Source organism: Sarcophilus harrisii, chromosome 1, assembly GCF_902635505.1.
Source record: "Sarcophilus harrisii chromosome 1, mSarHar1.11, whole genome shotgun sequence".
In the NCBI taxonomy this organism is placed as follows: Eukaryota; Metazoa; Chordata; class Mammalia; order Dasyuromorphia; family Dasyuridae; genus Sarcophilus; species Sarcophilus harrisii.
In genome coordinates, this window is record NC_045426.1 from 692166550 (window position 1) to 692454907 (window position 288358).

At 38.6% G+C, this 288358-nt stretch overlaps 1 protein-coding gene across 1 annotated transcript; it reads right to left on the reverse strand.

Moving 5' to 3' along the window:
• Window positions 1-240396: 240396 nt before the first annotated feature.
• TBX3 (T-box transcription factor 3) lies at window positions 240397-252784 on the reverse strand. The gene is made up of 7 exons (XM_031948654.1): window positions 251480-252784; window positions 249618-249885; window positions 248241-248387; window positions 246445-246521; window positions 245175-245335; window positions 243116-243888; window positions 240397-241835 (listed from the first exon to the last, which is right to left on the reverse strand). Exons 1-7 carry the CDS (start codon window positions 251860-251862, stop codon window positions 241350-241352), a joined length of 2295 nt encoding a protein of 764 aa, XP_031804514.1. The 5' UTR covers window positions 251863-252784; the 3' UTR covers window positions 240397-241349.
• Window positions 252785-288358: the final 35574 nt, after the last annotated feature.

The following is a 288358-nucleotide window of genomic DNA, read 5'->3' on the forward strand; positions in this document are numbered from 1 at the left end:
CCAACCATAAACGAAAAACCTGATCTCTCTATCTCGCCAGTCCCCTGTCTTCGATCGAGAGTCAGGAGAATGAATTGGGAGGGCTCCCTGCCAGTTAGACACTTTGTAGAGCTTTTACTGCTAACCTGCTTCCATTCGGGCCATTTCCCGGAATCTGACTTGCCCCAGTCGCCACCAACCTTGGTTCTCATAACAACCAAAGAGAACCCTGTTTCTGGCTCTCTCCGCTGCCTTATTTTTCACCATCCTCTATGGAGAGCGCTCACTTGTTAGTGTTACACGTCCCGCTACTTCCGTACGTAGAAAGAAAGAAAGAAAGAAAAAAAAAAAAAAAAAAAAAAGCTCGCAGCCGGGTTAAATGTTCGGCCTTCGGAGTAACTGAACTGGAACTCGAACACCGACCCCGGCGGGCCCTGCCTCTCAAGGCCCGCGTGACCTTGACCAAGACGCTCAATTTTTCCCGATCTCAGATTCCTCCTCTCTGAAACGGGCGACTTGGACTCAAAGACCTTTGAGGTCCTTTCCCGATCCTCGATCCCGAGATTTTCAGGGGCAATAATTTCCTCCTCTTCTTTTTCCTATTTTTTTTTAAATTGTCGTTTTTTTGCTTTTTGTGCCGACCCCGAAGTAGACGGTTAATAAACATTTGGAAGCATCCTACGGCATTGCAATAACTGAATTAACCCGAGCATCCGTGTGCGTTTCTGTCTTCTGAACTCCAGACTAGTTCATTGCTTTAAAAATTTGCCTATTGCTTTAAAAAAAAAAAATGTTTATTGCTTTAAAAAAGGGGAGGCACGGGTCACCTGAGCAATTATCAGCCTAATGCTTTTTCTGTACTTTTAGGTCCCCTTCCTGTAGGTAAAAGAACCTTGAGGAGACTGCTTTGTTATTGTATCCTTGTTGGTTAAATTGAATCCTCTGTGATATACTACTGCTATCACTTAGAAGGGATATTCACAAAGGAAGGATATACAAACGCACACATATATACACACAAATGTGACATTATATATACGTATATATAAAAATACAAATAAATGTGTCTGCATATAAATATATTTGTGTGTGCACATATATGAATATGGATATATATGTGTGTGCATATATATTCTTAAATATGTATATATGCGTATATATATGTGTGTATAACTCTCTGTAATGTATACATCTATGTGTATGTCCATCTTGAACTGAATATGAAGGTGGAGGGTGGTTAGATGCTGGGGAAGCAGCTGCTCTGAACAAACTTAAAATCCATCTGTTTTCATCTTTATAACAAAGGGAGAAAAATCCTGGACCGCCGCCCTCAAGGAGCTGTTGTAAACTTGCAAATATAAAAATAGGAGTTGTTATTAATGTCATATGATTATTAATAATAATCATAATAAAAGGGACCACCCTCATAAAGTTCAGGAGGAGGGGTAGTTCAGAGAAAGAGCTCAAGAATCATTTTTTTTTAAATCTTAAAAATATTTTAGCCTCTTGCAATAAGCACAAAGAAAATCTTGGAGAGAAATTTCCTTAGATCATCTAGCCAGTGCTGAATTTCGTTCGGTCTGTGGCCAGCCTTAGTACTTTGAGTGTAATTCTGTAATCTCGAGTGAGATAGTTTTCTCCCTAAAAGCTGCGCTCCCCTGCCAACCACACGGCCTGGAGAAAAAAATGGCTTGCACAGTTTAAACTCCTAAATGGAGGAGAAGGAAGGATCTTTCACAAAGCTCCCAGGAGTGTTTGCTTCGAACCCCTGGGAGAACAACGGCGCAAATAAACGCTCCGGGTGGGAGCCTTCTTGGAAAAATTAGAAGGGGGCGAATTTGGGGCTAAGTAGAGTCCAAGCTTTCATAAGGCCCAGGGAACCAGAATCTTATCTAGCGAAAACTCTACCTCATGGAGAAAGTGCTGGGCATAGAGGTTCCTAGCTGTCGGGTACCCCGGGCCTAAGGCGAGTACTGGGACTGGCGTCCAGCTTAGAGACGGATTTCTTTACGGCATTCATGGAAAAAGTAGAGGTCCCTGGAGTCTGTCTGGTTCTCGGGGTATAATTATGGAGGGAACACGCCTGCTCCCGGGTACTTCGAAAGCAAACACGTTTGGAGACCCGGGTTAGCCCCAGCAGCCTCTCTGTGTGTCTTCCTACGAAGGATCCACGGGTGGCTAGGACGGATGGACACTTGGCAAGTTGTAGATGTGTGTTTACCGCACCCTCTCTTCCACTCTCCCCCCAAGATAGCAGACTGATATCCCTAGTAAGGTTTTCTTCCTCTTTCTTATAGTTCAATAAGGTACAATCTCCTCTTTCTTCCGGCCACACTTTTCTGACCTGTCCAAGCACCTTCCAGACGAGACTAAGTCCTGACTTCAAGAACAGCCTACCGGGCTTACTCTCTCTTGCTGAAGGCGAGCTTCCCACAGTCTCTGCCAGCTTTAGGCCAGGGTCACTTTCCCTGCCTCTCTTTGCCCTCCTTTATGATCCTTAGGCTTCGGATGCTAAGCTTGCGTCCTGGCCTTGGAGTCTGACCCCGGAAGCTCTTGGAAAATTCGGACGGCTCCTTATTCTAAGCAGTTAAAATTTGGCGGCTAAACTGAAATACAGTCTCTGCTCCGCCCAGCCTTGGGGCGCTCAGGATTCCAAAGCGCCCACAATTGATTCTAGGATCATCAGTGGCAAATCACTTTAGCTAAAAAAGGATTTATTATTCCCCAATAAATCTACAAACAAATCTCAAGTCAAAGGGAGAGAGAGAATGCCCTTTGATGGCGGGAAAATGAATGTCCCCTTTGGCAGAATTTGGGGTGCTGCGGCCTATCTGGTCACCAACCCTACGGATTCGAGTGTTCGGGTCCTTAATCCACCTCAGAGGCAAAATCCCAGCCCTGCGGACTTGCCTGTAGTGCGTGAGGGTCGGAGAGGCGGGGAGTGAGAATGTTTCAAGTGTGATCGCTCCTTCCGCTGGGATCTTTTTTAACATCCCTCCCCTCCTCGAGACAAGACCCGAAAACACGTAGAAAACTTGCCTACCACATTGAGAGCTTTTCATATGCTGTTCCCACGCATATGGTAGAATCTTGGTGGCTGAAGGGAGCGAGCCCATTTTAGAGAAGGAATTTGATGAGTGAGGAAGCTGAGCTTCCAAGAAGTAAGAGGCTTGTTCTGAATTACCCAGCTAAGAAGTGTCCGAGGCGGGATTTGAGCCAGAGTTTCTGGGCTCCGGGTCCAGCGCGTTATCCATGACGCCACAGACACGAAAAGAACTTTTAAAAACTTTCATTAAGAAGGGCCATTTCTCAATCTAACTCTATGCTTCCTACGCAACCATTAGGTCTATAATTTGGTCTCCTGAGAGAATCATTTTTCCTAGAGGACCATAAGTTCAGAGTTGAAAGGGACTTCAACCACAGTCTAATCCCAGAAAAAGAAATTGAGAGCAAAAAAGCAGTAACTTTCCTAAAGCCAGAATCAGAATTCTAATCCAGATCCTCCCCACACCGTCCCCAGTTTCTTCCCAATTGATTTTGAGTTTAACAATAGGCAGGGCCTAGAGAGATTAGGGCCACCATTCTCTTCCTCCAAAAGGACCCCTAGTTCTGATTCCTCCAGGTTACTCGGGTTCATTCCTGGGGGAACCTAGGCTCTGAAGAAAAGATCGGGCTTCCCTCTCCCCTTTCTCAGTCTGGCTTTTTAAATGTTCTCTCACTCCTGATTCATAGAGGAAAGAGGGTTATTTTTATAGCCCACTGCAACGCCTCCAGCCAGCTAGATTCCGAAATCACATTAGCACTAGAGGCCAGAAGTCTCCAGGTGGAGATGTGAGAATGACAGAGGCACCTGTAGAGCAAACAGGAACCCTCAAGCAAGCAGCCTTGCTCCGTGGTCCCCAGTTTCCACCAAAGTGCTTGAGCCCTGGCTGTTTCCCCCAATCCTCCTGTTCAGCCTTCCCTCACTCCTGGCAGCCTCAAGTTCTTTTCCCTTCATGCCAACCCATGCCTAAGCTAGCTATGCCATGTGCCAGTTGTGAGCCCAGGGGCTACCCAGTTCAAAGACATCATTTCTTCATATTCACTTTCTTTTACTTGGCTTCTACTCCCAGAGTGGTCACGACAAAAGGCCCAGACATTATTTCCTCTGGATACCCAGGGGTGCTCCCCAGCTGGGCAGCATGCCAGTGGAAGAATTGACTTTGGGGGAGAAGAGTGTCCTCCATGAGCCCACCCTAACCCGACATCCTCTTAATTACCTGGGGCACAGTAGAGACGGAAGAAGGCCACAGATTCTTAAAGGTTCTAGGCTGGGCAAGGTGGCAGGGATTGCTGGGTCAGTAGCATTTGGCTGCTGGCCTCGTTTCCGGTTGTACAATCCTTCAGCCCAGGAGTGGGCCTGATAAGGTATCGGCCAGTCCCCCGTCAGCCCTTCTGGGCACCTCAGTTCTGGGCTTCGGCCTCAGCCCCTCTGCCTGTTGGCAGCAACTGTTCTGGGACAGCTGAGAGATGCTGAGATATTTCTGGTAACCATCACCTCACACGAGGGCCGGCATACTGGCTTCCTTTCTCTAGCCCTCTTACCACCAAGTTTGAAGTCACACCTACTGGATTTGGGAGCTCTGGGTTGGGGGTAGGGGGGTGGGCTGTTAATCTAGAGAGCGCCAGCAGACCCATAAAGGGAGCAGATTCTGAGGTTGAAATCCTTGATTGAAGAGATATTCCTCACCTCCTCCCCTGGCAGTTAATTTTCTGCCTATTTAGAGAGAATCCCTTTGAATGCTTCTAAAATTATTTGGTGTTGGTAGTGGGAAACCATAATTTAATGGTTTCAATCGCCCCATTCTCCCCCCAAAAATAGGGTGCTAAAGAGATTTAGAAGTTTTGTAATTGTCGAAAGTGTTTGTGTGTAAGAAAACTTATCTTGACTGGAATAATATTATGGAATAATGAAATAATTACTGAACAGGGCCTGTGACTGAGACATCCTCTCTAACTCCTTTAGAGGATGATGAAGAAAAGCATTTTAGCCCTTTCTCCAGCCTACTCCTGGAATTGACCCAAAGACATTTTTAGTGAGCCTGAAGAGACTGGATTTACATTCCAATACTTTAAACTGGCTGCAAGAGGCAGGGTTTTGTTTTTCTCCCCTACCTGAGCAAGAATTCGCAGAAAACAAAATCTAAAAGAATATGAGCAAAATAAGACTCCTCACTGACTTCATTTCTCCATTCAATTTCAATGAACAAGATGAAAGGAAAGAATAACAATAACAATAGGGGGATGAGGATTGGATCTTTGTTTTATTAGTAATAGTAGGAAACCTCCAGGAGATAAAACTCTTGAGCTTGGCACTTTCTCTTCAGGCTATATATTTAGAAGATTGACTAGAGCTCTGAGAAGTTAACTAATTTACCCAGCATCATGAAGAAGTTTGTAGCAAGGAGAAATCTGGAAGTCATATTGCCTTTCCATAATCATTTTACAGCTAAAAGAAAAATCTCAAGATAGAAATTTTCCCTAAGATCTTTTTGATCTTTAATTCCATGGAAGAAGGTGGGAGGATAATGAAAACGAATAACAAATAATGCCATTAAGTAGAAATCAAGGTGTCCCAGAACTGTTCATATTTGGATTGCATAGAACAAGATGAAAAGGGAGATGAAAAAAAAAATAATAGTAATTGTAAAAAAAACAACAAAAAAAAGTCTTCCTAAACAGAAAAGGCTAGTTAATAGCAGGATGGTGATTTGTCCCACAACATTTCTCTCTGAACTCCAACAAAGAACTAAATGATGTTGGTGATGATGGTGATGAAATAACAGCAACAATTTTCCATAGTATGTTAAGCTTTGCAAAGCTTACATTTCTATATTTGCTCTCTCTGGCCCTTCGAGACTTGGCCAAGTCCTTCACAAGAAAAAATAAAGGAATATTTGATTAGAGGATCTCTTTGCACTTTCACATTGTAGGATTGTATTCATATGCCCAAATCCTCTTTTTCTCCTCCACTATCTTTATAATGCAGTGTTGAGGTGAATTAGGAATTTCATTCCTAATAAGAAAAAGAGGACAGCTCCTTAATCTGCCCCAGACACCAGCCTGTTGTAGTCAGGGAGAGACTGGGTCTCAGGAAGGGGTTGAACAGTTCCCTTTTATAAAATGATGCATCTGGGGAACATTCCAAGAAAGACTTGCCCTTTGCCTCATTCTTCAGGCTGATTTTTACTCCAGGGAAAACCCCTATGGAGAGAGATCCCCTGGCTTCTTGATTTGAAGCAAAATTGTTCTGTTGTTGTTGTTGTTATTGTTGTTTTAAGACATAACAGGTGATGTCTTGGTTTTCCTCATTCATGATCCTACAAGGGTGAAATGTCTGGGACCAGGGACCAAAGGTTGATTCTTCCTCTCATAAGACCCCTAGAGCCCCCCTCAGCTATGCATCTGGGGTCGATGTTTGCTTGTTATTTTGAACCTTTCTTTCTCCATCTGGAGAACAGTCTGGCCATAGATTGCTCCAGCAATTAACCTCACCCCTCCCCTTCCTACTAGTTTCCTTAAAATAAATGTGACAAACATAGGCCTAATGATCTCGTGTGGAAGATCTATATGCCCCAGACCCATAACATATGGTGCCTACAGAGAGGCCAGGCCCACTTCAAAGTCGATCCTCCTTTTTGTGATATTTCACGGGGTTTCCTGCTTTCTGGAAAAAATACAACCCCCAAATTCATGCTCCCTACCCCACCTGCTCCCAGAACCCCCCCAGAGTAGGCAAGCAATGTAGTAGAAGGCAGCCCAAGCCCCAAGAAGAAGAAAAGGATAGAAAGATAGACAGACAAACAGACAGGCAGAGACAGAGACAGAGAGACAGAGATATAGAGAGAGAGACAGAGAGAGATTGGGGATGAAGACTTCTGTCAGAACTGGGCTGTGTCATTCTCGCTGAGGGTCACTTTGGCAGGGAGACAGAACTGGTGAGAGGGAGTGAAGATTCCTTCATCCCCCACATTCCAGCCAGAGATAGCAGGATGGCTCCCAGCAAATCTAGTGATCCACATTTGGCATTGCCATTGTCCTTTGTCCTGGACTTCAGGGACAGGGCTCTGTCAGAACCTTAAATGGTCTCTCAGAAAGGGAGAAACAGTACATTCATTTTAAATCCACAGCTAGAGATGGGGGTTTGAGCTGAGCAAAATGGAACATGGGGGCGGGGGGGACGACACGTGATCAAACTAGGGCTTTGACAGAAGGCCAAAAGAAGGGCTTGGATTCTAGTTCTAATCCTGCCAATCCTTTGCTAAATGACCTTGAGTGTGGCTGTTGCTCCTGTCTGACTCTCAGTTTCCAGAACTACGAAATGAGGGAATTGGGATTTTTCACTCTAGTATCCTGGTATCCATACTACCTAGCTGTACTACTGGAGGTGTCTTTTTGAAGGGTGATGGGAAGTAATGATCCAATTAATTCAGATCTTTACCTCTTTTTTCTGGAAATTTTCCATTTTAATTCCTAGAATGGTAAAAAAAAAAAATCCTACTTTAAGGATTGGTAAGAAAAATCACATATTTTTTAAAAATCAATATTAATTCATCATTAGAATCACTTTTATAAATGTGACAATAAATAATATTTTTAAAATACCACTAAAGGAATTTCTTCTCATTTATAGTTTTCTCTTTATTTCCCCCCAAGAACAAATTTGATTTCCCAAACACACTTCCATTGGGGGTAGGCTCTCCCTATTTTTTTTGTTTAGAGATACAGCATTGAGGCACTCCAAGTTCGCATCAGTGGCTTCTAGGATCTTAAGAGTTCACCTCATGCAGTCCCCTTCCACTACCACCCCATTTTACAGATGAGGAAACTAAAACCTCTAAAGTTTAAATAATTTGCTCAAGTTTCCATAGGCAGTAGGTGGCAAAATCAGGATTCAAAAGTGAGGCATGCGGAAGTGAAATCCAGAGTTTTTTCCCACTATGCCACATTGACTGAATGGCAGAAAAGGGACTGGCTGGAAGCTTTATGCATATTTCTACTATTATATAGACCTAGCTTGGATTCTGGCTCTAGTGGATTGAATATTTTTCAAGGAACGACACGTGCTGAAAAACCTTGAAAAAGTAAGTTATTGCCATTCCAGGCTACTAGCATAATGGATAGAACTTTCAACCTGGAGTTAGGAATAACTGGGTTTAAATTTAGCCATTTTCTGGTTATGAGGACTTGAACAAATCATTTGTCCAATTGCCCCTCAGTTTCCTCTTCTGTTAAATGGAGATAATTATAGCAAGTACCTCACAGGATCAAATGAGGGTCAAATAAGATCATATAAGCCAAGTGTCTGGTACATGGAAGACATTTAATAATGAATGAAAAAAGCATATATTAAGCACCTAGTATCCATCAGGAACATGCTAGGGATGCAAATACAAAATTTGAAACAATCTTCGCCCTTGAGAAACTTATATCCTAATAGCAGAAAGTTGTGTATGTGTGTGTGTGTGTGTGTGTGTGTGTGTGTGCGTGTGTGTGTGTTGTGTAGAAACAAAGGAGTCATAACCAGGAAGAAATGTTTTACTCAGGGAAGTCACAGAAATTTTTAAACCTTAATATATATTCTATGAATACAAGACATTATTAATATTATTACCATACTAATGAGTAGTTAGCTTCGCTTGCCTCTGTCCTTCTCTACTCTGGTTCCTGTCTTTCAGCCTTCCTGTCTTTCCTTCCCTCTTTCCTCTTCCCACCTTTCTCTCTTACTTTTAGAGCTAGCATAAAGAGAAATACCTACAAAGCCTTTGAGGCCTCTTAAATTTAGGAGCAGGGGGAAGCAGGATCATCATAAACTCTATATTCCTACTCCCCCCCTTCCTGGTCCTCACTTTATAGTCACTGAAATACTCACGGTAACGGCACACACATGCAAACTCTTGGAACTTCAGAGGGCCAGATTATAACCCACTAATCTGAATGGGGAAGTGGAAGGAGGAGGGGAGACAGGCTTCACCAATTCCCTCCATCTCCAATAATGAGCTCTGCAGGAAGAAGTGGGGGAGAGTTGGGGGTGGGGGGAGTCTGGAAAAGTCAATTAGGTTGGTTTTAAATAAGAGGTTACTTGGAGAGGCCAAAAGTTAACCTGGAGAGACTTGCTATAGTGAGCTAGAAGAATGGCCTATGTTGGCCTGGGGGACATTTGGTTGCTATTATAAAAAAGGAGAATGAACCCAGGAGCTGGAAAGAAGGTAATGGTGGAGCCTGGGCATCTATCTCAGTGGGGCAGGAGGGCAGCTGAATGGCCCTGATTCTAAATCATTCCAAATGGCCCACTGGAGACCCACTGAAATGAGTGCTTTGGACACCCAGAATTAATACAATGGTCCCTTTTTCAAAAGGGGGGGGGATATGGGGTAAGGCACTAAGAAAATTGGAGGGAAGGTTTTTCATGTGCCTTACAGGATCAGATGGGATCACAGAAAGTAGAATATTGTAACTGAGAGGGACGTTAGAATAGATAATATCAGAGGATAAAAGGGAGAATGTTAGTGCCTGAAGGGAACTCAGCCCAAATCTTTCATTTTATAAATAAGGAAACTGAGGTCCAGAAAAGTGAGAGTTTTCCTAAGATCACATGATTGGTTAGCAACAGATGTGGGGTTCTAATCCAGTTCCTCTCACTGAAAATAAAAGTGGTGCTTTTCCCAAAGGTTTTAGGAAATTAATTCCTTGTGTTTAAAAAACCTAATTAGTTCTTTTTTTTTTAATGTCATTTTTCATTTATTGATGCCTTTTAGTTTTTTATACATGTTTCCTGATAGTTCTCCATAATTCCAGGCCAGATAAATCCTCCCTTGTAACAAATAAAAACATTTAGGCAAAATTAACTTAAATGGAGTAGCATATATGATGGCCTGTTCTTGTGTTCCCCCATCTTTCTACCAAGAGTAAGAAGATGTTTCATCAATTGCTTCTCTAATTCTTCCTATTTCACTTGATATTGGTTCACATACATCTATTTGCCTTTCTTTTCAAGAATACTGCCTGCTTGTCTTTTCTTTCTTTCCTTCATTTTTAGGCAATCAGGGTTAAGTGACTTGCCCAGGGTCACACAGCTAACAAATCTGGGGTTTGATTTGAACTTGGGTCCTCTCGATTTCCATGCTTGTGTTCTTTCCATTATACCACCTCACTACCCCGAACTTGTAATTTCTTATGACACAATAATATTCCCTTATATTTCTCTTCTCTCATTTGTTTGACTATTTGGTGGTACTCATTTTATTATCAGTTTTTTGCCACCATGAAGATCAGGATTATAAATATTTTGTCATAAAAAAGGTCTTTCAGAGATTATCTCAAGAAAAAAAGGAACTTTGATGATACAGTACTTAATACAATTATTTTGTAACAGGTAAAAGTTAAAAATAAAATAACCCATTGACATTAATTAACCTCGATATTTAAATCCATCATCAAAACATTCTCAGTTAAAATCTATCCACTATCACATCAGAATCTTGAAATAGATTCATTCAACACAGAGAACTGTTTTAGAAATTAAATGAGATCATATTTTTTATTGCTTAGCTTAAAGTGCCTACTATGGCTAAGCAATTTACAAATATGAGGGAGACCAGTGGCTCCTCACTCCCACAATCTATGTCTACCATCATCCAGGCTTATTTCCATCAGTTTATCTGTTTATGTATGTATCATTATCATCATATTTCACACTTGCACATTGAAGGATAGTGGAAAGAACATTGGATTTGAGATTAGGAAGACCTGGGTATAAATTTCTATCTAGGGCACTTAATATCTCTCTTCAGCCTCAGTTTCCCTATTTGTAAAATGAAGACATTGGGCTCAATGACCCTTAAGGTCCCTTCCAATTCTAAATCTGTGATCTTCAATTTGATTTAGATGCATGTTATCTCATTTGATCCTCACAACAAGTCTGTCAGGTCACTGTTATTATCCCCCGGGGGTGAGGATAGGGACTGAGCAAAATGAAACATGGAGAGCCAGATGGAAGGACTATTTAGAGCTTTGACAAGAGGCCAAAAGTAAGACCTGGATTCTAGTTCCAGTCTTGTAAGTTTGTTGTGGTGTGACCTTGAGCGAAGTTGTTACTCCCCTATGTGCCTCACGTTCCTGCACATTTACAGATGAGTAAATTAAGACTTAGCATCACAGAGCCAGGAGTCACAAAGGCATTAAGAGTCTGAGAAGGGATTCTGAATCTAAAGCTCTATTCATTGGGTCATGTATAAGAATCAGTTCTGATGGCTTCAATGTGTGAGACTGATATGTTGCAAAGTGCTTTCAGTTTGATCCTCTGGAAAGCAGTTAAGGCAGATAAAAACAAAACAAAACAAAACAAAACAAAACAAAACAAAACAAAACAAAACAAAACAAAACAAAACAAAACAAAACAAAACAAAACAAAACCTGAGACAGATAGGTTTACAATTGATTTGATGTCACACAGCAAATTTAGGGCAGAACTAGAAGTCAACCCCAGGCCTCCTGACCAGCCTTCCTAACTCCAGATCCAACGTCTTTTCCATTGGCTTTAGAGAAATCTCTTCACTGAAGTTTCCTCATCTGAAAAATGGTGAAGTTAGACAATATGACCTCTGAAGTCTCATTTGACTTATTTGATCAAAAAAAAAAAAAAAAACAGAGATGGGACATATAAGATATTGAGTCATCTGGGTTCTTATATCCTTCCTCTAGGCAAATCAAAGAATTTTGTACCTCCTTGAAGTGGAGAGATGCCAACTGAAAGTGCTGAAAGATCCAATAATAGTGTTTAAAACAATTTCCTGGAGGAATTAGGAATTTCCTTCCTTGTCCATTTTTCATAAGTGGAATCAATAATTCCCAGTAAAGTTGGGTCATTTTAGTCCATGGAATCATAGGTTGCTGGTAGAGCTGGAAGGTCTTAAAAAGTCAGAATAACCCAACCTGAGACAGAAGGCCAGATAAGGAAGTTTCTTTAGGATCATATTGTAACTTGAAATGACCCTAGATAGTATTCAAGCCAACTTTTTCATTTTAAAGATGAAGAAACTAAAAGATGGCATGGTTTAGTGAATTGCATTGGCCTTAGAATTATGGAGACCCAGATGCAAGGCTTGCCTGCAACATTTATTAGTAGTGTAACCTAAATCAAGTCAATTTTTGGCCTCTTGTCAAGGGGTGCTGGACCTCAGAATCCTGATCAGTAAAATGAGATGGGATGGACTCTGATTCTATGAGACTAAGCCAAACATCCCAAACAAAGTTGAGATTTGAATCTCAGTTCTCTTGGCTTCAAATTCACTGTTCTTTCTATTTTGGGATCTTGTTTCTTAATTGGCTCTTTAAAAAAGAAACGTGATTTTACACATATTAATGAAGATCTTTGGGATGATCCATTTGATCCATTTGCCCACCATAAATGCTACAACAAGCTGCTGACTATAATGGAAAGCTGGAAATGAAAATAAATTCTCGACATTCCCCTAAGCTCCCTTTGTGGCTGTGAATGACATTTAGATGGCACTAAGCATGTCACTTTCGTCCCAGCCTGGTGTTATTGAAAAGTACTGAGTGTCCCTAAATTGGTTGACTGAGTTCAATGTGCATTAAGTAGGATGAGCCCGGAGTTGGGTGGGGAGCTAAATAGGAGAACCACTTGAACTCTTGGGAGGATTTCTAAAAAAGATATCACAGGATCATGTAGTGCTGGGAAGACACTAGACTTCAGGCTCAGGCACGGGACCAGAGGGGAGGGAGTCCAGTGCCTGTGCTTTAATGCTAACAAGCTAAATGACCTTGAGCCGATCATTTTGACTTTCATGCCTCAGTTTCTCAATCTGTAAAAAAAATGAGAGGGTTAGATTGAATATATTCCCAAAGTTCCTGATAAAGATTAGAAAGCTTTGATATTCAATACTGTAAGTTCCCTTTGCATTCTCCCATTCCAAATGCTGACTCTTACCCACTCTGCCAATCTACGTTCTAAGGCTCCTCTCAACTTTAACATTGTGTTTTAAGCTCTGACATTCTAAGTTCCAAGGCCTTTTCCAGTTCAGTCATTCTGTTTTCAACTCCTTTCCAATCCTGAATTCTATATTCTAAGGTCCTCATATTCCATATTCCACGTTCTAAGGTTTCTCTCAACTCCTGCATTTTAAAATCCTTCCCATCTCTGATTTTTGAAATTCGAAGTCCCCTCCCAACTCAGACATTCTATGATTCTATGTCTGTGTCTGAGGTTTAGAAAACAGGGCAGAAAATAGCAATATTCCATTCCATAAAAAGTTATTCCAGCTCCCTCTGAGCTGTATCCTGGAGAAATACTGTTGCCAATCCCATGATCCGGGTCCTCTGGAAGTTTACAATCTGGCCCTGTGGGGTTTTCCCAAGGCATTTGAAAGGGAAAATCACCCCCATGAGAAAACAAATTCTCCTCTCTGGGTAAGTGGGAGTTATCAATTGGAATTCTGATTGTCTTGGGACAGACAAGTCTTGAAACCACTTAGCTCCCACTCTGCTCCCTTTATCTGAGAGGTTTACAAACACTGCTTACACAACCCAGGGAATCGAGATCATCCCTAACCCTTAAAGGACCTGGAAAATCTGGAGCCATTAAGACACTGCCCCCCTCTCATTTTCACCCCCTAAGAAGCCTAATCAATGATCTGTCTATGTTTAGAATTAATAAGCCTGGTCTTTTGCACTTTTGACCCAAGCATTAAATAGCCATCCCTTTGGATGGGCAATGGATTTTGCAGAATATATAAAGTTGAAGAAAAACCAAACCAACAACAGCAACAACAACAACATTCTACATCTTTTAAGAGCTGTGAGTTTAAATTTTAAGATCTGAGATGGGGTTGGGGAACAACTCAAGAATCAGTTTGTCCCCACTGGGAAATGAATGTGGACTACTTGCATTTTTGTTTTTTCTTCCCAGGTTATTTTTACCTTCTGAATCCAATTTTTCTTGTGCAACAAGAGAACTGTATGGATATGTACACACATTATATTTAAGATATACTTTAACATGTTTAACACGTATGAGACTGTCTGCCATCTAGGGGAGGGGGTGGAGGGAGGGAAGGGAAAAGTTGGAACAGAAGTGATTGCAAGGAATAATGTTGAAAAATTACCCACGCATATGTTCTGTCAATAAAAAGCTATTAAAAAAAAATCCAAAAAAAAAAAAAAAAGAATCAGTTTGTCCCTCTAATCATAAAAGAAAACTCACTCTGGTCTCCATATGAAAGAGTGAATTATATCCTGATTCTGACATGTGAAATATTTACTTGAAGCTAATTTATGCAGCATATATATATATATATATATATCTACATACACACATGCATATATATATATATATATATATATTTGAATTCTGCATTAAACAGTTACAGAAGTCATTCGACCTCTCTTGGGCCTCAGTTTCCCTATTTGTAAAGAAAAATGTTGGATTCATTGAACTCAAAAGTAGCTTCTGGCTCTAAATCTATGAATGCAGGTGGTCCTCTTTTGAGGAATCATGTCTTAGAAGACCCCTTTAATATTATATTATTTGATAATCTAAATGCATTTTATAATTACCTATGAAATAATTTAAGCTCACTCCATTAACAACCATGTGGAATACAAAGTTTTCTTCTAATTCCCCTTTCCAAATCGAATGATTTTTGCAGAATATTATGTGGGCCTTAACATTCATATTATTCACTGCCCTTCTCATTTCACAAATGACAAAACTGGGACCCAAAGAGAAAAACAATTTATCCAAGATGACACTAGGAGTTCATAGAATTCCTTCATATTGTTGTATAATAATCTTTATATTATTTATAAAGTTTTCCTTAAAGTTTTGAGTTCCAGATTCTATCAATCCTTCCCTCCCATCCCCCTTCCCTGAGGTAAACAATTAGATATAGGTTATACATGGACAATTATGTAAAACATTTCCATATTAGTCATTTATATATGTATATATATAATTATAATATATATTATGTATAATAATATATAATATATTTTAAAATAGCTCTGAAGAAATCATTGTAATAATCTATTTCTATTTATCTCTATCTAGCCACCTATGTTCATACTTATATGTGTATTTATATGCACCCACATATACATTCATATATATGGGTATATATATGTGTGTGCATGTGTATGTATATGTATTTATACATATGTGTATTATGTATATGTGTGTATACATGTGTATAATGATGGGGGAAAGGGAAGTAGGAAAGGGCAAAGGAAGACCTATTTTTAAAAATGTTTTGTTGGCATATTGATGATGAGATTGACTTTCAAATCAAGAAGAAGCAGGAAGATGTGAAGGAGAAAAGTAAGAGGGGAGGAAGGAGGGAGTGTGTTACACCAGTAGAGTGGAGAGATGAGGCTTATTGGCCAGCTTTCTAGTGGATTCCACCAAACAACTTCACCTGGCGGCTAAGGAGCCCCACCTGTCGTCCATATGTGGCTTCACAGCTCCAACACTGAAGGATGGAAAACACGGCCGTTTCACTGATGCAGGAACAGAACCTCCAAGAGGTCTGGAGGCAGCATGTGCTCATGGGAAGCATGTTGATTTAGAAGTCAGAAAATAAAGATTCAAAGTTTGTATCTGCTGCTTTTCTCTCCATGTGATCCTGCTATAAGAGGGTCTGAATGATCTCGGAAATCCCTTTCAACTCAAAACCAAGAGAGATCTGAATGTTTTGCTTTTCCTGCCTAGCATTGTTTCTCTTGTCAGCTGGGCTCTCCTAAAAAAGTTTATTTAAAAATAGCATCAGGAAGCTGGAGCAAACTCTGACCCACTAATTTCTCTCTCTCTCTTTTTTTAATTTAATAGCCTTTTATTTACAGGATATATGCATGGGTAACTTTACAGCATTAACAATTGCCAAACCTCTTGTTCCAATTTTTTACCTCTTACCCCCCCACCCTCCCCTAGATGGCAGGATGACCAGTAGATGTTAAATATATTAAAATATAAATTAGATACACAATAAGTATACCTGACCAAACCGTTATTTTGCTATACAAAAAGAATCAGACTCTGAAATATTGTACAATTAGCTTGTGAAGGAAATCAAAAATGCAGGTGTGCATAAATATAGGGATTGGGAATTCAGTGTAATGGTTTTTAGTCATCTCCCAGAGTTCTTTTTCTGGGTATAGCTAGTTCAGTTCATTACTGCTCCATTGGAAATGATTTGGTTGATCTCGTTGCTGAGGATGGCCTGGTCCATCAGAACTGTCATCATATAGTATTGTTGTTGAAGTATATAATGATCTCCTGGTCCTGCTCATTTCACTCAGCATCAGTTCGTGTAAGTCTCTCCGGCCTTTCTGAAATCATCCTGTTTGACCCACTAATTTCTCAATCAATCTGAGTATGGGACTAAAATTTAAGCCATGGGAACCACTGATTCATAAGGGCACATGTTACCTTTCTCTCCCTTTTCTTTCTTTTATATACCTCCCTGCTCCCCTGTTCTTCCATTTCCTCTTCCTTCTGTTCTGCTATCTTTGCCTATTTTTTGAGACAATTGGGGTTAAGTGACTTGCCCAAAGTCACAAAGCTTGTGTTAAGTGTCTGAGGCTAAATTTGAATTCAGATCCTCCTGACTATCCACTGTGCCATTTAATTGCTCTCCTTGCCTATTCATTAGAATCATTTTTAGCATCCATGAGAAGAGTTTAGTCTCATGGATGGTCCATAATTTGTACTCACAGGAACTGGGATCGTGTAGTATCTCTATTATTTACCACTTACTTGTATGAACTTGGACAAGTGCCCTAGACTTCAGTTTTCCTCATCAGCAAACTGGGGAGCTTAGAAAACTCCTTCCAACTCTATTTAAAATTATACTTCTGTAATCTTGTTGTTCATTTCAGTCACATTCAACCCTTTGTGACGCCATTTGGGATTCTCTTGGTTGAGATACTAGGGTGATTTTCATTGCCTTCTCCAGTTCATTTTACAGATAAGGAAACTGAGGCAAACAGGGTGAAATGAGTTGTCCGAATCACACAGCTAGGAAATGTCTGAGTTTGAGTTTAAACTTAGGTGTTCCTGCTTCAGTTGCCACATTCAATCCACTGTACCACCTAGATCCTATTACTAAATTATAAGTATGTTTCATAGACCAATCACTTAACAAAGTAAATTAAAGATGATTAACCATAAGTCTTCATTGGTAAATTTGGATGATTAAAAGAACAAATAAAGATCTTGCATAAATTTGGCAGATTCTTTATTGAGGATTCATGAAAGGATATGAGCAAGAATTGCAAAGAATGAGAAGATGAGAATTAATGGTGAACTGTACATTCATTAGTACAGAAACTATGGGTCTACTAAGTATCAACATTTATATGTCTCAGTAACCTCTCATTTAATCATGAATAATTATGTGTGTGAGTGAGACTTTCAGAAATTCACTTCTGTTCCTTTGACCTCAGTTTCCTTCCCTGGAAAATGGGGAAGAGGAACTTCGACTAAATGACTGCAATGATCCATTTTAGCTCCATCTCCAGGGCCTGTGACTCAATATATTCTGTGTAATATGTTAGGATTTTAAAGACCAGAGAATAGAATGGGAAGGAAATACATTTAAGGGCTATGTATATGCCCTTAGTATGGATTTGGGTTCAAAATTTGCCTCTATAATTTAGTAGTTCTATGACCTTGATAACTTAGCCACTCTAAGGCTCAATTCCTCATTTGTAAAATGACCTAAAGATACTAAACTATTGAGATCACTTAAGGGAAGGATGTCATTTTATGGAGAATAAACTGAAACCAAAAGGTGAAATGTGACTAATTCAACCCCACAGAGCTAGTCAATGAAAATATTGGGACTAATCCTGTGGCTCCTTACTCCTATTCTTATACCATTTCTACCATTAATCAATCCATAAATCAAATAAGAAACATTTATTAAGTGCTTACTATGTGTCAGGGCAGTTAGGCGGTGCAACAGAGTGTGAACCTGGATTGAGAAAGTCCAAATTCAGCCTCAGCTACTTCCTAATTGTGTGACCTTGTACAAGTCACTTAACCCTGTTTGCCTCAGTTTCTTCATGTGTAAAGTGAGTTGGAGAAGGAAATGGCCAGTATCTTTGCCAAGAAAACCTTAAACATGATCATAAAGAGTAAGACATGACTGAAACAATTGAATAAGAACAATAAAATTGTCCAATATGGTGGGGTACCCTGCTTTTTCTGTCATCCTAGAAGCTAACAATCTCTGGGATAGGGAATTTAGGCCATTGGATAGAAATTGTTAGGAAGGCAGATGTTAGCTTAGCTTAAGACAGAACTTTCTAGCAGCACTACTTAACACTGCAATGGGGTGTCAGAGATGAGCAATTCATCTAGCTCTGCTCAGCACCAGAGGGCAGAAGCAATAGGATATAACCTTCTTAAGGCCAAATAATGTTTCATCATTGAGCAGGGTAGGTACATGAACAGATACATAATAAGGCACATGGTAGGGGCAAAATAAATGATTGTATCAGAAGCATTGAATGAAATGTCATTTTTTTAAATAATTAGAATTCTCTAAAGTAAAATAGGCTGATGGAGGAAGTAATTGATTTTCTTTTACTGGAGGTCTTCAAGCAGAGCTGGATGACCACTTGTTAAATAGGCTATAGAAGAGATGCCTATTGAAGAAAAGGTTGAACCAAGGGACCACTAGGGGCATTGCCTATTCTGAGATTCTGTGATATCATGATCCATCATTATAAGTCATCAACTGAAGGCTGAATGGCCAAAGAATCCAAGTTTCCTAGAACCTCAGAAGTTATCTAGTCTGACCTATACTTAAACCATCTCCTCTATGAGACAAGTAGGTCATGCAGCTCCTTCTTGAACTCACTACTTCACCAAATTGACGCATTTCATTTTGTGACCTCCTCATTATTTTCTCTTCAATCTAGCTATCATCCTCATCTTCTCCCCATCCCCAGTCTTGGACTCTGTCCTTGTTTCTGCCTTCCCAAGTCTGATAAATGAGCTTTTGAGATATCTTATCAGGAACTAGACCTCCAAATCACTCACTGGACATCTTCATGCCATACCACTTTGTGGGAAAACCCTGCTCCCTTTCTAGCTCTCCTTCATGTGTTGTCCTTTTCCAATAGAATGTAAGTTTCTTGAGGACAGATTCTATTTTGTTTATTAGCATCTGTATCTCAACAGTCACATGATACTTGAAACATAATAACAGTAAATTTTTAGTAAATATTATGACTGCATTCATCTATCTATCCATCTTTCTCTCTCTATGCTTCTATCCATCTATCCATTTTTCTTTCAATTTATTTTTCCTTCCTTCCATCTATTTATCCTTCTTTCCATCCATTTATCTATTTCTCTTCTTTTTCTCCTATTTCTTTTCTCCTTCCACCTATCTATCTATCTATCTATCCCCCCCATACACACACACACACACACACACACACACACACACACACACATTTGAGAACTGCTCAAGTACGTAAGGTTCCCCAAAATAGAAGCTCACTTTGACTCTAAAGTTCCTTCTAACTCTAGAATTCTTGGATTTAATGAATTTTACTGATCTGGATCAACTTGAATAAAACATTCAATTATCCTGTGCCTCCAGTTTCCAGATCAAGGATTTCTTAATCTTTTGTATATGTGTCATGGACCCCTTTGGAAGTCTTGTGAAGTCTATGGACTCCTTTCCAGAATAGCTCTTTCAAAGAATTGAAGGAAATGCTAAATTTTAGTTATAGAATGATGAAAATAAAGATGGATTTTTTCCCCATCCAAGTTTAAGGACCCTATAAAATCTATCCCTGAACTCCTTGGGAGTCTGTGATCTTCAGGTTAAGAATCACTGGTCTAAATCTTTAAAAATGGGTTTGAACTTGGCAAATGACTTAGCTCTCCATAGATGAAAGGTCTTACTAGAACATAATGTATTCCCATCAACAGCCTGGTGCCTCGAAGAACATAGTCCCCATCCGGATCGAATTCAGCCTCCATATGTTTCCCCCGAGCACACCTGGCTCTGCATTGCCAGAATTGGCTGACTTACCTTTGATGTCTGCCAGGCCCCCACCTGTCCTCAACTGTTTGGAAATTGAAGCTTATGAACCGAGCAAAGTCTCATCTTTTCTCCTTCACAATTGCCTTTCCTCCATAAACAGGAGCACACATAAATTCTCAAAGAGAAAAAGGAAAAGAAAATGTGTAATATGTCCAGTGGCATGTAAAAGAAAAAGCAAAACCAATGAATTCTTTTCTATAAATAGAAACCCCGGGAATTCTTGATTAGTTTCTCATCTGTCTAATGAAGAGTTAGATTAAATGATTTTCAATTCTCCTTTATTCTTTTAGTGTTCAAAACACATTTATTTAGTGATGAAAGAGTGCAGAATTTGGAGGTCAGATGACCCATGTTCAAATCCTAGCTCTGATACCTAGGCAATTTTGGATAAGAGGAACAGCACTAGATCTTTAGAAAAAAAATCATTAAAGCTTTTTATTTACAAAACATATGCACGGGTAATTTTTCAATATTGACCCTTGCAAAACCTTCTGTTCCAAATTTTTCCCTCTTTCCCCCATCCCTCCCCTGGATGGCAGATAGTCCAATACATGTTAAATATGTTAAAATATATATTAAATCCAATACATGTGCACATATTTATACAGTTATCTTCACAGCCCTAGATCTTGAGTGAAGAAGTCCTGAATTCAAATCAACTTTCAATCACTACCTGTGTGACTCTGGCCAAGTCACTTAATCTTGACCTGCCTCAATTTCCCCCTGTATAAAATAGAAATGACAAGAATATTTACCTCCCAGAATTGTTGTAGAAGATAATAGGAAATGATATTTGTAAAATGCTTTGCAAAACATAAAGTTTAGTTAATCTTAAGTGCTAGTTATTGTTATAACTAATTCATAGGATATAGAACCAGAAAGGTTTAGATCTCATTTGACAAATGAGGATACTGAGATACATAGTTACTTATCTAAGATCACATAAATAATAAGAGTCAGATATCTCCAGAGCCAATGCTTAAGACCCTTCTCAACTCAGTTTCCTCATCTCTAAAATAAAATGGATGGATGAGAAGGACCTCTTCTGCAAGATACTGAGACAGGGGTGAAATATAGAGGTATGATCCCTCTTCTGGGATCATAGATTTGAAGGGGAAAAATAGCTCAGAGGCTATCTGCTTCAATGCCCTCATTTGACAGATTAGGAAACTGAGACAGAGAATTTAAAAGATTTGCCCAAGATCACCTAGGCAGTGTCCAGAATTGAACCCAAGTTTCTGGAATTTAGATGTGGTGCTTTTTCCTCTCTGTCACACTAACCAGTGGAAAGGACTTACTGATTCCAGAACATTTATTATTGTACTTTGGACATCAGCTGTGTGATCCTGTGCAAATCACTTCCCTTCTTGAAACCTCTTTCTTTGACTACAAGGAGATTCTGTTTCAGTCAAGAATAGGGGTTCTTGTATACCACATACCCCTTTGGAATCTGATGCAACCAATAGACCCCTTGTCAGAATCACGTTCTAAAACACACAAAATAAAACATATAACATTACAAAGGAAACAGATGACATTGAAATAAAGTTATCAAAATATGCAAGACAAAAAATCACAAAATTTACGGACTCCAGGAAATCAGTTGAAGCTGGTCTTTTGACTCACAATTTGACGTTCTTTCCATGACATCTTGTTCTTTCATCACTAATGACAAATCCACAGTGTCATGGAAATACCAAAGGATCAGAGAGTTAGCCTTTCAGAATTATACAGCAAGGGATATATTATCGTTTGGAGTCTGATGCAACCAATGGACTCCATGTCAGAATCATGTTCTAAAACACATAAAATAAAATATATAGCAGTACAAAGGAAACAAATGACATTGAAATAAAGTTAAAATACCTAAGACAAAATCACAGAATTTACAGACTCCAGGAAATCAGTTGAAGCTGGTCTTTTGACTCATAATCTCATGTTCTTTCCATGACATCCTGTTGCTTTCATCACTGATGGAAAATCCATAAAATCTTTCTCTCTGTTGAATCTATAGTGTCATGGAAATACCAATGGATCAAAGAGTTATTCCTTTAGAATGATACATAAGGGGATATATTATCATTTGCTCTTAAGACCCCAGAACTAGTTCTCAACCTCCATCCCAGCAGCCTTCTCATGTTGGCAATGCCTCTACTTCTACAATTGATTTTGTTGAGTTCATCCCCTGAACTTCCATTTGAAGAGTCAGTCATGCCAGCCATATTTACTTCAAACCTTCCCTTGACTTGCTGGATAACTTCCCAACTTTGCGCCTATATCTGGTAAGCTTTTGGCTTAATTTATGTGTTCCATTAAAATATAATCTCCTTGAGGGCAGTATCTATTTTTTTCTCATAGTGTATTCCTAACATTTAGCACAATACCTGGCACACACAAAACATTTAACAAAACAAACAAGTGTCTCTATCCATTTATCCATCCATCCATCCATCCATCCATCCATCCATTTTTTCTTTTTCTGTAGGTTCTCTCTCAGCTCTATTTCTGTTGTCTATATCTATCCACTTATCTTTCTATCTAACCAAATAATCATAATTCTAGTGTATTTCCTCTGTTATTTATTTATGAATAAATAATTTATTATTATTTCATGTTAATTAATAATTAGTGTTCATTATTATTAATTATTTAATTAATAATTAGAATTTTAAACATTTTAATCATTTATATATATTTTTTTTTCCTTGTCTTTCCTTCCATTAGACCATAAACTCTCTGAGGGCAGGGACAGTTGGGCCTCTTTTTTGTATCCCTAGCACTTTGCACAATAAGTACTTAGTTCATATTTATTGACTATTTCCAGAACTTCTAACTTGTTTCATATGAAATCATTGAATCCAGCATTTAGCATACAGTAGGTATTTAATACATGTTAATTAACTGATGGCCTTATAAAGAATTTCTGTTTTGTTTCATACAAGATCATGGCATAAAGCATTTAGTACAGTATCTGGCATACAGTAGGTATTTAACTGACTTATTGACTTATTGACTGACTAATCTTATATGGAATTTCTGATTTGTTTCATATAAGATCACTGCATCCAGCATTTAGCATAGTGGCACACAGTGGATATTTAATACATGTTTATTGACTGGCTGACTTTATATACAATTTCTAGTTTGTTTCATATAAGATCACTGCATCCAGCATTTAGCATATAGTAGGTATTTGATACATGTTTATTGACTGAGTGACCTTATAAAGAATTTCTGTTTTGTGTCATATAAGATCACTGCATTCTGCATTTAGCACAATATCTGGCATACAGTAAGTATTTAATACATGTTTATTGACTGACTGACCTTATATACAATTTCTGTTTTGTTTCATATAAGATCACTGCATCCAGCATTTAGCATACAGTAGGTATTTGATGCATGCTTATTAACTGACTGCCTTATAAAGAATTTCTATTTTGTTTCATATAAGATCATGGCATAAAGCATTTAGCACAATATCTGGCATACAGTAGGTATTTAATACATGTTTATTGACTGACTGACCTTATAAAGAATTTCTGTTTTGTGTCATATAAGATCATTGCATGCAGTGTTTAGCACGGTGCCTGGCACACAGTAGGTGCTTAATGATACAGTAGGTGATAGGTTGACTGACTTCCCTATAAAATTCCTGATTTATTCCATATGAAATCATAACATATAGAAATAGCACTATGTGATACAACCGAGACATTTTTATTAGACACCTATGAGTGTACATACACATACCCACAGGGGTAAGAGTGTGTAGGCAGGCTAAATGATCAATTTCCTGCCACATACATTGAATTTCTCATAATTAATTTCACATTAAGGTGATTTTTTTCCTCCCTCAATGTAACGTAGCTTCAATGTGTTCGTTATCTGTCTGTCTGTGTCTATGTGGACTCGTTCCCAGATACAGCAAATATATGGCTCCTGAGGAAATGACAAAAGTAACCGTAGCCTCTGCATTATCATAATATTGATATAATACTTACACTGTTGTTCACTCCCTCCTCGCTGGAGGGGGGTGGGGCTCCCCTGCTGCTTGCAGGAAACCTGAGCCTCCACACCTGGCTGATCTCTCTCTCTCCAAACAAGCCAAGGCCTCTAGGTTTGCTGAGGCTGGACCCAAATGAATTACAATCCCCAGAAACATTTTTAAGTGGGGGAAATAAATTAGGGTGGTAATAATCATAACAATTATAAAATAAACGTTCAGAATTTCTGGCCTCCACAATAAGGTGGCTCTGTTCCACAAACTGGCTCTGTTGATTTCATCAGGATGAACAGGGGCCCTGAGGTTTGCACATTCCCAGCCTCACCAGGGCTCCTAGGAGGAATTTCAGCCTTCTCAGGGAAGTTGGCTGGGGATGAATTATTGAACCCTTCAATCTCAGAGTAAATTTAGGACTCCTTGAATGTTTCTGGGTTGTCAGATCTTTTAAAAAAAAATCATAATGACTGGAGAAGGAAAACCTCAATGAGGCACAGCTGGAGCAGCCATCTGGGTACCCCTCTCCCAATAGATCCTTCATCTTCAGTCTTCCTCCAGCACCTCAGCTGTAGCGCAGCAGTGTTCTGAGGAAGAATCCCAGATGATGTCTGAGCATAGCTAAGGTTATGTAGCTAAGGAAGGAGCAGATGGTCTGACTGGGGACTAGCTTGAGGAGTTATGATTCATTCTTCTTTCAAAGATGTTTTAGGAGAAAGTTAAGCCATGAATCCATACCCTCTCGAGGCTGGGAGGAAGCTTAGAATGGAGAAAGTTAGAGCTGGGAGGGTCCTTAGACCATGGAATGACTGAGTTGAGAAGGTCCTTAGAACATAGAGCACAGGGTAAACATGCCAGCCTACCTGAAGTAGCAAGGCATGCTGGGAGATGAAGCTAACATATACAAGGTGAGTCAGAACATCAACACAACTATACTGACTGTCATCTTCCTTCAGATCCTGATGGAGACAGTCCATGCACCTGAAGCTAGGAATTTGGGGACTGACATTGCCCTCTCCTGTCATCTTGGGAAGCAGTCTCTGGAGATGAAATCTGTCAGTCACATTTACTGAAGATGTAGAAAAGAGCATTCTGACTCCCAAAGTCTTTGGCATTGTTAAAGAGTACAACATTAGAAAACTATAAGATGTTATCAGTGGAAATGACACTGACCTAAGAGCCATGGGATTTTTTCATCTGACCCTTCTTCACTTTGCCTTAATTTTCTATTTTGATTTATTGTATTTAGAATAGTATTTTGCATATAGTAAGTACTTAATAAGTGCCTTTTCATTCATAGTTCAATGGCAGAAGTAGATGTCAGAATTGGGAGGTGCCTTAGAAAATGAAATGTTAAGATTGGGGAGAGTCTTAGAACATGGGACGTCAGTTCTGGGAGGGACCTTGGCCTTAGAACATGGAATGTCAAAACTGGGAGGGACTTTAAAACAGAGAATATTAGATGGAAATGTGATTATTTATTTCACTTAAATTTACTACTTTGTTTTCTGTGAGGGTTCTGGTGGGGCAGGATAGGTGGGAATAAGCCTTTGGGAAGCAATAGTGATACTAAAAAAGTATCAAAAAGTATATTTACTTAAATTTCAAAACAACAGCAACAACAACAACATAGAATGTCATAGCTGGAAGGAATCTTAAAGGTCCCATATGCTGATAAATGTTTAACAACTGGATTGGGACAGTGGGGGAAAATGTAGGCAAGACATACTTTTAAGCCTTCTGTGAATTATTCAAGCCTTATCTCCATCACTTTCTAAAGTGTACACTATCAACCAAACAATAAGTTAAACTCTAACTTATAGCATTTGCTGATTTGAGATATAAGTGCTTATCCTGAAAATTTAACTACTGGCTCTCCTGATCCAATCTGAGCTAGCTCCAACATACTCCTGCAGAGCTCACTATTTTGACTCTCTCATTTTATGGAGAAAAGTGAGTCCCAGGGAGAAGAATTGATTTGCTCAATAGCAAAATTGAGAAATCAATCCAAACTCAAAGTCCTGTCTCTCTTTCCATTGCTTCTTACCCAAGACAAAGAAATTAGTGTCTTAGCAAGATCTCATTAACTTTCAAAGATCCAATCCCTAGAATAACATGAGGATTTAATGTTTTTTTTTAAGTTCTCTGGCAGAAACATCTGTCTTCTGGGCTCTGGACCTGGCCATCCCGAGCAAAGGTGGTGCTCCTTTCTTTCCAACCAACCAAAAAGGTATTCTCTCTTTCCATAAATTACTGTCTGTGCAGAAATAATAAGGGGGGCAGGTGAAAGCAGGGTAATACCAAGAATGGGTAGGATGCACTGGATGTAGAGTGGGCAGATATTACTTGGAATCACAGCTGTGCATCTTTTTTCTGTGAGGCAGTTGGGAATAAGTGGCTTGCCCAGGGTCACACAGCTAGTAAAGGTTGTGTCTGGGACTAGATTTGAACTCAGATCCTCCAGACTCCAGGGCCCATGCTCTATCCACTATGCCATCTAATTGCCCCTCCCAGCTGTGCATTTTACTACCAGCAGGATCTTGGTGAAGTTACTTCCCCTTCTCAAATTCCAGTGACTTTGTTTGTCATGAGAAGGTCTTACAAGTTGATCGTTATGGCACCTTCCAGTTCCAAAACTGCAATTCCTGTTGATCTATCAATGAAGTATTCATTGATCATTGAGCTTATGGATCTCTTCACTATGTGCTTCCAGAGCAACAAAGTCAGAAACAGACTAAATTCCTGCCTCTCAGAAACTTCTGGCTTTCTGAAGGGACAAGGCAAATGTCAGAAACTCCTGGCAAACACTGTGAGCCCATATATAAGGAAATACAAAAGAGGGTTAAAGTTATTTAAAATGAGATATAAACTGAAATCCTGGAAGAGTTCATGGAGGAATGGTCCTTGATTTTAGCTTTGAAAGATGGGTGGGCAACACTCATGGGAAGTACATAATGGATCTAATTTCTGAGCGTTTCTTCAACCTCTGCTACCTACTATCTGGCTGACCCCCATGTCATATTGTTCTTGTTCGGTCATTTCAGTCATGTCCAACTCTTTATGACTCCATTTTGAGTTTTCTTGGGAATGATACCAGATTGTTTTGCCATTTCCTTCTCCATCTCATTTTACAGATGAGGAAACTGAGGAAAACACAGTTAAGTGACTTGTCCAGGGTCACAGAACTAATAAGCTTCTGAGGCTAGATTTGATCTCGGGAAGATGAGTGTTCCTGGCTTCAGATCTGGCACTTGATCACTGGATCACCTCACTCTGCTACCACTATGGGTGACCTTCAGGTCATAGGACTATAAATCCTAAAGCTAAAAAGACCTGAGAAACCTCTCCTTTGCACAAGAGAAGTTCAATGAATGGTTTGTTCAAGGTCATATAAGTGACCAGAGTCAGAGGTAAGATTTGTAGCCAGATCCTCCATTCCCAATAACTTTCTCTTTCCTACATTTCTACACTTGTCTCTCTAACTCTCTAAGCCATTTCATGTTGTTGAGCCTCAGTTTCTTCCCAACCATCATTTTCCTTGGGAAGACCATAGTTTGGCTCATGTCCAGGTCTTCCTCCAAAATTAAATGGACTCTCAGCTCCTATTTAAACACTCAGGCTAAGATATTACATAAATAACATGTCTTATTTAACCTGTCAAGTCTCTGAGCTGAGATCATAAACAGTCAAAATAACTCTCCTCCGATCTCTCCTGGACCTCTGAAATACACCTAATGTTAACGTTAGGCACAACCCCCTGGTGACCTTGGGTAAGCCACTTAATGTCTCAATGATCTAAACAGCTCTTTAATCCCATAAATTATATAAAAGATAACAACTTTCATTGGTAGAGGGAATTTCCTCATCTGACAATTCCCTCTATCAATGGAATATCAGATCCACTCCCTATCTCTATTATTGTCATTTTTATTATTTCTTCTTTGTTTTATGCCGGAAACTATTCCTTGGAAGAATTTTCCTAAGTATGATCAGTACAGTAAGTATTCTTATAAACTTAAAAAATAATGCAACATTTGAACTATGACCAAAAAATAGTAATAGCACTACTAGGTCTGAATCTAAAGAGATTTTTAAAAAGGTGGGAGGCAAGGACTTTTCTGTACAAAAATATTTATATCCACTTTTTTTGTGGTGCTTAAGAATTGGGAATTGAGGAGATGCTCCTAAATTCAGGAATGGCTGAACAAGTTGTGATATTTCATTATAATGGAATATTATTGTGCTATAAGAAATGATGAACAGGATGCTTTCAGAAAAACATAGAAAGTCTTACATGAACTGATACAAAGTGAAATGAGCAGAACCAGGAGAACATTGTACATAGTAACAGAAATATTTCAAGATGAACAATCATGAATGATTTAGCTATTCTCAGCAATACAACTTTCCAAGGCAATCCCAAAAGACTCATGATGAAAAGTGCTAACTGCCTCCAGAGAAAAAACTGATGGAGTCTAAATACAGTGTGATGCATATTCTCTGTCTGTCTCTCTCTATCTTTGTCTCTGTCTCTCTGTTTCTCTCTCTGTCTATTTGTCTTGGTCTCTTGTCTCTGTCTCTCTCTCTCTCTCTCCCCTTCTTTCTTGAGTTTTCTTGAACAAAATGACTAATATGGAAATGCTTTACATAACTGCACTGTATAACTTATATCAGATTGTTTACTGCTTCAGGGAGGGAAGGGAAGGAGAGGGGGATAGAATTTGGACCTCAAAACGAAGAAAAAAAAAGACCAATAAATGTAAAAATATATTTTTACATATAATCAGGGGAAAATAAATTTTTAAAAAGTGATGTAGTGATTTTGTGTTTCTGTCTACATCTGTTCTGCACTAGGAATTTACACATTAGAGCCAAGATTTCCCAGTATTGGAGAGACCTGGATGGGGCCTGGATCTCTCTGTCCTAGTCACTGTGACAGACAATTCTAGCCTCCACTGTCCTCAGGACAGATGTGTTTTAACTCTGATATACTTTATTTTTTTAACTCAAAGGTGTTAATGACAATTTTTGGAGAAACAATCAACGACAACAACAATAAAACCCTGTTACTTTCTAACATTTCTTGGGTTTCCTGGGTCTAGTCCCATGCTTCATTGGCTGTGTCTCCATTCCTAAGCTCTCCTCTCAACCTTGGCCTCCACCTCCTGTGGTCCAGCTGCTGGTCTCTATGGTCCTGTTCTCCCTCTGGTTTGGGGACACGCTGATGTTTTCCAGAGTTCTGGTACATAGTGTACATCCTTTCTTGGTTGTATTGGCTAGAAAACAGCTGTTTTTGGCCTTTTGATATAGTTCATTCTGGGGAAGCAGGCAAGTAAGGGAAGAAATCTGACAATGAAGCCAACTTGAATGAGTGGCTATAGAAGGAAAAAAGGGAGACTGATTTTTTTTTCATTTTTCCTGCTCTAGCAATGATTTCCTGTATGACTATAGGCATATTAATTCTCAAGCCCCTCTATGCCTATTCCCTCCCTCTCATCTCTAAAGAGACAATATTTTGTTTGCCAGTGGCATTGTGGAAAGTCCAAGCAAGATCACAACTTCAAATTAAAATTCAAAGCACATTTATTGAGTACCTACTGAATAGGAGAGGATCAAATCAAATAATATTTGTAAGGAGCTATGCAAGCTTTTAAAACTGCTTTATGAACACTAGCTACACTGTTCTTATAAGGTCCACTGTGTAAGTACCAGGGAAAACACAAAGTTTAGATAAAATACAGTCTCCACTTCATGAAGAGAGTTCAAAAATTCATTTAGAATCATAGATTTATTGTTGAAAAGGACTTTTGGGGTTCATTAAATCTAATCCCTTCATTTTACAGATGAAATGGGAATGAGGAATATGTGTAGGGGGACCATGTGCCCAAGGCAATTCACAACTCTGGAACTGTACAGTCTTAATGTCTACACAAAGTTGGCTATATTTTGCTCCATTGTTCTCCTAGGATGACTCTTTGTAGGATGTGGTATCTTCATTGGACCGACTCCCTGGCCAGTGGACCAGTGACTCCAAAGCCAACCTTCTAAAGCCTTGTTGGATTGAAGTTCACATGTCCAACAGAACTTTTCTGAAATCTTCTTTAAAAAGTAACTTAGAGGAGAAAAGCAAGTCAACCAGGAATCTGATGGAATTTGATGCAAAGGAACTGGTGAGGACTGGAAGCAGAGGGCAGGGAAGGTGAGATAGGGGCATGTCATCATCTAGTTAAAGTCTGCCTTGGAACAAACCAATCATTGTGAGCTAGTCTGTTGGGGAGGTCAGTGGCCATGGTGGGAAGGGGTTCTGGGATCTAGGATATAATCTGAGTCTTCTTACCAATCTAAATTTTTTTTGGTGTTGTTGAATGCAGCAGCTATGCTTATTTTAAGCATTGTAACAAATCAGGTCTCCCCAAATGAGAAGTCCTTGGATCTAGTTCCTTCCCTTGGACCCTTTTTCAAGTTAAATGAGAAAGAATAAAATTGCCTATGTAATCTCCAGCTCTCCCCATCTCAGTTCAAATGGCAGTTTTTATACTCACCAATATAATCATTGGACTTGCCAATGTTTTCAGAAAAACATAAAAAGTCTTACATGAACTGATACAAAGTGAAATGAGCAGAACCAGAACATTGTACATAGTAACAGAAATATTGCAAAATGAAGACTCATGAATGACTTAGCTATTCTCAGCAATACAACTTTCCAAGGCAATCCCAAAGGACTCATGATGAAAAGTGCTATCTGCCTCCAGAGAAAAAACTGATGGAGTCTGAATACAATGTGATGCATATTCTTTCTGTCTGTCTTATTGTTGGGGGCTTTCCACGGTTTCTGCTGCCAGAGAGGCAAAGGGAACGGAGCCAGTAGGAAACTCATCCTTTGTTGCTGGATTTGAACTCAGGTCCTCTTGACTTGAAGACCAGTGCTCTATCCTGCACCATCTAGTTACTTCTTTATTATATCTTTCTATCTCTCGATGTCTATTTTTAACTTATCATCTCCATCCATCTCTGTGTATATCATTTCTAAATATATCATCTCTAGCTCTCTATTTTTGTCCCTGTCATCTTTATTTCTCCATCCATCCTTCTCTGTCTCTTTCTCTCTGTCTCTGTGTAGGTTCACAACTTTATTAAAGACATTTACTCAAGTGATATAGCAAAAAGAGTAACTACCAATCATGTTTTACAACAGCAAGGGTACTTTTCCAAAATGATACTCACAGTTCAAGATTGGTAAATGATTATCATGAATTTAAAGTAAAATGGGAATGAGGAATATGTGTAGGGGGTCAACCAGGTCAACCAGGAGTCTGATGGGATTTGATGCAAAGGAACTGGTGAGGACTGGAAGCAGAGGGCAGGGAAGGTGAGATAGGGGCATGTATTTGGGGCAAGTATTTGAGGTGAGATTTAGAGGATGAAAAACCATGGATATAAAATGACAGCATTTGTAAGACCTATGTGTGCACAAAGAAAAAAAATGAAAACTGCAAAATTAGATCAATTAGACACTTTCTGAAAAGCTTGGTAGAGTGGATAACCCTGGATAGGGGAACAGTAGCCCTGGCTTGAAGCTCTGATGATGGCTCTTTTTTGGTCTGGGATTTAAGGAAAATCAAATTTTTTTAAGGCAAATCATTTCAACTCTGAGTCTCAATTTCTTCTCCCTGTGAAATAGAGATAAATAAATGCAACTGTGGGCTCCCTCCCGAAGACTAGAAAAAACTGTGTCTACAGAAGCCAATGAACAGTGGCTTTAATAAGGAGAAGAGAAAATGTCTAAGTACAAAAGATTTTGCATCATAGAAAGGTTAGGGGCTTGAATACCTTAACTGCAAGTGAAGATGTCAGCAAGACAATAACATTCCTCAAGGCTATAGACTATATTCATATAGTTGTCCTAGAAATTCAAATGCATATGATTTCTATAGAAGTGGGGGGGGAGGGGGAAGAGAGGGAAAGGGAAAGGGAGAGGGGAGACAGAGATGGAGGGAAAGATAGAGGGAGAAACAGACAGACAGAGATAAAGAGACAGAAACAGGCAGAAAAAGAGACAGAGAAAGAAAGATACAAACAGAGAGACAGAGGCAGAGAGATAGAGACAGAGGGGGAGGGAGGGGAGAGAGAGGGGAAAGGGGGAAGGAGAGGGAAAAGAAAAGGGAGAAGGGAGAGAGAGAGGTGGAGGGAGAGACAGAGAGACAGACACAGACACAGGGACAAAGAGACAGAAATAGAAAGAGAGAGAGACAGAGAGAGATACACAGACAGAGAGAAAGAAAAATATAGACAAAGACAGAAACAGAGAGAGACAGAGGGGCAGAGAGATAGAGACAGAGAAGGAGGGAGGGGAGAGAGATAGACAGACAGACAGACAGACACAGGCACAGACATAGACATAGACATAGACAGAGTAGGAGAGAGAAGGACCAATTATCCTAACGTACTTTAGAGTGACTTGCAGAAAGAGTCTAAGGGAGAAAACTTCACCTGAACCTAAACCAAAGGTAGTTTCCCCAGTTTAAATAGCTTTTATAGCATTCTAGGTTAAAGACAGTAGATAGCTAAGTGAAGAAGTGGGCAAAGTGCCAAACCCAAAGTGAGGAAGATTCATCTTCCTAAATTCAAAATCTGGTCTCAGATACTTTCTAGCTAGGCAATTCACTTAATCTCCCTTGCATCAGTCTCCTCTTATATAAAAGGAACTGGAGAAGAAAATGGCAAATTCCTCCAGGATCTTTGCCAAGAAAACCCCAAATAGGGTTGCAATGAGTTGGATATGACTGAAAAATGATTCAACACAAACAAGAAGCTGGAAAGAGTTAAGTGTCCTTCGGTCCAGTTGCAATTGTAGATGACTAGTGAAGAGCCATCCCTTGCCTACTTCAGCCTGGCAGCAGTTACAATTCTTGGTCTTGTCCAGATATAGTCCAGTTTCAGAGAAGCCTGTCTAGCCCATGACCTGGACCTGACCACAGTGCCTGCTCTACTTCATCTGTAATGAAGCCTGGTGAGTCACCAGCACCTAGAGTGTCCTGCTTGATTTAACCCACCAGCAAATTGGTCCATCTAGCCGAGACACTGAACCTTAGGATAATCAAGGCTGTTTGAGTCACTGGTCCAGTGAAGATACCACATCCTACAAAGAAAGAGTCATCCTAGGAGAACAATGGAGCAAAATGTAGCCAACTTTGTGTAGACATTAAGACTGTACAATTACAGAGTTTTGAATTGCCTTGGCCACATGGTCCCTCTACACATGTTCCTCATTATCCAAATGATAACCATTTACCAGTCTTGGACTGTGAGTATCATTTTGGAAAAGTATTCTTGCTGTTGTAAAACATGATTGGTAGTTACACTTTTTGCTATATCACTTGAGTAAATGTCTTTAATAAAGGTGTGAACCTACTGACTGATTGTTAAAGAGAAATGCACTAGTTGGGGCTTACAGGCTAGTATTTGGGAGAATGGATGAATACAAGATTACTGCTAGGATCCTTCTAGTAAGAACAACCATCTCTCTGGGGACCCAATATTCTAGAGGTGGTGTGAATTGTATTAGTGAGCCCCTATGGGTGTTAGCTAAAAGAATAGTCCTAATAGTTAACATTTATAAAATAAGATTTGCAAAGTACATATACGATCTCATTTACTATGTTCTTCAGACTATAGAGGCAATATGACAGGGATAAGATTCAAAGATAACTGATTTAGAGTCTAAAAGCTTGAATTCAAATCTCAGCTTTGCCACTCCCCACCTTCATTCACTTAGACAAGTCATTCAACCTGTGTGGGCTTCAGTTTCCTATATGTAAAATGAAAAGGCTGTATTAGATGACCTCTGAGGTCTCTTTTTGCTCTGAATCTATGATCCTATGATCCTCAATGATGGATGATTGAGTCTGAAGTCAAGAAAATATGGGTTCAAATCTCATTTCCTTGACTGATTGTCTGACCATGAACTGATGATTCCATTTCTGAGTCTCTGCTTTTCTACTTGTGGAGACAAAATATATGATGCTTGTTTATCCTCTTTCCAACAGTATCACCGTGGGCAAACCATTTCATCTATTTAAGCCTTAGTTTTCTCACTTGTAAAATGGAGCTAGTAAAAGCTGTGACACTAGACAAGGCACTTATCTTTTCCTAGATTCAATTGCTTCTGTAAAATGAGGGTAAGATCTGAGTTTCCTACCTCACAGAATTGTTATGGAGATAAGCCCTTTTAATAACCTTACAACACTATGGAAATAAGAGGCTCTATTGTAGCTTATCTACACAGCCAAGTGAGAGGAAACCAGGTTTCCGAAACGAGACCCTCTCCAGAAGGATATTTGTTACCCTTCCCCTCATCCGCCCTAGCATGTGGTCAAGAGCACCGATGAAGGTTAAATAGCTTAATCTGTTGAGACCCCAGTTGAGAGAGCTTGGTAGCTCATTGGGAAGCATTTTCTTCTGGCTCTTTCCCAGTGTTAAAAACATTATCAATATGTCTCCACCTTTTCTTTTAAGGGTTGAGAGGAAGTTTAATTTACCCATGAAAGCATGAGGATCAAATTTCTTTAAAAGTCAGTCTCACAGTCAAAATTGTCCCAGGAAAGGGCGTAAGATAAATTATCAATTTGAGGAAGACTGGGGCTCTCGGACTAAGATTCTAAATTTCTGTGTTTCTTTGGATTTCTCTATTCTGCTTTTGTCTCTCTGCTTTCTGTTCTTTTTTGTTTCTCTAATTGTTAATCCCAGTTCTCTCTTTGTATTCTCTCTTTCTTTTTTCTCTGCATTTCACTGTTTCTGTCTCTCTGCATCCCTCTTTTCTCTCCCTGCCCCATCTGCCTGTTTCTCTCTTTTCTTGTTTTTCTATCTATCTCTGACTGTTTCTATCTCTACACCTCCATCTGGTTCTCTTGATTTCCTGCCTGTGTCTCTGTCTCTCCTTTTCTGTCTTTGTTTCTTTCTTTTTTCCAGTTTCTGTTTCTCAGCTATGAAGAAAATCAGAGAATGGAAGATACTCTTGCTCCTGAAAGCTACTTTACCCTCCCCACCTCTTTATCCTCTATTAATTCTTTATTCTTTTCCAAGAAGGAAAAAAAAATGTTTTTGAAGAACTTGCAGAAAGAGGAAACCCTCACAGCTGCTTGTTGCCCAGCCTGGAATGTTGGACTTCCCCCATGCTGCCTGGGAAGGTATCCCAAAGGTTCTACTCAATACCTGGCTCTCTGTCCTCAGGTATGCAAGGGATCAAGCTGTCCGTCCCACTGAAAACACCCATTGGATGCCAAGAGTTATAAAGTTTAAGTCAGAAAGAGACTTGGAGCAGACACATAGTTTGCTCCTGTTTTATTGATTAAGAGGGAGGGTTAGAATGGAACTTGTAAATAGAATGGAAAACTGAAGCCCTCTCCCAGGCTTTTTCCCTCCTCAGCTCACCCCAGCTCACCTCATAGAGCAGGGGCAGCCTTGGAAAGGCAGCTGAAATTTATTGCCCTGACCCGACAGGAAATTCAAAATTGGAGAAGCCAAGAGAGGGGAGGAGATGGGAGGGGGAAAGTCTAGAATTCCACCTACCCTTCAGCTTAATCCACTACTGGGCTGGAGAATTTTAGAAAGGGAGTGTGGAGAGGAGAGGAAGTTTAAGGTGAGAGAAGTTTGGTCCTGGCTATTAAGCCAGAATCTTTTGCCTGCAAGCCCCCAGAGAGCCTTATGAAGAGGATAGATTCCAAAACTCTGGGTTTGGAAAGGGTCAGGGCTGAAACTATGGGTTACTTGGAGAAACGTGGCCCTGATGAGAGGGGAGGGACAAAGGGTTTTAAGGGTGGACTCCATTGGGTTTCCAGGTCAGATCAAGGGAAAATTGAAATGTCATTTTCCTCTTTGAGTCTGGGCACCAGTTAGAAGCAACATCCGTTCCCTTGATTGATAGTGACTAGGTTAGGACATCAGACCTGGGGGTCAGGAGACCTGGATTTTGTTCCTGAAGTCCAGCTCTGTCTCACTGTGTGGCCTTGGGTAAAACTTTCATAGGCTTCTCTCTGAATATAGCATTTTTGTGCACAAAAGAAAATCTTTGAAGAAGAAACCGGGAAGGATATGGGTCTGAAAGTATTAAATAAAACTCATCTCTAGAAAGTTTTTACTCTAGAGGCAGTTGGAATGTTAGGAAGATCTGGTTCAATAATTCCAGCCCTATCATGAAGGATAAATTTAAAGGAAATTTAACTGAGGGAATTCTCAACTGATATAAGTTCACTCACAAAATATGGATTTTGTGATTATATAAATTATAGATAAAATTTCATTTTACAGTTGTGGAAAGAGAGGGTCATTAGAATGAAATGATTTGCCCATTGATCTTCAAGTAGTAAACAAAAGTTAGAAGTAGAATTCAAATCCAGATCCTCTGATACCAACATTAATCCTTCCTTCTTCCATTTCAATAGGCTCTCTGTGTAATATATTTGTATAAGAAAAATACACAACAGCTTTTTCCCTTTTTTACCCCTTCTCCATCCCCAAACTCCATAGCTGAGAATCACTGAGATACCCAGTTGTCCAGCCTGGATTTCCTCTCCCCTTGGGTCATTCATAACTGGTAAACAAATAGTCGATATTTCTTTAAAGTCTGAGATCTACCATAAAAATCCATCAAATCTAGTTATCCCTTTTCATTAATATAAAATATCAAATAAGTTAATACTAACTGGAATAGAGTTGGAGTACAAATGAATTATTTCTCACATCCCCCACTTACCCATACTTCAATCAACAGAAAGATCCCAATGTTTCTTTAGATCATTATAATCTAAATGAATGGAGGGCAATCCTCCATAGGTAATGCAAAACCAGAAGGGGAAGTCCCCTTACCATGGTGCAAAGATGGCATTAGAGAAGAGGGAAATGGGCACAACTTAAAACATACTGATTATTTTCCATCTGAATAAACATAGCTTATAATATGCTAATTACATCATAAACATCTGAGGTGACTCTCAATAATCAAAAACTATGAGGGACAAATATCTCTTGGGAAAACATACCCTTAATGATAAGAAATTAAGGAATCATAGGGCATTTGTTGAAGCATAACAGTGTAAAAAAATTGTCTTATACACAAGTTCTGAAAATCTTTTGAATTTATAAAAATAATTCAAGCAACTTTGCTAAATAGCCATCCTATTATGATGATGAGAGGCAGCATCTCCAACAACCCAAATAGATCTAGATGGCCATAGAATAGGGAGTGAATGAAAATAAGGAATAGATTGAGTTCCATGAACAAAGGAACTATCACTCATTGCTGTCAGTGATGGAGCAAAAGTCAAAGTAGGAAACAGAAGAGTAGAATTTGAGGTTCCAGTCAATACATAATCACAAACAAGTAAATTAGTGATCATTTGCAGAGAGATGATTAAGGTGACATGCTTACTTGAAGAGAAAGAAAGCATGAGAGGGTGTTGATGGTGGAAGACTAGATTCAATACCTCACAAGATAATTTCAAAACACTCTGCAAAAGTTACAACTTTGTGGGCTCTAAGGTGTGTATCTTTAAGGTAACATTTTTGAGACATCATGCAGCACAACTGAGGTGAGTAGTGAGAGTTATAGAATGATTATTGTGGAAATGGGGCTATATGACTTCCTTGAAGCAGTCTTTGGAAATTTTCCATAACTCTCACAACACAGAGTTCCATTGGGTTAGCCTATAGGAAATCCACCAGATCTTATACAAGGAAAAATCAATTGTTGTGGGACAATTCACTGTGTCCCATCTCACAGAACTGTCCATTCTCTGAAACATTCTATGATGCAGTCCTCAGGTCCTCTGTAGATCTCTCCTTGTAATATAGTGGAGTGACTACAGCTTCAGAATATCTTCTAGTGGATTTGCTTTTCCAGTTCAGATCACTTGCAGAAATTCCATTCTCTATTAAAAAAAAAACTCTGACAAAATATCTTTTAAAAAATTATTGAAGTTTTTTTTTATTTTCAAAACATGCAAAGATAATTTTTCAACACTGACCATTAAAGGGAGCCATGTGTGCAGATATGTTTGTGGCAGCCCTTTTTGTAGTAGCAAGAAACTGGAAACTGAATGGATGCTCATCAGTTGGGGAATGGCTGAATAAATTATGGTATATGAATGTTATGGAATATTATTGCTCTGTAAGAAATGTTATCACTTTGTAAGAATTCTAACAAACTACCAACAGGATGATTTCAGAGAAGCCTGGAGAGACTTACATGAACTGATGCTAAGTGAAGTGAACAGAACCAGGAGATCATTATTCACAGCAACAAGAAGATTATACTATGATCAAATCTGATGGTTGTGGCTCTCTTCAAAAATGAGATGATTCAAACCAGTTCCAATTGTTCAGTGATGAAGAGAGCCATCTATACCCAGAGAGAGGACTGTGGGAACTGTGTGGTTCACAACATAGCATTTTCACTCTTTTTGTTATTGTTTGCTTGCATTTTCTTTTTTTCTTTTTACTACTTTGATTTCATTTTTCTTGTTCAGCATGATAATGGTATATGTGTGTTTGTGTGTGTGTGTGTGTGTGTGTGTGTGTGTGTGTATATATATATATATATATATATATATATATATAGGCTTTAACATCTATTTCTAACATCTTTTTAATATGTATTGTACTATTTGCCATCTGGGAGAGGGTGTGGGGGGAAAGAGGGGGAAATTGGAACACAAGGTTTTGCAAAGGCTAATGTTGAAGAATTGCCCATGCATATATTTTGAAAAATAAAACACTTTAATAAAAAAATTGACCCTTGAAAAACCTTGTTTTCCTATTTTTCCCCCTTCCCTACACCCCCTCCCCTAAATGGCATGTAATCCAATATATGTTAAACATGGTTTAAAATATATTTATATATATATATATATATATATGTTAAATTCAATGTCTGCATACATATTTATACAATTATCTTGCTGCACAAGAAAAATCAGGTCCAAAAGGAAAAAAATGAGAAAGAAAATAAATTCAAGCAAACCAGAGCAAAAAAAAAGTGAAAATGCTATGTTGTGATGCACCCACAGTTCTCACAGTCATCTCTGTGAGTGTAGATGGCGCTGTCCATTATAGGTGTATTGGAACTGGCCTGAATCATCTTATTGTTGAAAAGAGCTATGTCCATCAGAATTAATCCTTATATAACCTTGTTGCCATGTATCATGAGACAAAATGTATCTTAATAAAATTCTAGTTCACTTTAATAATAACCAGGTCAGGTAGTGAGAACTACCTTAAAGTATGATAGCACTAATATGAATATCACTAGGGCAGAGAATTTACAATTTTAGGTTGGAAAATTCAATAAAAATTGAAAAAAATTAAATTCTAAGCCCAAATTTTATATTTGCCATATATAATTACCTAATCTCATTACAACTATTTATTAAAACCAACTGAAAAATTTTCACATTACCCATTTTCTTTTAGTTACTTATTCCCTCTCCCTGATTCCACCCCTATGTCCCTTCTCTTCTATATTAGGAGGATGAAATTCTTCAAGAGAACTATAAACAGAACACTTTTAAAAAGGTGATGAGCCCTAATACACAATTGAATTTATTTAAAAGTTGCCAGAATAATTGCAGTTGTAACAAAGAATTCCAGGATGGGATATATATTGAGTAATCTATTTCAAGATAGTGAAAGTCAATTTATTTATAATAAAACATGTTTTCTTTTTAAAGACATGCTCAATACCCAAGTGTAACAACAAAACTAAACAAAATCAACTTTTCCTATTTATCTAACATCCTTTTCTTCTAACCAAAACTGAAGATGGTTCTGTTTTAGGTTTAAAATTTTATATAACAACAGTTTGATTTCACAAACTATTCCATCAATACCCAATTATCCTCACATTAACTTTAGGAAGGACTAAAACTTTAGGCTAAATAGCTCAAATCTTATACCTGTACCTTATTATAACAGCTCAGATATGTTCCAGTATTAACTTATGAAACATGGATTTAATTTTGTATTTATACTGATAACCTGCAATAATTATAGAAATTTGCCATATAAAGAAAATAGGGACATTGCATAGGAAAGAAAAAAATACTTCCTTAACTTTATGTCAATTCCAGATGTCATATAAATAACCAATTTTATTGAGGCAGGTTTAAAAGGTGGTATATTTTCCATTAAGAGGAATGAGAGGATCAAATTAGGATAATTCTATCTCAGCCCCATGCCAAGAGTTGTTCTTCTAGCCTTTCTTAAGAGAATTCCACCTGTAATTCATGGATGTCAATTCTATACGGTTATGGACATCACAGATCATTGGCCTTTTAGGATTCCTTGATAATTAGACCTAGAATTAAACTCAAAATAATACAAATTACAGTCCCATGAGCTTCAATGGCATATTCCTGTCATTATAGCTTGATGTTGTATTCAGTTATAAAAACTATATATTCCTGATGCAGATGAAAAAATTCAAGATCTATAATTTTATACTTCTAGGACAAATGATGTTAAATTAACTCTGAAGGAGCTTCTTCCTTCTAGATCTCCTTGCTAAGGTCCAAGACTTAACATGAACTTAATATAAAACAGAGCTATGAGAAAAATTAAGAATGTTAAGAATACATAATTCACTGCAGAGAATTTTAATTGTTGCATCATGAGAGCCTAAATTGGAAAATGAGTTTTTGTCTATTTTAATATTGTAATATTAATAACAAATGTAAGTGTAAAATTCTTAATCAAATTTTGAATGTGACACTTTTTTCACTAAGTGACCTCCCCCAGTAATCATATTAACATAATGAAAGAATGTTATAGGATAATCTCTATAAACTAGATAATCCACCAATCATCAGGGTTCATGAAATCTCTATTATTTGTGATTCAAAGACAATTCAAAATAATCCATCACTATACTATCATATATCACTTAATCAAAAATCACCTTCTTTTACTCTTGGAATTATGCCCCAAAAGTTATTAAACTTTTGACCCAGCAATACCACTATTAGGTCTGTTTCGCAACATGATTAGAGAAGATGGAAAATAATCTGTGCGTTCTAAAATATTTATAACAGTTCCTTTTGTGGTGGCAAAGAACTGGAAATTGTGGAGAAGCCCATCAATTGGGAAATGGCTAAAAAGTCATGATATTTATTCATGATGGAATATTGCTGTGCTATAGAAATTATGAGCTTGATGATTTTAGAAGATCATGCATGAAATAATAAAGAGTGAAATTAGCAGGATCGTTTGTTTTAACAACTTTGAACAGCCGAGTCATTCTATTTAATGTAAACATTCAAATTTGCCTATAAAGTAAAATGCTATCTGAATCTAGAAAGGAATATTGCTGTGGTGTAGAAAATGATGGGCTGGTTGATCTAGAAAAACATAAAAAGACTTAAATTTAGGATGGAAGATGCTGCCCAGTTTCAAAGAAACAGATGATAGAGAGATTAAGATTAAGATGTCTGCCAAAAATTAAGGTAGACACCTATATATCTGGCATAGGAGGATCAATAGCAGCTGCAGTCCAGAATATTCCTGGATTCTGATATTGGGAGTCAAAATTTGGGCAAATATTACCAAATTGCCTATTAGGAGTATGTATTAGTAAATCTGATGCTACTACTTCTCCTGGGTCAAAAGTCACACATTGTCTACCTATATACACAATCCACTTTCTGATAGAGGGGTGAAGAACCCAGAATGCAGAATGAAACTTTTTTTTTTTGGCAGGGGGGATATAGACAATATGGAAATTTATTTTGATTGTAATGGATTTTATTTTTCTCATCTTCTTAACTGAGGTGAAAGGGTGTGTGTGTGTGTATGTGTGTGTGTGTGTGTGTGTGTGTGTGTGTGAGAGAGAGAGAGAGAGAGAGAGAGAGAGAGACAGAGAGACAGACATACACAGAGAGAATCATAGCTGATACATATTCATGTATGCATGTATTTTATATATGTGCATATGTATATGATATATGCATATATTGTTGCTTAAATAATACTTATTTATATATACACATAGATTTATAGACTTATACATACACTTGTAGATGGATTGAGAGGCTGGCACACAGTTTTGCACATTTATATTTATGATATAAAATATATGTGTGTGTATAGATCTACATATACACATATTTATATATATACACGTATACATATATATATATACACACACATCTAGTATATGGTAGATACTATGCTAACACTAGGGACACAGATAAATCTTGCATTTTTGACACACAATTACACATTATTTCATTCTGTGGAGTAGAAGGGACTACTCCATGCCCCTCCCATGCAGTGATCCATCTCTCATCTCTATGTTTTTGAACTGGCTGTACCTCTTGTCTGAAATGCTCTCTCTTCTTGGAATTCCCAGCTTTCTTCCAGACTAAACTCAAATGCTACCTGCTGCACGAGATCTTTCTTTCTTACCAGAATCTTCCAATCAAATGAAATCTTGCATCTGCTTTATACATCTCTTGGATATCCAAAGATATTATATTGTCTTCCCTCTACGAGGACAAGATACCTTTTTCATTTTTGTCTCTATATCCCCCAGAGCCTCACACAGTGCCTGTTACATAGTAGGTATATAAGAAATGCTTATGGATTGATTGAATAAAAGGCTAATAAAATGTAAGTAGCATAGGAGATGCTATTAGCCTCTAGAAAATCAGAGGATGTCAGAAAAGGTTGTGACTTCATTTCTTTTCTAGTTTAACATCCTTAATTTACAAATGAGAAAACTCAGTCCCTGAGAGAGTAAATAACTTGCCTGGGGCCCTTGATAGTGGTCCTGTAGTCTTGAGGTTGGCATCTGCAGCCTATTTTTGTAAGGCCATAAGCAAATGAAATAATTGTATTTAAAACATGTAAAAACAATGTTAATATGTGGGATTTAAAAAAAGAGCTGGATTTGTCCCTTGTGCTGAGGTTTGCTGACTCTTACCTAGACTAATGCCTTTGGTTTACAGATAAGGAAACTGAATCCCAGAGAGAACTCACTTGCCTTTAGTGATCCTTTAGTCTAATGTCCTTGGTTTACATATGAGAAAAGCGACTTGCCTGAAGATCTTTATAGAGTTTATAGATTGCAAAATTGTGTTCTAGAAAGGGAAAGTAATTTGTTCAAAGTCACACAGCTAGTAAGCACTAAGACTTAGAACTGGACCATAGAGAAAAGACAGTTCAATTCTTTCATTTCACAAAGGAAGAAATAAGACTCGATGATTTGTCCAGTTCCAGATAGGTAATAAATAGCAGAACTAGAATTGAAACTGAAGTTCTCTAACTCTAAATCCAGAGATATTTTTACTCAACTCACATTTCCTGACTTGGAAAAAATATTAGATTGTACCTTGCTTTTAAAGTTAATTTTATTTTAATTACTCCAAATCTGCCTTTTCTCCCTACCACCTTTGAAAAAGGGAAACAGTCTCTGTCAGAAATATGTGCTGTCAATAAAATACAATTCCACATTTGTCTATATGCAGCATGGCTATATATCCTTCTATTCATCTATCTTTCTAATAATTCATCCATCCATCCATCCATTCAGCTATCTATCATATCTATCTATCTTTCTAAGCATACATCGATTAATCTATCTATCCATCCATCCATCCATTCTATTTATTTACCCATCCATCCATCTATCATCTAATCTTTCTCTCTCTACTGCTATTTTTACCGATTTCTCTTTGTGTAGATGTATAGATATGAATATAGATATAGATATAAATTAATCTCTCTCTTTCTCTCTCTCTCTTTTCTCTCTCTCTCTCTCTCTCTCTCTCTCTCTCTCTCTCTCTCATCATGTTATACACTTTGAGTATATCACTTCTCTTTCAGAAGATAGATAGCATTTTCAATCCCAAGTCCCCTGGAATAATGTTTGTCCAGTCATTATATTGTCCGGAGTTTCTAAGTTTTTTCAAGTTGTTCGTCTTTGCAGTTTTACTGATGAGTAAATTGTTTTCATGATTCTACTCACTAAAAATTGTATCAGTTCATACAAGTCTTCTGAAGTTCTCCCTGAATACTTTCCCTTTTGAAAATTCTTATAAAACAATTATATTCTATTACATACATATATCACAACTTTTTTGGCCATTCCCCAAATGGTGGGTAGTTAGCCCCTAATTAATTTCTTCCCATTCAAATTCTAACCCTCCAATTAAAAATAAATACTATAAATAGTTTTGTACTTATGGAACTCTCCACCTTCTTGCAAGTGCTTGAATAGACTTGGTTTCTCCTGTACAGCTTGTTTTAGCCATATCAGCATTTTCTGGACTCTAAGATTGAGTCCTGACAATCTACATTTTTCCTTTAGGGTGCTGGATTCTATAGAAACACAGTCTTCTGTAGAAGAATTAGAATTTTATCTTGGTTCTATTCTAGAGTTCATGGGATCACAGGGTCAGAGACTTAGAGTTGGAAGGGAATCCTTCACACACACACACACACAGCTGTTATGGAGAGTTTCTTTTTGCCCCCGAAAGGCTGCTCTTGGGGATTACACTGTAACCTGACCTTAAGTGTCTCTATTGCAAAAGTTAAAATTGCCCAAGACCAGAGATGGGTGTGAGAGGAGAAGGGAGGGAAAACATTTATGTCAAAGAAAGCTTACAAGAGAAATAATCCTACTTAATTTCCTTCTAAATTCCATTTTTTGATCCCCCTATAAACTTTTTGTCCCCTCTTCCAATAAAATGGAACAGGGGGCTAAAGGCTGGGAGGCTGGAGATTGTTTCTCTCCAGTCTCTCTTCTTCCAGCTCTCTCCTCCCTTCACCATCTGCTGCAGAAGTGTTGGGAATTGGAAGGTCCAGGGTGACTGCTTTTTCCATTGCAAGTCTGGAACATTTTCTTCCCCCATATTGGCTCTGATATATAATGGCTGCATGTCCTTGGACAGGTCACTTTAAACTTTCAATGTCCCCAGACAATTCTAGTATAAAAAATTCAGACAAGTTGCCACATCCTGCTTCTGACACATACTAAGTGGGTGGCCCTGGGAATTAACTCATCTAAACAACTCTCTAGGACTTTAAGTTATAGAGGAATCGCTATCATGGAAGTTAGCAAATCTGGAATTTCCCACAGATGAAATAACAGACAAAAATCAACACATTCTCCCTATCTAACTTACAGGAAATCAGAAATCCAGACGTTCAGTTATTCTCCATTCTCTCTTCAGAACAATCAAGCAAGCCAGCAATAAATAGTTATTAATGTCTACTTGCATAAGAAGCATTGGACTAGGTAGATCTTGAGTGAGACATTGAGAAGCCAAAGAATGAGAGAATTCATATGGTAAAAAGGGATTCTGTGTTCATCTACTTATAACCCAAGAGAATCCTCAGTATAACATGCTCTGCCAAATGGCAGCAAGGTGGTGCTTTAACTTTAAATAGGAATATCTCCCTTAGAACCTGGAGCATTTTTCACACTGGAAGAACTATACTGAGTTTGGTGCTCATGCTGTGCCTATGGGCTCAGAAGGTATTATTCCACTGGTTTCAGACACCAGCTGATCTGCCCAGATCTGTCTGCTAAAACCTCTTTCTTCATAAGGGCAGGTGCAATAGTTCTTTAGCCACATCCACGATATCCCCTGATAAAAGCCGAGTGACTCTTCTTACCTTCATTAGCTCTTGGAGCATCTGACCCCCGTTACAGATAACCATCTTTTATGTTTTAGGTTAGCTATTCTTAGCTTCTTCTCTGGCTTAGCAGGCAAATGAATTTGAATCAGAATTAAAGATAAACTAAGGAAGCAAGGGAATTATTCTCTACTCCACAGCCTAGTAGCTTTAGTGCCACCTTTTGATCAGCCTCCAACTCTTCCTGTCATCTGAAATGCACTTCCTTCTGAGCTCTGTTGCTTCCTTGCACATACTCCTGGCAGGAAATGTTTCCTTATCTTTCCAATGGATAGTATTTTCTTCTTCAAAATATTTTAAATTTTCTTTTCTGTATTAGATCCATAGGTTTAGAAGGTGGCTCTAGAGGCCACCTGGCACAATTTCCTCATTTTATAAATGAGAAAACTGAGGCAGAGAATAGAGCACCAGCCCTAAAGTCAAGAGGACCTGAGTTCAAATCCAGCACCAGACATTTAACACTTGCTGTATCACATTGGGTAAGTCACATAACTCCAATTGCTTCACAATTAGAGTATATTATTTTGAATTAAAATATAAGTGTGACTCTGGAGTTATGATTTGGTCTAGTCTTTCTTGAAAGCAATTGAATCCAGAAAGATATTGAAATATATAAATCCTTTGACCCAGCTATTCCATTACTAGGTTTGCAACCTAAAATGATCAAAGAAAGAAAAAAAAAACAGATCAAATGTCTCAAAATATTTATAACAGCTTTTTATTTATCTTTTATTATTTTTAGTAATATACAAAGAATGGGAACTAATAGAATATCTTCCCAATTTTGTTCCTGTGCAGTCATTTGATCATGTTCTACTCTTTGTGGCCCCATGGATCATAGAACACCAGGCCCTTGTGTCTTCCACCATTTTCCAAAATCTGTTCAAGATCATTTTCATTGCTTCCATGACACTATCAAATCCATCTCATCCTTTCCCACCATCTTTTCCTTTTGCCTTCAATCTTTCCCAACATTGGGGTCTTTTCCAATGAGCTCTTTCTTCTCATTATGTGGCTAAATTATTTAAGCTTCAACTTCATTACTTGATATTTAAGTAAAGAGCCTGAATTAATTTAAGTATTGACTGATTTTGATCTCCTTCATGTGCAAGAGACTCTCAGAAGTCTTCTACAGTGCCCTAATTCAAAAGCATCAGTTCAGTGGTGCTCAGCTTTTATAATCCATATCTCACAGCCATAGGCTACTACTGGAAAAAAAATATATAGCTTTGATTATAAGAATCTTTATTGGCAATGTAATGTCTTTACTTTTTAATATGCTGTACAGATCTGCTATAGCTTTCCTTCCAAGGAACGAGAGTCTTTTAATTTCATGACTGTAGTCACTATCTATAGTAATCTTTGAGTCTGAGAATATAAAATCCAATACTGTTTCTATTTCTTCTCCCTTAATTTTCCAGAAAGTGATGGGACCACTTGGCAAGGCCTCAGTTTGTGGGGCATTTTTTGTTTGTTTGTTTTTCATTTTAAGTTTCAAGTAAGCTTTTTGTAAGCTTTTATACTCTCTTCTTAACCTAATTAAGAAGCTTCTTTAATTTCTGCCATCAAAATGGTATTGTCTGCATATATGAGATTGTTGATATTTCTTTCAACTATCTTAATTTCAGGTTCTGATTCATCCAGTCTTGAATCTCTCTTGATGTGTGTATATATATGAGTGTGTGTATATACATATATATGCATAAAGTTAAATAAATAATGTAGCAATATACAACCTTGCCATCCTCCTTCTCCAATTTTAAACCAATTCGTTGTTCCATGTTCAGTTCTAATTGTTACTTCTTGTCCTGCATATAGATTCCTCAGGAGAAAAATAAGATCATCTGGTGCTCTCATCTTTTTGTGAGGACTTGGCACATTTAGTCGTGATCACAGCCAAAAACTTTAGTTTTTGAAGCAGAAGTAGTTTTTTAAAATGCAACTCCCTTTTTTTCTCCATAGTGCAGTGAATCTCTCTCTCTCTCTCTCTCTCTCTCTCTCTCTCTCTCTCTCCTTTCTTTCTAAAAAAAAAAAATACCACTTGACAGTATTGTCCAGTTCCTTCCTTGTTCTTCATATCTTGAAATGTTTGCTGCTCTTTTCAACAGTGAGGTGACTCAGGGCAGTTCCAATGGTCTTGTGATGAAGAGAGCCATCTGCATCCAGAGAGGATTATGGGACTGAGTGTGGATCACAACATAGCATTCTCACTTTTTTGTTGTTGTTTTCTGGCTTCTTGTTTTCTTTCTCATTTTTTTTTCCATTTTTTATCTGATTTGTCTCGATCAACTTGATAATGGTGGGAATATGTATAGAAGAATCGTTCATGTTTAACATATATTGGATTACTTGCCATCTAGGAGAGGGGGTAGGGGAAAGGGAGAGAAAAAAAACAATTTGGAACACAGGGTTTTGTAAAGGTGGATGTTGGAAACTGTGTGTATGTTTTAATTAATTCCATAATTAAGGGTAGTAAACATTTCTTTTTTAAAATGTTTACTACTCTTAATTATGGAATTCACAAATTTTAAAAGGCTCTATTCTTTTTAAGTAAGTTCTTTTATGTATGCACAGAAAGGGAAGGGATAGCAAAACGGTCTCATTCTGACACAGTTCACCTTAAAACCTAGGTGGCCTTTAAAATACATACACACGCCCCTCAGGGTCTTGGGGAACTAGACAGCAAGGTCCAAATGATACTCTCTCAAACACTTAAGGGATTGAATTTTAGCCACTGCTCTAAACCTCCAGAAAAGCTTCCTGGCACGTCTCTGCCCCTAACTGTGCCCATTTTATGAATGGAGAAAATGGGGCACGGCAAGACTGAGCTCAGCTTGGTGGGCCCTGATATATTGGAGAAGGGGGAAGACAAGCTCTCTTTCAGTCTTTCTTCTTCGGCCTTCAGTGTCTCACCTCTGAACTGTTTTGTTGTTGTTGTTGTTGTTGTTGTTGTTTTGTTTTGTTTTTGTTTTACAGTTAACTCCGGGACATCCACTCCCATCTCTCAACTCATTTGGTCCCAGTCAGGCTCGTAGTAATAAAATGGGAAAGGATGTTAATGACGCCGGAGTCCAAGTCTCATTTGAAAGCCCGGAATTCAGAGGCCCAGAGAAGGTGAGCAACTAGCCCGAGATCGCACAGCAAGCCGTGGGCGGAGGCGAGCTTCGCCCTGATTCTCTGGGCACCTTCCGCTTCTTGGAGCCAGATCCTAGAGCCCCAGGAGAGAGGCCAGGTGGTGCTCAGAGCCGGAGTCTCGGGCCTCTTTCATCTTCAGCTGGGCTCTGGGAAGCCTGAGGGTTTTTCCGGGGGCTGAGCTCTCTCTCAGCCTGGGGTCGCCGGGGAGCCTCCTTTACAAGGCAGGGGCCCCTCGAGTCTCTTCTGATTAAAAAGTTTCGGGCCAGCCTGGAGCCGGGGGCCCGCGATGGCTCGGGCCGCCTCCTCCGGGCCTATCGCGGTCCTACTTGTTTGAAGGGGAGATTCATTTGCTAATAAAAAGTCATAAAAGCTTCGGGGGAAAGGCCTTGGATGCCCCCAACTCCCGCCCGAGCCGTCGGCTTCCATTCCTAAATGAGCCGATCCCTCCCCACTGACAGGTGGGCGACTTTGAAGTGAGGAAGCAGCCCGACACTCCCCTGGTAGGGACAGTGGCTCCTGGCCCAGAATTTATTGATTGGGGTGGAGGTGGGGGTCGGGACAGGGGAGGAAGGAACTGTTCATAAGTCCTCTAGGGTAGGAAGACGCTTATAAAGACCGATAATAGTCCTTCCCTCCCCCACTTTTTTTTGGAGGGGGAGGGTATAGTGTATAAAACTATCCACACACAACTTAACGATTTGATCCATCCAATTGTGGTTCTCCCATTTACTCATATATCTACTCACCCACCCATCCATCCATCTATCCATCCATCCATCCATCCATCCTTCTAACTTCCTTAGAAGCTCATTTCACGGGCCTCCCCCTAAACCTTTGCTGATCACTTCAGCCAATAGTGACCACCCCTCCCTCTCCTCCCACACCGCGGGTTGACCGTGTATTTAAATCCCTACACATTTTGGCATGGGAAGGGTCAGGGGTCTCAGAATGAGGAAGATCTGGGTGCTAGTCCTGTCTCTGACACATCCTGGCTGTGTGACTCTCTGAAAACCAATGAACCTCTCTCAGAGACCCAAATAATTCCTGTGGCTAAAACTCAAGATGCACAGCAGGTGCTTTGGTAGAGGGAACTTCCTCAGTGGCATCTCTTAGCCACGAAGTATTAGCAATTGTCTGATATACTGCCGCACACTTTTATGTTCAAATATTGTACCTGTTCTCCATTCTCCTACCCCACTATGTAATCTCACTTTTGCTTTTGCATCCCCAGTACTTGACTAAATATACTATATACTCTGTGTGTGTGTGTGTGTGTGTGTGCGCGCGTGTGTATATACAGTACTATATATACTGATATATAGTGGGCACATAATAAATGTTTATTGAATCATGTATACATCTTGGTACCTACTATTACTCCCTAGAGAATGTAAGCTCTTCGAGGACAGAGGTGTGTGTGTGTGTGTGTGTGTGTGTGTGTGTGTGTGTATTCCCAGGTTCCAACAGCATCTGATCTATAGTTGATACTCTTGAAAGGTCACTGAACATGATTTATGGATTCAACAAGCATTGATTAGGTGCCTGCAGTGTATAGAGTAGATAAGAGTAAGCTCCTGCTTGGGAAGGGGGTGTTTACAATGTATTTGGAGGAGAAAGTGCACATAAAACACCAATACAGATGAAAAGAAGGATTACTTTCTTGCTGCTGGACTTCACAGGGCAGAAAGTGAAAGCAGAGATTAGGGACAAATTTGCCAGGAGGCAAATTTAGGCTCAATGTAGAGAGAAGCTTCCTATTGTTAGAATTGCCACAAGGTAGAATGGGCCGCTTCTGATTGATCTGGTAATACACTCCCCCCTCCATCTTTAAACAGAGGCTGGATAATCACTTGTCTGATGTGTAGTAGAAGGCATTCCTGATCATACCCAGGCAAGACTCGACGTCCCTTCCAAGGTCACCGAGATCTCTTTCAGAGGTAGGATTCTGTGAATCTTATTCTGAGTGATCAAGGATACATAAATGCATAAATGTTCAATCAGTGAGTCAAGAAGCACTTATTAAGCGCTTGCCCTGTGCTAGCCATGATGCAAAAAGTTGGGGATAACAAAGAAAAGTAAAAATAGGATCCCTGATCTGAGGAAATCATTGTGACAGCCCAGTGTTTCGGGTTGATGGGAAATTCAGCTCAGGCAGAGCCATGACAATAATGGTTTTAGAGCTGGGAGGAGTTCTCTTTGAATAATCCCCTCCCTTCAAATAATAGGAGCCTGGGGACCAGAAGAGGTTACTTATGATTTACTTAAAGTCATCCAGCTAGTACATGGTGTCTCTGGCAATTAGGGCTAAGATTTCACTGCTCCAGTGTAAGAGTAGCAGATCACCCACTCTATCTGTAATACTTTCAGCTTTCAAAAGCCATTACACAAATGTGTTTATTTTTATAAGTCTGTATTTGTATCTTTGTGTGTCTGTGTGCACGTCTGTGTGTGATTACCAGAGTGTAAGAGACACAGAGAGACAGACAGAGGCACACAAAGAGACAGAGACAGAAAGAGAGACAGACAAAAAGAGAAACACACACATAGAAACAAAGACACAGACAGACACAGAGACAGAAACATACACACAGAGAGAGACAGACACAGAGACAAACACAGACACAGAGACAGAGATAGAAATGGACAGAGACAAGACAGAAACACACAGAAACAGACAGAGAAAGAGGCAGAGATACAGACAGAAACACACACACACAGATGCAAACACACAGACAACAGACACAGAGACAGAAACACACACAGTAACAGAAAGAGAGAAATAGAGACACATACACAGACACAGAGACAGAGACAAGACAGAAACACACACAGAGAGACAGAAATAGAGACAGAGACAGACAGAAACATACACACAAACAGAAACAGAGAGAGTCAGAGAGAGACACAGACTTAGACACACAGACACGGAGAAAGAGAGAGAGAGAGAGAGAGAGAGAGAGAGAGACTCAGACACAGAAAGACAGACTGCGAATTCAGCAGATGCACTTCAGAGATCTGCAAATCCTGTGGTACCGTTGGCCAATGATTTGCCGCCGCCGCCCTGCCTCGCCCTCCCCAGTTCTACTCTCCTTATTTTCTTTTTCCATCCTCCCAGGCTTTGCCGCCCTCAGTTCGCGACTCCCCAGCGGGGCGGGCGGAACCGCGAGCTGGGCCCTGGCCGCAGCCGACACCGCAGCGCCTCTCCGGGCCGGGAGCATCATCTCACTTGCCCCGGAGCCCGCGCAGGTGTTTTGAGAGAATAGCAGACAGTATTGATATTCAAGCAATTAGAGCTGCGCTAAGGGCCCCGAAAACCGTAGCAAGAAGAGAAAAACAAAACAAAACAAAACCGAGAACAGCCATTCAAATCTCGTTCGAAAGGGGAGCGAAAGTAAGGAACCGACGGAGACAGAACGAACCCGGGAGAGGAAAAAGAGCCAGGAACAAGAACGTAGCGAAAGCAGAGAACCAAGAAGTCGTTCTCCGGAGGAAAAGGCCGCTGTCGAAGACTCTGTTCCAGACCAAAATGGAACGGTACCGTAGATGGAGAGATTGGGTTGCCTCACAGCATCAAATTAAGGGAACCTACTGACAACCTTCCTCCAGAGAGAGATGTCCTGCGTGCAACCGGCAGCAAGGAGGAGAACGAGAAATTTGAAGGATTTGTTGTTCTCCTTGCAGGAAAGGTCTGCGATGTAACAATGGTTTCTGATAGAAATTCGAGGTCCCAACGAGTTGCTCGTGGAGAATTCGTCAATGTGATCTCAGTGCTCCCTAGCAATTGGATCAGGTGGCTAGCTTGTCTTAGCAACGTCTGGCACTGTGCAGGCCTCCTCCCGGACGGAGAGAGAGAGAGAGAGAGAGAGAGAGAGAGAGAGAGAGAGAGAGGCTATAGACAGTAACTTTATATATATGTATATATACACACACATATATACACGCATATATGTATATATGGAGAGAGAGCCACTATAGACTTTATATATATATATATATAATATATATATACACACACACACACACACAAACACACACACACATATATATATATACACATACATATGTATATTTGTACACACACATATATCTATGGAGAGAGAGAGCCACTACAGATAGTAACTTTATATGTATATATATATATACACACACATATATATGTATATATGTACACACACACACACACATATATATATATATATATGGAGAGAGAGCCACTATAGATCGTAATTTTATATATATGTATATATACACACATATATGTATATATACACCCATACACACAGAGAAAGTCACAGAGAGAGAGAGACAGACAGACAGACAGAGACAGAGACAGAGAGAAACCGAGAGAGACAGAGAGAGAGCGCTCCACTATAGACAGTAACTTAAGAGTCATGCTGGATTCGTGCGGCACTACGTAGGATCATCCCACTTCCCCATCAGGGACGTTATGCTGCAGGAATTCTTGGCAGGACTGAAATCGATCAGCCAGTGATGGGTAGTGAAACTGATCGATCTAAGCCGCGTGGATTGATTACGTTTTCAGATTCGGAAAGTGCCAAAAGGGGCCTTGAAACAACCGAATGGATTTGACTGAGCAGGCCGGGGTATGACCACCGGTGCTGTTACAGGCAGCACTGACGCGTCCAGGGCCGCTTCATTTTGAATCTGGCGAAGAGCTGGAAGGACTGCAGCTGACCTAGGAACAGCTGCCAGGTCCAATCCCTGACAAGGCTGGCAGATTTACATCGCTCATTGCTCTGGCAGCACGACGGGCTTTGCGGATAAGTGGATCTTTTGCCTTCGGAGCTAGAGATTTCCCCACCAGACTTCCCCAATGCTCCAGGGCTAGCCCTTTCGGCGCAGATTCTCGTAACAGTGTTTCCAGCTTTTCCATGTTTAACCCTCAGACGGAAGAGGAACTTGGCTGGGTTTCAGAGACGTAATTGAAGGATGTAACAAACATGAAGGAAACAAATTCAGCTCAGGGCACGGGTGTATGTGGCGCGTCCCTCAATCGCTGCATCCAACACCGCAGGAAATGCATTGTATGGAAGATGGTTTGGCTCGCAAAGCGATCACAGCTGCCCATGTACCTCTTAAAGATAATTAGATAGCACAATGGATAGAGTGAGGAAGACCTGAGTTCAAATCTAGACCTAAACATTGCATGATTTTGAGCCACTCACTTAACTTTGCCTGCTTCAGTTTCCACATTTGTAAAATGACCTGAAGAAGGAAATGGCAAAGCCCTCCTGTATTTTTACCAAGAAAACCTTAAATAGAATCACAAAAAGTAGGGGAAGACTGAACCGACTAAACAACAGTAAAAGTTTCTTTGTAAATATTATGTGTTCTGGGGTGTCTAAAGTAGATGGAAACCTATTCTGTCAGGGCAGTCAAGCAGCCTTTTCAAAGAAGGTCAGAGAATTCAGAAGAGAGTTTTTTGTCTAAATTTCTAAAGACAGGAGAAGGAAATTTAAAATAAGCTTCTACAAAATTAAAGGGGTTAGACTAGATGAATTGTAATCCCAGCTCTAACATTCCCCTATTCTCAGTCCAGTTCTTACATTTCATATTCTAAGATCCCTCCCACCTCTGATATTTTCTGTTCTACAGTTTTTTTTTTCCCAGGTTCTGATATTCTGTGTCCTAAGGCATTTCCTAGCTCTGACATTCAGGGCTCTAGGGTCCCTCCCAGCTCTAACTTTTTTTGTTCTAAGAGCACTCAAGTTTCTGGCATTCTCTATTCTGAAGTCCCTCCCAGGTTTGACATTTCATACTTTAAGGCCCCTTCTAACCTTGACATTCTATGACGATCATCAAAACTTCATTTCCTTCAGTGATCTAGATGACCCTCCCTTTCATACTTATTATGATTTAAAAAACACCTATTCCTCCCCCAAACCATATTTTTTTTAAAAAAAACTCACTTTTCCTATTTCAGTATTTTTCCAAAGAAATTGCCTCCCTCACCAAAAAAAAAAAAAAAAATCTTTTGAAGCCAAAATCCATTTTCAGTCTTGGAAATTCACTTCCTCCTCTACCTCCTTTATTTATGTATTTTCTTTGTTCTTTCATTAAATCCTTCAGATGCAGATGGTGGGGAGGGGGCTTTCATAGAAACAAATTATCTGTGTTCCACATGTTTAGTTTTTAATAATTTTTTAATAAAAAAGGATACAAGCACTCCTCCCGGTAGCTTTTTTATTACCTGTTGGATCAGTAAATATAAAGTAGTTCATTATTTAGTAAGACAACATATAACAACACGATCCAGACACCCGAGTTTGATTTTAATTTTCCTCCTCTTATCCACAGCCAAGATTATTTTTACCCCAAACCTCTAGACCATTCTCAAAAGTGACTTCTTCCTTTTCTACAGAGGTAAATGAATTTCAGGTTTGTGAAATCAATGTCAGTAAACACTTATTAAGTACTTACCGTGTGCCAAGCAGAGTGATAGATACTAAAGATATAAGTATAAAGAAAAAAAAATCTTACTCACAAGGAACTTATACCTAATGGGAGGATAGACAAGGACACATCCAAGGATACAAACCATAAATGTTGTTTGTCCTTTGTGTTTGAAGAGGACCAAAATATCATGAAGTTGGATCTGTGGTTGGTCACAACTATATAATTCAGAAGGTTCTACCACCACTTAGTCACAACTAGCCTATATGAACATTTGGGGTAAAGATGGCTCTAAATTTCTTCATTCTATGTTTCTTTTGGGCTATTGCAGTTCTGCTTTGCTTCTAGAGCCCAGCACTTCTCTGCTGAGAGCATACCATAGTCTTGTACCAATGTCTCCATGTCTCAGATTACAAAGTTCTTCTGAGGGACCTTGAGAATGTCCTTATACTATTTTTTCTGACTTCCTTGTGAAGGTTTGCCTTGTTTGAGTTCTGCATAAAAGTCTTTTTTATTTTTATTTATTTGTTTATTTATTTATTTGCTGAGGCAATTTGGGTTAAGTGACTTGCCCAGGGTCACACAACTAGGAAGTGGTAAATGTCTGAGGTCAGATTTGAACTTAAGTCCTCCTGAGTTCAGGGCTGGTGCTCTACCCACTGAACCACCCAGCTGCCCCCATAAAAGTCTTTTAAGCAAACATACTTTTGACATCCAAACAAAGTGACTAGTTTATCGGAATGCTCTCTGTAAACTAAAGTTTGAAACTTCTATGCAGTTCACTTCAAGGACTTCAAGAAAGATTCTCAGTATCTGGTACTGCCAGATGATCTTCAGAATCTTCCTAGGACAATTCAAATGAAAGTGATTCAGCTTCCTGGCATGTTTCCTGGCAGACTGTCCAGGTTTCACAGGCAAACAACAACAATGTCAGTCAATGGCTCTGCAAACCTTCGGTTTGGTAGGCAGCCCAATACTTCTTTTTCCCCACACTTTCTTTTGGGGCATCCCAAAGACCAAGCATCACTCTATATCCCTGGAAAGTATACTGACAAGGTAAGTGAACGTATCCAGAGCATTCAAAAATCTCTCCATTTGCTGTTGCACAAATGAATAGTATAGTTTTGACTGGTGGAGAACCTCTGTTTTCTTGGCATTAATTATTGGATCAATATTAAAAACAAATGGCAAAGAATTGATCCATAAACCATTGCATATAAATATAAAGCAAATAAAGACAAATATATACAAAGGGTTTAACTACAAGGTGGACTAGGAGGGAGAACCCTAGCAGATGAGGGTGGGGATCAGAAAAAAAACTTTCTGCAGAAGATGGTGGCCAAGTTTCATCTTAAAGTAATAGCAGGGTTTTCTAAGGCAGAGGTAAGGGAGCAATGCATTCCAGGTGCCGGCGGGGGATGGGAGTGAAGGGGGTGCAGAGAAGAGAGGGGAGGAGCAGATTGTTAATAAGAGTCTATAAAGAGCACTGAATTTGGAGGCAGATGATTTGGTTTCAGGTATGAGCTCTGCTGTCTGAGTCTATTTCTCCTGTGACCTCCCGTAATCTTCTTTACCTTAATGAAAGGCTTAGTGGACTTAGTCTCCAACTCTGGTAAATGAAAGATTCAATGACTTCTAAAGCCTCTTCCATCTTTCTGCTTGTGATTCTATAAAGCCCAGTGACATCCAGTTTTTATAATTTAATAAGCCCATAAGAGATGAGAGGGAGGAGGAAAAGATGTGTTAATAAGAGTCTATAAGGAGCACTGAATTTGGAAGTGGAGGACTTGGTGTCTATGGTCTTAGAACTAGAGAGGTTAGTAGAATGAGTAAAGCTAAATACCTTTTAAAAAGACCTGGATTCAAAACTTACCTTAGACACTCACTAGCTGTGTGACCCTGAGCAAGTCACTTAATGTGTATGAAATGAGAGAGTTCCCAGCTTATTTGTTCTAGGATCTTTTTAGCTTGAAATCCGTGCTTCTCTGACTTTGGGGACCATATATCTTAATAAGTGTCAGAGGTAGGATTTGAATCTGTCTTCCATGGAAGACCATAATGTGATGCTATTTCTTCTCCTTTATTTCTGGTCATTTTTTTTTCGCTTCCATTTAACATTTCAACTAAATGAATATGTTAGATTTTAAGCACTATGCTAATTCTTTACAAAAAATGAAACTGTGCCTGCCCTCATGTAGTTTATATTCTTCAATATAAAGGGATAGAAGGAGGGAACTAACAGCTAAGAAAATGAGGATGGCATCCCCAAGCACAGAAAAGGCACCTATCCCTCTGGTTCTATCACGAGATCTTAGACCTAGAGGCATAAGCAACCTCAGAGGTTATCTAGTACATAGAAGACAGGTGACTTGGACAAGGTCATATAGGCAGTGACTGAGGAAGGTGAACTCAGCTCTTTTGATTCCAAAGCCAATAGATGCTCTTTCTCTTTCATGGATCTTAGAGATTGTCAAGTGCAACTAACTTTTTAAATGATAAAGCTTAGGCCCAGAGAAGACAATTTTTCAATTCAATTTAATTAATTAAACATTTGTTCTTGTTATTGAGTCTTTTCAGTCATGTCTTCTTGACCCAATTTGAGTTTTTCTCGGCAAAGATAATAGAGTGTTTAACGTTTCCTTCTCCAACTCATTTTAGAGATGAGGAAACTGAGGCAGACAGGGTGATTAGACTTAGCTAAGGACACATAGCTAGAAAGTATATGAAAGCAGATTTGAACTTAGAAAGATGAATTCAAAGCCCAGGTCTCTAGCCACCTCCCCACCTAGCTGCTCATAAACATTTATTAATCATCTACTAAGTGCTAAGCATTATGTGAAATGTTAATGATTTGTCCAAGAATGCACAGTGAATAAGTAAAAGAACTAGGATTCAAATCTAGGCTTTCTGCCTCAGAAGCCAGTGCTCTTCCCATCCATCCATCCACATATACATATATATTAAGAGTCATTGTCAGGCTTTGAAAATTGTTCATTGGAGGCAGAGCTAAGATGTCTAAATTAACAAGAAGAAATAGAACTGAGTTCTCTCCATATTCCTTCAAACATCTAATAAATGCACTAGAATCAATCATGTTGGGGAAATGTAGAAATAAGTCACAGTGATAGTGAGTCATGTTCCAGTCCAGGTTTACATAGGTAGACAGAGATGTACAAACACTGGGAATGAGTCTGCCCAGTAGAGCACTTTAGTACAGGAAGAAGCTGGACACCAGGGCAAGAGAAAGTTCCAAACATGGAGCAGAGATGAGAGCAAGGGCCAACTGGCAGCTTTTTTGCTCCCTCTCTAGGACTTAGATCACAGAGACCTGAATTGAAGGGGAATCCTGAATCCAGAGTAGAATTCCAGATTGAGGAGTGATTCAAGGCCTTGACCTGTATTCCAGGAGAAGACCTAAAATATAGAAGCAAGTTGCAGTAGAACCCCTCAGATCCCAGAAGCAGAGCAGGGTTTCAGATCTGGCTATTAAACATGTTGAAATCTTCAGAAGAATAACCAAGGGAGAAATCCCATTCCAAAGGGGACCCTGAAGTGGTGTCCCTCTGAACCCACAGAGCTGCCCAGCTATTACACAGTGACTGAGTCCTGCAGCATCTACTGTTGCTCAGACCTGTACCCAGATCAAGAACTTGTAAAGCTCAAACCAGCTAGCCAACAATCAGACCTGATCCTGGAACAGACCATTTCAAGATTATTGAAAGCTTGCTCACCTAAGGGTGAGTTACTCTTGAGATTCTGACACAATACAACACTTGACATCCCCAAGAAGGCAACTACATTATGTCAGACCTTTCTTAGAGAAATGCACCAAGCCCAGCCCTAACTTCAAGTCCAATGTCAGGAAATATTCTGCAAAAAAAGAGAAAATAAATAAAAAGACACCCCCCCCCAAAAAAAGAGAAAAGATATTGGAGTGAAGACATATTCAAAAGAAGAAAATTACTCCAAAACATCTACAAGCAAAGCCTTAAAGAAAAACACAGCTTGGGTACAAATTAAATTAGAATACCTGAAAACGATGAAGCAAGAGGTTTTTTATTTAAAAGAATTACAATGTTTTTGATCCTTCCTCAGATTTTCAAAGCATTTCCTCTCAGAAATTCTCCAACTCCCTCCTACTTTTCTTTCTCTTTCATTCTTAGTCATCCTCATTCTCCCCTTTCTCTTCCTCTCACTCTCTCCTTCTATGTCTCTATTTCTATATGTGTGTGTAACCAAGGCATTCTTTGTCTTCTCTTTTCTTCTCCTTGCTTTATTTCTCTCTTCTCTCCTCTTCTCTCCTTTCTTCATCTCTCCTGTCCTCATTTCTCCTCTCCCCGATTGATTCCTCTCTTTTCCTGTCTTTTCCCTCTCCTCTCACTCCTGTCTTAATTTCTCTCCTCCACTCCTTTCTCCTTACTTCATCTGCTCTTCCCTCTTCTTCCCTTCTCTTTTCATTTAGACCAGAATGGAAAATCTCCTTTTGCTTATGCAGATTGGAAACTGTTCTGTAATTATGAATATTAGAAAGTTATTTGTAGCATCGATAGTGAAGAAGCTTCTCCAGAGCTACACAGCCAATTTATACTTAAGGCTACTTGCTTTTTCCTAACTTTGAAGCCAGCTCTGTATACCTTAAAAAGATTTCAATCCCATTTTTGACCTTATTACATATGTAATCTTGATCAAGACACATCGGCTTCTTGGGCCTCAGTTTCCTTAACTGTAAAATGAGAGGGTTGGGCTAAATGACCTCCCAGATCTCTTCCTGCTATAAATTAGCCTGTTGTGATTCCCAGTTGTACGCACAGAAATAAATAAACACACGTCTGTAGCTCCCCCCGCTATGGAAACTCTCTATGGCTACCAGAAATTATTGTGGGTTTACCTTCTCCTGCTCCTAGACAAACACACACAGCATGGCTCTATCCTGCAGGCACTTCCCCCCACATGCAATGCCTTGGATTCCCTCTCCCCACCCCCACCCCTTTCCTTTCCCAGCATTCCAGCCTGCCGGGGTTGCCCCTGTCTTTCTCCATGATTTAAGCCTTGGAGAAGGAATGGGGAAGGATTTGTTTTGACGTTTAAAGGCAATCCAGGTAATTAATCGCCTTGGCTGAGTCCCCCTCTCCCTCCATATATCTGTACAACAGTATCTATTTTTGACGTAGCTGACACGCCATTTCCTTTGGCAGTCCTAGGGAAGCTCATCTTTAAATTAAACTTGTCTCCCCAACCCCTCAGATCTGCAGCCCTGGACAGAGGCTGGAGAAGGAGGAAAAGGACTGGAGACTTAGGTAGGATGTGCCTCCAGTGATGTATGTACAAAGGGTCCTGTTACTGTGATCTGGGACCAAGACCCTCTCCAGAGCATTAACTAATGACAGAGGATGTCCCGTAGGTAGCTAATCACCTTTAATGTGCAGATTTAGGGGCCACTTTAAAAAGAGATAAGCCAGTCAGAGAAACAAGATACACACACACAGTATACAATGTATGTGCACATAGACATTGTGTGTGTGTATATATATATCATTACATGCATACATATGTACATATACACATGTATGTGTTTTTAATTTTTTCAGTAATGGGCTAAAAATTAACATCGAATGGAGAGCAGAGGGACTGAAAGATATGTCCAGTGCCTATTGGGAGGAGGTAAAGACAAAAGACCAGATTTTTGAAATGGCTCCTATTTCCAGTATTTTCAGGGCTTGGGTCACATACTGGCTAGTCCAAAAGTATCAGAACAACTTTAAAAAAAATCATTCAGGGGCACTTAACTGGTTCAGTGAATAAAGCAGTGCCTCTGGAGTTAGGAGGAACTGGATTCAAATCCAAGTGACCTTGGAAAAGGCACTTTACCCTGATTAGAGAAAAAAACAAAAAACAAAAAAACAAAAAAAAACAAGGTCTAGAACATACAAGATTCTGACTGAATTAAGAAGATAATCCAGTATCATAGATTTAGTACTAGGAAGGACCTCAAAAACCATCTGGTTCAACCCTTTTATTTATAGATGAAGAAACTGAGGTTGAGGGAGAGCAAGTGAGTTGTTCATGGTCATACTGGCACAGTTGGAAAAAAATTCTCTGACTCCAGAGGACTGAATGAGGGAACAAGCCTGTATTATGTCCCCACTAAGTGCCAGGCATTGTGCTAAGCATGTTACAATATTATCTCTTAGATTCTTAGAGATCATCAGATGATAGATTTTAAACTAGAAGGAATCTTAGAGGTCATTGACCTTGTTCCTCTAATTTCACAGATGAGTAAACTGGGACCCAGGAACATTAAATGACTTGCCTAGGGTCACAGAGCTAATCAATACCCAAGGTCAAATTTGAAGCCATCAAAATATTCATAACTCCAAATATAAGGACCAATATATTTTTCTCATGCTCTTTTTTGGATCATAATCCAATGGTTTTCAAAAATTCAATAATGAACCTATGATCTATTTATCATTTCATATTTCTATATTCTATTTGTTTGTTCATTTATTTGTTTGATTATTTAAGATTGAATCTTTTTATCTTATTTAGACTGGAATTGCAGTGGCCATCACTGATACCATTCCTGATCTGCTGTCTTTCTCCCCTAGGTGTCAATCTCTTTGGTCAATTTAGTGCCTCCCTACTTAGGAGAGTTCACTGTATTGGTAGCAGATAGGAGAGAACTCCAAATGGCTCTACAACCCAAAATGCTTGGGGTCACCAGCTTTAGCTTTTCCAGGAACACGGATAGTAGACATGTAAGTTCACTTTTAGGGGGGAAAAAACCTCTTACTTTTGTTTATATATTTTGTTTTTGTAATGTATTCATTTTAATTATAACCCTTCCTCTCCCTTCCCTTCTGTATTTTTACTTAATAAAGGCTTGTTGCCTTTCCTTCCCCCCTTCCAATGCTAGTCCAACTTTTGCTTTCTTTCAACTATATACCATGTCTCATCTACTCCTCTGTAGTCATAGAACTTGTGTTCAAGTTTGCTTTTTGCTTTTACTGCCGTGACTGTGAACTGACCTGGAGAAAGAAAAAGGAAGAAAGGAAGGAAGGAAGGAAGAAAAAAAGGAAGGAAGGAAGGAAGGAAGAAAGGAAGGGAGGGAGAGAGAGAGAGCAAAGGAAAGAAAGAAAGAAGATAGAAAGAAGGAAGGAAGGAAGGAAAGAAAGAAAGAAAGAAAGAAAGAAAGAAAGAAAGAAAGAAAGAAAGAAAGAAAGAAAGAAAGAAAGAAAGAAGAAAGAAAGAAAGAAAGAAAGAAAGAAAGAAAGAAAGAAAGAAAGAAAGAAAAGAAGGAAAGGAGGAGGGAGAGAGGAAGGGAGGGAGGAAGGAAGGAAAGAAGAAAGGAAGGAAGGAAGAATAGAAGAATGGATGAGAGGGAGGGAAAAAAGGAGGAGGGAGGATAGAGAAAGAGAGAGTGTGGGGAGGGGGGGCAAGTTCAGCAAAACTAACTGACATCTCAATCGTGCTTGGCAATATAGAGAATATTTCATACCCATGGTCCCTCACTTCTATAAAAAAGGGAGAGAAGTGCATTTTCTCAACTCTTCTCCAAGGAGCCTCCCATCTTTAACATCAAAAAAACAAAACAAAACAAAAAAAACTCTTGAGCCCCTATATAGGGTCACCAAACTAGAGCTGGAAGAGGAAGCAACCTGCCTATGGTCTCCCAGATACTGAGAAACAGAATTGAGATTTGAATAAGCTCAGTGCTCCTTAGTTGCTTTTGCTTGCCCAGGACAATTTTTTTGGAACAATTATAACTGTCTAGTGCTTAACCTTTCAGTGACCCAGGCAATTATCTATGACTCTGAGTTATAGATGATGGACCCATCTGCACTTGTGAAGAAAGCTTCCACACTGGGAGCTCTCTACACTGCTAAATCACAGACTCAAACCCCAAGATTGTTCCCCTTCTCTATCCCAAACAGTAATATCATGCAGTGCATTATTCTGGGTGTTAGGGAACAGAACAAGATAACCCAGGCACAGTCTCTGTCCTCAAGGATTTTATAGTTTAGTAAAAAAAAAATCTGCCCCTTCCCCCAAAATTTCTCCCCACTAATTCTATTTCTGGACTCTGGAGCCACCCAGACTGAGTCTGCTTTCTCTTTCATGTGACAGCCCTTTAAATACTAGAAGACAGCAATCACATCTCACCTCAGTCTCCTCTTCTCCCGACCAAACATCCTAACTTTTGTTTGGCTGGGCCTCCCATCATGCAATTTTCTCATCATCTTAGCTTCCCAGTTCTGTATCCGAGAGTTTTGTCAATGGCCTCCCTAAAGAGATGCCTAGAACTGAGCCCAGTGCTCGATGGATGATCTTATCAGTTTAGTAATGTGAGACTTCTAGAACTCTATCTTTTTACTGATGAGAAATCTGAGACTAAGATTATTTAATAATGGGAGTTTCTCATGACTCTCTCTGAAAGGGAGAATTTTTTCAGGCTTCACAGCCACAGGTTAGCTGCTGGGACATTTGGGAAATTTGAACTCAGTTCCTCTGACTCCACACTGCTTTTCTAAAAAAAAGTTTGCTTTTTAAAAAAATATATATTTTTTAAAATCTCAGCTGTCCAACAATGAAACTATAAGTATCCGACATTTTGAGTTTCTCATGACAGGAAGTAATTCGCATAGAAAGTGTTATCTCTCATGTTTAACATATATTGGATTACTAGTGGAGGGGGTGGGGGGAAGGGAGAAAAAATTTGGAGCATGAGGTTTTGCAGGGGCATGTGTTTTGAACAGAAAAAAATATTTAATAAAAAAGTATTATCTCTGGTTTGTGTATCTGCTGATTTTATTTAATAGCCGTGGAGTATTCTTTTGTCTTTCTAGGGGCAGCGAAGCATTGTAATGGATAGTTTGCCAGATCTGGAGTCAAGAAGAACTGAATTAAAATCCAGCCTTAGACACTTACAAGCAGTGTGACCCTATACAAATCATTTTACTTCTGTCTGCCTCATTTTCCATATCTGTAAAAATGGTGATAATCATAGATTAGTTACTGCATGACTGTGAGCTAACCTGGAGAAAAAGAAAAGAAGGAAGGAAGGAAAGAAGGAAGGAAGGAAGGAAGGAAGGAAGGAAGGAAGGAAGGAAGGAAGGAAGGAAGGAAGGAAGGAAAGAAGGAGGGAAGGAAGGAAGGGAGGAAGGAAGGAAGGAAGGGAAGGAAGGGAAGGAGAGAAGGAGAGAGGGAGGAAGGAGAAAAGAAAAAAAAGGAAGGAAGGAAGGAAAGGTGGATGGAGGGAAAGGGAAGCAGTGGAAGGGAAGGAAGGAGGAAGAAAGGAAGGAAGGAGGGAAGGAAGAAAGGAAGGAAGCAAAGAAGGAAGAAAAGGAGGAAGAGAAAGCATTTTACAAACATTACCTAATTTTATCCTCACAAAAACCTTGGCAGCTAAATTTCTATTTTAGAGTTCAGGAAACTGAGGCAGAGATGATGTGATTTTTCCAGGGTCATGTAGTCTGTAAGTGTGTGATGCTGGATTTGAACTGAAATCTTCCCTCTAGAGCCAGCTCTTTGCGCACCATGGTGCCATCTAGTGGTCTCTAGGAAGAGACACCAGAAGGTATCAATCCTGTCTCTAAATGGATGGGATCAAAACTGCTGGCTCTAGTGTGGATTCCCAGAGGTTCATCTCCATCATTCTCCATGCCCTTGGTGGGAAAGGAGGAAAAAAGAAGGCGGACAAAGTAAGAGTGTAACACAAAAAATTGGGGTCTGCTTCTCAAGGGCTGCTGCACACATAAGCATGCTCTACTAGAGACCCACTGTATTTGAGAGCCTTGATTAAGCAAAGAATTCTAGACTGAGTTTGAGGCATTCTGGGAAAGGAAACACTATGGATCAAGCTAGAGACATTACTGAAAGCATTCAATATTTGAAGGCTTTCACAATACCCTCTCAAAGGAAGGATTTATCAGAATTCACAACCACAGCTTAGCTGGCTGCTAGGAAGACAAAGTATCCATCCCTGTGGTTAGAAAAAAAAAAGACAGAATTCCCCACCTCCCATTCAGTTCCATGCCTATTTCCATCCTCTATGTCCTTGAGAGAGCTACTTCTGGACCTCAATTTACCTCCCTTTAATCTGGGATTCATTCCATATTTAAGTTACATTTTAAAATACCTGCTATCCCGAAAAAAAAATATCCCCACATTTACATCTTCCATGCTCATACAATAATCTAGAACAGAACCTCATGAGAAGCTCAGCACTGAGTCTGGAGTCGGGAAAACTTGAGTCCAAATGTGGCTTCAGATACTTAGTAACTGTGATCTTGGGTAAATCACATCTACCTGCCTGTTTCCTCATCTGAAAAATGGAGAACATTGTTTCACTTACTTCCTTTTTTGTGAGGATCAAATGAGATATTTGTAAAGTGCTCTGCAAAGCTTAAACTTCTGTATACATATTAGCTATCATAATTTTTGTTGTTACTTCTACCACTACTACTACCACCACCACTACTACAACTACACCTAAACCACAACTACTACAATAACTACAATATTACCACCCATCACTACTACTACGACTACCATTATCATCATCACCATGACACCTACTACCACCATCACCACTACTACTACGAGTAGCCCACTATTTTTTACTACTATTATAATATTATTACTATGACTACCACTACCATCACTATAATTACCCATTACTATTACTATTACCACTCCAACCACAAAAACTATGACAACAGTACTACTACTACTACTACTAGTACCATCATCACTATCACCACCACCTTTACTACTACAACACTACCACCCCCACTATTACTACCATACTACCACTACCACCACCACCATATCACTACCACTTCTATTAGTACAACCATTACCGCTGTCACTACTACTACTACTACACTATTACTCTTACTCCAGTACACTATAAATTTGTAATAAGAATCCTGTAATCTCTATCATTTTAAATTTAGCTGGGTCCTGGGCCCATTGAGTTTATTTTATTTTCAGGACTCAACCAGTCATATACATATGGTATAAAGACTTGAATATTTGGTATATTCACCTTGGCTGATCCCCCCCCCCATCCAGAATGCTCTCCCTCAACACCTCCCAGCTCCCAAGAGCATATAAGACAAGGACTGGGATGTTTCTTTGTGTTTGTAGCCCAGTAACCAGCACAGTATATGGCATGTGATAGTTGTTTTAAAAAATGCTCATTGTTGAATCATGATACATCAGGGAAAGCACTAGTTGGAGCCAGGGGTTCAATTCTGCCACTAACTAACCTGTGGTGGACCTTGAATAAGCTGCTTCATCTTTAAGATCCTCAGTTTCCTCATTTTAAAATGAGGAGGTTGTATTAGCTAGTTTTTGAGGTCCTTTCCAGTTCTCAGTCTTTAATCTTTAAGCCTGTGTGATAGAGGATTGTGTCTGATATTGTGTGATACTGGGCAGGTCCTTTGACATCTGTGTACCTCAATTTCCTTATCTGTAAAATGAGAACTTTTTGTGGAGAGAACTCTGGGAGTAATCTTTTATTTTTTGTTAAAGCTTTTTATTTTCATAATATATACATGGATAATTTTCAACATTCATCTTTACAAAATCTTGAGTTCTAAATTTCTGCCCTCCTTTCTCCCCACTCCCTTCCCTAGATGGCAAGTAATCCAATAGATGTTAAATGTAAAATTATTCTATACATATTTCCACCAATATCATGCTGCACAATATCATGATGTATTTCAAAAAGGAAAAAAAAGAGAAAGAAAACAAAAAATAAGCAAACAACAAAAATGAAAATGCTATGTTGTGATCCACACTTAGTTTCCACAGTCTTTTCTCTGGGTGTAAATGGCTTTCTTCATCGCAAGATCATTGGAACTGGTTTGATTCATCTCATTGCTGAGGAGAGCCATGTCCATCATAATTGATCATTATATAATCTTCTTGTTGTCGTGTACAATAACTCCTGGTTCTGCTCATTTCACTCAGCATCAATTCCTGTAAGTCTCCCCAGGCCTCTCTGAAATCATCCTGCTAGTCGTTTCTTACAGAACAATAATATTCCATAACCTTCATATACCATAACTTATTCCGCCATTCTCCAGTTGATGAGCATCCACTCAGTTTCCAGTTTCTAGCCACCACAAAGAGGACTGCCACAAATATTTTTGTACATGTGGGTCCCTTTCCTTCCTTTAAAATTTCTTTGGGATAAAACCCAGTAGAAACACTGTTGGATCAAAGGATATGCACAGTTGAAAGCCCTTTGGGCATAGTTCCAAATTCCTCTCCAGAATGGTTGAATCAGTTCACAACTTGTGAAGTCATTTTTCAGTCATGTTTGACTCTTGGTGATTCCATTTAGGGTTTTCTTGGCAAAGATCCTAAAGTTATTTGCCATTTCCTTTTTCAGTTCATTTTACAGATAAGGAAACTGAGGCAAACAGGATGAAATGACTTGCTTAAAATCACATAGCTACTAAATATCTGAGTCAAATTTGAACTCAGATCTTCCTGATTCTTGGCTCCAGGCTCTATCTTGTGCACCACCTAACTTGTCATGGTACTAGATGTCCTCAAAGGTCCATTACTCCAATTCTATGATCCTACATAAGAGTTCCGAGCCTCTTTGATAACAAAGTCCCAAATTAAATGAACTTATTCTGTCCAGAAGCTCTTGAAATCATTCTGGAATGACATATCTCCTCCAAAAGAATCCAGATTTTCTTCTCTTTTATATTTTCTTCCTCTGCATCACATTTTTGGCACAATCTTCCTTGATTGAGACAATATTCATCAGAAGCGATCAAGGCATTCCTTAAAGCTAGCTGTGTCCAAAAATATTAGGCAATCTCTTTGAACCAAACCCCGACCCATCCCAAGAAACCACAGATTTTAAAACAGAGCTTGACGGAACACTCAGTGGCTCTGAGCCTGGGGTGGAAGGTCAGGGGAGAGGAGAGAAGCAGAGGTGGAGGATGCAGGGATGGGATATTGAATCCCAGGCTCCACCAGCTCCACCCCCACCCCACAAAAAAAAAATCTTTAAATAGATGAGCTTCTCTCTTTTTGTTCTCTACTTGGGCCTCCTAGAATGTGAGCCAAAGCCTTAAATTTTCCTTTATCATACTCTGAGGGTCTATTTTATTTTAAAAAAATCAATTGATTCACCAACAAGAATTTATTGAGTGCCTATGATGTGCTTGTTGAGATTTAGAAACCAAAAAGAGCCCCTGCCCATAAAAAAAACTCTGTTGTTATTGTTGAGTCATTTAAGTCATGTCTGACTCTTCATGACCCCATGTGGGATTTTCTTGGCAAAGATACTGGAATTGTTCTTCTCTATCTTATTTGACACCTGAGGAAACTAAGTCAAATAGTGTTAAATGATCTGCCTAGAATCATACAGCTAATAAGTTTCTGAGATTGGATTTGAATTCAGCTCTTTCTAGTTTGGGACCCAGTTGGGTAGGGGATCAGGAGAGGCTTTATGTAGGAGGTATCCTGAAGGCTGAGTTTTTGAGGAAGCTAGGAATTTAAGAAAGTGGGGTGAGGACCGAGAGCATTGTGGGTCTGGGTCTTTATTGGCTAAGATATGGATGCAAAAGATGAAACATCATATATGAAGGAATAGAGACACACGTTTGGGAAGAATCCAACAGTGTGAAGGAAAGTAGCAAACCTAGCAAGGTGAGCTGAATCCCAACTGTGAGGGGATTTGGATGATAAAAAGATGAATTTGTAATTGATTCATAAGGCAGTAGGGAAGCACTGAAGTTTCTTAAGCAGCGGAGTATCAGTGGCAGATCTGTGCTATTGGATTCTCAGTACTTTTCTTGTAGAAGGCAGGAATAAGAACTAGTGAAGAGGATTTAGTGAATAAATATTCACACAAATAAAGGTGCAGTAAGGTGAAGAGAGGAAGAAAAATTTCCTCTCCTTGAGTAAGGAGGGAAAAAATCAAAGTATTTGGGGTCAGAATGTCTAGCTCTCCCAAGAAGGGGCTTATCTCTTTCACAGATTCTTTCCTTCTTTCAGGAATTCCCGGCTAACCTCAGTGCCACTTTTTTAATCCCTTGAAACTGGTTTTACTTTTTCCAAGATGGATGTTGGAGTCCGAGTTAAAACCAGGAGTCATTTATCTTCTCCAGCATATTTTTGTCCTAGACGAGTTATGAAGATATGATCCAGCTATTGGAAACGTCCCCCCACCCAGACCTAACTTATCAGGCTCCTGCGGTTAGTTGATAACCTAAACAAGGCAACCTCCAAGGTGCAGAAATCCACTGGGGCTGCATGAAGAGACCATGAGAAAATAAAACCAGAGCCTTTGGAAGCCCAGAAGGCAGAGTGGGGGAAGGAAAAAAAAAAACTCTTCTTCATACATGTTCTTTTTCTCTTCTCTTTTCCTCTTCTCTTCTCTTTCTTCTCTTCTCTTCTCCTCTTTTCTTCTTCTCTTCTCTTCTCTTCTCCTCTTCTCTTCTTCCCTTCTCTTCTCCGTTCTTCTTTTTGCCAGCTACAACCAGCTTTGTTTTCAAATCACTAAAGTTTCATCCCAGCTAAGTTTAGCACTATTACAAATTTCCCTTCTCAATCAGCACCCTAGGACATAAGATGATTCTAGGTACCTGCACCCTCCCCCAGCACTGAAAATCATCTTAAAGCTAATGATTGATTCTCAGCAGCATCCCACCCCAATAATTGACATAGAAAAGTCATTTCTTCTATGTAAGAAAAGTCTTACATAGAAAGTTCATTTCTCTTCAAAGTCTGGGAAGAAGATTAAGGTCTTGACTTATCTTGGATATCGACTAGTTGTGGTGAGGTCATGGACATCCATTTAACCTCCAGTACCTCAGTTTCCTCATTGGTGAAATTGGGAAAGTAGTCATATGATCTCCCTCCCAAGGTAATTGGGAAACTCACATGACATAAGACATGTCAAACAGGTTGTCAATTTGAAAGTTCTATATCAATGTGGTTTTCTTTCCTTCCTTTCTCCCTTCCTCCTTACCTCTCTCTCTTATTCCCTTTCTCCCTCCCTCCTTTCTTTCCTTCCTTTTTTCCCCTATCTTTTTTCTCTCTTCTTTCATCCCCCTAGCTCCTTCCCTCCCTTTCTCTTTCCCTTCCTCTTTTCTTTTCCTTTCCCTTCCTCTTCTCTTTTCTCTCTCACATTCTTTCCTTCCATTTCCTTTCCAACATCTGAATCTCACCTCTGTCACTCAGTAGATACACAATTGTGGGTAAGCCATTTTATCTCAATTTCCTCATCTTTAAAATGGAGACAAATTAGCCCTCTGGTAAGAACTGTGCAGTGTTGTTGTAAGGTCCAAATGAACTCATGTCTACAGAGTATTTTACAAACTTTGTCACTCTATATGTTAATTATTATTATTCACCTAAATCTGAGCCTGGGTCTAAATTGGGCAGCTTGGCTGAGTAGTATTAAAGTCTGAGAGTCTTTGCTCCCTGGGAGGTGAGGCCGGGATTGGGGGGGGGGGTACCTATTGGCTTTGGAATTCTGGCTTAATTCTTTATCGATGACTATTGTCAGGTTTAACCTTTAGGATTTAGAAGCTATTAGAATCCTCTGATCTCCTGCCATCAATCATCAGTCTGTCCATACACATTGACCTTGGGATTTTGAGTCTGTTTCAGGGAGGCCAAAGGGCAGGGGGCCTGGCTGTTTCATACGGCTGGTGGATAATTGACTCTGGATGCCTCATAAACATTTGTTACAATTTCTTATTAATTATGAACAATTACTGAAGACTCATGTTACTCATTGTATGATCTTTGGCAATGTAGTAGGGCTTTAGTGTTATTAAATTCCTTTGGCATGAGGAAAATAAACCAAGAGTCTCATTTGAAGCCAAGCAGGAGCCTTTGAGAGGAAATGAATGACCAGCAGTTCTTGGCTCCCCAATGAAATGGAGTCATCAGCATTGGAAGGACTAAATAGTAAAGGGCAGCAAAAACAACATAATCTACTACACCTGATTTAGAACCAGGTCGTTTCCTTCCCTCCTCTGGTCTTGACCAATTTTATAAACTTGATTATTTTTAAAGGTCATGTGGTAGAATGGGAAACAATGGCTGGCTAGCAGTCATGAGTTCTGAGGAGATGGGTAATCTTGGGTAAGGCTTTTCCTCTCTCTGAGCTTCAGGTTCCCCATTTGTAAAAGTAGAAGCTGAACAATAAACTGGAGGAAAAGTAGGTGAGTGAATGAATGAATATACTGTGCTATGGTAAATCTTAGGATTTAAAGAGGAGGAAAAAAAGCTGGAAAGTCTTTGCTCTCAAGGAGTTCAAGTTCTATCAGAAATGGGCAATAAAGTGAAATTGAATAATGGAAAGTTACCAATTTTGATTCCCCAAAATGAGGAAATATGGCTCTTTCCTTTTTGTCAAAGAAGTAGGGGAGAGAAAGAGATCATAAAGAAGGGAAAGGGACCTGTATGTGCACGAATGTTTGTGGCAGCCCTTTTTGTAGTGGCTAGAAACTGGAAACTGAGTGGATGCCCATCAGTTGGAGAATGGCTGAATAAATTGTGGTATATGAATATTATGGAATATTATTGTTCTGTAAGAAATGACCAACAGGATGATTTCAGAAAGGCCTGGAGAGACTTACATGAACTGATGCTGAGTGAAATGAGCAGGACCAGGAGATCATTATATACTTCAACAACAATACTATATGACGACCAGTTCTGATGGACCTGGCCATCCTCAGCAACGAGATCAACCAAATCAGTTCCAATGGAGCAGTAATGAACTGAACCAGCTACGCCCAGAGAAAGAACTCTGGGTGATGACTAAAAACCATTACATTGAATTCCCAATCCCTCTATTTATGCCCACCTGCATTTTTGATTTCCTTCAAAAGCTAATTGTACAATATTACAGAGTCTGATTCTTTTTGTACAGCAAAATAACAGTTTGGTCATGTATACTTATTGTGTATCTAATTTATATTTTAATACATTTAACATCTACTGGTCATCCTGCCATCTGGGGGAGGGGGGAGGGGGTAAGAGGTAAAAAATTGGAAGAGGTTTGGCAATTGTTACTGTTGTAAAGTTACCCATACATATAACCTGTAAATAAAAGGCTATTAAATAAATAAAAAGAAAAGAAAAGAAAAAAGAAGTAGGGGAGAAGTGAATATGGAATGTTCCATTATTGAAGTAGATGTCTTGGTTGGTTTTACTTAAATTTTTTTTTCTCCTGTATAATAAGGGAAAAGGTCAGTTAGGTGACACAGAGGATGGAGTGCTGGGCCTGGACTCAGGAAGATTCATCTGGTTTCAGATATTTAGTAGTTGTGTGACATACAAATGTTGAAACTTAGTACTCATAGTTTTCTGGATGACGACATTCAGCATTAATTCTCACCTTTTCATTCTTTGCAATTCTTGCTCATATCTTTCCATGAATCCTCAATAAAGTATCTGTCAAATTTATGCAAGATCTTTATTTAGTTCTCTTAATCATTCAAAGTTACCAATGAAGCCTAATAGCTAATCATCCTTTATTTACCTTGTGAAGTGATTGGCTCATGAAACATTGATTTTAATTTAGTAATAGGATCTAGGTGGTACAGTGGATTAAATGTGGGGCCTGATGTCAGCAATACCTAAATTCAAACCCAACCTCAGACATTTACTAGCTGTGTGATCCTGGACAAGTCATTTTATCCTGTTTGCCTCAGTTTCCTCATCTGAAAAATGATCTGGAGAAAGAAATGGTAAGCCACTCCAGTATCTCTGCCAAGAAAATCCCAAACAGGGTCAAGGAGAGTTGGAAATGATTGGAAAATAACTGAAAAACAATAATAAAAGAAAGATTCCTTGGTAGAAAATGACAGATTTTTTTAAAAAACATCAATTAATGCTAATAAAAAAAGAATGGGATGGGAATAATTGAGCTCTTTCCCTTCTCCTTTACTGTAGTTCTGTAATTCTCTGACAATAGTTAGATGTGGTGTTCCCTCCATGCATGGTGTCCTGCCTATGAGCTCAGCCAATGAGGTAAATTTCTGGCTCTAGCCCACATCCCAAGCATCACTTCTCCAGCTGAGATCTCCCATAAAATAAGAGTTCTTTACCAAGCTGGGGGTCTTTAAAGATTGAGGCCCCACTGTGAAGGTCAGCTTGGATCTATCCAAGGAGGAAAAACTTAACTGGAAGACCTACAAAAGAATAAATTCCCAATCCTGGAACAGGTTGGAAATGTGTATTGTGTCACTGCCCTCTTGTGGCCCAAGCTGGAATGGACCTCACTTAGAGATTTCAGTCATAAACCAGTTACATTGGGTGACATTTGGAAAACAGGCTGACTAAATGTGTGGAAGCCAAAGGCTGGCCATTCCTCACTGCATGAGATCATTCTCAACTCAATAAAACACAGAAATTCACAATATCTCCCCAAATGTCTTCTGAGTCCTGTGTTTATTCAAGGAGAAATGCCCTCCTTCTTTCAGTGCTCACAAACCCCTATTATCACAATGTCAGAGAATATAAGGCTTGGAAAGGACCTTAAGAATCAACCACTACAACTCACTCATCTTCAGGAGAAAGCTGAACTCCAGAGAAGGAAATCAACTAGCCCACAAGCACGCAGCCAGCTAATAAAAGAGCAAGATCTCCAACACTCTGGTATGGAATACTTTAATGGTTCCTCATTCAATCCATCTTGTTGAGGAAAGACTGTCAGTAAGAATAAAGGGAAAAAAAGATCAAAGCAGATCAACTTTGTTCATTGTGAGAGGTAATGACCAGATCATCCAGGGAGTCATTTTCCCTTTCTTTGACTTTTTAAAGCAGAAGGGTCAGATACTCGGTCCTTCCAGTGCTACTAGAAACAGATTTGCATGTTACTTAAGCTCTCATGACCCTCAGATAATTCTCCAAGATTTTAAGTTGCAGAACATTTCTCAGCATTTGCATATGTCCCAGGAGTCCCTACTGGACCAAAGAAATCACAAATGTTCCTTCTCCAACAACCCTGTCTTTCCAACTTAGGTAGCATCTTCATCTAGGTAGCACAGAGGATAGAGTGCTAGATTTGGAGTCAGAAAAACCTGAGTTCCTATTCTACCTTCCTTACTACCTGTGTGATATTAGGTGATACTGAACTCTCTGCCTCAGTTTTCCCAAAATATAAAATGGGATAATAATATCCTCTACACCTCAGGGTTATCATGAGAACTAAATGAGATTTTTGTAAAATGCTTAGCCCTCTGGTTCTGGGCACCCAGATTTCCCTGGAATCAGGAGGTACTCCTGCTCTGGACTCTTGCCAAGGACTTTAACACCTTAACTCTTTTCTTCTGACTCTATTGCCAACCTGGACTCTTCTGATTCACTAGAGGCTGTTCTTTCCTATTAGTGGATTTTCCCCCACTAAGGACATCTGGGATATATTTCTTCCACCTCTAAAGTGACACTTCAGCTGCTATAGCAGATCATAGACATAACAGACCTTGAGCACCTTGAGCTCTACATCCCACCTAGAGTTCTCTGGAAGCTGCTCTCTCCCCCAGAATTCCTAGTGGCACACTTTGGATATTATATTTAGAACATTTTTCCTGCCTTTGGGTTTGGTGAAGCTGGAGCCAAGTGGACCCCACCCCAGCTCCACAGTATTAGCACAGAGCTGACACATAGTAGGAGCTTAATAAACATTGATTGATTGCATTTGTGGAGTTGAATTTTTTTAAAGCCCAAATGTTACTTTTTACATGTATCCCTTTCCAATTTCACCTTATTAGATTCACCAAAAAGTTCTGGCCTATTAAGATCACCTAAATCTCTGTCATCCAAAAACATTCCCTAATTCTCCCAATTCTGTTCTGTGAAAATTTGATAAGCATGTATTCCATGTCTTTATCCAAGTTATTGCTAAAGAAAAAAAAAAACAACCCTTAAATTGCAATGGATCCAACACAGATTCCATTGGCACTCCACTAAAGACTTCTTGTCAAGTCAACATGAAACTGTCAGTGACTTTTTGGAGGGCCAAGCTTTTCAAATGGTTGTAAATCTATATATTTACACCACTTCTGCTCTGCTGTTTTCCATCTTGTCCATAAGAATAACATGAAAATTCATTTTCAAAATTCTTTGATAAAACTAAAAAATCAAGCTAAATCTTATCTGTGCTTCTGTCATTTTAACCTTATCCAAATAAATAAATAAATTTAATCTGACATGTTGTGTTATAGCTGAAGCCATTCTGGTTTCTTGTGATCTTTATTTCCTTTTCTAAAGTTCATTAATCATCTCTTTAATAAGATATTCTAAAATTTTTCCAGGTGAAAAATGACTATCAATAATAGAGAGTATATATATATATATATATATATACTTTTACAAATGTTATCTCATTTGAGACTTAAAACAACCCTAAGAGAGAGGTACAATTATTATCACTATTTTATAGTTGAAGAAACCGAGAGACAGAGAGAGAAACAGAGAAAGAGAAAGACAAAGACAGAGACAGAGACAGACAGACAGAGAAAGGGAGAGAGAGAGAGAGAGAGAGAACAGAGAGAGAGAGAGAGAGAACTTGGGTCACAGAAGTAGTGTCTGGGGCAGGATTTAGATCTTGGCTACCCCAGATCCAATACTGTCCTTGCTGTACCACATAGGTGAAATGTGCATTTTTTATTTTCTTTTCTCTTTAAAATTGAGACATTTGACCTCTAACTTGCAGCATCTCTTCTCAATGATTTTTCAAATATCATTAACAATGGCTCAGCAATCAAGCTGATCTCTCAATCAAAATTATTCAGTAAGTGACAATTATGTGCCAAAAACTATGTATTAGGCACCTGAGATACAAAGATAAAATGGAATCAGCCCTTGCCAGCAAGAAGTTTATATTCTATTGAAAAAGATAAGAATATGTTTAAGTACAAATAAGTATGAAGTATTCAAATATTGGGTCACACCAGTACATGGAGGTGGTACAATAGTGCCTAGAGTGGCAAGCTTGGAGGCAAAAAGTCTCAGCTTCCTGATTTCAAATTTGCCCTTAGACAATGGGTGTGTGGTCCTGGCCAAGTCACTTAATTCTGTTTATCTCAGTTCCCTAAACTGTAAAATGGAAATAAAAAGTGACATCTACTTTCAGGGTTATTGTAAGGATCCATTGAGTAACAATTTGTAAAGTACTTAGCACATAGTAGGCACTTTATAAATGTTAACTGTTATTATTATTAACTTTTGTTTGCCTCAGTTTCCTCAAAGGTAAAATGGAAACCATAATAGCAAAAATTCTTCCAAGAAAGATTTGTTAATTCCTTTCTAAGGTTCCCTTTATTTATACTGTAGTAATCAGTTCCTCTCCCTTAGTGAGAATCAGAGCCAGAATAGAATTTCCCCTTATTGACTACTCTATCATTGAAGGATGAGGTTTTTCTTAATGAACAAAATTTTAACTGCTTTTTCTCTGAAAAAGACCTACTTACTCAAATTTATAGAGAAATGAGCCAGATTTATAAAGATAAGAGCCATTCCCCAGTTGATAAATGGTCAAAAATATATGAATAGGCAGATTTTAGAAGAAGAAAGCAAAGCTATCTATAGTAATGTGGGAAAAAAATGTTCTGTCACTAATGATTACAGTGTGTTGTTCAGTCTTATCCAATTTTTCCTCATCCCATTTGAGCATTTCTTGGCAAAGATACTGGAGTAGTTTATCATTTCCTTTTCCAGTTCATTTTACAGATGAAGAAACTGAAACAGACATGGTTCAATGACTTGCCCAGAGTCACACAGCTAGTAAATGTCTAAGGTCATTTTTAAAATTCAAATCTTCTTGATTGCAGTCCTAGTGCTCCATCCACTATATCACCCAGATGCCCCTTCACATGTAGAGTTGATTTCAAATTGCTTGCCTTCTCAAGAAGGGAGAAAGGATAAGAAGAAGGCAGAGAATTTGGAACTCTCCAATTTTTAAAATATGAATGTTAAGTTTTTTTAACTATAATAGGAAATAGTTTTTTTAAAAAGAAATATATATATATATATACTTTTAAAAATGGTAATACAAAAGGAAATTTAAAATAAAAAGAAGATTTCAAATGAAGATTTTTTTAGGTGAGTTTGTTCCTTTAAGAGGACAAAGGCAAAGTCTGATAAGGTTTGAGAAACTGATGTAGCCTATGGTGAATGAGATGGTTTGGCTCAGCCTTTTATCACCAGCTAGAGGAGGGATTTCAGGGATCGAGCTGCTTCTATGATGGTGGATTTTTTTTTTTAAAGAACCACCAAGAGGCAATGTATTGTGGTGAATAGTGAAATCCCTGGATGTCACTGGGCAAGTCATATAAACCTCTGGTGCTTGGGGAAACACCTGATACAAGGAGATCAACCAGAAGTCTACCACAATAGTCTAGGTGTGAGGTGATGAGAGCCTATCCCAGGGTGATGGCAATATCGGAGGAGAGGAGGGGATGTCTTTGAGACCAACGGATTGGATATAGTGGGGGATAAAGGTGAAAGAAAGTGAAAAGTTGAAGATGATATCTAGATTGGAATATGAGGAACTGACAGAAATATGATATTCTCAATAGTCAGAGAGAAGTTAGGGAACGGGAATGGTTGGGGGAGGATACTAAGTTAAGTTTTTTGACATGTTGATTTTATGATAGATATCCATTTTCAGGTATCCAATAAACAATTACAAACGTGAGACTGGAGGTCAAGGGGTTAGGAATGAGCAAATATATCTGAGAATTATCTACATAGAGATCTTAACTAAAACCAAAAGATCTGATGACATCCCCACATAAAATTGTATGATAGGAAAATATAAGAGGGACTGAGATAGAGCCTTAGTGGAAGAAGAAAATAAGAGAGAGAGAGAGAGAGAGAGAGAGAGAGAGAGAGAGAGAGAGAGAAAGAGAGAGAGAGAGAGAGAGAGAGAGAGACAGAGAGAAAGAAAGAAAAAAAGAAAAGAAAGAAAGAAAGAAAGAAAGAAAGAAAGAAAGAAAGAAAAAAAGAAAAGAAAGAAAGAAAGAAAGAAAGAAAGAAAGAAAGAAAGAAAGAAAGAAAGAAAGAAAGAAAGAAAGAAAGAAAGAAAAGAAAAGAAATTTGGCAATGAAGAAATCATTGATAACTTTGGAGAGTCCCCTTTAAAGAAATGGAAAGATAGACTACATGGAATTAAGAGAATGAGGGAAAAAAAGTGAGAGCATTTTTATAGATGACCTCATCAAGGAAGTTAGACATGGAAAAGAGAAAAAAATTAGATGATATCTATTGAAGATGGGAAGATCAAATGAATGCTTTTTTGTTTGTAGGCAACAAAGAAATAATCAGGAGACAAAGAGAAACTGAAAAAAAGTGACAAAGTGGGGATGATAGATGATGAAATGAGATAGGATCACTTGCCCACATCATAAGGGTGGGATTGCCCTGTCAAGGAGAAAGATCACCTCTTCGTGTGCAAACAGTAGTGAAGGAGGAGATAGTAGTGGAAGTATCTGAATGATAAAAGATGAGATAGGGATAGAGCTTTTGGCAAATGGTCTCATTTTTTTTCCCATTGGAATTTGAGGCAAGTTTCTCAGGTGAGAGGATAGGGGAAGAGGGTGCTGTGGAAGATTTGAAGAGAAATGAAACAATTTGGAAGAGCTGTTATGGTCAGTAAGATCGTAAATCAGGGAGATATAGGAATTCTCCACTGCCATTGTATCCATTCTAGTTTGGTTCCCCATTGTTCTCAGTTTTTATGCTATCTCCTACATAAAGTTTTTCCTAAACTCCCTTCCCTTCCCCTCTTGATGTCTCCTCAAAAATTACTTCGTATTGATTTTGTGTTTATTATTGTTGTATATTGTTTCATTTATACATGTGGTCTTCCTCCATGAATGTAAGCTCCTTGAGGGCATGGGCTGTTTCATTTATATCTTTGTATATCCAATACCTAGTAAAAGTATATGGCATATAGTCAACACTTTATAAAAGCTTTTAAAATTACTTTTTATTGATGTCTTTTTTATGTCATCAAAGTATCCTCAAGTATTCTTTCTCTTATCTTTCCCAGAAAGTCATCTTATATAGAAAATTTTTTTCATTCCCTCAGTTTGTCTTTAGATGCAAAATGAGACCAAAAAAAGAGACAGATGAGAAATCATCATTAAATTCCTTTGTTGCCTCTCTCCCCACCAACATATGATGCCAAACCCACAATTTAAAATACAGATTTAAAACATACTAATAACTCTTATTTAGGTTTACTGAAAAGAGCAGGAGGTCTCAATACTTAGAGATTTAGTGTCTAGTCTGAGTTGTACCTCTGAATAATTGTGTGACTGTAGGCAAGTCTCTTCCCTTCTGTGATCTTCATTTTCCCATTTTATAAAATCAGTGGCTTACACTAACTCTTCTCTCGGGTCCAGCTCTAACAGTCTAAGTGTAGTTTATGGCAGAGCCTCCTAAGCTTTTTCCTCTGGTAATTCTTTTTCATCTAAAAACAATTATGTGACCCCAGGTATATATATGTGAAATACATAAACAAATTAAATATTTATTGATAATAAATCATAATTCCATGACCCCCCATTCAGTTACAAGATCCCATATGGTATTACAAATGATATTTTGAGAAGCTGGGGTCTAGGGTGTGAGGTTCAGAACTGTTCTAAAGCCAGCCTGAACCCATAAATTTTCAGTGTGAGCATTTATCCTTTGGGAATCAACAGATGCTACAGGGTAGGGTTTGATTTATTGTTTTGTTAACTGTCTAGACTTAAGAAAGAGATGAAGAAAGTGTTAGTTGTGCATATTAAAAATAAAAGAATATAATATGACCTTTTTGGTTTGTTTCAAAGATTCTTGTTAAATCTTTAGCAGGATATCCTTGGGGATAATGGAAAATAGAGCTAGGTTTGGAATTAAATAGACCTTAGTTTAAATATAATTTAGTAGCTACTCAATCTTGAATGCTTTCCCCTTTCTAAACCATGTGTTCCTTCTAATTAAAATGACTGTAAGATGGCTCTTGACCACTTTAAGGCTATCTTGTTTGTCTTTAGTTATCAAAGAGGATCATGACCTCATGATATGCAAGTGAATTAGATTTAAGTGATGGAGAACTGTGCAAAGTCAGCTGCCTCACTTTTCCTTCTAGAGCCAAATCCAGTGGCAATATCTAGACCAAGACAACTAGAGATGGAAGTTGATGAAATGGGAGACTTTGTCCTTTTTAAATTAAGGTCTTCAAGAGGACTCAGTTTGAATGAGGATATACCCATTCAGTGATTAAGATTAGGTAACAATTGAGGTAAAGAATCTTCCTGTTAGTCTAATCCCCCCAAACCTAGTTATAGATCCTGACAGAATGACCCTCTTAGTGGTGAATTTCATGGGGAGTCTATGTCTCCTCCAGTAGATGGTGCTATTGAGACCTTTACATCCAAGAAACTTGAGAAAGTTGGCTGGTTTTATTAAAAGTGGGAAGTGATCTCAGAAGTCTTAAAAGGCTCAGTTTCTTAAATTGTGGTTCACAACTCCATATGGGGTCATATAACTGAATGTGGGGGCTGCAAAATCATGATTTATTATCAGTATTTGATTTGTTTACCTATTTTATATATCTTTATACTCAGGATCTTAGTTGAAAAGTTTAAGAAGTCCTGATCTAGGGACTAGATTCTAGTCCATCACTTCTCATTTTACAGATAGGGAAACTGAGGTCCAGTGAGGTGAGTAGACTTATCTATGTGAGTGGCAGAGCTGAGATTTGAATCTGGTCCTTTTGCCTCTGATTCCCAAGCTCTTTTCATTTCATCAGACTAGCTCCCAAATGGTGAAGAGTTTTATTCCCATTGGGACCAGAATGACCCCCCAGAGAGTTGCAACAGGTACAGCCCAGACATTCCCACCAAAGATGCACAGAATCTGGTCAGATGTGTTGAAAGGGATCAAGTGATGTATGGTGCTATCTAGTGGAGAAATTCTCCCACTGTACCTGCTTTTTCTTATCTTTTCTATTTTTAATTAGCAGAAATATGCTTTTCTCCCTTCTATTCCCAGACCATTGAAATCAATTTAAAGGAAAAACAGCCAATAAAAACAAATTTCCTCATTGATGTTATTAGTACATATACATAAATATGCATTATGGATGTATTGAAATATATAATGTAACATATAATTATGTATTACATACAGGGAATTACATATGTATATACATAGTATATAAACTAATATATAAAATATTTATAAATAAAGTTCTATACCGGGAACCCATCACTCCTCTGTCAAGGTGTAGGTTGCATGTTTCATTTCTTTTTTCTTTTCTTTTCTTTCTTTCTTTCTTTTTTCTTTCTTTTTTTTTTTTTTTTTTTTTTTTTTTTTTTTTTTTTTTTTTTTTTTTTTTTTTTTTTTTTTTTTTTTTTTTTTTTTTTTTTTTTTGCAAGGCTCACATCATTAAGAAGTACCAAGTGTTTGAGGCTGAATTTGAACTGATACTCTTTATTCCAAGGCCAGTGCTCTGACCCACTGTGTATATACCCACTATCCCACAGACTTCATTTCTGATCCTTTGGGAATGTGAATGGTCAGTGTGTTGACCAGAAGTCTTATGATTTCCAAATTTCTTTGTCCTTGCCATATCATTGTTATCATATGAATTGTTCTCCTGGTTCTGCTTCTTCTACTTTTTATAAATTTTGTTTTTAATCTCTAAATACATCTCTCCCCACTTCTCTGCCATTCCCATCAAAAGCTACCCTTTGCAATAAAGATGAACAAAGAGGGAAGGAAAAAAAAAAGCTCTTGATCTGCTCCTGCCTTTCTACTTCAAAGAGGCAGCTAATCTATCAAAAAAGTATTTCTTGAATATTTGCTACATATCAGCACTGAGCTAAGCACTCTGGATAGAAGTGCAAATAATGATATCTTGACTTATAAAGATCCTGCATTTTAATAGAGACACCACAAGAATCCATACATATGTTTACATAATAGAAATATCCTCCCATTTAGCTAGATAGATATTGATATATGCATATACATACACCATAATAGATGTGTGTATATACATGAGCAGGTAGGTAGCATAGTGAATAGTGCTCTTAATCTGGAATCAGGAAGACTTTTCTTTTTGAATTAAATTCTGGCCCCAGATATTTAGTGATCCTGGGTGAATCAACCCCATTTTCCTCAATTCCTCACCTGTAAAATGAGTTGGATAAGGAAATGGCAAACAGGTCTAGTATCTTTGCCAAGAAAATCCTAAATGGGGGTCACAAAGAGTTGGACAGATCTGAAAAGTGATTTGGACAGGTCTGAAAGGTGATTCTAAACAACAAAACATGCACACGTATGTGTATATATCTAGACAGCATGAATATAGAATGAATAAATACAAATTCAAAGTCGTTTAGTACAAATCTGTTTGAAAGAGAGGACACTAGCAATTGGAAGGTATCAGGAAAGGCTTCATGCAAAAGATGAAGCTTGAACTGCATTTTAAAGAGAGGAAATCCATGAGATGGAGGTAAGGAGAGAGTATATTCTAGGAATAAGGAATAGCTAATGCAAGGGTGAGGAGAAAGGAGATAGAGAGTCATGAGTGAAGATTGTAGAGGCTACATATTCATCCAGACTAAAGAACATAAGGGGAAAATTAATGCCATATGAAACTGGAAAGGTAGATTATGGCTGGGGCATAAAGGAGTCTCAGAGCTAAGCAGAGGAGATTTTATGTTATCCTAAAAATTATAGGAAGCTGCTGGAGTTCACACAATGGGGGAGTCATTTAATGAGATCTGGGTTTAAGGAAAATTACTTTGTCAACAGTGGATAGGATGGGTTGGAGTGGGGGATGGAAACTAATTAGGAGGCTCTTCTAATAATCTAGACAACAGGTGATAAAGATTTTAACTAAGGTGGGAGCTGTATGAGTGGAGAGAAGGGGCCACAAATGAAAAAATGTTAGAGAGGTAGAAATGGCAAGAATTGGCAGCTGGTTGGATACATAAGGAGAAATAGAGTAAGGAGTCCAGTATAATGTGTGATTATGAAACTGGAAGACTGAAAGTGGTGGAACCCTTGATGAAAATAGGAAAGTTTGAAAGGGGGCACATTTAAGTGTGAGGGATAAGCATGAGTTTGGATTTGCATGTAGTGAGTTAAAGTTGTCAAGTTTGAAACAACCAATTGGCAATTACTGATGTGGGATCTAATCTCATTAAAGTGACTAGAGCTGAAAAAATAGATCTGAGAATCTTTAACATGGAGATGATAATTAAAGTCATGGAAGTTGAAGAGGTCATCAAGAAAGATTGTAGAGAAAGAAGGGAAGAGGACTTGAGACCATACCTTGGTGGAGAATCACAGTTAGGGGAATTGATGTCACTGATGAGCCAGTAAAAAAGAATGAGCAAAAGCAGTCAGATAAGTAGGAGTAAAGTCTGGGGGAGAAATCATTCAAAGAGGAGACAGAATCTAGGAAAAGATAATGGCTGACAGTGTCCAATGGAGCAGATAGGTCGAGAAGGTTAAGAATAGAGAAAAGATCATCCATTTTGGAAATTAAAGTGAGTTGATTCATTTCAAGTTCAAGGGCACCTTGTGACTTTTAAGTAATCCGGGACATACTTCTCTGGGCCTCAATTTACTCATTTGTAAAAATGAGAATGTTGGACTAGATGAACTAGAGACAGTTCAGTATTGAAATTGAATGAATACAAAAGGACAGATGGTAGAGCAGGGAAAAAAAAAAAAAAAAAAGAACAATTGGGCTTCTCCCTCCCTCCTACAATTCCTCCACAAAGATTTAGAGAATATATGAACAAAATTCTGATAGGTAAATCCAAGATAAAGTCACACTGTGTCATCTTTCCAAGCAGGTGAATACAGGGAGACTAAGGAAGGATCTAAGCAAGAGTGGGCTACATGGAGTATGGAAAGAGACCAGATGGTAAGAAGAGATCCTAAAACCATAATAGGACACTCTGAGCTTTTATAGGTTGCAAGAACAGGAGTCCACTGTCAGCTTTGTCACTCACTAAGGCCTGAAGAGGGAACTTATGTCCAGGAGTAGTTGGTGTTCCAGGACAAAAAGCAGTTGAAGGCCTCAGGCTGTGTATTGAGCAAGAGGTCAGAAGTAAGTAGTAGCTGGGTGGATCTGACCCCAAAAGAGGAACACAGTCTCAGTTTCAGCTTCTAGTTCAAAGCAGGAATCTCAGATGAAAGAGAAGTCTAAAATTCTGTCATTTACCAGAAGAACTTTTTAACTTGCTAATTGTGACTGACCAGCTACTGAAACAAAGGAGACAAGTCTTCAGACCTCTTACTCAGACCCATACCAGGTCAAGAACTTGCAGAGCTCAGACCAGGATTGTTTAAACTTTACTCTGAGTCAGAACATTCTAGGACTACTAAAAGCATGCAGGTCCTCAGCCTGTCCCTGAGATCACTGCCCCCAAGAAAGCAGCAATAGCTCCAGCTCTCGACATGCCCAGAATCTGACCTTAAAAAACCAGGTTGTAATCTGATAGGATATGTAAACCAAAAACAAATAAACACACAAATAGATAGATAGATAAATGAGTGAATGAATAAACAAAAAACAAAGAAATAAATAGACCATAAAAAACTCAACAAGGATGCTCAAGATGTAAACTCTGAAGAAGACTCTCTCTGAAGAAAAGAATGATTCCAAAACAGTTACAGGCAAAGCCTTTAAGAAAAGTAAAGTTTATCATGTTTAACATATATTGGACTACTTGCCATCTAGGGGAGGGTATGGGAGAAGGGAGGGAAAATTGGAACACAAGGTTTTGCAAGGGTGAATGTTGAAGAATCATTCACGCATGTGTTTTGAAAAATAAAAAGCTTTAATTAAAAAAAAAAAAGGTAAAGTTTGTTCACAAGTTCAACAATTCCTGAAAGAGATGAAGCAAGAATTTAAGAAATAGTATTTTTATTAATGAAATTAGAGTACAAGGAAAAAATGGAAAAGAAATGAGATCTATGAAAGAAAAAAAAATGGTAAAGGGAATTAATGTCTTGGCACAAGACATATAAAACCTTGCCAAAGCAACAAACTCACTGAAAATTATGAGTGACTAAATTGAAGCCAATAAGGTTAAAAGAAAGCCTATAGACTTATAGGCTTAACCTCATTATACTCATACCTACATATATATACTTATACCTACACCTCTGGCCATCTATATCTAGACAAAATCCTAAAAGTTACCAGTATCATTTTGGAATGAGTATCTTTAAAAATATATATATTTGAAATGATGAGACTTTGGAGAGAACTTTGGATCCTTAATGTTAGTTAGACAATGGAGTAGTTTGCTAAAGAAAATTGTATGCAACAATAGGCAGACACCAGCTAAAACTGGAGAGGTTTCATCTAATTCTGCTTTAATTAGAGAGATGAACTTAAACATATGTGTATATAAATATACAAATATTCATGTATAAATGTGTGTGCATGATAGAATCACCGACTGTCATAGAACATAAACTCTCAGAGCTCAAAGTTATCTCCAAACAGAATGTGAGGAGGGGCTTTAGAATAGGGGATGGCAGAGCTGGGAGGGGCCTTAAAACAGGGGATGTCAAGGTTGGATTGTTTTTCATCTTTTTATTCTGATTAATGTCTTGAATATAGCAGGTCCTCATTGCAATAGAGACTTTTAAATGTCTGCTGAATAGAAGTGTTTTAGAGAATAGGGTCTATTCTTGATTATAATTCCAAATCTTCAGGAAAATAGGGGAAATATAAAAATATTAAGCCCTTGGTTAGTTTTGCCACAAGCTGCTAGCTCAGATCAGTGTTCACTTGATCTAATAAAAGAGTCTTATAATAGGTTCTAGGAGGAAAGTTTTAATAACTTTAATAATTTACTAATAGGTGGCCATATACCTAGCTGTTTGACATTCATAATAGAAACACAATATTGGTACTGGATGTTTGAGGAACTCAAAACATTGTACAGATATTCTATAATTGAGCCTCCTGTTCTTATAGGAGCTGTCAGTCTATGAGTGTTTGTGGACCCCTCTTCTAACACATATTCACCACTTTTCTCATCCCTGTAGGGTAGCTGACATTTAGGGCCCTGCAGAAGTTGTGAGCAGTATGGCAACATCCTAAGTAGGAGATTGGGGGAAAACAGCCCTGAAGTAGGAAATACTCACATATCTTTAAGTGAACAGGGGAGAATCAAGGGACCATATACCTCTATTCCCATCTGTTGCCTGGGGCACATTCCTAGGAGCTGAGGAGTTCATTTACCGCAAGGGACTTCATCATGCTCCTGAACTGGGCAATGTTCCCATTTTCTCTTCAGCTTCCTTTTATGTGTTCTCTTCCTTGGTCAGAATCAAACTTTTTGAGATAGGGATTGTCTGTTTTTAATTCTGTTTTCTAAGTAGTATTGCTTTTTTTAGAAGTTAATTCAATGCCTAGCACACAATAATTAACAAAGGCATATTGACAGACAGATTGAGCATTTACTTTGGTGTTTTCTAGTGGACAGGCCATTTGCTAGGTGAAAGTGCAGGTAAAACCAATGGTTTCTTAGTTGTTCATCATATATATGTGATATATTGTTATGGGCCAGAACTCTGAACTTGAAACAAGGATTCTTACAAGGTGTTAAGTCAGAGGAATTGATAAGACAATGGTTATCTAGTTCAGGATGGTGATTGATAGTTCTCTAGGTCAGTACATGTACCTAGTACTTAATATAGTTGCACAAGATTCACACCTATGATAATATAATTATCATAGAGTATATAACGGCCAGCAGGGACCCGGAGACACATTCATTCCATCATCCACCTTTGTGGTGGCTGGAAGCTGAAGCACAAGGCCTGGGACTCAGAGGCATTCACTCCATCTCACAGCACTGTGGTGGCTGGCCTCCTGCACTTCCCCCACTGAGACTAAGGAGGGTCTGAAAGGCTCTCCAGAAAGCTGGCCCCGTCCCCAGGCAAGGAAACTAGATTGTGTGAAGGAGATAATAAAGGATTTGGACTTTAACACCTGACTGTTCTTGTGGTGATTACTCAACTGAAAAGAAGACTGCCCTAAAGACTTCCAGAAAATCAACCAAGAATACTACAATATATGATTTATATGTACACATATATGTATATATATGTACAGATCACTCTATGGACTGTTGAAGGAGTGACTCTTTCCTATCATGTTCTCTACCTTCTCATTTGCTAAGAGGGTTAGGATCCATTACTTATATCTCTGGGGGATCCATTCCTTCATATCAGTTACCAGTTATCTTCACTCTATACCAGCACACATCTATACCTTCTTCTCCTTTCCAACAACCTTTTATGTATATCACCTGCTCTACTGCAATATAAGTTCCTTTAGGGCAACGACTGTCTTAATTGCTAGCATCTATTTGTATCCTTACAACTTGTCATAGTATCTGACACCTAATAAGCAGTTTTTAAGTGATTTCTGTATTTATTTGCATATCCATGTATCTGTCCATCTATCTTTCTGTTATCAATCTTTTTATCTCTATATGTCTGTCTATCCATATGACTGTCCATCCATCTAAGCTTCTATCTATCTTTCAATCATCTATCTGTATGTCTACTTTCTGCTTATCTATCTTTCTATCTCTGTCTATCTACTTATATTTTTCTTTGTCTGATACACTCACTGACTTTCACCGTGCATTTAATTAAATGCTTGTTGGATTTGTTGATTTCGAGATTAGCAAATCCAGCCCCCTCATTTTATGAGCAAGGAAACTGATTAGTGATATGCAAAATCTATCTGATTTAGCAGTGTGCCATGGCTATGCAAAATCTTGACGTGATTTTGGACTGATTTATGAAAAGAGTTTCCTGGAATAAGAAAGTGATGGTACCTCTGTCACCTACCCTACTCAGAACACAACTGGAGTATCATGTTCTGTTCTGGGTGCCACAGTCTAAGAAGAACATTGATAAGCTAAAAAGTGTCCACAGGAAAGCAATCAGAAGAGTAAATGGTCTACAATTTATAATATATAATGACCATTGCAAGGAATTGATTGTGTTTTCCCTGGAGAAGGCTGCAGAGGGGTTTAGATTCAAGTATTGAATGGATTCTATGGGGAAGAGAATTTAAACTTGATTTTCCTTAGCTCCAGAGGGGAAAATGGAAAGAAGTACCTTGAAATTCATGTTGGGAAGTTTTTCCTTATATTGTTTAACATAAAGTCCAATGCTCACTCTGATGGTTATATGTTTCACCTTCATCCAGAGAGAGGGCACTAAGGGAAGCACAAAGCTTTCCACAAGAGTGGATGACTTTCTGTTCCTCGTTTCTGATATTTTTTGGATGGTCATGTTCATTTCATTAACTTAATGGATGTAGTTAACATAGATTCACCCAAGCAGAATACTTCTGAGCCCCCACCCACTAGAAGATCCCACCTCTTTCTTGAATATGTGATAATCACTAAATCCTTGTCACCTTGACATATGTAAGATAGCCAGCCTTACAAGCAGACAGACCTGCATGACTGTATGTAACACTTTTCCTTTGTATAGAATGAATATGGAGAATAAGATAACATATAATACAATGAAGCAATATTCATATAATTTCTCTTGTACCAGGGGTTTTTCCCCTGGAATCCATGTACTTGGTTTTTTATTTGTTTGTTTGTTTGTTTTAAATTTATTGGTAATTGTATTTCAGTATAATTGGGTTCTTTCATAATCACATACATTTTATTTTATGTATTTAAAGAAATCATTCAGTTTATACTAACAAAGGAATCATAATACAAGAAAGTTGAGAACTTCTGTCCTAGATATAGATATTTTGCCCATTTCAAGTATATAGACATACTCTAAACTCAGAAAATTAAGGACATAACAAAAAGTCTCAAAGTTCAGCTGTAGAGTGATGGATGTCCCCATTTTCAAATGTTTCCAATTTGGTTGATTCAACCATAACTCTTCAATGATGGAATTAGCAAATTTTCCCAGTGTGATCAATAGCACTTTGGATTTAGACAATGATTCCTCTGCTAAGGAGTATCTGACAGCCATCAAGGTTTGCCAGAATTTCAGATAGGTGATTTTCTGAAATTCTGAAATTGAAAGATTTACTTCCATTTGCTTCTTTTAGTGAGGCAGTTGGGGTTAAGTGACTTGCCAGGGTCATACTGTTAGTGAGTGTTAAGTGCCTGAAGCCACATTTGAACTCAGATCCTTATGACTTCAGGGTTCAGGACCTATTGCACCATTTAGCTGCCCTTAACTTCCAATTGTTTTTTGTTTGTTTGTTTGTTTGTTTGTCTGACTCATTGCTTTTGGGTAAGAGAATTTGAACATAAGGATGGTCTTAGTGCATTCTTCCTCCAGCTGCCATTTTACCCCTTACTTTAACCTCATCCCCAGCAACCCTCTGACTATTCCGTCTTTTTCATTTATGCTCCAACAACTCTCAAGCAATTAATAAACATGTATTAAGTACCTGCTATGTGCCAGGCATTGTACTAAGTGCTAGAGATACAAAAAGAGGTAAAAAGCAGTTCCTCCCCTTAAAAAGCTTATCATCTAATGGGGAAGACAACATGCAAACAAATATATACAAAGCAAGATGTATGCGGGATAAATAGGAAATAATTAAAAGAGGGAAGGCACTGGAAGTAAGCTACATGCAAGATAAATAGGAAATAATTAAGAAGGAAGGCATTGGAGAAAGTTTAACTTTTAGAAATAGGATTTTAGTTGGGACTAAAGGAAGTCAGGGAGGTCATTTGTCAAAGCAAAGGTTTTCCAGAAATGGGGGAACAGCCAGAGAGAATGCCCAGAGATGAGAGATGGAGAGTCTTGCTCATGGAACAGCCAAGAGGCCATTGGTTGCTGGATAGAAGAGTATTGTGCCTTTTTTGTATATTTCTATATATAGTCAGCCTCAGAGGTTTCTTAGGTAGCAGGTAGCAATGGGGATGGGGATATTTCCAAGACAAGAAGTCCAGCTCTCAGATGAGGTCTAGAGAGAAAATCAGCTACATATCGTTTAAAGACATCTTAAATGAATATGAACCCTCAGCTATCCCAATAAAGTAGGGACTGATTGGGCTTTTTTTCCCTTTTTCTTTTTGTATTTTCAGCACTTAGCACAGTACCTGGAACTGACTGACTGACTGATGCCTTAATAAATGCTTATTTAACTTGACTTGCCAGACAGAGTCACTCTTCTCCAGGCTTCTGATGTGGAGACAAGTGCCCCTAGTTAGTAGTGAGGAGAGAAAGTGAAAGAGGGATGAATGTTCTTCAGAGAACAAGTTAAGGACAGAAGCCAATTATGACTCTCAACCTTGCTGCTAAGATAATCAAGAAGCATTAAGCATTACTCTCTTGAGAAGGGGGGAAGAAAAGGAGGGAAGGAGAAAAATTTAGAACAAAGTCATACAAAAATGAGTGTTGAAAACTATCTCTGTATGTATTTGGGAAAATAGAATACTGTTGAGAAAAAATAAAATAAAATTTTAAAAGAATCATTAATCATTGAGGATTTCCTCATTTATTTTTTCATTTTTTGTTCCTTAAAAAAAATCCCCAGTATATTACAGAAAATTAAATGGACATTCCCAAGCTCCATTTCCAGAAGATTAGCTGTGACTATAGAAAAGGAGAGAGGCAGAGACTCCCAGAGAGATCTGTGAGCAGAAATTCTGCCCCCAGGACAGGAAAAAAAAAATTTGCCTTCTCCCTCCCCTTCTTCTTCTACCTCTCATCCCCATTATGTAACTGCAGTTCAAGTCCCAACAGGCAATATTTTTAATGATCATGAGAACAGAGATGGAATGAGGTGTTACAAAGTCAAAAGGAATTGTACTAGGCCCCTAGTTCTCCATCCCTTTTTCTATCTGTGTATTTTCACTCCTTGGGTTTGCCCCATAAAATCCTGACCCCTCCATGCCCGAGGACTGTAGGGAGCTGTAGAGATGATGGGGAATGAGAACCATAGCTGAATAAAAGCACATAAATGCTTAATGGGTTCTGTATTTGTTTTGCTCAGTAGTTCTCCAGTGATAAAGCAAGAGGCTCTGGTATTCGTCTTCAGAAAGAGTTTCTTTATTTCTCTATCCAAAATAAACAGTGGCTTCTTCCCTCCTCCCCTCTTCTTACTCCTGCTGGGGGGACAAAAAGAATGAAATCCTTCCTAATCTCCAATGTCATTATGGTTTTCTTTGAGGAACAGGATATGGAAGAGATTGGGCTGGGGGGTGGGTGGAATGAGGAGATGGAGAATTGGAAAAATAAAAGGAAACATAAGATAAGTGAGCCACTCAAAGGAGATAGTTTTCATAAGACAAGTAATCAAGAATTCCTGGGTTCTCACCCTAGTTTGGACCTTGGTTACTAATAACAGCTTTGTATGAGCCATGAGGAAGCAAACAAACATTGCTGACCAGCCATGACTACTGTAAACCTCTTTACTATGTGATTGATCTTCACGTTGGATCCCTTGGTTCTGTTCCTTCAATATTGCTTCCTAAGTAATCCTTGTGGAAAAGGCATTACATTTTCCTGGGTGGATCTCTTGATTACTTAACCTTCAGTTTACTCTGCCCTCAGTGGTATAAACTGTCCATTTGAGATTCCCTTAAAAAGAAAGCCTCAGCCCCTTTTCTATTGATCCACAATTATTTGGATAATGTTTCCAATCCAAGAGCAGTTGACAAAGTCCCAAGAAATAATTGCTGATTGATTAAAAAGAAAGTTTGTCTAAGCAAAAAATAATAATAATAGCAGCTTTGATTTATATTGCATTTTGCACGGTGCCTTTGCTTCTATTATCTCATTTGATTTTCAGAAATAAGCCCTTGGGGATAGAGGTGGAGGAGAATGTGGACATGACTATCTTTCTTCTATAGTTGTGGAAACTGAGGTCCATGGAGATAAAGTAATTTGCCCATGCTTCTGACTCCCTCGAATGGGGTCTTCCTCTACTATCTCTCTGGAGGATCAGTGTGTTTTATTTTCTCTTGGGCTAAAATTAAATGGACAAGAAAAGAAAACATTTACTAGACTACATAGCAAGGGTGATTAGGGCAATCCCTGATTGATTGGATGGAACTATTTTCCATGCAACTAAGGAACACATAGGCAAAGGGGGCCTTGCCATCTGCACCACTGCTGAATCCTAGGATCTCTGAGGCTTTCCATGTTCTCTGGAGCTAACTTTTCTTTCATAGGTGGTCTCCTCCAATTAGACTGTGAGTCCCTAAAGAGCAGGAACTGTCTTAACTTTAGAATATGTACCTCCAGCATGTCAGAGTTTGGTACATAGTATGCACTTAATATTCCAGTCATGGAGGTGAACATAATATAAGGCTCCTTAATCAGGGACTTGTATTTACCTGGGGTGACATAAGGGAATACTGATCTTTCTCCACTGACTACAGCCAAGATGAAGATAAATTATTGATTGAGACGGAAAAGCTGCTTCTCAAGAGGAGTCATAAGGACTGAAAAGAAATAATACCAGGTGAGGGGTAGCTAGATGGCACACTGGATAGAGCAGTGCCCCTTGAGTCAGGATACTTAAACACTAGCTGTGTAACCCTAAGTAAGTCACTTAACCCCAATTGCCTTGTAACACTCCCCCCCAAAAAAATCCCTAAATAACACCAAGTGAGCGCTTGTTGGGTATGCTAAAGTGGAGATTCTTTTTGTATTTGGGTGGCACCAATCCTTTCTGAACACAAATCCTCTCTTTGTGTGATTCCAGCTTCTTTGGCTTTGAATTTCTTAATATTTCTAAATCATAGATCTGACTATGTCACTCTCTGACTCAATAAGTTACAGTACCTCTCTATTACTTCTAGAGACAAATATAAAATTTTCTTTTTGGCATTTAAAGATCTTTCCAGCCTAGTCCAAACTTATCTTTATAGCTTAATTACATATTAGACTCCCCTTCACAAATTCTACAGATGAGTCAATCTGTTCTTCTTTATGTTCCCCATATATGGCAGTCCATTTTCTTTTTTCTATATCTTTTCACTGGCCATACTTCATTCCAGGAATATGGTCCTCCTCACCTCCCCACCTTTTTTCTATTTGTTGTTGAGTCATTTCAGTCATCTCCAACTTTTCATGACCCCATTTGTGGTTTTCTTGGCAGAGATACTGGAATGGTTTGCCATTTCCTTCTCCAGCTTGTTTTACAGATGAGGAACTGAGGCAAACAGACTTAAGTGATTTATTCAGAGTTACACAGCCAATAAGAGTCTGAGGAGGGATTTGAATTCAAAAGGGTAAGTCTTTCTGATTCCAGAACCAGTGCTCTATTCATTGTACCATTTAGTTTCCCTGGTTTCTTTTAAAAATCAGTTTAAATTCTACTTTCATCATTCCCACCCACCCCCAAGTCAAATCAAGTTAAATTGTTTGTCATTTATTTATTAAAACATTTATTAAATGCTACTATATGTTAGGCTAAGTATTGGGGCTAAAAAGGCAAAAGACACCCTGTCCTCAAAGAACTTGTAGTCTAATGGGAAAGACAATGTACAAACAATTAGTACCCCCCCAAAAAAAAATATATATATATATTACAAACAGGTTAAACTGGAGGTAATCAATAGAAAGAAGGTGCTAGTATTAAGAAAGATTGGGAAAGTTCTTGCAGAAGGTGGATTTTAACTGAGATGTCAACTAAGCCAAAGAAGGTGGAGAAACAGAGAATTCCAGGAATGGCAAGCAATCAGTGAAAATGGCCAGAGTCAGAAGACAGTATCAGTGACAGCAAGGAAACCAGAGTTGGAAGCATATGGAGGAAAGTAAGATATAAGGAAACTGGAAAAGTAGGAAGGGTTAAAAAAATCAAACAGAAGATTTTATATTCAATACTAAAAGTGATAGGGAGCCAATGGAGTTTATCAAATGGAGAGAGAAGTGACATGATCAGATGTACACTTAAGGAAAATCACTTTAGAGTCTGAATGGAAGATAGGTTAGAGAGGGAGAGATTTGAGGCAAGCAGCTCCTTCAGCAGATGTGAGATGATGAGGGCCAACAGGATGGTAGAAAAGAAGAGAAAAGGACATATAAAAGAGATATGATGGAGGTAGAAACCATGGCACTTAGCATCTGATGGGATATGTGAGGTGAGGGAGAGTTAAGGAGTGGAGGATGACATAGAGTTTGTAAGCTGGGTTCACTAGGAAAATGGTGCTATTCTTGACAGTAACAAGAAAGTTAGGAAAAGGGAATGTTTTAGAGAAAAGAAAATGAGTTTAATTTTGGACATACTGAGTTTTAGATAGGTATGGGATTGATTGTGGGCATAAAAGTTTTATCAGATTAGCTACCATCTCAGGAGAGTGGAAGGGAGCGATTGAATTTGGAACTTAAACCTTTTTTTAATAAGTTTTAAAAATTGTTTTAACATGTAATTGGGGAAAATTTATACACACACACATATATAGTAAGTCAGTTTTACTTTAAATTATATATATGTGTGTATATATACATGCATATGTCCCAATATAATTCATAAATGTATATTTAAAATTAATGTTTTAGAAAATATTATAAATCATAATTTCAATAATAAATATATAATAAAACAATAAAAATATCTGAGTATATTGTGCATGTAGGTTTATGTATATATAAATATATGTGTATTTGAGTGAATCTATACATGGTTGTATATGTGTGTATGTGTATATATATATATATTCTGTGCATAACTATAGATTGCTTGGGGGAGGTAGGGGATGAAAGGGAAAAAAAGGAATAAAGTAAAAAGCACATAACCTACAAGGAAGTAAAGAAAAGATGGACAATCATGAATGTAATTTCTTCTATTATTATATGTGCTTTCTTAAAATAGAAAATTGTTATATAGTTTGAATTCTCCCTGTTGCTCTGAGGGCACACAACAATCTTTTCTTTGCTTTTGTTCTTTTAAATTTTCCTTTAGTCTTTCTTTTTTGAATTCTTTTTTATTTTTATATTTAGTTCAATAAATAGTGTGTGTGTGTGTGTGTGTGTGTGTGTGTGTCTATGGGACATCCTGTTTGAGATGTTCAATGAGCAGTTAGAGATGAGAGAATTGAAGTTCAGTTGAGATGTTAAACCTGGATTAATAGATGTGAAAATTATCTGGGTAGAATTGATCATTGAATTGTAGGAGCTGATGGGATCATCAAACAAAATTGTGAAGTAATAGAAGTGAAGAGAGGCCAGGATATAGCCTTGAGAGACATTCACAGTATACTTCAGATGTCTTCTCTTTCTAATCCCCAAAAGTCCTTTCTCTTATTAGTAGGTTTGTCTCAGGAATTCCATTTTGAAGAATGTTCAGAACAACCATTTTTCATTCTCTGCACTTTGTCTCTATGTCCCTGCAGGGACACTTCCTCATTTAGTTTCCACATTTCATCTCCCTTTTGTGTTGTCTTTCTCCAGTATAATGTAAACTCCTTGAGGGCAAGAGTGTTCTTTTTTTTGCTTATACTTGAATTATCTAGGATTTAGCGCAATGCCTAGCACATAGAAAGCACTTAATGAATGTTTAATGACACATTGATGACTAACTAACATGATCAGGATGAAGCTCCAGCAAGGACACTGAAAAGCAATGGTCAGATGGATAAGGTGAAAGGAGGTGATAATGGCAAAGGGAGGAGAGTATAGCTAGTACAGGAGTGATGGCCTGAAAAAGACCTAAAGGAATTGTGCTGGTGAGAATGAAAAAGCTTAGGGGTTGTAAGGCAGAGAGAAAGAAAGAATGATAAAAGAAATAAAACCATTTCAGAGTTCATGAACATGAAGATAGAATGTAAGTGAGTGATGGCAAGGTCAAGGCCATGACCATCTCTGTGAGCAGCTGAGGTGGTATGGATATGGCCATGAGCAATGAGAAAGTTGAAGAACTGGGAAGTGAAGGTGCTTATGGGAATATTAAAATGTATGTTAAATTCCCTGAGATTCATTACAGACATTAGAAGGTATGGGGAAGAAACCATGAGCCAGACACTAAGCTTATTGTTCTGGGGATCAGTAGATAACAGAATCTTGAGTTAAGAGTACATAAGGATTGAATGAATCTTAGAGAAGTTACTCAGTAGTAGATGATGATAGAAGGAGAGCTTCATAAAATAATGGCCCAAGAAATCAAATCTAGGACCAATGGGTAGAAGAGAGAGAGAGAGAGGCTCAATATTAGGAAAAGCTATCTAACAATGAAAGAGATACCAAAATAGAATAGACTGCCTCAGGGTGAAGTGGATTATCCCACTTTATAGACTTTCAAGCAGAGTCTAGAAGACCATTTCCTGGCTGTGGGATTCTTGTTCATATTCCATTGTTCCAATGTTCTGTTGGACCAGATAGCCATTGAGGTCTCTTTTAACCCAGAGATCCTGTGATCTTGTGATTCAACAAATAAATATTTAATGTGTAAAGGTTTTTAACTCAGTTATGAAAAAAATGCATAGAATAAGTGAAATTGAATATCACCCAAAGAGTAATAAAAAATATGCATGATGGGTGTAGGAAAGCTATAGCAGAGATAGCCTGAAAGTGATGGAGAAGGGCAGCTAGATGGCTCAGTAGATAGAGCACCAGCTCTGGAATCAAGAGAACCTGAATTCAAATCTGACTTCAGATTCTGGACACTTACTAGCTGCATGACTGGGCAAATGATTTAACTGTGAATACCTTGCCTATAAAAAAGAAAAGAAAAGAAAAGAAAAGAAAAGAAAAGAAAAGAAAAGAAAAGAAAAGGATAGGGAAAATGTTACTGATTCACATTAAAACTAAAGATGTGTCATAGGCACATTTTTTTGTTGCTGTTGTTCAGAGATCCAGCTCTTAAACATTTACCAGCACACTTCTAATTGCAATCATTTAACAAGTACATCTTGCATACTGCATGAGACAGCACTAATGGTTTCCTCCCATATTAGACGATGTCTAATGCTCAAAAAACTCTTAGATCCTTATTGAAAAGCCCTTTAAAAAATAGCAAACACAGGGCAATTAGGTGGTACGGTGGATAGATCACCAGCCCTGAAGTCAGGAGGACCTGAGTTCAAATCTGACCTCAGACACCTAACACTTCTTAGCTGCGTTACTCTGGGCAAGTCATTTAACTCCAATTGCCTCAGCCAAAAAGAAAAAAAAAAAGAGGGAACATAGCTTTTTTCATTTCTATTGTCTGAAAAGAACAGCCTTGTTATTATGCATGAATTATGTCATCAAATATTGATTCAATTCAGTTAACATTTATCAAGTATTTACTTTAGTAACAGTTTAGTTACTGTTCTAGGCACTGGGAGAGGGAGTACAAAGAGAGATTCAATATGGATTCAAAATTATCCCTACCCTCAAGGAATATATGTTCTTTTTCTTTTTTTCTTTTTTGGAGGGGGACTTAAATAGTATGACACACAGATGAATAAACACAAGGTAATTTGAGCAAGGGAAGTAGACTAAGAGTTGAGGCTTCAGGAAAGACTTAGCATAAAAAATGGCATCCAAACTAAGGGAAGGATTCTAAGTAGAGATGAGGAAGTAGGATATTGCCAGCCCAGATGAGATCACCCTGTGCAGAGACATGGAACCTGCAGTTGATGTGTCAAGTTGAGAGAATATATGACTAGCATCTAAAACAGGTGAAGGAACAAATGCCAAATAACTGGGAAAGTGGGAGTTGGATTTAGAGGTCAAGTATGGAGTTGTTATTCTGACCTAGAGGCAATAGGGAGACCCTGAAGATTTTTGAGCAGAGGAGTGACTGGGTTTCTGTAATATTAATTTAGCAGCTAAGAAGGGGGAGGTTTGGTTGGAGAGGGACAAAGAATGACAGCAATTATACCAGCTGGGAGAGCTATTATACAAAATCCAGTTCATTTAACTTTAATTTAAATTTAACTTTAATAGATATATTTGTATCTGTTTTATCTATATTGTATCTATCTTATATCTTATCTTATATAATAATATCTATATTAAAAGATATTAATTTTAATAGATATATGTATAGTCAGGGACCTTGGGGAAAACATATTTATATTCTTCTAATAGTAATATAAAAGAAAGAAAATGCAAATTAAACCAAGGGCCATATTCTAAAGAATAGACATGAGAATGGACTTTCCTCCCTTCTTTGTTGAAGTGGAGGACTATGGGTATGAAAAACTGCATATGAGACTCAGTTGATGAAACTGAAGCAGATGAATTGCTTTCTTTTTTCTTTTTTTTCTTTTCTTTTTCTATATAAGGCATGGTTTTCTAAGTGGGCAAGAAGATAGATATGGAGAGAAATGAAGGTTATAACAAAAGACCTTCCTTTCAACACTCCCTAATTCAAAGCCTCATTTCACAGAAACTGAATGTCACAAAGAAGTGGCTTGCATAAAACAATGATATTGAATGGATTCTGAGTTGAGGTTCTTTGCACTCTGGTGTGGTCCAGTTTTATTTTATTATTTTGAAAGTTCAACATATTTTTTATTTGATAATATCTTTTTATTTTCAAAATACATACAAAGATAGTTTTCAACATTCACCCCTGCAAAACCTTGTGTTCCATTTTTTTTTCTCTCTCCCTTCCTCCATCCCCTCCCCTAGGCCAACAAGCAATCCAATATATGTTATTGGATTTTAATAGATATATGTATTGCCAGGGACCTTGGGGAAAACATATTTATATTTTTCTAATAGTAATATAAAAGAAAGAAAATGTAAATTATATAGTTTATATGTTAAACATGTGCAATTCCTCTATACATATTTCCACAATTATCATGCTACACAAGAAAAATCAGATCAAAAAAGTGAGAAAGAAAAAACCAAACAAACAACAAAAAAGGTGAAAATACTATGTTGTGATCGACATTCAGTCCCCGTAATCCTCTTTCTCTTTGCAGATGACTCTCTCCATCCAGGTCCAGTTTTAAAGGGAGGAAACAGACTTGGTAGAAAGTTGAAGCAACTTAGTCAAAGTCACGTAAATAGTGGAGTTAAAGTTAAAAGGAACCTGAAAGAAAACTTAATTAAATTCTCTCATTTTGAAGAAGAAAAGTGAAGGTAGAGTGTGTGATATCAGTGTGCATGTACTCACACAGCAGAAATTCAAACCCAATTCTCCTGCCCTCAAATCTGTCATGACATTTCCCCTCACTCCAGCTACAGTTATGTGAGTAGTGCAAACACTAGAGTCTCACGTGTATGTGAGAGGCGCGTGTATTTTAAAGCCAAAGCTCTGTCCTAGATGCTTCAGGCTTCTGGGACCCCCCACCCCCATCTAAGGGTTCCAGTTCTCCCAGCCCCATTTCAGTTTGCCACTGGGTAACCACAGAGTGACAGTTCCTTGGCATTCTCCTATACAGATGAATACTTTGATATCTCTCCATCTTCCCAGCTTGCAATCAGGAGGGAGAGAGGGAGGGGTAACCCAGCAAGGCAGGTTAATTTCTGCTGATGCCTCACCACCTGAGCCTTGGATTCCAGCCAGACTTGGATGCCTGTCACTTCCCTCCAGATCTGTAGGTCCCTATCTCGACGTGTTCCTCCCTGAGAAGTTTAATGAGTGGCTCATCCCATCTTTACTTAGTCATTTGTCAATGTTCCTGTCATTTTAATTACCCAGCCTTCTCCTCCGACTGTGCTTCATCGTTGACTTATGCACCTAAATAAATTATTCTAGCAATTACATCAACTGATCTTATCTAAGGATTTCCTACCCTCTTTGTAATGAGGTAGCTTCTTGGGGAATGTTAGGAGACTTGGAACTTTCTATTTTCCCTTAAATTTAAATTTAAAAGGGAAAAAAATTCCCCTTGGCTATCAGTGTCTTAGGATCATAGAAATCAGAAGGCAGAGAAAGTGAAGAAACCACCAATTAATTCTCATCTAGACCCTTCTCAGTCAATTCTTTCTATAATTTATTTTTCATTTGTTCTCCTTTTTGTTCTTAATTATCATGGCCCAATCATTCATTCATTCAACAAACATTTCTTTTAAAAATCTGCCGTGCAAGGGACCGGAAATTGAGTGGATACTTAGTTGGGGAATGGCTGAACAAATTATGGTATATGAATGTCATGGAATAAATGTTGTTCTGTAAGAAATGAGCAGCAGATTTTAGAGAGGTTTGGAGAGATTTACATGAACTGATGTTGAAAGCATAACAAAGAAAACATTGTACATATTAACAAGATTATGTGACGATCAACTATGATGGACTTGGCTCTTCTCAACAAGGAGGTGATTCAAGGCCATTCCAATAGACTTGGGAGGGAAAATTGCCATCCACATCCAGAAAGAGAACTATGGAGACTGAATGTGGATCAAAACATAGTATTTTCACCTTTTTGTTGTTGTTTGTTTGTTTGTTAGCTCATTTTTTTCCCCTTATTTGTTTTTTATGTGCAGCATGACAAATAAAGAAGTATGTTTAGAAGAATTTCACATGGAATTAACTCACTAAGAATACCACTAACAGCTATCATACAAGTGCAGATTCAAGGGACCTAGATTTGAAGCTAAGCTTTGTGGCCTTTCATTATTACTAATGACCTTTCCCTCTCAAACCCAACCTTTTTCTATACTTCCGTGTTTTTATCAAAAGGCACCACAATCTTTCCAAGTTAGTAGGTTCTTAATCTCAGGATTATCTTTTGCCTTTTTGTTCTTCCTTCCCTGTACATCCAATCAGTGGTCCAATCATGCCTTTTCTACTTCACAATATCTCTCACTTACAGTAAGCATACCTAGAGGCAGCTAGGTGATACAGTAGATAGAATGCTGGACTGGGAGTCACACAGGTAGTAAACATCTGAGATCAGATTTGAACTCGGGTCTTCCTGATTCTAGTTTGCTCAGTCATAACAAGGGAATCATAATAACACCTACCTCCCAGGATTGTTGCAAAATACTTGTAAAAGAAAGCACTTAGCATATAGTAGGTACTTAATAAATGCCTCTTTCTTTCTTTTTTCATGTCCAATCACTTTTCTCAAATTCATCTTAGTTCAGATCCTCATCACCTTTCACTTAAACTATTAAAATGCTCTCCAATTTTGTTTCCTTGTTTCCAGCCTCCCTTCCTAAAGTGGCCCAAATCCACTTTTACAACCTCATCATCTATTTCTCCTCTGTCTGTGTCATCCAGTCAAACTGTGTTTCTCAATGTTCCTCACATATTTGACACTCGTTTTCCTAACTCTGTACCTTTGCAATAGTTGTTCCACAGGCCTAGAGTACATTCCAATCTCCTCTCCACTCATAGAATTCCTTTCTAACACTCCCATGGTATGTGAAACCTCTGCCAGTTCTTCCAACTACTAATTCCCTTCTGCTTTGTATTTCTTGTATTTATTCTGTTTACATACTCTTTATAACCTCATGTAAAATCTCTAAAGCCATATTCGTTTCCATTCCAATATGTTCTCCTAAAACTCAATTGCTAATTAGTATTGGTAATTGTAAAATTAGTAGTTTTGTTATTATAGAGTTATTAGGGTCACAATATCATTTATTTATTTGTTTGTTTATTTGTTTTCACTAAGGCAATTGGGGTTAAGTGGCTTGCCCAGGTTAGGAATAGGAAGTGTTAAGTATCTGAGGTCATATTTGAACTCAGATCCTTCTGACTTCAAAGCTGGTGCTCTATCCACTGAACAATCTAACTGCTCCTTCACAATATCATTTAATCAATTATCATCCATTAATTTTAACAAACATATATTTAATGAAGGCAAATAACAATATCAGAACCAAAAATATTGCCCTGAAGCAGGGGTTTATTCTGCTTGACACTGCCTTGGTCCCTGAGGAAAATAGACTCAAAATTAAAGTGCTCCCTACTAAATATTTAGTAACAAATCTTAGGTAAGAAAAAAGGTCACCACAGAACTCTGTGAAAGAGAGAAACTCTGTACAGAATACAGAATGCCATATTATTTGACACATAATAAGTTGATTTACTGTTGCTTGTGTGGCCTTTGCCAAATCACATCCCTTCCCTTCCAAATAAAACTAGTCACCCCAGCATCTGGGTGATTGGAAGCAACCTCACTCCAACAGAACCAATGTCCTGGAATGGAGCCCACAAGGGCACTTCTTCCCAGGAAGCCAGCTGCATCCAGACACATGTTAATGGAAGGGGACCAGGGCTAATTAATAGTGACCAATGAAAAGATCAAGAGGTAGGGGAGATGTAGATCACTTCTGGGGGGATACTTAAGTAAATTGGGCTGGTAGGAAGAGTTGGAAAACTGCACCCTCTTCTGATACACAATTTGCTTTAGCTGACAGAGCCTTGGGCTAGAGAAAGTGCAAGTTCCTTGAGGGTGGGTCCTTTTATGTCCTTTGATCCCTTTATCGACTTTGGGAGGAAAATCAAGCAGACTATAAGTTTTGAGTGAAAACTAGGCTCCTACTCATTTGCCCCAAACTCTATTGCTTTCTTTATGAAATACTTTTTTTTAGATCTAAATAAATATTATTAGAAATTAACTTCATGCAATAAATATAGCATCTATCATACAATTCTGGGGGGAATCTTTTAAGGGAAACATTAAATATGGAATTTCTAGTCAAGAAAAAAATTCTTTTCCCCCTCTACTTAATATTTCAAAGTAACAATGAAAATTTACTCACTCATTCATTTTAATAAGCATTTCTTAAGAAACATATAGACAGCAACTGTGCTACAATGGAGAATACAAAGACTGAAATGGAATAATTCCTATTTTCAAGAAGTTTACATACTGTGAAATTAACTAAAAATGTGTCAGCACTTTGGAAACTTTAAAGTGCTATATCAGAGACAATTATTATAATTGTGATGAATTATATTTTGAGATCCCACAGGGCAATTTCTACTTTTTGGTTTTCTTTATATCCTTAGCAGTTAGAACAGTTCCTGGCTCATAGAAGGGGCTTAACAAATGCTTGTGGTTTTACTTGGATTAAAATTATTACAGACATTCAACATTAGGGCCAAACCAAGTCTAATATGCAGGCTAAGACCTAAGGGATTGGAATGAGACCATTTTCTTTTGGTTCACCCTTTTAAAAATGAACTTTTAAAGTTTAATGATGCCTTTTGCTGTTACATTGCAGCCATTCGTGACTATTCTCCTCTTCCTCCCCTACTCAGCAAACTGACCCTTGTAATAAAGATTAAGAAAAATGTCAACAAAAAACAGCAAAAAAAAAAAAATATATATATATATATATATTTGTTATATATATATATATATATATATAACATATATATATAATATATATATAGGCTGTGTCTGATAGCATATGCAACAGTCCCACTCATAGCCTCCCATTCATTGAAAGGAGAGAAGTGCATTTTTTCATCTCTTTTCCAAGGATAATCTTGGTCATTATAACTACATAACTTATTGTCTAGCTTTATCTTTCTTTCCATTTACATAATATTGTGTGTATTGTTTCCCTGGATCTGATCTCTTTGTCAGTTCATATAAACCCATGTGTTTTTTTTTTTAATCCCTCCCATCTGTTGTTTTTTATGACACAGTAATAATCTATTACATTCATATATCATAGTTTTCTTTTTTTTTCAGTCACTGACACCCATCCTATTTCCAGTTCTTTGCTATCATAAAAATAATCTCGCCATAACTATTTGATGTATGTAGGACCTTTCTTTTTGTTATTTATAGCCTTGGATTATATGCCCAAGCAATTAGATCTCTGGGTAAACAGATATGAGTATTTTAGTTATTTTTTTAAAAATGTATTCCAACTTGTCGGCATCATTAGACCAATTCACAACTGAAAACCAGAGTATGAGTGTCCTTGGTAGTGCACCAATATTGACTATTTCTATCTTCTGTTATATTTACCAATTTAGTAAATGGGAGATAGATTCAATCTTTTGTGGAGTATTTTTCTTATCCATTTGACTTCTCCAATGAACAATGGGTCAGAAAGAGTCAGAATTTTTGTTGATCAGAATCAAAGGAGAGAAAGGATGACAAAAGCTCTTTTATTTCCAAAGGGCTTGTCTGTTATTAATTCCATTTGATGTTTACAAAATTGAATTTAGGGAGTATATAGATTATCATCCCCTTGTAACAAATGGGAAACTGAGGTCCAGAATGATGAGTTTACAGATTCACAAAAATCTTAAGAGCTGGAAGCAGCTTTTGAAAACCTTTGAGTCCAAATGGTACTTGAATAGGAATGTTCTCTAATAATAAAGAAGAAATGGGGTACCCCTCATTGGGGATCTGTTTTTATAAATTAAATTTTGTATGCTTCAATGAGCAAAAATCCACTTTTTCTTCCTCCTCCTTTTTCTTTTTCTCCCTTCTCCCTTTTCTCCTTTCATCATTTCATTTTCCTTTTATCTTTTTGAGAAGTAAGTCTAGTAGTGGTATTGCTGGGTCAAAAAATATGCACAGTTTAATTTTTCAGTGATACTTTCAAAGTGCTTTCTAGATTAGGTAAATTTTAGCTTTTTCAAATATTAAAGTGCCCACTTTCCCATAGTCCTGTCAACATTTGTAATTTTCCTTTCATTGGTGAACTTTACCAATCTGATAGCTATGAGATAGAACCTTAAATTTGTTTTAATTTGTATTTCTCTAATTATTAGCTATTTAAAGCATTTCCCCCCACATGGTGATTTTAAAAACTGATAGCTTGAATTTCTTCTTCTGAAAACTATTGGTTTTGTATCCTTTCACCAACTGAAACTTCACTGAAGGTCCTCAGGCAGAGTCTAAATGACATCTTGTTGGATCGACTGTCATAAGATTTTTTGTTCAGGTACGGGTTAGAATAGAAAATTTCTGAAGTATCTTCCAATTCTGAAGTTCTGTATAATATTAATAGCTCATGTTTAAATAATGCTTTACATTTTGCAAAGTGCTTTGCATATGTTAATATATTTAGTCCTTATAACAATAGCAGCAGATGTTATTTTATGCTTCTTTCTATGAATGGGGAAACTGAGGCTCACAGTCAAATCAATAAGTATTCATTAAAAACATAGTATGTGGTGGGCATGTGCCAAACACTGTGAATAGAAAGAAAAGCAAAACCAGTTCCTGCCCTCTGGGAGATCAGATTCTCATGGGGAGACAACATGAAAATAAGTATATCCAGACCAGGGCAAATTGGAGATCATTTTAAAGATAAGGCACTAACATTGAACAGGAAAGGTCTCTTATAGAATATATGATTTGAAGGAAGCCAGGGAAGCCAGGAAGTAGAGATATGAGGAGAGAGATCACGCCAGTTTTTGAAACTTGCCAAAGATCACAGAGCTAGCAAATATTTGAAGAAGGATTCAAACCCAGGACTTTTTGACTCCAAGTCATGTCAACAAGTATATATTAGGTGCCTTCTATGTATCCAGGCATTATGCTAAACTCTTGGGATGCAAAGAAAAGCAACAATCTCATCTTTGTCCTCAAGGAATTGATGGTCTAATGGAGGATAAATTAGAGGTAATCCACAAAGAGAAGCCACTTAGATTAAGGAGGACTAGGAATACCATTTTGCAGAAGCGATTACTTTAATTGACACTAAGAGGAAGTCAGAGTATCTAGGTGGCACAATGGACAGAGTAATGAATCTGGAATCAAGAAAATTAAAAAATCTGACATCAAACACTTACTTACTGTGTACTCTTGGGCAAGTTACTTAAATTCTGTTTGCCTAGAAGGCAGCAAGATGGTTCAGTGGATACAGTTCTGGACCTGGAGTCAGGAAGATGTGAATTCAAATCTGGTCTCAGTTACTTACTAGTTAACTTTGGTCTAGTCATTTAACCTGTATTTCTCATTTGTTTTTATTAAATGAGTATAGTAACAGCACTACTTCCCAAGATTATTGTGAGGATTAAATTAAATAATTATAAAGTGCTTAATTCAGTGCCTGGCAAATAGTACCAAATGAATGTCAGCTATTATTATTAGCCAGGAGGTAGACAAAAGGAGCAAGAACATTCCAGGTATGAGGCATAGCACTAGAATGTGGTCCAAGTCGTGAGATGGAGTGGCTTGTATAAGGAATAGCAAGGAAACCAGTGTCTCATATACTGTTCACAATACCTCTGCTGTCTCAAGAAGTGAACATTTAGCCTCCAGAATGAGAATCCTACTATCTCTCATACCCTTGACAATTCAAAATGCTAGAAAATTCTTTCTTGCACATCAATTAACCAATCATCAAATATTTAAGAACCTACTATTTGTTAAACTCTGTACTATGGATAAAAAGATAATGGTAACAAAAACACCTCTGCCCTCAACAAGCTTATGTTCTAATAAGTAGACTGAAGCACATTTTTAAGTGTTGTTGTTGATTAGTAGATTTGTTGTGTCTGACTTTTTGTGAACTCATTTAGGGTTTTCTTGGCAAAGATACTGGTGTGGTTTACTACTTCCCTCTCCAGTTTGTTTGACAGATGAGGAAACTGAGGCAAACAGAGTGAACAGCTCTGTTCAGGATCACCTTCCTGCTAAGTGTCTGAGGCCATATTTGAACTCAGGGTCTCCTGACTTCAAGCATGGTGCACTATCTAATGTGTCACCTAGCTGCTCCCTTTTAAGTATACATAACAGAAATATTGAGTGAACAATTACAAAATAAATTTAAAGACAGAATTATTTGGACAAGAGGGGATCAACAGTTGGAGAGAGAGAGAAATAACAGGGAAGAATTCCAGTTATTTCTATTTCTCTGCAACTTCCATCCACTGGTTTTGCCCTCTAGGGACAAACTGAACAAACCTAATTCCTCACTTGATCATATATTTGAAAGCAGCCATCATCCCTTCCCCCATCCATCCAATTTTCTCTTCTCCAGGCTATACATTGCTAGTGTTTCCCTCCTTTCACATCCTTTGTATTTATGAAAGCAAGAAAAAGAGAGGGAGGGAGGGAGAGAGAAAGAGAGAGAGAGAGAGAGAAAGAGAGAGAGAGAGGTGTATGCACACATATAAACACATGTTTTCATACGCTGTTTCCCCATTTAGAATGTAAACTCCTTGAGGACAGGGACTGTCTTTGTATCACATGGGTCTAGCACAATGTTTTGTTTTACCTACTAATAAGATCAGGAGCTGGTCCACTAGTATATGAACCAAAGTCCCCAGTGAGGAGTTTTGCCTCTTCCAAGGAGGGTAGGGACCTGTTACACAACTTATAGTCCTAGAGAGTGATCTGGAACATTAAGAAAGTAAGTGAATTGATGAGGGTCACCTAACTAATATGTACCAGAGTCAGACTTCAACCTATGGCTTCCTGACTTAAAGTAACTTCACTTTCCTCATTTGGTATGTAATAAATCTTTATTGAATGAATGATTTGGCATATTTTTTCAGTTCCTCATCTTGCCCAAAGCCATGGAGTGAAACCAAGGGCTACAACAATGTTCTCTGGCCCAGAGTCTATAGGCTGTCAGACTATACCCAATAAAGTATCCATAATCCTTCTCTTGGTGTGTAGGAGAAGCTTTCGAGACATTTCATAACATGTCATTTTAATTGTGGCTTCCTTTCCCACACTTCTGCCATCAAAGGATCCCAGTTAAAAACAGAAAGTGGTAAATGAACAGCATGTTCCTACTTTGTGTCTATCCTCACCTCCGCTATTTTATTCACTCATTTTAAAAACATGCCATTAATTGGGAAAACATAAAAATGAGACCAGTGCCAAACTTTTAAATCAGAACCCAGGTGTGACAAAAACCAAGTGGATGTGAGAGGTGACCTTTGCCTCTGAAACAGAGCCCTGGAGAAGTTCCAACCCAATGTCAGTTGGTCCTCCTCTTGCTGACTAAATACACAAGTCTATTTGGATAAGCATAAATCTTAAGGACAGTCACATTAATTATGTTGCCATGTTGGACTTGCCAGAAAGCTCAGATCCCCAAAATAATGAAGCTCTTCCCACACACTGTTATTCACCCTCATGGACTATTTCTCAAGCTAGCAATCTTGTATTCCATCCCCCAAAGCAGCCAGTGTCAGCATTTCTTAGGCAATTTGATCTCTATTTTCTAGATTTATTCAGGCTATCCTATAGTCTCCATCTCTAGAACAAAGGTCAGCAACTTCTCTGAGGCCATTTTTGATTCCAACTCAATTCACAGAAGCATAAAATCTCAAAAGACCATTTATTCTAGCCCATGCCTAAACAAAAATTCCCTTTATATAAGGACACACTGAGAGACTGGACAGAGAACATGAATGAGTTTTTGTTTTCATTTTTTCCCAATACATCAAGTCAATATCTTCCTTAGTAATAACCTTCATCCATCCCTCCCAGCTCTGCCTCCTGGGGTGAAGCAGAACAAATTGAATACTTCTTCCAAGTTATAGCCCTACAAGTATATGAAACCAGCTATTCTTTCCCCTCTGTGTCTTCTTTACTCTAGGCTAAATATCCTTAACTTCAATCTTCCATTCAGCAAAACTTTGTTGTCATTGTTAAAATGAGTAAGCTTCAGTTCATGGCCCCAAGAAGCATAGAACCAGATGAGGTACATTCATTCAATAAGTCTTCTCTGACTCACCCTTCAAGAGTTGGGCCAACTATATGTGCCCCTCAGCATTCTAGGACACATTAAGAGACCTGGAGTTGTTTCTTCTACTGCTATTGGCTCAAGCTCCTACTAGCTTTGTTCTTCCCATAGTTGAGTACCAGTGACTAATGACATTTAACCCCTTAATGTCAATTAGCTTTTGAAAACGAATAATTCTTTGAAGATCTAGTTATAGCAAAAGTACAAATATAAATATATCTCATCTATTCTTGGGAACATATTTTCCCTCAATCTTGGGGAAGGTGGACTCAAGTTTGGATCAGTTGCTATATAACATTGTTATATCCAAAGGTAGTTTCATGGCTGGATGAGTCTTTGTTTCAGCTGCTGTTGATTTAGATACTGAAGGTCACTCCTTGCTTCTCAGATCATTAAGACCATAAAACCCAACCTAAGTCCTCACTCCTCAATTCTTGTAGTTCAGTCTACTTCCAGATTAATTTTCTTCATCTATAACAGAAAAGAACAAACACAAAAGCCTAAATGGCCTCAGAGGGGAAATAACCCAAGACTTCTTCACTTGTAATATGATCTCTTATCTAACAACATCCAAAGGAGGCAGCCGTAGAGAATGAAGGAAGGGGCAAGTCTATAACTGTTTCAGGCTTGTTTACAATCACACACACACACATCCCCCGCCCAATTTTAGTTATACCACTGACTCCAAAAGTCTCCTCTTAACCATATAGTTTGCAGATCTGAATTAGCTATGGAAGGTCTGTGCTGGCTCTAGCATCTCCAAAGCCTTTCTATCAAACATCATCAGAACTCTCTGGGAATCAGACTCCTCAACCATCAGAGGCACTCTAGGCAGGTGTCAGGCATTCCCTACTTTTATATCTCTGTGTGTGTGTCTTTCTGTCTCTCTGACTTTCTCTCTCTCTTTCTCTCTGTCTCTTTCTGTCTCTCTGACTCTATCTCTGTCTCTGTCTCTTTCCTTTCTCTCTCTCTCTCTCTGTCTCTTTCTATATGACTGTCTCTATGCCTGTGTCTCTCTGTTTGCCCCCTCTCTGTCACTGTCTCAGTTTCTCTCTCTCTCTCTCTCTCTCTCTCTCTCTCTCTCTCTGTGTGTGTGTGTGTGTGTGTGTGTGTGTTGGTCTCTGCATCTCTCTGTAACACACCCAGACATGGAAAAAAATCAGAATGCAATGAGTGTATAAAATAGCTACAAAGGGAGGGCCATCACAATCCTAATTGGAAGAGGTAATTTCAGGAGTGATAGGGTGGCAGTATGAGGAAGTAGCACCTGTTGAACATTGAAGAAAGGGAGGAACTTAAACAGAGATTGGAATAGGATTGGTATGGGAGGAGTAAATGAAGAGGAGTGCTTTACCAGTGAATGATTAAAATAATCCATTATTTGATAAATTCAAAGACTCCAACTTCTGGGATAAAAACTCACTATTTGACAAAAAATGCTGGGAATTTTTTTTAAATAGTGTGGCAGAAACTAGGCAATGCCAACATTTCACACTATATACCAAGATAAGGTTGAAATAGGTTCATTATTTAGATATAAAGAGTGATACTATAAGTAAATTAATAGAGGAAAGAATAGTTTATCTGTCCAATCTGTGGAGAAGGGAGGATAACTAAAGAAAATTATGAAATGCAATATGGATAATTTCAATTACATTAAATTAAAAAAAAAAAAGTTTGCCCAAACAGAACTAATGCAGCCAAGATAGAAGAGAAGGAGAAAGTTGGTGGAGGTGAGGAAAATTAAAGCCAATGTTTCTGATTTCTAAAATATAGAGAGAACTGAGTCAAATTTATAAGACAAATGATCAAAGGATAATTTTCAGGTGAAAAATTGAAAGCCATCTATAGTCATGTGAAAAAATGCTCTAAATCACTATTGAATAGAGAAATGCAAATTAAAACAACTTTGAGGTACCACCTCCCACCTATCATATTGGCTATGACAGAAAAAGATAATAACAAATGTTGAAGAGGATGTGGGAAAACTGGGACATCATTGCATTGTTGGTGGAGTTGTGAACTGATTCAACTATTCTGGTGAACAATTTGGAACTATGTCCAAACCGTTATCAAACTGTACATACTCTTTGATTCAGCAGTGTCTCTACTGAGTTTGTATACTAAAGAAATCATAAAAATGGGAAAAAAGAATCATATGTGCAAAAATGTTTGTAGCAGCCCTTTTTGTTTGTAGTTTGTAGCAGTACTTAGAAGGAACTGGTAACTGAGTTGATGTCCATCATTTGGGGTTTCACCGAATAAGTTATGGGATATCAATGTAATGGAATATTATTGTTTTATAAGAAATGATGAGCAGGCTGATTTCAGAAAACCTGGAAATTTTTACATAACTGATGCTAAGTGAAGTGAGTAGAACCATGAAAACATTGTACACAGCAAAAAGATTATATGATGATCAACTGTGATGGACTTAGGTCTTTTCAACAATTAGACTATGGGGGCTGTTTGTGAATCACAATATCATATTTTCACCTTTGTTGTTGTTGTTATTTGCTTGCTTGTTTTTTTCTCAAATTTTTTCCCTTTTGATCTGATTTTTCTTGTGCAGCATGATAAATGTGGAAATATGTTTAGAAGAATTGTACATGTTTAACCTATATTGGATTACTTGTTGTCTAAATAGGGGGAAAGGGAGGGAAAACAATTTGGAACACAGGTTTTGCAAAGGTAGGTGTTAAAAACTATCTCTGTATATATTTTGAAAAATAAAAGGCTATCAAAAATTTAAAAATAAATAAGTGAATGTCATAAAATGTAAAAAGTGTATAATTGTGAAAAAAGAAAAAAAATTAAAAGTAGATATAAAGAAAAAAAATAATGAGAAAATTCAAGGCAATTTCAATAGATTTGTGATGGACAGACCATTCACATCCAGAGACAAAATTGTAGAGGCTGTGGATCAAAGCATAGTATTTTCACCTTTGTTGTTGTTTTAGTTTGCTTGCCTGCTTCTTTTTTCTTGTGTTTTTTTTTTCCTTTTGATCTGATTTTTGTTGTGCAACATGATAAATATGGAAATATGATTAGAAAAATTGCAAATGTTTAACCCATAATGGAAGTTTTTTTGTTTTGTTTTGTTTTTGCATAGGGGAGAGGAGACAGAATGATGGAGGGACAGAGGGACAAAAATTTGAAACAAGATTTTATAAAGGTGATGGGTAAAAACTATTTTTTTATGTATTTGGAAAAATAAAAAGCAATTATTAAAAAAAAGAAATTATAAGCAGGATGCTCACAGAAAAACATGGAAAGATTTATATGAACTAATGCTAAGTGAAATGAGCAGAGCCAGGAGAACATTGTACATCATAATAGCAATATCATATGATGATCAATGAATTTACTTAACTATTCTCAGCAATACATTGATCTCAGCAATATAGTTCTATAGGACTTATGATGAAAGGTTCTGTCCTTTTCCAAAGACAGAACTGGTAGAGCTTAAATGGAGATCAAGGGTATTTTTTCTTTATTTTATATTTCTTGTTTTCTTGTTGCTGTTATTGTTGCCACTTGGTTTTTTTTTTTTTTTTTTTTGATATTTCACAGAATTACTTATGTGGAAATGCATTTTGCATAACTACGTATGTATAACATGTCAAAGTGCTTGCTTTCTCAATGTGGGGGAAGGAGGGAAGAATTTGGAACTCAAATTTTGAAGAAAAAAGAATGTTAGAATTGCTTTTTTTTTATACTTGTGAAAAATAAAATATTAAATAAGATTTTTTAAAAACTGATTCAAAGCCTGACTTTTCTATTTACTACCTTGGGTGAGTCAGTTTCCCTCCCATGGCCTCAATTTCCCCATCTGTAAAATGAGGGGATTGAATTAGAGGGCCTCTGAAGTCTCTTCTAGATCTAGGTGTATGATCTTTGATCATTAAGAAGATTTAGAACATAAAGTTAACATGGGAAGAAAAAAATTTTCAATAAAAAAAAATTCTTATTGAATTAAAAAAAAAAGTCCCCCTCATTTTACAGAGAAGGAAATTAGGCCAGAAGAGACTATTCTACATGTTCAGGGCTACACAACAGTGACTAGAAGTGCCAGGTTCAAAACCCCATGTCCTGTTTATAACACAGAGCAAGAGAATTAGTCCATTTCTAGACTGTCAGTGAATGAAAGGCCAATGCATTCTAAGAAAATCCAGATGTTGAAGGCAACCATGACTCCATTGTGCTCTGTAGGTCTCCATATTCTGCAGTCCTATGTGTTTGTTGGCAAGTCCTGCATAGTAAAATTTTTAAGAAGGGAAACACCAGTAGCAGTCTTAGCACCTTGATTAGATTTTTACAGAGCAGTAACTGACCCCCTGACCAATCAGTGCACTTAGCCAACCATGTATTCCACACCTTGTAAAAATTCATATGCAGGGTCTTGTGTGAGTACATTGTACAGCTGAGAAGGGTAAAGAGGTAGGAGAAAGGTTATTTTAATTTTATTTTCTCAGTTAGAAATTGATTTCCCAGCATGCTATGTGATTATAATGACCAAATTTTGGACCTGAAGAAAATATCTTTCTTTTTCTTCTTTTGCAGAGGTAGAGGGTGTAGAATGTTGTATATACATTTAGACTAGGTTGGTATGCTAGTTAATTATGTAGAACTTATTTTTTCTGTTTTTTTTTTTTTTTTTAAGGTGAATGTCTCAGCTTGGAGGAGGAGAGAGATCTACATGGGAAAATGGTGATGTAAAAACAAATGTTATCAGTAAAATTTAAAAACAAAACAAAAAAAATTATTTCCAATATTCTTAATGGTGACTTTTTTTTGATACAGAAAAAAAACTAAGTGATTTGGAGAGATTGGGATCAATGCCTCTAAAGGCCAAGATCTTTTTTTTTTAAAGTGATGCAATTATATCATCTTATGTGTTGGGCAATGGTACTTAGTCATTTTGGAAGCATCCAGATTCCTGGCCTTCCAAAAAATCAAGCTGTAAAAACAATGACCTAAATGTATGGAAAGTAATGAAGAGGGGAATGGAAACAAAGAGAGGCTCCATGTGAAATAATAGGTACTAAGATTCTAGCTGTAGAACAGAAAGGATTTCAGAGACCATCTAGCCCATTAGAGATGAAATGCCTCTTTCAAACTCACATAGCTAGTATTTTTTTAATCAAGTACTCATAGAGCACCTACTATGTGCTAGGCACTAGGCTATAAATACTTTATGAATATTACATCATTTGATCCTCACAACAACCCTGGGACATGCCTTCTATTATTTTCCCCATTTTATAGATGAGGAAACTGAGTCAGAACACAAATGATTTTCTTAAGGTCACATGGCTAATAAGGATCAGAGGCAGGATTTTTAAAAAGGTTCTCTGACCATACAGCCAGGACTCTCTTACAATATCACATAGTTCCTCGGGTGACATATGAGATTAATTAGCCCTTGTTTACAAAGTGCTTTCATAAGGATTAGGAGTTACAAAATTCCAAAGCCCTGTACCTATACTCTGAAGCCTCCAGAATTCCAAGCTCATTCAAATATAAAAGAATTAAGAAAAACTAGCATTGCTTCTTTTAGGGCAATAGGTTACTGTACCAGCTGAAGAAACATAGACTCCTACCTTTCAGACCACACTTCCTTCCTTCCTCGAGGGCTACATAAATGTCCAGCAATAGTTTGTCCATAGTCTATAAGAGAAACCACCCACAAACTAATACATATCCTCACATCTGGGCCCAACCAGAATGCTTCCTCCTCTACTTCTCCAACTCCCCATGATCTTTACCTCTGATATAAAAAGCAGGTTCCTATGGCCTCATGGATTCCCTTTAAACTTCTAAGTTCTTTTTTTTTTAATAGCCTTTTATTTACAAGATATATGTATGGGTAACTTTACAGCATTAACAATTGCCAAACTTCTTGTTCCAATTTTTCACCTCTTTTTTTTGTTTTGTTTTGTTTTTGTTTTTTTTTAATTTTTATTTAATAGCCTTTTATTTACAGGTTATATGCATGGGTAACTTTACAGCATTAACAATTGCCAAACCTCTTGTTCCAATTTTTCACCTCTTACCCCCAACCCCCTCCTCCAGATGGCACCTTTGTGCTGGCTGGAGGCTGAAGTACAAACCTTTGGATTTGGAGACATTCGGAGGGAGCTAGAGATAGAAGTTGGCAGAGGCAAAGGACTAGAGTCAAGATCCGGAAGGCGTCCAGAAAGCCCCAAGTGAGGCAGATAAGATTTTGACTCAAACAATAAAGGATTTGGACTTTAATCCCTGGCTGCATTTGAGGTGATTATACTGAACTGAAACTAAGGCTGCCTCCAGAAGCCCCCAAGAAACCTGCTCCCAGAGAACATTATATTTTAGAGAAGAATATTACATTTTGGTGCATCTAGAAGGCATAGTGGATAGAGCATTGGTCCTGAAGTCAGGAAGACTTGAGTTCAAATCCAACTTCAGACACTTAATACTTACTAGCTGTGTAACCCTGGGCAGCAAGTCTTATAACCCTAACTGCTTCACATATATATATATACATATATAAAACTAAATACAAAATAAGAAAAAAAGTTGAAAAATAGAAAAAAGAATGTTTTTTAAAAATTAATTTTCATGTGCTAGCAGAACATCAGGGAGGATTCAAAAAACTGTCAAAATAAATTTCCGTTGTAACTAAAAACACAAGAAAAAGAACAAATTAAAAATCTCAATTAAAGACCAAATTAGAAATTCTGAAAATCAAAGGAGAGATTAATAAAATTGAAAGTAAGGAAACTATTGAACTAATAAGTTAAACTAAGAGTTGGTTTTATGAAAAATCCAACAAAATGGATAAACAGTTTGGTTAATTTTGTTTGAAAAGGGAAAGAAGAAAATTAAATTACCAATATCAATAGTGAAAAAGGTGAATTTATCACCAATGAAGAAGAAATTGAAACAACATCTAGGAACTATTTTGTCCACCTACATGCCAATGAATTTGACCATCTAATTGAAATAGATTAATATTTACAAAAATATAAATTGCCCAGATTATCAGAAGATACTCTTATTTTAGAAAAAGAAATTGAATGAGACATCAGTGAACTTCCTAAGGAAAAAATCACCATGGCCAGTTGGATTTACAAATGAATTTTACCAACATTTAAAGAACAATTAATTCCAATACTATATAAGCTATTTGGAAAAATAGATAAAGATGTCCTACCACCGCATCCTTTTATGACACAAATATGGTGTTAATACCTAAACCAGGAAGTGCCAAAGCAGAAAAACATTTATAGACCCATTTCTCTAATTAATATTAATGCAAAAATCTTAAATAAAATATTACCAAAAAGATTACAGCAGTTTATCACCAAGACAATACACTATGACCAAGTGGGATTTATACTAGGAATACAAAGTTGATTCAACATCAGGAAAACTATCAATAATAATTGATCATATCAATAAGAAAACAAATGTTGAAAAAAGCATTTGACAAAAAACAGCATCCATTTCTAATTAAAACACTAGAGAACATAGGAAAAATGAAGTTTTCCTAAAAATGATAAGTAACACCTATCCAAAACCATCAACAAGCATCATATGCAATAAGGACAAGTTAGAAGTCATGCCAATAAGATCAGAGGTGAAACAAAATGCCCATTATCACCACTATTTTTCAATATTGTACTAGAAATGTTAGCTTTAGCAATAAGATCAGAAAAATAAATTGGAGGCATTAGAATATGAAATAAGGAAACAAAACATCACTTTTTTCAGTTAATATAATAGTATATTTTGAGAATCCTACAGAATCAATCAAAAACTATTTGAAATAACTAATAACTTTAGCAAAGCTGCAAAATATAAAATAAATCCATATAAATCATTGGCATTTCTATATATTACTAATAAAACTTGCAGCAAGGAATAGAAAGAAATTCCATTTCAAATAATTGTATACAACATAAAATATTTGGCAGTCTACTTCCCAAGAGAAATTCAAAAACTCCATGGGCACAATTGCAAAACACTTTTCACACAAATAAAATTAGATATAAACAATTGGAAAAAATATCAATTGCTTATGAGTAGGCCAAGCTAATATACTAAAAATGACAACTTTATCTAAATTAATCTCCTTATTCAGTGCTACACCAATCAAATTATTAAACTTTATTTCATAGAACTAGAAAAATAACAAAATTCATCTGGAAGAACAAGTCTAGAATATCAAGGGAACTGATGAAAAAAAAATGATGCTATTTTGACTCTGTTATTATTTGCTTGCATTTTTGTTTTCCTTCTCAGATTTTTTTTACCTTCTTTCTAGATCTGATTCCTCTTGTGCAGCAAGATAACTGTATAGCTATGTATGCATACATTGTATTTAACATATACTTTAATATATTTAACACATATTGGACTACCTGCCATTTAGGAGTGGGGGTAGGGGGAAGGAGGGGAAAAGGGGGAGCAGAAGGTTTGTAAGGGTCAATGTTGAAAAATTACCCATGCAAATGTTTTGTAAATAAAAAGCTAAAAGAAGAAGAAAAGAAAAAATGCTAAAGAAGGTGTCCTAGAAGTACCAAATCTAAAACTATAGTATAAAATGGTAGTCATTAAAACTATCTAGTACTGTTAAAAATAGAATGGTGAATTAGTGGAATAGGTATATAAGACATAATAGTTTATGACTATAGTAATCTAGTGATTGATAAACCAATAGACTCCAACTTCTAGGATAAGAGCTCACTATTTGACAAAAATTTCTGGGAAAACAAAAATAGTATGGCAGAAACTAGGCATAGACCAAGATCTCACATCATATACCAACATAAGGTTGAGGTGGTTCATGATTTACATATAAAGAGTGACAATTTAAATCATTTAGGAGAGCAAGGGTTAGTTTACCCATCAGATCTTTAGGAAAAGGAGGAAATTATGATTAGAGAAGAACAAGAGAACATTATTAAATGCAAAATGGATAATTTTTATTATATTAAATTAAAAAGGTTTTGCACAAACAAAACCAATGCAGCCAAGATTAAAAAGGGAAGCAGAAAGCTAGGAAACAATTTCTACAACCAGTGTTTCTGATAAAGGTTTCATTTTAAAATATATAGAGAACAAGGTCAAATTAATAAGAATACAAATGATTCTTTAATTGATAAATGATCAAAAGATATGAACAAACAATTTTAAGATGAAGAAATTAAAGCTATCTATAGTCATATAAAAATGCTCTGAATCACTATTGATTAGAGAAATGCAAATTAAAACAACTTTGAGGTACTATCTCACACCTATCAGGTTGGCTATGATGACAGAAAAAGACAATGATAAATGTTGAAGAAGATGCAAGAAAATTGGAACACTAATATGAAGTTGGTGAAGACTGATCCAGCCTTTCTGGTGAACAATTTGGAACTATGCCCTACGTCTATAAAACCGTGCAAAAGCTTTGATCCAATAGTGTCATTGCTAGATCTGTATCCCAAAGAGATCACAAAAGAGGTGAAAAGACCTATATACAAATATGTTTGTTTCAGTTCTTTTTGTGATGCTAAGAAATTGGAAATTGACCAAATGCCCATCACTTGGAGAATAACTGAATAATTACAGTATATGAATGTAATAGAATATTATTATTGGTAAGAAATGATGAGGAGGTGGATTTCAGAAAAGCCTGGAAAGATATACATGAACTGATGCTGAGTAAAGTGAGCAGAACCAAGAGAACATCCTACACAGCAACAGGATTATGACAAGATTATGTGATGATCAATTATAATAGATTAAGGTCTTCTCAGTAATACAATGATCCAAGACAATTTGATAGACTTGAGATAGAAAATGCCAACTACATACAGAGAAAGAACTATGAAGATTGAATACAGATTAAAGCTATTGGTTTGATCTTTTTTAATGGATTTGTTTTCTTTTTCTCATTTTTCCCTTTTGTGCTGATTTTTCTTTCACAATATGACTAATATGCAAATATATTTTAAATGATTGTACACATATAAATACCAGATTGCTTGCTGTTTGGGGGAAGGGGAAGATAAGGAAGGGAGGGAGAAAAAATTATAACTCAAAATCTTCCAAAAATGAATGTTGAAAACAACTTTTACATGTAATTGGCAAAATAAAATACTATTGAATTTTTTTTAATTAATAAGTTTAATTTAATTTTAAAAAGGAAATTTAAAAAATTTTGAAAGCAATATATATATATATATGTTTCCATTTCAAGAAAGCATACATAATAGTAAAAGACATTATAGTCATAACTATCTAGCTTTTCTTTGCTTTCTTGTTGATTCTTCTTTTGTTCTCTACTGGGCACTTTTTACTTTTTTTTTTCTTTCATCCCCCTGTCACCCTCAAGCAGGATACAATTAAAAAGGGACATACACATATGTATGTATATATATTCACTATATATATCACATATACTTTAATGTATACGTACACACATATAGACACATATATCATACATCTTTACACATATGTGGACACACATCAAAAGCAATATTAATATGAATGACATATAGATTTCTCTCTTGATTGAATCTTTAAGCCTGATTTTGTCTGAGATCAATAATTACTAGCACACTTTTCTAATAATTTCTACTCTTGATCCTTGTCATTGTGTTTGTTTCTTATTTCCTATCCCTGCTCTACTAACCCTTCTACTTTAGTCCTACTCTTTAACTTGCCTTGCTTTTACTTAACCTTCCCCCAGCCATAGATCTCTCCCTGGTCTTCTGTCCCTATCCATTTCCTCCCTCTTTATCCCTTTCCCATTAATTTACACATTTTGTCTCACTGCCATGAATCTATACACACTTCTACATCCCACCCCCCTAGTCCCTCCCCTCTTATTTCTTTATAGATTTCAAAGGGTCCTAGTTACCCTTCATCACACATATGTATGTATGTATGTATGTATGAAGTTCCCTATTTAGCCCATTTCCAATATGAGTAGGTTCTCAGGATGATTAGCACTCTTTCCCCATCTAGTGCTTCTGTATCAATTCTTCCTCTGTGTCTCCTTCATATAGCATAATTACAATTTTTACCTTTTTCTAGACAATTACTTTTTAGAGTCAGATCATATTCAACTCTGCCCCATCTTTCTTTTGAACTACCTAATTACTGATGTCAATCAGACCTTGGTTTATATTTTCACATATAAAAAATAAACAGTTTGTTCTTGTTGAGTCCCTTGAAGTAAGTCTTTTATGTTAGTCGTTATATGTTAAATTTTCTATTTAGTTCAAGTTTGGTTGAGACAAAATTCTGAAAATTTGTGAGCTCACTGAATGTCCATTCCCTGCCCCCCCTCCCCAGTTCAATGGATATGAAATTTTTTTTTGGCTGCAGACCCAATTCTTTTGATTGTCAACATTCCAGGTCCTTTAGCTTTTTATTGTAGCTGTACAAATGCCGTACAATTCTAATTATGGCTCCAGCATATTTGAATTGGGTTTGTTTGTTTGTTTGTTGTAAAAATTTTCTCTTTGACCTGGGGGTTTCAAAATTTGGCAATAATGTTCCTATATGTTTTCCTTGTAGGATCTCTTTGAGGTGGTGATTGGTGGATTTTTTCTATTTCTACTTTATTCTTGTGCTCTATCACTTCAGAACAGATCTATTTGATTATTTATTGTATTATTGTGTCAAGGTTCTCTCTCTCTCTCTCTCTCTCTCTCTCTCTCTCTCTCTGTCTTTGTCACAGTTTTCAGGTAGTCCAAATATTTCTCTTTTCTCTTCTTAATCTTTTCTCAAGATCTGTTGTTTTTCTTAAAAGATGTTTCAAATTCTTTCATCATTTTTAAATTTTTTTTCTATTTTGTTTTGTCATTTCTTGATTTTGTATGGCTTCACTGGCTTCCCTTGAACAATTCTAATTTTTAAAAAATATTTTTTTTTCTTTAAGACTTTGCATCTCCTTTTCCAGTTGATTGACTCCATAATCTTCTTGTTTTTCTTAGATTGTTCATATTTTTTAAAAAAAAATATTTTCCTTGTTTTCTTTTATTTGATTTTAAGATGCTTTTTGAGTTTTTAAATAAATTCTTTCTTGGCAAATAGTCATTTAATGGAGAGGCTTTTTTTTTTTTTTTTTTTTTTTTTTACTTCAATGTCCTCCTCTAAAGATGAACCTGTTCATATAGTAAGCTTCTATAGTTGGATTCTTTTCCCTTTGCTCATTTTTTTTAATGAGAATTTATTAATGTAACCACCTCTAGCTGGAGTGAAGGTGGTAGTGCTGGTGGTGTTTCTGGTTTTACTGTAACTCTCCCCTCTGACCTATTATTCTAAACCAAAAGCTTCACCTTTCTGCAAGTGCCTGCAGCCTATGTCAATGCTTCTGCACTCCGCCACTACGCTGGTTCCTTCTTGCCCAGGGCTATATCTCTGTAGCACAGCTGGGGCTGTTACTCCTTCTCAGGAGAGGTTCCCTCAGTTTTCCTGTGCTCAGACTTCCAACTCCCCAAGGCTGTTCCAGAGTGAAAGTTTCTGTGATTCAGGGTGAGGCTCCCTCCAAACCCAACTAGCCCCAGGCTCTTCCCACCTACTTGCTATTTCTGTTGAGTTAGCCAAGGTGTTTATACTTCATACCAATTAAAACTCTGCCCTGGGGTCTTTCTTTGAGTCTCCTCACATTGTTCCAGGAGAACCCCTATTCTGCCCAAAGTCTTATTTGTTTTCACCAGTTTATAGTCACCCTGAGGAGCAATTTTGTTTTGTTTGTGGATTAAATCTGGAAAGCTTGAAATTTCCTGACCTACTTCAGCATCTTCCCAGAAGACTTTTATTTCTTCCATCAAAAACTGTTATCCCATAATCCAAAACAGAACATCCCAAATCTGACCTTCCATGTTCTAAGGCTGCTCCCATTTCTGATATTGCATATTCTCTTGTGTTTCCCAGCTCTGACATTCTTTATGTTTTAAGTCCCTCCCCTCTGCTGATTCCCTGTTCTAAGGTCCTTCCCTCCCTTGATATTCCATAGTCTAGGGTCCTTTCCATTTTTGATGTTCTTTATTTCAAGCTTCCTTCCTTCTTTCCTCTGACATTGTTCTAAGACCTCTCATCTCTGACATTCATTGTTCTAAGGGTCCTCCCATTTCTGACATCTCCTATTCTAAGGTCCTTCCTAGCCCTGACATTCCCTGTTCTAAAGCCAATTCCAATTCAGATATTTTAAAATTCAGGAAATAAAATTATTACCCGGTCCCTTATCTGCACCAAAAGATTCTGCAATTTTGTGTGGAAGGAGATGATGAAGATATCAATCAGTGTTTCTGTTACCAAATATTCTTTGACACCTCTTAGTCATCCAGGTGTACTGTGGGGAAAGGACCTAGAAAGGTTGTTTTACAGAAGCATGAGATTCAGTCTTTACCCTAGAGGGATATATTATCTTAAGATCTTTCTGAACCAATTATATAGTGTCTGTGCCAGATATACCTAGTGGTGAACCGTGAACTTTAGTCCCCACCTTCTAACTCTAAAACCACAATTCTATTCACCATGCCACACTAGACTGTAAATGAGCTAGAATGTATTCATTTAGTCAAATATATTTATTTACCAGGCTTTCAAGTACTAGCAAATAGTCAGTAAGCTGTTCTAGATACTTAATGGTAGAAGTAATAATATCCAACATTCACATAATGCTTTATGATTTACAAAATGTCTGCTTTTGCATGTACCTTACAATAATGCTGGGGTGAATGGGGTGTTCAGTCCTCCCTGGACCTCCAGTGTGAAGGCTGCCAAGCCCTTTTCCCCCTTTCAGGGCTGCTCATTCACTTTTGCTGTCCATCTCTCACTCAACCCTTATTTGTGGCTCCAAGAAGCTGTAGCATATGCAGTGGTCACACCTCCATAAACCATCTCAGTGAGTCTCTAAACCAGGCTGAGGGTAAGTGATAGATGGATCTCAAACCTGTCAATGAATTATGGAGATGTGTCTCCCCTAAACATGTAAAGACTTCCCCCGGTGGAATGGGATGCTTTAGTCAGACATCAGAGATGACAAGGATCATCCACTGCATCTTTGGTAATCACCGGTCATCCTAACTATTTTCTGGTCCTGAAGGAGAAGCAAGTCTTTGATTTGATATCTATTACTTTTGCCCTTGGAACTTCTAGCTCCATTTTTAGCATGAAAAATGTCCCAATGACATGTCATTGTCCATCTGAGTCTACTCATCTTGGTCATGACTCCTTGGCCACTAAGTCTTACCTCTTCTGTTAAAGATGTTTTTCTTGGACTCTCAGTCTTACCACTTTTGGTTAAATCTGCTCTATTTTTAACAAAAGTCCTGCTGCTTTTTTATAGAGGTAGTAGAGTGGGATTAGGGAAAGGAATGTCAGAAGAGATCTGCATCAAAAGGAAAAATAGCCCAGGAATTTTACTACATATTTTATGATTTCTCAGTGGATTTGTTGTGATCAAATCCTATCAATTTTATTTTGAAACATCTTTCAGATATAAATCTGTCAATTGATACCATCTTGGTATAGCTCCTATTATTACATGGTTGTGCTATTGCAATAGCCAGCTAATGGGTCTAACTACCATTACTCTCTCTCTCTCTCTCTGTCTCTCTCTCACTCCCTACTCCACTCAGTTGTCAAAGTGATTTTCTTTTAAAAATTTTTTTAATCTTATAGAAAGACAAAAAACAAACAAAAACAAAGCAGAACATCATCATGTGCCCAGAAGAATACCAGGGAGGATTAAAAATACAATGATTTTTCAGTTTAAGAAAGAATATGTAATAGTAAAAGAAATTACATTCATGAGCATCCATTCTTTTCTTTACTTCCTTGGAAGTCATTCTTTTGTTCTCTGATGTGCATTTTTTAAAAAAAATTCTTCTTCCCCCTTTTCATTCCCCTCATTTCCCCTAAGCAGATTATAGTTAAAAATAGCTATATTTAATAGATATACACACATATACACATCTGCTCACACAGAAACATACACATCACACACTTTTATATTCACAACCATCTTCAAACCCACACATATTTCTATATGTATATATAGACACATACATAGAACAACATGCATATATCTACATATACGCAAACACACATGTTCACACATGGATGCATGCATTTACTCATGAGTACATATGCATCTAAAACAATGTTGGTATAGGTACCATGTAAATTTCTCTCTTGGTTTAATTTTCAAGCTTGACTGAGCCTAAGTTCAATGACTACCAGTCATACTTTTTTCTAATAAATTTGACTTTTGATTTATGTCATAGTGTTTATGCATCTCTTCTTTCCTATTTCTACTAAGTCTTCTACTTTAATTCTGCTCCTTAACTTGCCTTGCTATTACTTAAACTTCCTCCACCCATGGATCTTTCCCCTTATCTTCTCCCCCTCTCCTCTTGCATCTGCTTCTGCCATTCCCTCTCCCCTGATTTCTTTATAGATTTTGGAGGGTGCCATACCTTTCATGGTATATATGTAATGTTGTCTATTTAACCCATTCATGTTTTGAGTAGGTTTTCAGAACTATAAGCCCTCCCCCCAATGCCTGTGTTTATTCTTTCTCTGCATTTCATTTGTATAAATCTTTCTTTTGAGCTACCCAATTCCTGATGTCAATTGTAAACATATAGCATACATTTCCATGTAGAAAACACCAACAACAACAAAAATTGTCCAATTTTTCTTTGACTTTCTTGGATGATCTTGGATATTGGCTCTTATATGTTAAATTTTCTACTGAATTCTGGTTTGGTTGATAGATAATCCTGAAAATCTGCAAGTTTGTTTAAGGGTCATTTTTTTCATTGAATATTATGGACAATTTTCTGCATATGATATTTTGGACCACAGAATTGTTCTTTTGATTGCCAGTATATATGATTCCAGGATCTGTGGTCTTTTAGTGTGATTACTGATGAGTCCTGTACAGTTCTAATTGTAGCTCCAGCATATTTGAATTGCCTTTTTTTTTTTTTTTTTTGAAAAATTTTCTCTTTGATCTGGGGGTTTCAAAATTTGGCAATAATATTCCTATGGGTATTCCACAAAAAATTTCTTTGAGGTAGTGATCTGTGTTTTTTTTTTCTATTTATACTATTTCTACAATTTTCTTGGATTATTTCTTGCATTATTGTGTCAAAGTTTTTTTTTTTAATTCACAGATTTCAGGTACTCCAATTATTCTTATATTTTCTTTTCATGATCTATTCTTCAGATCTGTTGTTTTTCTTATGTTTCACATTTTGTTCTATTTTTCATTCTTTATATTGTTATTTTTTGGTTTCTCATAGCTTCACTGACTTCCCCTTACCCAATTCTAATTTTCAAAGAGTTATTTTTGTCTTTAAAATGCTATTTCATTTTCTAGTTAGATAACTTTTTTTCTCTTAATCTTCTTGTTTTTCTTTGATGGTTTTCATTTATTTATTTTGTTTTTTCTTTCATGTCTCTCATTTGATTTTTAAATTCTCTTTTCAGTTCTTCCATAAATTTTCTCTGGGCAGAGAGCCATTTACCATTACTCTTTGGGGATAGAAGCTTTTTTTTTTTTTTTTTTTAACTTCAGATGTCCTCCTCTGAAGATGACCCCTCCCAATCTTCCATATTCCCATATTAACTTTCTATGGTTGGTTCTTCTTTGCTGGTTCATTTTTTTTTTTTTTAATGGGAAGTATGAGTCTAAGTACCTCTAATCATGGGGTGGGGGAATGGTGCTCTGCCTTCACATTAGCTCTCCTCTCTGCCCTAGAACCTCAAACCAAGAGCTCCCTGCTTCTGTAAGTTCCAGTAGGCAGCAACATCCCTGCCTCATTGTTTCTGCATTCCTGGTGTGCTGGTTCCTTTCCTATCAGGGCTGCATTTCAGCCTCACAACTGGGCCTGGCATTCCTAGTCAGCCAACTCTTCTAGAATTTAGCTACTGACTCCTCAAGCATTGCAGGAGGTGAAAGTTTCTATGGTTACTGCTGAGGCTCCAGATACACCCAGTTACCTCCCAGGCTCCCCACTTGTTATTTATGTGGAGTTAGTCTAGAGGTGTTTGCACTTCACACAGTTTAATCTCAGCCTGAGGTCTTTCTTCAGATCTTGAGTTGTACCTGGAGGACCCTGTTCTGTCCCAAGTCTCCTTCATGTTTCACTAGTCTATATTTGCCTTGAGGCACAAATTTGTTCTGTTTGTGGGAGGAATCTGGAGAGCTTGAAATTTGCTTGCCTACTCTGCCATCTTACCAGAATCCTCTTCCCCAAAATAATTTTCTTAAAGTATAGTTCTATATCATCCACATATTCAGTAAACTCAAGGAGCTCCTTGTTGCCTCCAAGATCAAATAGAAAATGCTCTGTTTGACTTGTAAAGCTCATCATAACCTTCTCCCCTCTGCTTGCTTGTATTCTTATATCTTATTTTATCTTATATATCTTTCTTGCATCTTATTCACCCCCAAGTACTCTGTGATCCTGTGAGACTAGCTTCCAAACTGTTCTTTGCATATTCAATCTCCAGACTCTGGGCATCTTCTCTGGTGGTCCCCCATACCTGAAATGCTCTCTTTCTTTATCTTCTCCTCCTGACTTTTAGTAAAAATCTTGCCTCTCAGCCTTTCATAGTGCTAATGCATTCCCTTTTTTATTATCTCCCATTTATATCGTATTTGTCTTACGTTTATATAGGTGTTTGTATCTCTTCCCATTAAATTGAGTTCCTTGAAAGTAGGAACCACTTTCACTTTCTTCATAATCCCCAGCATTTAGCATAATGTCTATTATATCGAAGGTGCTTAATAAATATTTGTTGAGGGGGCAGTTAGGTTGCACAGTGGATAGAGCACCAGCCCTGAAGTCAGGAGAACCTAAGTTCAAATCTGGCCTCAGACACTTAACACTCTCTAACTGTGTGACTCTGAGCAAGTCACTTAACCCCAATTGCCTCAGCAAAAAATAAATAAATAAATATTCATTTCTTTATTGACTGGCTGACTCATCTATACTACCTGACATAGGATCTTATAATTTTAATGAATAAATTAACTTACTTCCTTTAGAATTAAAACTGGAAGGGACATCTGAGGTGCACTAGTTCAACACTTTCATTTTAATGATGAGTCCTAGGAGGACTAAGTGGCTTACCCAGAGTTACACATTATAAGAAAATCACATATTATAAGAACTAGTATTTAAACTTTCAGCACTTTGTGCGTTAACTACACACCCGAATTTCAGGACATAACTAATTGAAAGATACATTCCCAGAACAATGGCACCACAGTCCTGAGCCAGGATGGATAACTGCCATTGTTATTACTCTTTTTTTATTTACTTATTTCTTTTTGTTTTGTTTCTGAGAGGCAATTGAGGTTAAGTGACTTGCCCAAAGTCTCATAGCTAGGAAATGTTAAGTATTTGAGACTAGATTTGAACTTAGGTCTTAGAGCACTGGCTCTATCTACTGCACCATCTAGCTGCTCCTTATTTACTTATTTGAATGAGTATTAAATTAATGTCCTGGAATATTGTTGTCTTTCCATGTCCACATTTTTTTTCACATGTGAAGCAGGAAATTATTCCATTCAAAGCAATTGGGCATATCTATATAGCATTTTAACTAGATATCCAAGTAGAGAATCCTTCAACCAATAGACACATCAGTGGTGCTAAATCGAATGTGCGTAAATAAGCAATTCCTATTGAAATGTGCTTTCTGAAATTACAAAGAACTCCCGTGGACTTTAAGAACATTGCTTGAGAACTTCCCAGATACCTTCATTCATGTGTGACTCTGCCAATAAAATGAATTTTGGGGACTTTAGAATGACATAGTTATCCCTAAGTGACTCCTTGATTATTCTTTTGCCCTATCCCAGCAGAAAGAGAAGCAGGGACTGCATCTGAAAAAAAAGAAAAGAAAAAAAAAAGATACTTCTGGCTGGTGGCCACTTTGGCTTGAACTTTGCTAGTGATAAGATGTGATTTCATTAATATGGCAAAAACTAGGCATTGACCCACACTTAACACCATACACCAAGAAAAGGTCAAAATGGGTTCATGACCCAGGCATAAAGAATGAGGCTATAAATAAATTAGAAGAACATAGGATAGTTTACCTCTCAGACCTGTGGAAGAGGAAGGAATTTATGACCACACAAGCACTAGAGATCATTATTGATCCCAAAATAGAAAATTTTGGTTATATCAAAATGAAAAGTTTTGGTACAAACAAAACTAATGCAGACAAGATTAGAAGGGAACCAATGAATTGGGAAAACATTTTTACAGTCAAAGGTTCTGATAAAGGCCTCATTTCCAAAATAAATAGAGAATTGACTCTAATTTGTAAGAAATCAAGCCATTCTCCAACTGATAAATGGTCAAAGGATATGAACAGACAATTCTCAGATGAAGAAATTGAAACTATTTCTAGACATATGAAAAGATGCTCCAAGTCAGAGAAATGCAAATTAGGACAACTCTGAGATACCTCTACACATCTGTCAGATTGGCTAGAATGACAGGAAATGTTGGAGGGGATGTGGGAAAACTGGGCACTGATACATTGTTGGTGGAATTGTGAATACATCCAGCCATTCTGGAAAGCGATTTGGAATTATGCTCAAAAAGTTATTAAGCTGTGCATACCCTTTTATCCAGCAGTGTTACTACTGGGCTTATATCCCAAAGAGATTTTAAAGAAAGGAAAGGGACCTGTATGTGCCAAAATGTTGTGGCAGCCCTCTTTGTAGTGGCCAGAAACTGGAAAGAAAGTGGATGCCCATCAATTGGAGAATGGCTGAATAAATTGTGGTATATGAATAATATGGAATATTATTGTTTGGTAAGAAATGACCAACAGGATGATTTCAGAAAGGCCTGGAGAGACTTACACGAACTGATGATGAGTGAAATGAGCAGGACCAGGAAATCATTATATACTTCAACAACAATACTATATAATGATCAATTCTGATGGACCGGGCCATCTTCAGCAATGAGATGAACCAAATCAGTTCTAATGGAGCAGTAATGAACTGAACCAGCTACGCCCAGAGAAAGAACTCTGGGAGATGACTAAGAACCATTACATTGAATTCCTAATCCCTACATTTTTGCCCGCCTGCATTTTTTGATTTCCTTCACAGGCTAATTGTACAATATTTCAGAGTACAATTCTTTTTGTACAGCAAAATAACGGTTTGGTCATGTATACTTATTTTGTATTTAATTTATACTTTAATATATTTAACATGTATTGTTCATCCTGCCATCTAGGGGAGGGGGTGGGGGGAAGGAGGGGGAAAATTGGAACAAAAGGTTGGCAATTGTCAATGCTGTAAAATTACCCATGCATATGACTTGTAAATAAAAGCTATTAAAAATTTTTAAAAAGTTATTAAGCTGTGCATACCCTTTGATCCAGCAGTGTTACTACTGGGCTTATATCCCAAAGAGATTTTAAAGAAGGGAAAGGGACCTGTTTGTGCAAGAATGTTTGTGGCAGCCCTCTTTGTAGTGGCCAGAAACTGGAAACTGAGTAGATGCCCATTAATTGGAGAATGGCTGCATAAATTGTGATATATGAATATTATGAAATATTATTGTTCGGTACGAAATGACCAGCAGCAGAAATTCAGAAAGTCCTGGAGAGACTGACATGAACTGAGGCTGAGTGAAATGAGCAGGACTGGGAGATCATTATATACTTCAACAACAATACTATATGATGATCAGTTCTGATGGATGTGGCTCTCTTCAACAATGAGATGAATCAAACCAGTTCTGTTTGTTTAAAAATGAATAGAACCAGCTACACCCAGTGAAAGAACTCTGGGAAATGAATGTGAACCACTACATAGCATTTCCAATCCCTCTGTTTTTGTCCGCTTACATTTTTTATTTCTTTCACAGGCTAATTGTACACTATTTCAAAGTCTGGTTCTTTTTGTACAGCAAAATAACTGTATGGACATGTATACATATATTCTATTTAACTTATACTTTAACATAATTAACATGTATTGGTCAATCTGCCACCTGGGGGAGGGGGTGGAAGGAGGGGAAAAGTTGGAACAAAAGGTGTTGCAACTGTCAATACTGAAAAATTACCCATGCATATATCTTGTAAATAAAAAGCCACAATTAAAAAAAAAAAAAAAAAAAAAGATGTGATTTCAACTAGAGATGGAGAAAGATTGTCCTCTATGCCAACATTATGGTAGCACTGTCTTCTCAAGTAGAACATTGACTTAGATAGCTGGACTTTCATGTGCTTCCTTCATTTAATATTAATACAATAAAAAAATAAATAAATGAAATAAAACAATAAACAAAATCCCAAGAAGGCTACAAGTGTCAGTGTCTACTAGAATGATTTTGATCACAGAAACCCCAGAGTGAGCTGGCACCAAAGAAAGAAATGACATCATTTTAAAAAAGGACCATGATAAAGGGGATCACAAGTTGCTTGATTAGGCTCTATCCAGTGTAGGTAAAATGTAAAATGACTAATTAGCATGTGGGAAGAAAGAGGAACTGCATATGTTCCAAGGAAATAAATTTTAATACAGATAAGTTACTAGATTCTGTCCACTGATATACTGCCCTCCACCTGGACTTTTTAAGAATTGTTGATTGAAGAGATGTTATCCTTTGCTCTAAAGTTTTAGTTTCTCCAAAAAGTGGGAGAGAGAGGAGTACATTTCTACACATAGTACTTTTCTAAGAGGGGGGCAAAGTTATCAAATATGAAAATATGAATCAGATATGGCATTGATTTATTCGCCCAGAAAAGGAATAGATAAGTATAAAAGCAAATCTGGATGGCAGACAAAGGGGAAATGATTGACACAAGTCATCAGACCATGTGCTCAGCTAATTACTTTGTTAAACAATAAACAAAATATGTTATTTTAAGAAAAAGATGTGGGAAATTTTGGAAGAGAGATAGATATAGGTATGAAGATAATGAGTTCCTTGTGAAATGATTTAACCATTTTAAAGAGCAATTTGGAGCTATGCCAAAGGGCTATAAAACTGTGTATATACCCTTTGATCCAGCAGTGACACTACTGAGTCTGTACCCCAAAGAAACCATGAAAGAGAGAAAAGGATCGCATGTACAAAATGTTTGTTGCAGCTCTCTTTGTGATGGCAAAGAATTGGAAAGTGAGTAGATGCCCATCAATTGGAGAATGGCTGAATAAGTTACAGTATATGAAAGTAATGGAATATTATCGTTCTATTAAAAATGATGAATAGGCTGATTTTAGAAAGGCCTGGAAAGACTTACCTGAACTGATGCTGAGTGAAATAAACAGAATCAGGAAAACATTGTACATAACATAGCAAGACTTTGCAGTGATCAACTATGATAGATTTGGTTCTTTTCAGTGATTCAGTGATACAAAACAATCCCAATAAACTTTGGATGGAAAATGCCATCCACATCCAGAGAAAGAACAATGGAGATGCATGTAAATCAACACATGCTGTATTTACTTTTTTCCTTCTGTTTTTTTTCTCCTGGTTTTCTCCTTATATTCTGATTTTTTTCCCTCTGTTTTATGATTCATATGGATATATATAAAAATCAATGTACATGTAAACCCCTCTCCCCCCCCAAAAAAAAAGATAGAGTTCCATTTAGAATGTTTTGAGTTTGAGAGCCCACAAGACATTTATCAGATAACTGGTGATTCAGAACTAGAGTTTAAGACAAAAATTAAGGATGGCCATATATATTCAGAAGTCATATTCATGGAAATGGTAAATGGACTCAAGAAAGTAAATGAAATGAATAAAGGAAAGTTTGTAAAGAGAGAAGAGAGCTCAGGAAGGGATTCTTTTTTTTTTTTTTTTTTTTTTTAATTTAATAGCCTTTTATTTACAGGATATATGCACAGGTAACTTTACAGCATTAACAATTGCTAAACCTCTTGTTCCAATTTTTTACCTCTTACCCCCTCACCCCCTCCCCTAGATGGCAGGATGACCAGTAGATGTTAAATATATTAAAATATAAATTAGATACACAATAAGTATACCTGACCAAAACGTTATTTTGCTGTACAAAAAGAATCAGACTCTGAAATATTGTACAATTAGCTTGTGAAGGAAATCAAAAATGCAGGAAGAGAGCTCAGGAAGGGATTCTCACACTTAGAAGGGGAAGTTTAAAGGTGAAAGATGATTCAAGAAAAAAAGATTGAGGAGTGGACAGAAACATGGGTGGGTGAACTGACTGTAAGATAGAAGCCAAGGGCAGACAATATCCTTGAGTGTATGATCATCAGTTACAAGATTTACAGATAGTTGGAGGAAATGGGAACTGAAAAAAAAAAGCCATGAGAAGATTCAGCATTTAAAATATTATTGATTACCTTGGAAATGGGGTTGAAGGCTACATAGTAAGGGTTAAGAAATGAGTGAGAGGTGACGAGATGAATACAATGCAAGTAGATGATTCTTTGGAAAAATTTGACAGGGCAAGAGAGAAGAATTATTAAAACAATAGCTTGAGGAAATGGCAATGCTAAGGGAGAATATGTTTAAGGGCAAGGGGCTGCTTGAGCATGTTGGAAGGTAGCAGGGAAGGAGTCAGGAGATAAGGAGAGAAGGAAGATGACAGAAAAGGGGAATGGCTAATAGGACAAGCTCCCAAAACTGGAAGGAAAGAATACAGTTGGAAGCACAAGTTGTGAGTCTTGGCAACAAGAGCCAACATTTCTTAGAAACTTGAACAATAGAGGAGAAGGTCAATGAAAGAGCTTATAACTTATAGCTTCTGGTTTCTCAATAAAGTAATGAGGGGAAAGCCATAGTGCACAGAGTGCTGAGCCTGGAATTTTGGAAGAAAGACCAAAGTTCAACTCTAGTTCTGCTTGGTAGTAGGGTGATCCTGGGAAAACCACTTAAACCTCTCTCAGCCTCAGTTCCCCCATCTGGCAAATGAGCACTTACCTCCCAGGGTTGTTCTGAGGATCAAATGAGTTAATGTTTGTAAAGTACTTACTTAGCTTAGTATCTGATACATAATAGGTACTAAATACATACTTTTTTTTTTCTTCCTCTTCTTTCCTCTTCTCTTTCAGAGGAGGAGATGAAAGAGAGAGGTCTTAAAGAGAGAACAAAAGATTAAGAGCATCTGATAAGAAGAGTGGAATAGAATCCATCAGGGAAGAATAAAAGGATTGTGTTACAGTGATCAGGGTCCAGTGGCCATTAGAAAAGAATAGGTTGCAAAAAAAAAGAAAAGAAAAGAAAAAGAAAAAGAAAAAGAACTGAATGCAGAGTTCAGTGAGAAAAAAGGCTGGAACAAAAGACTTGAATAGAAGCTAGAGTCAGCTATAGAAGGAAAAGGAGGCCACCAAGGGAAAGGAGGTTTAAAGTTTGAAAAGAACTTGACATCTTATTTGATGCTCACCAGCAATCATGGTAAGGTAGATAATACAAGAATTGTCCAAATATCTGTATCATTTCATCGATTTGAATGTTCTCTCCAACGATAGAGATAGCATTCCATTCATGCCCTCCCATACCAGGTGACTCTTGTCCATGTTCTCTAATCATCTCACTGCAAGATATACACCTGACATGCTACAGGGCTTCTTCAATTTCACCTGATGTTGGGAGAAGGTCAGTAGTCCACTGCGACCCTTCACTCTCCCTAACTGACCATCTTCTCTTATTATTGTAATGCATGTGTGTGGCACATGGGCATGACATCTGATCCCTCTTTCTTCTCTGGGCTAAAATTGGTTTATTCACTCAAGCTGCATCGATGCTGGCCATTTAGTGGTTCTCAGATAGGCCAGCTATATATGACTAAAACTCACTTTCAGAGCCCTAGGGTTAACTCCCTTATGGAAAAGCTTACACTTCTACTACCAAGAATTGTCATTCTTGAACCTCCTATCAGTGTTTATTGTATTAAAAAAAAAAAAAAAAAGGTGGGGGGGGACAAGCAAAATGACACAGAGAAATATGCACCCAAAAAAGGCCAGGCAATAATAATGGAAAAAAAAATTTCTTTTTTTCTTTCATTTCTTTTGTTCCTTCCTTCCTTCTTTCATTTCTTTCTTTCTTTTTCTTTCATTTCTTTTTCCCCCTTCCTTCCTTCCTTCCTTCCTCCCTTCCTCCCTCCCTCCCTCCCTTCCTCTCTTTCTCTCTTTCTTTCTTTCTCTCTTTCTCTCTTTCTTTCTTCTTTCTCTCTTTATCTCTTCCTCTCTTTCTCTCTTTCTTTTTTTCTTTCTCTCTTTCTTTTTTCTTTTTCTCTTTCTCTCTTTTTTCTTTCTTTCTTTCTCTCTCTCTTTCTCTCTTTCTTTCTTTCTTTCTCTCTCTTTCTTTCTTTCTCTCTTTCTTTCTCTCTTTCTTTCTCTCTCTCTTTCTTTCTCTCTTTCTTTCTCTCTTTCTTTCTCTCTTTCTTTCTTTCTTTCTTTCTTTCTCTCTTTCTTTCTTTCTTTCTTTCTCTCTCTCTTTCTTTCTTTCTTTCTTTCTTTCTTTTCTTTCTTTCTTTCTTTCTTTCTTTCTTTCTTGTTGCCCAGGATCACACAGCTAGTAAGTATCTGAGGTCAAATTTGAACTAGGTATTCCTGATTTCAGGGGCCAGTGCTCTATTTATTGTGTCACTTAGTTGCATTAAAACATAGTTAATTTAAAATAATGATGTAGTTACTTAGAAGGTGTTAGAGATAGAATCTTGGACCTGGAATTAAAAAAGACCTAAATTCTAGAGCCATTGCTTTTCTGTGCTTCTTTTCTGTGGAAGTGGATACTTCTTTGCTAGTTGGTCTTCTACCCTGACCAACTTTGGTAGGGTCCTTGTCTTTTGTTTGTGCTTTTTGTTTGTTTAGTAAAAGAGAAAGCCTAAGTCTAAACTCTGCGGAACTTATCCAAGTCTTGAGCTGCCTTGACTGTGGTTAGAAGAAAGGTTACTCTGTTTCAATGGAAAGCAATTCTTCTAACCTGGGATATTACTGTTTCCATTGAAAGCAATTCTAAGCCTGGGATGTTACTGTTTCCATTGAAAGCAATTCTCCTAAGCCTGGGATCTGCAGAGCTTTTCTCTAACTGCTCTTTTAGTTAGACTCAGAAGATTCCACCTTTCAAGCAGTAGATGGCAATATAAGGAAGGGTAAAAATGTAGACCTTTTGCTACCATTTAGGTCAAGAAACTTTTAAAGAATTTTATCACGTGCTAAGCACTGTTTTAGGAATGCAAATACGAATAAAAAGAAAAGTAGTCCATGCCTTCAAGGAACTTACTTTCTAGGGGGGGGGGGGGGGGGGGGTGGGGAATGAGAAAGAGATTAAAATTCTTCTGAGATTGAACTGCAGCCTTGAGAGGGAGGGGCCACAGGGAGGAGGAAATTTCCAATGAAGGAAGTCATCTATGGAGGAAAAGAACTTCCTAGGTGAAGAGATTTCTATGGCATTGGAGAAATTCTTGCAGAAGATGTGTCAACAGGTGCACAATGTCTATATGTAAAGCCTCAGCCTCAGTTTGACAGTGTTCTTATGTGGGGTTTCCTTGTGAGTCTCTATTATGAGCCCACTCCCCACTGATACTATGTGTGTTTCCAGAAGTATGTTCTCTGAGTATTTATGTTTCTTAGGGCATCAGAGAGAGTCTGTTTCTTATCATAGGAATACCTCTATTCTGACTTTCCTCCCAATTTGCCCTTGCACTCAAAGATTAGACCCTCAACATGTATACATAATTGGATTTAATATATACTTTAGCATATTTAACATATATTGGTCAACCTGCCATCTGGGGGAGGGGGTGAGGGGAAGGAGGGGAAAAATTGGAACAAAGGGTTTGGCAATTGTCGATGCTGAAAAATTACCCATGCATATAACTTGTAAATAAAAAGCTATAATAATAATTTTTTTTAAATACTAGATCCTCAGACAGATAACTCCTCCTACTTTCAGGGTTCTAGGGGTAATCCTTGGTTAGTGACTATACTCTTAATACTATATCTCCTAAAATTTCCATTACAAATCAACCAGCTGATTTAATTTCTCCTCCTCCTCCTCCTCCTCCTCCTCCTTCTTCTTCTCCTCACTGAGTCAATTAGAGTTAAGTGACTTGCCCAGGGTCACACAGCTACAAAGTATTAAGTGTCTGAGTCCAGGTCAGATTTGAACTCAGATCCTCCTGACGTCAGGGCTGGTGCTCTATCCACTGCCTCTCCCACCTTTAATTTAATTTCATTTACTTCTCAATAAAACTACTCCAAAGGCAAAGCAAAAACAATAATATAATATTCTACCCATAAAACTGGAATACATATTCTCCAAAAATATCCAACATTCACACAAAGAGTGAGAACAAACAAAATGTGGTGGTAATTAGGTTCATGTGTACCAGTAATCAACATCTGTAAGGAGTTCCTACATATGTGTGTGTATATATATATATATATATATATACACATATTTACATATATGTATATGTGTATATATATATATATATATGCATATTATAGTTTGTATTTAGTTATTTGTATGTTGTCTCCCCTGCTATATAATGAATTTCTTGGAGGAAGCAACTTTCTTTGTATTAGCGTCTCCTAGATATCAACCTGAAATTCCTCATGTCAGTCACGGAAAAATTAGATTCTGAGAGACTTCTCACTTCAATCATCTTAACCCTGAATGAACATCTCTTCTCTGAGAGGATGCTTTATTTTAGTCTCTCCTAGCTACCCATGGTTTTGTGTCATATCTCACCATGTCCCTGAAATATGGTACTACCTTAAACTATAATACAATTTCTTAATGATATCTTTTGTTCCTGTCTTTCTTTAAAGTTCTTCATAGTTTACAGGTTTCACCCTGTTTATATCCACCATATGCCTTTCCATTTTGGGAAAATTTTATTCTATTTCATTTCCATACAGTATTTTTTAAAAATGGGACTTTATTTCTATAGGAAGCTTCAGGTAAATTAAAAAAAAAAAAACTCTTCTATTTCCCAGAAGGCAATTCTCCTTCTTCTTATTCCTTTCTTCATCTCTGGGACCATCTCATTCATCTGTGGAGTCTGGCCCAGATATACATAATATTCAACAGAATGCTTTATCCAAAAATTTATCATAATCCAAACAATTCATAATTTTTGTTATCTATGCGATCTTTCTTGTGCAATGGTCAAGAAAAACTCTTTTGAGTGATTACAGATTAGGGAAACACATACTGTTCTGGGGCTTGCTGCAATATTCTCTCTCTTTATCTTCATCTTTTGGCTCCCTGGCTTCCTCTAAGTCCTAGTTCAATCTCACTTACTGAAAATCTCATCTATCCCAAAGATGTGTAAGAAAGATCTTCTGGAGAACCTCACCATCTACAGATAACTCCTCTTCAGCCTAGATTCTCTCTTGGATTTCCTGTATCAATTATTCAGTTAACATGTTTGTCGTGCTTTGCAATCAAAGAGGAACAAAATAATCAGTATGCTGGGATCAGTGTACAGTGCATTGGACCCAGAACTAGAAACGCAAAGAAAGGTCAAAATAATTGTTCACATTTTAATGAAGAAGGCAACATATAAATAATTATGTACATACAAAATATATTCACAGTAGATAGAAGATAATCTCAGAGAGGAAGGCACTAGTGATTAAGGGGGCAGGAAAGGGTTATTGTAGGAGGTGGTATACTGAAAAACAAAGACTTCTATGAATGGAAGGTAAAGAGGTAGGACATTGCAGACACAGCAAACAGCCAGTACAGGGGCAGAAAAATGGAAGATTGAATCTCCTAATCAAGGAACACATGGCAAACATACTCCTCTCTGTTTTAGACTTTGTTCAGAATATCTATCTGGGATAGAGACATCTGAGTATCTAGTACCTTAGTGTCCTGTTCTTGTTGTTCAGTCATTTTCAATTATGTCTGAATGTCTGTCAGATGACTCTGTGACCCTGTTTAGGATCTTCTTTGCAAAGAAACTTGAGTAGTTGTCCATTTTCCTCTCTTCCACTCATGTGACAGATGAGAGAAATGAGGCAAACAAGGTGAAATGATTTGCCAAAAGTCATTCAACTATATTTAATGTCTGAAGCTGGGTTTGAACTCATGAAGATAAGTCATATAGACTCCAGGCTTTATGCACTATGCTCCTACCTAGTAACTCATTCAGTGGCCTTTATTCCATAATAATAGTGTCTAAGATTTTTTCATACCTTTGATATCATTCTCTCCTTCGGATAGCTTTTGCAGTGATTCCTCATGACTTAAGATGTCACCTCCAAAACAAAATTCTTATATATAATAATCTATTCCAGCTACTTTCTCTATCTTTGTTCTCTCTGATGCCCTTTCTTCTTGTCATAAGCACATCTAGGACCACCATGATAAAATCTGAATGTAATAATTTCCCTGTCCTTGAGCAAATCTGTTTTTTTTTTAAATAGATTGTCATAATAATTCTTACAATGGTTTTTTTTTTTTCCCCATTTTTCTTCTGTTCATTGTCATTAAAAAAAAATCCTCTTCAAATGTTCTTGAAATGATTTTGCCTGGTTAGATAATTTGCCAAGCTTTCTTTTAACTACTTTTATTTTCCACTGTTTCTCTTTGCGTCATGAAGCAATACTGTTCCTAATCATCCATCATCTTCCTTTGTAAAATTTTACAAACAAATTTATAATCTAATGTGGTGTTGCCTTTGGCAGCCATTTCTCTCTTCCTTTGGCAAGTAAATCCTATGCTTGCTGAACAAGGTACTTTTTGGGTTTTTTTGGTCTCCTTGTTGTGGCAATTAATTTATATTGGTTAAATATCCATATGCAATCATGGTAAGTGAAATGGATTTCATTTCTGGTATTCATTTCCTATTATCAAATACTCATTTACATGATTCATTAGGAGATGTTCTTTTCTCATTCTTTTTTTTATTTTTTTGCTAATTTAATTTTAGCTCTGACAAATTAGTGGTCTGGGGACAGGTAGGTGGTGCAATGGATAGAGTACCAGTCCTGAAGTCAGGAGAACTGGAGAGTTCAAATCTGGTCTCAGAAACTTAACACTTCTCAGCTGTGTTACCCTGGGCAAATCAATTAACCCCAATTGTCTCAGCAAAAATAAATAAATAAATAATGTTCTAATTGTACAGAGACTGTTCAGTCTATACAGATCTGACTCAGGGATATATAAGATTTTAGATATTAAGTGTGGCATGGTGGTTAAAGAGCAAGCTGGTCTCGAGGCCAGGATTCCAATTTCTGACACATATTTGCTGTGTAACTTTGAGCTATTCATTTAACTAGTCAGTGATCTAGGCAACTCCCAAAGACAATTGTAGAGAAGGTAATTAATCTTCATTGATACTGAGAATTTCAGCCAATGAGACTGAAAAACTAACCCCATTATTTCCCCCATTTTACAGTAAAAAAACACAGACTCAGAGAAATGAAGTGATTTATTTATTTTTACCTAAGCAATTAAAAAGTAATACAACCTGAATCTCTTGCCTTTAGTTCCAGAGTGTTTTCTATTAGAATGATTCTATTGCCTTTTCGTGATGCTAACTTAACAGAAACCAAAGACCTATGCATATCTTTGTTGTTAAAAAACCTCCAGAAAGTTATTAGAGAGGGAGAACTTTTTGATAATTAGAGCACAATGGATAGAATGCCAGCCCTGGAGTCAGGAGGAAATGAATTCAAATCTAAGCCTCAGACATTTAGCACTTCCTAAATGTTTGATCCTGTGCAAATCATTTAACCCCAATTGCCTTTTAAAAAAAATGAGTAGAAAAATTAGAAATGAAATTAATGAGTTTGATCTCCTTGAGGTTAGCCACTGATCCCTTTAATTTTGAGTCTTGCCATGTTTTCAACTAATTTGAAATCAAGACAATCTTGCAAAATGTTTCAAATAGAGCTTAAATTGTCTAACCACAGGACAACAGAGAATCCTAAGAAATTAATTGATTTTTTTTTCAAAAATTTAATATAATTTAATATATGCATATAATTTATATATAATATAATTTAATATATGTATATACTTTATATATAATATAATTTAATTTAAAATCAAAACAATATCTGAGCTAAAGGTTTTCCCAAGGGCAGACTCCAGGCAAGTCATTCAATTTTAAGGAATGAGGCAGAAGCAGAGAAGTAAGGGAAAAAGTAGGCTTTCTCTGCCCACACTTCTACCTTCCATCTACCATGACATACATATCTACCTCCTGACTCCTTCAACTCCAGCCATGCCTAGTGGGCTACATTTTTAGAGCTGGGCATGCCTAGATTATCACAATTGACTGCTGGTTGATCTCTCTGCCTCATCTTTCCCCACCCCAATCTCTTCATCCCTCAGCTGACTTCCTTAAGTACAGGTCTGACCATGTCACTCCCTCCTCCCATCAATGAACTCTAGTAACTTCCTATTACCGCTAGGATCAAGTAGAAAATCCTCTCTTTGGCTTTCAAGACATTCATAACCTAATACTTTCCTATTTCTCTAGTTGTATGCTTTACTTCATTCTATATTCTTGGCTATCCAATGACATTTAGCTATCCAGCAGAACATTGCTGCTCCTCCCACAAGACCCTCCATCTCTGGACTGAAAATTTCTCCTGGCTCTTCTCCATACCCTGCCTGAAATGCTTTCCATCCTCATCTTCACTTCCAAGCTTCCCTGAATTCCTTCAAGTCCCAGCTAAAGCCTCATCTACAAGAAGCCATTCCCAGTCACTTCTTCTTAATTTTTGTTGCCTTCCTTCTAAGATTATCTTTAATTTATCCTACCTGTAGCCTATCTGTACATAGTGTTTGCATGTCATCTCCCCTACTAATCTATGACCTTGAGAAAAGGGACTATTTTTTGCCTTTCAAAAAAATCTGCAGTGCCTAGCACAGTTTGGACATCTAGTTGGTGCTTAATTGCTGTTGTTTGTCCTTTATTCTTGAAGAGGACCATAACATCAGGGAAGTGATGCCAGGAAATGAAGTGAATTGGATTTGTGAGAGAGGACTATAAAAAATTACCTGCCTCAACTACTTGTTGGTAGTGTGACATTATAAGTCTTTTAAAGAGTTCTGTATAGTAGTTAGCCCAAATTTTATTGTTCCTGTTTTACATGAGGAAACTGAGACTTTTTTATTAAAGCTTTTTAATTTTCAAAAAATATGCATAGGTGAAGTTTCAACATTAATCCTTGCAAAACCCTGTGTTCCACTTTCCCTCCCTTCTCCCCACCCCCTCCCCTAGATAACAAGTATCCCAATATATATTAAACATGTTAAAAATATATGTTAAGTCCAATATATGCATACATATTTATATAATTATCTTGCAAAACAAGAAAAATCAAAACAAAATGCAAAAAAAAAAAAAAAGAAAGAAAATAAAATGAAAGCAAACAACAACAAAGAGTGAGAATGCTGTGTTGTGATCCACACACTGTGTTCCCACAGTCCTCTTTGGGTGTAGATAGCTCTCTTCATCATCTGATCTGGATCTCATTGGATATGATCTGAATCATCTCATTGTTGAGAAGTGTCACATCCATCAGAATTGATTATCAAATAATCTTGATGTTGCCAATGTACTTTGATCTCCTGGTTCTGCTCACTTCACTTAGTGTCAGTTCATGTACTTCTCTCCAGGCCTCTCTGAAATCATCCTGCTGATCATTTTTTATGGAACTATAATATTCCATAACATTCATATACTACAACTTATTCAGCCATTCTCCAACTGATGGGCAGTTGGAAACTAATATCTCAAGGAAACTAATATCTTGAGAGGGTAAACTGACTTTAAAAAGTTATACATTTTTTTTTCTTATGCACATGAGATGTGTTTTATTTGGGGGATGAGGCAAAGTAGTGAAAGAGAAATCAATGGATTTGGAGTTGGAGGACCTGGGTTCAAATCCAAATTGATTCTTAATAAGTGTGTGACTTGTATAACAAATATGGAAATATATTTAAAAGAAAGCGAGCTGGTCATGTGGCCACTGTCCATCTTTGGCTACATAACCAGCTCACTTTTTTTTTTTTTTTTTGGTAATTTATTTACATTATTAAAGCTTTTTTTAAAAATTTTCAAAATATAGCATAGATAATTTTCAACATCCACCCTTGAAAAACCTTGTGTTCCAATTTTTCCCTCCCTTCCCTCTACCCTTTCCCCTAAATGACAAGTAACCCAATATATGTTAAAGATGTTAAAGATATTTTCACAATTATCATGCTGCAAAAGAAAAATCAGATCAAAAAAGAAAAAAATGAGAAAGAAAACAAAATGCAAGCAAACAACAACAAAAAGAGTGAAAATACTATGTTGTGATTCACACTCATTTCCCACAGTGCTCTCTTTGGGTGCACCTCCTTTTTCAATCAGCTTATGGGCCATCTCTCATAAACCACAGTCCTTTGTGTCATTAAACTCATCAAGGATCTATAAACCCCTTTCTCTAAATCATGTGTAACTATTTGAAGGAAGTGCTAAATTTCAGTGAAAAATTAATGAAAATAAATGTGGAATTTTTCCCATCCAATGAAATAAGTGCCCTAAAATCTACCTATTGGAGGAATACATGGATTCCTAATTAGGAACTCCTGATCTGGAAAAGCTTCCTTTATTCACTTAAATGTCAATGCTTTCTCCTATCTTTACAAATCACAGTGTGTGTGTGTGTGTGTGTGTGTGTGTGTGTGCGTGTGTGTGTGTGGGGGGGGTGTTTTATTCTTTTGATAAAACAAAATCTCCTCAAAGGCATGAATTATTTTTCTTTTTGTATTTGCAATCCTGATTCTGAGTTCAGCACTTGGCATCTAGTAGGTGCTTAATAAATCTTGTTAGATTGGAGATTAGATCAATCAACCAACAAACATTTACTCATTCTAGGTATTATGCTAACCCATGAAATATTTATATGTTAAATACAAATATATGAAATATATATGCATATGTTGGCTCTCTCTCTCTGTGTGTGAGTGTGTGTGTGTGTGTGTAGTCTATGTCTACCTCAATCACTTTACCAAGAAGTAAAGATAGAGAAGAGAGTGAAAGAGACAGAGGGGGGAGGGAGGAAGGGAAAGAGGAAAAGAAAAGAGGAGAAGAAAGGGAGGGAGGGAGAAAGACAGTGAGACAGAGAAACATAGAGAGAAAGATGCAGAATGATACCAGACTTGTGATTCCATCAGTGTAGGGAGCTCCTGTTGAAGAGTTTGCCCTGCAGTGCAGATGAGCACCTTTTCTGCAGCATGCATGGAAGCTTGGCATAGATCACTGAACTTAGAATCAGGGAAAAAAAAAAAAAACGAGTTCAAATCTAGACTTAAACAGTTCCTGTCTATGTCACCTTGGACAAGTTACTTAACTCCTCTGTACCTGTTTTCTTGAATGTATAATAAAGGGGTTGGACTAGATGGTCTCTTGAGATCTCTTTCAGATCTAGATTTATGATCCCATGACTGCTCAAAGTCTCATTTTCCCCATCGATAATATGGGAGGGTTGAGCTATTGACATTTGAGGTTTTGTTCAGCTCTGTGTCCAATGGGAATATCATCTCAAAGTTTCCTGGGGACACATCTAGGTCACAGCATCATCTTGTAAAAGCTGGAAGAGATCTCAGTGGTTTTGAGTCTAGATGCCTCCTTTTATAGATAAGGACACCAAGGTAAAGAAACTCATCTCAGATCACATTGAGATTAAGAAGAAGAGGTAGAAATTTTAACTCAGGGCTTCTGATTATAGCATCTAATGGACTCTTTCCATTAAATTATGTGGAATCTCTGGTAAATATTAAAGTACCACTAAAACAATGTCTTTTATAAGTTCAGTTGCCTAATTGACTCATAACATAAATCTGTCAACACTCATAGCACATAAATGACCTCCCTCTCCCTTGTTGTTCAAAATGTGCCAGATGAAATATAAACTCCAACAGAAGATAGGGAGCTGCCCTCGAGGAGTTTCCATTCCAGAAGAGACCTTGACCTGTACTCTGAGGGCAGATCACCTGAAATAACAGTGGCTGTACAAACAGAGTTTGATTTAAAGGATGACCTGACTTGTGGCTACAGAGGCATTGTGTTTGTCCTGGAGAGAGCTGAATAGCTTGGGCTCTGCCAGTAAGAGCAGAGGAGCCCCTTGCAATATTTCATACTTTGGTGAGGTCATGTTGCCCGAAGTCAGCTTCAGGGTTATAAATCTGTAGGCTCAAGGGCAAGAAGACAATTGCCCCGTTCAATGACTTCCTGGGTGGCTGCCCATTGCTGCTGCTGTGGGATCAAGGGTATCTTGAATCCTTTTCCCCCTGAGCCCTCCCAAAGCAGCCCATTTTTCATTCTGAGCTACTGCCATTGGAGATCCTGGGAATGAGAGTGTTGGAAGTATCCCACCCTTGTCAACACTGCAATGTCAACTGACTAAGGAACCAGCTAGGATGTGTGGGCACAGTGGAAAGGGCTCTGAATTTGGAGCCAGAGGGTCTGGGATACTATCTCAGCTTGGCTATTTACTTAGTAATAACAACAATAAAATATAGGCTTCTTTGTATGTTATCTCAGTTGAGTTTCATGCCAACCCTGTAAGGGGTAGATGCTATCTGAGTTCCTTAGGAAAGCATCATGGGACACAGTGCCATAAGTCACTTGGTCAACCTTCCCCATTTTAGGGAAGGAAACTGAGGCACTTTATCCAAAATTACACAGCTAGTAAATATCAGAGACTGGATTCAATCTTGCCTTCCTTAATCCAAACGTAATATTTTATTCATTCTGCCCCTTGTTAATCTTAACCTACCTACATGTGTGATCTTAGATGCATTAGTTCACTTCTCTAATAATCCATTTCTTCATGAAATGAGAGCCCAGCAACCTCAAAAAATATATACCAAGCTCATAACTATGATTTGAAGTATGCAGTCTCCTGCCCCTTGGATCTTGAGTACCACAAGATTTTGGCTCATTATCCTGGATAAGGATTTGTGCATAAAAGGTGCCTAATTTGTTGAACTGACCTGGAGTCAGGAAGACTCACCTGCCTGAGTTCAAATACAACCTCAGACGCTGTGTGACCTTGGACAAATCACTTAATCCTGTTTGTCTCAATGTTCCCATCTGTAAAATGAGCTGGAGAAGGAAATGGCAAGCCACTTCAGTGTCTTTACCAAGAAAACCCCAAATGGAATCACAGAGAATTGGACACAATGGGAAAATGACTAAGCAACAACAAAATTATTTAACTGAATTGAATTAAATTAAATTAAGGTTCCATGAGAATCTCACTGTGAGACTAGTTACATAGTAGATTAAATGCTAGAGTAGGAATAGAGATCAAATACCCTGTCAAATACATACCAGCTGTGTGACTCCATATAAACCACCAAATTCTCTGAACCCACATTTTCTTCATCTATAAAATGGAGATTGTAATAAACATATAAAGTGTTTTGCAAACCTTGAAATATTATCTAAGTGGTAGCTATTCTTTATAAGGTTAATAGGCTTGACATCATGCCCTTGAACAGTTTGAAAACAGAACTCACAAGCATCACTTAAGGGAATATGCTATAATGAAAAGACCACTATAATCAGCTTATAGTTGATTAACATTTATTAAGCACCTCCTGTGTGTCCAGGCACTGTGTTAAGTACTGAAATTACAAAAAGAAACAAAAGGCATTCCCTGCCTTCAAGGAATTTACTAGCCGTGTGACTCTGGACAAATCACTTCATATGGTTTTACCTCAGTTTCCTCATCTATAAAATGAGCTGGAGAAGGAAAAAGTAAACCACTCCCAGGGTCTTTGCCAAGAAAACTTCAAATGGAGTCAAGGAGGGTAATGGGGAAAGCAACAAACAAACATATGTACAAACAAGCTCTGTACAGTATAAAAAGGAAAGAAATAAAAGAGGGAAGGCATTATGAATGAACACATGTGGGACCTAGATTGAATTTTTTTTTTAATTAAAGCCTTTTATTCTCAAAACATATAGATGGATAATTTTCAACATTCATCGTTACAAAATCTTGTGTTCTAAACGTTTCCTCTCCTTTCCCTCATCCCCTCCCCTAGATGTCAAGCAATCCAATATATGTTAAACATGTGCAATTCTTCTATACATACTTCCACAAATATCATGCTGCACAAGAAAAATCAGATCAAAAAGGAAAAAAATGAGAAAGAAAACGAAATGTAAGCAAACAACAACAGTGAAAATACTATGTTGTGATCCATTCTCAGTTCCCACAGTTCTCTCTCTGGGTTCAGAAGGCTCTCATCATCATAATTGGAGCTAGTCTGAATCATTTCTATTTTGAAGTGAGCCACATCCATCAGAATTGATCATCATATAATCTTGCTGTAGCTGTGTATAATGACTAGATTGAAATCTTAAGGCTATTACTTTGTTCCTGTATCGTCACAGACAAGTCATTTTACTTCTCTGACATTCAGTTTCATGTCTATAAAATGGAGGTTATAATAATTGCACTAACAATCTCACAGACTGTTAAGAGGAAAGGAGTTGGTAATCCTTCAAATTCTAGAGAAATGTAAGCTATAAAATTTATCATTAGCCTTCATGATGACACATGCCCCTTGATGTATGTCAAAATTAATCCCTACAAGCCTTGATGAATGGAATTCTTTGGCATCAAAAATATGTAGTTATAAACTGACATTTAAAAGTATTCCTGACTTCCCCAATAGATCTTCCTCAAAGGATTGTAGCAACAATTTCCAGGAGAAGAAAAGCAGATGTTTAATGACTGTATGAAAGATTGCTCCGAATCACTAATAAGAAGAGAAAGGCAAATGTAAACACTTCTGAGGTTTCACCTCACACCCAGAAAACTAGCAAAAATGATAAAAGATGGAAACAGCGAATGATAGAAGAGTTTGGGGAAGAAAGGAACCCTTACACATTATTGGGAGATCTGTGAATTTATATAATCAATGGGAAATTGTGACAGAAAAGTGTCTAAATTTGACCAAGGAAATCCCACTACTGGCTATTACCCCATAAATGTTTAAAGGCAGAGGGAAAGGTTCCCTATTGACTAAGATACTAAGAGTATTGACCAGAAACCAAATAGAAGAAAGAATTCACTGAGGCAATTTCTAAACAATTTAAATACAAATGTATTTACATATTATGCAGCATTAAAATTATGAATATGAGGAAATCAAAGAAATTTGGGGAATTGTATGAATTGATGCAAAATGAAGTAAGTAGATATGGAAAGCAATGCATATAAATGGTTAGAGTATTGACCTTAGAGTTAAGAAAATGAGTTCAAATCCTGACTTGGACACTTACTGGCTGTATAACTCTGGGCACATGTGCCTCAGTTTTCTCATCTGTAAAATGTAGATAGTAATAATCCCTATCACTAAATGAGACAACATAGTGCTTTATAACCTTTCATATGCTATATAATTGTTTAGAGTTTAGGTCATGACAATTAGCAATAATAACGACAGAGGCTCATAGAATGATAGATTTTGAGCTGAGACATTAAAGACCATCTCATTTTAGAAATGAAAAGCCAACTTTCTCTCTTAACCCCCTTGTTTGCTGAGGTGGCCATGCTTAGGTCAGATTCCTTAAATATATCAGTTTTTCAGAACGTTTTTCTTTTTTGTTATGAAGGATGGTTCTCTCAGAAATGGTAAGGAGATAAATACAGAGAAAATTTATGTGATAAAAAACAATAAAAGATATCAATAAAAATTATATTTTAAAAATGAACTGTTTGTGCTCTCTCCCCACCTCTTCTACTTTTCCACTTTGAATATGGAAATATTAGTGCTCATTGATGTTTGTCAAGTGAATAATATTTTTTTAAAGTGATGAATAAGTGCTCACTTCTATGTACATGTGCAGATTATGCAAGTGCATAAACATCCCTTGGGTGGGATTTATTTCACATTTAGACATTTTTGGTTATGTAACTTTAGCAATAGACTAATCGTTGTTAAATATCTCTCCTCTATGCTCCTGTTATAACTGTGAGAGTGTGCATGTGAATGCAAAAATCTTGGACTATACTATCGTAGCTATTTTGATATTCTCATGAAACCATTTGTCAGCATTTAAATATGTCTTCAAAGTCTGGAGAGGCTGGATTAAAGTAGATGAAAATAAATCATCACAGTAAAAATAAAATCAAGAAACTCTTCAGGAATCTGACCAATGCCGAAGCAATCATAGCTTTGAATGATGGATGGTGAAACATACCTCCCACTCTTGGCAGAGAGATGATGGACTAAGCATGCCGAATGGGAATAAATTTTCAGAAATACCAATGTGTTGGCTTCTATTGCCCAACTATATTGGTTACAGAGAGAGCTTCTTGATGAGGAAAGAGTGTGGCTGTTGGACAATGAGAGAGATGAGACAGACAGATAGAGACACACACAGAGAGATAGAGAAGGACAGAAAGAGAGGAAAGGAAAGGAAAGAAAAAAAGAGAGAAAAGGAGAGGAGAGAGGAGAGGAGAAGAAAAAAAAGAAAAGGAGAGGAGAGGAGAGGAGAAGAGAGGAAAGAAGAGGAGAAGAGAGGAGAGGAAAAGAGGGAGAGAGGAGAGAGGGGGAGAGAGAGGGAGAAAGGGGGAAGAAGGGGAGAGAGAAAAGAGAGAGAGGGAGAGAGAGAGAATTAAGAAAAAAGAATTGATGAAAGATTTGAAAACACAAGAAAAAAGACAATTATCAAAGTAGTCTTATTACTCTTCTCTCCTCTAGTTCCATTTTCTGTCTCCTTTTGTATGTTGTCTCTCCTTTTAGATTGTAAGCTCACTGACGGCAGGGACTGTCTTTCTTTGTATTAATTATGTCGCCAGTGCTTGGCACAGTGCCTAGCACATTGTAAGCACTTAATAAATGTTTATTGGATTTGATGTAAAATTTAATGTACACAGAAAAAATGTATATTATAGAAGTTTGCAGTTTCTTAGATGATCTTTTTTTCTGTTTTTCTTTGTATATTAAAATGTTTATGTCTGTTGATTTTTCCTAAATTCATAAAAAATATTATAAGAAAGTATTTCTTATAAGAATATTATTTTTTATGTTTGCAGCAACTCTTTTTATAGTAGCAAAAAAACTGGAAATTGACTGGATCCCCATCAATTGGGAAATGGCTAATTAAGTCATGGTATATGAATTTAATGGAATATTATTGTTCTATAAGAAATGATGAACGTAGCCTGATTTCAGAAAAGCCTGGAAAGACTTACATGAACTGATGCTGAGTGAAATGAGCAGAACTAACAGAATATTGTACACAGTAACAAAAAGATTATGTGATGATCACCTGGGATGGACTTGGCTCTTTTCAGCAATGAGGTGATTTGAGATAATTACAATAGACTTGTGATAGAAAGTGCCCTCCACATCCAGAAAAACCTGTGGATAGTGAATATGGATGGATCAAAGCATATTATTTTCACTTTTTGCTATTGTTGATTATATAGGGTTTTTTTATATTCTCATTTTTTTTGCCCTTTTAATCTGAATTTTTTTTGCACAACATGAAATATGAAATATATTTTTTAAAATTGCACATGTTTAACCTATATCATATTGCTTGCTGCCTTGAAAAGGAAAAGAGGAATACAAGATTTTTCAAGAGTCAAAAACTAGCTTTGCATGTATCTTTTTTTTAAATTAATTTTTAATTTTTAAAAAATAATAATAGTTTTTAAATGATGTTCTGAGGGAAAGTCCTGGAGCCCTGCCTTAAGTATAGTAGTATCATTGACAGTCTTATTCTTTACATAAATCCTATTGGCCAAAATTCAATCATCCTTCAAGTTCTGATATGTTCAGTCTCTTAGGATCAACCTACTGATATTGTTTTTCAAACTGCTATTCATCTATACCCTCTACTATACCACTTACCATATAATCTCTAGCACTAGCATTGATTTCATAAGTCTTGTACTTGCCTCTTTAAGAATATTATAAACTGCCTGAAAATAGGACTATATCCTCTATTTTTCTTGTATATTGTGAGTGTACCAAAAGGAACCAAGGAAGACCCTTTCTCATTTATTCAAACATTTGTGCATGCTGATTCTTTTTCAGATTGACTACTGGGGCTGCAACAGAAAGAGACAGATAAAAGGTAACATTATATGGATCAGCAACAAATATGATGGGAGAGGGAAGATAGGCAGATAGACATAAAGATACAGAGTGAGAGAAACAGAGGCAGAAGCAAGGAATGAAGGGAAGAAAGAAAAGAGAGGAGCGGGAAAGAGATTAATACACCAGGGAACCACATGCAATAAAACACAGAACCATGTATAGATTGGTAAATCTCTCTATCCTGCCCTTTGATGCTACTTGGATTGGTGCAGACTGCAAGTCTCAGTAGGAAAAGGCAAGTCTTCTGAGTAACCACATTAGATGGTACTATAAATTCAAAGAAATGTATTGGTCCCTCCGGAAATGGGGCCATTTTCTCAACTGTTCATGGACTCACGTATTCGAGTGAACAATTAAAACTTTTTTTTTTTTTTTTTTTTTTTTTTTTTTTTTTTTTTTTTTTTTGTTTTTTTTTTTTTTTTTTTTTTTGTAGAATGTCTTGTTAGCTTGAGTATTTGCAGGGGAGGTGGGAGTGCTTTTGGAAGAAAGCAAAATGAACCAAATCCTAATATTCCTAAGGTTTCTCTGAGTGGGGTACAAACTAGAGAAATTTTTGTGAGAGACAAGTTAGATACTAATTCTTTCACTGTTTATGAGTCATGATCTGGAAAGATTGGGGGTTTTTGTTTGTTTGTTTTGATTGTTGTCAGTTTTGTTGTTTTTCAATGACAGCCTTAAAATTGAATCCAAGTTTTACCTGGACAAATTTGACTAGGATAGAACTGTGTGTATGGTAGGTGCTCAATAAATGTTCATTGATTGGTTGGTTAGCTGAATAGTCCTCATATTGTTCATGCTCATAAACGGTCTGAGAGATCATAACTAAGAAAGAATGTAGGGGCAGCTAGGTGGCGCAGTGGATAAAGTACCAACCCTTAAGTCAGGAGGACTTGACTTCAAATCTGGCCTCGGACATTTAACACTTCTTAGCTGTGTGACTCTAGGCAAGTCATTTAACCCCAATTGCCTCAGAGAAAGAAAGAAAGAAAGAAAGAAAGAAAGAAAGAAAGAAAGAAAGAAAGAAAGAAAGAAAGAAAGAAAGAAAGAAAGAAAGAAAGAAAGAGAGAAGAAAAATATGTAGATAGTGGTCTTTACCATTCTATTTATAACTTTTCTTTCTTTTTGTTTGTTGGGTAGAAAATAATTATTTAACAATGAGGGCAAGCTTGGTAGCACAGTAGATATAACTCCACTTTTGGAATCAGGAACACTCATCTTCATGAGTTCAAATCTGGCTTTAAACACGTTAGCTGTGTGACCCCAGACAAGTTACCTAACACTGTCTGCCTCAGTTTCCTCATTTATCAAATGAATTGGAGAAGGAAATGGCAACCCACTTCAGTATCTTTGCCAAGAAAAACCCAAATAAGGTCACAATTTGTCAAACACAACTAAAGCAAGTGAAAACATGCATAAGAGCTATCAATATTTTGCAAACATTGTCTCATTTCATCCTATGAAGTATAAACTGTTAAGATTTCATATCCCCATTTTACAGATGAGTAAATTGAGCAATAGAGAGATGAAGTACATGCCCATAGTTACTCTACTACTAATGATGAAAGGAAGGTTCAAACCCAAGTATGTCTTGGCTGAGAGTTATAATTGTTTTTATTACTGAGATTCTAGAGTGTATGCCAAGTGTACGTAATACTCAAAATTCTGTTTTTCATAGTAACTTGATAACCAAGTCAGACCAAATATTAAGAGAAATCAAAACTTCACAAATCTATAGAATTATTACAAACACACCTGTTTTTTTTAATATATATAACTTTATAACTGAATCTTTCCTAGAAACATTTCACCCCATCTCTTGTAACTTCTTCCCTTGCTAAGAAATGTGTTTATTTACTCCCAAATGCCTCCGTGTTATCTCTTGAAAACTATTCTAATTGCTTTGCAATTTTTCCCATTCAAAACTGGAAAACTGAATTCCTTGGTGCTGTCTCTGTGATTTTTAATGATCCTCTCAAGATGCAAGTACAGAAGGGGCAGGTAGGTGGTGCTGTAGGCAAGTCACTTATTCTTCATTGCCTTTTCAAAAGCGGGTAAGGGCAAGGTGAGGCAGCTAGTAGGTGTAATGGATAGAACACCAGCCTTGAAGCCTTGAACATGAGTTCAGACCTGGCCTCAGACAATTAACACTTCTTGGCTGGGTGACCCTGGGCAAGTCACTTAACCCCAATTGCCTCAGGAAAAAAAAATATAAAAAAGCTCTGTACCATTACGGAAAGTGCATTACGAATCTATTATATAACTGGGCTCATTGAAATGCCAAGAACCTTTGCATCACAGGAGCATTTTTTTTTTCAGATTTTCAGAACTGAAAAGGATCTCAGATTTCATGCCATCCAAACCCCTCCTTTTATCAATGACTGGCAAGGATGGATGTGAGCAGGGAAGGGAGAGATGATTAAGATTTGGAAACAACAAGATCTGGATTCAAATCCCACCTGTGACATTTAACTAACTCTGTGACCATGGACTAGCAATTCCATTTTGGAAGCTCAATTTCTTCACCTAGACATAATATTTCCCATGGTCCCTACACTACAAAGTTTTGTTAGGTTCCAGTAAGATAATATATGGTTTTCTTTGCAAACCAGCATCCCAGAATATCAAGGTAGGAAGGAACCCCTGGAGGGAGTGACATGATCAGATGTGTCATTTAGAATGACCAATTTGACACCTGAGTAAAAGATGGACTAGAGTAAGAAGAAACTTGAGACAGAGAGACCAACCACTTGGCTATTTCAGTAGTCTCAGTGATGAGTGATTGGGGCTAGCAGCAAAATATTGATAATGTCCAAGCAGAGAAAGGTATATATTCAAGAGGTCTTAGGAAGGCTAAAAATAACCTTTCATATTTAATCATAAGGATTCCATAAAAAGAGAGAAAAAAAATTCTAGTAACCAGGAGCTATATTACATCTTTTACTGTATGTGTTCTGTCAGGTTCCTTTTGCCAGATGTGTTCTCTGAGGTTGAGCTCACTTTCCTATAGGCTCTATAGGAGAGGGGGGTGACAGATTTGGAAGGAGGACAGATGGTACCAATTAGTCTTATTATACAATTTCAATAAATACTTGTCTCTGAAAATAAATTATCTGGTTAATTGATATCAACTGATTATAAGGAAAACACACTGGTAGGGGTTGGTGAGCATTAAAATAGATATCCTCAGCTCTTTAGGATTGCTTCTAGAATGCTAAGGGGATAAATAGTAGCCTCTCTGGATATCTGCTAATGGAAGTTGGGGTTGATTGAACCCCTAAACCTGTGATTTACTTTTTAATGCCTCTCTGATCAAGATAAATCCCAGAGGTAGATGGAATTTCGGTGGTCCAAATATTATATCATAGCATCATAGATTAAAATTAAGAGAAATCTCAGAAGTCATCTAGTCCAGGGCTTTCTTAATTTTCTTAATTTTGGAACTCCCTTTTACCTGAGAAATTTTTATGTGACCCCAGGTATATGAAATAGCTATGCAAATCAAACATTTATTGACAGTGAATCATAATTTCACACACAACCCCCATTCTGTTATGACCCCATTTATGGTTGTGAGGCACAGTTTAAGAAGCTTTGATCTAATCCAACTCTTTAATTTTAGAAAGGAACAAACTGAGGCCCAGAAGGGACTTACTTGGTGTCACACAGATAAGATTATAGGACTATAGATTTAGAATCATAAGGGACATTAGAAGCCATCCAGTCCTACTCCCCTATTTTATAGCTAAATAAACTTGGAACTAAGACCCAGATGCTTAAATCTCAAAATCACACAGGTAGTTTTCATAAATTCATGAATCTAAAAGTGAAAGGAAACTAAAGATCGTCTATCCCAAATCTCTCATTTCACAGTTGAGGCAAGTGATGCCCCAGGAGAGCAAATGTATTGCCCATGGTTAAACAGGTAGCAAGTGACAGTTTAGATTTGAACTCAAGCCCTCTCACTCAAAATCTGAATGCACCATACACTTGTAGTGTATGTCATAGAGAGAACTCTTCTTTATATATTGCTTGGACCACATGGTCTCTAAGTTTCCTTCCAATACTAATGTTCTGTGGTTCTTTTACTTCTTTCATTCTACTAGCCATTGGGGGTGGGAAGTAGGGATTGGGAATATTAATGGAAAAACTAACCTTAAAATGAAGGCTTTCGTTTCATTTTTTGATTACTCAACACTTTGCTCAGGGCACTATGAACTGGATTATCTGTCCCCTAAGAGATTTTGACACCATCAGACCGGTCCCACACCCTCTGCTCAGTCAGATCCCCTTTCCAGTCTTGAAACAAGAGCAGGTCCGGCCCTCCCTTGGGCTGACCTTCACACAAGTCTATTATTGTACCCTGTGTTTACTTACATTCTTTCTGCGGTTTGTGATCGGGAGATTTGGTCAAAGAAATTGGTTGCTGAGGGTAATGGGGGAAAAGTGAAAAGGGGCACTTTAGATGGGAGTTCCCAGCTTGGGATAGAGAAAGCCTAACCGGTAAGCAGCATGCACAGACCTGTGGATGGGACTGGGTGTTTATTTTGGGGGGGTGGATTTAGTTTTCAGAAAGAAAGTTTATACAGCTTGGGAGAATTATATGAAAGGAAATGAAATCGCTAGCGTTTACAGTTTATAGTCCTTCTCTTCTTTTTGCATCTCTTCTCTAAGCAGTTATGAAAACGGAAAGGTTTGTCCCCTTCCATCACCACCCTCCTGCCTGGGGCCTCTCCAGTACTGGCCCTTGTCCTCCTCTCCCCCCATACTCACACCTACAGCAGTGCAGCTGGTGTTGCAAACAGCTGGGTGTTGTTGAGCAAGAGGGCTTTGCTGTTATGAGGGCTCCCCAGGGGAGGATGAACATGAGCAGGGTTCATAAGAATGAGATTGAGTCTTTTAAGACTGCCCGCTGCTGGATGGGAGTCTGGTCGGGAGGAATAGTGGCCGCCAGCCAGGAAACTGGGGTGCTGGTCCCATCTTCTACCACCTTGTTATGTATATGGCTTGGGCCAAGGTCATAGGTTCAGAGCTAGAAGAGATCTCTCAGGCCAGGCCAGCCCTGCCACAAGCTACAAATGATGATCATAGCTGACATTCATTGATGCACTTACTACCTTGTTTGAGCCTCACAATCAACCTGTGAAGTAGGTGCTTTTGGAGTTATCCTGGAGACCCCAGGATCATGGGAATCATAATAGATTATAGATCTAGAACTAGGAAGGTTATTATTAAAGGGCAGTGGCTCCAAATTTCCATTTTACAGATCAGGAAACTGATCCAGAGCAATTAAGAGAGTGAGTAAGAAAAACAGCAGTTAGCTGCATCAAGATCCAAACTCAAGTGCCCTTTCTTCAAATCTAGGATCTTTGCCATTGTGCTACACTGCATCCAAATAATGTTACATTCCCTCCATGAGTATCATTGTGCATGGTCTTCGTAGACAAAGGAATATCTCTAGGGGCATTCTGGTAGATGTCTATTAACCAGCTTTCTAAAATGCATGACATACATTCACCTTTCATATGCATTATGAACACTTTTCTCCATCACTTTGTCAAGTCTAGATTTGACAACAAAATACTAGTCAACAAAATCAACAAATCAACAAAATAAAAAGTCAAGTTCTGATTTGTGGTGTTTTCTGAGGTAGAAAGTCTGCCCCTAGAAATTTAACAATCTCCTTTCTGGATTCTGAAAGAGCTTCAGGCACTTAATAAATTCTTTTTTTTTCTTCCTTCCTCCCTTCATCCATCCATTCTTTCTCTCCTTCCTTCCCTTCTTTTTTCCTTCCTTCTTTCATTTATTTCTTCTTTTCTTCCTCCCTCATTTCTTCCATCTTGTCTTTCTTTTTTTCTTCCTCCCTTCTGTCCTTTCTTTTTCTTCCTCCCTCACTTCTTACTTCTTCCCTTTTTCCTTGCTTCCTCCCTCCCTACCTCTCTTTTTACTTCTTTCTTTCCTTCCTTCCTCCCTCCTTTCCTTTTTTCTTTTCTTCCTTCCTCCCTCCCTACTTTCTTACTTCTTTCCTTCCTCCCTCCCTTCCTTCCTTTCTTCCTCTCTCCCATTTTATTTTTTTTTCTTTCCTTCCTTCTTTCCTTCTTCAAACCCACCATCTCCCAGATACTGCCATCAGATCCTAGGCACTCTTCAAATCTATCATATACACCATGATCACAGGCAAATATCTGAGGATAAAATTCAAATCCATGTCTTTTGATTCCATGTCCAATTCTCTACCCACTAAATTACAATACTCTACCCACTATAGTTACCAAGTTACTTGAATGAATACAAAATTGAGTGGACACAGGTTAAAGAGATACTGACTTGGTAGAAAATTCTTATTGAAGCTAAAAATTCCAACCTTACCCTATTGCCATCCCAAAAGGGAGAAGTCACAAAAAAGTTCCAGTAAAGCATGAGATAATTCCTTAGGATTTTGTCTAAATAGAAAGCATTCCCATTTAGCAATAAGCTGTTATTTCAAACAATTTCAGGCATGTGGGAATGCAACTTCATCTTACCCTCTTTAACAAGAAAAAAAAAAAGTGTTGTTGATTCCTATTGGGTTTCTACAGCTCAATCTTATACCCCTCATATACCTCCTCACCATATACAACCTATCACCACCAAAATAATAAAGGAAAATAGTTAAAAGCGGCTCACTTAGGCAGTGCTCCTAACGACATATACAATATTTCACATCCTGAACCTCCCAACTCTCTACCAGGAGGGGTACATGTCTTACCAGCTGTAACCAAAAACAATAATGTCCATTGTTGCATGGCTGATGGGGTGGGAAGAGGGGATACACATTTACTAAAGGTCTACTACATGACAAGCACTGTGTACTTTACAAATCATTATCCCATTTGTTCTCACAATAACTCTATGAGATAGGTGTTATTAATCAGTCTTACAATTGAGAGGAAACTGAGGCAGACAGAAGTGAGGTGATTGGTCCAGGGTCACACAATTTACAAGTATATGGAACTAGATTTCAACTTAGGCTTCCCTGACTGTTATTTTTTTTTTGGGGGGGGGGAGGGTGCAAACAATTGGGGTTAAATGACTTATGTAGGATCATACAACTAGGAAGTATTAAGTGTCTGAAACTGGAATTGAACTTTGATCTTTCTGTGCTCTATCTACTTGCCCACTTGACTCCATTATTATTAGATTGTAAGCTCCTTTAGGAAAGGGACTCTCTTTTACTTCTCTTTTTATCCCTAGCACTTAACATAGTGGTTGGCATATAGTATGAACTTAAGTGTATATTAATTGATTATCAATCTAATTGATAATCAACTAACCTAGCTTTGTAACGCTGTTATACAATGACCAAATATACGTGTGTGTGTGTGTGTGTGTGTGTGCGTGTGTGTGTGTGTAGTGCTCCGAATTCTGCTAAATAATTGTCTGCATAGCTGACACAATTTCCACAGCTTCCTTGGCTTGTGCTGCCCCATTCATAAAAGGAGATAGATGTGGGCACTAGGATCATACTAGATAATCTTTAAGGTCCCTTGTAAGCCTAAAATTCATGATTCTAGGAGATATTTGTTTGACTTCTCCAATAGGGGTGTGGTGGTGAAAAAGTGGCCTACTTAAGGAAGATTTTAGTGGGGAGAAAAATACCCTAACTCCAAATGAAGACTCACTTAGATTCAATACTTGTGAATTCTATGGTAGCTGCCTGTAAATATGGCAAAGACTGACAAAGCTGGACAGTGGAACTGGGGGAAAAAACTAAGAAAAATGTTCCCCTAAGAGAATATTATACACAACAACAAGATTATGAAATGATCAACTCTGATGGACAATGTGTGGCTCACAAAATTTTCACCTTTTTTTGTTGTTATTTGCTTATTTTTTTTCCCCTTTTGATTTGATTTTTCTTGTGCAGCATGATAAATGTGGAAATATGTTTAGAAGAATTGCACACATTTAAGCTATATCGGACAACTTACTGTCTAGGGAAGGGATATGGGGGGGAAGAGAGAGAGAAAAATTTGGAACACAAGGTTTTGCAAGGATGAATGTTGAAAACCACCTTGTATCTATTTTGAAAGTAGAAAGCTATTATTAAAAAAAAAAAAAAGAAAAGAAAAGAAAAGAAAGAAAGAAAAAGAAAAAAAAGAAACAAAGAAAAAAAGAAAAAAAAGAAAAATGTTGCCAAGATTTTCATCATAATAGAAATTCTCAGGATTCCTTGCTGGGAACCATACCATTTCATCAAGTTCTATAGCCTTGCAAAGTTAAACCCATGTCAGTAGAGTTCCACAGTAGAAATAGTGCTATTTGTGGAAACAGGACAATTAAGGTTCATTTTCCACCTCTAACATTCACTGATTGTGCAAGTCACTTCATCTGATGATGAGACTTAGTTTCCTCATTTGCAAAATGGATTTAGCAATATTTACATGAAAGGACCATTAATGGGACTTGAGGGATTCACAGAGCTTAAAGCATGACAAACATGACCATTGAATCTAGAAATTCAGAGAATTCATCTAGAAATGCAGAGGCTTCTCAATCAACCCTCTTTTATTTTACAGATAAGAAAAATGAGACTCAGAGAGGTCCAAAGTCATATGGGCAGTGTCCTCTGATTCCAAACCTAATGGCCGTTCCACTTGAACTGTTCTATTTTTTTTTTAAGTTTTCAACATATACTTTTATTAGATTTTGACTTCCATTATTTTCACCCTCTCTCCTCCCTCTCCCTAAGACATCAATCAATTCCAATATACATTATACATATACAATCATTAAACGTATTTCCACATTGATCAGGTTGTGAAAAAAGAATCAGAACAAAAAGAAAAAAACTATGAGAAAGAAAAAAAAGTGAAAATACTATGCTTCAATCTGTATTCAGAATACATAGCTTTTTCTCTAGATGTGAATAGTTATTTTCCATCATGAGTCTTTTGGAATTGTCTTGGATCATTGTATTCTGAGAAGAGCAAAGGCTATCAAAATTAGTCATTGAAAAATGTTGCTGTTACTGTGCACAACTGAACCATTCATTTTTAGCATTTAGCATTATTCATAGGTACTCATTTCATAGGTACTTGTCCATAACAGTTACTAAGAATGAGAAGTTGTCATAGGTTTTAGTTACTGTATTTAAGTGTTCACATTGCAATTTTCAGGCTGAAAGCTGTCAGAAGATGTTGCTGACCTCAGTTATTCAGCAGCTATACTCACGATTTCCAACAGGGTTCCAAAGGCAGTTACAAGGGTCCTGCCTCACTTAACATCTGTCCCAAATTCGGCACTTTTGTCAGTGTTCACCTGCATGGGGGAAGAGAAGCTGATTCTTTAGTGATGAGAACAGGTAAAAGTGCAGACAACTTTTTCATTGAAAGGACCTTGCCTTAGATATGTAAGATCCCTAATATAATTCAAACACTTCCTCATGGACCAGATGAAAGCCCTCTCCAGTCACCATGCAGCCTCGTCCTGGAGTTATTTCTGGTTACTTGGTGGAAGGATAGTTGGTATCCCGCCAGTAATTACACCCACTGTCTGAACATGAAACCATTCAAAGCATTTCAACATCATGAGACTGAGGTGGTGAGGGCAGGAATAAGGATAGAGTAAACCATCCCAAAATAAAATTTACAATTCCCAGTGATTTAGTGTTTAAAACCAGGGAAATGGTAAACAGGCTGATTGGTTTGGACTTGCCCAGGTAGCCTCTGCATAACCTCAGCATGATGATGGAATCCTACTACAATGATTGTTCTGTAACAAGGAAGCCACATTGTGGGGAGCAAAAGCAGGGCTGCGGGCAATCAGGTTCTAGACACAGAATTGTCATTTATTGACTGTAGGCTTGCCATGGAGTGGGAACTAAATCATTTCTTATTTTCTTCTGTCTCATCCTCTATTTCTTACTTTGTCAAATGAAAAGATCCAGCTGGATGGTTTCTGATGTCCTCCTAATGTTTCCATTCTGTGATCTCAGATCACTTTACAACCCTGACATTCTAAGGACTCTCCTGACTGCTTCTCTATATGAGGGCAACTACATGATAGAATGCTGCACCTGAAGGAAAGAAGACGTGAATTCCAAATCAGACTCAGACACTTTCTTCATTTACAAATCTGAGCAAGTTACTTAACTTCTAGATCCTCATCTGTAAAATGGAGATAATCATAGTACCTACCTCCCGGTGTTGTTATTTGTAAAGCTCCTGGCACATAGTAGATATTACATAAATGTTATTATATGCTAAGGTATCTCATAAATTTGTAATTCCATTATAGAAGCCCTTTCAACTCTGACATTCTATGTCCTAATGGCCATTCTACTGAATTTTCTTAAGTGCCACTTCTTACTCTATGCACTTCTCATTACTTCTCAGATTATACATACATGTACACATGTACTCATATGTATACATATATGCAAGCATAGATGTGGCTATATGTGTGTGATGTATTACTATATATTATTATATTATATTACAAAATATATAATAAACATATATGCATATCTTTGAAAAGAAAATTTTGAGTGACAAAAAATGTTACCAAGATGAATCTGAATGTTAGCAGAGCAATTCTGATTCTAGAATCAGAAGATAATTTGGATTGTCTATCCTGCTTGCTACCTGTGTGGCCTCAGATGTCACTTTCCCTTCTTCAGCCTCAGTTTTCTCAGTTTGAAAATTGAGAAGGTCAAACTAGATGGCCTCTGGAGTCCATTCCAGCCTTAGGTCTAGGGTTATATTCATTTATTTTTAAATCCATACAATCTAGATCCAATTCATCCATCTCTCTATCCTCACTGAATATTCCTAGTCATCTTCATACTCTACAATTCAAAGTGGCCTTTACCATACCCTTCACAGGACACACTCCATTTCCTGACTTTTGCACAGTGGATCCCCTGTATCTGAAATGCATTCCTGTTTTGTTTCCTCCTCATAGAGTGCTTCTCTATTTTTCTAAATGCAGAAAAATCAAATTCTTCCTTCTAACTTTCCTGATCTTCTCACCTGCTATGGCTATCCCTCCCTTCAAGGACTTTGTATTTATTCTGAAAAACAATATGAATATGGTTAAATGTATATGTGTATGTACCTGCATCTATTTATCGATCTATATTTAGGTATCTCTATCTCTATCTAACTATTCTATCTACCTACTTACCTATCCTATCTCTCTATTTCATCTGTCTATCCTATCTATCTAACTACCTATCTTATCCTATCTATCCATCTCTATCTATCTATGTCTATCTATCTGTCGATATCATCTATCTACCATATAAGAACATTATGTATGTATGTAGGTAGGTAGTTTTTGTCTCCCCAGTAAAATATAGGTTCTTAGAAAGAATGGATTATCTATTTTTTTTGTCTTTGTGTGCCCAATACACAGTTTCAGCACATAGTAGGTGTTTAATAAATGCTCATCAATTGCTTGATTCTAGGGCTGATGGTCTATGTTCTAAGATCTAACATTCTCTGTTAGGATTCTTACAAGGTACTAAGACAGTGGAATTGATAGAGACAAAAATTATCTAATTTAGCACCGTTTAGTATGATTGATCTGATCCTACAAGGAGACGTTATAGACCAGAACTTGAAACAAGGTACTGAGTGGAATTGAGGAGACAATAGTTAAGTCTAGTTTAGCATTGATTTAATACTACAACAAATAATGGTTTCCTAGTGATAAAATGATTGGTGTATACTCAGTGTACAGCATAAAAGCAAGAAGCTGTCAGGGCCAGACATACAAACCCACTCTCAGAGGCTGAGACAGATTCATTCCATTTTCCACCCCTGTGCTAGCTGGAGACATTCGAAGGGAGCTAGAGGCAGAAGCTAGAAGCGACAAAGGAATAGTGGCAAGAGCTCTCAGAACCAAGGGGAACGATAGGCCTTTAAGAAAGCTAACCGGGCTATTTTGAAGGAAACAATAAAGGATCTGAATTTTAACTCCTGGCTGCATTTCAGGGTGATTACATTGAACTCTAAGGAAGGCTGCTCCCAGAAGCCCCCCAAGAAATCTGCTCCCAGAGAACATTATATTTTAGAGAAGAACGTAACAATTCTCTATACTAAAGGCCTTTCTAGTGCTAACATTTTATCTTCTATGTGCTGATAATTATATTTTCAGGTCTCTGCATTCTGAAATATTGTATGTTTTTAAGTTCCCTCCAGCTCTGACATTTCATAGTTTTAATGTGGGTTCCACAGAGAAGAAAGAGAAAGCTTTTAAACCCCTATCCCCATTATAAAATATTATATCTTTTTGGCTTCAAGGAAAAAAAAAGATCCCACTCACCCCTCTAGGGGGCACCAAACTCCTTCCCATTTTGCCAACTACACCTACTCTACTTCCAAGCACTTGCCCAGAAGGGAAGAGATTCAGGGAAAGCTGGAGACAGTAGATCTTGCATCACTTCTCAGCTGCTAGGGGGAAGAATACTATAAAAATAATAATAATAATAATGGAAAAATAATGTGTTTATTAATGATCTTTCAGCTCTCCAAGCTTGTAAATGATGTATCCCTTATTTCTCACTTAACTAAAAACCAGCACAGGAAATAAAAGAAGCCCTTAAAGTGGATATTTTCAGCATTCCAGGAAGCAAAATGAAAAGGAGAAATAAACAATGGTCTTATGAAACTCTTTAATGGATCATGAGAAGGATCTCATGACAGTCATTCTCCCCCTTCCCCCCCCCCCCCCCCCCCTCCCCCCGTCCCCCCCCCCCCCCCCCCCCCCCCCTTCCGCCTTGCCCTGGCCCTTTTCCTTAGAATCCCTGAACAAAAAGGCATAGATAAGTAGTCACTACTTCAATGACCACACCCTTTACAGAGTATTGTCTTATAATAGAATTGTTGGTGGACAAAAACAGTTGACAAATGAAATAGTCTATTTCCCCCCAATACTAGGAATTGATGGTGCCAAACCATTAATATTCTCTTATATATTTCCTCTTGGAAATAAGGGCATATTTGAAAAATGGTTGTCCCAAGTAGGGGCTGTAGTCTTTCAGTAAGGAACAAAGGGAAAAAAAAAGTCCATTGATCCTGAGAGGACTGAGGAACTGACTTCATATTTTTATTAATTAAGCAATTAGTCATCAACTCAAGTAGAATGTAAGTTCCTTGAGGACATAACTTGTTTCCTGGTTTTTTGTCTCCCAATTCCTAATATCTAGAACAGGTCCTTGTGCCTAATGGATAGTTAATAAATGTTTGTTCAATTGGATGCATTTTTTTGGCTGTCTTAAATGTTTAAATCAAAGATCATTTGGGGAAAATAGAACAAAAAAAGGGGCAGCATGGGAGTACAGTGGATAGAGTGCTAGACTTGGAATCAGGAAGACATATATAATTTCAAATCTGACCTCAGATACTTATTAGTTGTGTGACCCTGGACAAGTCACTTCATCTTGTTTGCCTCAGTTTCCTCATTTATAAAATGAACTGGAGAAAGAAATGGTAAAACACTCCAATATCTAGTGGTTCGTGATGAGTTGGACATAAGTAATGAAAATGAAACAAAACTATGGTTCTTGAAAGCAAAGTGGATTGGAAGGAAAATGAGTGGATTGTGGTTTATGAATGATATGATTTGGAATGATGAGTAAAAAGTTTGCAAAGATTTGAGAAGACATATGTGGACTTATATGATGAGAATCAAAATCATAAGTACAAGAAGAAAGAGCATTAGGTTTAGAGTCAGAGCACCTGGATTTCAATCTTGACTCAAATATCTATTGTTTGTGTGATCTTAGAGAAATCATTTTACTTTCATTATTTTATTAATCAATGACTCCTTCAGCTTTGTCTTTGGTTCTACTACATAAAATGACTAAAATAATCTAAAGAGGAATATGGGAATTCTGATCCATGTGGGGGGTCTATTATATTCCCAGAACTATGCTGGATACTGTGGAAGCTTAGCATACCTTGAATTGATTAAGTTGATTAAAAACTTAGGTTCATTATTTCACTGATTGGGGGGGAGGGGTGTTTCCCCTTCACCTATCCATTTGTTTTCATTCTGTATGATCATCCCTTAATATTTCTGGGTTTCAATTTTCCTTCTCTAAAAAAAAAAAAAAAAAAAAAAAATTATGACCAAGATTGTGGAGACTAGCTTTGTGGGAAATACTCAGTAGGGAGTCAAAGATTTTATGGAAATTCTGTCATCTCTCAGTATGGTCATGACTTAAGCTGAACTCTCTGTACATCCTCCCCCTTCATAAAGGTTAGGATGGAAAGAACTGTCTCCCAAAATTAACTATAACCAAATAACCAACCCACCAACACTAGGCTCACGACAAGGAAACAGTAACTATCTAACTGGTGTTGTTTTAAGGACATCAAAAAGGTCTCATCTCACTCTGCAACCAAAGTATCTCCTCCACTGACTGGTAAATGCCTCAGATTTCACCAACCGCATACTTTCAACCACCACTTCTAACTTGTATTATTGCAAAAATATCCCAATTTGTCTCCCTACATCCAGGATCTGTCTACTTGGGTCCATCCTTTACACAGATGTCAAATTAATATGACCCTGTTCCTCTGCTCATTAATCTTCAGTGGCTCTCTAGTAGTGCCTCTAGAATAGAATGTTATTTGTTTGGCTTTAAAGGCCTATTCTTAATTTGATTCCAACCTATCTTCTCAGGTTCATTATGACTATATCATTCATAATACTTTCCTTTTCTCTGTCTTAGCCATTCTTAAGAATATGACAATCCATTCCCACTTCCATGTCTTTGGCAGCCTGGAGGCTGTTCTGCTCCAATGCTCTCCTTCCTTGCAAGCATCTCCTGGAATCCCTAGTTCTTTAAAGTTCAGCCCAAGCACCACCTTCCAAGGAAAGACTTTCTTCATTATTCCAGTTGTTAACATTTTCGCTATGCATCCAAAGTAATTTCACATTTATTTTGAATATAGTTGGCTTTTACTTCACAGGATGTGGTTTTGTGAAGGGGAATTCTCATTTTGTATTTCTAACCCTATCTAACTGTCGGGGTTATTACAATATTTTGTAAGATGAGAGGGTTGGTCTTGGTCTTGACAACAAGGCATTGTATTATGTATTATGTACTATATGAAAATTATTAGATAAAGATATGCATATATTAGATATTGTTTAGTAATTTTAGTGTAAATGTTTTTAGTAATGTTTATTTAATATGTACATTATTATATGATAGAGGACTATAAAGGTATGCTCTATATACATAAATATTCATTATACATAATATGTAAATTACATGCTTATATGATAGGGGAATATATATGAATGTCCTATATCATTGACATTATGTAATGAGTTTTTACTCATTACAGCCAACCTTGGAATCAAAGAACATTGGGATTAAAATTCTGTCTTTGTCACTTCCTTACTATGTGACTTTGGGCAAGTCACTTACCTTGGAAAATTAGTTTGGTGGTACTGTGAGTCTGAATTCAGGAAGAGTTCAACTTAAATCTGGGCTCTAGATGTCTGACCTTGGGCAAGATATCCACTTCCTCAATTGTAAAATGGGAATAATAATAACTCCTCCATACCAGGGTTGTCCTGAGGATAAAATGAGATAACATTTGTAAAGAACTTTACGTACTTTAAGTTATATATGCTAGCTATTATAAGTCAATCAATTAATAAAATTTTATTAAGCACCTACTATATGCCAGGCATCAGATACAAAAAGAGACAAAAGATAATCTCTTCCCTCAAGGAGCTTTCAATCTAATGGGGGAGACAATATGTAAACACATATATTTTTATGCAGGATTATATGCAGGATAATTAAGAAATTATTAGCAGAAGGAAGACACTAGAATTATTGTTGTTGTTAATAACAATGTCTTGATGCCCAGTCATCTCTCTCACACTATGAGTTACAGAGGATTTGTTATTATTACTGTTCAATTGATTTTAAATTTGGGATTCTTTGGAGTTTTCTTGGCAAAGTTGATTATTCTAGACAATCCAGATAGCATGTCTAAAATTTTAAAAATAGCCCCTGCCTTCAAGGAGTTTACTTTTTTTTTTTTTTTTTTTTTTTTTTGGCTGAGCAATTGGGGTTAAGTGACTTGCCCAGGGTCACACAGCTAGGAAGTGTTAAAAGTCGTTTGAGAAGGAGTTTACTTTCTAAGGAAGTAGATTACTTGGAGCTAAAAGACTTAACTTTCTACTGAGGAAATCCTCTTTAGTGGTGGTGGTGGGGAGGGGAAGAGCTTTCCCTGAAAAAGAAAAAGTAATCTTATCTTTGGAGAGTTAGTTGCTAAATTAGATCTCATCCCCTCCAGGCTTCTCCAGCAGATTTTCCCTTTTAACATCCTCACATACTCTCTCTAATCTTTCACCTTTCCCAATCTTCTACTTCCTTCACTGCAACCTACAAAGGAACCCTAATCATATAAACCCACCCCCTTTCCATGCACATCCTGAGAAATAATCATCTGGGCTTCCTCTCTGTCTTTTCTTAATACTCTGCAATCTGACATCCTGCTTTATCATTCAAATGAAAATGTTCTCTTCAAAGTGTCTGGCTGTCTTTGGAACTGCTGAATCTAAAGCCATTTTTATTCTACCTGACTTCCGTATAGCATTTGACATTGCTGATGACCCCTTGGAGATTCAGTTTTCATAGAAGCTCTCTTGATTCACTCAATTTTTGAAGCTTCTCACAGCCCTCAAATCATCTTGTATCTTTTGGGTATCTCCCTTTCTTGTATGTCTATAAAGGTGTGTTATTTCCCCAAGCTGGAGTGTGAGTTCCTTGAGGACATAGATTGTCTTCATGCCAAGCACAAAATCTGCCATGGAAAATGTTCATTAAGTGATGGATTGAAAGGGAAATATACTAAGGGAGATACTTTAAGTTAGAGGTTCTTAATTTCGTGTTTCCCGGACTGTCTTGGCAAACTGATAAAACCTATGAATTTTTTCTCAGAACCATGTTTTTTGAGTGTACAAAATAAAATACTTGGGGCATCTAGATGGCACAGTAGATAGAACATTGGTCTTCACATGAGACTCAGATCCCGCCGAAGATATTCAACACTTACTAGCTATGTAACCTGGGCAAGTCACGTAACCCCAATGCCTTACAAAAACAAACAAGCAAACAAATGAATGAATACATAAATAAATAAATGAGATGCTTGGAGTTACAAAGAAAAACAATCGAAGAATTGTTCAAACAATATTCAAAAATATTGAAATATAATTATAACTTAATGGACCCCAAGTTAAGAACCTGTGTTCTAATGGTTTTGAAAGTACTGCTTGACAGGACCAGGAGATCATTATATACTTCAACAACAATACTATATGATGACCAGTTCTGATGGATCAGGCCCTCCTCAGCAACGAGATCAACCAAATCATTTCTAATGGAGCAGTAATGAACTGAACTAGCTATGCCCAGAAAAAGAACTCTGGGAGATGACTAAAAACCATTACATTGAATTCCCAATCCCTATATTTATGCACACCTGCATTTTTGATTTCCTTCACAAGCTAATTGTACAATATTTCAGAGTCTGATTCTTTTTCTACAGCAAAATAACGTTTTGGTCAGGTATACTTATTGTGTATCTAATTTATATTTTAATATATTTAACATGTACTAGTCATCCTGCCATCTAGGGGAGGGGGTGGGGGGGGGTAAGAGGTGAAAAATTGGAACAAGAGGTTTGGCAATTGTTAATGCTGTAAAGTTACCCATGTATATATCCTGTAAATAAAAGGCTATTAAATAAAAAATAAATAAATAAATAAATAAATAAATAAAAGAAAGTACTGCTTGAAAGAAAGAAAAAAATAATAAAAACTACTTCATTCATCTAGTGGCTGGTCTGTTTATTTTTATGTTCTCTTTGCCCCAATACTTCAAACTAATCCCATAACATACACACATACATACTCTTCCAGGGCTGAAGGTCAAGGCTCATTTGTTTTTTATTGATTGGATTTTCTGCTCTCTTCTTTTTAAATCCAATTAGCCAAGGGCTTATATCCATTTTATTAGTCTTTTTGAAGAACCAGCTTTTTGTTTTACTTATCATTTCAATTGGTCTTTTTTTGTTTGTTTGTTTGTTTCTAATGTATCTATTTCCTCTCTAATTTCCAATATCTCTTTTCTTGAATTTATTTTGGATTTATTGATCTGTTGGTTTTTCTAATTCTTAAATGCATGTTTGGCTCATTAATAGTCTCCTTTTCTGTTTTGTTAATGTATGTTTATAAGGAAATGATTTTCCCCTAAGACTGCTTTAGCTATCTCCCAGAAATATTGATATGTTTGTTGCTTCATCATTATCATTTTTCTTTACATCGTTGTTCATTTTTTCTTTGATTTATTCTTTGACTCACTCTCTATTTAAAAGTTCATTGTTAAGTCCCCATTTGGGTCAAGGTCAAAGCATAGAGGAAATGTTTTCATAACACTTAATTTTCTAAGGTTATGCTGCTCCATGACAAGAAATTTCTCCTACTCTAACTCCCTTCATACTCTTATACAAACAATATGATTAGGGCTAGTCTCAATAATATCCACAATAAATATTTTGCTTCTTCTTGATTTTATTTATTGGGTTCCAGGAAACCCCAGGGTGAGAAGAACCTCCTTTTCACTTCTTCTGAGACACTCCTATCAGATAATTTGTTTTTATTAGCTTCTTAGAATGCTATTAGAATCAGGATGAGAAGAGAACTTCTACAGATAGGATCACAGAAGTATAACTGAAGAGCATCTCTAAACCTCTGTAAACTTGGCAACCAGTCAAGAAGCATTTATTAAGCACTCACTATATACAAACATTGGGACAAGTACAAAAAATACAAAGGGTGGTTGGAGAAAAAGAAAATTATGGAATTTGAACTGAATCTTTAGGGAAGTCAAGAGAGCCAGGAAGTGAAGTTGAAGAGGGGCAGTCTAATAGTTACATACTGTTTTTTAATATTTTCTTTTTTACTTCACTTTCTCAGAAAATCTTTTCTTGACCTCAATCTGTATCAATGGTTGACACATTTTCTAAAAGACTGCAAGTGTCCCAGTGGGGTAGGAAAGGTAAGAAGAAGAAAGAGGAGGAGGAGGAGAGGAAGAGGAAGAGGAGGAGGGAGAGAGAGGGAGGGAGGGAGGGAGAGAGAGAGAGAGAGAGAGAGAGAGAGAGAGAGAGAGAGAGAGGAAAGAGAGAGAGGGAGAAGAAGAAGAAGAAGAAGAAGAAGAAGAAGAAGAAGAAGAAGAAGAAGAAGAAGAAGAAGAAGAAGAAGAAGTCGTCTCTGTGATGGGTCTCTATGATGCTTTCCCAATCACTGTATAACCCTAAATCTAGATGAAGGCTTTTGAGTATTCAAATCAGTCAGTCATTGGAAACATTAAATACTTACTGTGTGCTCTAAAGACTGGGTAAATTGGAAATCACCTTTATAACTAGTTCTGTTGGAGTTTGTTTGTTTGTTTTTTTCCCAGATAAAAATTAGTTTCTCAAGTTAAAATAAAATAAAAGTTGATTTTTTTTCTCTGATAAAAAGTGACATGGTACAGTGTCCTTTGAATGTTTGATTACTAGACATAGAATTGAGCTCTAAGTGAGGAAACTTGGATTCAAGTCCTGACCATCACACATACTGTCTGTGTGACCCTGAATAAATCATTCTCAATACTCTAGGCAATTCTCTAAGATTATAAGAGGAGAGTGGCAGAAGGGGAAAATATTTATTAAATACTTACTGTGTTCCAAGCATTTTAAAAGTATTTGTCCCCACCAACCCTGAAGTCAGGGGGACCTGAATTCAAATCTGGCCTCAGACACTTAATATGTCCTGGCTGTGTGACCCTGGTTGGCAAGTCACTTAAACCCAAATTATTTAGGGGAGGGGGGAATTATTATCTCGTTTCATCTCACAATGATTCTGAAAGGTAGATGATACTATTATTCCTATTTTGCAGTTGCGGAAACTGAAAAGCAAATGGTAGTTAAGTGATTATAAGTCATAGAGGATGTCTTGTTCCTCAGTAAATGCTCCCTATACCAATGGAATCACAAGCTTCTCTCTCTCTCTCTTAATTTGGTTAACTTATAACTTCTCCCCACACAACCTAATCAATTCTGCCTAATAGCAAAATTCAGGAAGGAAAATCAGAAATTCTTGATAATATATACCTCATTCCACTTCTCTGCCAAGAGGAAGGCACCATGCTTCCTCATCAGTCTTCTGATTGTTCTCTGCATTGATTGAGTTCTAATATCTTTTTTTTCAAATGGCTCTCCTTTCTCTTATTTCAGTTAATTTCCCAAGCAGCACCGCTACTAACAAACAAGACATGAGACTGTTGCCCACTTCCTTTATGAGCTGGTATATGGCTAGTATGTCAGGACACTTAGAGGGAAGTCTATCAACGTTTTGAACACCTGCTATTTTCTCCCTTCCTGTTAAAGGAGACAGAAAGTATAGGATCCACTGATCTCTGGAAGAAGAACAGACTCCTACCATTCCCTCGATAAAACAGCTGGGTTCTTGGTTCATTCATCCTGCTGCCTAAGGTTATGAATGGCCCTCAGATCTTAGCAGGGGAGATTTTTCCTACCTGAGTCACTTGGAGGAGCCCATATGTTCATCTGTGCCTCAGATATTCATCAGAGTCGAGTGGCTCATAATTTCATTCCAGTGGTCATGTCATCACTATGTCTGCTGTTTTCTGTAGGTCAAAGGTGAAGGTGTGGCAACAGAGACTGTTGTGTTGACTTGAAGTTGCCTAACTCTTACAAGCAATACTAAAGAGATGGAGACAAGATCATGGGACCATACATAGTTTTTGAGTGAGAGCTTTGGGTCAGAGTCACTAGTGCTTGGTGAAACAAATAGAGTATACTGGAAAAAAGATGTGACATCAGTATGACATGGATTCCTAAACTTAGAGCAGGAAAGATCTATCTATATATGCATTTAGGCATAGGATTATAGACTTATGCACAGCTAAAACTATCTTCAAAGGTCTTCTAGTCTATATTTAATTTTCTCATTTTGCAGGTAAAGCTACTAAGTCTAGAAGGGTAGAATAATTTACCCTACATCATATGGGCAGTTAAGTTGGGAAATCAACCAGGTTCTCTGATTCCAGAATTTAGAACTTCCCACAATCCCCCACTCATCCCGCAATGTGATATATTGTTAGAATCTTACCTCATCAGAGGTACTGTACTGGCCCAGTTATTTAAACTCTTGAGTGCCTTAGTTTCTTCATTTGCAAAATTGAGATAATAAGGCCTAACTAAGATACTTCTCTTATAAGATGGCTGTGAGACTCAAATGAGATCCAAGCCTACTCTATTCATATCAGCTTTTATTCATATTAGTTAGTCCCACATTTTCCCAAAACATGAAATCCTTCAATAACATCCTTAATGGAACAATCAATTAATCAATGAGTATTTATTAAGAATCTCCTATAGATTGACTTCCGGGGATAAAATATAAAAATGAGATGGTCCCTGCCTTTAGGGAGCTTACATTCTAATGAAGGGAAATAGTATAAAGCCATGAGACCACAGATCTAGGAGGAGGTTTCTTAATCTTTTTGGAAGCCCTGGATCTCTTGGAAAGTTAACTGAGGCTATGAACTGCTTCTCAGAAACAGGTTTAAATTATTTTTAAATACACAGAACAAATAACAAAATAAAAGCTAATGAAAATAAAGGTGCAGTTTTTTCACTTGTAAGATAAAGATCAGATCAAACCAAATGATCAATGAATGAATTAATAACCAAATAATTAATATATTAAAAATAAATAGATAAATGAATGGATGAATGAACAAAGAAATAAGTGAAAACTTAAAAAAAAAGATTAAAATGAATGGATGAATCAATCAACAAATAATTTATTAGAAAAAAAGAAGCAAAATAGACTAAGTTACAAAAGTCCTGAAAATTACTCGTAGATCCCTTGGGTATTTGTGGGACATGGGTTAAAAACTTCTATATATATATATTTCTATGTACCCAGTCATTTTCTTGTTGTCTGCTTAAAATGTGATTTTTGGGAGGGAGTAGGAGAATATTGTATTTTTTGCTTTTGCTAGTTAACACCAAGTCTATAAACCTTAATAAATGCTTGTTGATTGCCTGATTAATTGATCTCAGGGGTCTTTAACAACAATCAGAAAAGACCGCTTGAAGGAAGATATACTCGAATTGAAATTGAAACAGTTCTAGGGGATCTCAAAATCAGGTCCAGTCTTTTAGTCAACATCAGTACTACCACTACTACTACTACTACTACTATTACTACTGCTACTGCTGCTGCTGCTGTTGCTGTTACTTCTTCTACTTTGCTACTATTACTACTATTGCTACTTTGCTACCATTACTTTAACTACTATCACCAGTGCCACCACTACTTTACTATTACTATTGATATGACAAAGATCATCAGAAAGAAGATTTTTACTACTATTACCTTACTACTACTAATAGCATTTATATAGGATTTTAATTTGCAAAATCCTTGATAAACATCTCATTTGATTCTTACAAGGAAGATAGATGTAATAATTATCTCTAATTATACTAATATATATCAATCGCTAAATATCTTATTATCTCTATCAAAAACTTGGCAAACAGGGGTTAAGTGACTAGCCATGGTCACACAAATAGTAAATATCTAAGGGCAGATTTGAACTTAGTACTAACTGACTCTGGAGCAGTGCTCTATCACTTCATCACCTAGTTACCTCTGGGAAGCTTCCAGAGTCCCTGTGTTGATGTCATCAATCATTGGTACTACAAAACATGATGAGTCTACAAGTATTGATAGTCAACTCTCCTTTCAGTTTTCCCTGTGCCCTCTGTCTTTCAGAATTGTTGAGTTGAGGGAGGAGGGGAAAGAGGTATCTCTTCTCCATGAAAAAGATACTAATATATGACTTCAATAGTCTCTTTCTACTTTGAATCATGGAGGAGAAACCTCCCCTTGCCCAAACCAAAGGTTTTGCTCTATGGGAGCTTCTACCATGAAGTCTTATTCTAAGCCCCTTTAGACTTCATTGCTGTCACTTCTTCCATAGTCAATTTACCCAATCTCTTCCCTCATCCTTCTTTTCTGGTATCACAAATCATAATCATCAATTCAACTAAGTCAATATTCTTGGATGGGCTTTGTCAATCTACTCTATTATTGTGGAGTCCCCAAACCAGTTACTTCCCCAACTAAAGACACCATTTTAATTGTTACATTCCTTTTATGGGTAACTCTGTTAGCATGCAAGTTCCTTGAAGAAAGGAATGGTGTTTGCTTTTGTGTTGGTATCCTAACCTCTTAAATTTAGTCTTTGGCCCATAGTAACACAAATAATAGATACATTTTCATCCATCCATTTATGCATTCATTCAAGAGATGGATATGAAGAATAAGGCATTCCAGGTCTGTACAAAGGTACAATTGTGGGAGATGAAATATCATGTGAAATAAATCACAAATCAGTCATTTTAGCTGGATCATTTAGTACTAGAGCAGAAGTAATGAATCATCAACCAGGAATGGATTGTTTGTAAATTGCTTTATAAATATTATTTCATGATCAATTATCATAGACTTAGCTCTTCTCAGTAATGTGGTGATCCAAGACAATTCCAATATACTTGGAATGGGAAATGCCACCAGTATACAGAGAGAGAAAACTATGGAAACTGAATGTGGATTGAAGCATAGTATTCCCCCCCTCCTTTTTTTTTTTTTTTTTTGCTTTTTCTTTCTTGTGTGTGTGTGTGTGTGTGTGTGTGTTTGATCTGATTTTTCTTGCACAACATGACAAATATGGAAATATGTTTGAAAGTATTGCATAAATTTAACCTATATTCTATTATATCTAGGATATACTGTGACATATTTAACATGTATAGGACTGCTTGCCATCTGGGGGAGAGGGTGAAGGGAGGGAGGGGAAAAATTGGAACAGAAGTGAGTGCAAGGGATAATGTTGTAAAAAAAATTACCCAGGCATGGGTTCTGTCAATAAAAAGTTATAATTATTTTTTTTAAAAAAAAAGAATAAAAAAAGAGTTTTCTTGAAAAAAAATTAACCTACATTAGATTGCTTACTCTCTTGGGGAAGAGGGAGGTAGAGAAGAGGGAGGAAAAAAAATTGAATGTTGAAAGCTATGTTTACATGTATTTAGAACAATAAAATTCTATTGAGAAAAAAGTTCTCATCAAATCTTCACAACCTACACACAAATACACATGAACACACATATATGCATATACACACATTTGTAGTATATGAATACACACATATACATGCACAGAAACAAATGTACACAAAGATGCTCATGAGCTACTCACACACACATGCACACATACTTATAAAGTATTACAAACTTTTAAAGCTCTGGAATTCTCTATTTCTTCTCTATGTGGTAAGGATGAAAAAGCTAAGTATCATAGAAGGAAAAAGTCTGAAATAGACTACTCTAACTTTGCTACTTTACCATTTAGTATTGCCATTACATTATGAAAGTATTCCCATTATTTTACCTATCCTTTGTTCAAGGAATTAGCATACTAACAGGAGAATTAACACACTAAAGGAGTGTAACAGTGAAAATGGTATCTTTTAGGTGGGAAAGTTGTTGGTTTAGGGAAATCCACAATAATAGAATAGACTGACAAAACCCATCCAAGAATATTGGTTTAATTGAATTGATAATTATGATTTGTGATACCAGAAGTGGAGGATGGGGGAAGAGATTAGGTAAATTGGCTATGAAAGAAGTAATAGTTATGAAGTCTGAAGGGGCTTAAAATGAGATTCTATGAAAGAAGCTTCCCAGAGCAAAGCCTCTGGTTTGAACACAGGGAAATTTCTCTTTCATGGTTCAAAGTAGGAAGAGACTATTGAAGTCATATGTTAGTATCTCCTTCATGGAGAAGTCAGCCCAGCAATTCTGAAAGGCAGAGGGTACAGAGGGAAATGAAAGGAGATTCAGAAGCAGGACTAGGTCCAAAATCAACAAGCCAAGTTAACAACCATTTATTAAATATTTGTTATATTTAAATAAAATTTAAAATTGTTTACTAAATCATTAGAAGTCCAAAACATCAAAAAATGTTTAAAAACCCTTTTCTGGACCTGTGATCCCATGATTTTATGTTTTTTATTAGAAGCTAATTAGCAACTTAATAAACAATTAAAATGTAGTTATTTATTAAATGCCTACTTGGTGCCAGGCACTGTGCTAAGTGCCAATGACACAAAGAAAGACGAAAAAAAAATCATTCCCTGCTTTCAAGGAGCTGACAGTCTCAAGGAGGAGTTCACAAGTGAATAAAATAGGGGGAAAATAAATTGACAAAAGAAATCACTATGAATAGGCTTCCAAATGATAAGACTTTAGCTGAAACTTAGAGGAAGCCAGAAAGTGAACATGAAAGGGAAAAAAGTTCCACACATGGAAGGCAGTAAATGGAAGACAGAGTGTGTTGTCCTAAGGATAGAGAGGAGGTCAGTGATGTTGACGTACATAGTAAGTGGGAAGTATGAAGACTGGAAAAATTGTAGGAAACCGATTAAGAAGGACTTTAAAAGGAAAATAGAGAATTTTATAGTGGAGTCTAGAGGTAATAGGGAGGTACTAAGATTTGTTGAATAGGAGAGTGACCTGAACAGACATATATTTTAGGAAGATAAAGCTGATAGCTGAGTTGAAGATGGACTGGAGTGAGGGAAGACTTGTGACAGGTAGATTTACCAAGAAGCTATTACAACAGCCCAGTCCTACCCCAGGATGGTTGTGTTGTCAGAGGAGAGAAAAAGGAAGAAAGATTCAGTAGGATTTTGGATGTGGAGGAGGAAAAGAGAAACTGAAAGACGACACTTTGGATTGTGAATCTTGGTTGCTGCTAAGGTGGTGGTACTCTTGACAATACCAGAAAAAGAATCTAAAAGGGATGGGGCAGGGAAAGATAACAAGCAATATTGGACATGATAAGTTTAAGATATCCACAAGATATATTGATCAAGATGTCTAATAGTCAGTTGGAGATTCAAGACCAGAGGTCAGGAAAGAAGTTGAGACTGAATCATCTGCCTACGGATAATAATTGAATTCAGAGGAACTGATAAAATCACCAAGCAAAATAGTATAGAGAAATAACAGAAGACCCAGGAAAGAACCTTGGGAGACTTTCATGGTAATAGGTAAGATCTGAATGAAGATCCAGCAAAGAAGACTGAGGAGTTCAGAGGAGAACTAGGATAAAATGGTGTCACAAAAAACAAGAGAGAAGGGGGTGATGGACAGGGTCAGAGATTGCCAAGAGATGAGCAAGGATGAAGTCTGGGAAAAGGTCATTAGAATTGGTAATTATGAGCTCTCTAGTACCTTGAAGAATAGTTTCCTTTAAATAATAAGGTAGGAAAATGCAATGCAAATAATTAGGAAAAGAATGAGAGAACGAGAAATGGAGGCTTGGATCTTACATGGTTTTCTCAAAGCATTTAGCCACAAAAAAGAAGAAAGATAAAAAATGAAAGCTAATGAGGATGGATCAATCAAGTGATGAGTAATTTTTTTTTTTTTGAAGAGAGGGAAGAAGTAGATAGTTTTTGAAAGTAGAAAAGTAACCAATAGGAAGAGATTGAAGATTGATAGGAAAGTAAAGAGAGGAGAAAGGAAATTCTGAAGAAGATAGAATGAAACAGGATCATTTGTCAATATAAAATCACTTATCCTTAGCAAGGAAAAGGACTACTTCTTTATATAAGACAGAGGTAAAGGTGGTGGAAGGCATTTGAGTGATATGAGATGAAGAGGAGAGAAGAGGGAGCTCAATGAATGGTCTTAATTTTTTTTTTCTTGAAAAAATATGAGGCAAGGAATTCAGCTTAGAGAATGGAGAAGAGAGAACTATGGGAATTTAGGAGACCTGAAAAGCCATTTTTTGGAAAAGCCATTTTTTGGAAAAGCCATTATGGGTTAGTGAATCAGAGAGATGTAAAAAGAATTCATTGGCTTGCTGTAGTGATGACTCAGTTGAGATAATGTAACACAATGTGTTTTTATATAGCTTCATTCAACAATATATGAATAGGAACAGAATCAGACCAACATCATCAATATAATAAAGGGACAATGGACTCAAGAGAAGGACATACTGTAGACCAGAAATGTTTACCTAAGGATCATGAAAGGAAAACAGAGAGTAACCAGTGTAGGGGAGGTGACCTGGAATCAGTGAAGATGAAGACCAGAATTAGAGAGTCTAATGTAGAGGGAAGAGAGAGTTGGAATGACAACAGATTATGATCAGATAAAACAATTTCAAAGTTCATGAACATGGAAGTAGAACACTTCTGAGTGTTGGCAAGATCAGGGATATGAGCATCTCACATAACCCATGAAAGGGAAAAATAAAACAGAAATTGTGACTTCCATTTACATCTGGGGAAACTGCAGTCCAGAAAGGATTTGGGAGCAAATATTTTTAATGCAATTCAGTAGTTTTTGCCTACAGATGCGTATGTCTGTGTGTGTATATGTGTGTGTTTCTATGTCTGTGTTTATGTATCTGTAAAAAAGGGGGGCAGAATAGATGGATGGGTGGATAGATAGAATGACATAGATAGATGGATAGATAAATAGGTAAGTGTGCAGATGGATGGATTGACAAATGATAGCTGGATATCAGGATGGATAAAGAGGTAAATGAAGAGAGAGAAAGAGAGGGATGGATAGATAGAAAGAAAGGTGGACAGAACAACATATAATTGAATAAGTTAACAAATAGCATAAGGGAAGAAGTGATTCAATCAAATTGGTGATATTTACAAGATTCAGATTTTTATGTACTTCATAAAGTAAGAGCATATCCACTGAAGCCTTGCTGAAAGAATACAGAGAATGCTTGCAAATGATCTTGGATTTGCCTTGTAAGGGAAATAAATGATCAGGAGAATCCCTCATCAATCATCTTGAATTCTCTGTGTCTTCTCACAATGGCACCAATAATTATATCCTCATACAATAGGGAGACTTCTTTTACTTGCTTCTGACATTTCATTCTCTGTAATATCATTTAGACAGGAGAGCAGGAAAAGAAATTTGTCAAATTGATGGACTGCTGTGATCACTTCTTTTATGTGAATTTACATTTCTATGTTGTTTTAAGGTTTAAAGATTCTTCAGTCTGGACATTTTTAAGAGATATGTAGTAGAAAGACTATTATTTCTATTTTCCAGTGGGAAAAAAAACTGAAGAAGGGATTTGGCATGAGATTCCATGGAGTCATGTAAAGTTGCTAGACAATACAGTGGATAGAGTGCTGGACTTGGAATCAAGAAGACTCATCTTCCTTGATAGATATAAGTTCAGGAGCAACTAGACAGTGCAGTGGATAGAGCAACAGCCCTGAAGTAAGAAAGACTTGAGTTCAAAGCTGGCCTCAGCTACTTAACCCTTTCTAGCTGTGTGATTTGGGTAAGTGATTTAACCCTGTTTACCTCAGTTTGTTCATCTGTAAAATGAGCTGGAGAAGGAAATGGCAAACCACTCCAGTATCTTTGCCAAGAAAACCCCAAATGTGATCATGAAAAGCCATGAAAAAAAAAAAAAGAAGAAAAAGTCATGAAAAAAGACATGACTGAAATAACTCAACAATGACACCTACTATGTTCACACATGTTTTTTTTTTTTTTTTTTTCAAAGTAAGTAAGCCAAACCTTTCCAATAACTAAGGAGGCCCTGGAAGACCGACCTTGCTTTGGTCCATTGTTTGGTCCAACATTCAACAGATATTTATTAAGTGACTAATATATGATGAGCACTGAGGATGCAAAGACAAAAAAAAAAAATGTAGTCGCAAGGTGGGCCTTAAAAAGAACTTACATTCTACTGAGGCAAAAGAATATACAAACAGATAATTAAACACAAAGTATGTAGAAGAAATTGTGCAGCAAAATAGAATACTGGACTTGGAGTCAGAAAGACAACTTTAAATCTTGCTTCAGCAACTTACAGGATCTCATGATCCTGAATAAGTCACTTAATCTTTCCCAGACTCAATTTCTTTATTTGTAAAATGGGGATAATAATAGCATGTTCTTCACAAGACTGCTGTGATGAACAAAAGTTATCTACAACCAGTCTCTATTTCCCTTCCTTTCACTCTCTTCTTAACTTTGCCATCTGGTTTGTAAGATAAAGGAAAATGAATCCATACTTGATGAGGCAGAGGATCCTGTAATTTTTCAAAATAGAATGGAGTCCTAGCAGAATGTTCCTGAATGGTTTAAGAAAGAAATAACAATTGTGAAAGAAAATGTATGCTTGTATGGCAGAAATAATTCACAGAATAGAAACATCTGAATCCACAGTGGAAAACTTAACCAAAGAAACAAAAGAGAATAATGGATTAGACAATATTCAAAGACAATTGAAGTGAAAGACAATCTGCAAAAAGAAAAGCAAAAAGTAATAATGTTAAAAAAAAAAAAACATGATTTCTAAGTAAGGAAAATATAATGAACAATTCATTCAATAAATCATTTATTATAACCAAACTGGACTTATACTAGCGATATAAATATGACAACATTAGGAAAGCAACCAACATCATTAATCATCTTGAAACCAAAAATATCCCAAGCTACATAATTTTCTCAATAGATATGGTAAAATCTTTTGACAAAATACAATGCTCAGTTATGGTTTGTGCAGCCTTGCCAAAAAATCGTGTCTCATAAGTGCTATAGTGATTAGCCTTCTCTGCTGTTAGATCATTAGATTGTGTCTTAAATCTAGAAGAGAGTTAAAATCCTTTATCTCAAGCATAGATTCTTCTTTCTTTCTTCTTTTTCTTTCTTCTTCTTTTTTTTTTTTTTGGAGAGTTTTGAGAGTTATGAGGATCAGAGAAAGAGTCTAGTTCTCCAACTTGCTAGGTACATGACCCCTGTCCAAGGTTCCAATGATTTAACAATCTTCATCCCTCTTGACCTCTCTGCACTGTTCAACATTGTCAACCCCCCTCATTTCTGTGATGTTATGTTCTCTGTATTTTTTCTCCATCACTGTTCTCTCCTGTTCATCTCTTACTTGTCTGATCACTTCTAGTCTCTTATTGTACCTTCATTCAGATCATGTCCACTAACCCTGAAGTCTACCAAGGTTTTCTCCTGTCTCTCTGCTTTTTCACTTGGTGATCTCATTATTTCATGTATCTTCTTTATGTAGGTGATTTTCATTTTTCTATGTCTAGCCCTAATCTCTCTAGTCTAACACTTATGTTTATTAGACATCTTGAACTGTATATTTCATAGACATCTTAAATTCAACATGTCCAAAACTGAACTCATTCTCTTCTCCCTCTCCCTGCTGCCCCTCCCCCCCACCATCAAAGTCTCCTTTCTTCTTAACTATCCCATTACTATTAAGGACATGACTATCCTCCCAATCACAACCTAGGGTTCATCTTCTTTTTTTCACTCTCCAATAGCTTTGTAACATGCCCTCTCCTATTGTGACACTGTCATAACACTAAAAAAAGAGTGGGACTGCGTGCAGTCCCATATCACCTTATACTTGTAATATTCCAATACCCAGTTGATTAGTCTCCCTGACTCAAGTCTCTCTCCACTTCATTCCATCATCTATTCAGCTGTCAAATTTATCTTCCTGTACATATCACCCTTCCTACTCAATACACTCCAACAAATCCTTATTACCTCCAGGATCAACTATAAAATCTGGTGTTAAACTTTTAAAGCCCTTTATAATCTGACTCCCTCCTGTTTTTCTAATTTTATATCTTCTTCCTCTTTGCCTACCTTACGATCCTCCTTGTTCCTTGGACAAGATGCTCCATCTCAAAATTTCAGGCATTTTTATAAGATAACCCCATGTCTAAAACTTTCTTCCTCTTCATCTCTGCCTTTAAATTTCTTTGGATTCTCTTAAGACTCAACTCCCATTTCATCTTCTTCATGAAGCCCTTCTGGGTCCCCCTTAATGGTAGTAATCCCCTTCAGAAATTACTCCCAATTTGTCCTGTCTATATCTTGTTTGTACATAGTGGTTTGTAATTTTTTTTCTCCCATTATATTTTGAGCTTCTTGAAAATAAGTTTGGGAAAAAAAAGAGAATAGGTTTGGGTTTGTTTGTTTATCTTTCTGGTATTCCCCAGGACTTAGCAGTGTCTTTTTGCATTTAGCAAATACTTACTGACAACCTGAAAATATAAAGCATTTTGTAAGCTTTAGAATGTTAGCAATCATTACAAAGCAATAATTGTGTTTGCAGAACTTTTAAACATTTTTATCAATGGCATAAAGCAATAAATGATATACTCATCAAATGCATGGATAACAAATGAATCGTTAGTATACTATATGACAGTTAGGCCCCAAAAGGATGTCTACAGGCTTGAGTATTGTCCTAAATAAAATAGGATGGAATCTAATTGGGAACATATGAAGTCTTGAACTTGAACACACACACACACACACACACACAATCAACTTTACTAACATAGGGTGCATGATTAGCCAACAGTTGTCCTATAAACGATCCTGGTGTTTTTGTGGACTACAAGCTCCTTGAGTCAGTTTGTGAACCCCCTTATATGCTCTGCCCTTTTCAGACTTCATCCAAATTACTGCATTCAGTTTTAGACACCATAATTCAAGAAAAGTGACAAACTAGAGAATGTCCAGAGAAGAAGGAATGACTGTAATGCCTGAGTCCATGTCATAAGCATCCCAGTTGAAAGAGTTGGGCATATTTGGCCTGGAAAAAAGAAGGTGGGAAGGGAAGGGGAAAAAAAAATTATAGCTTTTCAAGGACAGTTATCGCTTCCAGATAATGGAGGTTAGGGACATGGTATCACCAAGATCTGGAAAATCCACATAAAAACTTTTGACTCTTCCTTCATACAAGAGAAAAAGTCTGAATTGTTTCTTTTTCTTTTATAGGTTGTTTACAGTACCTTATTGTCAGATGTGGGTTAAGTATTTGATCATAGGCTCTATGTTGTCTGCTGATCTTTATCATCTGTGGCTTCTGCAAAATTCCCCCAAAATTCCCATTTAATTTGTTAGTCAGCCCATGATATAAGAAAACTTTGATGGGGAAAGCCACAATGTGGAAAGGATAACTACATATGAAGGATCACTATATGGAGGATTACTTTTACTCTACTTGACCCTAGAGGGAAGAATCATGAATTGGAAAATGTAAATTGCAAAGAGGAACATTTGGCCTTGTTGTCAGAAAAAATAAAATAAAAAATAAAAACAATTCTAAAAAAGAGAAGCTAGTCAAAGTAGAATACTGACTCAAAAGGCAGTGAGCACCCCGTCTTTGGACATCTTCAAGAATAAGCTGAACAATCACTTGTCAGAGAAGTAATAATGAGGATTCCTTTTCAGGTAGGGATTGTATTCTATGGCTACTAAGGTCTGTTCCAACTCTCAGACTTTATGTTTCTAAATGACATGGTCAGTCCTAGACTTTAGAAACATCAATATGGCAGTTGTGTAAAGGATGGACTTGAGTAGAGGGACCAAAGAGGAACGAAGAGTAATTTGGAGGCAATTGCAATAGTTGAAATAAAAAGTGATGAGGTACCACTACGTACCTCTCAGATTGGCTAGGATGACAGGAAAAGATAATGATGAATGTTGGAGGGAATGTGGGAAAACTGGAACATTGATACATTGTTGGTGGAATTGTGAATATATCCAGCCATTCTGGAGAGGGGTTTGGGACTATGCTCAAAAAGTTACCAAACTGTGCAGCCCCTTTGATCCAGCAGTGTTACAACTGGGCTTATATCCCAAAGAGATCTTAAAGAAGGAAAGGGACCTGTATGTGCCAAAATGTTTGTGGCAGCCCTCTCTGTAGTGGCTAGAAACTGGAAATTGAATAGATGCCCATCAATTGGAGAATGGCTGAATAAATTATGACATAGGAATGTTATGGAATATTACTGTTCTGTAAGAAATGACCAGCAGGATGAATACAGAGAGGCTTGGAGAAACTTACATGAACTGATGCTGAGTGAAATGAGCAGGACCAGGAGATCATTATATACTTCAACAACAATACTATATGATGATCAGTTCTGATGAATGTGGCTCTCTTCATCAACGAGATGAACCAATAGATGAACTCTATGTCAGTTCCAATAGAGCAGTAATGAATTGAACCATCTACACCCAGCGAAAGAACTCTGGGAGATGACTATGAACCACTACATAGAATTCCCAGTTCCTCTATTTTGTACAGCAAAATAACTATATGGACATATATGGACATATTGTATTTATAACTTATACTTTAATATAATTAGCATGTATTGGTCAACCTGCCATCTGGGGGAGTGGGTGGGGAAAAGTTGGAACAGAAGGTTTGCAAGAGTCAAAGCTGAAAAATTATCCATGCATATATCTTGTAAATAAAAAGCTATTAAAAAAAAAAAAGTGATGAGGGTCTGGAATATGGTGACGCCTATGTGAATAAAGAGAAAAGAGTGGATAAAAATGCAAAAGAAATAATTTCCCCACTGATGCTGATAATCCACTAATAATATGTGTTCACAGGAACTTGAAAGGGATTTAAGAAGGATCTATTTCAATCCCTCTATTTTATAGAAAAGGAAACAAGCTCAGAGAAGTGACTTAGTCAATTTCATACATTGAGGAGCATAACTATGACTTGTACTGAGACCTTTTGGCTCCACATCCAGGCCTCAATGACCATTCCATTCCTTTCCTTTAGAGTTTTGCCCTAAATGCCTGCTCTGGGAAAATAAATACATTAGAGCCTATAATGAATTGATACCTCCTTGTGATTGAATGGTCCAGATAGTCTATAGTCTAAGTCCAGAAGTAATAGAGACCTCATGAACTATCTTATTCTGGTGAGATCTGCCTTTCAGGAGATGACCTTGGAAGCAATTCTTTGAATGAAGCCATCCATGACCAAGAGAGTATTTCAGATGAAGAGATTAAGAAATACCAAGATTAGCAATGGTCAACTACGTATACACATGTTGGATTTAACATTTTTAACATGTATAACATATATTGGATTACTTGCCATCTAGGGGAGGAGGTGGGAGGAAGGGGGGAGGGGATTTGGAACACAAGGTTTTGCAAGAGTCAATGTTGAAAAATTAGCTATGCATATGTTTTGAAAATAAAAAGCTTTAATTTTTTAAAAAAAGGAAAAAAATAAAAATGAGTTCCTTGAGAATCAGAATCATGTTTTTGCCTTTCTTTGTATCCCCACCACTTAACACAATTTTAGTTACTTAATTCAAACTGATTGCTCTTATTTGATCCTTCTAACAACTGTATTTATTATTGCCATTTTATAATTGAGGAAACTGAGGCTGAAGTGACTTATTCATGACCACACAACTCAGTAAAAGGCAAAGATGGAATTTTATCCAGGTATCTCTTAATTCCAAGTCAATAGCATTTTTTGCCACACACTATCATAAATACCAACTGTGATTTTTAAGAGGAAATGAATCAACTGATGAGGGTGAGGAGGAGGAGAGATTTATACTCCCAAGCCATCAAATAATAAAACAGATGTTTTAATAACTAAATAATAACTACATAACAATTAAGTGACTAGTATTTGACTATTTCTAAATGGGAATGACATCTTTCTGGACAGAGCCATCTGGTGGTCGAGTGGAAAAATTTTTTCTTTCTTTGGCTCAGAAAAACAGACCAGGACATAACATAAACACAGGATGAAATTGGAATAGTGTGAGTTTCGTGAATGTCAGAAATTTCTCTGAAATCTTTTGGCAAGCTGAAAGGGGTGTGTGTGTGTGTGTGTGTGTGTGTGTGTGTGTGTATGATATAGACTGAGAAAAGAGGGAAACAGAAAGAACACATAGACTGGTATCACAAATTAAGAAGTTGGAAGGGACCTTAGAGATCATGCAATATAACCCTTCCCCTTTTATCACTGTGGAAGAAAGTGACTTCCCAGGATTCTAACTTCAAGGTCATGATCTCTATACCCTTAGCAGTTGGAAACATCTGTCCAAGTCACTAACCCAAATATATAAGCAGTATAGATCTGAAGTAGATGATTTCTAAGATTGTCTTTGAGTTCTATTTTGTGCCTTTTTTTTTTTTAATTCAGAATTTGTAACACATAAGAACTACACTAATAAAAAGTTATGATTAGAATGAGAGGTAATATCATGTAATCAGTACATTAAGAGCTTACTCCCAATTTAGGATTTGAGTCTTACCTATGGCAGTTAAATAGTTTGATAGATTGAGGTCAATCCTGAAGTTTCATTCTTATTAATAATAAGACTGACTCTTATTAGTTCTGTGACTCTAAGCAAGTCATTTAACCTCTGTTTGCCTCAGTTTCCTCCTCTGTAAAATGGAGATAATAATAGGAACTGCCTCATATGATTATGAGAAGAAACAGATAAATTATGCAAAGCACTTTGCAAATCTTATAATGCTGTACTATCTTAAGGCTTCTCATCATTGTCATCATCACCATTATTATTGTTATTATAATATTGTTATTATAATACATTCTGCAACTGAACTGAGACAAATCACTTAGCCTCTAAATTAGGCAAGTGGAATCAAGATTGCAAACTGAAGAATGATTGTTAATCTGTGTTCTTAAGCTCTTTGAATCTGGTTCTACATAGCTATATGCATATATATGTGTGCAAATTTGTATATAATGTGTGCATATATATATATATATAAGGAAAGAGGGAGGGAGAAAGGCAAAGAGGGATAAAGTAGCAGGTAAGTAATGCAATGGATATAGCTCTGAACCTGAATTCAGGAAAGACCTGAATTCAAATCTAACCTCAGACACTTACTGTGTGACCCTAAGCAAGTCACTTCACCCTGTTTGCCTCCGTTTTCTCATCTGAAAAAGGAGCTAGAGAAAGAAATGGTGATCAATGTCTCTGCCTAGAAGATCCCCAAAAGACCCCATGAAGAATTAGATGTGATTGAACAACAACAAATTAGTAAAAGTTTTGTGGGAGATATTTGAAAAACAAGAAATAACAGGGTGAGAAGGAATAAAGGGGTTTCACTTAACATGAGTGGAGGGCCTTTGCTCCCACCCCAACAGCTTACTAATTGAATCAAGTTTATGGATTCAATTTTAATTCATTGGGGTCTCAAGTGATCGATGCAGTAGAGAAGATTAAGATGAAATGACTAGTGTTGGTTTAAAACAGATTCTTTAAGGACTAAAGAAAGGAGCTGAAAAACAAAGCAAGAATTTCACCCTCCTCCCTTTCAGTCTCTTACAATCCACAGCTTCATTCAAAATTCCTCTGTAATCCCCTCCAGGAAGCCTTTCTGGATTGCAACAATTTTTAACCCAACCCCACTCCCACCCTTTCACAAATTACTTTCTATTTACTTTGTGTAGTTCCTTATCTGGATACTTGTTTATCGTGTGATACATAAACTCCTTTAGGGCAAGGATTATCTTGATTTGGGGGGAGAACAGATTTATAATAAATCAGAGATTAGTGCTCAACCTTGACCAATTTAAAAAAATATATATGGGAAAAGAAAAGGGCAAGACTGGGTATCTGTTTTCAAAAATTTGAAGGTTTGTAAGGGAGAAATGAGTTATTCTTACTCACTTAATCCTGAAAGCAGAGCTAGCAGAGTGAGCATAATTACAGAGACATATTTAGGTTTAACATAAGAAAAAAACTCTAACTATTTGAACTAAACAACAATGAAATGGGTTCCCTCGGGACATAGTAGATTCCCCTTCTTTAGAGGTATCTGAGTAAAGGCTGGATGTCCATCTGATGTATTCCAGGTTCATAGGATTCTTTTTCAGGTATGATTTAGACTAGATGGTTCCTGAAGTCCCTACCAATTCTGACATCCTGTTAAGTCTATCTATCATGGTTTATTTTATTGATGAGGCCCCTGGAACACTGGAAGAGGAAGTTACAGAGAGACGCCCTAAAAAGAGTGGCTTGGGAGTCAACAGACCTGGATTCAAATGTTTCCTTTTAAACTTTTTTTTTTTTTTTTTTTTTGTATATACTTTTATACTTCACTATGTGAAATGGGAGGGTTGTTTTGTTTTGTTTTGTTTTGAAGTCTCTATAACTCAGATTTACCTGGAAAGTAGATATGATAACATCTGTCCCCTGCCTACCTTCCCAGGTGTTTGTGGATGAAGAAATAAAATTTAGTTCTATATAAATATAATTGGGGGAAGGGACAGCTAGGCAGCACAGTGAATAAAGTTCTAGGCTTAGAATCAAGAAGACCTGAATTCAAATCTAACCTCAGACATTTACTAGCTGTGTGCCCCTGGGCAAGATCCTGTTTGCCTCAGTTTCCTTATCTGTAAAATGAGTTAGAGAAGGAAATAGTAAACCACTCTAGTATCTTTGCCGAGAAAGTCATAAAGAATTAGACCCGACTGAAATGACTCAACAATGACAACAAATAAAGTGTCATTTTTTATTAATAAGGTCCAAATTAGGTTTTGGCCCCAACTAGGGGATCTGGAGAAGAGTCAGATAGCTACAGTCACCCTGGGCTTGATATTTATCAGCACAGAGTCTAGAAGACCAAATTTGGACAATTCTAGCCACTACTTTTGTCACAAGTAGTGGAGAATGCTATAGGCTCACTTTACATAAGATAACAGCTTATTTATGGAAATGTGTTAAGGTTTTATCATGCCTGCAAACAAATTAAATCAGTCCTTTGTACTGTAATTACTTTTTTCTTGGGACAAGAAATAGAAACCTGTGATTTCATTGTTATTGAGAACTACCAGGTGAGGAAACTCCCACCGCCTAGGTAGCCACCATTTTTTCCCTGCATTTTTATTCTTAGGGAATTGCAGAATTTGCCCAAGGTCACAATGCTCAAGGTATTGTTAATCGATTCCAAGTATTCCTGTCTTTCAGATCACTGTTTTAAACTGCTTCTAAAGTCCCGAGAACTAGAGAGTAAATGTGTCTTTGAGGATATGGTAGTGAAAGTCATTAAGTTCACTGGTATCTTGAATTTGGGTGTAGGAATTTGTTTCAGTTTTATTGTGGATTTCCTGTTATTTGACTTCAAGTTAAAACAAATTAACAAGTATTTATTAAGTGCTACTATGTGCCAGGCACTGTGCTAAAAACTGGGGATACAAAGACAGGAAAAGTCTAATGGAGGAGATAACTCAAAAATTACAATGTACAAACCAAATCTAAAAGAATAAAATGGAGAGAATCGGAGGTGGGTGGTGGGTGGAGGGGGCAGATGATACTAAAGGGCACTGGGAAAGGCTTTTTGCAAAAGGCAGATTTTAGGCTGAAAAGGGAATAAACCAGGAAAGTCAGGAGGTAGAGATGAAAATGGAGAATTCCAGTCATGGGGTAAAGTCAGTGAAAATCCAAATCTCTGTTTCTTACTTATGCCCTTTTGCCAAAAAATGAGGAGAACCCTCACCTACTGGAGGTCAAAAGACTACCCTGAAAATTATATGTCTTCAATTATTACTTTATGAACCATAATCACAAAGTATGTGATATATGGATTCAAGCGCTGCCTTACTTAATTCTGTTATTTTGAGTCAGGTAGTCATTGGTTCATGCTTTGAATCCCAGTTTTACTATTTATCAGTTGAGGTCACTTGTGGTTTCAATATTGCTTTGTATTTCACACACACACACACAAAGTTTATTTGGTGAAAATTGGGTCTTCTTTCCTCGTTTTCTAACATCACAAAAATATCCTTCTTTGTACAAATATCCTGGGCAAGTCACTTAATCTTGTTTACCTCAGTTTCCTCATCTGTAAAATAAACTAGAGAAGGAAATAGCAAATCAGTCTAGTATCTCTGCCAAGAAAACTCCAGTTGAGGTCATGAAGAGTTAGACATGACAATGTCTTTTTCACTCCTGTCTCTCATGAAGAGGTAGCCCTTCTCCTTGTCAAGACAAATCCCTCCAAGTGAATTTTTTATATTATCCCATGCCTTATTTTCTAAAAGATTGTTCCTTTAATCATTTGCACTCTCTTTTTATCTCCAAACTCTCTCCTTCCCACTGTTGCCTAAAAACATACCTATGACTGTATGCTTAAAATATCCTTACTTGTCTGCTAGCTAGTGTCCTGTATTTCTCCTTTATTTCTCAGCTCAGCTCCTTGGGACAATGTCCCACTCTTGATTGTTCTAAATCTTAGCATCTGGCTTTCCAGCTTCATCATATGACTGACACTGCTCTCTTCAAAGGCACCAATTATCTCTTAAGTGAGAAATCTTATGGGCTCTTCTCAATCTTCATCCTTCTTGACTTCTCTGAAATCTTTGACACGGTAGCTTTATGTTCTTTGCCACCTCAACCTGGATGTCCCATAGACATCTCCAGTTCAATATGTCATCTTTATCTCCTCACACTTGGATGATGGTGACAGCCTTCCAGTTGGTCCCCCTGCCTCAAATCTTTCTCCACCCCATTCCATGGCGCCAAATTAATATTCCTAAAGCACAGACTTACCATATTGTCAATGAGATTCAATGATTATTATCTCCAGTGATAAATATTAACCCCTCTGTTTGGCATTGAAAGTTTTTCACAACCTGAGTCCATCTTCTTGGCCATTACTCCCTCCAACACACTTTTGACCCATCGATACCTTCCTTATACACACACACACACACACACACACACTTAACACTTCTTAGCTGTATGACCCTAGGCAAGTCATTTAACCCCAATTGCCTCAGCAAAAAAAAAAAAAAAAAGGAAAGAAAGGAAGGAAGGAAGGAAGATAAGAAAGAAAGAAAGAAAGAAAGAAAGAAAGAAAGAAAGAAAGAAAGAAAGAAAGAAAGAAAGAAAGAAAGAAAGAAAAAATCTTTAGGTACAGCTAAAATTTTTAATAGCACCTTTGGTTCTCCTGAACTTACCAATTGCGTAGCACTCTCATTTTAGAATGCTTATTAACTTAGCATCTGGAAAAAAGTAAACACATAAGGAGGAACATCATGTACTGGTAGCCACATGACCCCCAGTGGGAGAATGTAGCCAACTACCCTCTCCCCATAACATTAATTCCAACTGCCTTATCTCTTCATAGCTGCAAAGCAAATGATATTAAAAGATAGTTTGTCTTCCCTATGGTTTTTGTAAGAACATTCAGATGTGACCCAGCAATATCTGAGTCAGCCATTTTTTTCCAATTACTCAGCTAATTAGAAGGCTTTTTTTCATCACACAGTACTAGTTCCTAAATCACTCAGAGTTTCCATAGGCTTAAATTGGAAGTAGGCAGCTAATATCTGTGTATTCACCAAAATCTATTCCTCGTAGGTTGGTCAACCCATGCTATAGATTGAATCCCAACTTTGGTCTTGAGGTACCATGGGAAGAATCAAAATTTTAGAAAAAAAAATAGCAACTATCCCTACCACAATTTAATAAAAAAGATGAGGAGTTCTGATATAGTCGTAACTGGGTGACTCTGGTTCCTTCTGTCCTAGGAATCTTTCTCTAATGGATGAAAAGCACTAGGGGGTAGTTTGGTGGGAGGCACTTCAAAAGCTTGAGACTCTGTTTCCAAAGCACCCAAATTTCCCTTCCTGTTATAGCTGTCAATAAAAATTATCTATTCCCTTATGGATGATATAAGTGGTATCACTTATTGGTCTAAGGAGTCCCACAGGTATTCTCTATATGAGTGTGGCTCAAAGAATAAAAAACAGACTGACTTCAAATCCTGATTCAGTCCCTAGTCTCATCTTGGTCTTGGGCAAATAATTTCTCATTCTTGGGTCTCAGTTTCTTCTTATATAAAATTTTACAAAAACAAAACAAAACAAAACAAATTGAGTTGAAAGGTAAGCCATTCTGAATTTGGAACCATGTCTCCTAAAATTACAAAATGGGGCATAATTTTTGAGTCAATGATAGCACTATTAAATCTATACCACGAAGAGATCAAAGAAAAAGAATAAGGACCCACATATACAAAAATATAAAGAATAAGTTATATATTTATTATATAAATATATTTATAAAGAACTGCTTTTTGTGTTGGCAAAGAAGTGGAAAGTAAGGGGGTGCCCATCAATTGGGGAATGACTGGACAAAGTATGTTATGTGAATGGTATGGAATATCATGCCACAAGTAACAATGAAGGGGGTGGTTTCATAGAAACCTTGGAAGATAAATTAATATAAAGTGAAGTGAGCAGGAGCAGGGCAAATTCTACATTATCAACAATAGTGTAAGGATGGGCAAATTTAAAAGACTAAGAATTTCTATCAATCACCCATTCTAGACCACTCATATTGAAAAACTTATCTCCTGAGTGAGAAGTGAGAAACTCTGGACACAGATTGAGATATACATGTTCAATGTGGGAACTTCTTTATTTCTCCCAAGGGTTGTTTTTTGGGGGGGTTGTTGTTTTTAATTTTCATTTGGGGGAATGAGAGGAAGAAAAGGTGAATTTTCATTCACTGAAAAAAAAAACTAAAGTAAAACAAGAGGATTAAATTAAATGATTTTTAAGTCACTTTCATATTTAAATCTAAGAAGATCTAGGATTTTTCATCCCATTAAAGGGAAGAAGAAATAGCACCAGAGAATTGCTCAGAATTAAGGCAGATTACAGAATCTCCTACGATGGGGAGCACATGGATTTTTAAAGGGAAATAGTTCAATGCTCACTCCCTAGATGAGCTCTTTCTGAGTCCACTCACCCAGCACCCACTTCTAAGGTGAGAAATCCTTTGATTATTAATTAATTAATCCCTTTCTTCCTATTTGACTCTTTTTTAGAAAGTAAAATTGTCCCTGCCCCCAAGGGAATTTTCTTAAGACAAAAATGGGTTTAGGTTTTTGTCTTTATATTTCAAGCACCTTACACAATGACCCAACTTAATACACAATTTAAAAGGTTTACTGAATTGAACCAAATGAATCTCATAACTATCCCTAGGAGACAAACAGACCCATGGAGCTAATGATTTTCTGAAGGAGGGATTTGCCCAAAGGAAGAAGAAAAATGAAAGGAAAAAAATGAAAAGAAAAACCTTTCATCCTTCAGACAATCTTTCTCTGAAGAAAATCAAAGACCCAATCCTATGTCTTTTTGTCGTAGTAGCTGTGAGATCCACTTTCTGTAGGGCAGGGTGTAGTTTATTTTCAAAGACTGTTGGGTCAAAATGGGAGAAAAAGCTGAGAGGAAGCATTTAATAATGTCAAAGACCTTTAGAGAGGTGAGAAGTAGGTGTTGGGAGCTAATCAGAAAGTATCTTTATAGAAGGGTGTGAGTATTGTTGAGTCTTAAAATGCAATCCACCCTCCATTGTTGGGGAAAGGCTATAAACTGCCTAAATTGTGGACAGTTCTTTATGCCTTTTGCCCTTCCCTTAATGGATGGAAAATCCTAACACCATAGACATAGGTGTGGAAATTACTTTAAAGACCACCTAGTCAAAAGTCTCTCATTTTGGAGTAGAGACGTTTATTAAGCCCTTACTGTATTCTACACGGGGAGCTAGGTGATGCAATAGATAGAAACTGGATCTAGAATTAGGAAGATTAGAGTTAAATCCAGTCTCAGATACTTAGTAGCTGTGTGACCCAAGGCAACTCACTTTAACCCAGTTTCTTTCTGTTTGCTTATCTATAAAATGAGTTGCAGAAGGAAATGGCAAACTACTCCAGTACTTTTACCAAGAAAACCCCTCATGGGATCACAAACAGATGGACACGACTGAAAAAAAAAAAAGTAAAATGTCCATGACTAATGATCATTAGATAATTGATAAATACCTAACCTGGATTGAAGTGTTTAGCTTTGTCCCTATGGAGAAGAGTAGGGAAATCTAACATGGTGCCTAACTAAAAATAAAAGCACAACCTCTCCTACTAGCCTTGCTGTCAGAGGTATGTATGAGTTTCATTCCAAGTTGTGGCCTATAAGAATGAGGATTTTGGTTGAGTCCTTCGATCTGAAAACAATTAGCCTCCTGGGTCTGCTTATCCCCTTGTGATAGTTAAAAAGTCCATTTTGCTCAATTCAGTAAACATTTTGAATTACTCATTAAGTAGAGGCTTAACATTAGGTACTAGAGACAAATAGACTAAAAGAAAACCAATTCCTGCCCTGGAAGAATTCCCCAGCCCAAGAGAGAATTTGTCTGGGGAAAGGAATGCTTTACTTATTCAAGAATGGGATATCAAATTGGAAGAAAGAGCTAAAAAAGGGTCAATTAATAACCTCCAAGATTTTATCACCTTACAAGTGGTCAGTTGCATGGATAGAATCAGAAAGAGTCCACTGTGAATAAGATAGAACTATCCTTCTCTTAAAATGAAACCTATCCCCATTGGAAACACCATAATCTGCCTAAAATATGGACAGCTCTCTGGTGCTATTGCCCCTCCTTCAATGGATGAGAAATTCTTAGCTCATTTGACAGAAAACAGGATTAAATGATTTGCCCAAAGTCCTCTTGACTTCAGGGTTCTCTCTATCCATTGAGCTACCTGGATGCCCTAAAATGTTCAATCGTGTCTGCCCTTCATGATCCCATTTAGGATTTTCTTGGCAAAATACTGGAATGGTTTGCCATTTTCTTCTCCAGCTCATTTTAAAGATAAGGAAATTGAAGGGCATGGGGTTAATCCCTGGGTTACACAGCTAATGTCTATTGCCAGATTTGAACTCAGGAAGATGAATCTTCCTAATTCCAAACCCAATGCTTTTTGTATTTTAACTGGTGAGGAAAATTAGACATAGAAACAATGTGTCCCAGCTCACATCCTTTGACATCTAATCCAGGAAATCTGCATATCTGAACCTACATCCAGGTCTATGAGATCTGTGTCTTTAAATATCTGGAAGGCATAATGTTAAGGAAGAATCGTTTTTGGTCCCAGAGACAGAAGCCAAACAGCTAGATGGAAGTTAATGAGAATTTTCAGGAAAAAACTTCCAAAGAAGTAAATTTACCTTGGAAAATAATTTAGTTTTCCCCACACTTAAAACAGGCAAGCAAAGGCTGCACAACCTCTTTGAAGGATATGATAGAAGAAATGTTCAATTAAAGATTGGCCTGCATAGGTCTTGGTCTGGGTTAGACATTCCCTATTCCAGGTTTCTCTTAACTGGGATCTAGACTCAAATTTTGCTCCATTACTCCCTAGGACATTGGTCAAATCTCTTGATCTCTCTTCTAAAACAGTCTCAGAATTTCTAAAATAAGAGATGAGCATAAGATAGATTTAAATTCATTTCCATATCTAAGTCTAAGATCTTAGAATTTATCATCCATTAAGGGAGGGGCAAATAGCACCAGAGAACCATAATTTAGGCAGATTATAGATTTCCAACAATGGGGGCAGATTACATCTTAAAACAATAAGATCCTACATGGTCACACCTTTGAAAGTAGTTTTGTGACTGAGTTCTCCCACTTAAGACCTTCTTCTCATGTTTTGCAGAAGTGAGAAGGTTTTTGAGATTGTTAATTGATTCCTTTTCTAACTCTTTCTATTTGTCACCCCTCCCTCAGTAAGTCTGTCTCCCAAGAATTCCCTTGTGCTGAAACCAGTTTACATTTTAGTCTATGTATTTCAAGTACCTAACACCAAGTCTCTACTTAATAGAAAATTACAAAATGTTTACTTTTTTTGAGCAAATTAGATCTGACAGCTATTGAGACAATCAAACTTTTGTTCCCATTTGACTAAAGATTTTCAGAGGCAGGAAGGGTCTTTCCCAAAGTCTTTATTTCTAACGAAAGGGTCTCAACTTGGAATGAAACTCCCAATGAGCAATTTTAGGCCTGGTAGAAGAGAATGTTTGTCTTTTCCTTTTTTTCTATTGAAACTTTCCCTAGCTTTTACAAAATGGATCTTGCCTCCAGGGTCCCTACACCACCTAGCTTCCCCCTTACTCTTTAGAGATAAAATCAATCCAATTCAGGTCAACAACATCCACAATAGAAATGATAAGCATTTTGATAAACTTAAAAGTTTGTAAAACACTTCAAAAACATCTTCTCATACTGGCAACTAGGGTGGGGTGGATCTGGAGTCAGGAAGTCTTGAGTTCAAATCCAACCTTAGATATTTATTTCCTCTGTGATGTTTGCCAAAGCATTCAACCTCTGTCTCCATTTTCTCCACACTAAAATGGAAATAATAGCATCTATATCCTAGAGTTGAGGATCAAATGAGATGTCTGTCACATATTAACAAACATTTCTTGTGGAAATATGTTTAGAAGAATTGCACATATTTAACCTATATTGAATTACTTGCTGTCTAGAGCAGAGGAGAAGTAGGGAAGGAAAAAAAAAAATTAAAACATAAGGTTTTCCAAGAGTGAATGTTGAAAACTTTTGAAAACAAAAAGTTATTATTATTAAATATATATATATTTCTGAGGTACCTACTAAGAATTACATGTAGGTAGCATCATAATACAATGAAGGTCCTTGAGAAATGGCTTTTTCTTTCCATTGTTTGATTCTCACAACAATGCTGTTATGTAGGTGCTATTATTATCCTTACTTTTTTTTTATTTTTAATAGTTTTTTTTTTTTTTATTTACAAGTTATATGCATGGGTAATTTTACACCATTGACAATTGCCAAACCTTTTGTTCCAATTTTTCCCCTTCTACTCCCCATCCCCTCCCCTACATGTCAGGATGACCAATACATGTTAAATATGTTAAAGTATAAATTAAATACAAAACAATTATACATGTCCAAACCGTTGTTTTGCTGTACAAAATCTGTCCTTACTTTTTAAAAGAGGAACTAGTCTATCTAAGTAAGATTAACCAAGGTCACATAACTAGAAAGTATCTGATTCAGGATTTGAATTCATCCCTGACTCCAAGTCCAATATTCTATTCACTTCATCTAACTGTCCCACAAGCATTTATAGACTTTCAATTCTATTAAGATCAGATTATAAGCATTTCAAAAGACCATAGAACTAAAACTAGAAAAAAATTTCAGGGCCCACTTCTCTAATGATTTCAGGGGGTAATAATGAGTAAACTGGGAAGCAGAGAATTTAGATAATTTATCCAAGGTCACACAGTAAATTACAGAAGCAGGATATATATATATATATATTATTGCAAAATATATACCAAATATAAAGTAGCTAACAGGGAAGTGGGATCAGCAGTTAAGATCAGTAAATGCTTCCTTTAGGAGATGACTTTAAAGCTGAACTTTAAAAAATGTGGCAGATAGAAAGGAGGAATACCTTCCAAATGATGGTGGATAATTATACAAAAGCTTAGAGATGGGAGATTTAAACATTGTTAAGGAATTGCCACAAGGATAGTTTGGAACCTGGAGTTTGAAAATGCAAGTAATGAATAATAGGTTTTGAAATACAGATTGGAATCAGATTAAGAAATTCTTTAATACCAAAAAAGGATCCTCTCTCTCTGAAGCTTGGTCTAGAAGACCAAGAAGGAAATGATTATCTCTTTACTAATTTATTTCATTAGATATGTGAACTAAGGAAGAGTGAAGTGATCAGAATGACTGCAAGTGGTCCAGTGGATAGTTCACTGAGCTTGGAGTCAAGATTCATCTTCTTAAATTCAAATCCAGATTCAGATACTTATTAGCTATGTGACTATGATCAAGTCACATCACCCTGTTTGCCTCAATTTCCTCATTTGTAAAAATGAGCTGGAAAAGAAAAGGACAAACCATTCCAGTATCTCTGCCAAGGAAACCCTAAATAAAGTGATAGAGAATCAAAGAGGCTAAACAACAAGAAGGAAGACAATGCATTGGACATTATGCTAAGTGCTGGGGATGTGGACAATGTAGACACCAGATGATAGCAGGAACCAAAAGTTTGGGGTTCAGTCATGTGAAGAATTCACAATGACCATTATTTTGGCAAAAAGTAGATTTATTTAGGAAAAGAGGTTACAGGCAAAATGGAGAGATACAACAGACACCAGAAGTGGTAAATATGAAATAGAATTGGGAGAGCATATGAAAGACAAGTTCCTCAGTGAAACTCACTATTACCCAGGAGAAAGGGAGCATCCCATAAGATTGGGGTATGTATGCCCTTAAGCTGGCAGGCTAAATACTGAAAGGGATTTCCTAAAATCCCTTCCTAAAAGAGTTAACTGGTAAGGAGGTGAAATGGAGCTGAGAAGCATAATGGAGTTAGGGGAGATATCATGTGGCATGGGGTGGGGGGTAAGGAGAAAGATATCATGAGGCAGAGTGCCACGGTAGACTGACCAAATAGATGGCAGTAGCCATGGGATAGCCCACAAGTAGATTTTATAGGGAAAATTTAACCTCAGGGATATGCCAGGGATTTCTGACAGGGCATGACAAGGTGAGACAGCTCCAGACTTCTACAGAGGGTGGTTCTCAGAGGTTTGACATAACTTGAATTTCAGAATGGATAGCCTCCCCAGAGGGCAGGACCATGGGCTAAATTGATCTCTATCATTCTCAATTCTTTAGTTTCTCTCTGAGCAACATACCATTCAAGACCTCATCAGTGGTAGAGAAAAATGAAAAATTTCATACTCTTTAATAGGTTACCCTCTACTGGAGGGCAGCACAGTTATATAAAAAAATACATACAAAGTAATTTGAGGGATGAGAGAATAGCAGATTTAGAACTGAGAAGAGACTAGCCCAAAATAACAATTTTTTTTTAAATGATGGTAAAACTTAGAGGCCATATAATCCAAGGGTTTCATTTCATTTCATTGATGAGGAACTTTAGATCTTCTTGGTCACTCTGATAGAAGAAGGTCCAAATCTGCTTCTCTGACTCTTATATTTATGAGTTTATATGAGAACTGTCTTTAAATAAAGGTCTTTTATGTTGAGAAAAGATTAGGTTTATTCTCAGTCCTAGAGGACAAAAGTCAGAAGAGCTATGGGATGGAATTTGTAAGTTTAGACTTGATGGGAAAACCTTTATAAGAATGGGAGTTGTCCAAAAGTGAAAAAAAAAATCTTCCTCTCCAATGATCTCCAAACAAAGGTTGGATGATTACTTTGGAGGAATATTTGTTGTAAAGAAAAATCTGCAAGAATGAAATGGACTAGATATGTTTTGCAGTTTCTTCCAAGTTAGGGGTTCCAAATTTCTTTAGGTAAAATATATACTGGTAGCAGTGCTATATGACATCCTGGAAAAAAGCATCGTTCAGATCCTAGTTTTGACCTTACCCTTAGGTGATCACTTCACCTTTCTGAGGAGCACTTACTTCTAATCCCCAAATCAGGGTTTGGACTGAATGTCCCTCTCAACAATAACATCCTCTATTCTTAGGTCTTTCCCAATACTGATCTTGCCTCCTAAGGTTCCTTAGAGCTGGACCTCAGAAGACCTGAGTATAAATCTGATCTCAGACATTACTAGTTGTGTGACCGTAAGCATGTTGTCACAACCCCTGTCTCCCTCAATTTCCTCATATTATTTCTTCATACATTTCTTCATAACAACAGCACTTATTTCTCCATGTTATTGATATCACATGAGATAACAGTGGTTTTTTTTTTTTTTTTTTTTTTTAATAGCCTTTTTTTTACAGGATATATGCATGGGTAACTTTACAGCATTAACAATTGCCAAACCTCTTGTTCCAATTTTTCCCCTCCTTCCCCCTACCCCTCCCCTAGATGGCAGGATGACCAGTAGATGTTAAATATATTAAAATATAAATTAGATACACAATAAGTATACATGACCAAAACGGAGATAACAGTGTTAAGCATTATTTAAACCTTAAAGGGCTATATAAATGCTTGCTGTTTAGGTTTTGTTGTTGTTCTTATTAAGACTTAGTACAGTGCCTGACCCTTCATAAACATCATAAAAATGACAGTTATTATTACCTTTGCTCTTGCTATTGTTACAGTCCTTATCAATTCTGATGTTCTGTGGCTCTTTCCAACTTTATCAATTTATATTTTAAAAGGCTTTTCTGGCTCAGACATTATGTTCTAAAGTCCTTTCTGTTGTTGATAATTGGGTCTAAAGAGGCTTTCCAGCCTTGACATTCTATGATTCCAAGGATGGTCCTATAAACAGCATCCTGACTACTGGGGAAATGGTTTACTTACTTTGAAAATTCTCTTCCAACATTTCCCCTGAAACCAACTTGACAAAACTCCCTCAGTCCAAAAGGAAGAGAAATCAATACATTGAAATGTTTTCCCACCAAGATACTAATACTATGCTTTCTGACATCAATAACTGGCTCTGTCTTTGTATATGTCTCTCTGCCTCTCTTTCTCTCTATCTCTGTTGGTGATCCAACTAGTTTTCGTCTTTTCTAGGAGTAATTTATCAGTGAGCAGCTAAAGATAGCAAGAATTTCTGATAAGAGTAACACACAATGGTTTTTCCCTTTTGTTCTGATTTTTTCACAACACTACTATTGTGTAAATATGTTTAACATGATTGTACACGTATAACCCATATCGGATTGGTTGCTATTTTGAGGAAGAAAAAGAGGGAGGGGGAAAAATTTAGAACACAAAATCTTATAAAAATGAATGTTAAAAATATCTTTACATGTAATTGGGGAAAAAATACTACTAAGTGTAAAGAGAGAGAGAGAGAAAGCACAACCCACATTACTTTCCTGGCTTGCCAACAAAAACTAAGATAAGCAAATAAGAGCAATGACATTCAAATATTTTAGATATGGGTGGGGGGGGGGGAAGGAAGAGAATACTGTTGAGAGGCAACCTAATCCTTTTTTCTGCCTGGAGGCAAGTTTTTAAGTACATTATCCTAAAACTATGAGCAACAGTTATTCTAATTTTGAAGGTTTCTAAGATTTCTAGGCATACAAGATTCCAAAGTTCTAACCTGACTGAGGTTGGATTCTCCTCCTGCTTGAAAGATAGCTCTTAAAAAAAAAAAAAAAGGAACATTAAGACTCTGGAGGAATGGGTTGATCATAAATCTTTATTTGTGCATGGTAAATAATGAGGAAGCCAATATAGATGGATTGCAGAGTGAGCAAAAGGTTCCTGACTCCAATTCTACAATATTTTCTGGATATATGTATATGTATACATGTATATGTATGTAATATACATGTATATGTATTGTGTGCATGTTATGTATATGTGTATGTTATACATGTGTTTTATATATATATAATGCATATATAACATTATATATAATATGATGTATATTGTATATATTAGAATATATGTGTGATAAATCTTTATGCCAAACAAAAAGTGAACAGATTTAAAAATACATACATATTTCTTATGGCACAATAATATTCCATTCCATTTGCATGACATAATTTGATCTACCAGTTCTTAGTTGATGAGGATACCCTTAGTTTCTAGTTCTTTACCACCACCACCACTTAAAAAAAAAAAAAAACCTAGACCTATAAATAGTTTTTATACATATGGCTCCTTTCCCATTTTTTTTTTTTGGTAGCACAAAAATCTGTGTTATTGGATGAAAGAGCATGCACAGAATAGTAAATCTGGAAGTATAGTTCCAAATAGCTCCTCAGAATTATTAGTCCTACCAATAGTTGGTCAATATATCTGTTTTTCCACAGCTTCTCCAACATGTCATATACATCTTTAAATATGACCAATACGGGGATTTATTTTGCTTACCTAGGTATTTTTGTTACTAGGGTTCTTTTTTTTTAAACCTTTCTTTTACTCCTCCCATTGGGTTAAATGATTGTTAATTAAAACACACACACACACACACACACACACAAAAAGCAGTGCTCATTCTTATGAATTCTGCTTTGGCATTCACAGTGGCCAAGAAACCTACAGTTTCTAAAGGATCTACAAACTTGAATTTCAACTTTGGTCCTTATGGATCTTTTCTTATCAAATAAGTTAAATAATAGTCCTACAAGAAATGAAACTAGAAGCCAAGAAAGAAAGAAAGAAAGAAAGAAAGAAAGAAAGAAAGAAAGAAAGAAAGAAAGAAAGAAAGAAAGGAAGAAAGGAAGAAAGGAAGGAAGAAGGAAGGAAGGAAGGAAGGAAGGAAGGAAGGAAGGAAGGAAGGAAGGAAAGAAAGAAAGAAAGAAAGAAAGAAAGAAAGAAAGAAAGAAAGAAAGAAAGAAAGAAAGAAAGAAAGAAAATGTTAACTGAAAAGAGAATCATTAAGTCTTGGTGGGAAAGACCAAGAAAGGAATATGTGAAATTGATTTCTTCATGGACTCAATGGCAATAAGAAGTATCATTCCATGCAGTCTTGCTCATCTTGTCTTGCAGCCCTTGGCATATGTCAATAGAACACCACAGACAATCATATCTTCTGCCAAAATCCACAGCTGAAGAGGTAATCTGCAATAAAGCCCTGAACTTGAAGTCAGAAAGATCTGAGTTCAAATGTCATTGCTAGCTGAGTGACCCTGGGCAAGTTATTCATCTCACTCTAAGTTTCTTTATCTGTAAATTGAGAAATTTAGTTTCAGTGGCCTCTAAAGTCTCTCACAGTACTAATTCCAAGATTTTGTCATCTACTAAGGAGGAAGATACAGGACAATTATAAGAAGAATCTAACAAAATTTTCTAAGGCATGTTAACATTTTCCCAGAAACCTTAGTGGCTTCATTGTGAAGCTAGCCATAGCAGGACGACATCACATATGAGATAATATGGTCTTTATTAAGAAATGAAATGGATTAGATTCTTAAAGGCATTACATATACATGAATATACAGAAATATACATATATTCTAATATATACAATATACATCATATTATATATGTTATATATGCATTTTATATGTATAACACATGTATAATATACACATATACATAACATACACACAATACATATACATGTATACATATACATATATCCAGAAAATATTGTAGAATTGGAGTCAGTTGGGAACCTTTTGCTTACTCTGCAATCCATCTATATTGGCTTCCTCATTATTCCACACAAACTCACGAAACATTTTATTGCAAAAGCCCCCATGCCTGTGCTCTGGATGTGCCTCCATGCTTGCATGTACTCTCTTGACCTCTGCCTCCTTTGCTTCCCTTACAACTCAGTTCAAAGGCCATCTTCACCACAAAGTCTTTTCTAATTTCCCTTCCTCCTTACCTCCAAATATCCTTCCCAAATCCAAATTATTTTATAATTATTTATACACACATACATATGTATATATATATATACACACACACATATGCACACATACACACTCTTTCTATTCTCAGCACCTAGCATGATGGATGCCATATAAATGATAGATACTTGATTGATTGATTGAAATATGGATTTGACTCCTGACCTTAATACTTATTGTCTATGACCACAGGCAAGTCACTTAATTTCATTAAGTCTGTAAAATTAGAAGAAGAGGAGGAAGAGAAAGAGGAAGAATGATAATAATTATGACAATGATGTTAACAACATTTACATAATGCCTGCTATTGAGGAAATTGAGGAATTAGGACAGCAAGTGGTTAATTGTGAGAATTGAGTGAATGACATTGCTGGCTCAGTTCCCCTTTCCATTCAATTATGGGAATAGTTCAATTTCTCTCTTGTGAGAAAATTTTATTCAGTTGTGGGAATTGGAAGAAAATCTTATTTTATTGTTTGAACCTAGACCCATGTAGTTGAGAAACCTGACCAGCTCTTCTTGCTTAAGAACCCTTAACTGAAGACGAAGAAATACAGTCAGATCTAAAGATTAATGCAAGGCATTTTCTCACAATTATACATCTCACGAATCTTATATGTCTAATATGAAAACTGGCCTCCTACTAGTCTGTCAATTATTGTTTCCATGTCCCTTTGATTATTTACAGGTATTGAGTGGGAGGGAGTGGGCCATCTTTCTTTCTGATTTCAGAGAATTGCATCTATTTGCTTTCCTCCTTCCAATTTAAAAAAAAAAATCTATAATCTTTCCTCCAATTAGAAACCAGATTAGGTAATCCTATTGTTTTCTTTTGATTAATTGGCCTTACTTGAGTAATTGTTTTAAATGTATAAAAGTCTGTCTCCCCCTGTATTTGGTGTCTGGGTGTAAGCTGATGTGATCTGATCCCATGTGTTCAGTGTCTAAATGTAAGCCGATGAGGTCCGGTCCCAGTTTGCTGGGCAATTACCATGCATTGCTTAATAAATTGAAATGTTTGAAAGATCAAATCTTTGTTTACTCAGTTATTTCATCTTTCACCCTTCACACTATGTACAAGGTGTCATGCTAAATACTTTACAAATATAATTCATCTTAGTTGATACAACAAAGAGGAGTGACAGATGCTATTATGATGTTCATTTTACAGTTTAGAAGACTATGGCAAAAAAAAAAGTAAAGTCACATGCTCAAAATCACACAGATAATGCCTAAGACATATTTGAAATCAGTTCTTCCTGACTGCAGGTCCTGCATTTTATCCACTGTGCTGCCTAGTTATTTAAAGTACTGACTTTACAAATTTTTGTGATACTCTTGTGAGATAATAATCTGAAAACCTTTGAAAAACTTTAGAGAACAATATAGAGATTCATTATTATGATTGTTGTTGTTGGGGTTTTTCCCCTCATTTCAAAGAACACCATCAGGGGTGATATGTTGACTCCTATGTGAATTTCATTTAAGTACACAAAGTCACTAGCCTCACTTTCTCTTCCTGAGTCAGTAGAGTCCAAAAAAATCAGAAAGACAGGAAGTAGCCTAGAGTTCAGTGGATGATTTTGACATCTTTGATGTCTGACCAAGTTCCACAGTGTCTACTTCAGCTGTCTTCATGGCCATTGGAACAAATTGTTCCTAAACATCCATTCACACTCTTGGGGGTAGACAGCTCTATTTTGTGCTACCTATGCTACTGTGGACAAGCCATTCCACATCTCTTTTCTTATCTATAAAATAAGGACTTTGGACTAATGAAGTACTCTCTCTCTTTTTTAATGCTCTAATCCTTATGGTAACTATAACTACTTCTTAACAAACAGGATACAACTTGTTAAAAATGTAGGTAACACTTCAGAGACAGTCTGTATGCACTCACTTGTTCAGCAATGGTCAAAATCAATGCTAAATTATAAAGGAGTCTAAAGATGAGAAGACATCATTTGTGTTTATAATAGCTCTAAGTCAATATTATAAGCTATTACCTCTGAAAAATTGTAACAATCAAATTTAATGCTATCCATTCCTTAGACAGATTGAACAAATGCAAAACAGTCAGCACAATGAGTAGCACAAAAGAGCCAGAAACCAATTCAGGCCACAAACATTTGTTCTCCTTGTCCAGCAAAGAGATGTAAAGGTCAAGGGAAACATTGATTTAGACTATAAATTCATTTGCAAATTAATCAAGAGAGAAGAATGATGTAGCAGGATGAATTTAAAAAACTAAGGAAAACAGAGAGAACTACGAAGAAGGAATGTGGACTGAAGCAAAGTATTTCCTTTTTTTTGTTTGTTTACTTGCTTTGTCCTTCTGATAGTTTTCCCCTTTTGGTCTGATTTTTCTTGCACAATATGACAAATATGGAAATATGAAAAAGAAAAAGAAAACTATGAAAAATATTTAAAGGGAAGACAAACTTGAAGGCAATTTGATCCACATCCTCGTGAGTACATTTTTAAGCTGAAGGCTGAAGAGTAATCATATATGAAAAGAAGCAAGTCTATTGACATTTCTATAGCAATCTAGTCTCCTTAGTAACATGATGAGTTGGCAATAGAAACTGGATCTGACCAAATACATAGAGGAAAAAAAAACCATGCTAGAGCTCACACAATTAATAAAGTATCTTGGGATCAAGATATCTTAAAATTGGGAAGATTCTATAAACACAGAAATGATCACAGACCAAACTTTTGGCAAACAAAACTAACAAATAACAACAATCATTTAAACACACACACACACACACACACACACACACACACACAATTGAAAAGATACTGACATCTATTAACCCACAAGGTTACTTTCTCTTCTCTATACAATCTATATCAAACTCTATGGCTGATGAAAACATAAATAGAGCAAGTAGGCTTTTGATCTTCTTTACTTAAAAAAGATACAAGATTCTATTTGTGATTTAAAAAGCAAAACACATTTGATTCAGGGGAACTAAATGCAATTATCATAGGAACAACTACTCCAATAAAATGAGGAATGTTTTCAGAACCCAAAACCCACATTTTTGATATGAAGAAACTGAGGTCTTAGAAATAAATTAATTAATTCATGCAAGGTCAAAAAAGAAGAATAGGAATTTTAAATCAGGTCCTTGGATTTCAAATCCAATATTTCCCAACACTGCCCCATTGTTCAAAAGACTCCTGAAATGAGGGGGAGAGAGAAATTCTCTATATCCATATTAAAATCAAAAGGAATTCTGTGACAGATGAGATGATGGAGACAACTATGTCCAAAAATCTTCAATTATCAACAACAATATCAAGTAAATCACAGAACAGGGAGGCTAGAGTTTATCCAAGAGCTTTACCAATGTCATAAAAAATATTCTAGAGTTCACATAGAAGGAATCTCTGTCGATGTCTGTTCAAATGCTCCTACTTGACAATAATTTGCTTATAACAATATTAGAAAGAAAAACAATTTTGAAAGACTTTACAACTTTGGTCAATATAATGATAAGTGGTGAGTCAAAGAGGATGGAGATGAAACATGTCATTCTCCTTGGGGCAAAGAGGTGATGTACTTAAAAATGCAGAAAGATATGTAAATATTTGCACATGGCTAATATGGGAAATTATTTTTGCCAAACTACACAACTATGTATCAAGGATTACAGTGAATTACATTATCCACCTCCAGAAGAAAAAAAAGTTATATTTATTGAATACCAACTAAAACTTGCTATTTTTTCACTTTCTTTCATTTCTTTCTTTTTTTCAAGTGTTCTTGTACAAGATGTCTAATATGGAAATGTCTTATATAACTGCACATGCATATATATCCTAGATCTGATTGCTTACTCTCTCAGGAAGGGGGAAGAAGAAAGTGGAAGGGAAACAAAATTTGCAACTCAAAACTTTGAATAGAAATTTTTTAAAATTGAAGAATATTTTGTCAAAAAATATTCAGTCAGAGGGCATTTTTAAAATGAAAGTGACATTATACTTTTTGGTTGAACTCTCAGAACAGTATACCTCTTTGATGAAATCTATGGTCATTAAAAAGAGCTTAACCATCTTGGGTTCATTCAAAATACTATAATTTTGAAGAAAACAATCACCATTACAATTAACTCAAAAGGCAGTGAAGAAATTCATGGTGGACATAAAATGGCTTCAGCAAGTTACCAATGGTGACCTAAATATAAGAAGTGGTTAAAAAAAAATAAAGGCTAGGCATTCATCAATCAATCAACATTATTTGTTATCTTTCAGTCATATCCAGTGCCACATAACCTGATTTAGGGTTTTCTTGGCAAATATATTAGAGTGATTTGCCCTTACCTTACCATTTTTAAAAACAGATGTTTGAATTGAAACAAAGAGGATTAAGTAAGTATCTTGAGGTCGGATTTGAACTTAGATCCCCAATGGAGGACCTCAGCAAAACATGGCGAAAAATTGCACAAGTCGTATCTAGGAAGGCTTGAAAAAGCCATGAGCTTCCAAAGCAGTGGAAAAGGAGTGAATGAGGGATGAAGGTATCAATATGGATGATATCTCAGATCCATGAAAACATCTATATTCAAACTTATTTCAATTTACTCATTTCTGAGAATCAAAACAAATTATTTGAGTATTTTAAACTATTTCTCTTACCTACTATCTATTCAATTTAATATTTCTATGGAAATGAAGATTTAAATGTAAAAGTTTAAATTTACATTATTTAAATTCAAATAGTCTTTGGTTAGATTAGCAATAAGAAGAATTCACTCAGAAAGTGGTCATAATAGAGTGCTACCATTTTGGAGAGTGTCAGACTAGTTTTTTTTTTTCTCTGAATCCAATGAAAAGAGTACTAACTTCAAAGCCGGAATTCAAATCTTGGCTTTGCTGACTTTGAACTTAATCTCTCTTAACTTCTCTGGGTCTCAGTTTGTTTATTTGTAAAATGAAACAGTTGAACTACATGAAATCTAGCATCTCTTCCAGCTTTAAATCTTTGAGTTCTGGAAGTCAGTTTCTGATATACCATTTTAGTAAAGGGTACTGCTTTCATGGCCCTAAAGTGGTAATAAAGGAAAAAGAAACTCAAAACTTGTTGAGTAAACTCAAAATAGAATAGTTCTGTATACTATTAAAGAAATATAACTTTACACTCTAATATGGATACTTCATCCATTCAGATGGTAATAATAAATTGTAATAAATAAAACTAGCATTTATGTAGCTCCTACTTTGTGCCAGACACTGTGCTAAACATCTTACAAATGTTATCTCATTTAATCATTACAACTCTATGAATCATCTTTACAGTTGTTGAAGAAACTGAGGCAGAGAGAAGGTAAAATGACTTACCCAAGATCACACAACTAATATCTGTAATTCTCTCTCAAAATAGTTTTCATTACTGTGATGAAGCCAGATTTAGAGTTAGAAGATCAGGATGAAAATATAAGCTTTTTTTGTTTACTACTTGTGTGACTTTAGGCGCAATCACTTGCTTTCTCTGGGTCTTAGCTTCTCTATATGTAAAATAAGAGAGTTGAACTAAATTACATTTGAAATCATTTAACCAATTTATGTTTGATGCTACATTAGGCTTCCTAACCATTAGAATTGATCTAAAGTGGGATATAGGGGGAAGCATCAATAGATGGTAGGTTGTTCTTACTTGAAGGTCCTCAAACAGATGCTAGATGACAATTGGTTCATTATTGTAGGGATTCTTTTGGTGAACAGATTGCTGAACAGGTTGCTGAGGTTTTCTTGAATTCTCAAATTCTGTGATGATCTGATTTCCAATAGGTTGGAGAGTATGGCATACAGTTAGGGAAAACTTCCAAATGACTTTATAGGCAGCTATCCAAGGGTAGAATGGGTTACTTTGGAAGGTAGTAAGTTCTCTCACATTTGGGGTCTTCAAGCAAAGTTTGCAGAAACATTTGTCAAAGATATGGAGGGGTTTCTTGGCCAGGTAAAGAGTTGGATTAGATGCTTTCTATTATGCTTTCTAGTTCTGAGATCTAGAGATTCCACCATGTAATCTTCACATTTATCCTGCAATATTTTGTATTATTATGATTGTGTATTATGTGTCTTAACTTTATGTGAACTCTTTCCGAACAGGATCTATATCTTCTCTAAATGTTCTGCCTTCCCTACAGCTTTAAAAAACACTAGGTGTTTAATAAATATTTGCATTACATGTGTATATGTATTGTTGTTATTAAGTTGTCTCCTGGAGAAGATCCTGGAATGGTTTGCCATTTCCTTCTCCAGTTCATTTTACAGATGAAGAAACTGTAAGCAAATAGGGTAAAATGACTTGCTTTGAGAAAAGAAAGAAAGAAAGAAAGAAAGAAAGAAAGAGAAAGGAAGGAAGGAAGGAAGGAAAGAAGGAAGGAAGGAAGGAAGGAAGGAAGGAAGGAAGGAAGGAAGGAAGGAAGGAAGGAAGGAAGGAAGAAAAAAAAACAAAGAAAGAAAAAAAAAGAAATTAAATTAAATTAAATGCATTGCCTAGGATCGCACAGCTAGTAAGTTTCCAAGGCTGGATTTGAATTCAGGAATATATCTTCCTGACTCCAGACTCCAGACTCAGCACTCTGTCCACTGTAAATTAGCTGCCCTCGATATACACATAGATATACACATTATGTATGTATGTAATCTGCTACCCAAGGGGAATATCCTCCAACAAATGAAGTCCAGATTTAGTCTTGGGAGAGTCTCACTTTTTTAAGAACAAAAAAAATAAAAATAATAAAAATGGGGGGGGGGGAGGAGATTATTGTTGTTGTTATTTAAAATCTTTCTGCTTTATTGTTTCTATCCTAAATACTAGGAAGAATCTTTTGAACAATGCTTGTAACTTACATGAACTGATATTGAATGAAGTGAACAGAACTGGGAGAATATTGTACACAGTAACAGCAACATTATGCAAGTGATCAGTTCTGATAGCCATAACCCTTCTCAGCAATACAGTGATTCAAGACAATTCCAATAGATGTGGGATGGAAAATGACATTCATATTTACAGCAAGAACTATGGAGACTGAATACAGATCAAAACATACTATTTTCCCTTTTTTCCCTTTTTTCATAGTTTTCTGCTTTTGTTTTGTTTTTTTTCAAAATATGACTAATATGGAAATATGTCTAAAATGGTTATACAATATAACCTATATCGGATCATTTGTTGTCTTGAGGAGGAGGGAGGAAAAGGAAAGATTAAAAAAAATGGAACTCAAAATTTTATACAAATGAATGTTGAAAATTATCTTTACATGTGATTGGGGAAAATGCCATTAAGTAGGGGAAAATAAAATAAAGAGATTATTTCCAAAAACAAAACAAAACAGTAAAAAACAGAAACAAACAATGCTTCTAGATTGGATCATATCTAAGGTCTTTACCCCCCCAAAAAAAATAAATAAATAAAAATGAAAAGATACTTATTATATAGAATAATAGATATTATTAGGTCAAATAGTTGTTTATTGAAAAAAGAAATAGTTAAAACATGAAAGGCTACTAAGATCAGCTTACCAATTACATATAGAAAAGAACATTGGCCACTGAGCCCAGTCTTTCTGAGCATGTCCAGAGTGTTACTGATATAATTCTCTACTTGGAGGAGTCTGGAAAGCATGTTTCTGGAAAAGTCATGATGACTTGTAATGGAAGTACCTTGGAGAGACTTTGGAGTGTGTATAGACATTTTTAACTGGTCATGATCTATTTAGCCTATTATGAATAGGAATCTCTTTGATAAACTGAGGCTGTAGAGATGGAATAGGAAGTATATTCAAATAATATTCAACTTATTGTGTATCTAATTTATATTTTAATATATTTAACATCTACTGGTCATCCTGCCATCTGTGGGAGGGGGTGGGGAGTAAGAGGGGAAAAATTGGAACAAGAGGTTTGGCAATTGTCAATGCTGTAAAGTTACCCATACATATAACCTGTAAATAAAAGGCTATTAAAAAACAAAACAAAACAAAACAAAAAAACAAATAATATTCAACTCAGTCTACCTCGGAATTTTTTCTCTTTGAGAGATGGCTTCCCACTTATGGCATCTAGTGAGAAAAGTAAGAGGTGATATTATGAAGAGAGACTTCATACATATTTTATTTTTGAGACAGTCCAGTTTAAATGACTCATTTAAGGCCACACAGCTAGTAAATGTCTGAGGATGGATTCAAATGTAGATCCTCCTGAGTCTAGAACCAGTGTGCTATATCTAACTGCCCTCAAGCTTTTTGTCTTTTTCTTTTTCTTGAGCATCATGATCCTGCCTCATGACAGTCATGGAGTTCTTTTCTTGTCTAATCTGTTCCTTTTTACCATCCTTGCCCTAAGGAACTCTGCCTTACCATGTTTTTTTTTTTTTTTTTTTTAAGATTCCATTTTCATTATTGTTTATTAATTTCTTAATATTAATTCGTTAAAATTTTGAGTTCCAGATTTTCTTCCTCATCCGGTCTGTCCATCCATTGAGAAGGCAAGCAATATGATACTAAATGTATATATCTAACCAGGCTTTTAGGAGGTACTACACTACACTGGAAAACAAATTGCACTTGGAGTCAATCACTTGAATCTGAATTCTGGCTTTGCCATTTAATACATGAGTGATCTTTTTTAAATCATTCCTACTCTTCTCTCTAATTCTCATTTTCTAATGGGACTGAACTAGATTAAGGTCCCCTTTAGCTCTTAGTATGTGATCTTATATGTGAATATACATATATAAATGTATATGTGTGGGTATTTATTTTATTTTCACCTAGTAGAAATAAAAGTAGATATTATCTCATGTGTATATTTGTCTCCCCGGTGCCTGATATAGTTGATACTTAAATATACTTGTCAATCAACTGATATAATTAGATCACTGTTCTCCTGAGAAGCACTGTCTATTTTTCCTTGGCCTTGTTTGTTTATATCTAACCTTGGCTTGCATAGATGAGGCAGATTCATAATAATTCTGCATTTAGATGGTGGCTTAGTTTTTGTTCTCAAATAGAACAAACACTTCTCTAACAACAGGCTGCTGGGTGTTGACCTCCCATATTGCAAGGAAAGATTCCTCTCTCCTATTTGGTTCACATTGTGCCCTCATGCTGCAAACAAAGGGATGCCCAACAGAAGAAAGATAAGGTCAGTCTTTGTTGTTTATAAGAAATAATTTAAAGTCTGGAAAGATGTATTTATTTATTTATTTTGGAAAGATTTATTTTTAAAAATTTAATTTTTTAAAAGGTATTCTTTAGCAAAATATATTTAAGAAAACCATAAAAGGAAGTAAGGCTGGAGTACGATAGGACCCCACTTGTTCTTCTCAGTTGATTTGTTTCTCTTAGAATTCTTGCTATTAGAGCAAACACCTATATTAAAATAATCACAGGCCCATGGATAGCCCAGCTTGTTTATTTAGCTATGGCTCATCTCTCAGGGAATTAAAGAAGGGAACTGCAGATGTGACAGTCATTAGCTGTTATCCCAGGCACATTGCTTCCACAAGATAGCAACCACCTTTCCCTTCTTTCCTCTCCGTCTCCAAAACTCCCACTGCCTTTGTATGTGAAAAAAAGAAAAAGAAAACTTTTGTGTTCCCTTCCTCCCTCAGGGATTATCTTTAATGATCTTCCTCTTTTCCCAAATTGGGAAGAATGATAAATGCCTGGGAGTTTTGTAGCCAACCAATCCCTTACCAAGGATTATTATACTCATAATGAGGTACTTCCTTTGGCTTGGAACATGTACAGTTGCCATTCTAATCAACCAAGAGGGCACTTTGGGGGCCAGTTTCATGAGTCATATATGACTCATCATTGAGAGTGCCTTGATTGATTACTGAGCTTGAATAGCTGATGACTCAGGAGAACCTTTTTAAAAGAAGAGACAATTTCAGGCTGATGGTACTGGGGAACAAGACTAGGTCTCTAGTGGTTCCTGCCTCTTTGTGTATCATCTTGAGTAGCTGCCCTTGGGAACCAGTGGCAGCAACATCTGCCAGAACTGTTTTTCTTTTCTTTTTATATATATATATATATGAAGCTTTTTTACTTTCAAAGCACATACATAGTCTTCAACTTTCACTGTTGCAAAACTGTGTGTTCCAAATTTTTTTTTTCCCTCCCTTTCCCCAACCTTTCTCCTCGATGGCAAATAATCCAATATATGTTAAACATGTGCAGTTCTTCTATGCATATTTCCACAATTATCATGCTGCAGAAGAAAAATCCATCTGCCAGAATTGTTCCAAGTACAGCAGCATCATGTATAGACTGGTGACAAGTGAAGTATCTGCAACAAAGAAGGTAACTACCAAAAAGGAGATCAGGCTTGACTTTTGAGAAACCTTTGATTAACAGAGCTGAAATGTGAAATATATAGTTATTTTTAATAGCTGTTTATTTTTTTCCAAATATATGCAAAGTAATTCCCAAGAATTATCTTTGAAAAACCTTGTGTTCCAAATTTTTCTCCCTCCCTTTCCTTATCCCCTTCCATAGAAAGCAATATTCGTCATGCTGTGCAAGAAAAATCACATCAAAAGGAAAAAAAAACATAATAAAGAAAGAAAAAAGCAAGAAGAAAATAACAACCACCAAAAAAAGGTGAAAACACTAAGCTTTGATGCACATTAAGTCTCCATAGTTCCCAGTCTGGATGTGGATGACTCTTTCCATCACAAATCTATTGCAATTGCCTTGAATCATCACAGTTGATCATCACATGATCTTGTACAATGTTTTCTTGGATCTACATGCTTTTCTCAGCATCAGTTTATGTAAGTTCTTCCATGATTTTCTGAATCATTATTCCTGTTCATTATTCCTTATATTTCTTAATATTTAATCATATCCATATATCATGACTTATTCAGCTATTCCTCAACTGAGGGGCATCTACTCCATTTCCAATTCTTTGCCATAACTAACAAAAAAGACTACTAGAAGAAACATTTTGCATGTGTGGGTCCTTTTTCCTTTTTTATTGGTCTCTTTGGGATACAATCCAGTAGAGGCACTACTGGATCAAAGGGTGTGCACAGTTTGATAGCCCTTTGGGCATAGTTCCAAATTGCTCTATAGAATGGTTAGATCAGTTCACAACTCCTCCAACGATGTATTAGTGTCCCAATTTTTTTCAACATCCCCTCCAACATTCATTATTATCTTTTCTTGTCATCTTAGCCAATCTGAGAGGTGTATAGTGGTACTCGGGAGTTGTATTAATTTACATTTCTCTAATCAATAGTGATTAAGAGCATTTTTCCACATAAATGTATAAATGGCTTTAATTTGAAATACACAATTAAAAGTATTATTATATGCAGAAAAGCCTAACAATCAAGATCCCAGTCAACTAGAGCTATGATTAGAGAACTTGTTGAATTCTATTTAAATCATTCTGTTAAAGTACATACTGTAACTCTTCTGGGTTTAACATTGCTTTCTATTTTAAAAAACTATTCCAGTTTGATTTGTATTGTAAGCTCTTTCTGTTTCCCTCTCTCTCCCTCCCTTCTTCTCTCTCACTCTCTCTCTCTCTCTGTCTCTCTCTCACACACACGCACACCCACACGCACACACACACACACATACACACACCCCCTCTTTGAGGAAACCCCTTAGCAACTCATAACTATTGGTACAGTTTTCAACTTTACCCAAGACTGGAATAGAAGAATGAGTATGAATATGAGTATGAGAATAAGAACCCTAATCCTTTAACAGGATTTCAGGCTTCCTCTCAATGAACCCTGAATAGGATAATATATTAGGTATAGGACAGGGCCATGTTTTTGCTCCTGTGATTCGAGCCAATGTTTTCTCTCTGCTTTATGTTATATTGTTCATTACTGGGAGTTCAGTTCCTGTGCTTAATAAAATTTCAGAGTATTCATTGACTCTCAGGAAATCACTTAGCCAATAAGCATTTCTTTTTCTCATCATTACTCTTTTGAAGGCCATCAGAGTTAAGTGATCTATCTAGAATCACACAAGTAATAAGCTTCTAAACTTGAATTTGAACTCAGGTCTTCCTGATTCCATTGCCAATGCCAAAAAGCATTTATTAAAAACTTACTATGACACCAGCCCTTAAGTCAAGAGGACCTGAGTTCAAATATGGACTCAGACAATTAACACTTCCTAGCTGTGTGACCCTGGGCAAATCACTTAACCCCAATTGCCTCAACAAAGAAACAAAAAACAAAAAAACCTTACTATGTGCCTGTCACTGTGCTAGGTATTAGAAAAACCAAACAAAGTTAACAACAACTCCTGCCCTCAAAAAGCTATCTTATTAAAAAACGATAGTATGTGAATAATGAAGTACATACAAATATATATATATATATACAAAACAGATATGAGATGATTCCAAAAGGAAAGACAGCTAGTGGCTGGAAAGACCAGTAAAATTGCTTCCAGAAAGTGTTGCTTGAAGTAACTCTTGAAGGAAGCCAGGAGACCTAAAAAATAGGGGAGATAAAAAGAAATAATGTTGAAAAGAACAGCATGGAGCACAGCCATGGAGGTAGAGAGGTAGAAGATGTATAGCACAATGATCCAAGATAATTCCAGTAGACTTGTGATGGAAATTCCATCCACATCCAAAGAAAGAATTGTGGATACTGAATGCAGATCAAAGCATATTATTTTCACTTTTTGGGGTTGATTTTTCTTTCTTGTGGGTTTTCCCTTTTGTTGTAACATGACTAATATGGAAACAAGTTAAAAATAATTGTACATGTATAACATATCAGATTGCTTGTTATTCGTAGGGATGGGAAATATAAAAGAGAGAGAGAAAAAAAATTTGGAACTCAAAATCTTACAAAAATGAATGTTGAAAACTCTCTTTACATATAATTGGGGGAAAAAAACCAGTATTAAACAATAACAAAACCAAAAAAAGAAGAAGTATTCCATATCCAAAAGAAGAATATTCCATTAATAAGATGATTCATCACATTGTTGTTATAAAGTGCTATGTTCAAAGAAAAGCTTTTATGTCAGCATGGCTGGATAATCTAGAAGGAATTAAAACATGAGAAAAACGGAGACAATAATTGGAGATCTCTAATCTATCCAATCTTAGATTATAACTAAGTCTCAAAATCAGAAAATATTAGCTTTAGAAAGGATTTTAGCACTCACCTAGATCATACTCATTATTCTAAAGATTAAAAAAACAAAATGGTGGAGAGGATTTGCCTAAGATCAAATAGCTCCTGATAATAGCTGATATTTTCATAAATTTTATAATTTAAACATTTGCAGTGTTTTTCTAAAGGTTCTTCCACTTGCATCTCACAATTTCCCTCTAAGATACCTAATATAGGTGATATATGTGTGCATGTATATGCGTATGTGTGTATACATACAATAAATGTATACGTACATAAAATAATTTAGTAATTTAAATGAATGAATTAATTATAAAATGATGTGTATGTTTTATAGATAAGGAAACTGGAGTTTTGAAGGGTTAAATGATTTGCCCATGATCACACACCTAGTAAGGACCAGGAGAATGATGTGAATCCAAAGTTAACTCCAAGACAGGCTCTCTCTGCCCTGCCAAAAAACAGAGCTAGAATGCCGACCTTTTTACTGGCTATCCCCCATATGTGGAATGATCTCCCCCTATCCCTGCATCCAATTTGCGTCTCTTAGCTTCCTAGATTTCTTTTAAGACATGACTGAAAGTATTCCTTAAGCAGGACAGCTTTCTCAAGCTCCCTGTACCTTCCCTGCCTTTGCTAATTTCATTTCATTTTTCAATATCATTTCATTTCATTATTCAAAATAATTTGAAATTATTTTCTGTCCACTCTGTATCTTACATGTACACAACCATTGACATACTGTCTCCCCCCTTAGAAGATGAGTTCCTTACACCAAGGAACATGTTTTTGCCTTTCTGTGTATCCCCAGCATTTAACAACAGTGTCTGGCACAAGGTAGGTGCTTAATGAATGCTCTTTGATGGACACACTCTCTTCACTATATGTTACTTTGCCTTCTCACACCAATACCTTATCCTGACTTCATTCTCTTAAAAACCCTTTACCCTCAGCCTGGGCCTCTTATCTTGACAACCATTCATTTGCTTCTTCCTTGCCATCCCAGAGGCCCCAAATCTGGAGGGCATGAGAAAAATGGAAGAATAGAGAGAAAACATTCCTAAAGAAAATTTACATCAACAAAAGAATAAGTGATGGGGATTTGTCTTAGTTCTCAGTGGAAGCCTTGTAGTGCTGTTTTGAAGCCTGAGTGTGTTCACTCCAGTCTCCGATTTCTAGTTTCCCTTAATTAATCCCCAAAGTCTCCAGGGTCTGACTGAAGTGGTCGTCCAGGATGCTCTCTTCTCCCTGAAAAGGAGTCCACTTGAAGTTGCCCCTTCTGCTCTGAGGGGAGAACAATGGGGCTGGATTCTTTCCTGATTTCCGATTTGCCAACCTCCCTTTCTGAGCCTCAGAAAAAAAAAAAAAGAAAACATCCCCCTCCCCTCCACCATGGTATAGCTGTATTGTTTGCTTTTCCTCTGTGATGATTGTTGGTGTAAGCAAGATCAGGGCCACACTCAGCACTTCCTCCATCCCCTAATTAACTGACATTGGCTCCAGAAGGGCAGGATTGTTCTCCTCGGATGTTGGTGAGGAGGCTGGCAAAGGGAGGGCTGGGTAGGGTCTGAGGTGTCTTATAAAGGGGTGGGAGGTAAGGGGAGGTCATGGAGGCAGAGGAGAAAGAGGATGGGAGGGGCAAGACAGGAAACTGCCAGCCTTAATTTGGGAAGCTCATTAAGTGCCCTGTGAGAGAGGCTCCAATGGGTCTCTGAAGACCAACAACAACAAAACTGGTTCTGGATATTCTGATAAAGGAAGAAAGCATGTTTCATCCACTCTGAACTCATAAAGTTATGTCCCCATGGGACTGAATAAAAGGCAAAGGCAATCTTTATAGACAAATAGCAAAAGACAGGAACAAAGGGGCAGAGAGAAAGAATTGATCTGGCTTTCATTTATGCATCAAATGCAAAGTTTCAGTGCTGAGGGAAGAGATTGGCTATAAATTTAGAGATGCCCTGGTGTGATGGTTGAGAACCCAGAGTTCAGTAGGCCAGGGTTCAAATCCCATCTCAAGCCCTTGTAATCCTTGTGACCCTGAAAAAGTCACAACTTCTCTGGGATTCAGTTTCCTTATTTCTAAAAGGTTGGACTTGATGACTTGCAACATCTCTTTCTAGCTCTATAAGATCATCATCATTTTAGGACTTGGGTTCCTTCTCAGTTTTACTACTAAATATTTGTGTGATCTTGAAGAAGACCCCTGAAATCTTCAGTTTTTCTAACTGTAAAATAAGAAGGTTACATTAGTTGGATTATTTCCTTTGACTTTCCTTTTTTTGTCCTTACCAGAGCTTGGTTTTGTAACAAGTATAGACATGGATATTATCTCTTTGCATTTATTGGAGGATTGAAAAGGTGATAGTTTAAAAAATGAATGTTAAAGGTATTGCCACAATCATGAAAGTGAAGAAGTACCTCTGGGAGGCAGAAAGGTAGAAGCTGCTACCAGTAGCTTTGAGGGACCAATCTTTCTCCCACTCTGAAGATGTCTTTTGTGGATTCTCACTTTTTGTGAGCCCTTTTAGGGTTTTCTTAGCAGAGATACCAAGGTGGTATGCCATTTCCTTCTCCAACTCATTTTACAGATAAGGAAACTGAGGCAAATAGGGTTAAATAGCTTGCGAAAGGGACATAGCTACTAAGTATATGAGGCTGGATTTGAACACAGGAAAATCAATCTTCCTGACTCCGTGTCAGACATTCTATCCACTGAATTACTTAATTTTCCTAAGGTTCACTATGGTAAATAAATAAAAGCATTAAGAGTCTGGCCCTCTGAATGGATTTTAGGAGAGTTCTTTCTATTGTGGTGGTAAACTTGTGTCTTTTGAGAGGACAGTGTACCATAAAGCTGGAGGAGGGAATGGGACACTCTTCAGGATTTTTGCCTAGGAAACCCCACTAAGAATTGGACTCTATGGAAAAATGACTGAATCATTATAACTAAGTACAAGAAAAGCAATTAAGATGTTTAGTGAGAGACCATATTTATCTGGGTGGCTTCCCTTATAGGTCTGAAATGTTAAGAGAAAGACAAACAGACAGAGAGAGACAGAAACAGAGATAGGAAGACAGAGACAGAGAAATAAAGAGAAATATTGAGAAAGGGAGAGGAGAGAGAGAGAGAGAGAGAGAGAGAGAGAGAGAGAGGAGGGAGAAAAAACTAAGTGTGAGTAATTTCACTGGGGTCTTTGAAGAACCTTCCTCCTAACAAAACTTTAAAGTAGATATTACACAAGTAGTTACACCTGTTTTCCAGAAGAGAGAATAGAGTTAGGGAGATAAAGGGACAAATCATACAGTTAGTAAATGTCTGGTTTACCAGACTATATGTCTGGTCCCATGTTATCTACTAAAATCAAAGGGGAGTGGCAAACCCTGAAAAGCTGCTGTTTCTCACACACACAAGGCTTTATCTCTTGTTTAATTTGCTTTGGACATATTTGTTTGTTGGTTGTCTCTCCCATTAGATTGAAATCCTCTTGAGGGTAGGGATTGTCTTTTGTCTCTTTTTGTACACCCAGTAATTAGTACTTGGAACGTTTGTTGTTGAGTCTCACTCCATCTTTACCACATGCTCTCTTGTAAAGAAGATAATTAAAGGAAGACAATTAAAGTGAATTCCTCTTCAAATGGCTTCTGAAATCTCCCTCACCTCTGATAATGTTTAATTCTGTGACTTTCATGGGCTGGGCCTCCAGAGGTGACTGTACTTTGGTTGGGTCACCATAATCCAGGGAGTTGTTTTTAGCTCCACAAGTTCAGAAATTCTGTCCTATTACAGGATTTAGAATTGGGCAAGACACCAGTTATTCTGGTCCAGCTCCTTATTTTCAGGAGCACTTGCTGCCTGTGCAATCCTGTCCTTTAAAAAAACTTATATTCTATTGGGGGTAGGAGGGAGCTATTGTTTGTCCTTCCTTTCCAAAGAGTACCAGTAACATCAAGGACTTTCAAGTGAATTGGATTTAAGTGGATTTGAAAGGCAGAGCTGTGCAAAGTCATCCACCTTGCTCTCCTCCAATATGTGTGTACAGATAGATGAATATAAAAGATTTGCAAAACAAATACAAATTAAATGGAGAAGGAAGGACTGGGAAAACTAATAACTAAGAGAAATTTTTAAAAAAATACATTTTGTAGGAAGCAGCAACTATTTGTTGATCACTTGTATCTTAGTCTTGGAGATCCTATTTGGAGTTTTGCTGGCCAAAATACTGAAGTGGTTTGCCATTTCCTTCTTTAGTTCATTTTACTTGAGGAAACTGAGGCAAACAGAATTCAGTGACTTGCCCAGAGTCTCAAAAGTAGGAAATGTCTAAGGTGAGATTTGAATCCAGGAAGATGAGGAGGCATACAGTCAAGCTATGGCTGGGCCCAGTTTGGAAAGACTTTGCTAGAGTTTATACTTGGCTAGTATAGTTTTCAAGAACTCAGTTCCATGATGCTCTCCGAAGGATTTGATGGAGACAATTTCAGAGGTATTTCTGGTTGGATATCTCTGAATGATGAACTGGAGTGTGAGAATCTTCTGGAGACAAATGACACACTCAAGACTCCAGACTTTCCTTTTCCTCCATTCAAGGACCCTCACCACCCTAATTATTGGATTTGTCATCATATCACTCATCTTCCTTTTAAGCATTGTCATTGCCTGTTGCATTTCCCAAATTCTCAGATTATTTTCTCCTATCCCATTTGTGAATGGATTGGTTCCTTTGTGATGCAAGGGAAACACCTTAATCTCATCAAGAAGCTGTTTCCAATTCATAAATGTGGGCTGGGAAGGCCTGTGTAGACAGCTAGACAGCTAACTAATCTCATCCATTGAAAGCTTTGTCTGCTTCCAAATACAACAATTTCCGGAACTTGCTTTTAGATGCTAGGGGTTGAGTAGAATGGGTTGTTGGCTTGGAGAAATCTCCTTTCTCTTATATATAAACACACACACACACACACACACACACACATACACACACATATGTGAGAAACAAAATATCTTATAAAAAACTTCACTGACTCTCTGATGAATGCAAGAAAGATTTATTTTACATTCTTGCAAGTTTATAGACACACTCAAAATTGCAAAGACACTTTTAAATTTCCTATCCTGAAGTGCAAACCCCTCCTTTGATTCCCTTTCTCCCTTCTTTTCCCTGTAGCACTGCAATAGTAATCACTAATTTCTAATGAACCAACTTGTCAATTCTAATGTAAATTGGGGGAATGATTGTGGAGGAGGTGCTGCATTTGTAAAGCTTTTGGCAAACCTTAAAATGATCTATAAAACTCAGCTATTGTTATTATGATGTTAATACCACTTCTAGATTGTGTATTTACTTATCTGTGTAATTATAGTTTGTAATTGAATGGAAGTCCCTGGAGACCAGAGATTGTATTTTTTTTTTTTTTTTTTTTGTCTTTGTATCTCCAACTCACTTGCAAAGAGCCTAGCAGATATTGTTGCTTAATCTATTTTTTTTATTTTTGGTCATGTTCTTCTCCTTCTGATCCCATTGGGGTTTCCTTGTCAAAAATACTAGAATGGCTTGTCATTTCCTTCTCCAGTTCATTTTACAAGTGAGGAAACTGAGGCAAACAAAGTTAAGTGACTTGCTCAGGTGTTGCCGATGTCTTAGCATATGAGCCCTTTGATCTCAGAGGTGAGATGAATGAGGCAGGAGACTCAAAGAGTGTGAAAAAGAGCTCCAGTTTATTATGCCTCTGAAGCTCTCTTAGACTGTCAATGCTGTTGGTTCTCCCAGAGCTGCAACTTCTATACCTCCCTGGACACCTCCCAGAAGGCTCCAGTTCCCTCACAAGCATGGGTCCAATTTCAGTTTGTTTTATTTTTCTGGGGGAAATGGACATGATACTCCCAAGGGAATAATAAGGCCTTCCTCAGGTGCTCAGTTTACACCAGACCTTGGCCACATCATTTCTCTTGTAACAAAATGAACCTGAACCTGGCATTTAAAAATAAAGCAAAGGAAATGAACCCCCTCATCAACTTCCCCATCTCCACTCCCACCTCCACTTGTGCACCAATATTCAGTGAATCACTGAACCAGTGTGAGGAAAAACACAAGGCACTGGAAGAAACCTTAGAAGCTGAACATCTAGTCCAACCTGTAGTGTGCTGGTAAATGTTTAACAACTGAGGTTCAAAAAATGTTTTCAGGACACTGTTAAGTTTAATCTGCACTAACTTTTTCTCTATCCCTTTAAAAATCCATCATTGTTCAGTCATGTCTGACTCTTTGTGACCCTGTAGAGGATTTTCTTGGTAAAAATACTGGAGTGGTTTGCTGTTTCCTTCTCCAGTGGATTAAAGGAAACAGATTATGTGACTTGCCCAGGACCACACAGCTAGCAAGTATCTAAGACCATTTTTGAACTCATTTTAACATAGGAAACATTTGAACAAATCTTCCTGATTCTAGACCCAGAACTTTAGGCACTAAACCACTTAACTGAGAAATTGAGAGATCAACAGAATAATAAATAAAGAATTGATTTTGTAGTATTTGGCAATTTCTAACATGCTCACTCTTAAGGTTTTTTTTTTGTTTGTTTGTTTTCTTTTTCAAATCAACTTTCTCAAGTACATGTGAGCAAACTCTAATGCACCTCTGAGACAAACTCCTCATTTTGAAAATAAGAAAACTGAGGTGAAAAAAAGGGAAGTTAACTTGTCAGACAATAGTTTAATTTCCTCTTTCTGAACTTAAGCATGCCCGTGCTTCATTTTTTTTTTTTTTTTTTTTTTTTTAGGATCACAGACTTATAGGTGGGGCCTTAAAAACCAACACCCTCATTCTACAGAGAAGGAAACTGAGGCCAGGAAGTGAAGAGACTTAAGTTCACAGCTGGATGTGAACAGTAGAGCTAGGTTCAAGGTCAGGTGCTCAAGATCCAAGTCAGCATTCTTTCCCATGATACCAGAGTGTGGCTGGTAAGCATTCTGCATGGATTTTGCCTGTGTTTTTCTTAAAAGTCAACATTCGCATCTGGGTAAGGTCATGACTCATTGGGATCAATAGCTCTGGGCCCCTATTTCCTCAATTGTGACCAATGGTTTCTCTGATAGACTGGGTAGCATCAGGCAGAAGGAAAGTAAGCCACCACTTGGGAAGAGACCATCACCAGAAACCCCAACGTCCATTTCCTTCATGAGTGGTTTTTATTTGGGCACATCATGGCCTATAAAATTATAATGACCATATTTGCTATTGCTTGCCTCGTTGATGTAACTCTCCCTGCTTGGCCATGGACGAGTTCACAATGTGGTAGGTAAGCCATCACTTGGCCAGGAGGCCTGTGGATGGCTCCACCATATGGATGGAGAATTCATTTTTCCTCCTCTGAACTCCCAGAGCCTATACTATGGCCATTGCCAGTCATCTTGACCTATGACCTGCCACTGGACTTTGATGGCTCTGGGGAAGAAAGGCTGGTGACTTTGTATAGCTCTGCTCCTTGTATATCCAGTTCACTTGAAAGTCAAGACTTCACTCTCCTGATGAAGAGTATTAGTTTCTCTTTGAGAAGGAAGAACAAACAAGTCTTTACCTCTATTATGGACCTTATGATGTATTACTCAGCAGTGTAATGATAGTATATATTGTATGTTCTCTGTAAGACTGTAAGCTCTGTGAGGGTGAGATCTGTCTTATCCTTTGTTGTAGAACTAAAGAATTTCAGAACTGAGTAGGCTCTCAATTAGTGGGACAATTAGAACATGGAACGTTAGAACTGAGAGGGACATTTAGAACATGGGATGTTAGAGTTGAGAGGGACAATTAGAACATAGACTGTCAGATATGAGAGAGACCTTAGAACATGGAATGTCAGACACAAGAGGGTCATTTGAAGTATGGGATGCCAGAGATGAGAGGGATCTTAGAACAGAGAATATTAGAGATGGGGAGAAGGGTAGCTTAGAACAGAGGATGGCAAACCTGGAAGAGATTTTATAATAAAGAACATTAAAGTTAATAAGGACCTTACAACAGGGAATGTCAGAAATGGAAGGGACCTTTGAGAAGAGAATTTTAGTATTGGGGAAGGGGGAACAATTAGAATACAGCATGTCAGAAGTGGGAAGGAGCTTAATTACTATTTAAGCAAAGTTTGTCATTTTATAAAGAAATTAAGACTGGGGGGTGGGGAGGAGACAACTGTGAATATTTGTAGTATCATTTCAAAATAAGTTAACAACACACACACACACACACACACTCCCCAAAGCCAGCATTCAGCTCAATTCAGCCTGGCTACCACTGTGGTTCCTAAGATGAATTTTTATTTTATTTTGTATAAGTTCCAAAGCCCTTCACCAACCTGGGCCCCTTGTTGTTGGCCCATCACTCCTTAACAGGGGGTCTTTTTCTCTGTCTTATTCATTTCTGGGACATTTCAAAGCCAAGTGCTGCCTGTCAAGACTGTCTAGACAGGAGGCTGACTCTCCATTAGCAAAGAAAAGGTGGAAATGAAGACAATTGTCTTAATAATTCAAGCAATTAAAAGATTTAATCCAAATCTCACTTTCCCCACTGAGCAATATGGGTAATTACTTCAATATTCAGAATTAGTGGAATTGATGACAAGTGAAATAATTTTATTAAAATTATAATAAATAAATAACGAATAAATATAATAAGAGAGAAAGGTTTGAGGCCATCTACTTCTATTCTAAAGAAAAGGGAAAAAGGGAACTCCAGATTAAGCAATTGGGCCCTAAAATTCTCTGAATAGCTAACTTGGAGCCATTCATTTGCTTTCTCTGAGAGACCCTCAGAGATTATACTTATCATTACAACATCTCAACTCATTGGTGAAGGGCCAGATGAAGTCCCACCTTTGAAGAAGAATAAAACTGACTTTGTTTCTCCTTCTGCAGTTCCAAGAAAATGAAATCCTGAATGGCCAGCTTTTCTCTCACTCCAAATTTAGAATCTTTTCTCCTGCCTGAGTATAATCCTTAAAACTCTCCCAGATGAGGGGTAAATAGGGTAGCAGCAGGGAAATAGGGAAAATGAGGAAATGGCCAAGACCAGAACAAAACACACAATTAGGACATCAAAGTCAAAGCCTTATGTTTATATGCAGGCAAAGTCTGCTCAAAGATTGATCTACAACATCTAGATCTCCATCCTGAGCATCAACACTCAGGAAGAAGAAGTACTGAGGGGTATGAGCTGTACCCAAAGGGCAGCAAGCAATCCTGGGCATTTGGAAGGAAAGATGAGGTCATCTACTTACTAGCCTATTTTCTTCCTTGTTCTCCATAAACTCTCTGGGGCTTACAGTTCAAATAGGTGGAAAAGAGAATCATTGAAGAAAACATTATAATTTTCAGGACTCTCCCCACCCATCCACATATCAAATCTCCAAGTCATTTGCTATAACAATAATTACAACAATAATAACACCAACAATAATAGCTAGAATTGATTTAGCAATTTAGGTTTAAGAAGTCTTTTACATTTGTTATCTCATTAGATCTTCACAACCTAGGAAGAAAGTGATCTAATTATCTCCATAGTATAGATAAGGAAACTGAGTCTGAATGAGGTGAAGTGTCTTATTGGGTGTTCCATAGTCTGGGCATCTAAAGCAGGATTCAAAGCCAGATCTAGATTCCACCTACAGTATTTAATCCTATTGTATTTCCTTTTCTTCCTCCCACTGAAATGGGATTCCAATCCCTAGTGGTGAGATTTCATCTTATCTAACCCTGACCACTCAGCATTTCCCAGCTATATGTATAAGTCATGTGACTCTGCTGTTATCCTTCTGTCCCCACTTTGCACTTCTATCTTTCCTTTCTACCTTATCTTTACTTGGGACATCAGTTTCTTTCTTAGTAAAGACTGTCTTACTTGTTTTTCTCTGTGTTAACACAATGCCTAGGACAGAATAGAAATTTAAATTCTTTCCCATTCATTCACATATGTCCATACCATATCTTCATTTATATCAGGGATCCCCCAGAAAAACAAAACAAAACAAAACAGGGACTTATGGAAATATCCTGAATCATGGAATATGAAAATGTTCTGAATCAAGTTGGTTGGTTGTTTTCTTTCATTTTCAAAAAGGATCAAAATGACATCACTATTTTAGAGTCCAATTATTATTATTATTATTTTTAATAGCCATTTATTTACAGGATATATGCATGGATGACTTTACAGCATTAACAATTGCCAAACCTCTTGTTCCAATTTTTCACCTCTTACCCCCCCACCCCCTCCCCTAGATGGCAGGATGACCAGTAGATGTTAAATATATTAAAATATAAATTAGATACACAATAAGTATACATGACCAAAACGTTATTTTGCTGTACAAAAAGAATCAGACTCTGAAATATTGTACAATTAGCTTGTGAAGGAAATCAAAAATGCAGGTGTGCATAAATAGAGGGATTGGGAATTCAATGTAATGGTTTTTAGTCATCTCCCAGAGTTCTTTTTCTGGGCATAGCTAGTTCAGTTCATTACTGCTCCATTAGAAATGATTTGGTTGATCTCGTTGCTGAGGATGGCCTGATCCATCAGAACTGGTCATCATCTAGTATTGTTGTTGAAGTATATAATGATCTCCTGGTCCTGCTCATTTCACTCAGCATCAGTTCGTGTAAGTCTCTCCAGGCCTTTCTGAAATCATCCTGTTGGTCATTTCTTACAGAACAGTAATATTCCATAATTTTCATATACCACAATTTATTCAGCCATTCTCCAACTGATGGACATCCATTCAGTTTCCAGTTTCTAGCCACTACAAAAAGGGCTGCCACAAACATTCGTGCACATACAGGTCCCTTTCCCTTCTTTATAATCTCTTTGGGATATAATCCCAGTAGTAACACTGCTGGATCAAAGGGTATGCACAGTTTGATAACTTTTTGAGCATAGTTCCAAACTACTCTCCAAAATGGTTGGATTCGTTCACAACTCCACCAACAATGCATCAATGTCCCAGTTTTCCCGCATCCCCTCCAACAATCATCATTATTTTTTCCTGTCATCTTAGCCAAGCTGACAGGTGTGTAGTGGTATCTTAGAGTTGTCTTAATTTGCATTTCTCTGATTAATAATGACTTGGAGCATCTTTTCATATGACTAGAAATAGTTTCAATTTCTTCATCTGAGAATTGTCTGTTCATATCCTTTGACCATTTTTCAATTGGAGAATGGCTTGATTTTTTATAAATTAGAGTTAATTCTCTCTATATTTTGGAAATGAGGCCTTTATCAGAACCTTTGACTGTAAAAATATTTTCCCAGTTTATTGCTTCCCTTCTAATCTTGTCTGCATTAGTTTTGTTTGTACCAAAACTTTTCAGTTTGGTATAATGGAAATTTTCTATTTTGTGATCAGTAATGATCTTTAGAGTCCAATTAAGCGTGTCCCAATCAGACCGATTGAAACTTAGATTGCTCTGCCACAGGTCTCACACAAATAGTCCCTATGAACATTTGGCGTGGATTGTCTAACTTTACATAGCTCGTGTTTCTTCTGAGCTAATTCAATTCTGCTTTGCTCCTAGAGCACAGCATCTTCTCTGATGAGGGCACACCATGCTGGGTCATCCTGTGCCTGTGTCTCAAATATTATACAATTGAGTTTAAAATTCTTGAGAGACCTTGACAGTGTCCTTGTATTCCTTTTTCTGACCACATTGTGAGCATTTGCGCTGTGTGAATTCTCTATAAAAGAATCTTTTTGGCAAGCGTACATTTGGCATTTGAACAATGTGGCCAGCCCAATGGAGTTGTGCTCTCTACTGCAGTAGAGTTGGAATGCTTGGGGGTTTAATTGGAGAAAGAACCTCAGGGTCTGGTATATCTTATCCTGTCAGATGATCTTCAGCATCTTCCTGAGACAATTCAAATGGAAGCGATTCAATTTCCTGTCATGGCGCTGGTAGATTGTCCAGTTTTCATCGGCATACAACAATGAGAGAGTACAATGGCTCTGTAGACCTGCAGTTTGGTAGTCAGTCATTATAATACCTTTCCTCTCCCACACTTTCCTTCAGAGCCTCCCAGCCCATAGTTGGCTTTAGCAGTGAGTGTGTCAATCTCATCATCAAGGTGTACATCCCTGGAAAGTTTACTGCCAAGATAAATGAACTTATCCACAGTATTCAAAACTTCATCATTTATTGTAACTGATGGTTTCACACATGGCTGCTGTGCTCCTAGTTGATGAAGGCTAGGAAGAAGTAAAACAAAAACTCCTGTGTTTTCTTAGTGTTGTTAGGCCAAAATTAGCACAAGTAATGAGAATTAATCCATATTTTGTTGCATCTCAACTTCAGAGGCTGCATTCAGTGCATAATCATCTGCAAACCAAATATCGTGTGCCAACACTCCCTCCTTTTTAGTTTTGGTTTGCAGCCTTTTCAAGTTGAAGAATCTACCATCAGTTCAGTAGCTAACTTTGATTCCACGTTTGGCCTCATTGAAGGTGTTTCACAACATGGCTTAAAACATCATGCTAAAAAGCATGGGAACAAGCACTCAGTCTGGTATCCTTTGGTGACTGGGAAAGCTCGAGAGCATTGCCCATTGTCCAGAACCCCAGCAAGGATGCCATCATGAAACTGACATTGTAGGGGCAGCTAGGAGGTGCAGTGGATAGAGCACCAGCCCTGGAGTCAGGAGGACCTGAGTTCAAATCTGAACTCAGACACTTAACACTTCCTAGCTATATGATCCTGGGCAAGTCACTTAACCCCAATTGCATTAGCAAAAAGAAAAAAGAAAGAAAGAAATTGACATCCAATACTGATGAATTTCTCTGGGCAATTGAATTTTGACATAATTTCCCATAAGCCCTCATGACTGACAGTATCGAAAGCCTTGGTCAGATTTACGGATGTTGTATGCTGACCACTGTTCAGCTCCTGGGATTTTTCCTGGAGCTATTGAGTAGTAAATGCTATTTTCTGAGTTGGGAGAGGAGGCAGGGCACAGGGGGCACTTGAGACTTTAGGAAACTTGGCCTTATTTGGGAATATGCCCTGTCTACTTGCTAATATTTGTCTGAAAGCCATAGGGAGGAATTAATGAATTTGTTCAGCATTGTCAAGGTGGGGGGGGAGTGGGTGGGAGAGGAGAAATCCACTACTCCTGGATCTACAGGATTCGAAAGAGACCCAGCAGGTTCTTAAACTGCCTCAGTTTCTCCCTTGAGTAAAAAACAAACATATAGATTTGCCTCTGCAACTTAAGTCTAAGAGGAATTGTCTTTTAGAAAGTTCAGGGGTGATCTCGTGTTTAGCCTGGGATTTTTTTCTTTCTAAAATGATGAGCTTCCGACGTGGTGCCTAAGAATCCTTCAGGTTCTAACATTCTATTTTTAAATATTGTAGATTCTAAAGTCCTCCTAAAATCTCTGATTTTCTAGCCTTTAGTACCCACTCAATTCTGATATTACCCGTTTTAAGGCTCTTCCCAGCCCTGACATTTCCTGTTCTAAGGCTCTTTCCAGATCTGACTCCCCTGTTCTAAGATCCCTTCCAGACCTGATATTTCCCTCTTCTCATGTCTCTCCCACCTCTCATACTTGTATGTGCCAAGATTTCTCCTGGCTCTGATTAAGGTCCCTCCCAGCCTAGACATCCCTTGTTCTAAAGTCCCTCCCAGCCTAGACGTCCCTTGTTCTAAGGTCCCTCCAAGCCCTGACATCCCCTATTCTAAGGTTTCCTCCCAGCTCTGACATCTCCTGTTCTAAGGCTCCTCCCACACCTGACATTCCCCATTCTAAGGTCACTCCAGATCTAAGGTTCGGTTTGCAGCCCTGAGTTCTTTTCCCCCCACCCCAATCCCACAGAGCGTGAGAAGACGCTCGGCTGCCCTTCCGTTAGCGTAGCAGCAGGTGGCACCAAAGGCACAGTGTAGAGACTAGCCAGCTCCCAACTCGGAGCTGCCGGATCATCTCAAGACTGGACAGGTAAAGTCAGCCCCGCCGGGCCTGCGGCGCGGGTTTGAGGCTGCCCTGAGCCTCCCCTTTAGGAAACTCGCGGGATTCTTGTTTGTTTTCTGTTTGTTTGCCGCCCCGCCCCCAGCCCCAAAGCTGTTCCGAGAACACTTTGGCTTCACAGGCGGTTCGTTTTTCAGCGGCAAATAAAAGGAGTACAGAAGATCCAGCAGCAGAAGCAGAGGGAGACGTGTTTTGTCTTTTTTTTTTTTCCCTGAGCCCCTGTGGTTTTCTTTTAGTCGATTAAAAAAAAAAAAAAAAAAACCAGAATAAACGCTTAAATCCTCTCCCATGCACCCCAGGGCGCAAGCCCAAGCCGAGAGGCCCAACCTGGCTTCTGCCACCACCTTTGCAAATCACCTGCGGGGACTGCATGGGAGTGGGAAGGCGGAGCCTTCCTAAACCCAGCCTAAGCCTTGGGGAAAGGTTTGGAGCAAACTAGGGGTTGGTGAGGAGTTGGGGAAGGCCTGTGGAAGGATGGGAGGGGCTGCCAAGAAAGCAGCGGAGCGGCGGGCGAGGGGGGAGGGGAGAGATGGGGTGTGTAGAGTAGAGGGGGGTAGAGTAAGTCTTTGACAACCGACTTGGGATTTCAAACTCCTCCTTCCCTCCTTGTCTCTCCCTTGCTCCCAAAGAAATCCCTGGAGGTAGAGGGAGATGAAGGAATAGGGAATAAGGGGAGGGGAGGGGAGGGAGGCGAGAAGCGGCGATCTCCGTCCAGGACACCCCAGATATGGGGAGGGGGCTTCCTAGGCGTTTCCTTTGGGTCAGTGCAAGGGGGAAGGCATCTCGTTCATTTCTCTTTGTACATTAGAATGATTCCTAGAGTCTAAACTTGAAGAATGTTTTGGGGGAAGGTGTAATGGCGATTTTTTTGGGGGGGGAGAACAATATATTCTGAGATAACCATTTTCTGGTAACTTTCAGATTCAAATTAATATATTTGGGGGGGTGGCATTTTTCAGAGTCAAAAGTCAGATTGAGGGAAGTGAAAGAGACAGAGGGGAGAAAAATTGAAAATAATTATAGGGGGATGAGAGAGGGAGACAGACAACAGGGGCAGAGAGGCAGAGAAGGATTGGAAGATGAGGGATTGTGGTTTGTTGTTGTTATTGGGTTTTTTAGTTAAACAGTCAAGTCTTCCTTGGGCCTCAATCTGGTTTGACCTCCTTGCTCTTCTGAACTTCTTTAGGATCTTCCCATTCTCACCCCCTAATTAGCCCACAGGATGAACTTTGAAGCCTCAGTCCTTCTATCTACTTGCTATCTGACTGGAGCTCTGGAACTTGAGAGCAGGAAGACCAGGTTTTCATTGCCCAGAAAAATTAGCCTCAGTTTTCTCTTCTCTCAACTAAGTATAATGGCCCATTATCTCAAACGAGTTCATAAGAAGCATTTTGTAAACCTTAAAGCATTTCATATGAATGGTAGTGTTTATTATTGTCCTAGCTCTATGCAAAAAAGCTGGAAATGGCAATACAAAAGTAAAATCTGTCTCTGTTAGATAACTTCTTGCTTTCTATTAGGGAGAAGTAATGCACATGGGGAGTGGTAGTCCGGGGAAGGTATTTTGGTTTGGAAAATAACAGCGTTACATAAGTTGTTATTGTTATTGGTTCCTCAGACCAGAAATCCTGCACTGTTCTCAGTGGTCTGCTCTCTAACAGTCTCAAATGCATTGGAAAGGATTGTTCATCTCTGAGATCTTCCATTCATTCCTCTCCAATCCTGGAAAAGAGATTGAACTCCATGAGAAACCTTCCCTCCTCCAGCCCCTTTACAGATGCCAATGTTCTTCTGGAAATATGAACCCCAAGTACCTCAGACCCTTATTTTTGATATTTTCCTTTATTATTAATCATTTTTTTAAAAAGGAAAATTAGGGACAGTGACCTCCTGAATCATTATGATGAGATTCTCAATGATTATAATGAGTAGCTTATAGAGTTTATAAAGGGCTTACTTTGACAGATGGGAAACTGAGGATCAGAGCAGAGAAACAGCCTGCTTATGGTCACATAGCTTCAGAGGTAGTGCTTGAATCCAAGTCAACCATCTTCATATACTCAATCAAGGAGAGAGTTTTATCCCTCTTCTTCCCCTCCATGACCCTTTGGAGGAGACAACTTTGGCCCTGGGCCCTGTTCAGGCTTTTCTTCTGATTCTGTATCCCTGTGCCTAGACGGCTGCCTTCCTACAGTATTTGCTTTGGGACTCCAGGGTTCCTCTCTGGTGGAAGGAATTCTTAGTGTGGATCCAAGGTGACAATCATTTCTGCAAAGACTTCAGCCTTTTTAGTGGGAGTAGAAATGGACAAAGGGGTGTGTGTGTGTGTGTGTGTGTGTGTGTGTGTGTGTGATGTGTGTGTAGAACTAAAGGATAATGACAAAGTAAAAATATCAACCTGGAATTGATGAAAGTGATTTCAATTTCACCCATCCCATTGTCTCCAGTTACCAACCACAAGACAACTAAGCAGGCAAGGAGCTGATTTCTTAACCCCATTCTACAGTTGGAGACAGTGAATCCAAGATAAGGGAAATAAGTGACTTAAAAGTCCCAAATCTCTCAGAAAGTTAGTGGCAGACTTTAATAAGTCACTTACTTTTCCATTATTTCAGCTCTTCCCCGGACCATTCCCTCCCCTAGTCAATGACCCGACTAAACAGGATTTCTCCATTTCTGGATCTGTCTTTTTAGGTGTCTCTGTATTTGTGCCTGTCTTTCTCACTTGTCTATAAGTCTGTCTCTGTGTCTTTCTGTGGCTGTTTTTGCCTTTTTGCTTCCTCATAAATGTCTGTCCATCTCCGTCTCTGTCTGTGTTTGTGTCTGTGTCTGTATCTATGTCTCTCTCTCTCTCACACACAATTACTTTGTAATTCCTTGTGTGAAGGCTTTTCCATTTTTCTCATCTCACCTTCCGCACCCCCAATATTTGTTGAATTAAATCAGATTCAACTGTTGAATCTCACTGATGGTGAAGGTGGAGGTCCAGAACACACATTTTTCTCTTTTACCGTTGAACTCAATTGTCCTCCCTCCCTTGGAACCGGGTTTTCAGGTTCTCCTGATTGAAAGGGGAGAAAAGGTGAAATCCACCTCTTGCTTCTCTCTGTGGTCTCTGGACTGCGCTGTAAACCCAGCCTTAAGGGGAAAAGAGGAGGTCCAGCCAGCTGGATTGACAGTCAGTGCCGTGCCAGGCTGGCACCCAGGTGAACCGATCAGAGAAAACGTCCCACCCCACCCCGACAACATTCTCCTTCCCCATTTAAAAGAAAACCTTGCTCACAAACTGAGCAATTGAAGTTTGAAGCTGCAAGCAAGAAAATTCTCAGGAACCTGTCATGAGTGATGGGGGTTTTTGCTCTGGACTTTTCCTTAAAATAATAATAATAATAATAATAATACTCTAGTCAATAAGTGGGGACGTTGTTGGCAGGATTAAGGAAGTCGGGTTATAGAGTTTATAGAGCTCTGGTAGCTTTCCTTAACGCCTGGTATTGCTGGCCGGGGTGACCTCTGCGGCCCCCACCCCTAGCTCAGAGAGGTGCGGGGAGGGCGGGGCGGGGGGAGGGGGGGAGAGGCGCGTGCGTGGCCCGTTAAAAACCAGTCGTTCCACAACAAGAAACCAGATCCCCGGGTGTCATTAGGGGGAAATGAAGTGGCCTGGGAAGGTCACATTTCAAAAGATGAAATAGAACGTGTGAGTTTCGAGGAGGGGGTGAGGGCGCGCGGGGGCGGCGAAGGGCCTATAGGGAGGAAGGGAGAAGGGTGAAGAGGCCGGACCAGGCCTGCAAAGTTTGGAAAAGTTTTCCCCCCTCTGGTGTTAGCATCCGCCGAGATATCTCTCTCTCTCTCTCTCTCTCTCTCTCTCTCTCTCTCTCTCTCTCTCTCTCTCTCTCTCTCTCTCTCTCTCTCTCTCTCTCTCTCTCTCTCTCACACACACACACACACACACACGCAGGGGTTCTCCAGGACTAAAATTCCGAATGTAATTCTCAACCAAAAAAAAAAAAAAAAAAAAAAGTGGCACCTTTGGCCACTCGTAACTTCACCCTAGTTCCAGAATTTCTGACTCAGCTCTGTTTCCCAAGCCCTAAAGGGAAGTAGCTAGACTCGATTCTCTAATGTTCCTTCAAGTTTCCTTCTCCTCTCCTTGAGGATGCTTTGGAGAGGATCGCACCTCTAGCAGTTACTTCCTAACTGGATGTCTGAGCTGGGAGAACGTCACATAATCTCCGACCTCCGTTTTCTATCTGTAAAATGAGGATAATGCTAGCTGTCGAGACTGGACGTAGCGTAAACGGATAGTTTCAGGATCTAGAATTAGGGAGAACCGAGTTCAAATCCTCCCGCGCATACTGCCAACTGCGCGATTCTGCGTCTCGTTTCTGAACCTCATTTTCCTCATCTGCAAAAGAGGGTGATAGTATCACCTCTTTCAGCAGTCATTTGGGGGATCCAACGAGCTAATTTATGCGAAACGCATTGTAAACCTTTAAGAATTTAGATAAATGCGGTCCTTTTGTTAACCTCCCCCAACACCTTATGGTGAAGCTAAAATATGCTAATCGGTGCCAAACAGTCTTTTGAGAAGCGGCTTGGGGTCCTTCCCCAACCCAGGGCTCATGATGAGAACTGGAAGTTACCAAATGGAAATTGTGACCTTTAAACAAGGCGCTGGTTTCTGGGAAATCTACTTCGGGGAAGCCTGTTTTGGGGCCCTGCGGTTCACTAACAAATTGGAAAGGGGGAGCATGAAGAGGCATCTACTTCTTCCTAAAGAGATGAATTAGGATAGAAATTTCTCTAAATCCATCTTTATTATCTCTTCCGCCCTGGATAGGTTTAGTACATCCCGTCTCGGAGTGAAGGTCTAGGAGTTTGATGGCAAAGAGAGATGAGACTGGTTCTTCCTGAAGGAGGGCGCTCTCTCCCCAGAAGGGCACGCAGAGCTCCGGAAACCTCTCCCCCAAATACTCCTGCCCTTAGGTTACATGCTGCTTCAGCAGTTCGCTGGAGTTTGGAGGATTCTAATATCCCGGGCATCTCACCTAGTGACTAAATTGGGATGCTAATTTTCCATGGGCAAAGGATCGTGGCACTAATTGCCGGAGAAAAGATTCGGGAGCTAAGAAGAAAGGTGGGGGTCGAAAGAATGGGGGCGTAAGGGGAAGTTTTAGGCAGAAGCTTCTATATTCAAAATTCCTCTACCTCTCAAAAGAGAGACGGTTCTTTGGTTCTCCCGGACCTGCTCCAATTGTCTAGTCCGCAAGTTCCAGGGTGGGGTTGGGTAGTGGATTGGGGAGGATGAAGCTAAAAAATTCCCTCGGCGTTGGAGAGAGCCCGAATGGGGACCAAGGGACTAAGAAGATGTCCAGTTTTCCAATAGAAGGACAGAGAAAGCTGCTAGCACGGTAAATTTCTCTAGTTAATTTCTCAGTCGCACAGGATGAGGAGTGAGCCCAAGTTCTCCTGCGTTCTCCTAACTTCTGACCCCTTGGAAAAATCCAGATGCCCCAGTCCCTACCTTGTCCCCTTTCTTTTTTCCGTTAGAAAGTTTTCAGAACGCGATCAGTCCAGACGCAAGGTAATAGTGTGATTTTCCAACTCGGGTTCCAGTTACAAGGCATTTAAAAAGTTAACTATCTTCTGGTTTTCACCTTGAACTTTTTGGGGGGCCACCCTGCCACAAAAAGAAATAAAGGAATGAATAAATGAATTACTGAATAAATAGAAATATGGATGGATTGATAAACAGACAACTGAGTGAACAGCAATAACAAAATCATCCCACATCCAAATAGTATCTTTGCAGGATAATACCCAAATCTGGTAGGGGATGGAGGAAGAGTGAGATCACATGATCTACTGGAAAGAAATAAGATGCTTTAAAGGACAGCTGACTCATAATAAAGCCAATTTCAAAGTTGCAAAATTTGAAAAAGAAAAAAGAATACCCCTCTCCTCAGGTTATTTAGTTGGTTTTCTAATTGATGTGGTCAATTACATTTTTCCCCCTTCCTCTTCTCTTTTCCCTTTTCTTCCCTTTCTCTCTCTTCCTTTATCCTTCTCTTTCTTTTCGTTGTCATTGACCAATCTTCTGATAAGTACATAAATTTCTCTCACTATTACTGGCCAGTCAGGTCTTTGGAAGTTAGATATGGAGTCACTCACAAATTACCTCCATACAATAATGTGGTACCAGAGAAAGACTAGTGTTTAACTGACACCTAATTCTTATTGTGTCCAATGGATTCCCAGTCCATAAGCAAGCTAAGATACTTGAAGTTATAACAGACTTGGTTTAATAGTCTGTGATTAATAGAGTCAGGGAAAATTTTATCATCATAACTGGATGCATTTTTTTCTACTCTAACTCCAGATATGAATATCATTTCCTGATCTATATTTATCTATCTATTCCTAATGTCTAGATATTTCCTGATCTATCTTCTCATGGAAAACCTCCCCGGGAATAGCACTGGATTTTCTACCACACTTTCCCCAAGGGAAATTTTCTGCAAAACATATTCAATCATTACTTAACCTTAATTGGGAAAAAAAAAAAAAAACGATCAAGATAAGAAAAAAGTCTCTATATACACTAAAATATGGAGTGGATAGAGCACCAGCTTGGAATCAGGAGGATTTTAGTTCAAATCTGGCTTAGCCACTTAAGACTTACGAGCTATGTGACCCTGAATAAGTCACTTAACCTCAAAAACTTATTCAGGAAAACTCTAAATGTCAGCCAGAAAGGTAAAGAACAGATAGACACATACTCGGGTCACATGTCCTCTGTGGCTCAGAAGTTATACAACCATAGAACTTAGGAATGGAGGGCACCATAGTACAAGCTCTTTATTTTAAAAAGGGGAAAACTGAGACAAATGATGCTTTCAAAATCACACTTGATGAGCAGTAGAGAAAGCTTCTGACTATATAGGCCATCCATTTTCTTCCTTTTATAGTGACCTCAGATATCCATAACTTTCCCTTTGACTTGGACTTGGAGAAGAGAGGAAGAGCAAAGATCTCTTGTGAATTCTAAATCCTTTTGAAGTTCACCCCTCTTTCTCTTTATCAAAAGGCCTTTACTCTGACAGGATCCTCAGATAATTTCAGGAATTGGGTTACAAGTATCAGCATATCTTGATGCCTTATAGATCTGCCCCTTCCTACCCAGTAAAATTTAAATCAGGATACTAGGCCTCCAAGACCAAGTGGCTAAGAGATATAGGGCTATTTTAATTTGTTGCTTCAGGCAGAATCTTGGTTCTCTGAGACTTTCAATAATTCTATTCTGCGGTTTCAGCATTAGTCTGGCTGGGGCAATATGACAAAAGGGAGGGGGAAAGCACAAAGGCAAAGAGGTATGTGGGAGTGGGCTCACATGCTTATATTTTTCCATTCCATGGTCTCCAAGATCTGTTCACTTCAGTCCCAGAGAGAAGTAGCTACTGAACTATATAAAGAAAAAAGGTTGACATATCTCCACGTGGAAAGTGGGGGTAAGATGGGATGACAAGAGTCCAGAAAAAGATGTGTGTGGAGGTTGATCCAAATAAAGTCTAGGACATCTAGGGCCAGTCTCCTGGTTATAGATTGAGGTGAGGATTTGCGAGTTGGAGAGTTCATCCTATTAGGAATAGGAACTGCCAGGACCTTGAATTTTTTTTTCAGATGGGGTATCAGGAACCCTACAAACACAACACAACAAATGTACAGTCCAGGCCCAGGAGGGAAAGAAAAGAGATATTCCTGAGCTAGACTTGATTCTTCCCGAATATCAGAGGTTGTCCTTTGGTCACCAAGTCCCAGGAGGCAAATGAGAGGGGAAATGGGAGGGAAAAAGGGAAAAGAGAGAGGACTGATGGTCTGGGGGTGGTAAAGATTCAGAGCTAAGGGAAGCTGGGTGACCCGGACTCTGACGGAGAGTGTTTGCTGGACGGACAGATAGGTGGCACTCCAAGCCCAGAGAAAGGGGCCTTTTGCCGGCACTAGGCCGCCAGGGCCATAAACCTACCCGGTAGATTGAGAGAGGCGCCAGGTGAGTAATCGGCAGGCTAATCCAGAGAGATTGCTAGCTGTTTACCCCTGTCCGCCAGCGCCACGAAGGTTACTCATTAACGTAACTATATACAAATAAGATATACAAGAGATAAGGGAGACAGAGACAGACAGAGAGACAGTGACAGACAGCGCCAGCCTAGCGGCAGAATCTCTCAGATCTGACCATTGGTCTGGTAAGAATTCGAGATTCAGTTTCACCGCAGGAAAGGAGGAAATCCCGAAAATCCGGACCAAAAAGCAAATCAGTATCTTAATTTTTTGTGCTTCCTTTCTTCTCTCCTCCCGTTAACTGGAATGACAATTCTTAAAATTCAGGTTACAAATTCCACCAAAAGGGCCCCCTTCCCGATCACAGCCAGTCAGCCATATATCCTTCCAGTCGTTTAGTCATTAAGTTCATATGTATATTATAGGCCTATTCTGGGCTCACCTCTGGATCAGGACCCAGGGCCCAGAAGTCTTTGTTACTCTCATCCTGTACAAATGGAAGATAAAGCCTCTCTCTCTCTCTCTCTCTCTCTCTCTCTCTCTCTCTCTCTCTCTCTCTCTCTCTCTCTCTCACACACACACACACACACGGATTGAATTGCATGTCAAATATTAGAGGCAGCTTGAGACCTGGCCTTACTATTTCTCTATCTATCTCCAGCGCTGGAGACACCGGCGCTCTAGGTCCTGCAGGTCGGGAGTCTGCGAGCTGCACTAGTAAGTAGAACAGTAGCTGAAAAGAAAACAGTCGTTTGGCCCCTGGTTCTCTGTCTGCCCAAATGGCCCAAGTAGGCTTGCTTGTAGGAAAGAAAGCCAGAGAGAAGTTGGGGGACCAGGCCCCAGCCCCACGCCCACGCCAGATCCTATGGATTCTGGGGTTCAAGAGAAGTCCCGCTGCTGGGGACAGAGGAGAGTGGAGGGGAAGACAGTCACTCCCATACCCCTCCCCTGCATGGTAGGCCATTTCAGCTACACCGAGGGGTTAGAGCTATGGACCTGGGCCCGCGGCGCCCCCCTCCTCCCCAAACTGAGGGAGCGGGGGCAGCCGCCTAACCGGCTCCTACCGAGATCTCTCAGTTCATGGCCCCAGGGCTTGGAGGTAGAAGGCTTTCACTTGGAGTCCCCTTCAGTCCCCACCCCTCACTCCCCTTCACCTCGAGGTAAGGGTAGGAATGAATATGCAGCAGGGAAGGTTGGAGGCCCGATTTTATTGACTGGAAAAAAAACAAACTCAAAAAAAACCTGGACTGCCTGGGGCCGGGGGGGTCCTTCTGAGAGAGAGAAGGAGGAGAAGGGGGAAAGGGGGGGGCCAGACGGTCACCCCTTTTTCTGGGGTTTCCTTTCCCTTTAAAATTTGTTGAATTAAAAGGGGACCCAAACCCAACAGGCCCAGGAAGTCTTTTCGTTGACCACCGAGGCCCCCATGCCCGGGCGCCGCAGCCCTGGGCCGGGGACTCTTCTTGAAAATTCACCCCCCCGGTTCCAAGGGAAAGGGTTTATCTTAAAATTTAAACCGTTGGGAACCTGACGCGTTTTGGCATCCTTCCCCGCTCCCTTTAAGAAGTTTCTTTCAAAGGAGTTACGGATGGGGAGGGGGAAAAAAAACCCCCCATTAGGAATGGAAGTTTTTTTGGCATTTGGGGCGACACCACCGGGGCCCCTTTCCAGGGCCCGGGGGCCCGGGGGTCGGGTTTTCCCCAAAGGGAATCCCCCGCCCCATTCATTCTTCCAACCCTTTGAAAATGGAAACTTTGGGGAGCACCTTCCCCCCCCTTAAAGGGAATGGCCTGGTCCTTTTCATTCTTCCCTTGGGGGCAAAATTGGGGGGAAATATTCCCAACCAAGGTTTTGGGGGGGGCCACCTTTTTTAAGTCCCGGTTTTTTTTAAAAGGAAAAGGGGGCATGGGGGAAGGGGAAAAAAAAGGGGAAAGGGCAAAGCCCCAAAAACCAGATTTCCACTTTCTTCCCGATGGCTCCGTAATTTATGACAGATGTAGGTCGGAGTGAGCCACACTCACGCCCGACCATCCTTTACAACCTTTTTTTTTTGCCATTAAATGCAAAATCTAAAGGGGCTAAGGAATCCAAACCCTTCTCTTCCCTTCCTCCCCGTCCTCCTCTCATCAAGGAAAATGCACGATCTAGTTCTTTTTGCAGCTTCTTCCGCCTTTTTTTTTTTTTTTTTTTTTGGAGCAAAAAAGTTTTTGGGCGCTCCCGTGAAACTTGATTGACAGCTTTCCTGAACGTCTCAGTTCGATGGGGGAAAGTAGGCGACTTAAGTATTTAAGGAGGTGGGGGAGGGGTCGGATTGATTTTCCTTGAAGGTCCCAACAAGAAAGGCATTCGACAAGTCTAGGAGACATTTCAATAAAAATTTATTGAAATTTCAGTGACGTTTTAAAAGAAAAAAAAATACAGAAAACCAAGAACTCATTAACGATTCTATAACACAAAATATACCTTCATGGATTTTACTTTTTTTAAAAGAGTTTGATGGGTTTTTTTTTCTTTCTTGAAAACACCTGACTTTCAAACTTGGATTAGCTATTATCTCTAGGCACCAACTGAGAAATAATCTATAACACAGAGACACCAGTAGTCAAACCCATTTCATTTGGACACAAAAAGAATGGGCAAATTCAGAAAGAGAAATCCAGACCACAAGATTCTGCTTTGTCCCCTTTTCCCCTCCCTATCTCAATCTCTACCCCTTCATTTGACTCAAGAAAGGACCTGAAGTTCCCCTTAATTTATTTTTATCTTCTGCATTAGGACTTTTTTTTTTTTTAATTAACTTGGTTATTAGAAGGAGGTACTTGCAAAAAAAAAAAAAATAGGGGGAGAAAAAAACAGCCCAGAGCTGTATGTTTCCTTGTTTTCCAAGTCTGACCTTGAAATGAAATGGAGAACTAAACGGGACAGCTGCTGCCTTATTTACAGAGATCTGTACAGTGTCAATAAATTAAAGTTTAATTTTGAGTATTCATATTCCACTTATTTACAAGTTACCAAATAATTACATAAATACTTTTGTCTAATAGTGTCCACTTCTCTTTTTTTTAAACTATTTTTAATAACTTTGTTATTGCATATACAGTAAAGAGAGAAGGAAAGCAAGGGAGACAACTAGCAACCAAACTTTGATAAAATAAATTCAATTCCCCTCCCACTTCTTTATCTGCCTCTTTTTAAATTATTAATATTAGGGGGGCTCTTGCAGTTATGGGATGGGAGGGGAAAGAAGGGTTATTTTCTCCCTGGGAAATAAACATTCAGAAAAATAAAAACAGAAAAATAGACTACTGTAGAGCATGCAAGGGCCCTATGGGGGCTCTCAAGACATCACAATAATATTAAAAAGACACAGATTTCATTAATACAGGCTAACAAAGGGCTACAGGTATATCTTCATCCCACCCCCAAAGAGTTCTGCATTCAATTTCATTTTGAAGAACTGATATGCAAGTCACTTTATACTCTTTTTTTTAAAAAATCACTTTTCTTTCCTTATTCATTTCCATTCATTTTTATTTCATTTAATCTATTTTACACACTGAGTGGGGGAGGGGGAGGACACCTCTGGAGATGAACTTGGCCATCTCTGCTTTCTAGGGGACAAACATGACCTTTCCATGAGAGCACGGTTCTGAAACATAGCAGCTTTTAGGTCTTTTCCTCCATTAAACCCTTCTCCCTCCCACTCCCACCCCCTTCAAGCCTCAGCCTCAGCTGAGCCCCCAGCCCAGCCCTTTCCGGAGGGGCCATCTGAGGGAATTCACCATAGTTTACAAAGTGCACTGCGAGAGAATGATTTGGAATGAGACACAAGAATCCAGGATGGGGGGGGACGCCCTCACCCCCATACACTGCTGCGCCCATCCCTCCCACCCGAAAGGGTCCCCTTGCTTGGAACTCTGGGATCGAGGTGCAGGCCATTAAGGGGATCCACTGCGGCATCTGTCTTGCTTTGACTCCAGGCCGCTCACTAGACGCTGGATGCTCTGCAGTTCGCTGGTGGAGGGTTCCTTCTCAGGGCAGAGTTTTGGGGACAAAGACACAGAACCAGAGGATATGGTAGAAGATCGGCTATTGAGTTCAGAGGCCGAGTCCAAAGCCACGGAGGCCGGGCTGGAGGCTAGGTTGGCCGCTTTGCTCTCCAACACGCCGCCCGACGTCGCGGCCGCCGCCGCCGCGGCCGCCGCGGCCATCGAAGGGAGACCCGGGGCGAGCAGGCCGCTGCTGTCAGGAAGGGGCATGGGGATGGAGTACGGGCTGTAGCGAAGTCTGGGTCTCACTGCGTTCAGGAAAGGGTGCCGGTGGACCGAGCTGGAAGCAGCCGCCGCGGTGGAGGCAGCCGCAGCTGCTGCCATGTACGTGTAAGGGTAGGGGAAGAGGCTTCCGAAGGGCGACATGGCCAGTCCCTGGAGAAACAAAACGGGGAGGGAGGAGTCAGTGACTCTGGAGAACAGAGAGGTAGTGAGCTCCTTCCTATTACAAATCCACAAGCCACAACTCTCATCTCCGGTCCCAGAAGAACCAGCCAAGCGTCCAGATCCCAAGGGAAACTTGTACAGGCCAAGAACAAAACCAAAGAATATCAGGGATGGGAGGGACCTGGGATCATAAAATGTTAGAACTGGGAGGGCCCTGGCAATATAAAATGTCAAAGCTGGGAGGGACCCGAGAACACGGAATGTTAAAGCTGAGAAAGACCTCAGAACATGGAATGTCGAGGTGGGTGGGGCCTTAGAACACAAAGTGCCAGAAAATCGAGGGGGACCCTATATTTCTTAGGGTATCCTACTTTTACAAAGAAAGGAGGATCAGATCAGCAGCCCCTAAGGTCAACCACAGTTACTGAGTGACAGCCAGGACTAATAGCCATCACCAAACGCCCAGTGCAGTATTTTCCATTAAGACTTCCACAATTTCTACTGGAAAAGGTTGACAGCTAAGCAATAGAAATTAAAAAAAAAAAAAAAAAAAAAAAAAAAAAAAAAAAAAGAGGGCTTTGGTCTCGATTTTTTCCCTCTTTCCCCCTTCTTCCCCCCCCCCCCTCCCAAATCCTCCATGTTAATATCAGACCCAGGAAGCAGTGACAGGAGGAAACAAAAACGGTACCAAAAGAGAAAGCTGAAGATTCTCTCTCTCACATAAAGCTTTCGCTGAAACTCCGAAGTCCTGCCTGATTCATTCACCTCCCCTTCCTTTCTCTTTCTTGTCCAAGGCGCAACCCTCCCTCCTCCCCATGGCTGCTGCCCTCACCACACACAGGCAGCTCTCCTTCTCGGCCTGGTCACACTCCAAATCTGAATTGTTGTTGCTGTTAACCCAGGATGGCCTTCTCCAAAATTAATGCTTGGGAGCACAGGAGAGTGCCCTCTTACTGTAATCCCAACCCCTGACTGGCAACCAGGGAAGCAATTTGAGCCAGGGGTGGCAATAATAATGATGATAGCAGCTAGAATTTATATAGCCCTTTAAGGTTTGCAAAGCACTTCTAATTCTCAGGACAATCCTGTGGAATTGGTGCTACCGATAAGGAAATTAGTTAAATGACTTGCCCAGGGTCATAAGTATATTTGGCTGGATCTGCCCTCCTGACAATAAGTAGTGTTCTTTCTACTGTACCACCTAACTGTCTCAATGAGAAAAGGGAGAGAAAGAAGGGGAGAAGGAGGAGGGAGAAAGAGAATATTACCTGAGAGGCTAGGACGTGCTGCTGGAGGTGGAAGGGCAAGGCTGCTGCAGAGGCCCCCGATAGTCCCTGGGCCGCTGCAGTTGCCATGGCCGTGGTGTCCAAGCCGGTGACTCCTGTGGAAGCTCCAGACACGGTGGCCAGCAGGGGACCCATCCCAGCGGCCATGCTGGAGAAAGCACCCCCCATAGCAAACTGACTGGGGTGCAGGAGGAGGGGATGGCCGTTGCCCAGGGGGCTAAAGAACTGTTGGCTAGCCAGACCAGGGGGGAATGCCAGGTTCGGGAGGTGGGCTGGGCTCAGGTGCGATGAGCTGTCCGTCTGCACTGTGAGAGGGGTGAAGGTCTCCTTCCCCGGGAGCACTGGGCGCCCCTCCTCGGGGACCTTCGGGACCCCTTCCCGGCCAGGGCTCTTTCGATCCTCACAGCCTGAGCTTCGGGTGCTAGAGGAGATGGCAGCTGGACTATGACGCGAATCTGGGGAGTTCTTTTCCAGCCGAATCCCTTCCCTGGCCCGGTCTCGTTCTCGTTCTCGGTCTCGGTCTCGGTCTCGGTCTCGGTCTCGGTCCCGATCTCGATCCCGGTCCCGGTCCCGATCCCGATCCCGATCTCTATCTCGATCCCTCTCGGATGAGAAGAGGTGGGCTTTGGAGGGTGAGGTGCCCTTGTCTTTAGAAGGCTCCTCCGATGTGGTGGTGGATATTTTCCCCATGTCACTGGCCTCGGGGGGCTCTTCCTTGCTTTCAGCATCGCTCTCACCCTCGCTGGGGCACAGATCTACAGAGGGGAGAAAGGGTGCAAGGCAGGGTGAGATCCAGACCATAATGAGCCCAGCCTTAGGCTGCAAACTGCCTCCTTCTCCCCTGCCGCCGCCACCAATTTAACCCAGAAATTCCACAAGGCAGCAAACTTACTTTCTAAAACCTAAATCCTAGAAATGTGGCAAAAGACATTTATGGAGGAAGCCGATTTATGCGCCGCCGGGCTAGTAGATTTTAAATAAAACGATTAAAATGCACAGCCTTGGCCTCTAGGTGCTTACTTTGTAATTACTACAAGTACCAGGAATACAGATGCATGAATACAAAACAAAGAAGGCACTTGGGGAAGGTGGGGAAGAGGGAATCGTTTCAGGCCTTGAGGAGCTAAAGAATTCATCTAGCTCAATAATCTCATTGAACAAAAGCAGAGGTCCAGAAAGAGAAAGGGATTTGTAGAACAGGTAGAGTTTAGACCAATATAACTTCATTTCCCTATCAGCACAGCCCTAGCTGGATAGCATTGTAAGCCATTATATACTGGAAAATTTAAATGGATTCAAGATATAAAGTTCGCTCATTTTATTTCCCTTGAAAACAGGTTTCTTCTGTTGTGTCTTTCTGTGGGAGTTTCTTTTCAAATAAATATTACCTGCTCTTTAAACACAGGAAACCGGTTCAGGTCCTGAACCATCTCATCTCCCTCCCCTCCCCTTCCCCCAGTTCACCTCCTCCCACAGGCAGACTGACTGACTTTTCGGCTGGGCTGTATCTCCCCTCTGATCCAGGTGGCAAAATTCTCCCCACCACTACCACCTGTAACACCTCCCCCTCCCTTACCCATTTCCAAGGTGCTCAAATATCTTTAAAATCTAGAACTACATGTACAAAGGAAAATTTCAAAGACCTCAGTGTGGGAGGACATGTTAAAGGGGGGGTGGGGAGGAGGAGAAGCAGCACAGATTAATAAACTCCAAATCTACTAGGATGGGGTGCAGAGGTTAGAGGGAGAGTATGAGACTTGTTACATCTGCTGGGGGAAGGGAGCAAGGCTTCTGGGTCCATTAAGAAGATTGGGGCTTAATTCCGAATCAATGAAGGACAACTCTGAAGTTTACTGTTCTCTGTCTTAGTGACTGGGCCAGTCGGAGAGAAAAAGAGAAAAAAAATGAGGAAGGGAAGAGATTCGGGGAAAGTTATAAAAGTAGGGAACTGGAGACAAGAGAAAAAAGCCCATCTTTGGCTACCGGATGCCACAAGGGGGAGAGATGCTTTCCGGGACTGGAGGGTTCCTTTGATACCTACCTTTGAGATTAGAGGTTCCAACTGTGGACACAGCGGCCGGAGAAGAGGATTGGGCAAAACATTTGAAAGCTGTCTGCTCACTGGAGGATTCGTCCGAGGTTCCCGCTTCCTTTTTATGTCTCTCCTCAAACACTCTCATGGATTGCAAAGTCAGCTGCTTTCTGTAGACCAGAACAGTGCATTGAAGGGGGAAAGTTCTTTTGCTTGCCTTCACCCCTTACTAAGCTCCAAGGGTATATAAATATATAGCCCTAACACCTAGATGAGTTACTTCTAGGGCCTAAAACTGGGTCTGAACATCTATCAACACAGCTGCCAGGTAAGGGGAGAAGATACTGTACAGACCGAGCTTTTGATTTTTAAGAAAACTTAGAAAAGGGATGGATGGGGAGGTAGATACTGAGGCTTAAGATTTGACTCACAGACACAAACCAGGGCTAGAGTACCTTGGTTATTTGTTGGGGGGAAGGCCAGAAAGGCATGGGAACTTAGTGCTGAGTCCAGAGATGGATATTCTGTGCAGATTTCCCATCAGCCATTAGTAAATTAAAAAAAAATGTTTCCAAGAAAATTAGAAATCATTTCCTTTGGGGACCTGCAAGAAGAACTTTCTTCTTGTCATCCTCACCCTTACTCCTCAGAGAAAGAGAAAATTCTGGATTCTTTGGATTTAGAAAAGTTTTGATTTTCTCAGAAAGGGAAAATCTTGACCAGCAAAATGTCTTGTTCAGCTCAACAACTTCAGCCTAGGTAGGCCACTTCCCTCTCCCCTGGCCATTTTGTGTTTTTGAAGAGGGTGGGACTTTTTTTCACTCAAAGGTCCAAATCTATTTGGAACTGTTCACCCCACTCCACTAAGATTGGACTGGGAAATCCATAACCAGTACCCAGGAACCAGCTCATACAGTTAAGAGGGAATAAAGGATTTCTGATTCAATCAACACCTTTTTAGGATGGTTTTTTTTTTAAATGTTCCTAGGATTGGCTTTTTAATAGGATCTTGACAAATCCCAGTGTCCTAGGACAAAGGGATTATAAACAGACCCTCTATCCCCCAGGCTGATTCCAAATGGACTTTAATATCCTTTGAAATTTGGGTGGGGCTGTTCACCCCTCTCGGAAAAGATGGGAGGATCCTGGAAACTCCCGGGAGTTCATTTTCTCCCCATTAAAAATCCCGATTGTCTTGTTTAAAACACTATTCGGATCTCCCGAAATGAAATTCAAGATCTTCCAAAGCTTTCGCTCTGAAGCAATTTCCTTTACTCACCTCTTCTCTCGTCTGCCATTCCCGGTATCTCGGAACCCTTTGGCAAAGGGATTGTTGTCAATCTTTAACTGGGTTATCTGGAAAAAGGACAGAGGAGTAAGAAACTTTTGCCTCATCTCTGAAATTCTTCTGAAGTGCCGCTCAGACCTCCCCACCTCCATCCTATCCTGAGTTTGAAGTTGGGAGCCCAGCTGAGACAGTCAGGGAGTGAAGGAGGGCCAAGTCAAGACTCCCCCAATTTAGATTTCCTAAGGAAGTCTCCAAGCATTAGGTAGCCTGGAAGTGGTTCTCTCTTTGCACAGAACTGGAGTATAAAGTCCATTCAAAAGTTGGAAAAAAATGTAAAATAGAAAACTTTTTAACTATTAAAATTATGTTTCCATTTAGCACTTTGTTGTTGTTTTTTAATATACCCTCAATTCACTGTAAACTGCATTATGCCTCCACCCAATCTCATAAAGTATTTTATAGAAACTTGGTGAGGAGAGGTCATGCTCCTAAACAAATTTTCCATTTCTCTATGTTGTAAAGGAATATTGCTGTTACAATTTACTTTATAGAAATCTATCGTTAATATCATTATTCATCTTTATCATTATTATCTGCCCAACATAAATCCAGAGTCCAAGGAGCAACTAAGAAGCTGCTTTTGCTAAATAAGGTTTACAAAGCCACCCCTTTTCCCTCCCCAACCCCCGGCAGGGAAAAAAAAAAAAGATCTGGCAAACATTTCTTTTCAAAACGTTTTCTAGGTTAAAAAGGGAGAATTTTTCTTATCATGATCCCAGAGAAAATTAGTTGGATCTTGATTTCTAGGAAAATTGACCTGAGCTAAAGGCTCCTGCCTCTCAGCTCCAATAAACACCCACTATCAGAACACCCTATCAATGTCTTTGCCTTCCTTCCCAACTCAGCTTCAACCCATAGGAACCAGGGACCATGTGATGAAACAAATGTCAATTTAATGAAACCAACAAACATTTGTTAATCACCTAATATGTGCAAGGCACAAATGACCATCGGTCATTTCATGAAAGCATATATATATTTTTTTAATTGGAATAACCCCTACTTGTGGATCATAAAAAAAATGAGGCTGATCTTGGGGATCCTCAATCAACACCCAGTTCTATTTCCTCTCTGAAAAATCTAATCCTCCAAGTTTACCTTCCCAATTGTCTGCAAAGTGGGCCTGGAATATTTCCCAATGACTCGGACTAAGGTAGTAAAAATTTCAGCCTACAAGCATCAACAGCCTGACCATACCTCAGAGTACCCCCAACATCAAAATACTTTTTACACTAGTCCACTCCCTGGGTATTCCCATCCTCCTCCTACCACACACAGAGAAAATAATAATAATAAAAACATGGCAGGATAAAATATAATAAGAACCAGACCAAACAACTACTCGGAACTGTGGGACAGTAGGGGAAAGGGAACTTATTCTGTATTTGTGTTAGGCTAGAAACACAAGAAAAACCATTTTCATTCTCTATTTTTTTTTCCTAGAGAAACCTCTCTCTTCCCTGAAGGTTAGCTAGTCAACATTGGATTTGGAAAGGAACGATCTAAAAATTCCAATAAAGACAGGATGAGAGTCCCATCTCAAGAGGATTTCTTTATTTCATTTTAACCTCTAACCCAAGCAAATTTTGATGGCTGGCTCTGAAGAGGAGTGCTCATTCTTTTTGGCCTCCACATAAAGTCAAATGACATAAAAGGAAAGTCTGAATAGTTCCCTCCATTTTCCCTTTTTAATTCTATACCTTCTGCCCCCCCAAATTCTCTATTACCTTATCATTCTGGTATGCGGTCACGGCGATGAATTCTGTCTCAGGGAACACATAAGTCCGAAATGTACTGTAGGGAAGTTTCAGGATATCATTGGCCCTAACAATGTGGAACCTAGGCTGGTATTTGTGCATGGAGTTTAAAATGGTCTGTAGAGAGCAAAGGGGAGAAAGTGAAGGAATGGTTAGTGTGGAAAAGAATCCCGGGGACCTTGGAACCCCAACGACACCGTCCCATGGCCCTCCTATGTACAACGCCCAGTTAGACTGACTTTAATTTGTAGATTTATTAGCACACCGACTTGACAACCACCTCCTCTACCCAAGTCTGGATATTCCAAATAGTCATCTATAGGAAATGTATATGTCCTGTGTTATCTTATGTACGGGTGCCTAAACTCCCTCTTCCCAGCAAACCCGTTTTAGGGATCCAAAGGAAAAATATCATTAAAAAGATTAAAAGACAAGAAAAAAATTATCAAATTTATAAAACGATTATTGACTTCAATCAACTCTTTGCTAATTGACTGCTGTAATTGGTTAAAGCCTCTGAAAGGCTGAAATCCAGGCAGAAATATTTATCTGCTAATCATAGGGATAATTAATGCCCTCTTCCAATGGCAAAGATTTCTGGGCCAGACAGATCTCCAATGACCAGGGAAATCTTTACCTATTTTGAACTTATCAGCCCTATTAGTTGAATGGAATTGGGGGTCTTGGGGAAACTGGGGACACTTCACATTCTCTAAAGAATCATTTTTTTATTCTTCTCTTCACCCAATTTTAGGAGATCTCTTTCTGCCTTTCCCGGCAACCCAGAGAACTGGCTTTCATCAAATCCCAGTCTTTCTTTACTTAGAAAAAAAAAATCCATTAAAAAAAAAATTCCACTCAACCAGACACACTAATTAAACTATTTTCCGCCCCCCCCAGCATTCAAGCTTTTAAAAATCTGGAAGAAAAGAGAATTGATTTCAAGAAGATAGTAATGGGGAAACTTAAATTTGAAAACGAAACTATGGATAAGGAGGGGTTTGGTTTTGGATTTTCAATAACAATAGATTTAAAAAAAAAAACAAAACAAAATCAACCAGTTGAGCCGAGCCTTTAACATTCAAATACAACAAACAGGTCGGAATTTACTGGGCGCCTGGTTCTGGGTTCCCTTTTCTAGTTAAGCTAGATCTTTTCTGTGCCCCTTCTGGTCTCTCCTGGCAATGCCGAGAGTCTTGTTGAGGGGGCGCCTCAAGTTTAAAATCTGGGAAGGCAGCTTTCATTATTCGGGCAGAGAAGGCCGGGGAGGAAAAGGGAGGCCTTGGAGCAGAGGTAAAGAGAAAGAATTAAAAAAAGAAAATCTTTGTAGCTGCGAGGGAAACTTACAAATCCGTGTTTGTCAGAAATGTTGTTGGTCAGTTTCAGTTTGTGAAAAGTGACCACTTTGGACATCCATTGCTCGCCCGTCGCAGGACTGTCGGGATGAATATACATTCGTTTGGGCATTTCAGGGTCAGCCTTGCCCGCAACCATCCACCGGGAATTATGGAATTTATATCTACAATCGTCCGCAGCTACAATGTCCATCAACAAAATATACTTGGCCTTTTTATCCAACCCAGTGCATCTCACTTTAAACGGAGGGAACATTCTCCTAGAAGAGATAGATCAAAACAAATCCGTGAGTTTCCGAGATCAATTACCCTTCTATCTATTTCAAAAGGAAAACTTTTCTCGACTGGGAGATTTCTTCAAGACAAGAAAAAGAATCTGAGAAGTGGGGTCTGCTTCGTTTTGTTCGACAACCATAGAAAAGCGATTTTAAAATTTACTATCACGTATGTATATGTAAACAGTGGAGCGGGAGAGAATGAAGAAATGTGGATCAGATAAATTGCCGAGGAGAAAATGTGAGTGTGAGAGGGTGGGGGAGAATCACTTTTTCAGAAGGTTCCAGTCAGTGGGCCTGGGGGAAAAAAATATCTCCCCGCAGAAAATGCACTTTGGGGCCTGCCGATGACTATAGTGAAGGTTAAGTAACTGCTCCGAGAGTCCCCCTACAATGAATTCAGAAAATGCCATTTTCTAGGACTTGGCCATCTGTGCAGCGCTGGGCTGACCGCATTCCCCCGCTGCTATGTCCAGTTTTAAACTGGGACAGGATACCACAAATTTGCTGTTTATTATGCCGAAGAGTTTGGCATTCGGCGATCCTGGCTTAAAAGGAAACACATGACCGGGTAACAAATAAGAAGGCACCTACTCTTTTGGCCGAGGTTTTCCATGTAAAACTTCTGACCACAATTAGCAAGGAGACAGAGAGGACTGTGAGAATTATGGATCAAGTTTTCTTTCTTTCTTTTTCTCAGCTTTCATGCTATTCTTTTATTTTCTTTTAAGGAGCTGAGAGGCACAGCATAAAAATCACAGGGGCCCCAGCCTTTGCCAGAGTTTGTTCAGGTGATCGCTGCAAAATCCCCAAAGCTCTCTGGGAAGGTTAGTTTCCCCATATGTTATAGGACATATGCCTGACTGTATAATTCTAATTAGCCCCCCTTCCCCATTGCCTGTTGAACTCTTTTCTTTCTCTCTGATTACAAACATGTGAGTAAAATATCTTTGATCAGTTTCTCTCATTGATGTGGGAATACATTTCTACAGCTCAAGTATATGCAGTTAGGCCTCTTATAGACCTAGGGGGCAAGATTCCGGACACAGAGGGAGACGGACAGACTTTTGACGATAAACACACGCTAGGAGCTCCCATAGGAGACAGTAAGCCCAAAGTTACTCACTCTGAACGCAAAGAAGAGAAAATAACAATCAGTTCATTTCAGAAAAGAGGCAGCTGAGTGCTCTCTGTACCACAAGTTAAAAACAAACAAGCAAATTACTTCTACTCTTTAAAGCTCGGTGTAAAATAATGTCCAGAGTGGTACATCGGGAGTGTCTACACACACAGACACAAAGACAGAACATTTTTTTTTCTAAGTAAGAATGCATGCACGTGTGTGAGAACGGCAGGTAATCTTAGGATTTCCTGAAGTTCACTCTGTAAAGTTAGCAGTAGTCTATCGCAGCACATAATTCCAGATGAGGCAAGTTTTTCCGGAGGCAGCTGCAAGCACACAGGCTCACAAGATCTTTTTTTTTTTTTTTTTTTTGGGGGGGGAGCACCACTAATAACCCAAAAGAAAAGAAAACACCCCAAAGACCCAAGCTCAGAAGTCAGAACTTCAGCCGCTTACCTTCCGGATTTGGTGATCACCATCTCAGTCCCTCTTTTATGGAACTGTTCCCAAAGCTCCTTCGCTTCTAGGTGGACTTTGGGGTCGTCTTCGACTTCCTCCTCGGGTTCCAGCGTTTTCAGAGGCCTCAGATGAGCAGCCGCCTGGTGACCCAGGGAGGAGAAGGGGATGCCGGTCTCTGCGGCCCCGACTAATTGATCCATAATGGGCTTGGCCAGAGCCCCCGGCAGCGAGAGCGCCGCAGCCCCGTTGGGAGGCAGGGTGAGAGCCGGGAAGAAGGGAGGCTGGTGTCCCAGCACGGCGCTCATGCCGAAGTCCGGAGCCCGGTGAGGTAAGAAAGGGTGGTAAGCCATGCTTGTCCCAGGGATGACCGGCTCTCTCATGGGGAGGCTCAGCCGCCGCGCTGCTGTCTGGGATCGGGGCTCCGGCTGCTGCACTCGAGTCCTCACTAAGGTGGCCCCCTGCTTTTTTTAACAGTACATCGTTAAAAGAGAGAACCTCACGGGAACTCAGAAAACACTTCCTTTGGATGATGGGGCCGAGAGAGATGTGATAGATTCAGTCTGTATTTTGTAAAGGAGGAGTGGGGAATTGCTTTCTAAAAACTTCCAAGCTCAGGATTCGGAGGCATAATCACTCATGGCGATGGGCACCCTTGGGTCCTGTTTTTCCACTGCTCCTGGCACGTCCTTCCCGGCAGCCTTCACCGAGAAGCAAGAGCAGATAGTCCCTGGGATTTCTGGCTTTCTCCCCGGCCAACCCGAGTACTGCTTTCTCGGCTCTCGGCTCTCGAATCGCTGCGCTCTGAGTTCCGGGAATCTTGGGTTCCCGGGCCCAGTCTTTCTCGATTGAAGATGGGACTGGAACTCCTTGGGCAAATGCTGTAATTTTGCTTTTCTTCCTTTTTTTTTCCTTCCCTTCTTTCTTCTCCTAGTTCTTCAATTCGACTTAATCTCTGCTCCGAGACAGAGAAAGCGAGCGAGGAAGGGAGGGGAAAATTGCAAACACACACAAACACACTCTCCCCCTTCCAAAAAAGAAAAGAAATTATTATTCTAACAACAAACAGCTTAGGACCCAAGTCGAGCTGCGAATGGGCTTCTGTTCTTCTCTCTCTCCCCCCCCCCTAAGCTTCGGATGAGGGCTCAGTTTCAATGAGCCTTCCCTGCGTTTCCCTCCCCCCAATCTCTCTGCTTCCTTGCAATAATGTGGATTTCAGTCCTAGCTAGGAAAGGTGAAGGAGGAGGGGAGGAGGGAGGAAGGAGGGGAGAGAGAAAAGGATAGGGAAGAAGAGAGAAAAAAAGGGTGGGGGGAGAGGGTGAGGGAGGGAGAGAAAGAGAAAGAGACGGAGACAGAAAGAGAGCGAGAGAGCTGTACGAGAGACACCCTCAGCCTCAAGAAATCCCAGTGAGTCTGCTCTCCTTGCGCCAGATCGTGCGGATGTGTTGTGAGCTGCGAGGAAGCTCAAGCTTTCTTGATTGGCTCTTTGACGCTTTCGGACCAATTGTGTAGCTCCATAGGCGTGGTTTTGACAGGTCGAGTGGAGGGGGATCGAGCCGAGTTATAAAAAGGTGTCGGAAACTGTAATGTTGTAGCGAAGCATCTCTACTACTCTCTGCCGTGTGAATATTGTCAACAGGATCAGAGAGGGAGGGCGGAGGGCGCAGGGCGCAGAGCCACTGGGGAGACAAAAACAGAGTCGCCTCTAGGTGGCTTATCCGAGGAGAAATCACCCGCAACCCCCTGAGCTCTCGCTTCCTCGCTGGCTTGTGTCCCCTTTCTCTCTTTTTCTCCCCTCTTTCTTTCTTTCTTTTCTTTTCTTTCTTTTTCTTTTCCTGTCTGAAATGTCTCAGTCATCCAGCCCAAGACAGAGGGAGGAGGAAGGGCCAGGGAAGCAAAAAGAAGGAAAGCTTAGGAGCCGGGGAAGGCAGGCAGGCAGGCAGGCAGGCAGACAGGCAGACAGGCGAGCAGGGAAGGACTTTGGCCGCCTGAGCCTTGTTTCCTCTCCTCGGCGGCTACCGCTCGCTCTTCCGACACTGGAGCCAGCCAGAACCGCCCCGCGTCTTACCTCCTTCTCCCTTCGCTCCAGGCAGCCCGGCGGGGGAGATCTGGCCCGCTCCGGGCTGCTAAGCTGGGCGGAGGTTACAGCGTTCGCCGCCGCCTCTCCCTACAATGGCAGGAAGGATGAGAAGGGCGAGGGGGAGCTGTGCCCGACCGGGAGGGAGGGAGGGAGGGAGGGAGAGAGGGAGGGACAGACCGAGCGCGGCGCGGCGCAGGGGCCGGGCTCAGGCTAGGAGAGGCTCCGGCGCCGGCTAGGGCTTCGGCTCCAGTCTTCCCCTCCGCTTGTTCATAGCTTTTTTTTTTTTTTTTTTTTCCACGTGCACCGCTCCGCGGGGGCAGCCGCACCCTCCGGAGCACAGCGTGGGCGCCTCGCCTGCGGGGCCCCGGAACGCTGGGAGTTGCTAGGACGGAGAAAGGCACCCACAGCTGCCGGCTCCGGCTCCCGGGCTACTCCCATTACAGAAGCCCGAGTTCTTCCATAGAGGCACACAAACGCGCGCGCGCGGACACAAATACACTCAAACACAAACATACTTTGCATCGACCACAGGATATACAATCCCGACAGTCGAAATTATTGTAGAAACACGTGTTCGGACCCCGAAATGTACAAGCAAAAGACTCGGTGTGATTTAAATACATTCATGAAGTCGTTCTGAAACCACGGAAGAGACTAAGTTTACAGATACAGTTTAAACTCTTGCGTGGACCCCAGAACGTGCAGCAGGGAAACAAAGTTGTTTAAACACATATATGAACTCGCGAACATAGAAAAGCGCTAGGTTGTTTAAGTCCATAAATGTTCCCTCTCCCTCTAATATACAACAAAACACAAAATCACTTCAATGCATGAACGAATCCCGAATAACAATACGGAGACAGGAAAAATAGATGCACGCATTGATCCACACACACAAATAAACGCACATAACACATATACGGACAGAGCTGCACCGCGTAGACATATTGTGCATTTTAAGTATTCCCTTTACTAGATATATATATATATATATTTAAAAATAAATCCCAAACTCAAACACGTGCCCACAATTATGTTAAAACACACCAGTTATACGGCGATCCCCCTGCATATAGGTAATTGTTTATAGGCTTTATATACTGCCCGGGGTAGGAAGAGAGCCTAATTCTGCTTTTTCTCAATGCAAGCGGATGGAGAGTTAGTGGGTACTGTCTGTGAGTGTGTATGGACTTTTCTGCCCTCAGTAGCTACTCCACTGCCCAAAGGGGAGCAGGCAGGGATTCAGGATAGAATCGGGGGCAGAAGGGGAAAAACCATCTCCGGAAAGGTGAAAGTGGCCAGGATCTGGGGAGTCCACCTTGCCGACCAGTCATCTTTATCCCTTGTACCTTCACTTGGTCCCCTGGGTCCCCATTGGCAAGGGCCTGAGCCTGCAAACTGAGGTGGGGTGTGTGGAGGGGGTGGAGGGAGAGGTGAGCGAGCTGGGGCTATCTAATCCAGGAATCACTCTCGTTATCTGCTCGGCCCCATGGTCTTTCTTCACCTGGGATTTATCAGGCCAGAAAATCAGGGGCGAATTTGTAAAGCAAACAGTGAAACGCCCCTGCCCCAGAGTCAGAGGTGACCGGTTCCCGGGAATCCGGCTTTACTCCAGGTAAGGTGGGGGCCTCGGGCCCTAGGGGGATGGGAGTAGGGGTTAAGGGAATGTGATGGAATTATCTAGCCTGGCGCCGAATGGGTTACTGTTTACTCCCCTCTCCCGCCTCTTTGAGCGCCTCCTGACCAGCACAGGGTCACCGAACTCTCCTCGGCCCTCGGGCCAGAGCCCGGGCTCCGGCTCGGGAGGGGAGGGAAAGTAGAGTCCCGAACGCAAAAGCTGGGGGGTGGGGTTGTAAAACTAATAAGTCAGAAGGTTGGGGGGGGGGGGAAGGGAGACAAGAGGCCTAGAATTAAAGAACGGAGAAAAGAAAAACCTTTATTTTTAATACATTCTCACACTCCCTGCTTCCTAGAAGGCTTTAAATGAACTTTTGTGGAATTAAGTGCTTTTTGTCTGGTTTAGGAAAAGGGAAGGTGACAAGGAGAGTGAGATGTACTGATTTATTAGGGGGAGGCTGAATGGAAGGGGGCTCGGTCTGGCCCCGACTAGGAGAGGGCAAGAAAGCTGAAGGGATCCAAGGCGGAAGCAAGCAATCTACTCTTAGGCTTTCTATACCGTAGACACCCCCTTTCCTTAATGAGGGGGGAAGGGAAGACACTACTTCTCCAGCAGCGGAAGAAAATGCAATTCCATTGTGGGCTAAATGCGCGGAGATAGGAGCGGAACATCTGAGGCGATTTTTTTTTTTTTTTTTTTACCAGTGTCTTTTTGACGCACATGGCTAAGAGAGCTTGGCGCCAGCGCTGAGAATTCCCTATGGTCGTCAATGTCTCCTCCACTAAACCTAGGCCCATCTCTCTCTCTCTCTCTCTCTCTCTCTCTCTCTCTCTCTCTCTCTCTCTCTCTCTCTCGTTCGCTCTGTATGTGTGTGTATGTTTCTGTCTCAGGGATGTGGGGTTTAGAGAAAGAAAAGAAAAAAAACCCCTCAAAACTGGAACTTGGAATATTTTTCAGCAGTTCTCAAGACACTGGTTAAGACAGTGCTTTCGGGAGCTTCTGAAAGGGCAGCTAACTTGTGTGTGACTTCGGGTTCTAGAATCTCCACCTTTCCCCATCTGTTACCAGCTCTTGTAATGAATATAATTAATCGAGGCCGGTTTCAGGATGTTTTCAGGTGGCCACGACAGTTGTGACCTCTTTTACAGAGCAGGCGATTTGGGCGCTTCCTGACTCTCTCCTGGTCTATTTTTCCAAGCCCGGCTCTGCTCGGTTGTTCTTGCCCTCTTTCAAGTGCATCCCCCAAGTGCACGCGATCTTTCTCTCCCCTACCCCCCAGTCCCCGACCGGCCACAGAGATCTACTGGAAAACGAACTTGACGACCGCAAGCTGGCTCTCTCTCCCTCTTGCTCTCCACCCTCTCTGCCCCCCTGCTTCCCAACTGAGGGAGAGAGAGAGAGAGAGAGAGAGAGAGAGAGAGAGAGAGAGAGAGAGAGACTCGTTCTACAACCAGATCGCTGGGCCTTCCGTTCATTGCCAGGGATTGCGGGGTTTGAGGAGTGGGGGAGGGGGGCTTGAATTGATACATTTCCTTCAGAGAGCTGAGAGCTGAGCGTTCTCTGATGAATAGATAGTTTAGGGCTCTCCCTAAAAACAGTAATGACCAGATCTGTTTCGAACCATTATCTCCTCTCTTTAGGCTGAGAATCTGGGCTTGTTCCAGTCCCCAGGGTCCTTCCCTTCCCCATCCCTGCCGCCCCTCCTGGCTCTAAAGGAGGGGGGAAAGTTTGCGGATTATGATTTTTAAAATGTCGCCGTCTTGCTAATGGCCTACAAACTTCCGCCAATTACGATTGACCTCCCAGACTGGGCCCCTGGAGACTCGTATTATACCGGGAGGCCGCACTAATCGGAGATCAAAAGCTGGAAGGTGCGAACTCCCTTTGTCTCTCCCCGGCCGCCTAGCCCCCCTCCCCGAGTGTGATAAATCCAGCCTGGCGCCGACTGCGCAAGGGATGATTAATTTGCGAGCAAACAAAGAGGAACCGGTGGCCACCACGCCGGGGCCCCGAGTTAAACATTGGCCAACAGCTCCCAGCTGCTCCTAGTCCGCGGGGCCGCCGCGCTGGAAGGAGCTAGGACCCGAGCGTCCCTCCACTCCCTCTCTCGGTTGAGGCTGCCTGCCTGGCTTCAGGGGAGAACTTGGGCCCGCTCCCTCTCCGCTACAGGCTCTCTCCTTCTTTGCCCCTCGTCGCCCTCTTCTCCCTTCCTTTACTTTTTCGCTTTCTCCCAGCCTTTTTCCAGTCTCCAGCCCCCGCCCCCACTCTTTCCTCTAAAGTAAAACTGGAACTCTAAAGAAAGAGGCTTTGCTCTTCCGAAGACTGAGCAGTGGGCGCTGTCACCAGGGAGGAGATGAGATTTGATTCCCCAGAGGAAATTGGAACAGATAAAGTGAATTCCCCTAGACCCCGTGTCCCCAGGGCCCAAACTCAATCGGCTCGGTTGCTGCCTTTTAAAGTACTTGAAATCATCTTACTTTGGGGGGGGGAGGGGAGTGGGCGCAGGATTTTTTTTTTTTTTTTTTTTTTTTTTTTTTTGCAACGTTAAGTTCTGGGTTAGGCCCTGGTTCCCGTTTCCCCCGAATAAGCCTCGAGGGTTTGGAGTTGAGGACAAACGCGTATTGCGCGCGCAGGGTTACGGGAAGCACTGCAAAGCCCAAGTAAGACCGCTGTCCCCGGGACTAAGTGGACAGATGTGTACAGATGTATGGGCCTCATCTTCTAGGAGGTTGCCTTTTCTGGGAGCCTGAATGCGGTTCAAAATCTCTTTCTCGGCAGCTATGCCCGCCTCTAGCTTTAAAAGAGACAGGCCGACTCTTTTGTGGTCTAAGCGTGTTTATCTGAAAAAAAAAAATTAAGGGGAGGTGGTGGTGGGGTGGGCGGGCTCGTTTACTTTGGCAAGTTTGCTGTAAATATTCTCTTTAGCACGTGTGAGGTCTGGCTGTGGACTATTGCGCTCTTATTCCTACTTAAACTTTCACCCTCATTTGCCTGAGCGGTTCAATTGAGCCCAAGGTGTCACTACAAGGGAGCTGTGTTGACACAAGGCATCCTTGTTTCCCCGGCAGGGTCTTGGACTCTAATTAAGTAGGTTTCCCAGGACTTAGTCAATACCTTCGGACTATATAAACTTTTACTGGGGAGGGGAGGGGGGTGCAGTCCAGCCTGCAGCTTGGATTATTTAGAGATTGCCTGTTGTCTGAACCAACCCCCGACCTCTCCACCAACTCTTGACTCCCGCCCCTTCCTCACCTTCTGGCCTAGCTGTTTCTGAAATTGACAGGCAGTTGAAATCGACTAGGAGAAAGACCACAGCCTCACCCCTACTCTTGTTCTATTCCTGGGTGAGCTTCGGGTCTCTCGAGATGGGCATTTTGGCTTGTAAACGTAGGGGAAAGCAACGCGGGGGAGGAGGGGGACGCGATAGGGATGGGGTGGAGGGGTGCGCAATTGACTTTTCTCTTCTCTCGTCCTTCCACGGGGACCCGGTCGCATTTCGGTTCCACTCTTTACGGAGCGGTTTGTCCCCTCCAATTATCTCAGACTGAATCCCCAGAATCACCACTGCTCAGAACAAGCTGAGCGGAACCCCGAGAGCCAAAGAGTGCATTTGCTCGCTTCTTCAGCCTTCTAACCCCTGACTTTCCACCCACCACCGGCTCTCTGAAGCTCCTCTTTGGGGCAGGAAAAGGGACCAGTTTTGTTTTGATCAAACATCTCTCTTCTACATGGCTGAAGTGTCAGTAACGATAGGCACATAATTTGATTGTGTTCGTTAGTTTTTTCTCATTTTTTTTTCTTTACCCTTCCCTTCCTTTCTCTTTTTGTACTGCCCCCGTGGCCCCCCGCTCTCTTTCTCCTCTTTTCTTTTTTTTATAAACAACAGAACAGAACGCCTCGTTTCTCCCTCTTCGGAGGCTACACTCGAGGATTAAGACAACCTTCCTGTTTCCACATCTTGGGATCTTGCATTTATGTCTCTCTCTATTTTCTGGTTACCCGCGACTGGGGGCCTCTTTTACCCATAATTTTACCTTTTGCGCCTTAGGTTTGGCCAATCTATGAGGACCAGATTTCTCGGTTTTTTAAAAGCTCATCTCAAATCTTGTGAACTGGGATGGGGGGCAAAAGGAAACAGACCCGACTGAGGCCATCAGATCCTCCAGACTTACTGCTGGCTCTCGAGCCTTAAGTTAGAAAGCTCTAAGCTCTAGGTTCCCTTCATACCTTGAGGAGGAACCAGCCAGACTGCTGCTTTCACAAGAACTTTCATTCACATGTCCTTTGACAGGTCTCTGAATTATTGATCAGGAAAATTTAATGCAATAATTTGAATTCATGTGTGTATGTGTGTATGCAGACTGTCCAAATTGTCTAGCTGGGGGCCCAATATTTCGGGTCATAAAGACTTGCTTTGGCGCCACTGGATTCTCTGTTCCCAAAGCATCGCAGACCATACGCAGAATCCCGTTTATCAACGCCTCCTTTTAATGTAAATACTTTTTTGGCAAGAGTGAAATAAAAAAAAGTCATCCTAACTATTCTTATTATCATTTTTCTTTTGTCTGAAGCCACTACCTCAGAGCTGGCAAATTTGTAAGAAGATAATGATTTATTTAGATAAGTTGAAGGAGATAGGAAGAGGGGGTTGGGGGGCGCTGTCGTTTTAAACATCTGTGAGGGATTTTTCTTTTTCTCTCCCTCTGGAAGAGGGACTAAATGTGGTTTCCTACTTGTATGGAGGTATATATTTTGAGTATTCCCTTTCTGCAGATATCGCAATCACCTAAAAAAAAAAAAAAAAAAAAAGATAATATAACCTAAGGAATAAATTGAAACGTATGTATATGAGAACATGCATAAATATCATTGTACTGTGTTGTAATACATATTATTGTATAGTATCTCTATATAAAATATTATTGTATTATGCTATAATATGTAATATATTACTGATGACTTGTGAAATAAATATGCATCGTGAAGTGTTTCTTTTTAATATCTATATACTCTTCATAGATTGAATTAAGCAAAAGTGAGTGGCAAAAGGCTAAATTTCTCATCAATCAGATATGACCAGAAAATACTTCCTTTCAAAACAAATTAAAATACCTTCCCCTCTTTTCAACACTGATTTTGCCCAGAACGAAGGTTGACGCCCTTTGGGGGGAGATTTCACCCAAGATTTGGACTCTAATCTTGTTGAGAAAGACAGGATGGAATTGGGGGTGGGGGTGGGAATTAGGGACAGCGGTTAAAGAGCAACAGCCTGGCGTCCTAGAGGTAATTCTGGAACCCCTCGGAAAGGAAGTCACCCAGCGTAGGTGTCCTAATCAGGAGCCTCATCCACCAGACAGCTGATTTCAATGGTTGGATGGGGCGCCAAGTTTGTTGGACCCCTGCGAGGTGGGGCATCCATCTAACCCCACATGTCGGTTTCCAGTCCCCATAGACAAAAGGTGAGAGAGGCAAAAGCAGAATTGGCGAAAACCAGAGACTCACTTTTCCATTCAACAAATGGTTATAAGTGTCCGGAATCGTGGAAGGGAATAGAGTTGTGCTATGCTCCCAATTTCTCGTTTTTAATTATAATCATCAAATGAGAAAAGGAAAAAAGAAAAGAAACAGAAAGAGAGGAACGAGCAAAATAGACAAACATGCCCGAGAATTTCGGGTATCTTCTCTCTGGGAGGGATTGACAAAAATGTGTAAAGGAGAAGGTATGGTGAATTGGTCTGGAGCTGTTGTCAATAGACAAATGACAGGCAAGAGAGAAACAGGCTTCCTGAGTTCTGGTGAACTAACCATTCTCATGGAGCTCTGGACACGTTTTCTCAATTTGAACATACTATCTATTTCTGTTTTTCTTACTGGGTTTCAATTAAAAAGACTGGCTGCTTTGTACTGAAGAGCAGGAGAAAAATGAGGAAGGACAGTGAGGGCAGAAGTTGGGGTTCCCCTTCTTTTTTTTCCTTCTTGTCTCAATCCTTCCAACTCTGCCAGTATCTGGATTTGTCAATGTCATTTTCTGATGTTTCACTAAAGTAGACTAAATAAGGCTGAGGGTAATAGCTTCAGGTTTACAATGCTGTTTTCATGGTAACAGACCTGGGATGTGGGGAGTGTGGGTGTTACTTCCATTTAATACTTTGACAAACTGAGGTTCAGAAATAAAGTGATTTTTTTTTTCCTAATGTCAACAGCTTCCGAGAGGCCGAACCTGGGTTCAAACTCAGGATCTTGGCTAGAGAGTTTTCCAGGAAAAAGGCAAAAGGAAAGGAGGGGAGAGAGAAAGGAAGGAGATGGCAAAAATAAAGGGGGCTCTGTGGTCTGCCCCATATTAAATGAAAGAGAGGCACTCCGGTTGCCTAATTGGAGTGGGTAAGACAGATCAATCAATCAATCAACATCCATCTATTAATTGCTCCACATTGTCTAGGAACTAAGTCTACGAAAAGAAAAATGAGGCAAGTGGAATTGAAGGATCTTATACACCATGAGATAGAAAGCCCATACACACATATAGGTGTATATGAAATGGAAACAGCATAAATACAAAATGGAGAGGGGGTGCACGGGAACATCAGGAAAGGTTCTTGCAGGAAGTGGTGTTTAACATGAGTCTAGAGAGAAGCTGGGAATTCTAAAAGGCTTCGAATTTTCTCGCTATTTTCAAAATTGAAACTTTCTCTTTCTCACCCCAGGGAAAACACAACCTTCTTTTGATCTATATTCAGTATTTTCCAAGACATCCATTCTGTTATTATCCTGCTTTGACTCTCTCAGTCTCTCTGTATGTCTCGAAATCTGTCTCTGGTTTCTCCTTGACTTCTCAATTCTGTCTCTGTCTCTCCACCACTGCCCACCCCCCACCTCCTGACTTTCCTCAGACCACCCCCCTCCCACTGTCTGAGTCTCAATGATTAGATCCATAAGAGTCTGTCGCTTAGCTCCAGCCTCGACTCCTCTGCTAAGTGTTCCCTATGTCTTTCTGAGCCATCGATTTAAATCATCAACTCCCCCCCCCCACACACACACACCCTTCTGTGCTTTCTTTCCATCCTCACTCTTTCTGAAGTCTAAAAAGTTCACTCCAATTCACTCTCCAACTCAATGGATGGTCCTACAGGGCCAAGGTTCTGGCTAGGTTTTCACAGGCACAATTATCTGGAATTAATGGGGGTGGGCATGATAGGGAGAATATTCTTTGCTTTGAATTTCTGGATTATTATGACTGTGTAGACACAGCCTTCTGATTCAAGGAAACATTATCAAATCCCTAGACAAGGCAAAGACCCTAAACACTTTTGATTGACTCCTATGAACCAATCCCTCCATCCGGCAGCATCAGCCCATACCCCACTCCTAATCCGGAGTGTGTTGTATCTATGCCCCATTTGCCAGTTGCATTTGGAAATGTTTAACCGTGGGATGCTTGGGAAAAGAGAAAAATACCAGCTACATAATCCTTCCCCTTTTCAATCTTAGCTTTATCCATAGGGCCAGGGGAAAATAGGATCAGATGAGATGAGAAAAATAATCTGTTTTATCAGAAAATGATCCAAAAGAAAAGATTTGAAAGAAAACTGAGAAAAAAAAAACCTTAAAGGGCTGCTTTAAAAAAAAAAAATCTATGAATGGATGGGGAAGTTTTTAGATTTCTTAGTGAGGAATGGTATACTTAGCTTTTTGGAGGATATCTAGGCCTTTGGGGGGGGGGGGAATTCCTGGGGGGAAAAAAAAAAACTACTTCTAGCTAATCTTAATCTGGGAAGGAGGACTTGGGGAAGAGAGCTTGAATCCCACCATGGGGGAAATGGAAGAGAAGGGGGATTTACAAGACTCTTAGCTTAGATCTATCCCCATCCAACAAATGTCAAAACTAGCTGAGATGAATGAAACTAGAAAAGTGGGCTTGGGCTCTGAGACTCATCTGCCTGGTTTGTGTTTAGATTCAAAGGAAAAACTAACCAAGAAATTCTAGTTAGTGAAACTAACTCTCCACCTACTGACGTGGTCACAAAGTTGGGCCAGTCCTATCTCCCCACACATTGCCCCTAATACCCATTCAGTCCTGCATTCCCCAGCTGGATCCCTGGAGTATTTTTCTTTGTCCAGTTTCCTAGTCTTATCCCAGGATTACATTGGGAACTTATTGAGTTTTATTAATAATGCTAATAGCACATTTCATTTGGGAATTCCACCAACCATTATTTCTTCTGGGAATAGAAGAGATGTCAATCTGATGAGAGATGTCATTCTAACCTCAGCTCCTTCCTTGCATGAGATTAATTTCTTTAGGAGTAAGAACCAGGTAGCCATAATATTGTCAGTTTTTTTCTTCAGAGCAGGAAGTAAGGAAATCTTTCTGCCTCTTTCCCCGTTAATTGGAATGTGCCGTGAGAGTGAGCAAATCCAAAAGACTGTTAAAGGGCTGTTACAACTCCCTGTTGTAATTTTAGGGAAATTAATCCCAAAGGGAGAAACAGATAAACACAGAGACCCAGACGCACACACCGCAGAAATCAGGATCCACATAAGGAAGATATGACAGAAGGGCTGAGGGCAAGACAGAATCAAAGAGAGACATGCAGGGGGAAACAGCTGATGAAGAAGATAGAGAGATGGAGGGACAAAGAGACAGCTGAGAAACAAAGAGGCACAGACCAAGGGAGGCTCACAGAGCCGAACAATCAGACATCCACTGAGACTCAGAGAGGGGCACAGATAAACAGTGATAAACAGACAGATGGAGACATGGAGAGGCAAACAGTGACTCTCAGGGCAGACAATGTCAAAGGGAGACTTAGCTACTTGGGGGAGGAGGGAGAGAAGGAGAGAGAGAAGAGGGAGGGAGAGGAAAAAGAAGAAAGGGGGACAGAAATGGAGGAGACAAGAGAAAAAGAAAAGAGGGCAAGAATTTGAGAAGAAAAATGAGATAAAGAGAAGAAACAGAAAGGTGAGAGAAGAAATAAGAAGGAGAGAGAAAAAAGGAAAAAAGAGGAAAGAGGGAGAGGGAGAGGGAGAGGGAAAGAGAGAGAGAGAGAGAGAGAGAGAGAGAGAGAGAGAGAGAGAGAATGTTTCCTTTCCAGTAAATTCTGTAAATAGGGCAGTTTCCCATAATCAAGTGAAGAGGAACATAAGCTCGCTAGGAAGGGGGGACAGAGGTATCCAGTAAAGAGATCGAGAAAACAAGGTGGGGAGAGAGAGATTTTGACCAAGCCCAAGCCATCTCCCTTGGTTTCTAACTTCTTTTCTTATGGTAGAGTCAGAAAGGAGTTTTATTTGCCTTTTAGGGTCTAGTTGAAGGAAATTATTTTCAGAAATGTCTGATGGAAGTGAAATTTCCCCTTTTGGGTACCTGGCGCACGGGCAGCCCATTAGTGTGCCTCTAGTAATTACCCATAGACTGCTCAGCCGGGCTTCAGTACTCCAGGCAGGTTAGGGCCTCTCCTCCAACCGGTGCAGCAGGGGTGCAAGGGAGACTTATTAAACCCAGATGAGCAGGACTTGGGGCCATAAGGAAAAGATTTACAATTGAGTCAACTGGGGCAAAATATAGTCATCCCAACATTGCAGGTGTAAATAATGTGTCAGTCCCTGCCCCTCCTCCAAAACTTCTTTACTATGGCTATAGTTCTTTGGAGAAAAGAAAAAATAAGGGGAGGCATGGGATTTTTTTTTTTTTATTAGACAAGGTAAATTATGATGTTATACTCACTTTTAGGTCTGTGCAATGAGTATTAGGTCTGTGTATTCATGAGTGTCATGAATAATCTGAACTAACTTTTGTTTTTCATTTTTTCCTATTTGTGTCCTAAACTGCTAGAACCCAGAAAAAGGGAGGGATTTGGGGGCAGGGGGAGTTGAGGTACTCTGGATCTCTTCCATGGCAGGTGAAGGGAACTGAAAATTAAATTAAAGATCTCAAGGACAAAGGGTTAGGACAGTGGGGGGAGGGCAGATAGAGAAGGGGTAAGAAGCTCACTGAGCTTATTATCCCTGGATGACATTGATAGACCACAGCCATCAAGCCTAGCTACCCAGTCATATTTTCCATACTGACAAAAATCTTTAATTCAAGGAGGGAACCAAATTGGAGCTGTCAAAAGTGCCACTGCCCCATTGCCTTAGCTGAAAGTTTTTGGTTTTGTTTTGGTTTTTTGCACTGAGGCAATTGGGGCTAAGTGACTTGCTCAGGGTCACACAGCCAGGAAGTATTAAGTGTCTGAGGTCACATTTGAACTCAGGTCCTCCTGACTTCAGGGCTGGTGCTCTACCCACTACACCAACTAGCTGCCCCTGAAAAGTTTTGTCAGGGATAGAATGCCTGGAAATTGATGTGTCATCTGTCAATCAATAAGCATTTATCATGCACCAACTGTGTACAAGGCACAGATGATATGGGATACAAAGAAAAATAATGAAACAATTCCTATTCTTAGAGAGCTTCTCTTCTCTCCTTTCTCCTCCTTTCCTCTCCTGTCCATCATTCTTTTTGTCTTCGTGTCTTTCTGTCTCTTTCATCTTTTTTCTCTCTGCTTTTACTCTGCTCTCCTCTTTAATCATAGAGAATATATATAGCTACATTTCAGTAGTGTGTGTGTGTGTGTGTGTGTGTGTGTGTGTGTGAGACTCTTAATCTTGTTTTTTTTTTTTTTTCCTTTGATTTCATCAGGAAATACCTTCCACCAATGCCTACCAGAAGGTAATTTATAGTCTTAGAGGCCTGGGGCACTGAGAGATCAAGTGACTTAAGTAGAGTCACAAAGCCAGTATATATAAGAAGCAGAATTTGAACCCCATGTCTTCCTGATTCCCAAACTAGCCCTCTGGTCACTATATACATTCATCCATTACACCTTTTCTTGTATGGGCTGTGTATCCATTTGGGAGTCATAGGCACCTAAGGGATGGTTCAAATGGGAACGGAAAAATTCGTAACAACCACACCCCATGTCAGTGACAATCTGGTCAGCATGGCTTTTATGAAGTTTATCACTGAGTGCTGTCCCTCTCCCCCCTCTCATCTCCATATCAATGAAGATGATTTATTATAAATGATCGGTTATCTGGAGAAGATGCTGATCCTTTCAGCATTTTTACTCTTGCAGTAAAGTAATCCTTCCAATAATATATATAATGTGTGTGTATGTGTGTACATAGGCACTTGTCCAGATTATCCAGAGATAACATTTCACACTATAAAGAATGGTATGTTATATGCCCTATTTCAGTATGCATACATGGTAAACCACCCTGGCTGCCAGCTGAAGTTGACAAATACAATGACTATAGATGTCAACATGACACTTGGTGGGGGGAGGGATATAAAGTCTATGGGACCTTCTAATCGGTTTCTGGTTGTATCTAAGGCACTTGCCCTATAAGTGGTCATAGGGAGATAAGTAGATGGAAAGGATGAAAGTATTTAGATAGACAGCAACAAATGTTTGCAATCAGTTGAAGTAATAGTTTGATGTTGATCTTATCCTATAGAACATAGGCTTATATATTTAAAGCTTTTGAGGTCATGTAGTCCAGGACTCAAGATAGGTGGCACATTGAATAGAGTGCTGAGCTTGAAGTCAGGAAAACATTTTCCTGAGTTCAAATCTGGCCTCAGACACTAATTGTGTGACCCTGAGCAAACCACTTAAACCAGTTTGCTCCAATTCCCTTCAATAAAATGGGCTTGAAAAAAAATGACACACCTCTCCGATATCTGTTGAGAAAACCCCAAAAGATCACAAGGAATTCCCTTGGACTGAAAAGTGACTCAGTAACAAGTCCAACTCTCTAATTTTGCAGATGAGGAAACAGGCTCAAAGAGTTTGACTTGTCTATAACAATGTGTTTTCCATAGGTTTCCAGTCCAAGTGTTCAATGACTCCATTCACCAAATCCAATTTTTGTTCTGGCCAGGGTCTTCCCTTGCCAGATTACTTTTTGACTAGGTAAAAGAAGCCATTCTCTCCCTCTTTCTAACAGCTTTAATCACTGATTGCCATTGCCTCAGCTAAATTGAGACCTCCTACTGCATTCATGGCCATCTCCGGTCATCCCAATCAATGTCCTGCTCCTGGATTCAGATGGGCCCAGGAGGAGATAGTGAGTCGGGTGACTTTGCACAGCCCTCCCTCACTTAAATCCACTTCACTTGCATGTCATGGCATCATCTCACTGCTGTCATGGTCATCTTCCAGAACGAAGGACAAATGACTATTGTATGCAAGGTCTCATACAAGTCCTATCGCAATGGTGAATGGACTAGGTTGGGAGCTAGAAGGCTGGAGAAATAGATATTTTAAACTTATTTGCAAAAGGTTGTTTCAAGTATCTCAATACCCAACTTTCTATAGTGTAGTTCACTGGAGAAAATGATGACCTTGAAGTTATGGGACCTGTAATAGATACTTAGCTCTGAATCTATAACTTTATCCCAGTGGAAAGATCATAGAATCTCTTGTTGCTGTTGGGAGTGGGGTTGCATGGGAGATTCCATCCTCTCCCTTCCACCTTTTAACCTCTTCAGATGCACTTTCTAGAGTGGATTTCAATGGGGAAAATTATGACCTTTAAGTTATGGGACCTGTAGTAGATACTTGGCTCTGGATCTATATAATCTCACCGGATTGGAAAGATCATAGAGTCTTTTGTTGTTGTTGGGAGTGGATTCTGCCTGGGAGATTCCATCCTCTCCCTTCCCCCTCTTAGCTTCTTCAGATGCACTTTCTCGAGTGGATTTCAGTGGGAAAAATAATGACCTTGAAGTTATGAGATCTATATTAACTACTTGGCTCTGGATCTATAACTTTACTTCAGCGGAAAGATCATGGAATCTTTTGTTGTTGTTGGGAGTGGGATCTGCATGGGGAGATTCCATCCTCTCCCTTCCCCCTTTTAGCATCTTCAGCTGCACTTCCAACCGGAGTAAACCTTGGCTGTGACTTCGCTCTTAACCAGGTTGCTCTTTTCCCTTCTCTAACCGCTGGATGGCGCTCGAGAGAGACTTCACCCCGAGGCTCTAGACGAGTCTGTTTGTCTTACCTGCGAGGCTCTCCGCGCGGGCTAAACGCTGGGCTGCCGGGGAGCAGCTCTGAGATTGAGCAGGGCTCGGGCGAGGTTGGGGTAGAGGCGGTGCCGAAGATTGGGGAGGGAAGCCCACGGAGAAAGGGAAAAGAAGGAAAGGAAATAGCCAAGCTGCTCAGCCTGAGACGGCTTGGCTCTTTCGGGGGACAAAGGGGTTCGGGGAAATGTTGGAAAGAAGCGGAGAACCAGAGGGACCTTTGGAAGAGCCAGAACCCCAGATTCGTAGGTCAGGCCCGTCCCACAGGAGCGGCTAGGTCTTAAATTCCTCTGGCTCAAGCAGGGAGAATAAAGGACGGGCCGAATCTTTCCATTACCTCCCCCCTCCTCCCCCCAACACACAAAGGCTGATGGGCCCCTTAACCCGGCAAATCAGAGCGGTGGACTTGAAGGCTTGGGTTTACGTGGGGTGAAGGCGTGCACTGTGTCCAGGAACTTTGGAGAGAGGATGCGGTTCTGGGGAGAAGTCTCGGATTCTAGATGGGCTGGAGTACCATTCTGCCCTCCTTGGGAAACTGAGGGCCTCTCCTTCTTTCTCGCTTAAGGGACTGCCCTGGGCGATTGAATGAGCCTGAGCGGTTCCTGGGGATGCTTCCTTTAGGAGGGGATCCTGTTTAATCGTCACTTTGCCAAATGTCAAGTAAAACATAATGGAATTCTCTCCATTTCCCTCTCCGCCCCCACCCCCCAAATAAAACAAAACAACCCAAAGGTGACACGTTGTACTGGGAAAGGAGTAAATGGAGAGACGGTGCTTGGAGCTTTTCCTGCCGTCTCAAGATGAGGAGAGAAGGGAACTGAAAGCAATCGGGGGAGTTGTCCTCTTTCCCCAAGGATCTCGTGCCCCCAGAACGAGAGCTAGAGCTCAGTGGCTCCAAGGGACGAGATCCGGGTCCCGGCCAGGCCATGAACAGCTTAGTCTGGTTAGTATGCTCTCCCTCCAATCCAGATCCGGCAGCGTGATCTTTAGAGGTAGCCAGCGCTTGGCAATTCACCCAAATGGGAGCTTCGACTGCAATTCTCCCGAGAGAGAGAGGGAGAGAGCGGTGGCTGTGGCGACTCTTCTATTGAGAGCATGGGGACATATTAACTGAAAGGAAGTGTCCTCAATTGGCACGAGTTGGAGCGGTCTCCCGGCCCAACTCTCTCTCGGATCTTAAAAGGGCAAAGCGCCTTTCCGGGTGCCTCCTCCCAGGAGGCCCAAAGCAGCTCCTCGGTACCCGGAGCTGAGGACAGAAGGAGAGTCTTCATTTTTCCAAAATTAGATTTGATGCCTTTGGATAAATCTGTTCCCCTATCTCCTGGAAGCTTGGCCCTTTTCTTTGGAAAACAAACAAACAAACAAACAAAAAGACACTTAGTCGCAGAGGAGAAGGGGGGAGAGACTGTCTCCTCAGTCACGGGGGGGGCGGGGGGGGGCGGGGAATCGCTGTCGGTTTGTTAAATTATATTTAGCCTCATTGATTGGCTGCTTCTGATGGACAGTTCACCAGGAAGCTCGAATGGGTAACATGTCCAAGATTTCCTGGGCCCCTGCCCCTTCCCCTCTCCTCCTCCTCTCCATCCCCAGATTTCTGGTTTAGTTGACTTCTTGTTCTCATGGAGGAGATTTTGGAAACCAATTTTCCCCAGCCCCTTGCAGAGCTCTGGTCTTTCTTCTTTCCAACAAGGCCACAACGGAATATCTCTTAAAAGAAATCTTGATTTCTCTCCTTTCTGCTTATATTGCCTTTTCCCTCCTCTACATTTTATTTGATCGATGAAAGAGACAGTCTGGCCCATAATTAGGTCAATGAAATCGATGTTTATTCCTTGGATGGTTTGGGAATTAATAAATTTCCCTTTCATGTGCGGCAAGGTTCAATCTAACCTGCTATAGACTTCACTTCTCCACCCCCTTCCCCTCCAATGAATTTCGAAAGAAAAAAAAAAACACAGATTGAAAATGAAGTCCTTCTCTCTCCTCCTCCCCACGGAATCCTTACTTCGCACTGCACTTTAGCTTGGACCCCTTTCTTCTTTTCGCCCTTTCTCCCAGCTCTGGGGAGACTATTGCCCCCCCCCCCCAGACTACCAAATAATTTCCCTAGCATGTCAATCCACTCCCATTCCCATCCACACGGACACCTCCTCTTTGGGGGTAATGGCACTTAGAGAGTTTCAGAGCTGGAAGAGAGCTTGAAACACAGATGATCAAGAGCAGGGGAGAGTTTAGATCGTTGGCTGTCAGAGTCGTCGGAGAGCTTAGAACACAGAATGTTAGCGCTAAACAGGAAGCCCCTCAATGTAGGAACAGGTTGAGAGCTGGCAAGGGCCCCTTAGAACACGGAATGTAGTGGTGAGACGTGGAGTGTAAACTCCTGGAGAGCAGAGACTGTATTTGTCTTGGTATTTCCATTGTTCAGTACAGTGCTCGGCACTCAACATAAGCTTAAGAAATGCTTGTTGGATTGAATTGGGCATTAAAGAGCATCTAATCCAACTCTTGTGGAAACTGAGGTTGGAGGAGGACAGTAAATAAATTCAGGAAATTCTCTTTCAATTCTAAAAATTTAAAACTCTTAAAATCCTGTAGTTATCTTCCTCTGTTTTTCTGCCTCTGCATCTTTCTCTCTCTCTGTGTGTCTCTGCCTTTCTCTGTTTCTGTTTCCATCTCTGTCTCTGTCTCTGCCTTTCTCTGTTTCTGTTTCCGTCTCTGTCTCTGTCTCTCTCTCTCTCTCTCTCTCTCTCTCTCTCTCTCGCCCGAGAGTGTATTGGATGGGGGCAGGGAGACCCATGGAGCCAAGTCCTAATAAGATCAATAGAAAGAAGACGGTGAATTACGTTCACAAAGGTCCTGAGCCCCCTTTGACATAAACAGGCGAAGTAATTGGACAGTGGGAAAAAGAGAGAGGTGGATTCCAGTTAATTAGTCGAGAAACGAATGGAACTAAGCCGGGCTCTGAATGGTCCCCGCGTCGCTGTTTGTTATCGGGGATTTGGGCATCAGCTTTTGTGCTGCCCAAATTGGATGTGAGTTGCGCAGGGGCCGCGCCTGGTCGGCGAGGTGAGCTTGGCGGCCCCACGGCCAAGCCAGGCAGGCGAGCAGGGAGGCGGGGAGCCCGGCCAGGCCAGGCCGACCTCATTAGCTCTCGTGTGCTCCCATCTCGTCTGCCTGGGACCTAATAGGCCGTGGCACCCCGCGACCTCTGGGCGCCTGGGCTCTCACAGCGCGGCCCGGGAGAATCACCACACCCAGGGGCGTCTCTTTCTCGCCTCCCCAGGCGCTGGCTCCCTGGCGCCGCTGGCCAGCTTTGCGCGGCGGCTGGGCTGGCTAGCTCAGCTGGAGAAAGAGCGATTGGGCATCCGTATCAGGAACCCGCTTTCTAGGAGTCCTGAACGGACGGAGCACCTGGGATAGGCCCTTCCCTCCCCCATCCTTTTAACCAATCCCCGTTTACCAATGGTCCAGGTAATCTGGTCCACAGATTGGTGGTTATGGTAAGATACTAAGGAATTAATTAATCACAGGACACGATCTGTAGCCCCCCAACTCCCGATTTCCTAAGCGGTTCCAAGCCCTTCTTTCCCCACCTATCAGGGTGGTTCCATTTGTATTGTCCAGGGGAGCAGAGAAAGGCCTGCCTGAGGTCACACCGAGAATAAGTGTGGAGGGAGGGGGAGACACACCGAGAATAAGTGTGGAGGGAGGGGGAGAGGTCGGGAGGAAGGAGGGAGGGAGCTACGGATCGCCGTTTCACCGAACCTCAGAACCGGAAACAATCTCAGGGGGCCGGGGAGTTCGACCTATATCTATACAAGAATCTTGTCTACTTTGTGGCCTGACATGGGGTCATCCAGTCCCGGCCGTTTCCCGGATTCTAGGTATTGTCTCAGAGCCCAGTTCGCAGAAAAAGCCCGAGTGGAAGTCAACATTTTCCAGATAGATAGAGACAGAGATAAAGAGTCACAGATAGAGACGTAGATAGACTTAGAAATAGCTCTATAGACATAGATAGATGGATAGATAAGATATAGATCCACAGTCTATATGTGTAAACGTTATATAAATATGTATGTGCATATACATAGAAAGAGACAGGCAGAAACAGAGAGACAGCCCCCTCTGTCTAGACCGTAGGATCGGAGATTTGGGAGAAGTTTGAGGGAATCTTGAAAATAATCGTCCTGTTTCAGATAAGGAAACAGAGGCCCCGAGAGGCTGGGGTTTGTCCATTTCGCGCAACTAATAAGTGTCTGAGACAGGGACTTGAACCCAGTCTTCCTGACCTTGAATCTAGCGCTCCTCTGATCTCTTTTGTTTTCTTTTTCTCTTCTCTTTGCTTTTGTCCAGGTCTCTGTCTCTGTCCGTCTCCTTTTCTATTTATTTTCTTATTTCTCTGATTCAAGCACTCGACCAAGTCCTTGAGCTCCAAACTTTATAGTCCTTAGAAAGCGAAATTCTGAGGACTGAGACAATGGCCAAATTACTGGGATTATCCTCTCAATTCCCCGGTCCCCGGGGCCCAGTTCGGGGGTGCAGAACAGGGCTTGGGACTCGGGGGCTCACGGGTCTCCTCCCTCCCTCATCACATCAAATACAGGATAGGATGCGCTTTTGAATAAGGTAAGCGACGGGTGCTCACATAGTCCAAGTGAAGACAATTAGTGGGAGACGGGCGATGGCACACCCAAGGTTTTGCTTGACCCAGCTGAATGAAAAGGCCGGCGGGTGACTTGATTTCCCCCACTTAGCCAGCGTCTCTCGCTATGCCTTTGTTTCTAGGGTTCGCAGAGGATACCCGAAGAAGAAACTGACTCCCGGAGCTTGGAGTCCTTGGACTTGTCTCCGGTGCCTCCACGCTTGGGTTGCCCGGCCCCTTAGCGCTCCAGCCTCGTGAGTCTAGCCCGGAAATGGCCAATTGGTTTGCGGTCGGGTATTGGGCCTCAGCCCCGGAGGCTGGCGGGCACGCGAGCCCGCTGGTGGGCAGAGGGAATGTGCCCAGACTCCTGTGGCCGGCCCGAGCCACTGCTGCGCTTGCTGGAGCCCTAAGCCATCTAGCCCGGCTCCCTCCTTCTGCTCTTTGTCACTGTCCCGCCCTGTCTCTTTCAGGGGATGCCCCAGCCCGTGGCTGCTTGGCCAGAAAGCCCGTAGAGTGTGCCACGGCCTGGGAAAAATCCGTGCCTGCGGGCGCCGAGCTGTTGCTTCAGTTTCTTTCGCTGTCACAGTCCCCTCCGAAGGCCGAGGGACGCTACTAAGTAAACGCCTGTCCGCTTTGCACCCGCATCTTTTGCACTTTTAAGCTAGAGTATGTCGGCCTCCCCAAATCTGGGGCATCCCCGTCCGGGAAGAGGAAACCCGGATGAATGCTTCGGACCTGGCTCGGATCTCAGGATCACAGAGCCTCACAGAGTCAGAATAGGTAGGAATCTTAGCGGTCAGCTAGTTCGTTCGCCCTCTTTTCACAGAAGGGGAAATTGAGGCCCACAGACAGACCAAAATATCCCCCAAAGTCAGGCAGCTAATTCACTGCAAAGCTGAAACTCCAACGATCTTTCACTGTAGTACAAGCAGCTCGACATATCTGAAACTCACCTTTCCACCCTATCCTTCTTTCATCTTTCAGTTGTTCTTTCCTTCCCGTGGATAGGTTACTTTCCTCTGGGCCTTCTGTTCCTTCATCTGTGAAATGGTACACAGGAGACTTTTCACAGATGCTAAAAACTAAGCAGTTGAACTAAATGGTTGACTTCCTTCCAAATTTTTCCATTCTAGAAATTTAATCTAGACATCGAGGAAAGTGCCATATCCTTGATTCCTTTGTAAAAAGTGCTTGCCTTGTGTGACTGAGGAACTGACAGGATTGGCAGGTGTGAGGGTGTTTTTCTAGTTGATATGAATTTCTGTCGATCCCATTGAGTTTTTCTATCTCATTTTGGGTTTCTATATGTTGCAGGTTAGGGGGAGGGGGTTCTGAACAGAGGAAGTCGAGGACTAATAGATTTCAGTTTTTCTGATACTCATTCACTCTTGTTTCTTTTTCCTTTCCCCAAACAACCATTCAGGGAATGGACATGTAGAAATAGCTGTTGAAAAAAAAAATCCATCATTGGATCAGAATGGAGTTTCTAAAGCTAAAAGAGAATGGAAATTTGGGTCATCTTTGTGATCCTTCTGGGATCTCATCTCTACACATTATACATTAGTCATTGCCGATGGGTAGCGCTGGGGAAAAAAGGTCCTATTCTTCAGCTCAGGCTTCTTTATAGGTGTAATATGACTCCCTCCTCAACTTGTACGGCCTGACTGGGGAGACTGAGCACCCTCAGATCAATCCTTCCCACATCCCTGAATCATCATGATTAGGCCGAGTTCCCAGCAGAGAGGCAATTTGCCCTGGGGCATGAAGTTTGTGTAAAACCTCTTGTGATCTATAACAGGGCTTCTTAAACTTTCCACTCTTGATCCCTTTCAGTCCGAGAAATTTTTATGTGACCCCAGGTATGTAGAAATGTAAAATAGACATGCAAATCAAATTTTACTGATAATAAATCATAATTTTGCAGCCCCCAATTCAGTTAGGAGACCCTGTGTGAGGTTTTGACCCACAGTTTAAGAAGCTGGAGTTTATAAGATTGTGTATTGAGTGATAATCTTGTTATGTGTCTATCTGTATAGCCATGTGAAGATATGAGCAAAGGATGAGTCGTATGTTACCCACTGTAAACCTTAACCTAGGGAGGCATCATGGTACTGTGGGAAAGGGGCCAAACTTGAAGACACCTTTGGCATCCTACATGGTTGATCTTGGTCATGTCACTTGAATCTTTGGGCCTCAATTTCCTCATGACTAAAGGGATGTGGTTGGACTAGCTGACATTTATAATCCCTTTAACTTATGGATCGATTTTCTTCTTTTGTTAAGGTGATCTGCTCCATTATTATAATAAAGAGCCCATTTAAATAGTATGCTTAACTCCCCACCTCACCCCCAAAGTCACTGACAAATATTTTAGGCAGTTGATTGGTTAGAACACTGGACCTAACGTTAGGAAGCCTTAAGTTCCTATCCTGCCCCAGGTATTTATTTATTTTTACATTTTTTTCTGGTTATTCATGTACATTATTTTTTGAATGAATCATATTGGAAGAGAAAAGTCAGAACACAAAAGAAAAACCACTAGAGGAAAAAAAAAACAGCAAAAGGAAAGAAAAACTGAATGTAGCATGTGTTTGTTTATTTACATTCAGTCTCCATAGTTCTCTCTCTGAATGCACATAGTGTTTTCTATCTAAAGTTTATTGGGATTGCCCTGGATCACTTAACCTCTGAGAAGAATCATGTCTTTCATAGTTGATCATCGCACAATCTTGCTGTTACTGTGTACAATGTATTTCTGGTTCTGCTTGTCTCGCTCAGCATCAATTTCATGTAAATCTTCCCAGACCTTTCTAGACAAAAGAGGCAAGATACTCAGTGTCTCTCGTTTTTTCCCTTACAGAATTCAATCAAGCAAATGTATGCAGGGCCAAGAGATGGGCTGAAATGCTGTAAGGAAGCTGGAGCTTGACAGAGGAAGAAGATTGATCAAAAGGTCTACTGTGGTTCAAAGCAGGACTTGCTGGAGCTGGAGTCTGGGGATGGGAAGCCTCATCTTCCCTAAGAAAAAGCTATAGCTATAGAGGGCTGGAAGAATCCAGTGATTGGAGCAAAAAATAAAACTGGGACTTGTCAATTTTCTAGAGTTACGAGCCACCTATGGATGTACACAATTCAAGTGAGCTTTGTAGAATCCCTTCAAATCTCATCTTAGAACGCAATGCCTTTCCAAATTGCCTCTCCTCCCAACCCATTCCAGAAGGAAAAACAACTTCAAGTGAGCTCTGGGTCTTTTCTAAGCTGCTTTCTCTACTTTCCAAACCACAAGGCATTAGTGAGAGAACAGGATAGCAGACCTCAACCTCCCCCATTGTCTCTCTGGCCTATTTCCAATAATTCAAGGTATCATCAAGTGTTCTAAACTCAATCTATGGAAAAGGGAAATTGAAGGAAGAGAAAGAGAGGAAGGGAAAGAGAGAAGAAAATGAAAAATGAGAAGAAAGTATGGAGGGAGGGGAAGAAGAAAACAAGGATAACAGGGGGAAAAGGAAAGAAAAGAGTTAAAAAAAACAAAGGAGAGGGGAAATAAATAAGAAAGATTAAGGAAAATAAGGTCGAAATGGGGCCAGCCAGTAAGTAGCCAGCTGCTCAGTTGCCTCTGTGTATCTCCCAAGTCTCATTACTTAACATGCTTCCAAAGTTATCTATCTCCCTATTAATGTATCCATTAAATCATGCTCTAGTCTTTCCAAGTAACCAATTCCCAAAGTGGACTCCACCCCCCCAACCCCCAGGAATATGGTTTCACTATGATAGCGATTGTCTAATACCAACAACTTAGGAGTTAAGTTATCATTCATTAGAGCTTTCCAACAGTCATCTCTGTCCTCTCCCTCCCCCATCCCTTATAGAATATGAGTCCAAGATGAAACCCAGTGAAGAAAGATCTTTGTAAAAGGATTTCCATCCCTCCATTCTTCCCTCCCCTTCCCTTCCTTATCCTTCATCATCTTCCCATCACCATTTCTCTAATAATCATGGAGCCAATCAGTAGGCAGGGGAGGGAGTCAGCAAGAAAGATTTCCCTCCTGGGAGTCCTGATCCCTTCCTTTTTGATCAGGTGGGCATATGAGCCTCCTGGGGGAGGAGAGAGATAAATTTAAGGCAAAATGGAAGGAAACTTCCATGATTTTCCTGGGGGAAAGATCTACTTTTATTTTTTTTTTTCATATTGAGAGACAGATGTACGTTGAGAAAGAAGGCACAGGAATGGGGAGGCAACTTGAGAGGAGTAAGAATTAGTCAAGATCCAATCATTTATCCTACTAATGACTTGTAGTAAACCAGACTTTATTTCTGGGTCTTCTACTCTACCCCTTCTCACCTGCTATCTGCTAGGAAGGATATTTTTTTAAAGGAGCTATTTAAATGATAGCCAATAGATGGATCTCTCTCCCCCACCTCCTCCCAGCTGAAACTGGAGTGATTCATGTTTATTTTTCTTTCACAAACAGCTGATGGAGTTTGCCTTAAGGTGCACAAAACCCCCCCAAAAACAAATAAACAAAAAACCCAACCCAATCTTAAAAAAAAAAAAAAAAGCACCATGGGTCCAGGCAGATGTGTACCTGGGGACTGTGTGTTTAGGCCCCTTGGAGGTCTGGTCTGAGCTGTTTGCAAGGCTGTGTAATAAATGGGCCCAACTTCAGGTGAGGAGAGCTGGGAGGGTGGGGACAGGAATGCTGGACAGATTTACACCTGTCCGTACAGCTGCCATCAGCAATCCTTACAGCCTACAGAAATGACCCCTGGTGCCGGCCTGTCTGGGAAGCATCAGGTTCAGTTTTGCATCGAAAGCCCCAAGAGGGGGAGAGATTGATCGTCCTCTCCTCTTCCCCCCCATTCCCCCCTCCCCCATTGCTGACCAGCCAGAAGTCTAGCCCTGGCTCCCTCCCTCGTTCTCTCTGTCAGACAAATATCATAATTGACCTTTTGCGTCCCTCTGGTCCTTGCGTCTGCCCTCCAACTAATGAGGGCTTGTGCACAGGAGCAGAGTTCATGGCTGATGAGTATGGCGGGGTCCATCTCTCCAAATCGGTCTCCAGGATTCAGACCTCAGGCCCAAAAACAGTAGTGTATTTAGCATTCTCTAAGGGGAGAGATCTTCCTTCTCCCCCACCTCCCCCCACCCCAGTCCCCTAGACAGTTGAATGACTGATATTATCCAGATGCCTTAGGAATCTGGCTCCCAATCTTCCCTCGCCGGCTGCCCCAGTGTCTCTGCAGAAGGGTGGGAGGGGAGCGGGTGGGTTCCGTCTCTTCACAGAGGCCTGTTGCCACCTCTCAGGGCCTGCTGAAAGCCCCTCTCAGCCAGGCTCTTCAGGATGGGGTGCTCTGGAGCCAGAAACACTCAGAAAGGGATGTTTGACACTCTCAACACCCAGCCCTTTCTGTCCCAGAAAGTGGAGTGGGGCCTGTTACAAGTTATTTACTACAGGCAAGGCAGATGGGTCCCCAATCAGTGCTAAGTGTGGGTTGACTCGGGGGCAGGGTGGTCTGGATTTTTGTTAGAGTGGAGAGGAGGCCTGACTTTGTTGTCTCAATTTTTGGTGGAATCCTAGTGTGTAGCTTTGATTAAATCCATATATCTCTCTGGGCCTCAGCTTTCCTCATCTGTAAAATGAGGGGGTATACAGCAGCAGATGAGCTCTAAAGTCCCTTCTAGCTCAAGATCTATGAGCCTGTGGAGTTTTTAAGACCCTGATTTTTGTTACAGGTATCCTGGGTTGCAGCCTCAGCTCTGCCATTTAACTACTACTTTAACCTTGAACAAGTTCCTTGCCAAAGAAGCCAGGAAGGAGGTAAGGTCACAGCAGTTTTTGGCTACTGTGGGAGGATGAGGATGGATGGATTGGTAGAGTGAAAATGACTGGAAGAGCAGCAGAGGTTGAAATCCAATCTTAGAGAATACCTACCATGGACAATTCAATTCAATTCACATTTATTAAGCTCCCACTATATGCCAGGCACCATATTAAGTTTTGAGGGTGCCTAGACTGGGAAGGACTTCTATCCCTTCTTTTTTTTTTTTTTTTCCTTTAATTCCTTAAACATTAAAAAAAAAAAGTTTTATTTTAATTTATGGAATAAAATAAACATTTCCATAATATAATACAATAAAAAGATGATTGCACATGAAACTACAATTCTATTATATACAACTTGCTGTTCCTTTTGAATATGTAATAAAGTATTTTTGTAAATTTCATTTTTTCTCCTTGTCATTTTTTTCTTACCCTGTTCCACCCTAGATAGTTATCATTAGACACACATATATATAGATAAATGCATATATACACATATAAACATATATTTATACACACACATATAATTGTTTTATACATACTTCTACTTAGTTTTTTTCTTGATGCAACATTAATTAAATGTCTACTGTATGCACTGTGCTTAGTCCTTGGTATAAAAAAAGAAGCCAAAGAGTCAGTGCCCTCATGGATCTTTACATTCTAATAGGGAGAAAATATATAAACAAATACATCAGAAGTAAGCTTTCTACAGATATATAGGAAATAGAGGGAAGTCACTGGAATTAAGAGGGATTGGGAAAGGCTTCTCGTCATCCTCTTTTCTGTACAAAGATGGAGAACTAAGGGGATGGGACACTGCATTTAATGTTGGATGATTTCTGGATTTATTTTGCTAAAGTTAGTTGTAACAGAGAGAACTATTGGGAAATATGGGTGATGTAAAATGAAATTATCAATAAAAAGTGAAGGAAAAAAGAATAATGGAGCTTAGGGGCCTTTATTCTGAAATTCTGAGGTGACATCTGCCATCTTTCTGTGAATGGAGATAGCAGCCTAATTTTGGGGTCTGATGGAGGGAAAATCGCAATCTAAAATGGTAACTAGGGACTTACTTAAGTTAATACTTCCAACTTTCAAAACGGACTATATGACATTTGTAGATACACATATGTAGATATGATACATTATATGTAGATATGACATTATATATGTGAATGTAATATATGTAAATGTAATATAAACAGATGCATATATGTAGGTATTATCATATCTAGACATACAGATAATATATGTAGATAGAATATATTATACATATAATATATGTAGATAGAATATATTATTACATATAATATGTATAGATACAATATATGTTTAATATATGTAGATATAATATATAGAGAGAGATGAAATCATAAATTCAGAGTCAGAATAGACTTTAGAACTCGTCTTCTAATTTCTTTTTCTTTAAGGAAATCAGGGTCCCGGGACCTTACAGTTAATAAATATCTGAGGTTGCATTTGAATTCAGGTGCTCCTAACTCCAGGGCCAGTGCTCTATGTACTAAGTGCCTCTTCCAACTTCTAAGAGAATATAATTCTAAGAGATGAGCATTCACTCAATCATCGCCACATACCAAATATCTAGAGTGAATTTTGAATTCAGGTCTTCCTGACTTCATCCAATCTCACAAGTGCACTAAGATAAAGGCATGTTTCACAAAATTGTCTTTGCATCATCAGTGCTGAGCATAGCACTTGGTATCTACTGGGTGCTGAATAAATGCTTGTTGAATTGAATGGCATCCCATCATTTTACAGATGAAGAAATTGAAACCCAAACAGGCTAAGTGATTTGACCAAGCTTATACTACTTTTAAGTATCAAACAACCAATCGGAGAATCTTAAAGCATTTGTTAAGCACCTACTAAGAGTCAAGCCTACTATGTGTCAGACACTGGGCCAAAAGTTGAGGAAGCAGCAAAAAGAACCCTGTCCTCTTGAAAGTCATGTTTCATCAAGAATCTACCTGGAGGCAGGTACTCAAGATGTAAATATCGAAGCAGCACAGTCCCTACCTTCAAGTAACTCGCCATTCCATTTACTCTGTCTGTATGTTTACCTAATGTATTTACATGTTCCTTCTCCCATTAGAATATAAGCTCCCAAGGGACTTTTAACTTCTTTTAACCTCTGTGCCCCAGTCCATAGTAATCAACTAGTACAAAGCTTGTTGAATTGGTTGATGACTAAAAATAAATGAGACAAGAAGTCAGTTACATTGCAGACTTTTTTTTTCAAGTTAAAAAAAAAATTCCAAAGTCAATCATTTTAAATCCCCCCCTTTGAATCTTTCACGTAAAGACTCAGAACTAGTTGTGCATGAAACTATAAATTGCAGATTATGTATAATTTGTTTTTTTTTTGTTTTTTTTTAAAGAACAAAATAGTACCCTAAATACCCTAAATGTTCTGTTGGTTCTGGGCTTCGTTCTGATCTCTGTTTTCTGCTAGGTATTTTTTCCAGATTTGGTTGCTGTTGTTATGATTCATATACATAGGGAGCTGCAGCTTTAACTCCTCAATCTATTGTTGCTGAGTCTGCTTCCTTCAGTAGCCAAGAGACCTGAAGCTGCTTCCAGTGTTGGGGCCCGGGTGGGGAGAGAGTCAGGAGATGGGGGGAGGGTTCAGTGGGGTTGCAAAGATGAATAAATCCTGGGAACTTGAAAAGAGCTGCCCAAATCAAGAATCCTTCTGTGGGGAGGTAAGTCTTTCACCCTGTGTAAGGATATTAATTATTTATTTTACTATGGAGGAAGAAATTCTGGGCTTATTTCCTCTGGGAGAAGCCAGGAGATAGGAGGTACAATGAGAGGATTTGTTAGTTTAGTTATTGCCTTTTTATTAGCCTTTCCAAGAACTGTCTGTCTGTTGGGGAGAGAGCTGGATAACATGGCCAGGGATCTTAATGTCCCCATGTGGAAGCCAAGAGAGGTAGGGAGCAAGGGGAGGGCAGGTGAGGGAGGCAAAGCCCCAGTGGGGTTGGAGTTAGCAATTGTGGGCGGGACTGGTGAAAGGTTTGCTGGCCTCCAGAAGGTACGTGCCTCTCTGCAAGTCTGAGCTAATCTTGGAGATGAAGAAGGCAGTCTCTAGCCAACCTTGGTAAGTGGGGAAAGAGCTCCCTGCTGGGGGTTGGAGGCCCATCTTTGCCAGTGTCTTACCTGTGCGACCTGGAGGAGATACTGTAAAGTGGACATAATGATTGCTTCCCCTCTGGTCTGAAACATAAACTCTCCAGAGCAGGGATTGGGATTTTGTCTTAGTATAATGCTAAGCAATAGCAAGTATCTAATGAATGTTTGTTGACTGATTAAGAAAATGAGAATGTAAATTTCAGTTAGAATAGTGGAAAGATTATGTGTATGTGTGTGTGTGTATGTATGTGTATATATATATATATATATACATATAGGAAATTTTATATATCTATATGTGGTGTGTGTATGTATGTATATATATACATATATGAAATTTTATATATCTATGTGTGTGTGTGTGTATGGAATCAGAAGACCTGGGCCTGAATCTCTTTGTATGTATATAAAAATATAGTATGTGCCTAGATGTCTGCATGTTTCCCTAATTAGAATTTATGCTTGCTGAGTCAGATATTGCTTTTGCCTTTTTTTCATTATCTATCTATCCATCCATCTATCTATTTATCCTACCTATCCTGTCTATGTATGCATGTATGTATGTATGTATCTATCCATCTATAAAATAGTCTTTTAGGCAAGTGCACCTTTGGCATCTGAATAATGTGACCAGTCCAACAGATTTTTCCCATCTGCAATAGATTTCGGATGCTCGTCAGTTTAGTTCAAGAGAGGACCTCAGTATCTTCTGCCAGGTGATTTTTAGAATCTTCCCAAGACAATTTAAATAGAAGCGACTCCGTTTCTGGGCTTGGTACTGGTAGACTGTCCAGGTTTCATAATATACAACAATGAGGTCAGCACTATCTAATACATACCTCTTCTCTTCCACACTTTCCTTCAAAGCCTCTCATCCACTGATCTAGTTCTGGCAATACGAGTAAGTATCAACTTCATTGTCAAGGTGCACATCTCAGGAAAGCATACTGCCAAGGTAAACGAACTTATCCACAGCATTCAAAAGTTCTCCATTTGCTTCAATCGGTAGTTAAGAGATATACTTCAAGCTCTAATCATTGCAAATAGCAAGATGCTCAAGCCTTGATGCCTTTATGAAGGGAGTTGCCTTTTTGAAGTGAAGAATCAATTAATCAAAGGTATAAAAGAAGTGTGAGCAATGCCTTGGTTCCTCAATTGAATCCATTGCTTTATCAAAGGTATAAACTACATCGGTAGGCATTAAGTGCTGCTGATTTTTAGAAAACTTAGGTCTCCTAAAGGAAGAAGTACACAACCTATAATAGTGGGAATTGGATAGGATAATCTAAAAGGGTGGTCTGATTATTAAGGGTGGGAAGAAGAGAGGTATTAGCAGCTGAGAGGGTTTTGAAAAGCTTTTCTTTTCAAAGGTGGTGATGAGCTAAAATTCGAAGGTTAGGTATTCTAAGTGCAGTGATGAGAAGGGAGTGTAGTTGAGACAAGGGGTATATGAAAGCAGGAAATTAACTGTATAATGTATGTATGATAGAAAGAAAGAAAGCAGGAATGAAAGAAGGAAAATCAGCATTGTTCCAGGCACTTTGCTAAATTCTTTATAAATATTATCTCATAAAAATTGATTGAAATAATTAATAATTTCCACAAAACAGCCAGAAAGTAAATCATATAAATCATCAGCACTCCTATATATTACCAACAGGATCTTTCAGGAAGAGATAGTTCAAGATGCTCCATTTAAAATAACTCTAGATGATATAAAATATTTGGAAATATACCTACCAAAACAAACCCAGGAGCTATATGAACAAAACTATAAAAAAAGAAAAAACTTTGTATGCCAATAAAAATCAGATTTAAATAAATGAAGAAATGTTAATGGTTCATGGATAGGTAGGCCAATATAATAACATTGACAATTTTACCAAAAATTAATATATGTATTCAATGTCCTTCCAATTAAATTACCAAAACAAAACAAAACAAAACCCAAAAACTATTTTACAGGGCTAGAAAAATATAACAAAATTCATATGGAAGAATAAGAGATCAAGAATATCAAAGGAACTTATGGAAAAAAATGTAAAGGGAAAAGCTTAACCATTCCAGATCTTAAGCTTTATTATAAGGTAACAATTATTAAAACTATCTGGAACAGGCTAAGAAATAAAAAGACAGATAAAGTGGCACAGATAGCAATCTATAGCAGGAAATGAATATAGTGTAAAAATTTAAGTTTTAAGATTATTATTTTTTAATGTTGGGAACTAAAAAGCATTCTCAATGAAATTAGTCATAGACTGATATCTCACACTGTTTATCAAGATGAAGTCAAAGTGGATACATCCTAAATGTAAAGAGAGATAATACAAGAAAACGTGAAGAACATGAAACATATTACCTATAAGACTTATGGATAGATGATTAGTTTTTGAACAAATAAGACAAAGTGTTGTGAGATGTAAAATAAATAATTTGATTTTATTAAATTAAAAAGGTTTTATACAAATAAAAAAAATATATAGCCAAGATCAGAAGGCAAACAGAAAGCTGGGGGAATTTTTTTTTTTTATATATACAGTTCCTCATATAAAGGTATCATATCTCAAATATATTAAAAAAATTGTAAATCTATAAGAATGTGAGTCATTCCTCAATTAACAAATTGTCAAAGTATATGAACAGGTAGTTTTTCAATGAAGAAAATAAAACAGTTAATTGTCATATTAAAAAAAACTCTAATTCATTACTGATTAAAGAAATACAAATTAAAATAACCTTGAGATGTTATTTTACATATAACAAACTGGCTAAAATAATAGAAGAGGAAAGTGACAAATGTTGGAGGGGATGTAGAAAAATTGAGACAAATTCATTGTTGGTGATCTGTGAGTTGATCCAACCATTTTAGAGAGATATTTTAAATTGTATCCAGAGAATTATTAAATTGTCTATGTTCTTTGACCCAATAATACTACTGTTAGGTCTGTTTCCCAACATGATTAGGGAAAATGGAAAAGAACTGACATATTCTAAAATATTTATAGCAGTTCTTTTTGTGGTGGTAAAGAACTGGAAATTGTGAAGAAGACTCTTAATTGAGGAATGGTTAAAAGAATTGTGGTATATGTTCATGATAGAATATTACTCTGCTATAAGAAAGGATGAACTCAATGATTTTTTAAAAGCATAGAGAAACCTCTAGAAAATAATGAAGAGTGAGATGAGCAGAACCAAGAAAACACTGCATACAGTAACAGTGATATTGTTTTAATAATGCCTTTGAGCAAATCATTCTATTATAAATATCCAAATTAAACTCAACGATCCTATGGAGGAAAATACTGCTTGAATCTAGAAATGACCCCTCCAAAATCCTTAATCCAAATATAATTTCATTCAATCCTTTCAAAATCCCCAGAGTTTGTATAATAAAGAGTGAGTTGAATAGAACCAAGAAAACACTGCATATAGTAACAGAGATATTGTTTAATAATGCCTTTGAGCAAATCATTCTATTATAAATATCCAAATTTAGCTATGAGTCAATTGATTAAAATTGATTAAAGAAAAAAAAAAACATGGAAAGACTTGGATTTATGATGGAAGATATTGCCTGACTTCTGAGAAACAGATGAAAGGAGGAAATAATCATATTTTGGACTTAAACATGAAATATGAACATATATGTGTATATATATATATATATATATATATATATATATATATGGGTAAGAGTGAGGGAGGAGAAAAATAAAATATAGATTGCACAGCAGAAAACAAAAGAAAACTAACAAAGATAATAAATTCTATATGGGTTTTTTGAAAGGAAAATTCACCAATTCATATCAGTCTCATGGTTTGCTGTGTAAATGGCATCAAAAAAAAAACTTTTCTTATTTTGTATTTTAAAGGTAGTTAAAAAAAATGACCCCTCCAAAATCCTTAATCCAAATATAATTTCATTCAATCCTTTCAAAATCCCCAGAGTTTGTATTGTTATTCTCTACAGTTTATTCCTTGCTGAGGGAACTGGGACAGACAGAGGGAAAACGACCTGCCCAGGATCAACCAGCCTGGATTTGAATGCAGTTCTTCCTAACTTCAGGATAAGTGATTTAGCCACTGTACCACTTGCTATGTGCTCTTTACCTAGCAGGCAAGTGACATGTTCATACCTGTATTTCAGGAATATCACTTTGGCAGCTTTGTTGAGCATAGATTAGAGAGGGGAAAGTCTGGAGGCAGGGAAACCAATTAGGACATTGTGGCAATAGTCCAGGAGAGAGGTGTTGACAGTCTGAACTAGGGTGGTGCTGTGTAAGTGAAGAGAAGAGAATGGAAGCAAGAAAATTACTTGTATGGAGATCATTATCCATCCACTCCTCATTCTGTGTGACTCTAATCTTTATCCTCTAATACATTTTCCAGGGCAAGCCTTCCCAACATTCTAGGGGCTTTCCACTTTGTTCTTTGACACTGCTGAGATTCTAGTAGACCACATGGACATTGGTTATCCTTGGTTTTAGCCACAGGTGACTGAGTCATTTGCTATTCTGCCCATACCTTTCATTTATGGTATCCTGTACTTAGATTCTCTTGGGTAGTTCTTGGTAACATGTTTGAGCTTGTTCCTGCCCACCATATACTTCTCCATTGTCCTCTGGGTGACCTTCAACTTCAAGTCTTTGAAGACTCTAGACTTCCATGACTCATATACCATTACTGAAAGAATATTGTCAAAAAGAAAGATGTTTCAAAGAGAAGCTTTGGGTCATTAAAAGAACTGTGCAATTTTTCAAAGTCAATTCAGCTGACTCTGTTGAATTGACTGGGCTCAGTAAATGGTCCATATGCAGTATCTGTTCTAGATATGTACACTCATAGATGAGCTTTAAGTCTGAATGGTTGGAATCAATAACAATAACTGACATAGCAATGGATGAATTTTTCGTCCATTTAGTTTTTCATGTGTGGACAGTCAGTTAATAGCAAGTCAGTCAACAACATTTATGAAAAGACTAGTATGTGCCAGACACTACAGTAATCACTGAGAATACAAATACAAACAAAAAGGAAGATAATCCTTGATTTTAAGGAGCTTACATTTTAACCGGAGGAAAACTAAGCAAAAAAGGAAATTGAAATAGGGATGGGGTAAGGAAGGAGAAGGCAATATGGAGATTTGATAGAAGAACTCCCAAATACAGATATGGGAGCAATGAAACATGGCTAGCCTGAGCATCCTCCTGTAATGGAGGTTCTAGAAATCTAGAAATCTAATCAGAAGAGCAGAGGATACAATCAAATTGGATATTCCAAGTCTGGAGTGCTATGAGAAGCTGGGACATAGATTTCATCCAAGAGGCTCTGTGATATTCTGTAGTTTACAAGAATCAATCAGTTTGCAAATATTCATTAAGCTCTTACATTGTGTCACGTGTTATGCTAAACACTGGATGTGTTGTTGGAATTACTGTTGGACTAGATTAATCCCGAATTCAAATCCAACCCCAAGCCAATTCCTATAGATCTCTCTGTTTCAGTTTTCTTATCTGTAAGATGGGGCTAAAGATAGAGCCTATCTCAAGGGATTTTTGTGCTCACAAAAGGAGATATATGTAAAGTATTTTGTGAATTCGAAAGTGCTATATAAATGGTAGCTATTGTTATTATTCCAAAAAAAAAAAAAAATCCTTGCCCTTCACATTCCAGTAAGAAAAGAATGTAAATGGATTACCATCAGGTGTATTGTGAATGAAGCTCAGATGAGATAACATTTGTAAAGCATTTTACAAACTTTACAGAGAAAAATAAATGCCCGTTATTTGCTACATTATTATTGCCATTGTTGCTGCTATTGTGATTGTTGTTGCCATCATTATAAGCTACAATCACTAGGCCTCCATCTAGTGATGACTGTTTTCTAAACCTTCTACTCTGGTCCAGCTAAATCCTGTATAAGAGGGAAAACAAAAGAAAAGAAATGAAAAAAAAAAATACAGAAAAAAGTGGGAGAAACAAGAAACAGGAAAAGAGGGGAGAAACAATAAGAGAAAGAAAGGAAAGGAGAGGCAAAAAAGAAAAGAAAGGAAGACAGAAGGAAAGTAGGAAAGGAGGGAAGGAAAGGAAATAGGAAGGAAGATATCAAAATCAATCAATAATAAATGTGGATAGACATAGAGACACAGCTTAATCTTCATTATCAACACTTTCTTAAGCCTAGACAGTCAACCAAGCAATAAAAGAAGCTCTGATTTTAAATGATTACTGGTTTCTGAGGTATCATTGCTCACACTGAAAATTCAACTAGTGGTTCTCATAGTTGGTGAGATTTCCCTCTAGCACACATCCAGGATCTCCATCTACAAAAAATAGTGTATTGAAAACTTTGGGCAATCCTTTTTTATTTGAAGTTGTTACTATCTTTCATTCACAAGCTCCTTTATTGAAAGGCAGTGTAGAACATTGAACTTTATAGTGGATTTGAAACTTTTTTCTTACCTGTAAAATGGGCTGGAGAAGAAAATGACAAAC

Coding starts and splice junctions, on each gene's coding strand:
- TBX3 (XM_031948654.1), bottom strand. CDS start 251,862: ATGAGAGAGCCGGTCATCCCTGGGACAAGCATGGCTTACCACCCTTTC. Junction 248,388..249,617: donor TTTCTGACAAACACGGATTT/GTAAGTTTCCCT, acceptor TGCTCTCTACAG/ACCATTTTAAACTCCATGCA. Junction 245,336..246,444: donor AATGGCAGACGAGAGAAGAG/GTGAGTAAAGGA, acceptor TCTGGTCTACAG/AAAGCAGCTGACTTTGCAAT.